The sequence below is a fragment of the Desmodus rotundus genome, chromosome 2 (assembly GCF_022682495.2).
Source record: "Desmodus rotundus isolate HL8 chromosome 2, HLdesRot8A.1, whole genome shotgun sequence".
Lineage (NCBI taxonomy): Eukaryota > Metazoa > Chordata > Mammalia > Chiroptera > Phyllostomidae > Desmodus > Desmodus rotundus.
In genome coordinates this window covers 146,669,255-146,957,612 of record NC_071388.1, presented here as the reverse complement: position 1 = coordinate 146,957,612, position 288,358 = coordinate 146,669,255, and the positions used below count along the sequence as shown (strand labels likewise).

General features: G+C 40.7%; 1 protein-coding gene across 3 annotated transcripts; it reads left to right on the top strand.

Annotated features, from left to right (window-relative positions):
• Positions 1 to 91,318: 91,318 nt before the first annotated feature.
• ACVR1 (activin A receptor type 1) lies at positions 91,319 to 224,657 on the top strand. 3 transcript variants are annotated; one of them, XM_053918687.1, is made up of 11 exons: positions 91,319 to 91,649; positions 140,587 to 140,771; positions 162,861 to 162,934; positions 182,160 to 182,423; positions 184,628 to 184,839; positions 188,692 to 188,791; positions 192,366 to 192,512; positions 200,389 to 200,664; positions 204,571 to 204,768; positions 222,520 to 222,650; positions 223,439 to 224,657. In XM_053918687.1, exons 3-11 carry the CDS (start codon positions 162,868 to 162,870, stop codon positions 223,571 to 223,573), a joined length of 1,530 nt encoding a protein of 509 aa, XP_053774662.1. In that variant the 5' UTR covers positions 91,319 to 91,649; positions 140,587 to 140,771; positions 162,861 to 162,867; the 3' UTR covers positions 223,574 to 224,657. The 3 variants fall into 3 exon arrangements, with proteins under 3 accessions (XP_053774662.1, XP_053774663.1, XP_024435589.2); XM_053918688.1 differs by lacking the exon at positions 140,587 to 140,771; XM_024579821.3 differs by lacking the exon at positions 91,319 to 91,649 and having other exon boundaries at positions 140,754 to 140,888.
• Positions 224,658 to 288,358: the final 63,701 nt, after the last annotated feature.

Genomic DNA, 288,358 nt, shown 5'->3' with positions numbered 1-288,358 from the left:
CTAGGGGGAACTTGGAATGTGAGTTTTCTTTTGAGATATTAGATAATACAATATATCCAAAATACTTAAACAGCCATTGGGTAGGGCCACAACTCTGGAGGCAGCAGTCTGAAATTACCCATCAAATGGCTCAACATAGCTCCTGCCTGGTGCAGGTCTGCCAGCCAGGTTTTCCCTTTTCCTCACTTGGCTTGGCTGAGCTGCTTCCAAGGTATTTCAGAGAGCAAAATGTGGGATGCAAAATAAAGAAGAGTCACTCAGGCCAGGCCTGCTTTTTCCCCTGACTGTGTGAATGGGCAGCAGCTTGGTCCCTGGTTCCTTTGCCACCACCAGAGCTGGAGAGAGGCCTGCCCTTTCCAAGTGCAAGATTACCCGTGGTGCCCGAGGTGAAAGTTTGTCTTAAGTAGCAATAATTCTCACTTTCCGTTTTGTTATTATTTCACCTGTTTCCTTGACTTCTATGTGTATATTTACCAGCACGCTATTTTTTTTACCTCATTTCCCTCTCCTTTGTTGTTATTAATAATAGTAATTATTAATTTTTATTTCCATTGCCTTCCACCCATGGCTTCTTCACTAAAGACTTTGAAAAATAAGGTGAATTTTGTGCCTGTGGAAGGTGCTGAGAGGCAGACTTCAAAGCCCTCCCTGTCATTTCCTCCCACGTGAGTCCACGTAAGGTAACAGCTTTCCTTTCTTGATGCAGATTCTTTCCAGTGAACCAGAAATGGCTTGATTTTGTTCACAGCTAAAGAACAAAACCTCCTCTTATGAGGCTGTATACTTTCAGGCCCTTGCGACTAGCACTTTACTTTCTTTACTACCAGACTGTGGCTAGCAATCTTCTCCCCCATTCCAGGTTACGGAAGCTCAGAGTTCCCTACCCCAGGACTTGAAAAATCCATAACATACAAAGACTTTGTGAGCATAATCAGAAATAGATGGCTCTGAGAACAGCCACACAACCATGAATCTAAAGGAACTGGAAGATCGGCCCATAGGATTGAGTAGATGTGATACGCACACCCAGGGAAAAGTGTCCAAACGAAGTCCAAGGTCTAGAATAAACTGGATGTTTCCCACTTGTTCCTCTAGACTGATCTTTCTTTTTTGGCACCCTTTTCTGTGTCCAGGCAGGAAGCTGGCCTGTTGGACTATAACCACAGGCTCCTTCACCCTCTGGCTTCCTGTTGGATTCATCTCATGGAGAGCACTACCGAATGGAGAGAGGTAAAAATCAGGGTATTTATGCACTGGCTCCCTTTCCGTGGCATCGCTACAGGCTGGCTGAATATTTTAATCCTGTCAGCTGCCTTCTCTCTCTGATTCTAGTCACCATTCTGTCCTTTGTCCCTTCAGGTCTTGAAGGATAACAGCACCCTTCTACTAGCCAGGGTCCTCCACTACTCTTCTTGATTTTCCTATAACCTGCCAACACCTTTGTTAATACTCCTTTTATTAAACTCTCTTCAAATTACCTAGTTTGAGTGGACCATCTGCTTCCTGCTGCTAATTCGACAGTTAAACAAGGTCTCTGCTTAAGCAAGGCAGAAAAAGGTATAATTGAAAAAATTACAATGGGAAATGATCAGGAACCCACAGGTGGAAATTTAAGTCATACTTGAACAAAAAAAATAAATAAAAGGAGAAACTACTGAGGTTTATTGATGCAGAAACACAAATAAATTTACTGACACCAGGGGTGCAAAAATCAGACTGCAAATAGCACAAGATTTACCATGCCTTACTGCAGGCCAGGCACTGTGTGAAGCTCTTAATGAGGAAAGTTGGTAGCATACTCGGAAATATATTACATGAGTAGTAGAGGAAAAATATCATTCTTTGACTTTCTTAGACCTGCATAACTTTAAAAACAAGCCTTTAAAGTGTCAAACTGTTTCCAAGTAAATTAACCATATCCTAGAGCAAAGCTCAAGAACATATATAAAATATACAAAAAATATGCAACATCCTAAAATGGAAAATTTTAAATTGCTAGCACCCAATCAAAAATTACCAGGCATGCAAAGAAATAGGGAAATCTGGCTTACAATGATAAAGAAAAATCAATTAAAATTAACTCAAAATGACACAGAAAATAGAACTAAATAGTCAAGGGTATTATAACTATAATCCACATGTTCAAAACAATGGAGGAAACCGTAAGCATGTTAGGGAAATAAGTAATTGTATGAAGAAGATCCACATCAAACTTCGAGTTGAAAAAAATACAATGTCCAAGATGAAAATGTACTGGGTGGGACTAAAAGCAGATTAGACACTGCAGAATAAAGTATTAGTGAATTCAAAGACAAGTCAACAGAAACTACTCAAAATTGAAAATGAGAGAAAAATGACTGAAGAAATAATCACCAGAGCGTCAGTGAGCTGAGGGACAACCTCAAGCAGCCTACTATACACGTAATTGTAGTCCCCAAAGGAAAGAAGAGAGAAGAAACAATGCCCAGAATTTTCCCAAATTCATTGAAAACCACAAACATCCAGATCTAAGGTATTCAATAAATCCTAATAAAAAGAAATGTGAAGAAACCATACCAACACCCATCGTAACCAAATAGGGGAACCCCTGGCCATGGCCGCATCCCTGATAATCACACCTGGTCTTCAAGTGAGAGCAACCACAGAATTGTTTCAAAGACGCAGGTGTTCCCTTCGCTAATGTATTTCCCCACGGCTTAATGAAGGGAATGCATTCTGGGTCTCCTAGTGGGACACAGATGTGGGGATGCGCATTTAAGTTGCACATGACAAATCCAGTACAATATTCTTATCTCCCTACGCCTGTGGATTCTGTCCTCCACATCATGACAGGAAAGCTCTGGCATGTCACCACATTAAATGTATGCCAACACTGAGTCCATGTTTTAGTCACTTATCCAAGAAAGATGTTAGAGCCACTTCCAGCTGTATAAGCTGATAAATTATATGTATCCATCCCCTGAGGAGCATGCTGAGATTTGTCCCAATTCAAAGGTCCATTGGTAAGAGGAAGTGGTTGCGGTAAGTCTCATGGAAAATGTACATCCCTTTCAAGGCATCTGCCCCAAGTGAGATTATCACTGAATTTCCCAGGAAAGGAAGTACAACCATGGACTAAATGCTCATGGATGGAATCACATGGTCTTACCACAGACCCATTTCCCAGAAATGGCCGAGCTATTTAAAAACTTGAATGGTTTACTGAAGACTCAGTTATGGTGGCAAATGAGAGATAGCCTGAAAAGATGTTCTGTCTTATTAGGTGCACTATATGCTTTGAATCATAGGCCATTACATGATGGTGTCTCCCCATAACCCATATACATAGATCTGGAAATTAAAGAGCAGCAGCCAAGCAGCAATCTGAATCCCCTGAAAAGGGAGTTGAAAATTTTAACTCTAGAGAAACCAGAATATGCTAACAATTTAAAAAGCTATGCCCAGTCCCTCATCCTGCCATCTCCCCATTATTAGTAAGCCACAGGGTTCTAAAAAATATATTAAAATCCAATTTTAGTTACCTAAAAATGTGGGGATCTTTATACATGTTCAGTAGTATATTATAACATGATAACTTTATAATAAAAGAAATGAGCAAAGATTCCCCAAATGAGCTATAAAGTGCCTGGCAGCAAAACAAAAAATAGGAAAACCAGAAAGAAAATATGTAGTGTCCCAAATATGTTTTCCTGATTCTCTGATAAGCTCTTAGTTGATCCTCCTATAGGATCAAATAATCAGACAGATGCAATCCCCTAATGTTACAAGCTGAAAAATTACCCTTAGAGTTTGGGGCACCATTCCAAAGAAATGTTATGAGAAAACAGCAGGGAAGGATTCCTGCATGCAGCTCCTCCTTCAGCCTGCATTGCTTTCCTACTCCAGTGATGTGAGGACACACTCTTGAGGTTAAAAGTTCAAGGTCAAGTGGGTGTTATTATTCTCTTGGTCCTTTCATGGGTTGACTAAAAAATATTAGTTGATCTGGAAGCAATTAATGAAAAGAATTGGCTTCTGAGCTCGGGCTTCGGGCAGAACATTGGACAGACAGAGTTGTGTGGCTCTAGGACTGGGGGTATTTTTCCCTCACACAGCCAACCAGTGTAAAACCATCATTTAACACAGCCAAATATTGGCTTTTTGGGCCTGATAAACTCTGCTGGCCTCATCCTAACTATGTAAGACCCCCATACCACCACAAAGGTCAGCGGGCACCCAGTGGGTGGCAGCTAGACTTGGTGTACCTTGGTACATTTGCTGAGTGGCCTTAGAGCCAGCACTGGCACTAAGTTTGAACCTGTATCAAACAATGAACATCACTCACCCATACCTGGTGACTCGCTGAGAACCTATGTCATGCAACTAGAGTATCACCAGAGGCTCTTTCAATGAATGAGACTCCTGCAGCAGCAGACAGAGGCAGGTGGAGCCAGATCTTAGGGTGCCTTGGGACTTTTGTGGACTTGCCCCTGGACCCGGTGCTGGAAAAATCTGTCCTTGGTGTGCAGGTTTGTTCTTCCCATGCACACCCAGGCCCAACAGAGAGAGCCACAAACTGTGGATCACTTTGTAGCTCCAAACAGGTTGCCCAGGGCCAGTCATAGGCAGTATCCGACATTGATCTGCACCAGAGTCCCTCACAAGAGGTCCCAAAACCAACACACTTAGTGGACAACCTCAGTAAATATCTGAGCAGGATCCAATTAAGTTCACAAGTGGCACATCCAAAGGGAGATCTTGACAGACATCAAGCCCTGCTGAGACAAATTCTGCTTTGTGGGGTCAGCTCCTGCATGACAGTTCATACATTGTGATCAAGGTCAGTCCTCACTTTTAGCCAGCCTGAGGGTTGACCTCATACATGAAGGAGCCAATAGCAGTTAGGACAAGACTCAATTACAACAGGAGGGCCCACATAAACTACACAAAGGACATACCTGGAGCATCCAGATCAGGTGATCAAGGAGATTGTGCCACTGGGTCCTACAAGACACCTACTATGTAAGTACACCCTACCAAGACTGGGAATCATAGCAGATCTACCTAATACATAGAAACAACCACAAATAGGTAGCCAAGATAAGGAGGCAAAGAAACATGCCCCAAATGAAAGAACAAGAGAAATCCCCAGAAAAAAAAAAAAAGAGCTAAATGAAATAGAAGCAAGCAGTTTACCAGATATAGAGTATAAAAAGGTGGTTATAAGGATGCTCAGGGAACTTAATGAAAACTTCAACAAAGACATAACAAGCATAAAAAGGACATAGAAACCATAAAAAAGAGCCAGAAATGAAGAATACAATATCTGAAATGAAGAATACACTGGAAGGAATAAACAGTCAGTTAGATAATGCAGAGAATCAAATCAGCAATTTGGAAGACAAAGTAGAATAAAAACACCCAATCAGAAGAGAAAAATGAAAAAGAAATTAAAAATGAATATAGTTTAAGGGACCTTAGGGACAACATGAAGTATAACAACATCCTCATCATAGGGGCACCAGAAGGAGAAGAGAGAGAACAAGTTGTTTACAACCAATTTGAGGAAACAATGACTTAAAACTTCCCTAACCTGGTGAAGGAAAAATAACACACAATTACAGGAAGCACAGATAGTCCCAAACAAGATAAGTCCAAAGAAGCTCACACCAAAATGCATCATAATTAAAAAGGCAAAAGTTAAAGACAAAGAGAGAATCTTGAAAGCAGTAAGTGAAAGACAGTTATTTACCTACAATAGAGTTCCCATAAGTCTGTCAGCTGACTTCTCAACAGAAACATTTCAGGCCAGAAGGGATTGGCATGAAATATTCAAAGTGATGAAAAGCAAGAACTTACAACCAAGACTACTTTACCCACAAAGGCTATCATTTAAAATTGAAAAAGAAATAAAGAGCTTATCAGACACAAAAAAGCAAAGGAGTTTGTTATCACCACATCAGTATCACAAGAAATGTTAAAGGGTCTTCTTGAAGAAGAAGGAGGAGGAGGAGGAAAAGGAGGTAAACAAACAAAATAACATTGGCACATAGTTAAAAGAATAAAATGGTAATAAATATGAACCTATCCATGACCACTTTAAATGTAAATGGTTTAAAAATCTGGGGTAACAATACTCGTATCTGACAAAATAGACTTGAAAACAAAGGCTGTAGTAAGAGACGAAGAAGGACCCTACATAATGATAAAGGGAACAATCCAACAAGAGGATATAACCCAACAGAGGAACACCTAAATATATAAACTAAATATTGATGGACATAAAGAGAGAGATTGACAGTAATACAGTCACATTAAGGAATTTTAATACCCTATTGATATCAGTAGATACATCTTCCAGACAGAAAATCAACAAAGAAACAATGGCCTTAAATGACACACTGGATCAGTTACATTTAATTGATATCTTCAGAGCATTTTACTCCTAAGTAGCAGAATATACATGCTTTCCAGGTGCACATGGAACACCTTCTAGAATAGACTACCTGTTATGACACAAAACAAGTCTCAATAAATTTAAGAAAATTGAAGTCATATCAAGCATTTTCTCTGACCATAATGATATAAGACTAGACATCAATTATATGAAAAAACTCAAAAATACATAAAGACATAACAGCTCAATAACATGTTATTCAACAATGAATGGGTTAACAATGAGATCAAGTAAAGAATCAAAACATACCTTGAAACAAATGAAAATGAGAACACAACAATCCAAAAATTTGTGGGACACAGCAAAAGTAACCCTAAGAAGGAAATGCATAGTATTATAGGACTACCTAAAAAACAAGAAAAATCTCAAATAAACAATAAAACTTTACACTTGAAATAGAAAAAGAACAACAAACAAAGCCCAGAGTAAGTAGAAGGAAGAAACTAATGGAGATCAGGGAAGAAATAAACAAAATACAGCCTAAAAAAGACAACACAGAGGTGAAAGAAAAAAAAAAAGACAACATAAAAGATCAATGAAACCAAAAGCTAGTTCTTTGAAAATATACACAATATTGACAAAACTTTTACCAGACTCATCAAGAAAAAAAGAGGAAAGACCCAAATACATAAAATCAGAAATGAAAGAGAAGATGTAACAACTGACTCCACAGAAATACAAGGGATTGTAAGAAAACTGAATGAGGAAGAAACAGAAAATCTGAACAGAAAGATTACAACTAATAAAATTGAGGGAGTAATCAAAGACTCTCAACAAAAGAAAAGTTCTGAACCAATGGCTTCACAGGTGAATTTTACCAAACTTTCAAAGAAGAACTAACACCTATCCTTCTCAAACTATCCCCAGAAGTTGAAGGGGAGGGAAGACTCCCAAGCTCAATTTACAGGGCATAAATCTAATTCTAACTCCATTGAAGGACACTACAAAGGAAGAAAATTATAGGCCAATATCCCTGATGAATATAGATGCTAAAATCCTCAAGAAAATATTAGCAAACTGGATCCAGCAATACATTAAAAAGATCATACACCATGATCAAGTGGGCTTTATTGCAGGGATGCAAGGTTGGTACAATATCCACAAATCAAGAAAGGTGACACACCACATAAACAAAATGAAGGATAAAAATCACATGATCATATCAATAGATGCAGAAAAATCATCTGATAAAATCCAACACCGCTTATGAAAGAACTCTCAGCCAACTGGAAATAGAGGGAGCATATCTCAATGCAATAAAGGCCATATATAAAAATCCACAGTCAATATCATACTCAATAGGCAAGAAACTAGAAGCGTTTTCCTTAAGATTGGAAACAAGACAGGGATGTCCAGTTTCCCTACTGTTACTCAGCATAGTACTGGAAGTTGTACCACAGCAGATGAGAAGAAATAAAAGGCATCCAAATTGGAAAGGAAAAGGTAAAACTCTCATTATTTGCAGATGATTTAGAGAACCCTAAAGAATCTACCAAAAAAACCCTACAAGAATTGATATATGAATTCAGTAAAGTAGCAAGATACAAAATAAATTTCCAGAAATCAGTTGTATTTTTATACACCAATAACTTACTATCAGAAAGGAAATCTGCGAAAACAATCCCATTTATAATTGCATCAAAAATACCTAGTAATAAATATTTTGCACTGAGAAAATTATAAGACACTGAAGAAAGAAACTGAAGAAAACACATATAAGTGGAAGCATATACCATGTTCATAGATAGGAATACATCTTTAAAATGTCCATACTACCCAAAGCAATTTTAGATTTAATGCAATTCTTAAGAAGATAATAATAGCATATTTCACATAACTACAACAAATATTCCAAAAATTTATATGGAACCCCAAAAGACCTTGAATAGCCACAGTAATCTTGAGAAAGGAGAACAAAGAAGAATCATGCTACCTGATGTTAAACTGCACTGCAAGGCCATAGTATCAAAACAGCATGGTAGTAGCATAAAAACAGACACACAGATCAATGGAACAGAACAAAGAGCCCAGAAATAAACCCACATCCATATGGTCAGTTAATATTTGATGAAGGAGGCAAGAGCATACAATGGGATAAAGATAATCTATTCAATATATTATGTGGAGAAAATTGGACAGATATATGCAAAAAATTGAAACTAGACCACCTTTTCACACCATACACAAAAATAAACTCAAAATGAATTAAAGACTTAAGTGCAAAACTCGAAACCATAAAAATCCTAGAAGAAAACATAAGCAGTAAGATCTCAAATATTTCTCATAGCAACGTTTTCTGATATGTATTCTCAGGCAAGGGAAACAATAGAAAAAATAATTCAATGGGTCTACATCAAACTAAAAGGTTTTGCACAGCAAAGGAAATCATCAAAATGAAAAGATAACCCACTGAATTGGAGAACATATTTGTAAATAATACATCTGATAAGGGGTTAATCTCCAAAACTTATAAAGAACTTATACAACCCAAAACCAAAAAAAAAAAAAATCCAATTAAAAAATGGGCAAAGGGCCTGAATAGACACTTCTCCAAAGAGGGTAGATGGCCAATAGACATAGGAAAAGATGCTGGACATCACTAATCATCAGAAAGTTGCAAATTAAAACCACAATGAGATATCACCTCACACATGTCAGAATGGCCATCATCAATAAATCAACAAACAAAAAGTGTCAGTGAATATGTGGAGAAAAGGGAACCCTTGTGCACCCTTGGTGGGAATGCAGATTGGTGCAGCCACTGTGGAAAGCAGTATGGAGATTCTTTAAAAAATTAAAAATGAAACTGCTTTATGACCCAGCGGTTCTACTTCTGGGAATATATCTAAAGAATCCAAAACACTGATTTGAAAGAATATAAGCACTCCTATGTTCATTGCAGCATTATACACAATAGCTGAGATTAGGAAGCAGCCCAAGGGCCCATCAGTAGTTGAGTGGATAAAAAAGCTGTGGTATATTTTCACAATGAAATACTACTCAGCAAGAAGAAAGAAAGAAATCTTACCTTTTGTGACAGCATGGATGGTCCTGGAGAATATTAGGCTAAGTGAAATAAGCCAGTCAGAGAAAGATAAGTACCACATGATTTCACTTATATGTGGAATCTAATGAACAGACAATACAATGTACAGATAATGTATTATAGAATTGCACACTTGAAACCTATGCAATTTTACTAATTAATGTTACCCTAAGAAATTCAATAAGAATTTTAAAAAAGAAAAACGTTATGGTTACATTATATGTATAACTGAATAAATGTCTTTTTAGAATGCAGTTCATCACTCAAAATATGTCATATTGCCCTAAAATCACTCATGCAATTTCTGCCCAGAGACAGTTTCTTTAGAACAATGCCTTATTCGTCTTTTCATTGATATGGTCTCTGGCAAGCATGGCCTCCAGTAAAGTAAATCTGGGGTTTGGAAAAGTGTCTGAGCCCCTATGGCTAATATCTGAGCTTATCCAAAAGGATGGTTTTCAGGTTCCCTCTTCTATGCTGAATTCTAGAAAGCTCTAGAAGGATTTGATAGACAAATTGTCAAAAGAGTATCACTCAAGCATAACTATGGCTATTAGAAGTTTAGAATGAATTGGAAAAGTTATTTTCTTCAGGATCTAATTCTAATTTACAGATCATCTGCAGGGGCCTAACATTAGGCAACAATGTACAACAATATGGCTGGCTCTGACTCCGCATTGGAAACCATCTACTTATTTGATAAGGGGTAAACAAATTCAGGGCAATATGTAAGAGAATAAATTAATCATGAAATCATTTAGCAAGAAAAGAAGAGCTCAGAGAAAATAAGAAGCTAGCTTTTAAAAACATATGTTTGGGGAATAGTTATGTCTCCTAACCAGAACTAAGGTAAATACAGACATAGCCAGAGCTCCAGTAATCTGTGAAGGAAAGCTCCTCTCCACAGGGGAGTCTGTGTCCACAGTCAGGTGAGCACAGGGGGGTGGGGCCGGGGCCAGGTGTGCCGCTTCTCCTAAGGTTCACAGCAGCATCTGGGTTTGACAAGCAGATAGGAGAAAAATAAATATATTTAGATCCAAACTTAAAAAAAAAAGCCCTAAGCAAAAATACATTGTCACACTAAATTCACACTATTATATTCATAAAACCAATCTGTTTGCGCAGTTTAGCGATGTATATCAAGGGCCTTAAAAATGTGCACGTCCTTTAAATAGGATACTTTGCTTTAGCCTAAGAAAATAATCAGATTTTTAAACAAAAATCTTTACAGCAAATAAATAAATAAATAAAATGCTTGACAAATCTATTAAAGTGGTTTTGTTTCTCAAAATTATTAGTTCTCAGTACATGAAGTAGAAGGAAAGCACAGGTTATAATCCATGGTCCCATTATTTTCCATTTTGTAATCCTGGGTGCATGTGCATGTGAAAAAACCGTAACAGAACTTAGAGTAACTTTTCTAGGGTTTTTCTTTGCTGTATTTTCAAATTTTCCTCTAGTTAAGGAAGAAGAACTTTCTTTAAAAAGGATATTAAGAGTAGCCAACAACCTCAGGGTATCGTTACGTCATGATTAAATGAAGTCACTGAAAATAAGGCACCAGTGCAGTACTTACTGCTCACATAGCATGTTCGTCTACAATACCTTCCTTCATCTTCTACACTAGCTGCCTGACTTTCAGGGGGCCTCTCGCCTCAAAAATGTTGTGAAATTGTGCCAATATGTGTTTCACCATCCCTTAATTATTTGTGCCAACTCATGTGAGTTGAAATATGGAAAACATCAAAAAGATAACCTTACATTAATTTGTACTTGGACTTGGAATATGACCAGACACATGTGCTTAGACATGAATGTATTTATTCCCTACTAAATCTCAGACCTTGTCTTCACCACTTCTTGGCCTAGCTCCTACCTGCTCTTCCTCCTGAGGAGGTCTCCAGGAAACAAAATAAAGCTGAGAAAGAATTGTTTGATGTTGGAGATTTGGCTCTGAATTGTGCATATTTATATGTATAAATGCAAAAACATCCTTACATAGTTATCCACACGCTTACATTCCACCTACAGCAGTTAATTTCCCCTATTTCTTTGATTAAAGGGTAAATTTCATTTGTGTAGAATTTCCAGATTTGGTGACAGTGGTGACCGGGGTAATGCACAGAAAAGATATCAGGACTAGCTACATAATTTAAAGGACCAAGTGCAAAGGGAAAATATAGGGCCTCTTATTCTAAAATTATGAAGAATTTCAAGATGGCGACAGCAGAGCATTAAACCAAGAATAGGACCCTTCTGAGCTCAGAGCCTGGTGGGCAGGCGTGGGTCAGGCACCCATAAAGCCAGTCCTGAGTCTTGGAGTCAGGTAGACATGAAATCTAATTCTAGGTTTTTCATTTATAAGCTGAGCATCTTCACTAAGTTAACTGAACTTTTAAAGCTTCAGTTTTCTTATCTGTAAAATCAGAGTAATGAGAATATAGTGTCATTCTCAAGATTGTTGTGACAATTAAGAGAAAGTATTATATTGAGTGTATGGCATAGTGCCCAGCTTGTGGAGACTCTGTTTGCTTTCTAAAATGTAACCTTCAGAGTCTCTCCTTGACTTAAAATTATTTTTGGTTTTCCATTGCCAACAAAGCAAAATGAAAATGCACATTATGGTATAAGACCTTTACTACTTAAGTTTGATCTACTTCTTTTGACTTAACCATCTACCACTCTCCCACATATATCAAGTCCAAAATATAATTTGTGTTTTCACTTTTCCTTAAGGGTCAGTAATTATAATAGGCACAAACCACATATTATTAAACACAAGACAGCAGGACAAAACGGAGTCGCTTATTCTAAGTATAAGGCCACCAAACTGAAGCTTAACTACAGTTTTGCTTTGGTTCTCTCCCAAACTGAATCTCAAACCAGCCAATCGTCTGATCGGCACTAGTTAGGTAATCCGCCTAATAGACAGGCGCCCGCCACCCACTAAAGGAAAGAGATCTTGCAAAAACCAACTACTTTTTAAATCTAATATAATTTCCTTGTTTCTGCTCCCTTTTGCCTATAAATCTTTCATTTTGTGCAGTTCCTCTGAGCTCCTTTCTATCTGCAAGATCGGGTGCTGCCCGATTCAAATCGCTTCTTGCTTAAATTCTTAAATATTTTAATAGACCTAGTTTATCTTTTAACACATATAATAACTGTTTGTTTGTGCCAGGCACTGTGCTGAACATTCTATCAGAAGGAACACTTACTCTCCACTCCTGTTGTTTCCTCCCATGAGGGGGCGCTCCATGAGCTGTAACATTCCTGATACCCTCCTTCCCCTCTGCCCCCTCCACCTCAGCAGAGTGATTTATCTCATTGGTGGGCTTGGAAGAAACTGGTTGTTTATAATTCAGCTCTTCCTTTCTTTGTAGCAAATCTCCTCACAGGGAACCTATGCTCCCAATTGATCTCAGACATGCTATTAGCTTAAAAGAAAAGACCTTTGCCCGGTGGGAAACCTGTTGTCTAGGCCTGCTTGTGATGAGGTGGTAAGTCTGTCTATTTCTGGTGTTTGGCATTAGGCAGCCCACACTCTCCAATATCAGCTTTTTCAGTGATAATGGGTATTGTTATCAGAGCTATGCAAATGCAGGTGTACCTTGTTATCTTAGGCTTCATTTTGTTGTACTTCACAGATTTTTTTTTTCTTTCACAAATTGAAAGCATGGCCCTCCACTAGCAAAAAGATTACAACTCACTTTAGTACAAGGCTCACTTTAGTGCAAGGCTCACTTTATTGAGGGGTGTGGAATCAAACCCACGTAACTTCAATACATGCCTGTACCCGAATACAATCTACATCTGTTAGCTCCTTCCAACCTTATCTCCACCATAGGAGATAAGCATTATTGTCACCCAATTTTTACAGATAAGGAAGGATTAGGCATCAGATAAGTGGCATAGTCGAGATCTGAACTAGGATAGTTGATGCTAAAGATTATGCCCTTAAACATTCCCATTTTGTTTTTGCATGAAAGTTTAATAATAAACAGTAAGAACATTCAGATTTTGGGTTGATAACAAAAATAAACCCAATGCAGTATTATATCCAGTATACTTACATTCTATTTGGCAGAAAAGTAAGCCAAGCTAAACTTAAATTCAGCAAATGCTGGATTTTATTTTAGGAAGAGCAAGCTGCAATCATAATAAAGAACTGTATTTACAGCTAACAGCAATACCCATGTTACTCTATAGATCTTACACTATAATATGAAACCACATTTTGTGATTTACAAGTTCTGAGATGTAAATAGTAAAAGGTATGTTTTGGGAGATTTCCCATTAACTAGCAATTTTGTGTGGAATTGTTTTGTCTATCCTTTTTCAAAACATGTGCAAAACATCTCTTTGATGGTGAGCCCTTTCTGATTTGAACATCTAACTATTTTCAACATTCTTGGAGCTCCTCCACACCCCACCTCCCAAGGTTTGACTCCCTACACACTTGGTGAATAAAAAAGGGAATTTAGGACAATTTTTGCTGTAGAAGACTGCCAACTTACGACCACCTGAAGAATGAGTTCTGTCTACCCCAGTTCCTTCATGCAGGTGCATGAATGAGTCATCAAAACTTCCCTAATGCTTTAATTATTTATGCTGATGGCAGTTGTGCTAATAAGAGAAACAACAAAAGGGTACAGTGACCAAGAAGTTCTAGGTCTGGCAGATTTAAATACACCTACCTCCATATATCCACACCACACCCCCTTCTCCATGATTCTAATTATTGCCTTTCATTAGAATTCCTAGTAAGACTCCACCCCAGTGCACCCCTCTCACTTGTGGTCATAAGAAGGTCAATACTGGGCATTAATTTCTTCTTATATGTCTGTATCCCTCATACATAGCTCACCAAGATGTAATTTTTCCTCTGTCATACTTGTCTAATATATTGATTTAATGCATCATAGTTCTACAAGGAAAGCAATGCGTACAAAATATTCCCAAGCATATAACTATTTTTTAAATGCAGCTTTTCCTACATTTCTCAGATATATTACCTGACCTGACATTTCTGCCTATTTTAATACAACACTGCCACTCCCAATTGTCTCGTTAACATTCTGTCTGAAAGTGCAACTGAAAAGGGAAAGAAAGCAGAAGGTGAAGGAATGTAATTTGTACTCCTTGTAACCCAACCTTCATTATTTATCAAATATACATTTTTTAAATAACCACCTTTGAAGCACTTCAAGACCTGCCTAGCAGCCAGTGTCCACTCTTTCACAAGCCCCATGAATAATGTCGAGCCCGGAGAATACTGGCTTGGAAAAGTCAATCAATGAGATTTGTGTGACACTTCTCTCTGTTGGAGGAGCAAACCTTTCTTTGAGAGAGGGTGACTGATGGCAATCCAGAAGAGGTTCTAGAGAGCAACTGTAGATTTGAAACATGGTTATTAGTCTGCGCGGATGTAGCACCTTGTTTACAAAAAGTCTTCACTTTTGTTGCCTTACTGATATTCATATAACCTGGTACCATAGGGAATATTTTGAGGTAACGTTGGTTAATAACGTTATATAAATTTCAGGTGTGCAACATTGTAATTCAATATCTGTATATTGAATATCTCTATTGAGTGCTCATGATCAAAAGTCTAGTTTCCCTTCATGAACAGATATCGGTACCCAATCCATCCTTCCTCCACTACCTTACCCATTTTTTAAATTGATTATCTGAGGTACAGAGAGGTAAATGACTGGCTCCCAAACACATAAAGTGTGATCAAGTTAGTTTCAAGTTATATACTTTGAATCCAAACTCCCTTCAGTAATCTGATTGTGAAAAGGACTTCCAATCCCCAAATTTCCTAAACTACATGATATAGAGAATTCAGAAATATGGCACTAGCTTTCTTTGTCTTATTGCATAGAAGGATATCCAAATCAAGATTGAAAATTTCACGTCAGAGTCTACAGGCGTTTTATGCTGCCCAATAGTCTTCAGTTGCCTACCTTCAATCTTCCTCTGCCAACAGCAACACTTACCTCTCTGCTTTAAGCACTTCTGAATAGTTGTTGGTGGTTACTGTGGTAACAGACGCTAAGGTTTCAGCTTGAAATGATCCTTTCAATGAGGCAATTTCAAGAATATTTGTGATAAATTACCAGACCACAGACTTAACTGTGGGACGTTTTGCTTTGGAAAATCTAATAAAAAGAAAGCAGAAAGAATGAGCAGCAAATGCAATCGAGAAAATGGAGCCAGATTTGGAAGGGATGCCGGGCATCTGATTACCAAAAGCCAAATCAGAATCAACTCAAACCAGAGCTTTAAATTATAAATGGTCCCTGATGGGCTACCCAGCAGAATGAGCCAAGATTGCTCAGGAAGAAGAGTGGTTCAGCGAGAGGTGGACAGGGCGAGAGTTGAGTATGTCCTGCAGAAGGCTGTGTATTTTAAAGAGTTTGTTTTCCATTTACTGCTGACTGAGGTGTCTGAAAGCAACATCAGTCTTCCTTTTGTTTCTCCATTTGTGGAACCAAGAGACGCTGTGACCTGGAGAGGACATAATGACTAGGACGTAGAATTTGGCAGAAGCGAATTTCTTAGAAACCTCGGTTATTCATAAATCCCAAAGACATAGCCGTCCTGATAATAATGTTCCAGAATTCTGTTACTAATCTTTTACCTACTTTGAAGAAAGATAAAAGGACTTTAGTACATTGCTACACTATTACATGAAAAGAACCATACCGTAATTACCCCAAAGAAGACACGTCAATAATCCGTGTTATGTTTTAACATAAAAGCATATCTCATCTATAAAGGTAGTTTAAGTTTTTACCTGACTGAAGGCAAGAGGATAGCTTAAAGAGCGTTCACAGACACCTTTAAGTCTCTGACTGAGCTCCTTAGGCCCTTACGGGAACGTCTTACTCTTGGTGCTCACGGAAAGCACCAGAGAACAGATGCATTACAGTTTGTGACAGGGGAACAGCCTGTGTGTTCCGCCCACTCCCTCCAGTCCATATGGGAGGTGGGTGAGACAGGGAGCCCACAGAGAGGGGGCTCTCCTGGGAATTCCTCAGGGTACCGTGGCTGATGGTGCTTTATTTTCAGTAGATGGCACTGTGTCTATTGAGATAAGCAAAAGGAGAGTTCAGATGGGAAATCTAATTGTTTTTCGAGAAAGCACACTGCATATGAGATGGGTGGATTTTGTTTTTTGTTTTTGTTTTATTATTTAGTAACATGATAACACAAATACTATTCAGTATTCATGTTAGCACCTTCTTTGGAGCTCTAGGAGTGGCTCAGATGCTGGGTTGTGGTGGAGCCTAGGGCCATTCTGTGAGGGATATAGCAGGGATCAGAATAAATCACTCGGAGAGTTCACCCACTTTATTACCCAAACACACACATCAGCACCTGCGCTCCATCTGTACCCTGGTTTCCCACCCGGTGCACTGGATTCCTCTCTACCCCACACTGGGAACTCTGACATCTCAGCTCCTGCCAACACCCAGAAACCCCCGCACACCCAGAGTCACGGCAACCAGAGTGCTTCTTGCACGTCAGGGGTCCTGTGCAGCAGGAGTGTTAGTTGCCATCCAGCCGTTGTCCTTTCTCATAGATATTCAATTATTTTTTCTCTCTCCTGAGTGCTTTCAGAAAAATGGACTCCAACACCAGAAGATAAATCAAGTTTATTTGAAGTTGACTGTGGTCTTGCAAAGGGGAGAGAGCCTCAAGTTCGCTTCTAAGAAAATAAATTCCCTGCACAGCATGGAGGATATAATAGACAAAATGAGAGCTCTGAGCTAAGACTGTGCTACACACTTGATAGGATACTCTTTTTTATTCCTTACAGTAGTCTTGAGATAGGTACCATGCTACCCATTATACCGATGAGAAACCGGAAGCTCAGAAAGTTTAAATAAGCCACCTAAAATCACCCTTGCCATTGACTGGCCACGTGATGAGATTCTAACCATTAGAGGAGACATCAGCTATGGGACTTCCGGGAAAGAGACACGCGAGGAGAAACCCCTAATTCTGTCCCTTGACGTTGCCTTCTGAATGTGGTGACCCCTGGGACTGCAGCGATCAGTTTGAGACAATCACGGGAGCCAAGTAAACACAACAAGACAAGGGTCTGAGGACGACAGAGCAGAATTAAGGAAGGAATTCCTGGGATCTTGATGACGCTGTTGAGCTGGTAAATTGACCAACCCACAAACTCCGCAAACTTCAGATTTATGTTTCAGCCACTTTGAAATATATTTTGTTACTTGTAACCCAAAATATCATAATACAACTTAAGACCCTAGCCATAGAGGATTTCTAAAAAGGAGTCGTGGTAAGCCAAAAGCACTATCCGCGGAGTTACTGCCAGTGAGGGACGGCAGGAGAGACCCCCACGAGAGCCTCTGTGCTGAGCGTGTCTAATGATCCAGTAAGGTCCTTTCGGGGGGACCCTGATTACCACAATGTTTTCTCCCATCTCAGCAGGTAACTCATCTCCTCCATTAACCCATCTCTTCTGTATCTGCAAACTTATCAGCTTATACTAGCGTCTTCTTAAATACCATTTAAATTTTTTATACTAAAACTAAAATAACACCTGTCAAATACAGAGCTTCTTACACAAACCATTCTAAATAGCATTTCTCTTTCATAATCAACTTATTAAAATTGTCTTTAGTTCTGATCATTCAACCCATGGCAGTCTATACCTGTAGTACCCCCATCAGACGTGGCTTCTTATAAATGTTTCAAAATAGTAATAAAGCAGGTTATCAATTAAGCAGCAGCCGCCATCTATTATTTGTTATGATTATGTGGGTTGACTAGGCTTGAGCGGATATTTCCACAGCTGGAGCTCTGGTCACCTGGTGGCTCAACTGGACTGGAGCACCCACTATGGCTCATTCACATGGCTGGCAGGTTGCGTTGGCTCTTGGTTGGGAGCACAGCTAGAAGTCAGTCCTTCTCCTCAGGGCTTCTCCCACTGTGGGCTTCCCACAGCAGGAGCACACTCTAACAAAATTAAAGAGGAAAATAGATGGTTCAACAATAATAGTTGGGAATGTCAACATTGCACTTTCAATAATGAATAAAACAACTAGACAGGAAATCATCAAGGTAATAGAACAACACTATAATTAAGAGAAACCTAAAGAATATTCCATTCAGCAATTACAGAATACATATTCCTCTTAAGTAATTTACCGGGATAGAACATATTAGGCCATTAAAAAAATGTCAATAAATTTTAAAGACTGAAATCCTATAAAGTAGACTCCCCAACAACATTGAAATAAAAAATAGGAATTAATAACAGAAAAAAATTGGCAAATTCACTAATGCATGGAAATTAAATGCAATCATAAATAATCAAAGGGTCAAAGGAAATCACAATAGAAATTAGAGCCCTGGCTGGTGTGGCTCAGTGGACTGAGTGCCAGCCTGTGAAGCAAGGGACACTGGTTCTATTCCCAGTCAGGGCACATGCCTGGGTTGCAGGCCAGGTCCCCAGGAAGGGGGTGCACAAGAGCCAATCACACATTAATGTTTTTCTCCCTCTCTCCCTCTTTTGCCCTCTAAAAATAAATAAATAAATAAAATCTTTGAAAAAAGAAATTAGAAAATATTTTGAGATGAATGAAAATGAAAAATACAACCTACCAAATCTTATGGGATGCAATAGAAATAGTGCCTGGAAGGAAATTTATAGCTGTAAATGTCTATATTAAAAAAAAGAAGAAAGAGCTCAAATCAATAACCTAGCATTCTACCTTAAGGAGCTATAAAAATAAGACCAAACTAAATCCAAAGCAAGGTGAAAAAAGGAAATAATGTAAGTTGGACTGGAAATAAATAGAATAGTGAATAAGAAAACAATAGAAAAAATCAACAAAACCAAAGTTGATTGTTGAGCAGATGGACAAAATTGACAAATCCTTAGCCAGTCTAATCAAGCCAAAAAGAAGAAGGAGAAGGTGAAGGAGAAGGAGAAGGAGAAGGAGGAGAAGGAGAAGACTAAAGTTACAAAAATCAGCAGTGAAAGCAGGGGCTTTCCTACCACCCTAACACAATGTGAGGTATTTGGAGATGGGGCCTTTGGAGGTACTTAGGGCTAGGTTAAGTCACAAGGGTGGGGCTGCCATGGTGAATTAGAGGCTTTAAAAGAAGAGAAAGATCTCTCTTTCTCTTTGGACCTTCCCACCCCCTCCCTTCCCCAAGTGCATACACAGTTGAAAGACCACGTGAGGGCCAGCCAGAAGGTGGCAAGAAGGTGGTTATCTAGAAACCAGGCAGAGAGCTCTCACCGGGATCTGAATTGATTTTGGAGTTCCCAGGCTCTAGAAATGTGAAAAATAAATTTCTATTGTTTAAGCCACCCAGCCTACGGTATTTTGGTATGGGAGCCTCAGCTAAGACAGGTTTGAGAATCCGGAAATTTCGTACTGCTGTATTAAATTCCTAAATATGTGGAAGCAGCTTTGGAACTGGGTAATGGGTAAAGGCTGAAAGAGTTTTGAGCTTCATGCTAGAAATATGGACATTAAGGGCAATTCTGGTGAGAACTCAGAAAGAAGAGAGGAGAACTGGAGAGAAAACTTCCATCGTGTTAGAGAATATATAAATAATTATGAGGATAATGTTGGGAGAAATGTGGGCATTAAGGAAATTGGTGAGGTCCCTGATGGAAATGAGAAACATATTAAAAAGTGAAGGAAAAGTGATCCTTGTTGTATAGATTTATTGAAGGTTGAACTTGCAAGTGATGACATTGGATATTTAGCTGAGATTTCTAAGCAAATGCTGAAGGAGTGTCTTGGTTCCTGTGGACTGCGTATAGAAAGGGCAAGAAAAGAGACGTGAATGGGAGGAAAAAAGTTGTTAAACAAAAGGAGCTAGAACTTGAAGATTTAGAAAACCCTCAGCCCATCCATACTGCAAAAAGTGAGAAAGCACATATTAAAGAGAACGCCAATGTGTGCGTGGACTACCACCTGACAAAGAGCTCATGGGATCCTATGAGCAGAAACATGCCAGATTGAACTGATGGAGATGAGAGAAAATGAAGGAGGTCTGAGGGACTCCGTGGACTTGACAAGACTGGACAATAGTGATATTCCTCGTGAACATGTGCTATTTATTCTTCTAGAAGAAAAAAAGACCCCGAACGTGATTCACAGTTCATCAGGGCCACCACCTTTCTTTCAACAGATCAGATGGAGGCCTTGGCACTGGGACCACTGTGTAGAGCTGTGGGGCCAAGGCCACTCTGCAGGGCCTTGGGGTCAGAGCTGCTGCCCAGCAGAGCCATAGGGTCACAACCCCTGCCGAACAGAGCCTCACAGGCAGAGCCTGTGCACCCATAGACCAAAAGGCAGCACAAGTCAAACCCAAAATGATGATTTCTCAAGGCTTAAGATCTGATGGAATTTGGCTTCTTGGTTTTGGACTTGCTTGGGACCCATTCCTAATTTCCTATTTCTCCCTTTTGGAATGGGAATATCTATGCCTGACCCACCACTGATTTCTGGAAGCACATAGCTTGTCTCGTTTCACAGGTTTATAGCTAGAGAGGATTTTTTCTCAGGAAGAATCTTACCTCAAAACTCACCTATATGTGATTTAGATATTTAGATGAAAACACTGAACTTTAGACTTCAGAGTTTATGCTGGGATGAATGAAGACTTCGGCTGTTGTGCGATGGAATAAATATATTTTGCATGTGAGAAGGCCATGAATTTGAGGAAGCCTGTGTACAATATTATGGACTGAATGTTTGTGTTTCCCAAAACTCACGTGTTGAAGCCCTATCTCCCCCTGGGTGATGGTATTTTGGGAGGGAGCCTTTGAGAGCTCATTAGGGTTAGGTTCGGTCATGAGGACGGGACCCTCAAGGTTGAATTAATGGTCTTAGAAGGAGAGAAAGAGAGCGAGAGCACTTTGCCTCCCTGGAGGAAAGGCCATGTGAGGATATAATGATGGTGTGACTGTCTTCCAGCTTGGAAGGAAGTTCTCACCAGGAACCACATCAGCTGCCACCGTGATCTTGGACTTTCCAGCCTCCAGAACTGTGAAATAAATTTCTGCTCTTTAAGTCCCCCAGTCTACAGAATTTTGTTCTGGCAGCCTGAGGTGAATAAGACATAAGACATACCATGAAAATATGTAGGCCAAAAAGGTAGATAACTCAGTTGAAATGGACACATTCCCAGAAACAAAGAAACCACCAAAGCTGACAAAGAAACAGAAACTCTGAAAAGATACATAACAAGTAAATAGCTTAAGTTACTAATCAAAGAACTTATAACAAAGAAAAGCCCAGGACTATATGGCCTCACTGGTAAGTTCTACCAAACATTTAAAAAAGATTTAATACCAATTCTTTATAAGCTTTTGCAAATATAAAAAAGGAGGGAACACTTGCTAACTCATTACTTGAGGCCACTATTTCCTTAATATCAAAACCAGAGAAAAACATCACAAGAAAAGAAAACTGCAGACCAATATCCTGATAAAATAGAAGCACAGCTCTTCAACCAAACACTGGCAAACTGAACCAGCAAACCATATAAAGGGATTTATACCATCACCAAATGGAATTTATTGTGGGAGTGCAAGGTTGGTTCCATGTACAAAAATCTAACAGTATAATATACCATTAATAAAATAATGGAAAAACCTTATGTGATCATTTCAACAGATGCATAAAAAGCACTTGACATAATCCAGCACACCTTCACAATAAAAAAAAGAACCTCAATAAATTGGTAATAAAGTGGAGCTTCTTCAATCTGATAAAATGTGTCTACAAAAAAACCCATAGCTAACATCATCTTTAATAAGAAAGACTAAAAGTTTTCTCCCCCTCAGATCGGGAACAAGGTAATTATGCTGTGGTCTGACATTACTTTAGAATTTCAAAGCTATTTATGCTGTACTTCAAAATATTTTTTGAATAGTATGCTCAATATTATCCAAATTATATTCTTTAAGTAAGTATTATGCACAGAAGTGAGTTTGGAAGTCTATTCACCAAGGTGGTAGCAGCGGTAATCTTGGGATGGTGGCACTGCTTGTGATTATATACACATATACATATATATATACACACAGACATATATATTTATGTACATGTGCATACACACACGTTTGTTTTTATTTTTATAACTTTACCAGGCTATAACTCACATACCATATAGGCCACCTATTTAAAGTGTACAATTAAAAAAATAAAGTGTACACTTCAGTGGTTTTTAGTATACTTGTCCAAGCACCATCACTATAAAATTCTGGAGCATTTTCATTACTCCCAAAAGAAACCTCATACCCATTAGAGGCCAGTCCCATTCCTCTCCCACCACATCTTCTAACGACCACTAATCCACTTTCTGTTTGTATGGATTTACCCATTTAGATGTGTACCATATAAATGGTACCATACAATAATATGTGGCCTTTGCATCAAGGCCCAGCCATGTTGTCGTGTGTACCAGTACTTCATTCTTTTTCATGGCTAAACAATATTCCACTCTATGGCTATACCACATTTTGTGTATCCATTCATCAGTTGAACTTTTGGTTTCTTTCCACTTCTTGGCTATGATTAATAACATTGTCATGCGTATACCATATATAATTTTCGTGTACAGATGTTTTCATTTCTATTAGAATTGAAATGTGCATGTAACATTATAAGAAACCATTAAACAGTTTAAAAGTGTTTGTGAAGTTTACATTCCCATAAGCAGTGTACGAAGTTCTAATTGCTCCATATTCTCACAAATATCTGGTTTGGTTAGTCTTTTTAATTTTAATCCTTCTAAGTGTAATAGTATCTCATTGTAGTTTTAACTTGCATTTCCCTGATTAATGAAGTTGAGTACTTTTTCATGTGAATATTGGGTGTTAGTGTATCTTCTTTTTCAAAGTGTCTTTTCAAGACTTGTCCATTTTTTAAGTTGGGTTGGGGTTTTTTTTGATACTGATTTGTAGGAGATTTTATATATTCTGAATACAAGTCTTCGTGAATATTTTCTGCTAGACTGTGGCTTGCCTTTTCATTTGCCAAGTTTGTGTCAGTCTCTACTCAATACATTTCGTAAGCCTTAAGCTTAATCTCCTCTCCTCCATCCCCACTTCCTGCGAAACCATTAAAAATAAAATAACAAGATGACTACAATTCAATGCATATTCCTAACACAAAATGCACCCATAGTACTTTCTCACCCTTCAGGAATTCTATATTCACTTCACTTTTTAGCTTCTTAGAATCTTTACTTTCTTGGAAGCTCAGTAATATGTTTGCAAGGTTTGGTTGCCTGTTTGTTTATGTTTTTATACTTTGTATGGCAGTATTATTGCTTTTAGTGGGAGGCATGTGGCTTCCCATTTGTAGCCAGCACCAGCCACATGACACAGTTCTGGCCAATAAGATAGAAGAAGTCTGCCAGTAATTACCTTTCCTCTTCCTTCCCCTTTTCTGCTCTGAATACAGGTGTAAGACTCATGGATGATGCAGTGATCTTTAATTCATGAAGTGATAAGATAACAAATTTCCCAGGAATGGCAAAATGGAAGGAAAATAGAATCATAAACACTAACAACATCATTGGCTGTGGCAGCAACCCTGGATGGCCTAACTCTAAATTGCTTAGTTAAAAAAATGTTATAAACCCTATTTTGTCTAAACTATAGTTAGTTGTGTTTTCTGTTACTTGCCAGAAAAAGTTGAAGTTATTTTTACAGATATAATACTTATACATTTTTTCATCCATCCAATCAATAAGCATCTATTAAACATACACTGAGTGCCAGGTGCTGCTGAGAGCAGAGTTTCGCAGTAGGAATGATGTTACTCTTAGTTAACATTTTAAACGTGTGTGGGAGGTTTTCACAGTGTTACAATGACTGGGGGCTCCTAGCCTTTAGTGGGTTGGGACTGAAAGTACAATCTTTCTTACAACGTATAGAACAGTTTCGTGCAGTAAGACTTGCTTGCCCCCAATCCCGCACACTGTTGACAGCCACCACGGCATTTATTTAGGTGAAGATGGTGATTTCAATGATCTGAACTTAGAACCTAACTCCATTTTACAAATAAATATGAAATATTCCTACACATGTTTAACAGATCCAAATTTTCTAGAAATTATTTGTTAGAAACTCACCATAAGTCGTTCCTAACATTGAGGGAGATCACCTCACGCATAGCAATGCTGCATATGGTTTATGAGTCTGCAATGTAACACACCTGTGTCAGTCTACATTTAGAGCGCTCTTATTTGCACTAATTCTACATGTAGGCGCAAACATCTGACTATGCTATTAGGTCTGCTAGTCACACCTAGTCATTTATGTATTGAAGTATATACATTTTATTGTATACAACTTTGTTTTTACTATCCTTTATATTACAATTAGACATTGAATTGCTTTTTAGAAATTAGTATTATACTTAAGTTATAGTACTGGGTTGACCAAAAGTCCATTTAGTTTTTTCTGTAAAATAAAAGACACATTTTTTATTTTCACCAATAACTTTATTGATAAAGATATTTTGAGTATCTCAGCTGTCTCCGTGTGGTAGAACATTGATTGTTCTCAGTTAATGTCTTGATTTGATCATTATCAACTTCAACTGGTCTACCCGACCGTGGAGCATCATTCAGCAAGAAATCTCCAGCCCAAAACTTCACAAACCACTTTGGACATGTTCGATCAGTCACAGCACCTTCTCCATGTACTGCATAAATCTGTTTTCTTTGCATTTCAGTTGCATTTTTATCTTTCTTGAAATCATAAAGCATGGTATGACAAAAATGTGTATTTTCTTCCATCTTCAATATTAAAATGGCTACACAAAAATTCACCAATTTTGGTTTTTTAAAAATGTAAGCTGATATGTCAGTTGTCACAATACAATCTAATAAAATTGTTTCAAACAAAGTTAAAGACAGCTAAGTACTAGAGCCATCTTATGGAAAAAACCAAATGAACTTTTTGGCTAACCCAATAATTTAAATATTAATTTAATGATAGTATTGTAAACAGGTCTTATAAAATAGTGTAAAAAGGGAAGTTGGGCTTTGGTAGAGATAAGAATTACTGGGTTTAATAGTAACCTCATACCTTTAATAAATTGCTAATATTTTTTAATATTAGCAATTTATATTTTTATTAGCATTTAATATTTTTTAGTAAGATGACGAAAAACATCTAAACAAAGAAAGCCCCTGATCTAGCACACAACTTGACTCTCAGCAAGGACCCCCTGCCTGTAGATGTTGAGTGTCTGAGTTCATATCCTATGGCTGACTCAGCTCACAGAAATTCCTGCCCTTCAATGTGAAATTGGAAAAGACACCGGAGTTCAGGCTGCTTGTCACTACCAAACCCAATAAGCAATGACAGCGATTGAATCTTTATGGGCACTTTATTCAGTTGGCTGGCAATCTGAGAAGATGGTGGGTTCATACCCCAACAGACCATCTTAAATTCCATTTTAAAATGGCCCTTTTTATAAGGAGAACAAAGTGTAGGTAAGGGGTTTGGAATTCAGGGAAAAGTTAATTGGATTAAAAAACAAACAACTTCAGCATTCTGAATTAAATCAGGCTTGATATGTGGGAACCCATGCTGTTGGACCCATATAGAGCATCCACCTGTCCCACCATGGCCACTGTATTTGTGTACCCATTGAGCCAGCACTGGAGTAGCTGATGACAGGGTATAGTGGAGTAATCTTGTCAACTTGACTGTTTAGATCTTCCTCCTTGGTTGATGCTCTCTGGTGGGCATTAACATGTGATAGAAAGATCTTCACACTTTTATCCCACTCCCATATGTTCATACACCTCCCTGTTTCATTCTTTCAATCTTACTTTCATGGGTGCCTGCCCATTAGTCTGGGTATATTGTCACCCGAGGTCACTACTTCCACAAAGTGGATAAACACGTGCATCACCCAACATTCTACTCATTAGGAGAATTTTCCCTCACTACTGTCTTTCAAAGCCATTTCAGAATGAGGCTGAGTGCAGCTGCTTCCATTTTTAAGCACCCGCATAGTAAGCTGTTCTATTTGTGAACCAAGCTTGGAGTATTTGTTCTTCCATCCGCTTGTGATAAGAGATTCCTAATATGATCAAAATGACGTGAGCAAGAGGCACCCGAGTACAGAGTGATGAAGGTCATGGGAGCCTGGGCTACAGGCTTGTGGAAGTTGTTTTGCTCTCTAACCCTTGTCATGCTTGGAGCTCATGCTCATCTTACAGTATGTGGAACAAACTGCTCTAGGGCTCAAGCAACCTTATGACTTGGGAATTCCATGCAAACCCAGCTCCTGATGGGCAGTTCTAGAGGCATGGTCATTTGGTATTTTGTGGTCAGGCATTTATTTTCTACCAATGGCCAACAACATACCAGAAGTTGGGTGTTTTTTTAAGTATATAATCCTCTTTGCCCCAGAATCTCAGGAGTCTGCACTGATTTTCCCCACTGAGGTTTACTGTAAGCACGGGCACCACATTGCATCCTTTCCTGCCACTGATATCTCTGATACCATAGGACACGCAGGGTCTCAGGGCCCCAACAGCAGAGCTGCCTACACTGCAGCTTGGATTTGCTGCAGAACTCTATTTTGTACTGTGATCTTCTCCAAGCTGACAACATTTCTTGTCACCTGGTGTGTGTGCTGGAGAAGTATTCTCTAGTGTGAAATATATTCTCTTTAGAAGTAAGAGCAATCCATCAAGCATAGGAGTTCCTTCTGTGTAGTTGGAGGTGCAAGATGTAATGATTGTCTTTTGCTTTGGGAGGTATGCCCTGAAACACCCGTGACTATAAGACTACGAAATTTACTGATGCAAGTGTGTCAGGGCTTTGATTCTTTAAAGGGTTTATCTCACATGGAGCATGTGTGCCTACTAAGTCTTCCAGTGTGCTAGCCACTTCTCATTCATTAGCACCAATTAACACAATAGTATTGATGTAATGGGTCAATGTGAAGTTTTTAAAAATTTTTTAAAGATTTTATTTATTTATTTTTAGACAGAGGGGAAGGGAAGGGGAAAAAGAGGGAGAGAAACATTAATGTGTGGTTGCTTCTCTAGTGCTCCCTGCTGGGGACCTGGCCTGCAACCTGGGCATGTGCCCTGACTGGGAATCGAACCACCAACCCTTTGCTTTGCAGTCTGGTGCTCAACCCATTAAGCCATACAAGCCAGGGCTCGATGTGAAGTTTTATGGGCTGTCCAGATGATCCACATCTCTCTGGAGAACATTCTTACAAAAAGCAAAGAATTAACCGAGTTTTGGGAGAAAACTATAAATATATTATTACCCACTCTATGTAAATGCAAACTGTTCCTGATGCCATTTTTATTAGACTATAAAATAATGCATTTGTGAAATCAAAGCCATGTATCATGTACCTGAAACCATTTAAATCTGCTCTAACAAAGATATGAATCATATCTAGTACATGGCTGCAATTAGAGGGAAGTTAGCTTAAGTTTGAAGTGAACTATCATTTTCCAAGATCTATTTGGTTCTTCAGGAGGCCAGATCAGCAAACTAAATGGAGATATGATACAGTCAATCATCCTGGCATCCTTTGTATCCTTAAAGGTGGCACTAATTTTTGCCATCTACCCTGGGTTCTGATATTGATTTTTGTCTTTGGATGAGATTGGGGGGATAATGTAGTATAGGGGGGGTCTGCCCATGGAGCTCCCCCATCTGCTACAGATGAGAAAAAGTCTACCAAGACATGATCTGCTTGGGAAGGAAAGATGGTTAATCTCTCAAAGGAGAAGTACCTTGAGTTTGTTCTTCAATAGGTTTTATTGGGTTTAATTTGCATAGGAATACAGGGCTTATTTGTAAAGCTCATCAATCATTGTCAGGCAGTAACGATCAAACAATAGATAACATTCAAAGAACTATGAGGGCTTATTCTGAGTTAGGGTTAGATAGCCAAAGGGCCATGAAACTTTGGGAAACAAACTCATTTTATGCTTGGACCCTTATCATTTAAATTGAGGGCATTCTTAGCAAAGCAGGTTTCGCAGGATTTTATGCATTCTTTCTTAGGCCTGATCAACCCCAGGGAACCTGCCCTTTCCAGCACAGGACTGCACCCACCTCTGGCATTGTTTCAGGCTTAAGTCAGGTAGGGGAAGTAAGGCAGCCAAGAGATTAGGAGACTTCTTGCAGACAGAATGAGGACTCAGGCTATGTCAAAGCTGAGGGGCGAGGGTCCGTCACCCCCTTTTTCTATAGTACCCCAAGTTGTCCCCTGAGGACCTCTTTGCAACCGTGACTACCTTAGGTCGTCCTTTGAGGAATCTTACCTGTCATTGACTAACCAGTCATCTACCCAGGGCCAAGTGGGGTGAAGTAAAGGGGGCAGAGGCTGTGCCCCTGCTAGGAGGAGAAGCTTTCTCTCTTAGTGGCTTATGGTCCCAAGGTCTTTTTACTCAGCCTTAGCCATGGGGGGTTACAGCTTCTGAAACCAGGCAGGGTGGTTCCCAACAATGGAGTATTTTCAGATTTCTCCTTGGACTTCCTCATTATTAGAGTTCTTACTCCAAAGGCCAAGAACCACAGTTGGAGTTGTATCAATTACTACATAAGTCAATCCCAATTGTACGTTTGGGAATCATGAAAATAACTGTGTGGTGGATCAACAGATCCAGTTGGCTTCCTGTAAGGAGGACCTTGGTCAAGACTCTATAAGCCTCCATTCTAACAGGAACACCATGGTGATACTTTATGTCACAAGTTATCAACATCAAATAAGAACTTCTCTTCCCACAGTCTCTAAAATGTTTGGGATACCTAACTGTAAGTGATTATCCAGTCAATGGGTGCTGTACTTGAAAACTAATTCAGGTCCTGTAGCCCTAGTGGCCATCCATTTTGTATTTCTTCTGACAATAGAAGCTGAGTTGTACTCTTGTTGGATGCCCAGCTATTTAGCCCTTGGGGATACTGAATTCCATTAACCACCTCCATTACTCTCTTCAGGTTAGACCCCCTTGGCTATCCGATGATTCTGCCACTCATTAAGAAAATTGCACCTACCTTGCTCCTGGCAGTTAAGTGCCTACTCTATATTGTTCTGAAGTCCTAACATCCCCATTGCTATCATTGAGCCTAGTCCTGTAAGGGCCTCTCCTCCTGTTAACCCTGTCTTATAAAGGAGATCCATTACTACAGTTGTTAATGATGCTGGTACCCTCTCACCAGTGTGTCATGGATGGCCTTGGCAATGATGTGTCCGATAGCCCTTCCCATCGTATGTAGGCATCTGGTATCTCTCCCAGCCTTACATGTGCTGCCTCATTTTATTGCACATCACCTTATTGCACTTCACGAATGTAGTGTATTTTACAAATTAAAGGCAAGACCCTCCACCAGCAAAAAGATTACAACTCACTTTATGGCAAAACTCTCTTTCTTGCACTGGTCTGCAACAAGACATGTAACATCTCTGAGTTGTGCCTGTGTAGTCCACTTCAGAATGCCCATTTCCCTGACCCCTGTAATCCCTTCTCCACTGTCCACCATAGCAACTCTGGCATCTTAATTTAATTTAACATGAACTCTCCTCTTTTTTCCATGCTTCTAGGATCCACACTAGTGGTGAGGTCACATCATCTCCTTGGATCCTTGGCAGCGTCTTTATATTTTGCAAGTGTCCACAAATCAATAAACTCTCTTCCATCCAATATGTTGTATCAGCCTGATTAATGGAGAAACCTCAGATTCTAGTCCTACAGTCCTTCCCCCAGATTGCGCCAATACATTCAAGTTAGGTCTTGTAACTCCTTTGGGTAGAGTCTCTGTCCTTTATCAGGCCCAGCATGTCTCCAGCTGTGTTCTGTTGGAACTTAACCCTAGTTATAGGCCTAATAACCAGGAAGGGAAATGGGGCAGTTCCTGAGGATGGTCCATGCTGCCCTGCAAGGAAAAGCTCTGCATTGTCTTCAAGCAAGGAAAGAGTGCTAGCTTTTCATGCCGAAGGGTGATCACTTCCACAGACTAGTATTCAGAGAAGTTTGGAGTTCAAAATCTTCAACATCTGCCCAAATATTCCCAGCTTGAGTGTCAGTGTTCTCTTTTTCCTAACCATGGTCCTGATCTTGGCGTAACAGAGTTGCTCTGATTCAGCATTGAACCTTTTCCCATTCTTGTTATCAATTTAAAAGCAAAGGCCTCTGCGTCCATTTAACATGACAGCAGAGTGAACAAGCATTTAAAGAAATCTGTGAAAGGAAGCATCACACTTTGAACAGTGGTTAAACATGGAAGGAAGTAAATGGGAAGATATGGAGAGAGGAACTTGAACTATTTAGTATACATTCTTCTGTGTTGTCTGCATTTTTTCTTTACAAACATTTGTACAATATTTTAAAGTATTAGAAAAATTAAAATGACCATTGCATTAGGGGGATGGATCTGAAAGAAGGAAGATTTTTAGCACTGTTCTTGATTTTCCCCCATGAGATTTTTAATGTATTTATTTATTGCCAAAAACCACTTAGATTTTGGGGATTGACCAACACTTCTGGAGCAATCCAAGAGCATCGTGTTCTACTGTGCTTGTTTGAAGTGGCTTTCCTGAGTCAGATTTTGGAGAATATACTGAGACACTTCCATTGTGCTCTTTTTGCCACTTTGGAAAGAATTTAGCTTTTCTTTTCTTTTCTGACAGTAGGGACGCAATGTCTGAGCTAAATTAATAGGGGTCAAAGAGACTGAAAACTTTATCTATCCTCCTCACCACTGATTTTTTATATTCTGCAGCTAAAACCTGGTTGAGGAACAGAACATAATAGAGCTCCAAGTGAACCTGAAGTTCAGAACAGGAATGTTCTATCTGCTTCCCTCTCTGCACGCAACCGTTATTTTATGTGAGGGAGAAGTGGTTTATGAGTAGATGTTTCCCCATGAGGTTTGACCTCCCTTGATCCCATCTCAAGGGGAGGGAAGGAATGAGCGAAGGCCATTGTGCAATGAATGGGTCTCTTGCTCCTCGAGAAGGTAGAAATGAGCAGGAAAGGGCTTATTACCTGTGGTCAGCCACATGCTTTTCTTCGTCCTTCAGAGGGGCCTATGTGGAGACCCAGAGGCAATGGCAATGCCTCAGAAGCAGATCCGCCTGTGTGCCTGTCACAGAAGGGTGATCCAACTGGGGGCGGTCTCTGAGTGATACCACAGCAGGAACTGAATCTGTGCATTAACAACTCTTCTCAGCTTTTTGGCAAATTAGCAGGATAGAAAGGGCCAAATAATCTATATAAATAGAATAAAGTTTCTGACTCTTACAGCATTTCATTAAACAGATTTTCTATGCACTTGACAAATGTATTTAGGATGGTGTATTAGCTTCCTGAACCTGCTGTAACAAATTATCTCAAACTTTTTGGCTTTCTATAATAAAAATGAATTCTCTCACAGTTCTGCAGGCCATAAATCCGAAATCGGTTTCACTAGGCAGAAATCAAGGCATCAGCAGGTGCACACTCCCTCCGGAGGCTCGAGGGAAGGACCCTCCCCTTGACTCTTTCCATTTCTGCGGGCCGTCGGTATTTCTTGGCTTGTGGCTACATCACTGCGATTCTGCCTCGGTCTTCACATTGCCTTCTCCTCCGTGTGTGGGTGGGATCTCCCTCTGCCTCTCTCTTATGTGGACACTTGTGGTGGCATTTAGGGCCCACTCAGATAATCCAGGATAATCTTCCCATCTCAAGATCCTTAATTAAATCACAGCTGCAAAGATCTTTTTCTGTGTAAGTTAACATTTACAGGTTCCAGGGATTAAGACCTGACATGTTTGGGGGCTATTATTCAGTCTGCTACAGATGGACTGATTTAAAACATGTAATGCATTAAATAAATACATAAATAAATAAATAAATAAATAAATAAATGCTCTGGGTTCTCAAAGACCAATCTGCTTCTAGAACCGAAATTTGAGAAACTATGCAGTTTTATATATCCACCAGTCGGAAGAGAGACACCGTATAGACTAAGACAGCACATGTAGAGAAAATAGTCGGTGGTTTTGAATTTGAGCTCTACACACCCCCTCCCTGCCCCTGACCTAAGGAATCAGAATCTTTCCATCTGACTTTTACCTGCATTAAAGGCCCAAGAATAGATAACGGTGTATTGGCTCCAGTTCACAGTCACACTGCTTCTCACACAGGCAGCTCCCACAGCTGACTTCTGGGTATAAACAGGATCTGTTTGTTTACCTGTGTAGGGTCCACCAAGTAGGAGGTCAAACTGGAATAATAATGCTAGCTAACATTTATTAAGCATTTATTATATCCCCAAGGTGAGCAAATTATCTCATAGGTAGCACCATATTTAATTCTCAAAGCTAACTTTTGAGGTAGATTGATCCACAAGGTTCTTTGGTTGTATCCTATGTAAACAAAAAAGATTTCCTGGAAGCCCCCTGCGCTGGCTCGTGAACCAGCAGAGCTACACAAACAGGGTCAGACAAGACAGATCGGACTCTAGCTCTGTGGCTCTCGATCACAGCACTGGGTTCTTTTCTCAGCCTGTGGCACTGTCATCAGATGATTCTATCTAAACTGCCTTCCACCTCCACAAGTTGTCGCCCTCAATTTGAATTCCATGCAGGCCCACCTGACTGCTGGGGCAAAGGCACTATCTCTGGCCCTGCCTGGGACAAATGCCCACCTTGCACCAGAGGAGCAGGTACAGCTACAAGAAAAGGAGTAGGAAGAGGAATGATGCAGACCAAAGTGATAATTGCTTCATAAATAATGTTACCCTCATTTTTACAGATGGAAAAATATTGAACCTCTGAGAATGTACAACTTAGTAGCAAGTTGTGAAGCCATTATGTGACCCCAATTCTCCCCAACACAGAGCCAGGAATTCTTAACCTCTCTTCTCATCCCAGTGTCTGCCACAGCCTAGGGATGAAACAAGACAGACTCCGAAGCAGTTTCTGCATGAAGTTACCAGGAAGAGCTGTGGCACTTAAGCTAATTTTGAGACCCAGAAAAGTAATTGTACAGTGAGAACTATTTCTGTTCATTCATTTGGTGGGTGTGGATGCAGTGTTGAACAAGATAGATACATTTCATAGTGTAAGTCTGGTGGCAAGAAGCAAAACTCAACTCAAACAAGTTTAAACCAAACAGTATTTATTGACTCAAGGGAATGGGCACTCTAAGGGGAAAACAGATTTCAACAAAGCTAGATGCAATGCCATCAACATTTGTCCCTTCCTCTCTCCATCTTCTGGATCTATTTACTTCTGTGTTAGCTTTGCCCGCAGGTAGGCTCCCGCCATGGGAGGGCAAAGATGGTCACCAGCATCACCAAGAGCCAGCGACATCAAGGAAGAGAAGCCCTTTTCTCCCAGCATCAGTGCCAATTCTGAAAAGAGATTCTGACTTGGCCCTTCGTGGGTCATTTGCTGAGCAACAAGCTAGACCAATCACTGAGTTCAGGGAGATGGTGTGTACATTGCGGCCTGCTCTGCTGACTCCTGTGTCTGTTCCTATGGTGGAACGCATGGGACCACAGGGCATATGACAGACCCGCCAGGATCACACAGAGTGAACTAAAAGCTCTTCCTAAAAATAAAAGAGAAGTTCTAGAAAGAGGGGGAAAGGATAGCCGGCATAAAAAGGGGTTTTCTGTTATCTTTCCAAGCTTTTCCTGTCTGTGCCAGGCATAATTGTAGGTACTGGAATTGCAAGGGGATCTTCCCTCTAGTTGAGAAAGTAAAAAGGTATGTGAAACCCTTTCTACAGTTTGGCTAGCTGGAAAGACTAAAGAACTGGTCTATACTAGTACATTTAAAGTGGAATTTGCCAACCAGCTGCAACATTGTAACCTGAGAGATCATTTGAAATGCAAATCCTTGGGCTCCGCCTCATCTTGGGAATCAGAATATTTCTGTATGATTCATACATATACAAAAGTTTGGTCTATGCTAGCCTGTAAAATAAAGGAATTCCAGGAAAGACACGGAGGAAATACAAGATTATGAGGTAATAGAAGTAATTCAAAGCTAGAATGAAAAGTAGATAATAAAAGAACGAAATAAAGGGGAGAAAGAGAACAAAAAACATAAGCAGTAGCAGAAAGCAGCATTTGTATGCACAAGGCAGGTTCTTAGGAGTCAGACACAGCTTTCAAGCCTATGAGGCAACTTTGCCTTCATACATTGAAAGGGGTTTTGCACAGAAGAGATGACTTCCACAGCATGATGCTAGAAAGAACACAAATTTAGAAGGCAGACAGGCTTGGGCTTGAATTCCCATTTTGCCACTTAATCAGCTTTATGAATTTAGGCAGATAACTCATCCTCTCTGACATCAGTATTTGGATCCATAAGTGGGGTATAATGATACCTTCCTCACTTTATCCTCCTGAGGCTTGAGAAATATGAATCTGTCCAGAAAGTATCGAGCCATGTACTATGAAAACTAGAGACATTTTTTGAAGAAGATACAAGATACAAGAAACATTGTACACAGGACAGTGATTCCTCCGTCCCCTTCAAAGTAGGCACATGTGACCTCACACAGTTCTCCCAATCCCCATCGTGTTTTCCAGAATCTCATCGATGGTCTGAAATCTCTTCCCTTTCAAAGGTGATTTTAGTTTTGGGAGAAGCTAGAAGTCACAGGGAGCCAAATCTGGGATATAGGGGGTTGGCTGAGTCACCTGGGTGATGGGATGTTTCGCAAAAAAACTCATCACAAGATGTGATGCATGAGCAGGTGCATTGTGGTACTGAAGCTGCCAATCACCAGTTGCCCGTAGCCGTGGCCTTCTGAATCATCTGAATAGTTTCCATGGAGGAATGTTCAAGCTCAATGCTAAATTTGCTGCAGATTTGTTGCTCTACTCACTCAGTCATTTTGAATGTGATAGCCACACAGTACACGTGCTCACTCAATGGCATCTACTACCCCACTGACTGGTACAGTGAATTCGTCATTATTCACTCATGCTCATTCCAGTCCACTTTCCTTGGCTGCCAGGTTACATCAATGTCGTGCAAACAATTCTCATTATATTAACAATGGATGGACTTTTCCCAGACAGACCTCATACAATGAATGCAAAACACCTAGCAAAATAGTTGTTCTTATGTTAGGTGCTTCCCATTTCTCTTAATTCTTTCTATGGAATGAAGACTAAGAAGTAGAAAGAATTTAAGAAAATAAAAGTTTGGGTTTAAAATGAGGAAGAGCTTTCTAATAATTTGACTCACTTTACAGCCCAATGAGCTGCAACCTCCTATTATGAACTGACTGTGTCCCCCTTAAAATTCACATATTGAAACCCCAAACCCCAAAGTGACTGTATTTTGCAGCTAGGGCCTTTAGAGAAATAATTCAGGTTAAATGAAGTCCTAAGTGTGAAGCCCTGATCCAATAAGAACCCCAGAGAGCTTGCGCCCACTCTGCCACAGGAGGTCACAGGAAATAAGTCTCCAAGCTAGGAAGAGAGCTCTTACCAGAAAGTCTTCCCTGACAAAACCTTGATCTTGGATTTTCAGCTTCCAGAACTGTGAGAAAATACGTTTCTGTTGCTTAAGACACCTAGCCTACAGTGTTTCGTTATCACAGCCTGAGCAGACTAAGATGCTCCCGTCTCTGGAATCAATAAAACAAGCTGGCAAAGATACAGAGGGACTTTCTGCAGGAGGACCGTGGATTGAGAGCAAACCATCCCGATAAGTCTATCTATCCCAAGGCTTCTCAACCGTGGCTGCACATTAGAATCACCTGGGGAACTTTTTAAAAAATAGCGATGCCCAAGCTCTCCCTCCCAGCCCAATTAAATCAGGATCTCTGGATGTGTGCATTTTAAAATAGTATCCCAAGTGATTTTATTGTGCAGCCAAGGCAAGGTTGAGAATCTCTCCCTTAAGAGATCTGAGACCCTTTCCAGTTCAGAGTTATTATTAATTTATTGAAACTTACATCTGGGGACATAAGAAAGGAGTACGTGTAATGAACCCCATTTTGCAAATATGCGAAAGGGAAGAGATAGAATAGTGAAGTTAAGTTCCCTAAGTCACTAAAAAAGTTAACAGTAAAGCTATAATATATCTTTTAATCTGTGACCTCTGGAACTCTCTAATAAAATGCAAACAACCTTTTTAGTTGTGTGGTAGAAATCGGTTGTTTTTGCTAGGCCAGCATCCTGCCCTTTGTACTGGAAGCAGCTTGTCTTTGCGGGGACTGCTCCTTCACCATTCTATGCGGTCTTAATAGGACTGTCAATCGCAAGGCCTCCCCATATGTCCTAAACTGAGCAAATCAGATGCTTTCTTCAGGAAGAATGACAGAGGGACTCTACGTCAATGGAGCTGGATTATTCCCATGACAGGACCTAAAGAAAGAGGATGTATTTCTTACTAAGGCCCTGTAGCCTCCTGCTTTCCTTTCTTCCCAAGATCTGGCTCTCAGCATTTCCTTTAACTCTGTGAACTACAGAGGATGCGTCCCATACATTTCTTTTTCCCCCTACAGGTGAATCAGAGTTTCTTTCAATTGCTTAAAGAACTGGTTCAAAAATTGGTACCTGGAAGTGAACACTTGTAAGCAGCAGACTCTCAGCTGTGGAAATAGCAGAAGGTAAGTGTAAGGCAGTGAAAATTCCCTGATTCAGTTGAAAAAGTTGATCAGAGCCAGTTCTTTTTCTTAAAATTCCCAATTTTCACATGCATTAATAAATTCCCCTTTTTGCTCAATCTTGTTCTGATTAAATATGCCACTTATGTCAAATGCAAGGACTTATGCTGGTAAGGTGTTCCACTCTTTGTGGTTATTTGGGAGGTTGGTGGGTTGGGGTGTGACTTGGAGCACTTTCTCAAAAACCCGTTAGAGGAGCCTCAGTGCAAATCAAGACCTGGCCCAAACCAAGCCTTTGCTTTTACAGCCCTCAAACCAATAGACAAGAATTGGAAATTTAGGTACCCAACCAAACTCTCCATCTTTCTAAGAGTCTTGTACTGGGAAGAGCCTTTGGAAAGCAAAAAGGCAGAGCACAGCAGGTGGGCATAGCGATAATGATAATGACCACCATTTGTTAAGCCCTTACTATGTGCCACACACTGGACTATTGTGTCATTCAATCCTGGAAGAGCAACACTATTATATTTTGTTTTATTTTGTTTCTAAGGTTGAGCTTCAGATGCACAAAACTGAATTGAATCAATCAGTCATTCTTTTCTGTTACTGGCATGAAAATCATCTGTCTAGAAATGACCCCTATTTTTTTCTTACCTTCTTTATTCCTCACCCCTGACTGTATCTAATGTATGTACTTTCAATCTATTTTCCATAGATTTCCTAATTCACAAAAATATGCAGTGTAGTGTCTGATACTGCATGTCCCACTCTGCAGTTTGCTTTTTTTTCTTCAGCATTATGTTTCAGAGATCTATCCATGTTGATATATATAGTGAGAGCTAGTTCATCTGTTTAAACTGCTCCATTGTATACTATCATATTGATATACTATAGCTACTATGTATTTTCAACCCAGATGGATTTCTAGACTATGGCTAATTATTTTCTATTACCAAGAGTACTTCAGTGAATAATCTTGTACGAGTCTCTCAATGCATAGGGTAAGAGTCTCTGTAAGATTTCCCTAGAAGTGGAATTGCTGGGCCTTAGGTTTCAATGCATTTTCAGTTTCAGTAAATCTTGCCAAATTACAAAGTAGCTTTGCTAATTTACATTCCCACCAATAGTATATCAGCGTTCTTGAAACAGACACTATTACTATCTCCATTTTACAGATGAGGGAACACTCAAAATGTCCAAAGTTAAACACTGTATCTGCCTGGACCTTGTCTATTTAACTCCGGAGCTACACTGTACAGTGTCACGATACAATACACACTAATTAACTGCTGGAAATGTAGTCAGCTGCAAGTGGCAGAATCCCCTAGCAGTGACTTAAGCCGTATGGGCATTTATCAGTTCACTTAATAAAAACCCTAGGAGGGGGTTCCTGAGCAGTTCAGCAGCTCAACTGTGTTGTCAGCAACATGAACACTTTCAGTTTTTTTTATTTTGACATTCTGAGCTGTTGAGTTTTCACCCTTTTTTCATCTCTTCTCAGCCCTAGAATGGCTGACATTACTCTGAAACCACACCTGAGTTCAGAGCAGGAAAAAAGGGGGAAACAGTGACACCATGAAGCTCTTTCTTTGTTCTCGTCCTTTTTGTAGGAAAGAAAAATGCTTTCTTTGAATCTCCACTCACTCCAACCTATGCTCTTTTTTGTCTCATTGGTCAGAGCCCAGTGCTGGCCCAGTCCTCAGGCAGAGTGGAATGAGATTATTATGCCCTGTTTAGATCAACCACGACTCAGCTACTGGGGCTACAAGGAGGGTTTACCTTCCTTCATCTGAAGCCATCTCTGTGTCTAAAATCTGTTCTGTCGCAAGAAAGAAAAGCAATGACTGTTGGATAGCAACTTGTCTTTTCTTCTATCCCTCTGACCTTCTCATCTCAGAAATTTTTGCTGGCTTGTCCTCCCCATTCAGTTACATACTCATTTCATCTTGGGCCATTTCTCTTCCCAGGATACTTAAGAAGACCAACAGGTGGCCAACAGTCAAGCTTGAGTCTGTGCCCCCTGCTCTATACTCTCTCCCTTGACTGGTAGCATCCATTTGCATGGTTTGGTTATCATTTACATGTTGATAACTTCTAAATTTGTGTATCCAGCCTTCTCCTCTTTCTTGAGCTTCAGATCCATAGGTACCACAGCCTACTTAGAGATTCCTAAGACGTCAAACTCAACATGTTCAAACTGAGCTTTTCTGTTGCATGCTGTCTCAGTGAATGCCACCTCCTTTCACTGAGTTGCCAGTGTCAGAGACCTATGGGACTACCCACACAACAGCTCTCAAATTTGTCTGATTTTCATCATGTCTGTGGCAAACATCTTGTTTTAAAGCTCTGTTACTAAAGTGTCTGCGAGGTGGGCCAGCAGTGTGGGGACCTGGATTTGAAATGAAGATCTCAGTCAGAACCTGCACTTTGAGAAGATCTCCAGACAATTCATTAACATTTGAGAACCTCTTATCTTGACTCTTGATGGGTCTTATTACCTGGTCTCCCTGAATCAGTCTCTTGCCCCCTAAAACTCTTTTTCTACACAGCCAACCTCTTAAGTCATTTCCTCATTAAATCTCTGTAGCTAGCTCACCACTGCTTGGGAGATAGAAGACAAAAGACTACAGAATACAGAAAGCCTTATGGAAATTTCCCTCCTGCTGTAGTCCCCTCCCCATTCTAGCTTCCCCTCTGGGCTACAGCCACATTAGTCTTCTTCCCATTCCTAGGCCAGGCCATGTTTTTCCTGAGTCAGGGACTTTTTGCCTGCTGCCCCTTATACCCTGCATGACCTCGTCCTCCCTGGCACATGGCTAACTCCTACACCTTCACTTCCCCAAAGAAGGCACCTCTTTTACAGCGTATGTGAAGTCAGCCACTCTCATATCATATTCTCTTTGCACACTGAGCTCCTTCATGGTTGTACTTAAATAATAGAGTGTGTTTCATTGTTTAATGTCACTCTTTCCTCATTGAATTGAAGCTGTAAGAAAACATCAGCTCTTATATTGAGCATCCTTCCAGTGCCCAGGACAGGGCTGGATACGTGTTATACACTCAAAGAGTTGCTGTTGACAGAAATATGAATGAATAATCATCTGCAGGGAGTTGTGCTGCCTCAGGGTGGCCCCGCTTTCTTAGTTCAACTGTAATCAAGAATCTGAGTATGACCGAAGAGGGCCAAGGAAGTATAATTTGACCACCAGCAAGCTAGCCGGAGAGATAAAAATGTCCAATTCTGACAGATGAACCCCTGCACGTGCTGAAAGGAAAACAGAGCAGCTGCCCAGAGAGCGATGGTAAACATTTTGTTCCCTGGGCCAGTGCCCACCTCCTCAATACACTCCCAAACTGACCTTGGATAGTGGGAGGTCTCTTTAAACCTCCAGTGAATGAGGGTGTGAAGTGCTGTTTGCTTTATTCCCTTTGTTCTCTGGCTGAGAAAAGTCTGGAGGCGGTTGAGTGAGGTTTAGTAATACAATTGCCTTCCCTTTCAAATGCTAAAGAGGGCTTTTGCTCTAGGTTTAGTATAATCTGAGAGTTGTAGACGTCTGGAAGGGATCCACTCTCTTTTCTTTTGCATCTCATTTCCTGCTGGCTATGGGCAACTTTACAATTAATGAAAAATACCAAAGTTGTAAAAATGTTGTCAACTTTGCCCTCCAAGCATTTCTGCATGGTGAGCCAATGTAGGAAAGTTAAAAGCTAAATTTACAAGGAGGGCTTCCAGGAGAACTGCAGGACGTTTGAAGTCCCTGGTTTTGAAGTTGGCCAGAAATCCTACAGTTTGTACCATTCCCTGCACTGGGAGGGAGCTGGAGCCAGAGGTTGATTTCATCAAGATGACTGCTCTTCAGTCTTTTGACTCCCATACAGACATGGATCGGGTTTTGGAGGAGCATGCCATTTATAAAATTTGGAGGGAATTCTTACAGAAAGAGAGTGCAAAACTATGAATAAAGTCAGATTGGGAGCTTTGAAAAGAACAACTGAGGGTTTTCTTTGGCTTCATGATACATCTACCTCTGCCCCCAGCAGAATGTAGTGGAAAAGCTCAGGCTTTGAAGGCCTTGGACGAGTTACTCCCTAGAGCCTTAATTGGGAAATCTGTAAAATGGGACCCTCCATCCCTCTTCCACAGAAATGGTGTAAGGTAAAGAAAGATGCAGGAGACAACAGAGAACAGAGGGTACCTAATGCAGAGGGCTTTTGGTATTCACAAGTTCCACATCTATGGATTCAACGAGATAATGCAGGCATTCAGGGCGTCTGGAGACAGGAGTATCCGTGACCCACTGTGGGTTCTTTGTTTCGTGCAAGAAAGAATTCAAATGTGACCCAGCATAGTGTTTAAAGTGAAAGTGAGCTTATTAATGAAACAGTTAGATAGAGGATGGGTACTCCACAGGCAGTGTAGCCCTTCCCTACTAGTATTTACTTCTTTTACTGAGATTATTTATTTATTTATAAATTATTTTTTATTGATTATGCTATTAAAGTTGTCCTAATTTTTCCCCCTTTTCTACCTTCCACCCAACACTCCGTACTCCCTCAGACAATGCCCCCACTATTGTTCATGTCCATGGGTCATGTGTATAAATTCTTTGGCTACTCCATTGCCTATATTTTATATCACTGTGGCTACTCTGTAACTACCTATTTGTGCTTGATCTCCTCACCTCTTCACCCACTCCCTGATACTCCCTGCCCATCTGGCAACCATTTAAATCCTTTTCATACCCATAATTCTGTCTTTGTTCTTTTTGTTTGCTTAGTTTGTTTTTTAGATTCAACTGTTGATAGATATGTATTTATTGCCATTTTATTATTCATAGTTTTGATCTTCTTTTTATTAAGTCCTTTCACCATTTCATGTAATAATGGTTTGGTGATGATGAACTCTTTTAGATGTTTTCCTATCTGGGAAACTCTTTATCTGCCTTTAGATTCTAAACAATATCTTTGCTGGGTAGAGCAATCTTGGCTGTAGGTCTCTGCTTTTTATGACTTTGAATATTTCTTGCCAATCTCCTCTAGCCTGCAAAGTTTTCTTTCAGAAATCAGATGACAGCCTTATGGGGGATGCCCCTGTAGGTAACTAACTACTTTTCTCTTACTGGTTTTAAGATTCTCTCTTTATCTTTAATCTTTGGCCTTTTAATTATAATCTGTCTTGGAGTGGGCCTCTTTGCATCCATCTTGTTGGGGACTCTCTATGCTTGTTGCATTTGCATGTTTATTCCCTTCAACAGATTAGGGAAGTTTTCTCTCATTATTTTTTCAAATAGATTTCCAATTTCTTGCTCTTTCTCTTCTCCTTCTGGCACCCTTATGATGAGAATATTGAAACCCTTGAAGTTGTCCCATAGGTTGCTTACACTATCCTCTGTTTTTTGGATTGTTTTTTGTTCTTATTGTTCTCATGAGTTGTTTTTTGCTTCTTTATGTTCCAAATCATTGATCTGATTCTTGACTCTATGCACTCTATTATTGTTTCCCTATAAATACTTCTTTATTTCAATTAGTGTATCCTTCATTCCTGACTGGATTTTTTTTTCATGCTGTTGAGATCCTCACTAAATTCCTTGAGCATACTTATAAGCAGTGTTTTCAACTCTGCATCTGATAGATTGCATATCTCCATTTTGTTTAGCTCTTTTTCTGGAGTTTTGATCTGTTCTTTCATTTGGGCCATGTTTCTTTGTCTCCTCATTTTGGCAGCCTCCCTGTGTTTGTTGCTATGTATTAGGTAGAGCTGCTATGACTCCCTGTCTTGGTAGAGTGGCCTAATGAAGTACATGTTCTGTAGAGTCTAGTAGCACAGGCTTGCCTATCCCCCAATGTGGGTACTCGAGGTGTGCCCTTCGTGTGGGCTGAGTACACCCTTCTCTTGTAGTTGAGCCTTGGTTGCTGTTGGAAGGTCAATGAGAAGGATTTACCTAGGTCACTCAGCTACAAGGACTGGGTGTGACCACTGACCACCACCTTCTGCCCTCCGTGAAGGATCAGCTGTGCAAGGGTCAGGTAGTAGTGCTCCAAAGTGACCTGTAGTTGTCCACTAGGTGTGTAGGTTCTGGGATTCCCTGGGTGGTGCAGGCCAAGGTCAGCCCACACCTGTGTTCTGCCTGGGGCCACCCTGCATGAGCTATAAAGCAGTCTGAGATGTCTGCTACTTGTTCCTGGCTTGGAGATTCCTAGGCAAAGCCAAGCTGTGAATCTAGGCTGGCTGCTGCCAGTGCTGGGCCTGGGGGAGGCTCACTGAGGCCAGCTGCTGCTTGTTTGAGAGGGTTTAAGAGTTGTGAAGCATGAGTCAAGACCAGCCATTCATCTGGAAAAGTCACACTTTACAGTTTGGTTGGGCCATAAGTTGGGTGTGATGGAGTCTCAGGGGATCTCTAGGGTCATTTGTCATTCATGACAAAAATAAAAATGTTGTTTTTAACAGTAAAATTATTTTTAAAAGATAAAGTAAGTTTTGTAAGGATGTCAGTGTATGTTGTCATTCATAAACACTAAGCAGCTCAGATGCTCAGTGGACCTTGCTGGGGGCTTACTGGTAATAACAAGTGGAGAAGCAGCTATGCAAAGGGACGTTTAGACTATAATTGTAACAGAGTGAAGTGCTTGTCCTCTGATGGCCTTCAGACTAATAGCTCCTGCTACAGATATGCTAATTAACTAGAGAAATTCTGCTTGAGGCTTGAGCAGCCTCTTTGTCAGGAAGAGGTGGGAAAATATACACAAAGTACAGGAATCTCCTCCAGAACTGACACAGATATGTTGGTCCACAAGCCAGAAACACAGGGATTCAGAATTTTTGAGCTTTTTCTTGGCTCCCTTTTCTGGCCTGTCTACAGTTTCACATCTTGCCTCACCCTTCCTCCCTTCCCTTGATATATAAGATGCTTGAATTTTTTAGTTCTCTTACAATGGATTTGAAAATTAGTTTTCTCATCTTTTTGAGCTAAGCCTTCTCAATCAATAGACATTTCCTTGCTCCCAAATATTGGACCTATCTTTTGAAGTAGCAGGCTCATGAACCTTGTATCTGTGACATATTGGGTTGGCCAAAAAGTTTGTTTGTTTTTTTCCATAAGATGACTCTAGTAGCATTTAGTTGTCTTGAACATCCTTCAAAACAATTTTTGTTAGATTGTATTGTGACAGATGTCATATCAGTGTATATTAAAAAAAATCCAAATTGGTGAATTTTTGTGCAGCCATTTTAATACTGAAGATGTAAAAAAGTACACAACATTTTTTGGTGTATATGCTTTATGACTTCAAGAAAGGTAAAAATTCAACCGAAATACAGAAAAAGATTTGTGCAGTGTATGGAGAAGGTGCTGTGACTGATTGAGCTTGTGAAAAGTGGTTTGTGAAGTTCCGTGCTAGAGATTTCTCACTGGATGTTGCTCCACGGTTGGGCAGACCAGTTGAAGTTGATAAGGATCAAACCAAGACATTAATTGAGAACAATCAATGTAATACCACGTGGGAGATAGCCAAGATACTCAAAATATCTAAATCAAAAAAGTTATTGATGACAAAGAAAAATATGTCTTTTGTTTTACAGAAAAAACCATACAGACTTTTTGACCAACCCAATAAACACTAAGAGTTTGTGATGACTATTCGAGAATTTTGGTCTCAGCTAGGCACACTTGGCTGACCTACCTCTCTGAAGACACCTGGGGCTTGAGCCCCTGTCAGCGGGACTCCTCACAGACAGTGGCGATGCCGAGCAATGGCCCATTGAAGGAGTCAGCCTGCCCACCAACTCCTGCAGCCCTGTTCCTTCACTGTGCTATAGCACAAAGGACTTCAGTTTTTCAGTGAAACTCAGCTCCTGGTCAGTTAACCCAGCTCTCCGATAAACCAAACTTGTATAAAAGGTACACTTCCAAATTTGAACTTTATTCCTTTCACCTCCCTTGCCTGGAAAAATAGTGTAATTAATCTATCATTGCTATGGATTTTTTAAAAATTTGGCTTATTTAGAGCTCTTATCCTGTGTGCTATTGTCTTACAAGATTATTATACTTTCCCAAACAAATCCATGTTAATAAATTGCTGGCGAACACAAAATCAGTTTCTGAGTATTTTGTCACCTCCTCCCCAAATGAAAGAAATCAAACCACCTCCTCTCTAGGAAGTTATAGATCCATCCCAGGCTACGTTCTCATCTTCATCAGTATCTCCTCTAGCTTTTTTTGAAGTTTTTACAGGTAGTTCTGTAATCCACTTGGAATGTATATTATTACTTGGAAACTTAATGGAAGTTCCTAAAGCTGGTAACTGAAGTTAACACATTTTTTGGACATCACAAGGATTTCTAATAAATTTAATTTGCTTTACTTTTTAAGAGCCCATGCAAGGTTGTTGATTTTTTTTTCATATTTGGTTTGTTGAAGTGATGTGTTGTTTAATTGTTTTGCCACTGTGCAAAAGGTTCTCCAAAGGTCAATCTGATGGTGTGGTGTGGTGTGGTGTGGTGTGGGGTGGGGTGGGGTGTGTGTGTGTGTGTGTGTGTGTGTGTGTGTGTGTGTACAGTCAGGGAATCATATTGCTTACCATCCCTAACGTTTGCCAGGCCTCACCAGCTTCACATTTATAAACCCGGAGGCATCTGAACTCAGCTAGTGATCCATACAGGAATGGAAAAAGAGGAAGGAAACCACAAAGATGATCATGTGAAATTATGGGTAGCAAGTACGTCAACAGTATCGGGACTAGTTGGGAAGCCTCTGGCCTTGTGCTACTTTGCTTAACTCTCAGTTTTGCCATCACCAGTTTTTAACCTGTAACTATTTTTATTTGAGCTTTCTAAATCTAACTTTGTTCATCTATAAAACTGGAGTATTTATAGGATTTTCCTAAGAGATTCACTGTGAGGATTATTATTTTTTTATCCTCACCTGAGGAAATGCTTATTGATTTTAGTGAGAGGGGGAAGGAGGGAAAGAGAGAAAAACATTGATGTGAGAGAGAAACATCAATTGATGCCTCTCCTATGCACCTGGACCTGGGACCTCTCATTTGCTCCCCAACCAGGGATGGAACCCACATCCTAGTCATGTGCTCTGACCAGGAATCAAACCCACAACTTTTTGGTTTACCAGGTAATGCTCCAACCAAATGAGTCACACCAGCCAGGGCAATTGTGAGGATTAGATGCGAAAATTCTCTCATTGGCTAAGGACAGTAACTGGAATTGGGTACGCCCTCAGTAAACGTTAGTTATCATTAAGAGTACCTCCTCTCATCTGTAGAGAGCTTCCTGTATGTTGCCTCATATTCACAACCCTGGTGGATTAAATGACCTGTCCAAGATGAGGAAATGCAGAAGTTTAGACAGGAATCTTATTTTAACGCTGGTTGCTGTGGCTCGGTAGATTGAGCTCCGGCCTGCGAACCGAAAGCTCTCCAGTTTGATTCCCAGTCAGGGCACATGCCTAGGTTGTGGGCCAGGTCACCAGTTGGGGATGTGTGATCGATGTATCTCTCACACATTGATGTTTCTCTCCCTCTCTTTCTCCCTCCCTTCCCCTCTCTCTAAAATTAAATAAACAAAATCTTTTAAAAAAAGAATCTTATTTCAATGAGTCTCCATTTACTGCTCTTTACCACTCTAAAGACCCGTGGACTTGTAAGATGAATGCCTATTTCACACTATTAAAATGTGGAGAAAAATGTTTCTCAGAAATTAAATATAGTAGTGCTCTTTCCACTACACTATATTTTACAACTCTTCCTCAAATTTCCCTTTGTTAAAACTGTCACAAGATAAACTGAGGAATATTTAACATTTTAAGAGTTAATTTGAGGAAAAATAAATTTGAATCTAGCAATCCAATCTAATCTACCAGATAGAAAAGAGCTCCAAGGATTTGTACAAAATGAAAGACTTTTTGTGTAAGGTCACTTTAATTTAGGGGAGGCAGGGGTCTTTCAGGCAGATTGCCTAACTATTGCTGAGCTGGTGATTCCTGATTGACTGGTTTAACATTCCATTTCTGGGAGAGCCTTGACCTAAGTTAAGCCTCTGTTTGGTGCCATGGGTCTTAGCATGAGCAGCTCCATAATGGGCCTGTTGTCTTTTTCTTTTTTTAACAGCATGCTGTCCAATAGTGGGTATGCCCATTGCCAGCATTATTTATTAGCTGGATTACATCTAAAGACATCAGTGTGGGGTTCTGCAGAGGGGGTTGTTTATTTATATGTATATTTTTTATACCTTCCATTTTCATCACTTCAAAATGTGATGAAGATACTTGGCAGGTAAAGCTGGGAAGACCACCCACTTCCCTTCTAAGGAAAACTATTAGGCAACTGTATGGTGATGTTCAAAATTGTATCCTAATTTAAGTTTTGAGCTAACTACTCTGTAACACACTTTAGCTGAGCTTGGGGAGATCTGGATGTGGAATTCTCCTGTGGGAAACAGCGTGATGTAGGAAAGACACTTGTTGTTTGGTATGGAGGAAGCAAGGTCAGTCGCAACTTCTTCAGCAAATTAGCTTTGAGTTTGGACAAATTACATGGTCTATAAAATAAGTCAAATAACCCCAACCTGCCTGCTTCTGAGAATCGATCGGAGTGAAGACCCAGGATATAATGCATGTGAAATGTAATGTGCGTGGATGTGCGGACAAAAGTAACCTTTATCAATGTAATTGTTAATTGCTAGCGTTTGTTATTTTTAGTGGAAATGAGATGGTTGAAGTTGAGCAAATCAAAACAGAAAAGATATATGCAGATATGATTGTGTGTGTATTCTAAAAGTGTCTAAAAAGTTTTGGCCAAATTGTTTACCGTAGTCAAGCTTTTACATTTACTTCTATATTTGTGGATCGTTTGAATTATTTTTACAACAAGCACTTATATTCATAATATTTTTACTTCCATTTCAATAAATTTCTCCCAAAACAACAAAGAACCCATGTGCTAAAGAAAAGTTCTTTCAAAAGCTGTGATTTTGTCAAATGGAATCCATTTAACATATCTTGTTCCAGCCCCTCACCCTACCTGCAATATGTTATCAGATCATGTGAAAACCAGCCCTGTTAAACTACTTCCCTTCAAATTCTACAGTTTAATATTTGGTTGCTGTTGGTTTGGGTTAGATATCCTCATATAAGAAAGGAATACCTCTTTCGAAAGAGTAATGACTGATTTTCACACTGCTAGTTATCAAGATTTATAATCAAAAGGGAACCAATATGAACAAAAAATCAGCAGTTTCCTCAAATCGGAAGCCTAACATCTCAGAAATTGGAAGTTTCTCCTAAAAGTTTAAACACCAAAAAAATTACCTTTTAGGAAAACTAAAATATATAGTTTCACCTCAGTATGCGGTCTTCGTCTGGTGTTTTTGATAGTCGGACTTCGTTATCTCGTGTTAGAAATTGGTAACATGTTCATAGCTCTGTCCTCAGACCAACCTTCTAACGTCCTCTTCTCTGGAGGTCTCCTTTATTCTTCTAATCTTCGTGCATCTGGTATCATCATTTGCGTATAATTTCCAGATATTTCTCTCTAGCCCGGACTAACCTTTTCATTTTTGTAAGGCTTTTCAAGTATGAGCTCAATTTGGGTTCATTACTGGTACCTCAATCTAAATATGCCCAAAGCCAAATTAATCTTTTTTTTCCTGTACATTATAATTCTTCCCAGTTAAATGGAGCTGGCCAAGACTGTTCTTTTATCTTTAACTTGTTCCTTCCCTGTGTCCCTCATGCCCACAATCCTTTGCTTAGATTTTTATTACATCCTTTGCTTCTTCCCATGTCTACTCCCACCTCCCTGGTTCAGGGCTCTTGCTTTCAAGAAAAAGCAACGTGAGTGGAGGCAAGCAATAGGAGGTCAGAGAAGCCCTCACAGTGGGACTAGCATGTGACTCCAAACTTGAAGGATATTCTCCTTGAGTGGAAAAAGGTATTCCAGAATGAGCAGCATCAATAGAGGCCCCTCAGGCATGAAAATGCCTGGTATCATTAAAGAAAGGCAAGGAAGCTGGCGGGGCTTCCAGGCTGGGTGAATACAGACACTGTCAGTGATTAGGCTGGGCTGGTATGTCCATTCCTGGAAGGCCTTGAATTTCATTCTGTAAACAGAAGGAAAATACAGACTTATGAGAAAACCCGTTTTAAAAAACTGTCATAGTTAAGGTAACAAAGCATGCAAGCATTAACTGGCCATAGGAATCGATATGCCACATATTTGTTCTTAGAATCAATTGTTTCTGTGACTAGTTGCTGGTGGGAGCAAGGAGGGTGGGAGATGAAGGTACCAAAAATGACTCTGACTTCGGTAGCCTGGATGTTTAAAAGCAAATTAACCAATGCTTAATTTGCGTTTGTGAATGACAGTGGAGTTCAGTCTCAGGCATGTGAAGTGTGATGTGTCAGTGGGATACACAGGTGGAGGGTTCAAAACACACTATTACCTCTGTGAGGATGATCTCCTAGGAAATCTATTCCTAGCTCCCTGCTGGATAGATGGCTCTTGTTGGCAGATTCAATCAACAGAAAGACAACCTGTCTAGTCCTGAATCCATCCTGATCCCGTACCACGAACCACTTTCACCTCCCCCTGCCCCGTTTTGGTTAATGCCGTTTTCATTTCCCAAACTCCTTTCCTATTACCCATAGGTTGTTTTCAATTCCTCTCTCTCCTTTGATGTGTGATTCACTTAGGCACCAAATCTGATAGATGTTTCCTTTACAGCCTCTCTCACTCCACATATCTTTTTCTTCTTCTAGCTCTACTGCCTAATTCTGGTCTTTACTATTTATAGCTTAATACTACCTTCTAACAGGACCTGTGCCTCCAATCTGTTCCCTAACAACCTACCACCAGGTTACTCTTCCTAAAACCCTACATTGATCTTGTCACTTCCTTTCTCATAAACTTTCATTGACTTTGTCACAAAAAGAGAAAGTTCAAATTTCTTAATATCATAAAATTTATAATATATCTTCTCTAACATTCTCTCCAGTCAAACTGATCTATTTAGCATCTAAAAACCTATTTTCTCTTTCCCAGCTTTGCTTCATTGCCTGGAGTTTTATTGGAGTATATAAAAGGTGAAAGGTAAGTTTATAGAATTACCTTGAAATCTATTATATCGTCCACAGTAGAAGAGAGGGGCTTGGTATGCAGCCCACTAAAGTTTAGGGCAGGGACGAAAAAGAAAAGAAGAATAAATGATAGAAGAAAGGAAGGAAGAGGAGATAAAAGAGAGAGGCACAGGCATTAGCCAGAAATGACACATATGTCAAAGTTCTAAATAATAGTCTTTATAAACTTAGAAGTGATTATCCTCTTATCTCTGTGCTTCTCAAGGGCAGAAATCAGATCCTGGTTCTCTTTGTTTCCTAGCAGCTGGCACAAAGGTTGGCACAGAGATGCTGCAAGAAAATAATTCTTAAATGAATTCCTGAATTGACTTGTCTTCTCCAATTAAAAATCTCAGCTCCTTCACTATTCCCTCTAGTTGTATTTGCAATCATAAAGATTCCTTTTGCTTTCTATGTCTCTTTTCCAAGATGTCCAGAACAATATCGAGGAAAAAACCCCACAGTATTCAAAAGAGTTTTTAAAATATAATATCTAATGTAAAAATCGACTTTCCCCAAATAGCCTTATTTTTTCAGTACATTTCCACGCTCATACTTGACTCTTTGTCCATTTCTACCTTACGAGCAACGTTAACCATGAACTCTTTCCAGAAACAATCATTCATTGTTAGTCACTGCCCTTGCTCTGCCGGTATAATGTGTCCCTCTTAATAAATATATTATCCTGTGCTAGTTCCTAATGAAGTTTATTCTTCTTGCCTCCATCTCTTCTCCATCTTGCCAGGCCATTTGGAATTCTAATCCTGTCCTGGATGCTAGCCTTCCTAACTGACGATGGGTGTCATCTGCTAACAGCATGTATCATCTGTCATCTTTAGAAGCTTATTTTCTGTTCTATCCATGTAAATCATTGATGAAATATTAAAGAATCAGCTCCAGAATGGAGTCCTGTGGGACATGATTTCTAACATCCCTGAGTTTGACACGAGTGCCGTTGATAACAAACGCTACCTACCGCAGGGCCCCATGTCCCTGGTGCGTTGATTGAACGCAGCCCTGGGGAAGATCGTCAAAAAGTCTTTCACATAGCAGCGGGAAAGTTTAGGGAGACACCTAACATACTGACTGCCCACTTTTCTGTTAGATAATTTGTGTGTGCTAATTTAACTCCCTTCCACAGCTCTAAGGCAGTGTAGCACAGTGGTTAACCCCGTGGACCCTAAGATTGTATATACTGCCTGAGGTCAATTTAAAATAGAAATCACAGAATCTTAGGTTTGCAAAAACTATAGGGATATAGTTTAGGGAAAAGACATAGGGATCAGTTTAATCTATAAGTTAATAACAAATGCTTCTGGAGTTTTTTACTTTTACTTTCTCCTGCTAATTACCTAGTGGCAAGTGCTCAAAGTAGAAAACCTGGAAAACCCTGAGAAGCTCAGAAGAGAAAAGTCACCCATAATTCAAACACTCATGGTAACCACTATTAATTTGTTCATGTTTGTACTCCATAGTGTTATTCTTCCATACACAACTTTTCTTTATTTTATATATCTATATTTTCTTTATTATATATATGTGTATGTGTGTGTTCTATTTTAGCAGTCTGCTTTCTGAAAATTAGTAATAGATTTAAGCATTTCCCATGTCATTATTTTTTTTGACTTTTAACATCTATAAAATCAGTAAAAAGATAAATCATATGAGAGTACCATAAATAATCTAACTACCCTATTGTTGGACATTTAGCTTGGTTCTATTTTCTTTTCTACTATTATAAATAAAACTGTCATGAAGAGCCTTGTATTATGTTGTTGCATAATTCTCTCATTATGCACAAATCCTTTTTATCCTTAACAGATGGTTAGCCAGCCTCTGTTTGATCACTTCCAGTAACAGGGAGCTCACTTCTTTGCCAGATAGCTCATACCATTTATGGACAACTCTAATTGTTAGAAAGTTCTTTATTTTTAACCAAAATCTGTTCCTCTTAACTTACACTCGTTGATTCTAGTTTTGTGGTCTGGAATTACCCAAAGCAATTTTTCCTTTTTGTATCTGGCAGCCCATCAAATACTTGAAGAATGCCATAATAAAACTCCCTGAGTATTCTCTTCCTGGAGATAAATATCCATGCTTATGAGTCTTATGATAAAAAAGGATGAAGAATTGGTAGCAGTAGGGGGTTCCTCATGAAAGATATAAATTTGGTAACATCATATGTCCCTTTTTGCCTTGGCCTCCTGGAAGCTCAGAGCCTAATTGGCTAACAGTATAACCTTCTCAGCAGCATATATGTGCACTATCCTTCCCCTTAGGTTTGATCATTCTCTTTTGCCTATATTTTTGTGGCTATTATTTTTTCCTAAAAAAATTAATGAAGTATATCCCTGTAAGTTCTGTTCCTATATAGTACATGGTATATTGTAAATTTCTCTATTGCCTTTAGCCATTTTTATATGGCATAATTGATCATTTTTTCTTTTCTCTCACTATTTCAGTATACTTGCATGTCTTTTACTCCCTGAAACTACAAGAACAATGGATTAGTTTTAATTCCCTGTAATTTTTTTTTCTGGTGGAGAAGCTTAATGGAATGGGAGGATGGAAAAATAATCTCCATCCTCCTGAATCGTTAATAGTTTCTATCAAATTGTCAACATTTCCTCTATCATCCAGAAGCACCATTTTCTGCTCTTGAAAGAAATGAGAGCACACGTCTCACCAGCCCTCAGATCAGTGATGAACACACGGCATGCTGCGGGGCTGAAAAGCCTTTCTACACCCCCGTGAGCATGGGGGGTCCCCCCAATCACCCACCACAGCACCTCTGAGAGGACGGTCCTGTTATCCTCATGTTAAACTCAGGACCAGAGGCTCCGAGAGGTGAGACTTGAACCCAGGTCCTCTCATTCTGAATCTGAGAGCTTCTCCCCACCCCTAAAGTGCACTGACTTCAGAAGAGCTCTGGACTGGCCCTGGCCACAAGGATTCCACTACCGATGGACAGGAGGCAGGTGACTCTGCATGTTCCTCCTTTCATTCGGGAATCCAGCTCTGATTATCCTCTTCCCACAGAGAGAAGCGTGGTGGCTGCCAGTTGCATATGGCTTGACGAAGATAGGAGAGGACATAAAGACGGCCCCCCTCCTCTCTCTGCTCCCGGATGGGAATCAAGCAGATTGTTTCCTATTTGGAGGAAGTGGATGTGAGAAACCTAAGGCAGCAGGCAAACCTCAAATGGGTGAGAATAAAAACCACTCCCCCCACCCCCTTGCGAGGATCTGCCTAGAGGAGCCAGGGATGAAGGCGACAGGGCTGTGTGGGCCAGAGAGCTAGAACGGTTCTGCCCCAGGAGCTTCCTGCCTGAAGGTCCCCTCCTGAGGAGAGGCTGAGATTGCCCTCGGCCTCCCTGGAAGACCTCGCTGCTGGCAGGCTGGCCTGGTGTGACAGCTCAGAGTTGAAACCCTCTTAAAAATAGCTCTGTGCCTCTCTGGGTTTAGCAACTCACACTTGAAAAGCTCTTTATTCTTTATAATGAATAGAGAGCGGGGACTTTTCACTGAAAAAGAAGAGCTCTAACACAAAATAAAGACAGACTGAGGGTAGTTATTCTTTTGAAGAGGTGGGCAGAGAGGGCTCCAGCACTCAGCTTTCACAGGTATCAACCCTTTCCTTGGATTATTCTTGGAATAGAGGTGTGGAGGGGCTTTGAGCGGCTCTTGCTGTCAAAAGTGTGTGTGTGGCGGGCAGTGTTTCTTTCAGACGACAGCATCAGCTAGAGACCAGCAGAGCAGCCTGAAGTTGAAATTTCAATCTAATTAATTGACTAAAGAAGCAAAAGACCTGAAAGAAAGGCTTACTCTTTGCTCTCCAGATCTCTAATGCTTGTACCCATACCCCGGAAGGTCCGAGAGGGGCTGGAAGCAAAAGAATGGGAGTGGGAGGTCAGGAAGCTGGAACCAAGAAACCAAGGGATGCTGAGAAACGTTATTTGTCAGAGAGGACAGATTCCTCAGTTTACATCTTTTCCAGAAAGAAAAAGGAATTCGGATAGAGAAATGAGGTAAAACTCAGTCTATAATGTCAAGTCTTGTTTCAAAGTAGTAAATTATCCTTAAATCAAATGAAATGGGAGCTCTCAGGATCCCACTGAGTGGACAAGAAATTCAATCTCAGTTATTGTTTGGGTCTCCTCCTCTACTCCAGATATCAGCTCTGGGTGGCATCTGTGTTTGCATGAGAAAGTGGGGTAAAACACCTGAATTAGGCAGGGTAACTAAAGCTAATTATTAGACAAAAACAAAAATGACTCTAAGTCACAGTGTCTTAAGATATGAAGTTTATTTCTTACTCAAAGTCCAGTAATGACCCCAGTCAGGAAGCCATCCTGAGCTTCATTAACTCAGGGGTCCAATTTCCTTCCAGCGTGGACTCTTCCAGCAATGTCCTCTGGGCATGGCAATCCTTGTTCCTGTCACTTGGACCAGAGAAAGCTTGGAGGTGGCAATGGAGAGATCACAAGGCTTCAGCCTATTTTTCATCAGCCAGACTGTCATTTGGCTCCACTTTAGATGGCGGGGGAGGCGGGGGCTGGCAGGGAGAGTTGACCTTTGTGCTCAGGAAGGAGAGGTAAAATAGATATTGAAACTTAGCAATTTCTACCAAATAGCTAATCTTCAGGTCACATGGGTTTTTGTTTTCTTTTGTTTTTCTGTTATCTCTGTTCCCCCCATTTGGTCGATAAAAGCCTGGTATTTTCTATTGCAGTGAGCTTATGTGAGGCTGGAAACTGTACCCTCACTGATCTTTCCATTTCTCCTGGTCGGGGGCATCAAAAGCCCATCAAATGCTAACCCTTCACTATCTAGGGAAAAATCTGTTTCTCCTTCCCCCCCAACCTTCCTCTAGAACTCCTAGCATAAGCTTTTCAACACAGTCAGCTTTTCACAGAAGATAAGAAGGAAAGATACCCTGAAACAACTTCAGCTTCAGCCAATCAATGACTCAACCACCTTCTTGAGATGAAAGGAGGAGAAAAATATAGACAGCACAACACAAATCAATATTTCAACTAATCATTATGCCACCAAAGTGCACGAGTCCCCTGGCATGCGTGAGACATTTGACTCCAGACCTTCACAAGCTTTCAAATTCAAGAATGCCATCTTTTTTAGACCTGTTTTACTTCTACCGCCACAATAGGAAATAGCCCTTTTATCAGCATTGTTTTCATAAAGACAATGAAGGCATAATCACCACGACAGTGTAAAAAGTAAGAACACAGGCACAGAGTAGAGATGGGGTGTGGGGCAGTTGACTAAGCTGGCTAAGAAAGCTGATGCCATTTACAACAATGAGAGTGGGCCCGAGCCACATGCCTCAGCCAAATTACAAATTGTTACTGACCACGGATCTCTGAATCTCTTCTAGATAGTTGAAAACTTGAGTGACAATTGCTATTGTTTGTTTTAATTGTTCCAAGAAATAAGACTTGGTAGGAGTTGACCTGGTGATTTTAATGAGTTCAAGTCTCTGGAAATTTAAGAGCCATTGCACAGCCACAGAAATCTCAGAGAAATCGTGGCTCATGGGAGTGAGTTCAAAAGACAAGTTATGGAGGAGTAGCCTGATTTTCAGAAGGGAGAAATTGTAAATGTCTAACTTGGAGGGTGATTCATTTTAATACTCATCTAGATTTTACTAATAGATAATAATTAACTTTTTAAATAAACATAATAATTGGTATGGACCGAATGCTTCTGTTCCTACCAAAATTCATAAGTGTTGAAACCATAATTCTCAATGTGATAGTATTTGGAGGTTCGGCCTTTGGGTGGTAATTAGGACAGGAGGGTAGAGCCGTGATGATGGGATTAGCGCCCTTACCAAAGCCAGAATTCATTTGCCTGCTGTTTCTTGCTCTCCCCCTCCCTCTCCCCCACCCCCATGGGAGGACATAGTGAGAAGACAGCAAACCAGAAAAAGAGCTCCCTAGATCCTAACCATGCTGGCACTATGATCTCAGACTTCCCTGCCTCCAGAACCGTGAGAAAGAAATGTCTGTTATTTAAGCCACCAATCTATGATAATTTGATAAAGCAACCTGCATTAAGACAGTAATCACTTCAAATTATAATCAGGTTGCTCAAAATAAGTCATACCCAACTCATTTCTTTTCCCACTTTAGTTTTACTATTAAGTTATCAGGTAGACCTGCTTTAATTTTCATTATGTGGAAGGCCTCAATAGTAATGTATTTTGATGGATATGAAGCTATTGAACAATCAGAGTCTAAGATTGAGTGTGGGGTCCTAGCCAGTGTGGCTTAGTTGGTTGGAGCATTGTCCCGTACGTGGAAATGTCACCAGTTTGATTCCCTGTCGGGGCACATGCCTAGGTAGTGGGTTCGAATTCAGCTGAGGGGTATGCAGGAGGCAGCCAATCCATGTCTCTCTCTCTCTCTCCCCCCCTCCCTCCCCCTTTCTCTAAAAGTCAGTGAACATGTCCTTGAATGAAAATTTAAAACAAAGATTGAGTTTGGGGAACAGTTAATTAATAACTCATTGCTCTTATCTAAATTCTAAAGCAATGGATAAGTAAACTTAGGTGTCAACCCAATAGAGAAAAAAAATCTCAGCTTTGTTTTTGGTAAAGCTGATGGTAGAACATGGTTGACTACACACCCACATCTGTCCCCTATTCTAACATTTCTGCCCTCACAGGGTGAACTTCCCCATTCAGTCAGGAACACAGCCGTACTGACTACTGGGCAGAGGGGTGGGCCCCCAACCAGGGGGCATCTCAGTGCTTGCTGGAGGAGGACAGTTTATGGTCCTGAACAAAGACAACTTCAAAGAACTTAGAGAGGACTTAGGCATTTTTAGTGCCTTCTCCAAAATTCACCAATCATTGAGCTTGAATGGAGAGAGAGGAAGTGGACTGGAAGTGGTAGAAGTTATGACAGCAACCTTTCTGGAAAGGCAGGTGTTCTTACTCTACTGGCCAAGTTCGCAATTCATGGAGCTGGATAGAGTGTCTACTTGGACAAACAACGAGGGAACCTAGAGTCAGACTCCTCTTCTTGCTGCTGTTTCAGTCAACATTTTGCTATTTGATTCATGTGAAGCTATAGCAGGAATGTATATCTTTTTTGATGATGATATCAAAATAGGAAGAATAGCTGATGTGGCAAATGGTGGAGGCACAATTAAAAGTTACATCAACTGAATGCAACCTAAGCTGGAATCTTCTAGATACAACTGAATAGCAATAAATCCCAAAGCCTTTATTTAGGTTAAAATGTTTTAAAAAGAAAATTCCATACACAATGCAATTGCTCAGATATAGGGAGGAGACAGACAGCTTTGACATCAATTTATATAAAGATGTTCTAGGGGCTTTAGTTTATCTGAACTTAATATGACAACAATTATCTGTCTGCTAAAAATGTTAATGTGGTCTCCAGCTGCATTTGTTCAATGAGTGATCGCTTGGAGTGTAATCCATGGCAGGTACTGTGTTGGGTCCTGGGAGTTGATGGTGGCACAGTGTCTGGAGTAATCTCACCAGTCAAGTGCACATACTTTAAGAGCAGTATTAATCAATTAAAATGGAGCCCTGGGGGGTAAGGACTTAGTTCTTCAGGTTTCCATGAGGCAATTTCTACTAACTCATTAGAACAATATTTGAGTATTTTATTCGGAAGAATTATTTTACCCAGAAACGACAAAAACACTGACATCCCTAGCTTAAACAATAAGAAAATTTAGTATCCTTTATAATTAAAATATCCAAATATAGAGCAAATTTGTTATCATTGGAGCTGGGGATCTATTTCTCTGCTCTTGTTTGAATTCTTTCTGCTTCTCAGTGGAGGCTTTTTGTTCAGACTGGCTCCTCTTTTTGTAAGAAGATGGTTACTAGCAGTCCTGGGACAAAATACTTCTTCATTAGAAAGTCTCTCCTCCAACCACTGAACAGAAGTTCTCACCTTTAGTCTAATTTAGGCTAATTTGTATCACATGCTCATCACTGGTCCAATAGCAGGCTCAAGAACAATGCCATGCACTGATTGGCTTAAGCCTAAATTCTGGAACCAATCGCTTGCAAGGAAATCAGAATCACTATGGTTGGCTCGAGTTGAGAATAGGGTCAGCTTTCTGAGAAGACTGGGCAACATGGAAAAGGGGGGCTTGTCTAAACAATATCTAGGTTCTGTTTGAAAGGAGAGAGATTGTGGGAATGGATGCTAAATAGGTGACCAGAGAAGAAAGAAGATCTTATTGAATTGGTAGGCTTAGGGATGAGAAGCTAGACAGCTTTCTTTTCTCTATTTCAGGAAAACCTGTCTTGTCCCGGTGGTTGGTGAATTTCTCTGTGTGGAATTGGCTGTAACTCACCCTCAAAATCTTGCTCAGTGGTATAGATTCAATTGTCCTGCCTCTCTGTATCTGCCCGTGTCAGATAAATTCATTTAGGTGGGGGTCAGTGGGAAGGCTGATTGTGCTCAAGGTCAAGGTTCTGCTCTCAAATCTATGTTTACTGAAAAGGAGGATGACCTTTTGATCTCCATCTGTTGGATTCCTAGGCCGATTTCTAATTAATTCATAACCAATAGGAGGCATGATTATCACCCCTAAAAATCTCAACAAGTGTGCCCTCAGGAGCAAGCCAGCGCCTAGAGGATTCTGAGAACTCTGTCACACAAAGGAAATGTAGAGTTCAATATTGAGACATTCAGCTGCCATCAGATATTTAGATATATCAGATAGTCATAAAGTTCAAAGGGTGCAAATTTCCCCAGGCATAGCTGTGGAGAAGGCTGCTCTGCTAGTAATAAGAACCCTGTCACTGGAAGTATTCACACGCAGACCAGATGACAATCTTTCATGTATGCTTTAAAATGGAATTCTGCACATTTGGAAAGTTGAGCACAGTTATTTCTATAGTGTAATCCGACATTTAGTGCTATGTAGTCCTGCTTTGTAGATACTTTAGATTTATAGCTTTCCAAGTGTGGTCCACAGAGCAGCATCAGCATCAACTGGGAAGTTGTTAGGAATGCAAATTAGCAGGTCCCACCCTAGACCTCCTGTTATGAAGTGAATTGTGTCCCCCTCAGAAAGACGTGTTGAAGTCTTAAATGCCAGTACATGAAAATGTGTGCGAGGGTCATTGTAGATGTAATTAGCTAAGTTATGATGAGGCCATACTGGAGTAGGGTGGGCCATTAATGCAATATGACTAGTGTCCTTATAAGAAGAGACAGATACACAAGTGGAAAATGCCGTATGATGATGGAGGCAGAGATTGGAGTTACTCAGTTTCAAGTCAAGAGTCACCGAAGATTGCCCGCAAACCATCAGAAGCTAGGAAAAGGCAAGGAAAAATTTTCCCTACCTAAGGAAGGGTTCTGAAGGAGCAAGGCCTTGCCAACACCTTGATTTCAGACTTTCAGCCTCCAGAACTGAGAGAGAGAATAAATTTCTCTTGTTTTAAACCACCCAGTTTGTGGTAATTTGTTACGGCAGCTCTAGGACACCGACACACCTGTTGTCAGAAACTCTCATACTGATGCCCAGGAATGTGCTCAGTAAGCCCTCAGGTGACTCTGATGCACGCTAACATTTAAGAACCTGATTTCTGTTGTAGAGCTAAACCAGTGCCTCTCACTGTGACATGCCTATGAATGAACTGGGGATTTTGGTAAAATGCTGATTCTCATGCAGCAGATCTGTGGTACAGCCTGAGATCCTGTGTTTCCGATAAGCTCCCATGTGACACCCTACTGCCGGTCCAAGGACAAGCCCTGGATCAGGGTTGTCCGACAGAACTTTCTATAATGATGGCAATGGTCAATATCTATGCTGCCCAGTAAGAGAGTCATTAGCCACAGGGAGCTGCTAGACACGGAATTGTTGCTATTCTGAGAAGTCAATTTCTAAATTTTATTTAATTTTAATCATAAATTTATATAGCCACATGAATTAGTGCAGGCCATCATCTCCTTGCTCCTAGATTTAAATGCCATGTTTTGCAAAGCTTTCAGGGCTCTCAACTTTGGTCCACCTGAATTATCCATAACTTAGTAGTCAGGGCTGGTGGTGCTGTGCCCTATGCAATAGTGTATTAGGAGCCACTGGAGAACATAAATAGATTGCAGGGTCTTTGCCCTTGAGGGACTTCCTGTTTATAACCAACTCCCATTGTGTTTCTACCAGTTTCTGCCAGACCCGAAAGTGTTAGTTCGATGTTAAAGGGATGGAGGTGGGGGGAATTAAGCAATAATTAGAAGACATGATGCTTGGCAGGGGCTTTTTTATCTCAAGGCTACCAGATTTTGTTCATGGAATTTGAGAACATGAGTGATTTGCATATGTTGCATAAATTTGCATCTTGTATCAAGAGCCCTGACTCCAAGTCTATGAAGTACAATTTAATTAATTAGTGGAACCTATAGTGTTGTACTGAGAACATTCAGGGCATAACACACATGAAACAGCTAGCTGTCTACTACAATTCAGGAGACTTCAGACCAGGTCAGGAAACAAACACACATAAGGAGCAGAAGATGTTCACAGCAGAAGGGGAAGGAGGTGTAAGGACCTTTATCATGCCTGACCCCTGCCATCTGTGCCCCTCAAGCCTTCGTGTACTGGGTGGTTTATTTTCTACAAACGGCACTAGGTCAAATGAAGTTCCACAAGTGAATGGAAACATGCCTTTTGTGCCAACGAGTGTCTGTTTCCCTGTCTTTGGCACACCCACCCCCCTTGCCTTGTTTCTCTGCCTACCACTGACTTCTGCATGCGTGTTAGCAGATAGCTTTAATAGGAAAAAAAATGGAGCAAAAGAGAAGATGCTAGGCCCCAGGACAGAAAGTTAAAAACCACAGTATCCTTGCCCGGACTGGTGTGGCTAAGTGGGTGGGAGTGTCATCCCGCAAACCAAAAGGTCGCCAGTTAGATTCCCGGTCAGGGCACATGCCTGGGTTGAGGGCCAGGTCCCCAGTTGGGGATGGGAGAGAGAGAACTGATTGATGTATCTCTCGCACATTGATGTTTCTCTCCTTCTTGTTCTCCTTCCTTTCCCCTCTCTCTAAAAGAAAAAAATAAATAAAATATTAAAACAAAACAAAACAAAACCCCCCACAGGATCCTTGTCATGAAGGAGCTCGGCACTGCAGCAGGGGAGAGGCACAGATGAGCAGCAACTACCACGCTGTTTGTAAAGAAAAACGATCTCCTAGGAAGACGAGGGCCCAGAGGAGACAGAGATAAACTCTGCTCATGCGGAGGGGTGGGAGGAAAGTTTTCACACAGGAGGAGCTTAAAGGAAGGGAAGGACTGTGGGTGGGATAGTGGATTCCAGGAAGAGAGAACAGCATGTGCAGAAACAGCATGGTATGTTTAGCAAACTGTACCACTAAAAGTGAAGGGGAGGAGGCAGGTCAGGGAGAGGTACAAAATCCAGACCAGCCTATAAACACTTTATTAACTTGCTTTCAAGAGCAAGGGGAATGTAATTAAAATAGGGCACTTTAGTTCACCTCACCTAGGAACGAAAACATGCCAGAAATCTAAACAGAAAGGCTGAAAGATCTTTCCCCTAGGAACAAAGGCATCCCCTCCTAGCATCCCCTGACCTACGTTTGCTGTAAATTTGCCCTTAGCATTTCCTATGCATTCCCCTTTCTAGGGTAACTGAAGTTCTTTTATGACCCCAGTTGTCTAGAACAAGCACCTATACAATAGAAGATCTGTTTTGCTACCCATAACTAAATGTACCCTACCTGCTGGATGGCCTGTACAGGTCAGTTAGAACTGAAGGGTCATTCAGAAAAGACCATGCTAACCACCTGGAAGGGTCCCCTTGGATTACTGCACCTCTTCATTGTGTTGCTATCTACTTCCTCTTTTTTTTGGAACCCCTTAATCAGATGTGACACTTGTGTGTGTAGTCCCAGAAAAGCTGCAGATTCATACAGTCCCCCTAGTGGCCAATCTGAGACCCACAGGTCTCCCCTTGGCTGCTGAGCTTAAGGATAGTTAGGGCCTCCCCTTTCTTGGCCCCTGACTTTGTGGGAGGACTGGCTTCCATTTCTCACTGATTTACTAAATATCTCAGAAAAACACAAAGTATAGATAGAGTACAAAATAACTAACACTCATGTACCTGCTCCTCCATTTAGGAAATAAAACATTTCAAGACCAACTGAAGTCTTTACATATCCATAATCACATTCCTTTCTTCCTTTTAAGAAGTGATCACTGTCTTGAACACAGTGTTTATCATACCAAATAATAAACACTTTATATAATCTTTTTATAGTGGTCATGGTAAATTGTGTTTTAAATACTTTCTTAAAATGTTATGCGATAGTATCCTGGTAAATGTTTAACGACTGGCTGTCCAAGGAGGGAAAATAACAAAACAAAACCCTGATTTAAAGCATGTGCCAATTTCCATGGTGTACGTGTTCCCACCACGGCCACTTTCGCGCTACTACCTGGTGTCCGTGAACAAGGACTTGGGGAGAGACCAGCCCTTGAGCTGTGAGCCAGCTGTTCTATTTTCCCTCCAGTAACTTGAATTTGTTCCTTGACATTATTATATTTGAGATTTATTCATACTGATACATGTATTTCTAGGATTTTTCACTTCTTCTACATAGGATTAATAGCGCTAAAATTTAGTTTTCCTCCTGATGGCCATTTAGGTTGCTCCCAATTTCTTGGCTCTTAAAGATAACACTTAGAAGTCATTTTCGGAATGCACTCCATGGCGCACTGGTAGAAAAGACCCTAAACGGCTTAGGGCTTGGGTGCACAATGTTTCCGCACGACCAGATTTTGCCAGACTCTTCTCCTAAGGGGCGGTAGCGATGCCCTCCTGCTAGCACGTATGGGGGTCTCTACTCTCATTCTCTCCTGCTTTTAGTTTTGACAGGGGCTGTGGACTGAACTGCGTTCCCCTAAAATTCTTGTGTGAAGCCCCAATCCGCGATGTGACATTACTTGGAAACAGAGCAGTGAAGAAGGAACTTAAGGTTAAGTGAGGTCCTGAGGGTGAGGTCTTCACCTGGTAGAAGAGGTGATCCTGTAAGAAGAGGAAGAGACAGCAGAGCTCGCTCTGCCACCGGTGCACAGAGGACAGGCCTGTGAGGAAACGGTGACAGGTGACCATCGGCAAGCCAGAGAGCGCTCTTCAGAAACCAGACTTGCTGAATACCTTGACTATGGACTTTTAGCTGGCAAAAAGGTGAGAAAATAAATGTTTGTAGTTTAAACCACGCGTCTGTGGGATTTTTGTTATAGCAACCTCAGAAACTCTTTTTTTTTCACCCTAATCAAACCACAGCTATCATCTAGTTTGAGGAAACTCGAAACTGGCCTTTCCCTTCATAATTCACCTATTTTCTTCTTCCCAGCTTACTCCCTCTGCTCCACTCAGGCTGGTGTTCTCAGATTCCCCAAACCTACCTTGCTCATCTCATCTCTGGTCCGTGCCCGGAATAGCCTGTCTTTTCCCTAAGCACATCCAAATCCTACCGAGTTCTAAATACACTGTTCAAGTTCCACTAAGAGTTATGACTCCTGGTTCAAATGAAGAAAATCCACACCCAACCTCTGTAGGCACAAAATGAAAATCTAGTTTCAGGGAGGACAGAAGAGCTTGCCTCAGGGATGCCAGCGACCCAGACAGTGCTATTGGGTCCCTCCACTCATGTCCAGTCTCCACCTTGCTCTGCCTTGAACTTAATCTCTCCTTCTTCTAGACTGAAGGGCCACAGAAAGCTCCAAATTTATGTCATCCCCTCTAATGCATAATCCACAAGGAAGAGCTTCCCTTCTCCCCCATTTAGAATGTCTGGGTGGGAGGTGGGGATTCATTGGTTTGATTTGGATCAAGTGTCATTCCTTTGTTCAGTCATTCTGGCTGGACGGATATGGTACGTGATAGCCGTGTCTGGGGCATATACCACCCACAGGGGTACCCAGGAAGTTGCTCCACAGGAGGTTTTTGTATTATTGTTATACTCACCTGATATTGTGACTGGAAAACCAGCTAAAATCACGTGGAGTGCAGAAGATCAAATCCCCTAGAGAAGGGATCTTTGGTAAACACAAACAGTATTATCTACCACATCCCTGGTCCAAGAAGCCACCCCTATTTCTCTAGCCCTCACCTCTCCTCTCCAATTCTAAACTGGTATAGTATTTAGACTATCTATCACTGAATTACCGAGTATTTTGTGTTTCATGCTAACTTATATTCTCCTTAACATTAGGCATCACGTCTTCATTTTCTGTGTGCCCTTTGTAGCCCCTACTGGAGGACTAAGTATACAGGAGGCATCTGATTTTACTGGTTCTTAGAACCTGTGGCCTGCTATTTCTAATGGGAGCACGTTTTTATATCCACTCCTACTGACTTCAATTGTAGCTTTAACTCAGATTAGAATCTTGAAGTTATAATGAGATTCTGGAGATAATACCACTGCCAAAAATGTGTACGATGCATTGCAGTTTAAGAAACACATTCTACGATCCTTGCAATTGGGCAGAAGGCAGGTACTATCCCCATTTTATGGATGAAGAAACTGAGGATCAGTGTGGTTGAATGTCTTGCTTAAAGTAGGCCAGCTGTTAAATGCAGAAACAGATTAGCCACATGGTGACTGGGCCTTGGGAGGACTGAGTGTTGTGGGAGGTGGGAGGAGGGGCTGTCCGGGCAGGAAGCAGCCCTCTGGGGGACTGCCTTCAGGCAGGCTGATCGCCTTCCACTGTGAGAAGGGTTCCTGAATGGATCAGCCTATGGGAGCTACCTACATTTGGGCACTTGCCACCTGAAACATGTGTTTGAAGCCTGGAACCAAAGCATCTTTGTAGCCCTGGACGTTACTGAGGAGAGATTCAGCCCACATTTAACTGCCAGATGATAGAAGCAAGTGGCAAAGCAGTGCGGGCATTTTTGCCAAGTTGGAATGGGAGCAAGTGTGACTAAGCCAATGGGACTAGAGGTGGCAAACAATTCGTGTCTGGTTGGAACCAAGCACTGTGTTGGCGATAACACTTTCAGAACAAGCAAGGGTGACCATAAACCCATGTTCCAAGGAGCCCTGTAAAGGAATGAACTGCTCACACTTCCGTCAGTTAACAGAAATCCACCACTGGGCCCATCTTTTAACCTCAGCAAAAACAGAAATGTCGGCAGTGTCATCGCCAGGCCTCCTCTGCCTGCCGCTAGCCCAGCGGAAGCTTGTAAAGGCAGAACTTCAGGGCCCAGACGTCTTGTTTCTGTTGCTTTTGCCAGAGAGTTGCTCCAGAGGAGGTTTGCATTGTGTTATAATCACATGGTTTGCAAAATGATAGTTAAGAGTCTGTTAGCATTTCCACCCCAAACCTCATATTTTCAGCTGCTCACAGTGACTCAAATATAAGAATTCTCTTTAGGCTGAAATTTGGCACACAGGGTCTTAGGCCCAGCTGGGGAGCAATTTCAACCTTTTTTGGGACCGGATTTCAATAACATCCATTTGGCTGTTTTTGAATAACAGCAGAAGCACAACAGAAGAGAAGTTAGCATTTTTATAGCAATGTGTTACCATTATGTGACTCAGAAACTGGTCCTGGGGGTAGGGGGGTAACCCACCCTAGCAAGTCTCAAGAAACCCTAGCAGGCGATTAGCCTTTGAGTGGACTAAGCATGTATATGATTTTCTTAAATCTATATTTAAAAACCCAACCACTCATCTGTTGTTCAGAACAGAGGAAAGATTTTGTTTAATAACATATTGTGTTTTTTGAAAAGCAAAGTTGACTCAGGAACAATGACACGTACCAGTGGATATTGAATTTCTACTACACCCACTCCTTGGTGCAACTGGGGCAGTGGAAAATTATAGGATGCAACTCAGTTCCCAAATGTAAAGGGAACAAGTGTGAGGGGGCAGGGACAGGAGGTGAAGGCAGCGCCCTGACTGTAAAGATGTGAGGGATATTGCTGATGGTCTAAGCTCAGGGGCCCATGATCCCGTCCTCCCTTCTGGAAGGAATTAGCCTGAAGAATTGAGATCCTCTTCTCCCTCTCTCTGCTCACTAATGGCAGCTCATCAGATTACAAATGACAGAGACCAGAAAACCAAATGATACCAAGCTTATTTTTAATGAAGTATTTCAGAAAAATAAAGGAAGGCATAGAGAATAACATAATACATGTCCACGTACCCAGCACTCAGTATATAAAACACTGAAAATAAAGTTGAAATCTCCTCTCTGTATTTATCAGATTTTTTTGGTGATTTCCTTGTCTCTTAATATGAATGTTTATTGTTCTCTTTATAGAGGATGTTATGTCCCCAGTTTGTATTTTATAGAAGTAATTATCTGTGATTCCTCCTCTTCTTCCTTCTACATTATTAAAGTTTATCTAAATTCTATTTAAATGTATGCTCCTCCCCCTCACCCCAGAAGTTCCTAGGTTGTAACACTGTGAACAGTAGTCACCTAGATCAAGGTTGGGAACTTGTGATTCAAAAGCACCTTTTTTGGTTAAAGTGAAATAAAGACAATTTTCCCTAACCTCTGTCAAAACGATGCCCTGACATGCCCTAGGAATGTTGTGGCTGTTCTATGGTAGGCACTGATGTCCAGAGCCTCTAAATCCCAGCCTTGTGCACTCTGTCGTATCACCTTCCTCTTCTGCAGTTTGGGAAAGCTGCCTGCTGCATGGCCCTCAGCCCCTCTCCTCCTGCTGATCAACACCTTTGTGAAGAGAACCCTTGACGAACAGGCACATCGATTCAGGTTCTCTCCTGGTCTCCTAACCATGACCCCAGGGAGAGGTTCTAACCAAACTATAAAGTGGTGAATTCTGAGAGCTGGAGAGACATTTGACTCAAGAAACCCCAATGCAGCAGGCTGCAGAGATCCTGGTAGTTCCCTCTCTAGACGCTATACCCCACCTACTCCTGGCTCCCTGACTTCGGGTACCAGGTAGCCATGTGCTTCAGGGAGGTTGGGCCCCTCTCCATCTCTACGGCAAGAAGGAGCAGTGACTGCACACCGGGCAAGAATCTGACTCATGATTCCTTCATTCAGTCGGTGTGTGGCTTTAGGTGAGTTGCTGAAACTCTGTGTCTCAGCTTGCGTCCTCTTGTCAGAGATTGTTAGAATTGACGTGCTGGGTTTGACAGAGTTTAGGAAAACAAAAAAACCTGGGAACTTGTTCATGTTGCTGAGTAATGGAATTTACAAAGCATAGAACATAAGCTCCCTGAAGGCAGGGATTTTTGTTGCTTTGTTCAGATAGACATCTCCAGCACCTGAAGCAGTGTCTGGTACATAGTAGGTATTCAATGAATACTGATTAAATTGAGTTGACTTGAATCCAGGCTCACCAAATTTCAAATAGGACTTTCTTTGCATGAGGTAATAAATCTCCTTACTTGTAGTCAAAAGCATCTTGGTATACTTGGTATACACCCCTGCCACAAAAAGATACTATTTGTGGCAGGGGTGTCTAATCTTTTCGTGTCTCTGGGCCACACTGGAAGAAAGAGAGTTGTTTTGGGCCACACATTAAAAACACTAACAAAAACTGATGAGCAAAAAAAAAGTTTTAAGTAAATTTACGATTTTGTATTGGGCTGCATTCATAGCCATCCTGGGCCACAAGCAGGCCCTGGGCCACAGGTTGGACACCCCTGGTAGACAATACCATCCTTTTCTTAGATCTGTGCTCCCACACCCAAACAGACATGGTTGTGATAGAAACTAAGTTCATACAGTGTGACTCTAGGGCCACAGTTAACTCATTCAGGGGTGGATACCTGACTCAAACTGGACCAATGATGGTCTTTCCCTAGGAATTCGGAATTAGACTGAGAGGCTTAAGCTCAGTATTGATGCTTTTGGGAATGGAAGAAACAGGAACTTGTAGCCTGTTGGCAGTTGTATTTCCTGGGTGTACTCAATGAGAACCACGAACAGTGAGAGGACAGAACGGAGCAGAGGAACGGAGAAAAACGACAAAGGCTAGAGAGAGAGTGCTTGTGGTATTTAAGTGTGGTTCCAATGCTCTTTGAGACCACCTACATTTTAGTTCTTTGGATCTGGGGAACACATGCATTTTTTTTTTTTTATAATCAAGTCTTCTTTTTCCTTGATTTTTGGATATTTTGAGTTGGGTCCCTGTTACTTGCAGAGAAAAGATCCTGAGTTTTTTAAATCATAGTTGTGAATTCTGAGCTAACTATTCTTTATTTCCTATAACTTATATGTATCTCTGAAGATGAAAGCTTTTGTGCAAAGTAGAAACACTAAGGGACAAATATAAACTGAAACATAACTGTAAACCTTTGTAGACTTACACTGTGAACAAACTGCATGAAGCCAAGTCGTCTCAAGTCTACTGTAAACCACCTTTCACAGCCTTTCCAGTCCTACCTTCTTTCCTTGTTCGAACGAATGTGGTGACTCATCTGAGATTCTCCAAGCTTTCTAGTGCTGTGCTCCCCCACCGTCCCCTGGTTTTTCATAACTGGAAACCCTTTTTACTTCTAGCTGTTCAGTATTTACCTTTTTTTTTTTTTTTTAGCTACAAATAACTGCACAGTCTTGCTTTCATTTTTTTTCCTGAGGCTTCAATTTACAATTCCACGAAGTACCTCTATCAACCTGAAACTCTCGCAGTGTTCCATGTTGATAGTTTTTCACTGGACCACAAGGACCATCTGGTCTAAGGCCAGACTCTGCTTGCATTTCTGCGACTGCCTGCACATCTGTGTGCTCCGGTTTACCCTTCACTACTGCCTGCTTCCCAGTGCATGTTATCCAAGGCCCGAGGATGGCGTCTGTGGAATTTTGTCCGAGGGGCCCTGAGCACAGAGCAGTGTGCGGCTGGGAGCACAGAAAACATTACTCTCAGACAACTGGATTCAGGGAGTCATGATAAATAGAAATGATGAGAGCAACCTGAGTCCAGGAATAGGTACTGAATTCCATTTTTCAACTTCTAGCTAAGAATGTTTCTTTTAAACGTTCCCTCCTTTCCGTGCGTTGATCTGAGCCCTACTCCCACAGTGGTTGTTTCCTTGTAAGTACTGGTTAGTTAAGTTAGCTGTTTAAATATTGAGTTTTTACATAGGCTTTTCAGTATTGTTCACCATACAGTCCTACTCTTGGACATATATTCCTCCCCTTTCTCCTTTTTTCCTTCTCTCTCTCTCTCTCTCTCTCATTGTCTTTACACATACATGTTCCTTTGAAAAATCAGTCCTTAATGCGGGATCTATACTTGGCCAACATCTTCAAGGTCACTGATGATACTTGCCTCTGCTGTGTGGGAGCCAAAGAGAGTGAGTCATCAGGGTGAATAATACCTCTGTAATACTACCAGATTGTGTTTGTCTCCACTTCAAAGCTCTTAGTTTTAACAGAATAGTATTTCTTCATCCTGCCCACCCAAACAGCAGTCTGGATAGCTGAGAGGCAATGGTTAGATGAACAGCAACATTGTTTCCACAGGGTTGACTATGCCCACCCCACCATGCTCCCCTCCTCCCCAATTTTCAGGACAAGCTCTTTTCTTTCTTTCCTTCCTTCCTCCCTCCTTCTTTACCCCTCTCTTTCCCTTTTTTCCTTGCTTTCATTTCTTCTTTATTTTTGCCTCACGTAGGATTATAATTATGTCTTTCTTTATCAGTCTTCTGCCACTATTGTCTCTTTAACCCTTTATTTTCTATCCACACAGGGGTTTGTGACTTTCAGCTTGTCAAACAAAAGGGGGGGAATGGAAAAAAGATACGATGGAAGGATGGGAAAAAGGAAGGAAAAACAAGAGGAAGGAAGGAAGGAAGGAAGGAAGGAAGGAAGGAAGGAAGGAAGGAAGGAAGGAAGGAGAGAGAGAGAGAGAGAGAGAGAGAGAGAGAGAGAGAGAGAGAGAGAGAGAGAAAGAGAGAAAGAAAGAAAAAAGAAGAAAGAAGGAAAGGGCTTTTATGCCCCAGAATCTACTCCCATTTCCACAGCACCCTCACGATTCCTCTCGCAAGGACTCTTTATTTTAAAAGTCATGTGCCTTTGGGAGAACTACTGTGCAGAGCGGTCATGGAGAAAAGAACAATGGAAGAACTACCTGTATTAAGAACCTAACGAAGGTGCCAGGTGCTTTATATACACATTTCATTAAATTCTGACACCTGAAATAAGCCTTAGAATCTTGTTTACACATGAGTAGAGTGAGGTTCAGAGACAGTGAATAACTTGCCCAAGGTCACAGCCCATAAGCAGGAAGGGGGGAAACATCTAACTTTATATGGTACCAAGTTTTGTTTTGGTTTGGTTTGGTGTTTGGTCAGCTACTTGGATGAAAGAGAAGATGTTGACCAGTCTCAAATTCCTAGTGTTTCCATGTCCTTCATTTGTAAATGCTAATTTATGGAGTAACTTGAAAAAGTAATTTTTATTGATCATTCTTATGCCACTTCAGCCCAAAGCACCTCTTCATTGCCTCTGGTTGTATTTAGGAGTATCTGTCGTACGTTGGTGAGTGACACAGCCTAGATGCTTTGCCATTCATCACTCATGTCCTGCACGTGCTGGTCAACGTTCCTGTAGACATAATGCAATCATATAATTAGTTATCCAAGCTGGGAGCTTTTCTAATGGAAAGGAGCGCTCTCAATGACTATGCTGGGCAACATGTATGGCCACCCCCTTAGGACAAACGGTAACTGAGCTAACGCCTCCCGTGGGCAAAGAGAGTACAGACAGTCCAGCCTCAACTGAATGCTATGCAAAGCAACCGAAGTTGTAGGGAGGGAAATTAAAATCACCAGACCCAAACCTCTCTCTCCCAAGTAATTGCTGCATTTCTGGGCCTGGTTGTGTGTGGTGGGAGAGGGAGGACAGCTGGAAATGACTCAAATTTAGAATTATCATTGTCCCTAATCCTTAAGGAAGTGGTTCTCAAATTTCAGTGTGCTTAAGAATCACCATAATTTTTATTTAAAATGAGGATCCCTGATCTCCGAACCTTAGAGATGTTGAAAGTACAGTCTGAGGGAGGCTGAGGAAACTGCATTTTAACATCCCCCGTAGGGATTTTGATCTAAGGAAATTATGAACTACCCTGGGAAGAAAAACAGTGTTTTATGATACAAAGACTTGACATGCTTACTCTACAAAGACAAGCACAATTTCAGAGGAAATCCCTGCAGGACTTAATAATACAACTGTTTTCAATATGAGGATTTGATCCCAGATACCATCTGTATGACCTGAATCATCGTTTAAATCAAATAATTTAAACCATGTTAACTTCATAATTACTTTCAACATTGACTTGGGGATTCTCACACACACACACTCACTCACACTCACTCACTCACTCAGTATGTTTCTATTGAGCTCAAAGAAACAAGAGAGCAACAGTTTCCGCGCTTTCTGATAAACACAGTAACAACAGCTGCCTTGTCTTGAGCGACGTGCTTGTGCCAGACAGTCACAGTCGTTACCTCGAACCCCAAACCCTCGAAAATAAGTCGTGTTAGTTCCATCTTATAGATGATGGACCACAGGCTCATAGACATTAGGTGACTTGCCCGAAGTGCCACAGTTAGTAACCGGCAGGCTTGTTATTTGAAACCAGGTCCACTGCCTCGCCCTTGAAACATCTAAAGAAAGCATACGCAGCCTGTGAGTGCTGAAAGATACTTGTTGGCAGGTCACATCATGCGTGTAAGCTAGTAAGACCTTTCTAGAAAAATAATTTCTAGACAAGAAGAAGGCCTGAATGGCGACGTTGAGAGGCGCTGAGGCGCGTGTGGGATGTAAAACGGCAAGCTAGCGCCGACTGTCGGCGAGCACTTGGGCAACACAAGGGCACAGCTAACCATTTTCCAGGCTGGCCTTCAGCTCGATCTCTTTTGTTGGCTGTGCGGCTGTTACGCTCTTTATTCGTATTTTCAAGGAAACACAAGTAAAATGACTGTTCTGACATTGTGCTCCCTTCCTGCAGTCTGCCTGCTCCCTCCGAGTACCACGGGCGGGCGGGCTCGCAGGTTCCAAACGCAGTGCGTCGTGTGGAAGGACTGGTGGCAGCTGCAAGTTGGTGTGTGACACATTGAGTAGTCATATTTCTCTTCTCTGTGGCCCTCCAAAGCCCTTTCCAACATAACTTTTCCCCATCTGTTCTCGTTTGCACTGCATAATAGGGGACAGGTTTTGGAACTTGGGATTCAAAAAAAAACATTAAGAGAAAATAAAAATGAGATGGAATTTGAGTAGAGAGAAACTCACTGGCTTTCCCCTCCTCCTCAGTTACTGGGATCATTACCAGAGTATTAAACTGATCAAGTTTTTACTCCGGTCTAGTTGATTCTCTGCATGTGAAGATATATGAGAACATTTAAAAAATCTCTGGCAACTGTGTGCATAGCAGTGAGATTGACAGCCTGGGCCAGTACTGGACTTAAAGTTTTTCCACATTTGCTTAGAATCTCTAATAAGTTCTATTAATTGCCTCATGCCTCAAGTTCGTTCTCTGTAAAATGGAACGTGTTATGTGAAGTTTAGAATCCCTAGGGACGGTGTTTGCCAAAGTGCCATAAGCCCACCTCTGTGTGTGCAACTGAGTGATTTTGGAAATGATACAAACATCTTTCATTTTAAAAGCAGTAAGTTTCTTACAATATATTAGGGGAAAAAGTACAAATGACATAATATACCCATGATTTCACAGACATTTTTTCATGCAGTGAGGCTACCCCAGGCATTGGTGATGAAAAAGTGAACAAATGTAAAGAGGAGCACTCAGCTACAATAAAAGTGATTACGGCAGAACAAAACAAGTGCAACCACGGCGGCTTAGGAAGCAACTAACTATAGGGCAGCAGTGGTTCTTTTATTCTATACGTTCTTCTCAAAAGCCTTTTTGGATGGGCCTCTGGGTCCGACGTCGGCTGAATCATGATTCCTGTGTCACAGAGCGCTGACCTCGTCAATCTTGAAGGGGCTTACAGTCCTGTGGCGGTCACAGCCTTCTTTGAGAATCTGACGAAACTTCTGGATTCCCCCAGAAAAACGGGTTGTTCCGTATACAAACAAACTCCTGAATATAATTTCTGGGTTTTCAGGACCACCTGGAATACATTTGTGGACTCCTGGAAATTTCAGGTCCCTACATTCAAGGATTTGTCCACTGGCTTGGCAAACTATTCTCTGCTTTCTTAAGTTCATACATCAGGGAGGGACACCGTCTTCCTTCATTGCCCGCCCAGGGCAAAACCACCCAGCCTGCTGCCTGCGATCATGTAGGTAGTACCGAAAACATCCACTCTCTTCCCTCCCCCCTCCTTTTTTAAAAATCAGAAACACTGCAGAAAGCTCTGTAGTTGGGACTGCTATTTCTTGCCCAGCTCACATCCTCTCTCTCCCCTTGAGATCCACTCCACACCACTCCAACAGTGTGGTCCCTACGAGAGCTGAATTTCTTGAGGGTCCATAGAAGGCTGGCCCAGAAAGAGGCACCTGCCTCTAAGCCAGACCAATCAGTATCTTTCCATTTTTCATCAGAACCTGGATGGAGAGGTGCAGGATATAAAACTCAGGAGAGTGTTTTACTTGTTAATAATTCTGCAGATAAGAGTGCCAGGTGCAGAGAGGTGATCTGTACATGCTTTTGATGATATCAACTCCTTCAGGAGATCCCTTTGGGGCTGAAAAGCCTCTGGTTTAGTAATCACTTCCATAACTCCCACTATCACTTTCCAAACTCTTCCCCAAATACCCGGTTATTGGTGAGAAAGGTGGCGCTAATATTAATAAGAGGGGAACAGTAACCATGAGCATACACTGAACATACCCCAGGCCCTGTACCCCTCCCACTCCATGCCCTCTGTGTGCCCTCATCTAGTCTTCTCACCTCCCCACGAGGCAGGTAGTATTATCTTCTCCACTTAAAGAAAAGGAGACTGAGCCCTGGTTTCTGTGGCTCAGTGGATTGAGCACCGGCCTATATACCACAGGGTTGCTGGTTTAGTTCCCAGTCAGGGCACATGCCTGGGTTGTGGGCTGCTCCCTAGTTGGGGGTGGGCAGGAGGCAACCAATCAATGTTTCTCTCCCTCTTTCTCCCTCCCTTCCCCTCTCTCTGAAAATCAATACATAAAACCTTTTAATGAAGAAAAGGAAATGGAGGTTGTAGAGTCAGCAAGTGCTAGCACCAGTGTACAGAACCAGGGCTGTCTTACTCCAGACCTAGAATTTTTTTCTTTTAAACGTTGAACTCTTTCCTATTCAGAGTAGTGAAATATCTTATTCCTGTCTCTGCCTTTCACTTATTTCCGTCACCCACTCTTCCCCCTCCCTCCTCACCACTATGAGAATTTTGTCCAATTATACTACCTAGTATAGATGTCTCTTCTTTTTAACTCAAATGGCCCAATTTCCTGAACTTTGCTTCCTCTCTACCCCAGTTACTACTATATTGAGGAGCTCATATCAATATACTGAGAACTTCCTTATTTTTCTAAAGCTTCATAGTGTTCCACTGTGAGGATATCATAATTTAGGGACTCAGTATCCCATTGATACATGGAGAATGTTTTCAACCTCTGACTTTTACATATAGTGCTAGAATGAAAACCTTGTACACACATCATTTCACAGTTGGGGAGGGTATGTGCAGGGAATATTCCTCCAATGGAATTGCAAGGGCAAAGGGTATGCGCATTTGCAATCCTGTGATACAGTAGCAAGTTGCCCCCCATGTACCAACTTCCAACTTGGCCATAATGTATGAGAATAACTTGTGGTATTCTTCATGATTTCAAGTTCTTTTTCAACTTCTACATCTGAAAATTTCACCTTCTTTAAAATGCTTAACTATTTTTATTAAAAAGAAAAACATAAGACTTACACTGAGTTTGTGCCCCTAGTCACATACACACACGTGTAGAGTTGGTTCTGTTGCACATTTTCACCTACTTCACTTACAGGCTCCCCCTGACCCCCGCTGCCTCCCAGCTCCCAGAGGGAGCCCAGAGGATAAGCAGTTTAAGGGCTGGGTTACTCTCACCAAGTCAGTCTTACTTAACCACTCAACCAGCAGACTGTTGATGTCCAGGTCATTTACCGCTAAGCCTTTCCACGGGGTTTCCAGTAACATCTTCTTGCACCGTCAGGCCTGCCCACCACAAAGCCTGCTGCCTCCAGCCTTCTTATAGTTCGCGCCGATTGCATCTTTGCTGCTGCACCACTCTATTTATTTTTCACATTCCTTGGGAGGTTAATGACTCCGTGGAAATTTAAAACAGCCCCTCCTCAGGAAGTGGTAAAAGTCTCTTGGAATAACAGAAACAAGGCTTGAAAGAGCATTTTCAGCATTTTCAGTTAAAAACCCCGGGATATAATGATATGCATAAAAAATCAAGATGGTATAATGACCAGTGACCAAAATCTGATACATTAATATGGATACTGTCCTTTAAGTAGGAACAATAAAAAAAAAGGACAGAGAACCTTCCCTCTATCGTCCTTCTTCACAAATTCATGCCCCTTCTCCTCCTTTATTTCTAGATATTAATTATTTAGCAAAGAGGAAGAACCAGAAGCAGTATACTCTTCGTAGTAAGGAGGCTTTGTCTTCTCAGAAACTCAAGTTCAGTTCAGAAACTTTCAAACATGGTTTTAAAGGCTTTTGTGAGTCAACTGTTAGTGAGTCACACAAAGGGGGCCTTTATTAATAAGCATATTCTGTTCATTAGGGAGAAATGAAAGCCTCAGAATAATTCACCAAATGTTTAAAGAGAAAACAAAAAACAATGTGGTAAACATATCAGGACTTGATGAGCTGTCTAGGTAATTGGTTGTTTCTGTGCACCTGGCTCCAAAGACAATATTTAATGTGTAATCTGTTCATTTTGCTTGGGGAAGTAAGAGTAACTCTACCCCCTGGATCACATCTGCATTAAAATTAGGGGGCGGCAGAGGCTTGTTTTAGTGAGTGGAAATTTATGCACATGAGTTGTCTTTTACATGGAGACAGCAATTATACCCTAGAAATGCAGTCTGTGGGAGAAAATGACATATTCAAAGCTGGGGAACAAAAGCCTAATGCTAAGGGGACATTAACAAGGTTGGGAACCCCCTCTCAACAATTAACATGATCATTTACAAAATCTGCAATCTATAAAATTATTTTAAAAACATGTTTTTCAAAACAAGTGGCTTTTTTCCTTCTTTCTCAAAAAGAAAAAGAAAAGATTCAGCAGTAACCATGCAAAATCTATTCCATTGTAACAAATAATATTTTTAAACCTCTTCGGATATAATAAAGGACTGAAATAAACTCTGGAGAGTGAGTGGTAGGTGACCCCTGGTTTTACGACCTTATAAGGACGGAGGGGAAAATGCGGCCAACAATTTTTCATTTTTATGTGAAGAAGTTGTGGTGTTTGAAAGCAACAATTTCTAATCAGAATTCTAGAACACAGGAGGATTGCACACAGCGTATGCAAATAAAAGTCCCTATTAGCTAAAACTGGTTTTAAAAACGCTTTGTTGGCTGACTTGTTAAAAAGGACAAAGTTGGAGCCTCTGAAATAGATTGACGGTTTGTTCATTCTTTCTCTGTTTTCTGGAGACTGTAAGAAATGGGTTAGAAAGGATGTGTTTTCTGCCATCTTTTCCCGTGTTCTCTCCACCTTTGTGCTTCCTGGGGACATCAAAAGAGCCAATGACCAGGCTTTATTCCATGTACTAATTTTACTACCAATAGAAAGTTACAAGCTCTGCTTAACTAAAATAGATTACAGCAAGTGAATTCATTTTTGAGGTCTTCGAAGTTTTTAACATTTGACCCTAAATTTTGGGGTATGTGTATGTGTGTTTCTGTTTTATTAGTTTTGCATCAAATTCTGAGTGAAAGCACTAGAACTTTTTATTGATATCCTATGAAATTTTTATGCTTTCTTTTGTTCTTGGGAAACTTGTGTTTTTCTATTAATTCTGGTATATTTTCAGAAAGTAACATTTATAGAGTAACTTCAATGGGCCAGGCATTGGAGAAAAGCAAGCTATAAATTCTAAATCCGCACTAACTTTGAAATAACTTTAAATGTAAACAAACATGGAGAAAGTAGGGTATGAGGTTTTTGTGAAAACATTTCGGAACCACCAGATTGCGAACGTGGTGGACGCTGGCCAGCTATAGCATGACGACAGGGTCCACGGTGAGGGGCACGCTGGAAAGGGACTCAGAGACCAGAATTCTACTCTGAATTGATTAACTACCTCTTTGGGGGGAATTCACTCAAATTCTTTAAGCCTGTCTTTCTTTAGCAGTTAAAAAGTAAAGTGGAGGTGGTGCCCACGGAAATGTTTTCACCAATAAATCAGGGGCATGGAAATCGTCATCAATGACAACGACAGCAAAAGTAAGCGGGTTGGGGAGGAAGGGAGGATTAATTGATCTCAAAACTAGAGGAGATTTAATAAAAGGTCAACAACCAAATGATATATATAGTCATTGTCTAGATCTTGATTTGATTAAGGACTTTTCTGAGAAAATCTAGGCAATTAGAATCTGAACTGCGGATTGGACGTACCAAGCAATCATTCATTCTGCTAGGAATCTGTTAATTTTGTTAGGTGGGATTGCAGCATTATGATTGGGTAAGCAACTGGCCGTATGTTTTAGAGATGCTTGCTGGGAAATGCAGGAATTGAATGACATAATGGCGAAAGTTTACTTTCAGATACAGCCCCCACCTCAAAACAGACAACCCCGCCATTCTATTTCAAAGGCTGAATAGTGAGGACTGTAAAAATATGAAGTTGTAATTTTTTTCAAAATCAAATAGTGTCTAATTAAGGCTGTGATTGATTATTAAATTTTCCTGGTGCCTGATACATAACTAACTGAAGCTCAGGTGGCAGCAGAGAATTCACGGTGGAAGAACTTCTGATGAACACTTGATATGTAACAAATCTACCCTTTTTTTCCTCAACAGGGAACCTTGACCTTGTTCACTCAGATCCATAAGTTGCCTTTTTCCTCCCTCTTTTCACCAAATTGGTGATGTGGCCACTTTTTATCCAGGAACAGTCACTGTCTTCAACACTTTTTCTGCACCGTGCACTTCTTTTCCCTCCCAGGATCCTTTCCACTAGAAAGAGATTCAAATGTTTTCACATTTAATATTTTGAAACTCCAGTTTCTTAGATGTGATCAGTATAACATCTTTAGCTGTTAAAAAGTGAGATGTTTACTTTCCTTCATTCCAAATTAGATCTCCGTGTTGGAAGCTGGAGGATTTGGTAACCTTTTGTACTCTGCGGTGGAACACTAGGAGGAACTGAGTCATAGTCAAACTTCAGTCTGTTCACTGGCGTACAACTCGTGTTTGTCAAAGAAAGAAGCGAAGCGGCACCTGGAGCATTTTGTACATCCCTGTGCTGTTTGGCTCAGGGGTGATGTTCCTTTTGTGGGGATGGGTGAATTTTGTGGGACACAACGTATCTGGCTACTTAGGAAAATCAAAGGCAGTTTTCATATTATTGGTAGTAAATACAATACTATTTTGGGAGCTTTAGAATGAAACTGGCAAACAATCATTTTATAAAAATGTAAGAAATTTCAGCCTGCCCCCTCTTTCATCCCTAGTAATTTCTTTGTTACCATAGAAGTGAAAAGCTCCCCAGAGAAAGGGAGCCAGTGCCACTGCAAAACTGTGGGAAATAATAAGTGAAAACCACATTAATCTTTAAAAGTTGTTTATAGATTAGAATTTCCACTTCAGTGCTCCGTAGGAAAGATAAAAAGAAAGCTTTTTATATTCTTATCAATAAAAACAACACTAACATTCTAATGGAAAAAGAGGTAAGGTTTTAACTGAAAAGAAAATTAGAAAAATGCAAATACTTGATATATTTATGAGTAAGGTAGAACCTCATTAGCAATCAAATGAATGGAAATTAAAACACAGAATGTTTAAATGTCCACATTGGCAAGGATCAGAGGTATGGGGACAATGGGAGTGGTGAGCACAACAAGCCACTGGAAACGGTGTAAATTACGTAGCAATTGAAAATATGATACAGATTCCTACTTCTAGAAACCTATCCTAAGGAAATAATGAGATGCTGTGAAAAGTTGTGGTACATACATAGGTTTAAATCCATCACAACATCATACCCTGAAAATGCTCACAATATAACTGAGAAGAGTAAGAGGAAACTCCATGCATGTATACATGTGAACATGCATGGAAAAGACCAAGAGAACATTATCTAAAATACATATGTCTCCTCACACTGGAAAGAGCAAAATCGTGATTTTACCTTCTTTGAAATAATTTTCTCTACTACCTGTGTGTATATTTATTTTATAATGAATATTGGTTTAATTGTATCTATAATTTATGTTTATTTTTATTATAAAAGTAATAATTACTGCAAAACTTGTTCTGCAACATAAGGATAAAAAGCGTAAACGTGGTGAGAGACTGCTAATGTCTATATGATTTTATGGGGGGGGCGAGGTTTTAAGATTGATTACAGTGATAGCTGCGCGGCTCTGTGAGCGTATGAAACACCCCCTGACTTTACACTTTAAATGAGGTGTGTGGCGTGTGCACTACACCTCAACAAAGCCCCTGCACAAAGTGAAAGAGCACGGCGGTCAATGAACGGCCACCGTCCCCAGATTCCCGTCCTCATCCAACTTTCCAAACTCATTTGTGTGCATCACACACTTTTAATTTCATTTATTTTTAGTTCATTTTATGTTTTAATCTTCAACTGAGGACAGGTTTACTGATTTTAGAGAGAGAAGAAGAAGAAGGAGAGAGAGAGAGAGAGAGAGCGAGAGAGAGAGAGAGAGAGAGAAACACCCATGTGAGAGAGGAACATCCATCAACCCCCACCCCTCCCTGATGCGACCTGCAACCTAGGTATGAGCCCTGCTGGGGAATCAAACCTGCAGCCTTTTGGTGTATGGGATGATGCTCCAACCAACTGAGCCACCCAGCCAAGGCCATGCATACTTGCTTAAAGAATTTAAATCGGATCATACCATGCATACTGTTTAAAAAGTATTTTTAATTACAACATGTATAACTTTATAATCAGAAAATACAATTGAACTGGAGGGTAGTTAGGAGAACCCAGTTCCAGAGCCAGCTTCATAACCACCTGTGACTCCTTGAGGAGACCTTTTTGGGGACAGACTTTTTCACATGTAAAAGGCAGGACTGGGACTACATGAGATTTTTGTACCTTTCAAGATGGGGGGGGGCAAAACACCACCAGAATTAACTTCTGAAGGGGAGGTTCCGTGTAGTAAAGGTTTCCCTAGCTAGGTGAGTGTTCTAGGAACCCATCTGTATCAGTGTACCAACTGGAGGTGTTGTGAAAGGCTGTGTTTGGCTTCAGTGAATTTTTTTGAAGACTCTTTCAGTGCATTTGCCTATTTTATGATGGGTGATTTACGAGCACACCTGCCCACACCACGCTGTGTATTCAGCAGTTTTTGACCAAAACTGGCATGACCCCTGTGCTCCACGCTCCCTAATCACCTGATCTCACCTGGAATGACTTTTTTTGGTTTCCCCAGATGACAAAAGTCCTGAAACAGAAATGTTTTGCCCACGTGGAAGAGGTGAAACAAAAAAAGGAAGAGGCACTGAAAGGCGTCAAAAATCAATGAGTTCAAAAGCTGTTTGAGCAGTGGACAAGACGTCTCAACAGGTGTAACGCACCAAATGGAGGTGACTGATGTAAGAATACACATTCTTTTATAAACAAATTCTGGGTTTTTTTGGGTTCCCCCTCACAGAGTTCTGTAAGTCTATGTTTCCCTCAGTGGGGGCATAATAACCGTAGTAAAGCTTGGGTGTAATAACTTTGTTGTAATAGCAAAGACTGTTTACCAACCAATAGGGACTGCTAACCTTTTTTTTTTTTTTAATCCTCACCAGAGGACATGCTTACTGATTTTAGAGAGAGGAAATGGGAGGGAGAGAGAGGGAGAGAAATATAAATGTGAAAGAGAAACATGATTGGTTGCTTTTCATACACATCACTACTGGGGACTGAACCCACAACCTAGGCATATGCCCTGATTGGGAATCGAACCCATAACCTTTTAGTTTATGGGATGACATTCCAATCAACTGAGCCACACTGGCTAAGGCAAAACTGGTAATCTTTAAGCTATACTGTTACATGTTGATTAAAAAAAAAAGAAAGCACAAATCAATAAATGTGATACACCACATAAATAAAATGACAGATAAAAACCACATGATCATATCAATAGATGCAGAAAAAGCATTTGATAAAACCCAGCACCCATTTGTGATAAAAATCATAAATGATAAAAATCAGCAAAGTGGGAGCAGAGGGAACATACCTCAACATAATAAAGGCAAACCCACTGCCAGCACCATACTCAATGGGCAAAAACTACAAGCGCTCCCCTTAGGACCGGGAACAAGACAGGGATGTCCACTTTCACCTCTCTTATTCAGCAAACTACTGGAGGTCCCAGCCACAGCAATCAGACAAGAAGAAGAAGTAAAAGGCCTCCAAATTGGAAAGGAAGAAGTAAAAACTCACTGTACATGAAGAACCCCAAAGATTCCACCAAGAAATGACTAGAACTGATAAATGAATTCAGCCAAGTAGCAGGATACAAAATTAATACCTAGAAATCAATTATATTTTATATGCCAATAACAAACTAACAGAAAGGCAAATTTAAAAAGAATCCCATTCACAATTGCTACAGAAAGAATAATATACCTGGGAATAAACCTAACCAAGGATGTAAAAGACCTGTACATGGAAAATTATAAGACACTGAAGAAAGAAATAGAAGAAGATATAAATAGGGGGAAGCACATTCTGTGCTCATGGATAGGAATTAACATCACTAAAACGTCCACACTACCCAAAGCAATCTATAGATTCAACACAACTCTTATGAAGATTCCAATGATTGTATTTCATAGAACTAGGACAAATATTTCAAAAATTTATATGGAACCACAAAGGCCCCACACAGCAACAGCAATCCTGAGAAAGAAGAACAAGGTTGGAGGAATCATACTCTCTAATATGAAACTATACTGCAAGGCCATAGTAATCAAAACAGCATGGGACTAGCATAAAAACAGATACATAGATCAATGGAACAGAATAGAGAGTCCAGAAATAAACCCACATTTTTATAGTTAATTAGTATTTGACAGAGGAAGCAAGCACATACAATGGGCTGAAGATAGTTTACTCAAAAATAGTGTTGGGAAAACTGGACAGACACATGTGGAAAAATGATACTAGACCACCTTCTTACACCACACATAAGAATAAATTCAAAATGGATCAAAGACTTAAATGTTAGACCTCAAATCATTAAAATCATAGAAGAAAACATAGGCAGCAAAATCTTGGACATTGCTTGTAGCAATTTTTTTATCAGATATTTTTTTACCAGGCAAGGGAAATAAACAAACAAAAAAATAAACAAATGGTACTACATCAAACTAAAAATTTTTGCATAGCAAAGGAAACCATCAACAAAATAAAAAGACAACCCACTGAATGGGAGAACATGCTCTCCAATACATCAGATAAGGGGTTAATATGCAACATTTTTAAAGTACTTACAAAACTCAACACCAAAACCCCAAACAACCCAATTAAAAAATGGGCAAAGGACCTGAATACACACTTCTCCAAAGAGGACATACAGATGGCCCACAGACGTATGAAAAAAATGCTGAACATCTCTAGCCATCCGAGAGATGCAAATTAAAACCACAATGAGATATCACCTCACACCTGTCAAAATGGCTATCATCAAGAAATCAACAAACAAAAAGTGTTGGCAAGGATGTGGAGAAAGGGGAACCCTTTGGCAATGTTGGTGGGAATGCAGACTGGTGCAGCCACTGTGGAAAGTAGTATGGAGATACCTCAAAAAAATTAAAAATGGATCTACCTTTTGACCCAGCAATTCCACTTCTGGGAATGTATCTGAAGGAACCCAAAACACTAATTTGAAAGAACATAAGCACCCCTATGTTCACTGCAGCATTATTTACAATCACCAAGATACGGAAGCAGCCCATGTGTCCATCAGTAGATGAGTGGATAAAACAACTATGGGACATTTATGCAATGGAATACAATTCAGCCATAAAAAAGAAGACAATTTTATCCTTTGCAACAGTATGGATGAACCTGGACAACATTATGCTAAGTGAAATAAGCAGTCAGAGAAAGAAAAATACCGTATGATTTCACTCATATGTGGAATCTAATGAGCAAAATTAACTAACAAGGAAAACGTGGACAGACTCGTAGATGGAGAGCAGGCTGACAGCTAGTGGTTGGGGGAGGTGAGAGGGTGGAGGGACTGGGCAAAAAAAAAAAGGACTCATGGACACGGACAACACTGTGGTGATTGCCGAGGGGATGTGGTATAAGAGGACTGAATAGTAATGGAAAAAATAAGAAAGCAAAGGATTAGGGAGTGTGCAGCAGGTTACTAATCTTTGTTAAAACAAAAGAGAATACGCATATACTTTCACATGCTATGGTATTGCTGTAAGGATACACAGAAGTTGGTTTTATGGAGAGAGAACTAGGTGTCTGGGAAACTGGTGGTTCTGGAACGAACTTTTCACTATATAATATATCCTTTTGTACTTGTGCATTTTGTATCTTTTCCTTTCCTCTTTTTTTTTTTAACCCTCATCCAAGGATATGTTTTTAATTTGATTTTAGAGAGAAGGGAGGGAGAGAGTGAGAAAAAAAACATCATGCATTCCACAGGCGACCTGACCGGGGCTCGAACATGCAACCGAGGTGTGTGTCCTAAGTGGGAATCAAATCTGCAGCCTTTTGGTGTGAGGGTGACACTGTAGCCCACTTAGCCACTTGGCCAGGGTTGTATCTTTTTTTTAGATGATAAAATGATTATTAGGGAAAAAATCTTTTAAATAAAGGAATATGGATGTCTTGAGTGTTATGATAAATGATCTTAAGCAAACTCATCACTCATTCCCGTGCTTAAGCCGTTTTAACCACTATCTTTGCCCAGTGCTTGTGAGCCCCTCGTGATTGGGCCGGGTCGTCTCAGTCCTCTTCTATGTCTATTTCTCCACGCGCCCCTTTCACTCCAGTCACGCAGGCCTTCTGTCAGTTCCTAGAAATCTTAAGCTCCCCCTCAAAGGGGCTGTTAACACCTTCAGATAACAAGTTTCTTAGGGATTCCAACTCAAATCACAGAATTTCAAAATTGAGAGACCTCTGAAATGCAGCTCACTCCTCACTTTATACCCGTGGAGAAGCTAAGCTAGGCTCTGTAACCTGAAGTTACCTGTCTAAGGCCACACGGCTCGTCCTAAGCTAGATGTAATTAACCTTAGCAGCTGCTCTCTGGAGTTTCCCTCAACAAAAGTTAGTAAAAAGGTAGCCTTTGCATTTTAGATACTGGTAGAGTGGGGCTACACAAGGACTTGGAAAATTAATTGGATTTCTTATCCAGGAAAATGTCTTCACGATGCCAGGACTCAGAGGGACCAATCAGGCAAAAGAATGCTCCCTAAAAATGAAAAGCCATTGTGATATTGGATTCTACCAAGATTATATTGAAGCACATTTGTTTGATTTGAGCAAGAAATTAGTGTTATCATCCTGAGGGAATTCATCCATGGGACTAGCTTTTAAAAATCCACATATCCACAATAGAGCTAAGTTAACCATAGTTAATTAGAAACTCAGGCAGCTTCGGAATGTGAGCAAGACCCCACGAACAGGCCAGGCCGGATGGCCGAGCTCTCAAAGTGACAAGGAAAAGGTCACAAAAAGGTCACAAAGATGCAGGTAAAGGATGAGCGAAGGCTGAGTCCTCTGACAAATTTTCTTCTGAAAGAAATGGACCTAGCAGGAGAGTACACCACCGAATTCCAATGCATTCTCCATACCTGACCTCCCACGTCGCATACACAAATCCACGTACATTCTTCACTAGTTAGGTTTTGTTCCATGACTGTCAAACGCTTTTAAAATACATGAATATCTATTTTATAATGTTCATTATTTCTGCTTATAAAAGTACTCTATGTTATAGGAAGGTTGGAAAACACCAACATGTGTAAAGAAAATAAAAGTCAAACATATCCGTGATCCAAAGATAATTACTGCCCATCCTGGAATATTTTTTTACAGTCTTCCATCTTACAGTCTTTACAGTCATACATCAGGCATGTATGTATATGTGAGTCACGTGTTTATACATGTATACAGGTTGTGGCATCGGGATATTACCTTTGAATTCTATTTTTTTTCAATTTATGCTTTATTGTTGGCATTTCCAAAATTGTTAGATGATGATTATCTTTTTATACAAGTCTTTGTGGAATTCACAGCATAAATTCCTAAAAGGAGATTAAAGTGTCAAAGGGTATATACATTTTAAGGCGTTTGATACATATCACATAATTATCTTCAAGAAAATTGTTTTAGTTTACATTCTCCATAGCAGCTGAATGTCACTCATAAAGTCTTACCACTGGATAATCTTTGTCATTTATCTAGTCTCACCACTAGAGAATATGCTCAACTGGTGATACGTTGGGTGAAATATTTTATGTCAGTTTTATCTGCATTACCTTTTCTTCAATTTGTAAACTTTTTCCTAATGTTCTTATGTACTGAGTTGGCCAAAAAGCTCATTTGGTTTTTTCCATATGATGGCTCTAGTAGTGCTTAGTTGCCTAAATTCATTTGAAACAATTTTGTTAGATTGTATTGTGACAGCTGTCATATCAGCGTACATTTAAAGAAAATATCAAAATTGGTCAATTTTTGTGTAGTCATTTTAATATTGAAGATGAAAGAAAATAAGCAACATTTTCAGCATATTACATTATTTCCAGAGAGGTAAAAATGCAACTGAAACGCAAAGAATTGCGCATTGTGTGGAGAAGGTGCTGTGACTAATCGAACGTGTTAAAAGTGATTTGCCAAGTTTCTCGGTACTATTGACATTTTGGCCAAATAATTCTTTGCTGCGGGGCTGTCTTATGCATTGGAAGATGTTTAGCAGCACCCATGGCCTCTACTCACTAGAAGCCAATAGTGGGAGATAACCGACATATTCAAAATATCCAAATCAATAAAATTGTTGGTGAAAATGAAAAATGTGTCTTTTATTTTACGGAAAAAACTAAATGAACTTTTTGGCTAACCCAGTAATTTTGTCTTTGTGTATTCATGATGTCTGCCCAACTTTCTATTAAACTGTGCATTTTATTGATTTGTAAGAGTTTTTTCATATATTAAAGATTTTAACCTTTTGAGTATATATTGTAAGTAGTTTCACTACTTGGTTTCCACCCTCACCCTTCTTTTGATTGTTTCTCTAAAAGATTTTAGGAAATTTTTTTTTTACTCATCTGAGGACATGCTTATTGATTTTAGAGAGAGGGAAAAGGAGAGAGGGGAAGGGGAAGGGGAAGGGAAACATTGATGTAGAAATTGGATCATCTACTGGTTGCCTCTCGAATGTGCCCTGATTAGGGAGCAACCCAGGCACATGCCCTGACTGGAAATTGAACCTGTGACCTTTTGGTTTACAGGACAACCAACTGAGCCACACTGGCCAGAGCAAGGGAAAAATTTTTTACATAATCAAGCCAACAAATATTTACTATTATCTTTGTATAACGTTTATTTAGAAAGTCCTTTTCCCATCCAAAGATAAGTATCTACCTATATTGAGTTAATTTATAATTTAAAATAATTTTTAACTCTTTATTCCTTCTGGAAATAGTTTCAGGAAAGGTGTGGGGGGAAGTACTGACAGGATTTTTTCTCCAAGCGCTTCAACATCGCTTTCATGAATACTCTTTCCCTTCACAATGGTTTAGCAATGTCCCTTTTAACACATGGCTGGCCCATAGCCACACACTGGTTTGCATGTAACCCTCTGTGCCAGGAATGACTGGATTCACTTTCCAAGTGGTTAGTAACTTAGGTAGTTTGAAGACTCATGTGGTGTAGCTCCCACAGTCCCTTGAATATGGTAGATGGCCAACCAAGTCCTGTACAAGATGAACAATTAATGAGTCATTCATACACCTGGGAAAGTTTAACTGGAAGGTAAATAAGTGTCTGTCCTGACTGGTTAAATGTTTACCTTTTGGGGAAGAGTGCCAGGCCTGACAGGACTTTCCGTAATCCTTTCAGGTTATGATTTTCTCTTCTACCCCCTACTATTCTGATCTAGTCACCTTGATGTTTGGAACACAGTATTGGATTTTTAAGGGCCTCAGTATTAGGACTAAATTCCGGATGTCCAGGACATTTAATTCATTATTCTCCAAGAATAGTTATGATGCACCTGCGTTACTGTTTCTAATGCTTGATAATGTATAGACATCTTTAAAAGGAAAAAAATTCCCATAGACTTTAGCAACGCCTTGAATTATTTTTATTACCATATCATTTGAATAAACTGCATGCTCCATAGGTACCTAGCAAAAAAGGGTAGTGGGATGATGGCTGCATGGTAGATATCCATAAGATCCAGAATATGTGTCGTTAACTTCTTTAATATGATATTAATTTCTTTGAAAAATATTGTAACTGAAGACGACCTGGAGAGCCCCTAAGAGTATAGTCTCAGTTCCAGTCTAACAAAATAGAAACATGAGAACCAGGTTACCATAACCGCATCTAACCCTCAAACTCTGCCCATTTTCTAAGTGGTCCGAATGCCTACCTGGTCTTTAGCGCTCAACTTAAATGTGAACGATCACTGAAGTCGATGCAAACCAACCTCCATATGCTTGTAACCATTGTGCAGCTACACAAAAACCGAACAGGAACAAAAGTATAAAACCAGTGCTTCAAATAACTTTATTTAACGAGACAGATGATACTGTTGTGCTGACCAAAAATGTCTGCTCACATCAGAAACACGGGACTGCCGCCTTCCAGGGGCAGGGTTTTTTGGGTTTTACGTGCCCATACTGAGCAACAGACTTATCAGAATATGTTCTTTCCGTCAACCATTCATCTTTATTTTTCTTCAAGAAACCTTTAGAAATTGAATAGCGGTACATTAATCAATCAGGATTCTCATCCACAACACCAGCTCTCTTATACCACACCAAACTGCTGCTGCAAGTTGATATGTATAACTAAGCTGATTTTTTCTTTACAGGTTTTAATAAACTGTGTTCTCTTGTACCATTATAAAACCCTCTAGAACCAAAAAGAAATGGCTTCAAGATGAAAGAAAATCACTCAATGTACTTGCATACTTAAATATTTTAAATAAAATCATTTAAAAAATTACAACTTATATTCTGTATCACATCTGTGTGCAGAGAAGCCACAGTTATTTCCTGTAAGTCTAAGAGCTTAATCATAACAACAAAGCTTTCTGCAAAGTTTTATAAAATAAATTCTCCAAATTTTATAGGAAAATATTGTACAGGACTTTTAGGTTGCTCAAGACCCTGTTTCCTAATAGTTTTTGAAAGCTGTTGACTTTTAGAAATGAACATGTTGATCTGGGCGTAAGGGAGGAGGATATGCAGAAAACAGAAGAGATGCCAATTCACAATGCAGCAGGCAATTAATTAACAAGAATCCTGCTCCTTGAAACATATGATGGAGGGGATCTGAGAATCTCAGAATAACAGAAGATGTATTTCTTCCAAGTTACTTCAGTGGTGTGTTTTCCACCAGAGTTAAATCCATGGCTTAGATGTTCGGGTAAGGAAGGCAGTGGATCTCAGCATGGGGCTATTTTGCCCCCAGGACACACCTGGCAATGTCTAGAGACAGTTTTTGTTGTCACAGTTATGGAGGGAAGATATCCTGTTTGCATCTAATGGATAGAGGTCAAAGATGATGCAAAATATCTTACAGCGCACCAGACACCTCCCAACAACTATTCAGCCAAATATGTCAACAGTACCGAGGTTGAGAAACCTTGGATTAAGGTGTCCAAGCCAAAGGACAGTATCCTTATGTGGATGAGGCTTGTGTCTTTCAATCAATCAATCAATCAATCAATTTATGTTATAATGCCACAAGAACTACTGAGAATCCTCCCAGATAGACTCCTGGAATACAAGTTAGTCACAGGAAGGTTAGGGTTAGAGGATTTTTTGCATTGAGCCAGCCACATAATAAGAAGGAACTACTGCTGAAGGAACAGATGAAAAGGAACAGTTAAAACCATAACAGGATTCACTAGTTCATTTATTCACTTATTCGGCAAACCTTTATTGAGCACCCACATGTGCCCCTGTGCTAGGCATGATGTTACATGGTCAACACAACCAAACCTGGTCCCTGACCTCAAGGGGCTTCCAGACTAGAGGACACTATAGAGGTTATCAACAAGAGGACAGTAAAATGAAGACTCCGTAAATGTACAAGACTGAGAAACATTAACATAGCAGCTTGAAGAGCTTCCACATGTGTGTGACCTCATGTGAACAGTACAACAAACCTCATGAGACAGGCTCTATTCCCTATTCTTTGAGAGGTTAAAAATGGGCCCAAGGTCACACAGTTTGTAACTGGCCAAGTAACAATGAGGCCCCTGTTATATTTTTCTAAAGAGCAAGGATATATCTAGGCACTCTTGTTTGTTCTGACCTGGAATTTCCTCTCGATTCCATAGGAACAAAGCCCTTCCCCTTTTGAAAAAAAAAAAAAAATGTCCCTAGCTTCCTCTATGTTCTTGCTCCTATAATACTTGGAGATTATTTTCTAGCTGTTTCATGTATATATCCCTTGTGTTCCTAATTTGATTGTGAACTCCTGACCTGCAGGGCCCACATCTTCCATTTCCTTTGCAAGCCTTTGCGGTACTGCAGGCAGTCCACCCAACAAATGCCTGCTGCATAAATGAACCTGTAGAGATAAAAATACTTTATGGTATCTCCATTTATGGCTTTCAAGCTTTTATTTTGCTTTGTGATAGGACTGTACATTATAAGCTTCTAGAGGGCAGAGAAAATGGCTTTCCTGACACTCGCAGGCACTATGCAAAATTTGATCCTTGCATGCCTTTTTGATGCTCTGGATAATATTAGCACACTGGAGTGTTTTTTTGTGTCTAAGGACCGAGGTTGTCAGTCGTTCTTCGTCGGGGAATGTTCCTTCCTTTCCACTGTAAGCTCCCATGGCGCCTAGGACAGGGCTAGATTACTGCAGGCCACCCGCCACTACCCCCCAGCTCATTTTTACCAAGGAGGTGGACTGCGAAAATGGCAAGCTCTTGCATAATCCCAGACCTTGAGAAGAAATGAGCAAAGTGGAGGGGATTTTAAGGCAGATCAGAAATGGCCTGGATGAGAACGCTGAGGCTTCTCTCTGAGAATCCAGTCTGTCTGACAAGCAGAACTCCAGCCGCGCACCACCCGCAGTCCCGGGGCCCGGGAGGCAGCCAGCCGGTCAGCCCGCCCGCCCGCCCGCCCCGAGAGCTGTCCAGACGGCCCCGCCCGCGCCTACCTGGGCACTCACCCGCGCCGTGCCGCCTCTCCTCCTCCCACCCCGGCCACGGGAGCCCGGCTCGGGCCTGCCCCGCCGCCTCCCCGCCTCCGAAAAGCCCCGCGGGCGGCGCGCTCGCAGCCTCCTCCGGGCCGGCGAGACAGCGCGGGGCGCGCCGGGGGCGGCGAGGTCAGGCTCGGCAGGGCTCGGCGGGCTTGCCCCTGGCCGGGCGCCGGCAGGGGGCGCGGGGCGGCCCCGCCCCGCCGCCTTCCCACTCCCTCCCGGCTCCCTGGATCTGCGCCGGGAGGAAATGATGTGTTGCTGCCTGGTTAATCACAGCTCCAGACACTCATTGGCCGAGCGCTCCGTAGCCACTTCCTTCTCCTCCTCCTCCCGCTCCGGCTCCTGCTCTTTGCAGCCGCTGCCGCCGCGGCAGCCTCCCCCTCCGCGCCGGGGGAACTTTCCTACTCTCTGTGACCGTCTCCCCCACCGACGCCCGGGCAAGCCCCCACCCGGCCGGCCCGCCCCGCCTGCGGCCGTCCTCCCCGCCCGTGCCGCCGCGCCTCGGGAAGTTTATTCCGCCCGCCCTCCTCCCCTTCCTTCTCCACCTCCTCCACTTCACCCCGCCTCTCCTCCCTCCCTCAGCGCTCTCCCCCGGGTGGCTGCCGCTGCTGCCGCTGCCGTTGCCAGCCTGCTCCTCGGCCAGCCGCGCCGGTCCGCGGGCTGCAGAGCCCTCGGCCCCGCGCACCGCTCCGCCGCATCCGCCGCCGCCGGGGGGCCGGCCGCCGGTTCCCGGCCCCGCAGAGTTCCGGGCTCCCTCGCCGGCTGCACCGCCCCGCCCCGCGCCGCGCCGACCTGCAGCGCCCGGCTGGCTCGCACTCCGCCTCCCCGGGCTCAGCCCCCGGCCGTGGCGGGACTAGAGGTGAGGGCAGGTCGCTGGCCGCGCCTGCCGGGGCCGGGTGGATCGAAGGAGGAGGGAGCCTAGCGGGAGTAGAGACAGGGATTGGGGGTGGGAGGGTGGGCGTCTGCAGTGCCTCCCCCTCGCTTTCATTCTTTTCTCCCCCAAGCTCGATCCACTCTCGGTGGGGGAAGCAGCCACGGAGCAAAACTGTCTTGCCTTGGGCCTGAACTGCTTGTGGGATGTCGGAGAGGGCAGAGGCACGGAATGGGGGTCTTTGGTTTGCAGTGTGTGTCTGTGTGTATGTATATGTATGTAATGAACTCCTTAAGGATGTGCGCCTGTGACTTGTAAATTGATCTGGCAGCCCGGCCAAGGGGCTCACCTTCCTAGCGAGCTTGGTAGGAAGTAAAGGATGGGTGAAACACCCCCACCCTCCAAATATCCATCTCTTCCAAGAAGAATTTTCTGCTGGAGAGACAGCCAATAAACTCTGCTCAACTCCCTCCCTCCCTCCGTTCTTCCTAGCTGCAGTTTCAAAAAGCTTCAAAGCCAGGAATGTGGGATTCATCTTCCGATCCCCAGAAGGCAAATGTGGTTACAGATGTTGCACGCTACTTTGCCAAGTTTAAAACCCTTCCTTCAACACTGTAACCAAAACAGTGAGGCTAGAACCCTTGGCGCGCTGGGGAGAGACGTGGGCCTCTGGGGCCGCCGGATTCACTAACTTCCGTCTGCTTCTAGACTGGCTCAGCTCTGTCCAGTTTGTGCCAGATACGTCTCTCACCCCCACCCCCTTTTCCCTGGAGGTTCGAACGCTCCTTGCATGGGAGAGAAGCTGTAGAGGAAGCTACTTAGGGAAGAAAACATTCCTTTTGGTAGTGGAAGAAACGCCCAGGTTAAAAAGTTGTGCTTAATTTGGCTTTTGGAGAGAGGAAGCAAAGTAATAAAATGGACTTAGTAATTTTATTGGGCTTTCTTTTCTTTTTTGAAGTGTGTGAGATGGGAGTTACATGATGAGAAAAAGGGCAGATCTAAGGCATTTTTAGTATGTTTTTGAAAAGACGCCTCAAATTGAGACATAACCCAGTGGTTTTAAAGAACCCTGTCCAGAGATGAAGACTGCTCTGACAGCCCAGGGGAAGGTGGTGGCAAAAAAAAGAGACAGCACCTCCCTTTCTTCCCCCAAATTTCTTCCTGGAAAGGTGGTAAGAAATTTCAGAGACGGTCTGATCCAAGTGGCGGGCCTTAAATGGAAACACTATAGTATGTCCTGGCACTTGTCTCTGGAGGTGGGTGGCTGGCCAGGGGCCCAGGGTTGGGCAGCCAGCAGACACTAGACTTGTGCTGACCTCAGACGCTGGGCTTGCCATCTAGCTTTACAGTATGCTTAAGTATGAAATATGGGCCTCACCCGTTTTTCTGATAGGGACTCGGGTCAGGAAGTTATCTTAGGCCTGGACAAGACCTGGATCACCAGGCTTCTGACTCCGAATCACTTCTAAAAAAAAATTCGGTTGTATTTGTTTTCTGTCCTGTAATTAAAGAAGTCGAAGTCTGTTGAAGCTGAAGTGTGTAGGCCTTGAGTTGATGGAATTGTGTGTTGGATAATAGCATTTTACTGTTAACTCCTCATGCAAATTACTCAAAGGCGGTGAATGATGCTGCAGTAAACTCTGGAGAGATGGCAAAACTCAAGGGCTGGGATGGGTATAGTTTAGGTTCATGCTCTCTTTTTCTAGTAGTAGAGGTAAATTTTACTTGAAATGCCTAAACTTGATAAGGTAGTAGTTCTACAACTTTTGTACCTTGGAAGAGAGATCATTCGGGTCCAACAAGTTTCACGTTATCTCCAAGTAATTTAAAAGAACAGTAAGGATATGAAGTAAAGATGGAGGAGTATGCCGCATTCAGGAGTGTAATTACAGGCGTGCCTCAGAAGTATTTCAAGTGCTTTTCCAGACCATCACAATAAAGGGAATATTGCAGAACAGTGGAGGTGGAGGGTCTTGCATTCACTTTGTAAAAAACGTAATGCCTCTGAAACACAATACAGCGAAGTACAATAAAATGAGGTATGCCTGTATTTAATTGCAAAAGTGAGGAACTTAATTCCATTAATAGCATTGTGATGATTTTTTTCCAAAGCAGTGATTTTCCAAATTTTTGCACCTGTCCATGGAACAGATACCTGATTGACTCAGTAAATACACACTAGGTCTCTGTCTCACCCTCGATTGCACTGAACTAGTCTTGCGATGATCAGAATAGGCTTCCAGGTAAGTTGGATTGAGTAGTGGAGGCTGCCGGGAGAGGGAGGAACCAAGAAAATAGAAAAACGATCCTGCTCTTCGGGATCTTGAGGTGAAGATGGAATCAGTGCACGTATAAGGGGCTTTAGACAAAGAGGAGCTGGGACCTGGGAACTGTCCTCTGTGCTTGTTCTGCTGTTGGATCCCTACGTCCCGATGGATTTTTACGTGAAGACATCAACGCACAACTTGTTAGGATTTAGGGAGAAGTAAACTGTTGATAGTGGCAAAACCTTTTGTTACTGTTTGAGTGAACTTGATGACCGATATGATGAATGGTGGAGGAAGGCTGGATATGTACCAGGCACAGTGCTTAGCTCTTTCTTTACATGCACTTTTTCACTACACTTTATAACAACCATATGCTTTATTAGTTTTTTACTTCTTTGCGATAAGAAATTGAGGCTTGTTAAAGTTGAGTGCCCAGAGTTGTAGAGCTAGTCAACGGGGTAGCGGGGATTTGAATTGGGAGTCTGTGGGATTCTGGAACCCATGCTCTTGCTACTTTCTCCAGCGTTTTCCAAATTTCATTCATTCATACACTGTCTTCATGAGTTTACCAAAGCTAAGTCTCAGTTAGTCTATTAGAAGTTTTTTTAAAAAGCAACAATCATCTTTTTAAAGACATCAGCTTTTAAGAGGAAACAATATATCATTGCCATATTTAGAAAGACAAGTCACTTGTTAGGTATAGGAGGTAATTATAAAGATGCATTCGTACTTCTATTAAAACCCCAAATTCAGGATAGTAATTACCTAGTGTGTGTATGTTAGGGCGAGTGCTTTGCTGGGATGCGGGGATGAGGGTGGAGGAGGTAGGTGGATGATACATATTGGTGACATTCTGGTTTTGGGGTTCAGGTGCCAATTTTTTTAGATTTTATCACCTACACACGCAATACATAATTTTTGTAAAAAAGATAAAATTAAACACATAACCGTTAACATGATGATTACTTAGGGACTATTTCACTGCACTATTCTGAGTTAGCTTGGCGCCTGTTTGAAGTAGGCGCACAGGAACAAATGGCTGATTGACAAGATCCTAGGTGACAATTTAAAGCAAAGATGACTGTTGTCAACCCAAGTAAGATTGAGGTATATCCCCTCCTCTGTTTTCTGCCGCTTCCACTCTCATTTCTGATACAGGTTTTCCCGGCTATCCGAATTAGAGCATTTCTGTGAAAGCTTTTGTGAGCTGAAATGGCATAAAGTGAAAAGCAATTACCATTCATTTATATGGAAAAATTTTTGAGCATTCCCAGACCCCCAAAATAACCTACTAAATCATACCAAATAACACATAAAACCCAAAATAACATTAACATACACAAAAAAGCAGGAATGCACAAAATAAATGGTGATAAGGCACAGATGCTCACACACGATTCAGAGCTACGGCAGCTTGAACTTGGTGGTGCCACTCTTCGCCGCTCGGGGTGCTGCTGCCTCCATAGGGACTCCCTGAAAAGCAAGTGCTATTTTCCTTTTGGGCTTTTTTCCATAAAAGCAAAAATGCTCTGCAGGTTTCTTTCTGGTAGTAAAAACAGATACTAAAGAAAAAAACAAAACCAGATACTAATGTAGGTCTTTCGTAAAAGTGAAGTGGCGTAACTTGAACTTTGAGAAGCTGGGGATTCCTGTATTGTGATTAAAATAATAGCATGGGCTACAGGGCTGCTTCTCCTGACTGCGGTTTCCGGAGAGCTGGCACTTCTCAGCATCACCTTGTCTTATACATCAAGTGCTCCATCCGGATGGGGCAAAGAATGCTGTCACGAAGTGTTCAAATGCTTTCGCTTTTACCCAGGGGTAAGTGTGGCTGTCCCGACCTGGGAGCCTGTATTTACGTTAAAGCACAGCCTGGGTAAAATGTTAACAGCGTTAAACCGGTGAGGCTGGGAAATACAGCCATCGGCGATTTTAATTGGAGTTCACATAGTCTCCTGTTTTATTTTCCCACAGCAAGTATTGGGCACTGTGGCTTTATTCCTGGAAATGAGGATTTGAATTGCGTTTCCTGGTACAAAATGCCGCCTTTGATCTCTTGAAGTGAAAACTTTGTTTCTGTGGCCAGTTCCAGCTCTCAGAAGAACCAAGTGGAAGGTTTACCTCTTCTGTTTTAGCAGTTGGCCATAGACTGCTCTTGCTTGCCACGCTCGTTTAGGAATCAGAAGTTCCAAACCAGGGTTTGGCTGTGGGAGAGGGCGTTCAAATTAAAGACTCCTTTTGAGAGAGCTTCATCCAGTCGGTGTGGTTGGCACATCATGGCCTTTGGTTCAGATGGGATGTAGTTTTGCTTGAACTTACACCCTCAAAAATTAATAAGAGACCCAGCAGCTTTCTTTTTAAAGTTAAAACAAATACTCCTTCTGCCTCCAATATTCAAACAGACTGCACAGTTGAATAATATTCTTGTGTTATATGCATTTGTGGGAATCTGAGCTTGTTTATATGTCTAAAGACTCTTCTGGGATCCATGAGAGCTTTGTTTTCCAGAGCCACCACCACTCACTTGTTTGATTTTGGGGTTTTAGTCCCCGACCAACATTCCACTTTCCCCACTACGGTTGCTTCATTGTTTGCTCTGGGTATTTGGTGTTTATTTCTGTGACTGGGAAAGTGACTTTCAATTTTAGTCTTTCTGAATTGTGTGAAGTTGTTTTTTTGGGGAGCATGGGGCAAGGTCAGTGGTCCATTTAGCACAGGTCCTGATGTGTTTCCAAGAGTTCAGGTCTCTCATCACAAGGTCAAGCCTGGACTGTTCTGTTCCTCTGTGTTGCCCTTCCCCCCACTTTTGGGGAGAGCCAAATTCTTCAGGGCTCAGAATAATCTCATTGCAAGCAAAACTGCTTCCAGGATTATGCCTTTTGACATTTCTCTAACATTTTATCATCTTCTCTACTTATTCTGGGACTTGATTGATCTCTTTGAGGGCAAGGACTTCAGGTTATTTATTTCTCCATTTATTTGCTCCACACAATTCATTCCCCTTCACCAATTTAAAACCTTTTAAATTCTCTCACTGGGCTCCTTGAGGACAAGGACTGAGTCTTATTTATCTTTTGTATATCTTTCGCGCCTAACACAACGCCTGGCCTAGACCACACAGTCAGTAAATCGTTTTTTAATTGTGGAGAGAATAAATGGATGCTTGCACGTTAGGGGAAGCGAAGGAACCCAATCCTCCAGGGAATCAGTCTCAGAGGAGATGGTACCAGACACAGAAGTCCTTGAGGAGGAGTTTGGAAAGCAGTGACGAAAGACACTCTAGGTAGAAGAAACTTTTTTTATACCTCCCTTTTAAACAATGTAATTGTAACTTAGAGAATTCAACAACCATCTCTCTCTATATGTGTTTCCTGAGTTTAAGGATGGTACTTTCTTTATTAGGGAGAATGTCCCAACTATGTTTCATATCCCACAGAGCAAGCAATCCTGCAGTACCGTGCAGGGCTGGGACTTAAACACCTGGTGAATTGACTTTTTTTTGCTGCCTTTCTTGTGTTGCACATGTTCTCAAACAGTTGACAGTGAAAACAGTGTGGTAGCTAGAACTCATGTGAGGGATGGACTGTGGATGACCTCTTTGGAAATGGTTGGGATCCAAAGTAAACTCCTCTTTTGATAGGTCTTAAGGGCTGATTTGAGTGGGCATATAACCTAGATCTTTTCCCCTTGAATACTGGATGGCCGGGTGCCTTGCTCTTCTGTGGAAGCCAGGATGGATGGGCCTTTGCTAGCCACCCTGCAGCACAGATGCCATTGAAAATAAGATTGCTTTAGCGTTTGTTTTTAAGCCAGTTATGGAAAAATTATTGATTGAAGTTCTAAAAAATAACCTTGACTTTGATGAGATATATTTAAAGGAAGGTAGGGGTGGTCTTGGGCAAATTGGGTGTCAGGTATGGGATGATACTTGGTGAGGAGAGAGAGTACTGAGAAGGATGTGCCATGAAAGGAACTTGAGAAAAAGTATTTCTGGTGTAGAGGGGCTGGACTGAGGAGATACTTTACACCAAGTTCTGAATCGCCACTCTTGGAGCTGTTAACGAATGCTGTTTTACTCTGGGTGAAAATACGACGTGCTTGTTCACTCCCCTTAAGTGGTATGTTAATGCTTATAAGGAAATACCACCACGAAAGCTGGAGCTTCTGGACTTGTAACTTGATGTCTGGGACTTGGACCAAATAGAAGTATATGTAGGAAGAAAAGTAATAGGTATTTATCTAAAGTGACCCTGACCTTCTTTTGGGAATAAGGAAAATGGTAAGGGACGCGTGTGCCAAACGGTATTTTTTATATGCGTTTTTGAATTTGGAGAACTGAACTGTTGTGCACAACAGGTGGCAAGAACAAATATTCTCTGACTTTGTGAGTCTGACCCCTTAAGAAATGGAAAATCTCAGTCTCCCGAGATTCCATACGAACGTTTGATTTCAGTGTTTTAAAAACATTTTTGACCCTCGGCAATCCATTTTACGTAACGACTGAGTACATGCGTGTTAAAAATAAAGCTGCATTGCAAGTTTTGTGTTGCAGTGCTTCCTCATTTCTATTCAGTTTTTATTAAAAAGTTTTTTGGTCTCTACTAAATTGATTTGGCAACTCGCTAATGGGTTCTAACCAGCAGTATGAAAAAAACCCCAACTATTCTAGGTATTGTGGAAATGAGCCTTAATTTTTTTTTTTTTTTATTGAACAGTTGCTAATCTGGATGAAAATTTTGTTTTTCTTTTTGTATGAGTCTCAGTCATGCTACAGAGGGTCCACCCCCCTCTGCTCCCCTACTGTCCCCTTACCCTCATTGTTCTTTTTTCAGTGTAGGGGTCTTTGTTTGTTTCTCCAAATCAGATTAAAGTGACTTATGTGCTTTGGACCAGCTCCAAGAGTTCATCTGCATCTTGATCCCAGTCAGCATCAAAGGTGGGGCTAATTAATTTCAGCTAGTGGCAGGAGCCCCTTAGCTCCCTGTTTATTAAGATTGTATTTGAATAGGATGGTGACTTCCAGTAATAAGGGGACAGCAGGAATGCCCGTGTAGGTCGAGTGCACCAAAAGGTGGGAAAGATGACCCCATACACCTGTTGTTCAGACAGGCAAAATGAGGTTAGTAGGGGACAGCTCTTTGCATTCAAAGATGCAAACAAGAGCTGAATTGGTGGCAGCAGTCATCATTGTCCTTGTCCTCACTAAGGTTTCCCTGTCTTGCCACTCACTGCCCCTTCATGTTTTCCCCTTCTTGTCCTTCCCGTAGTTAGCATTTATCAGGTTCAGGAAAACTGAGTTGAACTTAAGGTGCACATGAGTAAGGAAGGGATTGAAGAATCACACATCTAACTGTAAGTGGCAGAACGCTGAGTATCTTGGTCACAAGATACAGAGATAAAGATCAGCCAGCACCTTTGAGGAAGTGGCTGTTGGTTGGCCTTGGAAAGAGGTAACATTTTGATGTTATCATTTTGGGAGTTATCTATATGTGTGTAGGTTGTGGAATAGGCAGCATTCCAAAACCAGGGAATGGGGCAAGTAAATATGAGTAGTTGGCTTTTGAATAGGAGCCAAGTTGTACAAAATGTAGTTGCACATATTTTTAATCACTAGAATCAGACACAGTGCCTTGAGGTGTAGCTTCTTGGAGAGGCATCAAGATGTGAGAAAACTGGAAGGAACAGCAGATTGATTTTGCACTAACTCCAGGGCCAAAGTATGCTGAGTATAGTGGCCAATACTATTTAAGTGGTTAGATTGCCCACCCTCCCCCCCCCTTTTTTTTGGCCAAGCATATATGGTAACTCCTGGAAGTTAAAAGTCCTTTGTGATGTAACAGGACTGTGTAGAGTACCTTAAAGTGAGCACTGTAAAAGAAAGCTTAGAAAGGGAGATTTATGGCCAAATTAGAATTTATTTTGAATGCCAGGCTAAAAGGCTTTAGGCTTGTTTCTAAAAATAGCAGCTCTCAGATAATAACACGTGAAGGAGGCTCCAGCCATGCCCCTTGCAATCTCCATTTAATGCTCACACCTATTCCTTGAGGTATCTACTCTTACTATGCTGGTTTTACAGAAGGAGAAACTGAGACTCAGAGGGTGATGGAAAATGTCTCAGGCCACACATCTGAACTTAGGACCCAGCCCGTCCATTCCCAAGTCATCATGCTCTGTAGCAAGGCTGGGAACTGGTGGTCCCTGAGCTGACTATACCTCATAGTTGTGTCCTGTTTCATCATGCATTTAAAACTTTTATTTTTGAAATGTTGCCAACACTTAAGTATGGGGTAGTTTACCACAAAAAGTCCAAATTTCTACCTGCTCTGCAAAATTGAAAGTTCTGGCAGCCCCAGGCCCATATTCCTGCAGGAACCTGCCAGAGCTCCTTGTAATTACATCTGTGTGAAGGGACTCGGACTCTGGGTGAGGGGACATGTACACTGTGTTTGCCACAGCCCCAGCTCATTCCTGTTTTCTCCCAGACCTGAGGCCTGAGGTCCAACATTCCTTCCTCCCCCCCCCCCCCCCACCCCCAGCCATTCCTAGCCTGTCTCCTCCTGTATCCTAACTGCATTGTCCCTATAGGCAAATGAGTTTGAGACTCCTGTCCTGTAGCCTTCTGTCGTTTACAGATGATTAGTCTAGTGGTGAGGGTGGATGCCCAGCAGCTAAGATCACAAGAGAGTATGTGCAATTAGGGTTTTGGCCTTGGGCTGGAGAAGCCATAGGATGAATAAATTATTTTAGCAAAGAGAGGGAGGGATGGGTGGGGAGCAAATGTATCTGACTGTAGAACCTGGGTGACTGGGAGAATGGTATTGATCCCCCAAAACCAAAAAACCAAAAACCCCTCCAAAAATGGGAGGTTGTTAGGAGCAGCTGGTTTGAGATAGGGCATGGTGTTGAGTTTGAGATTCTGGTGGAACAAGGACAAAGAAGAGGGCTTACTGAGTCTAGGGAGGAGTGGAAAATATGGCACTGGAACCCTAGTGATAAGGATTGGAGCTGTGGCTTTGTACTGGCCATTAGATCTGTGAGAGAGGATGAAAAAAAAGGCCATATTGGGCCATTGGATCTGGGGGAAAGGTCCCTTTTGGAAATGGGAAGGAGTGAATGATAAAATGATAAAATGAACCAGCTACAAACAGTTCAAAGTCTCTTATTGACTTTTTTAGGTCAAATGCCCTGTCTTGCAAATAATCAAATGTTTATCCTAATGAAGGAGTACAATAACAGTCTTCCACTTTTGAACGTGGGAACTGATAAACATCTGCTTACAGAATCAAAGACAGGTATCCTGTTTGATGGATGGCACCTGTAACTTACGTGTATGCCTATTTCAGAGCCTTACCTACTTAGGTGAAGGGGGTTCTGACAACAATGTGTTTTTGTATCCCAGCTGGTAGACAAAGTGGTTGCTGTGGCCCCTAGGGGGGGAAATATGCTAGAGTGACTGCCTGGTACTTATTTTGCCTTTAGCTAGTTTAGAATGGAATGTCCTTTTAAAATTCAGATGATTTTTTTTTCCCTTATCTTGGCCTGCTTGTTTGGGATCCTCTCCAGCTCATTGTTACTTAATCAGCAAGGTCCACGCCAGTTGCTCCCCTTCTTCCACTGGGTTCTATTTTGATCCCTAAAGGACTTATTGTTTTAGGACATTCTCACAGGTGGAGCGAATCCTTCCCAGATGTGGCTGTTGGGCATGGAAAGCTTCCAGGAGGGCTTTTCATTTGTTCTTGGGTACTTTCGTCTTCAACGTTGGTCTTTCTTGGGGGACCATACAACTTTTTAAAAAAAATTTGAATCGGTGTTTTTATTTATAATTCATAGATAGCTTTATTTCATTACATGTGCATGTTAACATGTGTTCCTGTAGTTTTTTCTTAAAATCATATATTTATTTTCATTATATTTTATGTTTTAGAAATGATATTTATATTATGTTACATGTGTTCAATACAAGATTTGAAAGATAGGAAGGGTACGTAATGAAAGGTAACTTTTGTTTTCCAATGTTTTACTTCGCCTTCCTATAAAAAAATCACCAAAAATAATTGTGTATTTTTGCTGTGATGCTCTTTGCATTTACAAACATATACTAATGTGTTTTTCCTGTACATATTGTATCATACTGTACACCTTTCAGTTCTGTGCCTGGCTGTTTTCACGTAACAGTGTATCTGGGACATTTTTTCCTATCAGTATAAACAGAATTTCCTTATTCTTTTAAAAGGGATTCCATTGTGTGGCAGTATAATAATTTATTCTTTTACTTGTTATTGTAGGTAATATTATACGTTACAATATTGAAGTGGCGATTCTTATATGTGCTACTATACCTATTTGCTGATTTATATAGAGATGTTATATATGTAGACCTATCTGTCTGTCTCTTGTATATCTAGGGGATAAATACTGAGATTGGAATTGCTGAATTAAAGAGTATTTGGATTTTAAATTAAACTCTCATTTTGTACCATGAATTGGGTTTTTGGATTGTATTAATGCAGCAGTGTGGCGTCATGGAAACGAGAAGGCACAAGCACTGGTTTGATCTCTGGGGTAAACTGGTTTGGTGGCCCAGGCACGTCACTTTCTTAAACTTTTTCTTTGTCATATATTTTTTCCCCTTACCTGTCAAGGAGGGCATAGACTCAGCTATTTCTAAAATTTAATAATTTGTTGATTTCTTTCACTCTCCCATCTATTTGGTCCTTTCAGTAAATAGAGCTTGATGATTTTTTTCCCTTGTAAGTTTTGAGTTTTTGAGTTTGTGAGGAGCCATGGGCTTCAGAAGGCTTGCTAACCACAGCTTTACTTTGATAGTTTTAAAGCACTCGGTCTGGTTTGTGCTTTAGGTTAAGAGCAGAGCTTTATATGGCTGATTCTCTTTTTTTTCTTTCTAGTAGGATGAGTGGCAAGTGGGTATTTCGTGACCAGGAAACTCATAGTCAGCATTTTATTGTTGATCAAGAGTAGAGGGAATGGAGGGTTAGACTTAGGGGAAAAGGTGTATTTTTATAATAGCTTAAAAAAAAGAAACAGCAACATTTTATTTATGACTTTGGAGTAGACCAAAATGGTTAGCTTTTGATCTTTCAAAGTATTTTTAATATGAAGAAGGCAAAATAGGGACTATTGGAAAATTTGAGGTATTTACCTGGTATAATTTAATAAACTGGTTAGATTGCCTGGTGGTTACCAAATGAGATGTATTTAAAAATTCAAACTCAAGTAAATAAAATTTAATATAAAATTTATGTTTATTCCCTGTACTGCATTTTTTTCATGAGACTTGGTCCCCCCAAATTAAGCAACATCCTGGGTTTTTTTTTTTTTTCATTTGAAGGACTTGGAAATTTGGGGCTGCTAATGTAAGTGTAATTTTCCTGGAAAAGATTTTGAGTTCTTGGTTACTCTTAAGGAAAAAAAAACAACACTTACTAAAGCTTTGTAAGTATACAAATTTATTCATTTAGCTGTAGAGTAGCAAAAAAAGGAAACAAATTTTCTACAATAACATATATATATATAAAACTTTCGTATGTGTTACATATTTATAGCAGAACATTATATAATCAGAAACATTATTTTAGATGAATTTTCAGGGACAGATCTCACCTTAAAGTTACCTTCTCAAAGAGACTTTTGTTGGCATTTTCATCAAGTTAGGTTCGTTCTTCTTTTAGATACCATGCATATACTCCCATACACACTGCCAGAAGTACCTGTCGGTAAACTCCAAGGACAGAGAAAACATTTGGTTGGTTGGTTGTGTCTGTGTCCTGTGCCTGGTGTGCTGCCTATCCCTAGTAGGCATGCAGAAATTTTCGGAATGAATGAATGACCATGGGAAGTTCACAGAACAACATTCTGTAGACAAAGCAGGACACTGAAATAGTACAATTTTATATACATAAATTATGTGTAGTTTCATAGTATAATTCCATAAACATAAACATGAAACATAGTACAAGTCCATCCAGATTTGTTGTTGTACACATAGGGATATAGAGAAACACAAAGACCCATGGGAGAGAATACCAAAATATTAATAGCTGACATCTCTGGGCTGTGGGTCATGCATAATTTTGAAGAGAAATCTTTAACTACAAACGAGCAAAGTAAATATTGGAAGATTATGTCACCATCATAATGTATTTTACCCTTTCAGTATTAAAGGTGGTCACCTTACCTACAATGATGTATTACAATACCATGGCCTTTTCTCCTCTTGAGTAAAATGTATTGTATCTCTATAGTGTGACAGGTTTTATATCTGCTTCAGAATTAAATTATGACCTGAGAGTTGCACGTTTAAGAAACTGGTTTTAATTTCATATCAGTTGAAGTTAAAGGGTAGTGGAAGTATATTAGATCTATCCAGTACAAGTGTCTAATTATAATTATTGACACATTTTCAAATGCTCTCTTAAGTGTGATACATTGCCCGTGATTTTGACAGCTGTGACTACATTAAACCTGCAGGAGTACTCTTTTCACAAAGGTTTGTTTAAACTTAGAATTGTCAGAAGGATTCTCTACAAAGTAGATGAATGCAGATTTAGAGGTCAAATGGTGTTTTATTTCCCACTGTGCCTGGTGATTTTATTCTGTTCGATGTTAATCAGAAGATTATCTGGGTTTAGTTTTCATTTCCAGAAAACTGGGGAATTTTATTTAATTTTTTTATAAAAAATGGCTGATGATATTCCTTTGTGGTTTGATTGTCTGAGATCTGAACATAGATTCTACTTATTTTGCTTGGTGATGACCCCTAACCACAAACTTCAGACCAACAGGCTTGATTCTGCATAACAACCCAACTTTTAGAAAGTCTTCCCTATGCCAAGTTCATGCATTATCTCCTTTGCATGGCCACTCCTTCCTTCTATGAAGACTTGTTGGATAGCTACAGTGTACCAGGTACTGGGCATATAAAGACAAGAAGGCTGTCAGAGAGTTCAGCTAGGGAGAGGCAGAAAAATACACAGTTAAGCTACAACAGAGCAAGCACCAAAACGGAGCTCTAAACATAAACTGAATCTGGGGTGTTTGAGGAGGCAGTGGAGGTCGTCTTCTCTGGAGAATGATGTTCTCGACCATCTGGAAGGTTGAGTAGGCAGTTATCAGGTAGGAAAAGCACCGTTGAGGCCCAGAGGCTTACAGGAAAGACAGTGTCCTTTAGACTTGAACGTGTCTGGAGCTCCACTGCTCAAGGATCCGCAGTGACGGCATCATTTGGGAGCATCATTTGGAAGCAAGCGGCACTAGCAATGCAGTGTCTCAGACCCGCCCCGTCCTTCTGAGTCAGAATGAGCATTTCAGCAGTCTCCCCAGGTGATCTAAATGCTTCTACGAGTTTGGGAAACATTGGACTGGAGAACAAGAAGGGATAAAAGATGAGAGAACTGGGGAGGTGGACAGTCTACCTGCTAAGCAGTCTGGACTTTTTTTTTTTAAGCATGAGATTTGATAATGAAGAAGTAATGTCAGATTTATACTTTTCTAAAATTTTCTGGAAGTACAGGTAAGGCAACACAGGAAGTTTCTCAAAACCTACATGATAAAGTGCTTCACAAAAAACTGGACTCAAGTATTCTGAGAAATGCAGGCCAGCCTGTCCTCTCAGACAGTGCAAATGGCTCTAGGACACTGGGAGTTCCGAGAAGTCCGCCTTGAGGAACAATGAACGTAATCATTTATCCTGGGATGTCTTTGGGGCTCATTTGAATGTATTCCATAATGTCACCATTTGTAGCTACATAGCTGTTCACCTCGGGGAGAGCGGGTAGCATTTTGCTGAACACGTTTTGAGAAATGCTGGCACTTACTCCCAAACTTCAGACACTGCCTTATCTGAGTAGGGTGACCAGTTTGCCTGGATATGGGGGCTACTCCAGGGTGACGGACTTTCAGTGCTAATGCCCTGGGCAAGCCAGGGTGACTTGGGTTCCCTTTATGTTTACCATACATATAACTGTTTACTTAATTTCTTTATATGGGCTCATCCTTTCCCTTTACATGCCTGTTTCAGGTTTATTCTGATCTGTACTTTGGAAGCATGTGGGGAGTTTATAGAGCTGATGCCCATCCTCACCCCACGAGGTTGTGATTTAGTTGGTCTGGGATGTACCCTGGGTGGTGGCATTTTTAAAGGTCCCCAGGTTATTCTAACATGCATGAAAGTTTGTTCAAAGCAATATACTTGTGGAAATACAGTCTTGATGTGTACCTGGGAAGGTTATTTTAATATATACTATAATAGAAAAAAACATTAATCATTGAAAGAAAAAAATGCTTTAGAACCACGTAGCATCATGTTGGGGGACCACCAGCAGTGGACGCTTCAGACTTTGAGAAACAGTCGTGTGGAGGCAGGGGGAGCAGCAGTCTGCCCAAGATGCAGTGACAGGTGTGGCCAGAGAGGATGGTGGCGCTTTCAGAGCCGAGGTAACTGACCTGACCTGTGGGGTGAGGTAGGCAGAGGAGAACATCAGGGTACATGCAAGAGCAGATGATGGTGACACAGAATAGGGAGGAGTGGGGGACTCAGGGAAGTGATGGGCTCAATTTGACAAGTCCTCTTCGAGAAGTCGTAGGACATCCTGGTGGCCATGTCCAGTGGGCAGCCAGGAGAGTTACAGCTCAGAAGAGGGGACTGGAGACTGTTGAGAGCCTCTCCAGGTCCAGGTGGCAGTGAATTCAAGGTGGGGATGAGATAGCCTGGGGAGAAGGGTGAGGAGGGGGTCTGCCCCCGGGTGGACAGGATGCGTGCAGGGAGAGGGACCCTGGGAGGAAGGGCCTGGGAGCAGCCCCAGGAGTAGGAGCGTTGCTGAGGAGAGTGTCTTCCTTCACTCACCCAGAGGAAGGGAAAGCCTCCTCCATTGGTAGTCCTGTGAACCCAATAGATAAGCTCAAGAGGGCAGTTTGTTTGGGTAATTTACAGCGTCATTAGTGATGTTTGTATAAATTTACCCAGAGGGAAGAAACAAGGTTATAGTGGGTTGAGAAGGAGGTGGTGGCTAGAGCAAGTGACTCTTTCTAGAAAGTTTTAACGGAAGAAGAAGCCTGGGATAGTACAGGACTTTAGGGAATAAGGTTTTGGGAGTAGTCATCTTTTGGTTAGTCATAGAAATTATTTCAGTTATTTCATATATTCACAGAAAAATTGCCAGAGCCCTCTGGGGCTCCATAAAATTGCTTTACTTTCAAATCATAGCCACTCACCTTTTGTTCCCTTCTTCTCTTATTATTCCCTGGACACGCAATGTCAAGTTCTGAATTTATATGTTTATAAATGTCATTAAAGGTTTTTTTAATGGTGATGATAAGGCAAGCATGTGTGTAAGTATTCAACCTTTGTTCTTCTGTAGCTCACATTTGTGGAGGGCTTTGTAGTTTACCAGAGCAAGTCCACATTCTTAGGTGAGCCCCTTAGTAACCTTTGTACAGAAGACAGGACCGAAAATAGTATTACTCTATTTTACAGAAAAAAAAGAGAGAAAAACCCTGAAGTTTAAATATATGTGAACGGACTTGCCTGTGGTTAGTGACTTAGTGATGGATCCAGGATGGAATCCTGGTCTGCTGGCACAAGGTCCTTCCCGTGTACTTGGGGAAGGGTGGTGGTAGAGAGCATGTCCTTTTTTTTTTACCCCAAATTAGTTTGTCGGTTACTTGGAGGCAGAGACCTATGTTCACCCCGGAATTGTTTATCGACTCCTTGGCTCACTGCGATGATGGGGAGTCTGTGGGATGGTGGTGGTAGTCTGGAGGGCCCCCCGACCCCTGGCCGGGGCTTCTCACTCACAAGGGGCTTCGCATTGGTCTTGACATGACTTTTGAATATTAGGGCTCCTGAAATGTACCAACGGGATTGGAAGAAAGCATCATGGATCATAGAACTTTGACCTTTACGTCTGATTATTGGACCATGTAATTATCTTGAGACAAGCCCGATAATATGGCTTGGTGTGTTTTAGAAATATTTAAAACATACACAATTTTTTGCTTTCTGTTTTGGCATTTCTTTATATTTTAATAGCAGGCATCATGTACCGCAGAAGAGGCGCACACCTGTCTGGACTTCAGAGGGCCATCCCTGGTGATCGAGACAGTCTGGTGCCTGCGTGTGGGGGTGAGAGAGTGGATCCGCCCCCCTCAGGAGGCTCACAGTCCAGTGAAGCTGGTCTTGTTTTGCAGCCCCACCACGGCACACAGTGGGCACTCAATAAAAACTCGTTATTTTGAATTAAGGGAGATGTTACTTGGGGTTACACATTCTCCATTTTATCACAGTGGGCTGCTGTCGATATTTTTTAAAATAATATTTCCCATGAATCATTAAAGATACAACATGAGGATTTGGGGAAGGGGAATGATGAAAGAGAATAAAGAAATGGAATCAGCAAGTTTTAGGACAAGAGACGAGAGGTTTTGAGTGAGTAGTGAAGTTGAAAGCAGGAAGAAGTCGCTTAGGGGATGCTGGGAAGGTGTGGAGGCACTTTTAAAAGAGCACACTGAGGGGAGGTGAGAAAAGTAATTTAAATCCGATAATGTCTTAGAGGGGAAAACCAGGTTTTTTTCAACCTTAATTATAGCCACAGGAAAAAAAGCACATTATGGCACATTTTTCCTACTTCTACTAAGGGCTGGTAGTATATAATCTCTTTTGTAGAGTTATATCTAAGAATCTGTACTTAAGTCTGCATTAAAATTTATTGTTTTTTTAGGGTGCTGTGGGTTGAGGAAGAGGAATGAAAATGTGACTCTCTTGTATTTACATTAAAATGTCAAACTACTTTTTTATTATAAAGTGAGGAACTTTTTAGTCATTGAGATTTGGGCGGATGAGTTAATGTTTGGTCATCAGAAAATGTACCATTAGGAGCTTGTTTTTCTTGAGAGGAGAAAAAGGCAAAACATGAGTCAGACAGCATAAAGTCATTTCCCTCCACTTAATTCAGCCACCCTCCTGCTGAAGGGCCAGCCGTCAACCCATGGGGGTAAGGTGGGCGGTAATGACCACTGGCTTCCATGGTGGGACTTCATAGAATACCAAGCGTTTTCCCCAAGACCATCCATAGTTTTGCTCTGACTCTTGTATATAAAGTTGGCACTGCTGATGAGTGGGCACAGGTGAGCTGTTTTTCTAGGGAGGTTGCCTGAATCAACTTAAACCATCTGCAAGTCTGAATAGGATAGAGTTTTCTTTCATGGCGGGGGGCGGGGGGGAGTCCATCAGCTGTTCATTGGCATATATGAAACATGTTAAAAGGCAGTAAACAAAGCCCTAACATTGGGAAGGTGTACAGTTTGTTTTATGGGCAAACACTTCGCGGTGCATTTTGTATTTTAGTTCCATGGCAAAACACCATCACCCTCTCCCTTTCTCTTTGCTCTTGCTTTTTCTGTGATTTCTACTGTGTTCCATTTTCCTGGTGATTGAGGGAAGCATCAAAATTTTCTGCAAATTTCTAACTAGAAGTATGTCTGTGGGAGCTGGATGTGAAATGTGAGGACTAAAAATGCTTCCATCTTTTTATTTTTTCAAACTCTTCTATGGTCTATTTGATTCATGCTTTTATCTGTTGTTCTTTTTTTTTAAATACAGTGACGTGTTAGGCCCTGTGCTGATACGTGTTCCTGACCCAGGGACCAGAGGGTGCTGTCGCTGGCCTCGGGGAGAATTCCCAGCTTAGCAAGGGAGACGCGTGAATCAGCCGTTCGTGCAGCTCACCCGGTGCTGTCACAGGGTGTGCAGCAGGGAGTTCGGAGGAGGAGCACCGAGCCTGGTTGGCAGGGGAGGATGCCACGAAGGTTCTGACCCAAGGAGGCATTCGGTGCACACTTGAAGACTCAGTGCAAATTAGCCTGGCAGTGTAGGGCCGGGTATTGTAGCGGAGGGACGTTCATTGTAAGGGTAGAAGGCATAAGACGTGGTGCATGCTGGGAGCCGCAGGCAGTTTAGTTTGTAGTTTAGGACACATACGGGGATTGATGTGAGAGGTGGGTGAAGGCTACATTATGAGGACCCCTTATTTTGTGTTGAACAATCAGATCATACTCCCAGACTGTGCCAGCTGTTAGGGAATTTTAGGTAGGAAAGAAATCTGATAAAATTTGGATTTCGGAACAGTCACTGGCAGCAGCTGTTGAGGATGATCTTTATGAACTGAATTGTGTGCGTCCCCCTCAAATTCACATGTTGAAGCGCTAACCCCCAATGGGATGGTATTTGAAGCTGAGGTCCCTGGGAGATAATTAGGTTCAGATGAGGCCCGAAGGGTGGGGTCCTCATAATAGGCTTAGTGCCTTGATGAGAAGAGATACTAGAAAGCTCTCTCTCTCTATGCCCTGTGTGGACACAGCGAGAAGGCAAACCAGGAAGAAAGTCCTTCCCAGGAACTGAATTGCCTGGCACCTTGATCTTGGACTTCCCACGGCCCAGCCTCCAAAACTGTGAGAAAACAAATTTCTGTTAGTTATGACACTCAGCCTACGATATTTTGTTATGGCATTCTGAACAGACTAAATATAATCTATTTTATTATCTGGGTGAATCTGAAGCTAGGAACAGGAAGGATATTACACTAATTCAAATTAAGTAACAATCATTGGCTGCTGTGGTCTGTTTTGAAAAATATTTGAGCGTGGAACTATTCATTTTAGTTTAGACACTAGTTTTGACTTATTATTGTTAAAACATCACTGCTATGCTAAGTCTATGGAAGAACTTTCTCAAACATCTCAACGTACTGTTACTGTTAATCCACTAATACCCAGAGTCTTTTTATTGTCTTTTGTTCTGCATCTCAGTACGGCTGAATTATCCTTACCTAGAACCTCGGGGTTAAATCTGTTAGACAGTCTTCTCCTGCTTTATCTAACTTTGATACTATGACAGTTTGACTCTTTTAAAGGAATTGGTGTTTGTGTGGTTTTAGGAATTGCGTGTAAACTACTTACTGGGGATTAATACCACGGGAGGGTCATGGGACTGTGGCAAACTGATATTTGTCGTAAACTGGGTACCCATCTTCTATGTGTTTGCATGATTATTTAACAAAGTGTTTGAAGCACTTGGTGCACATGAGGATGTATCTTAGACATGTTGCCCATCCTTCCTCTGTGTCGGGTACCTTCAGGTTGAGTCTAGTCTCCTCTCCCAAGGCCTTGCTCTTTATTTTCTCTCTACCCTTTTCCCTCAACCTCCTCCAATTTATTGTCTTTGTTGTTTTTTCCCTTTGAGGTTAGAAATAGGCATATATCTTCTCTATCTTTAAAGGGAATGTTCTGAATGTTATTAGTTTCATAAGCAGCTTCCCAAGGAAACATTCCAAAAATGAGTCCACATTCATTGCTGCCACCGCCTCTTCAGCTCCTAGTCATCTTTGAAACAACATTTTTTCTCTCCCCATAGTTTTCTAAGTTGCTCCAGTTCATTAAATGTTTCTGAGGTGACAGGTTGGGACCTGGTGCAGTGCTCAGGGTGTTCTTGACTTCCTCAGGGCCTCTTTTAAAAATAATTTTTTAATTTTTACTTTTGATTTTAGAGAGTGGGGAGAGAGGCAGAAAGAGAGGAAGAGAAACATTGATGTGAGAGAGAAACATCAACCAGTTGACTTCCACACGCACCCTGAGCGGGAACCTGGTCTGCAACTCAGGCACTGCCCAACTGGGAATCAAACTGTCGACCTTTCGGTTTGCAGGACGATGCCCAGCCGAATGAGCCACACTGGCAGGACCCTCCTTTTAGTGGCAGAGTCATAGGATTGGGAGGAGTTGTTTAGTCCCACCCTCCAGGGCCTGCGGTTGCCCTGCCTTGTACCCTCTGAGGGAGCCCCCAGGCTTTGCTGGGGTTCTGCAAAGTTAGGTGATGCAGTGTCCGCTAGGACTGCACTCTTCCTTTGGACGACACTGACTGTTACAAGGTGGTTATTTTCTTTTTTAATTTTGTCTATAGTAAATGCAGCTTCTATTTATCCTTTTGGTTACAGTTCTTTTTTCAGCTATGCAGACTACAGTATCGTGCTCTATTTACATGATTGGAGCTGTTCACCCCAGTTTTCTATTATCTGAGCAAAATCTCTCCAGAGCTGCCAAGTGGTCATCATCATCCTGCCCACAGTGTTGCTCATACTTCTGTTTCATCGAAGGTCTTCACAAATTGGAATCCAGAGCTAGTGTGGTACTCCTGACTGGGTTTATCTCTCTGATTTTTTTACGTACAACCCAAACTGCTGTATTTCAGATAGCCATCTCGTGCTACCCACTGAGTTGACTATCAACAGAAATTGCAAAGTCTTTATCACAGATGCTGCTGCCAGGTGCTGTTTCCCTTGCATTCTTCTTGGCCCTTTGTGCCTTGTCTTTTATTCCCTTCACTACATGTAGGACCTTAAATTCATTCACCTTGATTAATTTTCAGTTTGTCGGCTCTCACACATAGCAATAGCCTGCTGAACACACTTGATTCCATTTCCATCACTTTAGGAAGACGTGAGTTCTTTATACACAGCAGCCTTTGAGAGCAGTAACTTACAGATACATCAGCTTATATTTTTGTCCATCTTGACCATTCATAAGAGACTTTGTCAAATGTCTTGCTGAAATCTAGAAGTGTATGTTTCCATGAACTTCTAGTTTCAGAAAGTTATTGAAAAAGGAAATTTGGTTAATCTTATATGACCTGCTCTTAGTATCGGGGTCCCCAGGGATTATCACTTCCGAAATATTTAAAATCTATTCTCCAATCTTTCCTGGGACTTTGTGTGTCTAGTCTGTTTACATAATTTCCTCATTTTTATTTTTCAAAGCACCTATTGATCACTTAATCCTTTCTGACTTGGTTCTCTGCCAACTTTCTTGTTCCTTTCCCTGGGGACAATTTCTCCCCAAATTTTGGAATTTTCTGAGATAGCTAGTTCCTCTCTTTTTCAGTTTTCATCCTCTAAGGTGTTCAGTTCTTGAATTGTCCATCAAGGTAGCCACTGGCCACAATTTACATAGAGATGTAATTGCCTCTAAGGAATTTACTGACTTCAAGTTGAAAGCCAGAACAGGAATCGCTGACACATGGAGTGGAAGGTTAAGGTTGACTATTCTGGGAATCAAGAGAGGAACACAGAGTAGTGGTCACAGTTTAACTTGCTGCTGCCGTTGCCAGGTTATACATGTATATTTGGGTCCCTGTCTGCTGTTAGCAGTGAGTCACTTTACAAGTAAATATTAATACATTTATGTGTAGAGTATTTTAAAAATAAAGTCCTATGTGTAGTGTGCCAAGAGATAATAAGTTTTGGAAGCAAAATAAGTCCTTAAATTTTGACTTGGGATTCAGTGCAGTGATGCTATCTGAATAGTGCTAGGTTCTTTCAATACTATACAATAGCGTTTGCTGTCATTTTCCAGGGTTTGAACATTTTCTGTATGCTTCAGTTTTTGTAACTACCACTACGCATACTTCTTATTTATTAAGTAACTTTTTTTATAAGGAGCACATTTTTATTTTTTATTTTATTTTTATTTTTAGTTTTTTTTAGAGAGGGGGGAGGGAGGTAGAAAGAGAAGGAGAGATACATTGATGCAAGAGATGAACGTTGATGGGTTGCCTCTTGAACGTACCCCGATGGAAGACTGAACCTGCAATTTAGGCATGTGCCCTCATGGGGAGTCTAACCGGTGATCTTTTGTTTTGTGGGATGACTCCCAACTGAGCCACGCTGGCCAGGGCTGTTAAGCAACCTTAAAAAAATATTAATAATAGTAAATAGTGAAGAATGTTGGAACTATTAAAAAAAATAAGTTTTGATTTCAAGAATCCCTAGGAATTCCATTCTCTTGTCCCCATTCCCAAAGTTTGGTGTCTGTGTGGAATTTGGAAACAGTAGTCCATAGCGCCTGTCCCAAGTACTGTCTGTTCCGGACCTGTACTGTGATAGCACAGAAATTGAGTGTTTAGAAACTGTTATGGCTCTCGGATGTTGCCTTGACTCAACATGTGGTCAGTGGACCCATCTCACCAGACGGACAGAGTGTTTTACAAAAGCTTTGGTCCATTTTGGATGGTAAGTTTAGTTGGGTGAGCACTGGTCTAGGCGAGAGATACTGATGGCTTAGCCCAGGCTTGGGGGTATGAGACAAGGTTGGTTGGGATTAGGATATACTTTGAAGATAGAGCCAGTGGGATTTGCTCCCGGATTAAATGTCAGATTACTCCAGATTATCTTTCCCTCTTAAATACCGTGGTTGTGCAATGTGGACAGTTATGAGATCTACACCCAAGATTGTTGTGTCTACGTCCAGTGTTTCTCTGAGCTTGCTGGAAATTCCCTTGTGTGGTGCTGCTAATACAATCATCTAGTCCAATCACATATAGTTGCCTTGATCTTCAACCCATCAACTGCTCCCCATTTCATTGGGAAGACTGCTTAGGTTGACTTTTAAGACATGTGGCACCTTCCTTCAGGCTCTTCTGCAGGGTTATCTTTTCCCATGTCCTCTTGACTACACTGTTCCAGCCAATCTGTTGCTGCACAGTACACCACCCTAAATTTAGTGGCATGAAACGACAACCATTGTATTATGCTCACAGTTTAGTGAGTCAGGGATTTGGAAATGCACAGTAAGGACAGCTTGTCTCTGTTCCACTGTGTCTGGGCTTGGGGGCTAGAATCACCTGCAGGCTTATTCATTCACAGGGCTGGCAGGTGATGCTGGCTGTTGGCTGGGAGCTCAGCTGGGGCTGTCAGTTGAAACACCTACATATGGTCTCTCTGCATAGGCTATTTTGAGCTTCCTCAGAACATGGCGGCAGAGTTCCAAGAGCAACTGTCTCAAGAGACAGGAAATGGAAGCTGCTCCTAGTTTCTTAAGGCTTGGTCCTAGAAACTGTTACAGTCTCACTTCTACCATATTCTTCTGGTCAAACTGCTATAGAGCCTAATTCAAGGGGAAGAGACACATTCCACCTATAGGTGGAAGAGGGACGAAGAATTTTGGGGCCATGTTTTAAATATGCTATATAGCCTCCTGTTGGCCAGACTTCTCCTGTACTCTACTGGGTTTGAGTTCCTCTTTCTGTAAACCCTTTAAGCCCCTCTCCCCTCCTCTGCTCTCTACCCCACCCCAGTTCAAATGCCATTTCTTTTTCCACAGTCTTTCTCATGTCTCCTCCACTGGCCAAAATCATGTTCTCCTTCCTCAATGGTTCCATAGAATTCATTACTGATTATAATTCTGTAGTTATTTTAGTCTCTTTTTTTATTAGTAGATTATAAACTCTTTGAAAGTAAGGACACTATCTTGTTTTCCTTTGCATATCTCATAGCTAGGTTCCTTGAATTGAACATTCATTATTGAACCAGGTCTCAAGCTCGGGATGCAGATGGGCTGGGAATTGGCAGCAGTTAAAAGAAATTTTTAATGAGAAATTAAAAACTTTCCTTTTAATACAGATTGTTCTAAGCTTTCTTTTTTTATTGGCTCTCTGTTGTAAAGTAAAATTTCTAAATTTTTTCCCCTATAGTCATAAAATTAGAGATTAGCCTTTTTGATATTGTCAACATCTTCTTCCTGTCTAGTTCATTCCCTACTCATGCCTTATTGTTTTGTAAACTGTGTTTATGATCTGTTACTGGATCAACTTAGTGAGTTGCTATAGCCGTTAGAAATAAAGGGAAAAAAAAGTTTGGAATAAAAACTCGTGTTGCGAGAGTAAGAATTGCTTTATGAAAGTTTTGTTTCAGTTTTATATGTGTATGCATGGAATGAGTTGAAATGTAAGATATATATGTATTTTTAATAGTTGATGGTTAAAAATTTTGAAAGGTACTCTCCCATGCAGCCCCTCCCCCAAATTCTTAGTATTCTAGTTCATTTCTTTCGTTTCTGAATTTTCAGTTTATTCCTTTCGATATCCTTTCTAAGGGCATACCTGCAGATCCTCCTGGGGGCCATATATACACATGTCCTTTATGCTCAACCTTTTCTTCACCTGTCCAACCTCCTTTTATCGTAAACCTCAGAGCCCCAGTGTGACATATGTTGCTTTTCCTCTCCTCCTTTGGAGACCTGAAGCCTAATTTCCTGCCCTCAAGAGGAGAAGAGGTGGAATCAGCTTATTCATTTTTTCTTTCTTATGTTTTTATTGGGGTATAGCATGCATACAGTGAAATGCAGAAATCCTAAGCATACAGCTGAATGCATTTTGGCATCTGTATTCATCTGGGTAAGCATCACACAGATGAAGATACAAAATGTTTTTTTCACCCCGGAAGGAAACAGCTTATTCTTAAATCCTTTCTGGAGTAAGGTGGGTTGGGTAAATGAGTAGATTACTCTCCAACTTGCTTGTATGGCATATGTAGGTGATGTTGAATTTTGAAATGCATAGAGGTCTAAAGCAACAGAGTTTGGAAGTGTTAAAACAGGATGTTGAACGTGAACTTGGAAAGAATAAAACAGGACCAGTTATGGTGAGCCAAGGGAAAAAGCAATAAAGAATCCTTTCTGGAAGAATTCAGGGGAAGGAAGGTTTATCTGAATTTCAGAGGAGAAAACATAAAACTTAGTTTATATTTGCCGCTGAACAAATTATGACAAACTCAGTGTCTTGAGACAACACAAATTTGTTCTCTTACAGTTCTGGAGGCCATGAGAGGAGAGTCCATTTCCTTTGGCTTGTGGGCTCCTCCTCCATCTTCAAAGCACCTCCCTTCTTTTTGTTTCAGGTAGTCACATGGCCTCTCAGTAGTTAAACCTCTCCCTGCTTTCTTCTTAAAAGGACACTTATGATTATGTTTAAGGCCCCCCAGATAATCCAGGATAATCCTCCTATCTTGAGATCCTTAATTTAATCACATCTGCAGAGTCTTTGTCCTGTAAGGTAACTCACAGATTCCGGAGATTAGAATGTGGATACTTGGTTTCTGTTCTTCAAGAATCTTTCTTCACAAAAGGAAGGTCTGGATCTTTGCTTCTAATTTACTCTCCTTTTTAATATTAGATTAATTTTCCTTAAACACCACATTGTACATTTTATTCCCTTGCTCAGACGTCTTTGGTGACTCCCCTATTAGCTAATAAAGTTAATATGACCTAGATACACATTCAAGTTGCTATTTCACCCCAAGTTACATTTCAGGCTTTTCTTTCTCTTTAATCTCTTAATTCAGCAGCGTGCATTTCCGCATTGTTCTCCCATCATCAGCTTGTCTTCTTTCCTGGTACGATGTCTCCTTCCTGCCTCTTGAGCCCTGTACTCCTCCTTGAAGACCTTCCCCCAAGCGGCATTTTTCTCACCATCTATGTTAGTTTCCTTGGGCTTCCATGACAACTTCCCGCAAACTGGGTGGCTGAAAGGAACAGAAACGTATTCGTGCACAGTTGGGAGATCAGAAGTCTAGAATGAAGGTGTGGGGCCTTGTGTCCCTGAGGGCTCTGTGGGAGGATTCTTCCTTGCCTCAGCTTCTGGTGGCTTCTGGTGGCTCCTGGCATTTCTTGGTTTGTGGCTGCATAACCCTTTCCTGCTTCCATTGTCACATAGCCTCTTCTTTTCCTTTTGTGTGTCCCTTAAAAGGACACTTGTCATTGGGTTTAAGGCCCACCCAGATAGATAATCCAGGACTGTCTCCTCCTGAGATCCATGTTTAATTATGTGTGCAAAGACCCTTTTCCCAAACCAAACGCCACTCATAGGTTCTGGCAGATAGGTATGGTGTGTCTTTGGGGGTGGGGGCACCAGTCAGCTCTCTACACCACCTCAGCCACCAGTCATGGTTTATTTCTTTGACCTTGTGACATCACTTGCATAATTACATGATTTGAAGCTCCTCATCTCTGTCCTATTATTCTGCCCTTTAGTGCGTAATTCCTCCATCTTCCTCTAGCCTGTAAGCCCTTGAGGGCCAGAACGTGTCTTTTCGCTGTGCAAGCCTGAGCTCCTGGCTAGCCATGTGGTGCTTAAGAAACTGAAAAATGAAACAAAAGATGGTCTGGAAAGATCCTGGCATGGGGAATGCCAGGGTGCTATTTTGAAATACAGGAAGTGATCTTTTTCACTGCAAGGTTTTTGTTTATTTCTGGTAGTTTTCTTTTGGGTGCTTTTTGTTTCTCAGGAAGTTTAAGTGAGCAGTTGGGAGGGAGCAGAGCTGTCGTGGCATTGCAGAGCTGAAGCAGAGGAGAGAGAAGCCTCTGCAGGGAAGGGCGAACCTGGCAGGGACAATGGGCTTGGACGTCTGCCAGGTGAAGCCAAGCGGCTGGCAGATCCGTCATTGTTAGTTGGGAATTTGTCGTACCTGGTCTCTTGGAAGTCTTTATTTTCACTGGACTCCTTCCCAGTGGATTTTCCAAACCTAGAAGATAGTTCTTGCAGGCACATGAACTTGATCTCCCTCTGCACAATGGAGGGCTGTGCCAAGGGCCTCCCCCACCCTCGCTTTCCGGGAGGAGAGGGCCTCAGCTTCACCTGCCCCACAGGCTGGTGCTCCTTGGCCTGCTCTGGAAGCACAGGTGCTCTTTAAAGCTTATCAGGGAGCACAGGTCTTAGGTTGTTTTCCCAATTATTTTTTGTCATTCATTTAGCTTAATTTCAAGGTTATCTGATAATATCTTCTTTTTTCTTTTTCTTTAGTCTCAGTCTTACTTTGAGTGGATGCTGGCAGTCTACCCCAATTACAGTTTTAAGTTGTGCTCTGATGTGCTTTGTACTAAGCATTTGCAGGTGACAGATTTCGGCCTTTTTGGTATTTTCAAGTTAATGATACCTTCATTGGGAGTTTTATTATATCCATGAATCCCAATGTCACCGCACGAGCCCGTGAAATGTAACCACCACTTAGAGCGCCAGCATTCTATAGCAAGGGTGCTCCACAAGGTGTGTGTTAATCCTCTCTGTGATGTTGTGGCCGGACAGGAATGCGGAGAATGTATCATAATGGGTGAGAATGGCTGGTGGTGTCAGGCAAGTGTGGGTTTGAATTTCATTCTGCCACTTTCCAGCTTTGTGACATTAGGGAAGTTCCTTAACCTCTCTGAGCTTCTGTTTCATCACCTCCAAAGTGTAGATAATAATTCCTATTGTGTTGTTATTCATGTTGGGAGGATTAAGTGTGTAATGGGCTTGCAAATCTCCAGCATAGCAGTATCTGGTACCTGAGAGGTGTTCAAAAACTGTGGCTGCTATTACTATTTATTTTGCAGAGAAGACTGGGCACTAGCAGTGTGAAAGAACATTACTAGGTCGCCCACTGTAAGTATCTAACCTGCAGGATTTAATAAGCAGACTGTGAGTGTGGCGTGTAACGCAGTGTTGAATACATCAGGCATTGCAATCTGGCTGTATGGTATTTATCTGGTTAATTTGTAGAAAGATAGGGAAATGGCATGAATAAAAACACACTTATTGACTATATTACTGAGCCCAAGCATTTATCATTTTTCAGCTCTGTGAGGTAACACTTCCCCTATTAGTTCAAAGTCTCTGCCTCCACACTCAATGAGGATAGAAGTTAGAGTATGGTTTAATAGTGTTAAATTTGTATTATAGGAATAATTCAGTGTTACTTGGCTTTTATAATAGAGATGTAGTTAAATACATTGTTCTTTGCACTAGGAAGCCTTGAATTCATATACTGCTTTGCTAGTTTTCAGATTAAAAGAAAAAAATCCTACTGGTTGAGCCTAAGAATAGTCCCCTGCCTGAGTCAATAGTTTGGATTAAAATTACTTTCCCTAAGCTCCTTTGTATATGAGATCTTTTCTGTTTTTTTTCAGGGGAAAATCATAAAAGAAAGGGCACAAAGTGCTAGAAATTGAGGCAATTGGGTCATCATGTGACCTGGAATATTGGTGTTGTATGTGAATGTTGAAGACTTTTGCCAGAGTTATTTGGTTTATGAGTTGAATTTCTTACATGGGGCATGTGCTCTTAAAATGGAGGGTATCTTCTCAGATTTGGGGCCTTCTAGCAGGAGACATGGTTAGATGAATGAAATAACTTTTATGGGGTGTTTTTTGCCTGCATGTAGACTGCATGGGGGTAGGAACTTGGTTGCAAGCACGTCCAGTGCTTGAAACAGTGCCTGGCTCCTTGTAGGTGCTCAGTACATAATGGTTAAGTTCATGAATGACAACAGGAAGGAAAGGCAGTGAACTTGGTACAGAATACCCTCTGTGCTCTGCAGTTGACTTCTGGATGGGCCTTTGCATAGGAAGTTGGTCGGAAGAGAGATCCGTCCCTACTGGGGACAGTTTCATGTTGGGACACGAGCTGTATGCGCAGTGCCAGGCCCTGGAGATGAATGGTACTAAAGACCTTATCCAGGGTCATCTTCAGAATTTGGATAATTGTTGTTTCTGTTTTTCAACAGTGGCTATAACAAGGGCTATTCCCTAGAATGACTCTTCCCAAAGTACTGGGGTGGTCTCTAGGTTCATGGGATTGGGTGGATCTTCAACCACTAGCTTAAGCCAGTCCTGAGAATTTGGGTGCACTTCTTTTCCCTGAGAAGCAGCTAGGTACATATGGTCATTTATTTTTTTACATAATTTCTCTATCTAAGCAGTCTTAAGTGGTCGTCTTGTGCTTCTTTCTGCCCTGCTCCCTCACCCCCCTGCAAGTGAGGAGCCAGGGCAAGCATCCTCCACCCTCCCATCCTATGTCCTAATATCCTCATAGAAAAGAATTCATAAAACGGTTTGGAATTCCTAATAGTTATGATTGAAAGGGGTTGACAGTGAGTTGATCTCCTCATTCCCTCCCTCTTTCCTTCCTCTCCTTCCTTCCATCATAATTTTGAGGCTGTGTTCTACAGTTTTTCCTAAGGACCAAACTGAGGTCTCATTCATAGGATTTTCAACTTTCAAGCCTCTCTTTGATCTTTGGGGATCAGAAGCCAAGTAGGGACAAGAGGAGGGTGAGAAACATGGCTTGGCAGGGCACGGAGTGAGCTTGTATCCATATTTCATCATTTTTGCCATACCTGGTTGGTTGTGCTGAATTTCTTGGGGGAAGAGGCCTGCAGTTCTCCTACCAACAAGGGAGCGGGAATTGTGGTTGCTGTCAGGCCAGCAGCCAGGAGGATATTTATAGTGTAGTGAGTGGCTGCGAGCCCGCCGTGGTTCTGGATACTCCTTCTGCCTTAAAGTCCCCGGTGTTCTTGAACCAAACCCTGCCCTTGGTGGCCAGACAGTAGTTAATGATAAAGCAGAGAGGGCTGCAGGATGCGGCTGGCGGGACGGCCTTGGTGGCTCTCAGCCTTCAGGTGCTTGTGCTTTGGTTGACCTGAACGCCCTGTGGAAGAGCAGGTGTCCCCCTTCCTCCTCTGTTCAGGGCTGCGGTGGTTTCCTGGCCTTTCCCTGAGTTGGCTTCATTGACATGGTGCTGATGGACCATTCGCTAACCAGAGTCCACTTTGTCCATGCCACACGGTCCAGGTTGTGTTAAGATTTATGACCCCAAAAGAAAATGTGAATCATTAATTTAGTTTCCTCATTTCTCCTTGAATTCAGGTTGGATATTTAGACTTGCCTGCAGAAGGGGTCAAAATCAGGTGATGGTTTGCTTACTTTCGCTCATATAAGCATATAAAGATTAGAGGAGAAAAGTGAAAGTAAGTTCTAACAGGAAAGGACTAAAGATGCAAATTTTTTTCTTATTCATGTGATAAGGTATAACATGCATTTGTGTTAACTGGTGAGTGTTTTGGGGATGGAATGGTCCCTCTGTTCGTTTGCATTTGCATGCGACAGAAAATGCAGCCCAGACGAGTCTTAGGAAGATGAGAGAATAATGGCTGCCATACGTTTGGGTGCGTGTACTTGGGTGCACTTCATGGTCCCTGAGAAGCAGCTAAGTACATATGGTCATTTATTTTTTCACATAATTTTCCTATCTAAGCAGTCTTAAATGGCCTTCTTGTGCTTCTTTCTGTCCAACCTCTGCCCACCCCCCCAAATGCGGAATCAGGGCAAGCTTCCTCTACCCTCCCCATCCTACATCCGAATATCCTCATATAAGAGAATTAATATAAAGGTTTGAAATTCCTAATAATTGTCATGATTGAAAGGGGTTGAGAGTGAGCTGATCTCCTCATTCCCTTCCTCTTTGTCGCTTTTTGATCTGGGTTGACCCAGGACTCAAGCAGTGTTCCTGGGACCTTGCTATTCCCCCGCTAATTGTTTTTTTCTCTTTCAGCTCTTTTCTCAGGCAGCTTCTCCCTTTGTAGTAGCAAAATGGCTATGGCATTCTCTCAAGTTCAAGTATAATGAGAAAAATCAAACTTTTTTTTTTTTTAAGCAGTTCCTCTAAATTCCTGACAGGTCCACTCTGATTGGACCAGCCTAGGCTACATCCTACCCCACAGTCGAGCCTGTGCCGATTGACCTAGCCCCTCTACCCCAGTGTTCAGGCAGAACAGGAGGGGGCGTATCCCCAGGCAGGAGTTGTTGTAGAGGGGGTTGGTGCGGGGAGTGGTGGGTACAGAAGCTGCGGAGGCAAACGGTTCCTACAAAGCAATTCCATATAAAGCACATATTGGGGGCTTTTGTCATCCTGATAAAGGTCTTGTTCCTGGACCTCCTACATTGTTGTTTAATGGTTACTGCCTTGGTTTTCAGGAAGCAGTAAGTTCTGAGTATGTTTTCTAGGTAAGTCTAGTGTCCCCTAGAAGCAGAGGGCCAGTGATTTTGCTGATGTCCTGGGGATGCTTACTGCAGGGTATCAAATTGCAGTAGGTCTTAATGGCTGCCATGCTAGGTGGCTCTGTGGGGTGACATTAGCTCAATTAGCTCTCCCTGTATGCCATTACGTCAAAGATGGTAGCTGGACAGCCATTCTTGACATATGTTTTGTATGTTGCTGAAAACACGTGTTCTGTTTCTCTCTGGCCACTCAAATTCATTTTGGGTGACTGTCTTGTCGGCTTGGGGCCGGGGAGAGGGAAGGGAGGGCTGCATTTTGGCAGAGCTTCAAGCCTGGAGCAGCATCCTGCAGCCAGCACCATAAGCTGTATAATTTGTCCACAGAGGCCTATGCATTATAGAAATGAAAATTCCTTCTCTGACAGCATTCATTGCTTAGCACGCAGCAATTTGGCTGTCAGAAACAGCTGGCCATGCAGGGTGGGACAATGGAAAGGCGAGACCGAGAGAGGCCAGTGCTTACTCAAGTCTCCCACTGTGAGAGGATCAGGTTTCTGAGACTGTCATTAACCACAGACTGCCAGGGGCTCTAAGGCAACGCTTCCCGGGAGCAGGAGCCTGTGGCTCAGACAGTTAGTGATTTTCCCGTTTTTTTGCTGAATGGAACAAAAAGATAAATTAAAAATAAACTATTAACTTTTGTTGACTCTCCAGTTTTGGCTTTCCCTAAATGGTCAGTTCTGATTGGGTCCTCTACTTGGTGGGGATCATTTGAGGGGAAGTCAATCCCTTCTAACCCAAGTATAGCTGTTATTGGTGCGTTTTAGAAAACTCAGAAAGGAGTGGGAGTGAGCTGCCTGATGGGTTGCTTGACATCCACACATTTGAGGTCTGCAACTTTTAGCTTCTACTTATGTGGAGGCAGTGCCGAAAGGACCAGTGTTGAGGCCCATGGAGGCAGTTCAGGCATGAAGAAGAAAGCCCGTGTGCTTTCTCCCCAGATGCATGTGCTGGGAGCTGGAAAGGGACAGGGTTGCTGTGCGGCTTGAACCACACAGCTCTGCTATGAGTATCTGCAGTGTGGCTGGCTCTGTGCATTTTCCTCTATTGATTCCATGACTCATGGAGCGTGATCTCAGCAAAAAGCACACTTAAACTACCGAGGAGACAGCTGTCTGTTATAGGAGGACATATTTTTCTGGGTTCGGTGGCGCCAGTTCTTTACTGTGAGTTTGTAAACTAGAGATATACTCACTAGTAATATCTCATAAAGGGTCTTTCTTCTTTTTTGAAAAAAATGCATTTAAAAATCATATAAATAGTATTCTTTTATTTCACACTTGAACGTTCTACCTAGGAAAGCAATAATATTTTTTCTTAAAGCTAATATCAAAAGGGGATTTTTTTTTTTTTCATATAGCAAAGGTCTAGAGGAAGTTTAAAGCAATGTGGTGGGAAGTACCTTGCCTCTTTGAAGTGAACAGCGTTTCAGAGATACCGGTGACTCAAGATAAGTTTGGCTGTTGGAATTTGGTTGTTGTTCAGTGTGGCTGGAACTGTATTTCACCCCTTTCCCTCTAAATCTGTTTCCCTTTTATATGATAGAGGCTGAAGTTCCCAGATGTTGTTTGGATTAACGAGTGTGTGTGTGGGGAGGGAAAAAAAAAAAGCTTTCTTAATGATAATAACAGAGTCAGACTGGCTGGTTCTGTACTGACAGGAAAATGGAGAGATAAAAACTCCATTAATGGTGTGTGCACGGACTAAGTAGCCAATAAAACAATGCTGTCCTCACTGGAAACTGGTCCCAGACTGGCAGCGCTCCGTGCCAACTGCGGGAGACAACAGCTGCAAAGAGGGGCAGAAGTATTCAGTCAAGAGTCTGTGTTAAATGACTGGCTGGGGGCGGTTCTTTTGTTCTCCTCTTCCTCCTCCTCCCACTTTTGCCCATTTTTCTTGATGAGCCCTTCTTAATGCTCGATGTTCCAGAAATTGAACCACATCCGATTAAAACTTAATGGTTACTTGCAGAATGAAGTTGGCTGGTAGTTCCCAAGCCTATCTTTCTGGGTTAGTTTGATTTTGTGACAGTAGAAATTGTTAATTTATATAAAGTGTATCCAAAGATTACTGTCAAAGTTCGACAGTTCTACTTTAAAAAAACAGGAGAATAGTCACTTGTCAAAGATGTAATGCTATAGTCTCCCCAAATATATTTGAATTTCTGTGCTCAAAATTAGTAGCAAAATAAGAATTTGTCACATGTCATTTGGAGTGTGGCAAAGTCTTGGTTTAGTCACATCCATTCCGTGTGTACTGTCTGAGCCCGTTCTCTGAGTGAAGCCTGCTTAGCCCCTGGGCCAGTGTAGCTGTGTGCGGGAGACCTGTCACTTCGGGAACTTACTGTCTCCTGGCCGGGTGAGCCTTACTCAGGTCTCTAGAGAAGGGAAGGCAAGCAGCTCTATTGGAGTAGTATAGGAAGCCAGCTCTGAAAATTCAAGTCTTGTCCTTGTTTCCTGTGAGTGTAAAACCTACACTAACCTTTTACTTCATGGTGTACGAGGGGGAGAGAGAATCGGGGTGTCCAGCCTGTGGCCTCAGGGCCACAGGCAGCCCAGGATGGCTGTGAATGCAGCCCAACACAAAACTGTAAATTTACTTAAAACATTATGAGATTTTTTTCTGATTACGTGTTGCAGTGTATTTAGCGTGTGGCCCAAGACATCTCCTCTTCTTCCAGTGTGGCCCAGAGACGCCCAAAGTTTGGACGCCCCTGGTAGGCATTTGAGTGTTCACTTTTGTGCCAAGTCCTGTGTCATAGACTTCACAAATATTTGGAATTTGGTGTCCGTAGTCTTCATTTTACAGGTAAAAGGGACAGAAGTGTTGAGGAATTAAGTTTGTCAAGGCTGCCACGTCTGTTTTTCCTGCACTTGGGTGCAGCAGGAATGAAATGTTATATGAATCACCAGTGTGTTATTTATTGCACATAATCGAAGTGGCCATCCAAAGAGGAGGTGGGGGGTGTTCTTTATCTAGGCGCATCCGAATGCTGGCAATGGAGGAGGTTGGGACACACACTGCCTTAAGTCCTGGAAAGTCCTGTGGAGGAGGAGACAGTCCTTTATTTGTCAGCACGCTGCCGTAAGTGCGTGCCTTTTGTCAGACATCATGACTGGGGCTGGGGACTCAGCTGAGGAGGACAAAGTCCTGCTGTTAGAGGGTCGCAGCCATTTCCTGGTGGGCAAAGCCAGGGGCTGGGAGAACAAGGACGGGTGCCCAGGCCTCCTGGGAGAAGTGAATCTCAACAAAAGACTTGGGGCTGGCTTGGCTGGGAGTGAGGCTTTTCCTGATCTCCCTCCGGAAAGGGAGGGCTTTGAGCCCAAAGTGAAGACGTTGGATACAAGACTAAGGAAGAGCAGTAAGTCATGACTTGAAATGCAACCTGTGTTTCCTTTTTGGAAACTCCATGTGGGTTGTGAGCAGTCTCCAGGATCCTAGCTGCAGACCTCTCCCGCCCAAGCCACTGCCAGGCCACACTGTGTGGCTAGTGGCCACAGTGTCTCAAGTGTGGTGTCTTCTCTCTCGTGACTAAAGATGACAAAGTAAGATCCAGAGGGAAGCTGTGTCCTTTTAGATAAAGCCTTTATGTTCGTCATTTTTTTTAAAGTATGCAGTATAATTTTTATTTAGATGGCAAACTAGAGAGATCGTTCTGCAGAAATATGATTCCTCAGTGATTACTCTCAGATATTGAATGGCCTTCAACATGTCAGGCTTGCACTACTGTGCCAGCTTGTCTTTTTCTAAACCTCAGGGCATCACTGTCAATTTTGTGTGTGTGAAGGACTTGGGTGAGTTCTAGATGTGACACTTGGGTTTTCCTGTTTGGGTTTTATAATGCAAATTGTACCGTAGTATTCTTTTTAAAAAATTATTTTATTGTTCAATTACAGTCATCTGCATTTACCCACTCCATAGTATTCTTGATAGACGTTCACATATGCATCCATATGGATAAAGACTAGATAGAGCATATTGAATTAAAGGTGGTGTTTGCTGGTTGGCTTGTGTTCGGTGTTCTCTTCACTTTAGAGAACCCTTGGGGGATGGAATCTGTATGCTTGTTATCAGTGTGAAAATTACCCTTTATCAATAAAGTTTACGGGTTGAGGGACCCTTGCTTTTATCATTGGCTTTCATTCCTACTGTAGGGCAGAGCTAGATTGCAGTCCAGTGTGACTATCGCAAGTGATTTACTATTCGTTTTGAGGTAAAGACGTTTGAGACACTTCAGATCCAATTCAGCACTGTATGCTCCTTTGCCTTCTATTATGTCTTCCAGAGTGACTATATTTTTTAGTTGTTACAATGTAAGAACTATTAAGAAAAGGAAGGAAATGAATATCACAAAAGTCAAGATTATGGTTCTAATAATAACTATCAATAATAGTAATGGCTTACCCTTTAAAGGTGGTTATATATCAGGTTCTGTTCTGGGTGCTTCACATATATTCATTCACTCACTTAATCCTTATAATTACTCTGGGAGATAGGCACTTTTTATTAAATCTTAATTTTGCAGATGAAAGAAATGGAGGCATGTTAAGTTATGCATCTAAGGCCATAGAGTTAGCAAATGGCAAGGCCTGAATTCTGGCTCAGTCTGGCCTCTGTCCTGGGTTTTAACCACAGTGCAGGGCAGGAAGGCAGTAAGGACTGGGGACACCTCAGATTGGAGAAGTTCTTAAAAAATTAGGGTCTTCGCCAAGGGTTGTGGCTGCAATTTTAGTATATGTGGATTGAATATATATATATTCATAAGTATGAGTTACATATATTTGTGTATGTAATGTACCCATGAGTTCATGCAGTATGTGAGAAAGGGCAGTGAGCATGTGTGTAAGAGACTTTCTCTACCATTCTTGCTGTTCGATGTACAATAAACCTTGTACTTGGGAACCACTCCTTTCCCTCTGGAGAGAGAACATACTCACATATGGAAGTTATGGAAGCTTGTCCCAAACCTGGCATGCCCCTGTTTCTGTGGAATATTCATATTAATTTGCCTATTTTCCCCTAAATTACCTCACATGTTGGATCTTGTCTTAGCCAAAGGCATTAGGTGTCGACTGACTCTGAGGTAGAAGTTAAAGCATTTGGGTGTGTGTGCTAAGGAAGTTTATGTAAAATAAAATAAAATAACTTCTAGACAGGTATCTGACCTACTCTTCATATGTCCAAAGTGGAAAACTGTGGAGGGAAACCTCTCGGTTGAGTTAACCACTCTAAGTTAGGTTATAAGTTCTAGGGGACGCAGTTGAATGTAAGCCAGAACTTGTGGTCTGAAAATAAACCTGACTGCGCAGCAATGCTCTGGTAGAACCAACAAATGTGCTGCACATGAACCAACTAAAATGTTTGGAAAAAAAAGGTTATTATTGGAGAATTTTCTCCTCCAATACTTAATGCATTCAAAATAGAACTAACAGAAGCTAGCCTTTTCCTTCCTGCCAATTTTAGAAAATAAGCTATTCTTAAACTTATAGAACATTATCATTTCCCTCTGGGATTTGTAAAATTAAAAAGCAGAATCAGGGAGTCAAGTATTTATGAAATGGATGGAGTTTGGTGACCTGAAACTCAGTGGAATGTTTCTCAGAGTTGTTGACAGTGTGAATGGTAAGCACAGGCACTTGCTGATGTTTTTATTTCCTTTTTATACTCACGACGCACTTTCATCATCCCGTCTTACGGAAAGAATCCCATCTCAGTGATACTCCGCCCACTGTCCAGCTCCACTGGAGGAGAGCAGTCTCCAGGAGCTTTGATGTGCGGCTGAGGAAGACTAGTTTGTTAGCCCATCGGTCTCTCGAGGGGCTTTGAGTGAGAGAATGTAGCTGGCTGTGGCCTCCACCTGGGGGAGGGCGGGGCTGGTAACTTGCTGGTCATTTTGGTGCTTGTTGAATGAATTGCTTTTTGAGGCTAGATATGTGTGGCATAAATTTCAAATGTTTATATTTGTACATATATGTGTGTGTACATACACGGGTATATACACACACATTATATGTATTTAAAGGTTTCCTTTTCTCTCTAATTGTTGCTTGGATAAATAGAACACGTTTTCAGTGAGAATGGTGTTATTTAAACCGCGAGGAAGATTGAATTTCACTTTAAATTCTGGCCCACTTGGGAATTTGGGTTATTGATGGTAAATATAGATTGTTCGTATTAATTGTCAGGTGAGTTGCTTCCTACAAGTTGCACTGTCACAAATGATGGGAAAGCTGATGTTTCACTCGTGCTGATGCAAATTAATCACAGGTGTGGAACCTTGAGGCTTGTGATGAAAAGACTGCTAACAATCAACTTTAGGCATGTTTTATTGTATAGAATTAATTGATAAAAAATGAATCTTGGTGCAAAACTATGTGTTCTAATTAATAGCAACTCAAATCAAGAGGCTATGATTCCATTAGTGGACTGAGTGTTTAATGACACTTGAGATTAAAAATATAGAAAATGCCTCTACTTTGTGGTTACTCACACACATTACTTGAGTAACGAATCCAGAGGTTTAAATGTGATAGATAGTGTAGTCTGGATATTAGCACGTGCTTCTGGGAGCAGGCCCAGCCCCACCTTCCCACTCCGTGTCACTCCCACCCCAAAGCTTCACCGGAACCAAGAAGGGTTCTGCAGAGCTTTGCCCTGATTCTAGGTAGGCTGGCTTCAGTCCTGACCTTCACCTGCTGTACCCTTCCTGCTTTTGCATCTTCCCTTTTATTTTCTCCCCACACTTGATGTTTCCTTTCTTAGAGCCCGCTCCATTTTAATTTTCTGCCATGTCACCCTCAGTTGAGCGTGGTAGTGATTTGCAGATTCTCAGTCTCCCCCTCTGATAGGTAGGTGGTGTTTGCCTGTTTGGGAGCTGGGTCCTGGGGTTCAGGCAAGGAAGGTGCTCAAGATCCCACAGCCTGGAAAGTGACAGACGTAGGTTTGGTTCCCAACCCGTGCAATTGCAAGCCTTTGGCTGTTTCCACAAAAGGGAATCGGGAGACAGGATGTCGGTGTATAACTAATAGGCACAACACGATATGCACTCAAGGTCTAAGTTGTACAGAAAAAGGTGAAAGAGCTTTCGGACTATTTTTTAAAATAATAGGGTTACTGAGTTAATTTATATACCCAGATACCCTTTTATAGTGTCCAATTTAGTGGCTTTTAGTAAACCCAGAGTTGTACACTGTTATCACTATCTGTTAGAACCATCAGCAGGTAAGACTGATGTTAAAGCTAAAAGTCGCTGAAGGAGAAGTCAAAGGGTGGGCTCCCCATCATCCTGTGATCTGAATGGGACAGAAACCAAGTTCTTGGACCAACCCTGCAATGGGTACCCTGTTGCTTACCTGTCATAGAGCCCTCCAGAACGGTAAACTCTCAACCATTAAAAAAAGTCCAATTTTGATAAACTCCAATCTCACTTTCTTCTGCCCATTTGTATTATTGAAAACAGCAGGACTTCAAAAATTTTCTAAACATACTCGTGTTTTTGATTTTTCTAAAATGTATCTGCCACCCCCATCATTTTGATTGGAGAATCATCCGCATCTCAAGACTTCTAGGTCATTCTATTGCAGTTTTGCTTGAACACATTAAGTGAATCCGTACAGTCATGATTTGAAATGACTCATGCATTAAGCAATTTCATGTGTAAACCGAGTGATCCCAGCCAGTGAGTGCTAATAACAGGAGAGTTTATTCCTTGGATCTTCCTCCTTCTTAGCATTTAATGTTGGCCATTGCCTCCTTTCTGTTACTTTCTTTATACTTATTAAATTAAGTTGAATTATATTATATGGAAATTTATACATTTGTGCTGTTCCCTGTGTGGTGTAAAAAGGCTGGGGTTGGGAAAATGGCTGGTGGGGTGGGGAAGGACCATTAAGAAGACAGCATTGTCGTGAGAAGAACTTATCTCTTTCCCACTCTGGTCCCGGCACCTTGACTGACGACATCTGGAAGGAGGCCAGTGAGTTAGAGCTGAGCCTCGGGAATTGTAATGGGGCCTGGTGCCAAGTGACAATCTCGGGGATAATTTTCTGGGAAAAAAAATTAACATTTTTCTTATAAGATGAGGCATCTCCCTTCTTATATTTTACTGACAATATCTTAATTTCCAGTAATACTACAGTGTTAGCATGGTATTTGAGCGTTATCTGAATATAATTTAGAAAAGGATTACGTACTACAGTATCAGGGTAGGGAGTACTTCCTTGTTTTATATGAAAGTCATTGGGAAACGATGGTTTAATGTATATACTTAGTTTACTCATTATCTTTTTGTAAGAAACACTTTAGTTCTCTGTTATAATTTAGGATTTGGCAGAGATTTTTTTGCTTTTCATTGAAAGCCATCACAACACTAAAAATGGACTCTGGTTGGCCTGCCTCCTTTTTTCCATTAGCATCATTTGTATTGTTCGTATTTCCTGTGGTGGGTTCTCTCATGCTTTGAATTTGTTATCAGGGTTCACCATTCAACCGTCAACACTTATCAAGGACCTTATGTTTACAAGACCATCCCTGATGTTTCAGAGATGAAAAAATACTATTTTGAGGAATCCACAGACTCACCAGGCAGTGAAATAAAAAAAATGAAATGTACTTTTTAGGTGCTGTGATAATTCAGTTTTGGAACGACAGATGAGGCTGTGTGTAACTCAGACGGTGTGAATATGGGGGTTTGGGGGGAAGGCTTCCATCAGGAGGTGATTCTTGAGTTGATCCTGAAACGTAGCAATTTGTCAGATGGAAAGAGGCATTTCAGGCAAGCAAGTGCAGAGGCAGGAGGCGGAAAGACTTACAGCTCAGGGAGCTGTAAGGTGAGATTAAGGTCTGGGTACCTGTGGGGTGATGCCTGGATGAGGTTGGAGAGGTCATGGGCCAGGTCATGGAGGTCAGGAAATTTGCACATGCTAAGGAGAGCCGTTGACAGCTAAACCAGGGCAGGGAGCTCAGTGGACGTTGACTTCCCTGTTGGCAGGTACTTAGAGAGGAGCGCGGGAGAGGCAGGTGGAGTGCTGCTGGGAAACAGTAAGGGCTGGGGCAAAGGCATGGGTGGCGTTTGGAAGGTGAGTGTGTCAGTTTTTGGTTTGGTCATCGGTGGTTCCATGGCATGAGCTAGAACGTAAAGGAAGATAAGCAGGTTTGGGGTGGTGGGTGAGGTGGGCATGCTCACTTCAGTTTTGTTAATCTAGATCCCTTTTTTTTTTTGGAACTGTATGCATTCTCTTGCCCCATGAGAGGCTGTTCTTGATAGACTCCACTATTATTCTTCGATTTTTTTTTAATGTTTTCTCAGTTATCTTTCAGTTGGCAAACAAATCATTGGTAGGCAAATAAAATTAAAAGCAAACTTCTGTGAGTTAATAACTAAATTGGTAAATAAAATGAGAAATGTTAGTTTTACTTTTTTTTTCTTAGTAATGGGCTGAGTGCTGTCTCAGTAGAGGAGTAGATTGGAAAATTGTCTTCAGTTGAAGAGGTAGCCTTTCCTGTTAGCATAATTCTTGAGGAATCCTGCTAGCAATTGTAAAAGAAATGTCTGAACAGAGACTCTTTGAGCTGGAGGGAAGCTTAGCAACTTGGATCACCATTCTCAACTTAATAGTTAGGAAAAATGGATGCCAGAGAGGGTAAGAAACTTCCCAGGCACAGAGCTAGAGTAAAGGGGTGTGTCTAACTCATTAGTTCAGTGTTTTCTCCATTGTACCTTGATGAATCCCTGCAGGGGGCCCTACGAGATGATGGGGAAGAGTGTGAAGAACTCTAGTGCTTAAGGCTGCTCACTCAGTGGTAGACCCAGAGTCACCCAGATTCTTGACTTTAATCTTATTTTAAATCAATATCACTGTTCATCAGTCAACAAATATTTGTTGACTATCTACTATGAAAGGGATGTTATTACAAAACTAAAAAGATAAATAAGAGGCTATTCTCCTCTTCAAGAAGCTTGCAGGTTAATTTTCCAGATGACTCATTACAGGATTGGCAACTACTTTTTATAAAATGCATCACTTGTCTGATATAATTACAAATGTAGTGTAAACACAGACACACAATAACAAGAAGAAACCGAAGCCATACAATATATTGTTTACTTTTTTTTTTTTACTTTACTGGGTCATTTTTATTTGTTACCTTGTTCTGTCTGCATGGGGGGCAAGCCGTTTGTTTCCTTCCGAGCCAGGGAGTGTCTTTATGCTTTCCTCAGATGATACATTTAACCCAAACAATTAGAAGAAGAATGTTGATTGCCTTTTATTCGGCTTATACTGGTTGGACCTTAATTAGGGAGAGTGATCTGGTGAAAGTTTTACTTAGGTAGGTAACTGACATAAATATTTGCAAGAGGGCATTGGAGGACTGGTTTTAAAAGCTTTTAAAAGCTTTCGTTCTCTGTTCATTTATTTTGGTACTCCCCTCTTTTGTAGCAGCCCCCTTCAATGTTTCTGGAAATTTCTGTACGTACAGTTTTGAACAACTTAACGTAAATTTGGAGTAGTTGTTTAGTTAATAAATGTACTAAGAAAATGTATTGCCATTCTAAGGTAAAGACTGCCTTTATGAAATGGTACTTTTTCTATAATTCTTGATATGTTTTTTATGTTTCTTGGGTTAACCTGTTCCACTCAAATAAGAGTATTTGGTACTTTTTGCACCGTTTTGAATGGAAGTCTAGGGTAGAAACTTAGCCATTTACTGACAGAGAAGTTTTCTTTATCACGTTTGAGCTTGAAATTGTTAATGTGTTTGGCTTCTCTGTAATTTTAAGCTTCCTTCACTCCACAAATATCTAGCTAATTCTGGCGTGATGCTAGAGCCGGCGTTGGGGATACAGCAGGGTGTTGGATACACAGAGTCCCTACTTTCAAGAAGCTTCCCATTGAAGCTTTGCTAAAATTTGTCAAGAGGGGGTATATAGACACAGGAACCCCAGAGTAAAGGTGAAGAGTAACAAAATACCAACATCCTTTTGAAAAACCAGAACATCTGGTTCTGGCTCAGGTGGGTGGCATCCCTGTGAACTCTTAACAAAAGTGCTTTGAGATCATTAGATGGATGATGAAAGCCTTCATGGCATTATGTGTGAGGATAATCATCAAGGATTACCGCATGACTGAGAGACAAGATAAAACACAAGGTCTCACCGTTGTGGGGAGTGCTGCAGGAGTGGGATTTACACACATAAAAGCTGGACCCAACAGGCTGAGAAAGGCCATCTAATTACCAGGGAGGTCTGGTTCTGTCTTGGGAGTAGTGGGTTGGGAGGATGGAAGAAATAATGCTCCTCTTTTCTTATCTGTGCGTATTCTCCAGCCCTCTCTGTGCAAGGTGCACTAATTCCTCACTCAGAACCTTTTTGAGATTTAGATGCAGCTTGAATAGAGCCACATGGGTTTGGGTTAATGGGGTGTCTTGAAACTCAGAACTCATCCAGGAATTGACTCCATAGAAAAGCCACAGACCCACGAACTGGGTGAGGATGCACAGGATTTGGAAAATTAGCACTTGTGGTATGAAGGAAAGATAGAAGAATAAGAGGGAAATGCGAAAGATCCCCTGCATTTCTTTATTGAGCTACCGACTCTCCACAAAGTCTACTGTGCAATTGGGAACATCAGCTGACCAGAAAGGTGATTTCCCTCCCACACTGGTTAACACAAGACACCATTGGGCATTGTGTAGAGAAAGAAATAAGGAAAAAAAAAAAAAAAAAGGAGAGGGCATGAATGGAGAAGGAAGGGAGAATGAGTGAGTTATGTGTGATACCTAGGAGTGACATGTGTGTTTCTTTGTCTTCCTCTCTGTCTTTTGTAGAATCTTTTCTCTGAAGTCACACCTCCTGTCTAGTGGGAGTTGACAAAGGGGCATTCTATTTTAATCTGTAGCCTTCCCATCTGGTGTCTGGATTTCTTCTAAGCTGCCACCAGTGGGGCAGTGAGTATGGGGTATTAGTCTTTCATGCTCTCTTTCAGATTTCCCTGTACAGACCTATATAATATTTATTTTAAAATGACTTTTTATGAGTCAAAATGGTCAAATTTTGGCCTCTCTATGATTCAACCTCATAATTCAACTCTTGTGAGTCTCAGTCTTCATCATTGCTTGTTAACTGTTGAGTTTTTAATAATAGCTCCCACTTATTAGCGCCCACTGTATGTGATGTACAGGGTCCGATACAAATAAAGCCCCTTTTTTTATGACAAAATCTTTTATTACAAACTCATAAGCATGTAATTCTGTAACATAACAGTGTCACACTCCAGAACAGCATATGACTTTGTAGGTGAAATGTTCAAATTGCTGACCATCTCGTGCGAGACAGTCACGCGCCTTCCCAGCCACACTCAGGTGGGCATTACTTCTGCTGGACCCTGAGTGTCACCTGTGAACTCTTGCGAGGAAGTCTCGGAGCCTGTCTGGCCAGTGAGAGACTGTGGCTCAGGCAGCGGCCCCAGATTACGTGTCTAGTGATTGGCAGTGCTGGGATTCAATCCAGGACTTTTTGCTTCAAGCCTGGAACCCTCCTGGTGCCACAGAATCTCATTGCCTTTGTTCCCTTGAGTTCTTTTCCTCGATTCTTGTACTTCTCTTTCTGGCACAAATGTGTAAGTCTTTGGCTGGACAGATAAATAGATTTTGGTGAGTCACCTAACCACTTCAGACGAGGGTGTTTGAGATTTTACATTATAAGCAGGTTATCTTCAGAAATACAGTGTGAGTGTTGTGCTTCCTCACATTCCCTTCTATCATAATCCACAATGAATGCCTCTTATCTCAGCCAAATTATAATATAAATTCTGGAGGAGAAAGGTGCTCTGATACTTGGGCCTTAAATCTGTCCCTAGGGCCAAAGCATTAGGAAGTCTCATTGTCACCCCATCTGCACTTGGGCTGGTCTCCTCGCCAGGCTTTGAGAGACCTTAGTCTTTTCCTTAAAGTATCCTGGCGACTTTGTTCTTCCTTCTGCCTGCCTCTCCGCAAGTCTTTCCCCTCCCTTCTTTAAAAGTTTAGTGATTTTGATCCCTACTCAGTATTTAAATATACACCTGAGAAAATAGTGTTTCTGTGGTAGAACTCCTTCCCAGGATTTCTTGGAAAGTTTCCAAAGACTGAAAAAAAATCAGTTAAGAAATCAGGTAAATGGGAAAAAAATATTGTACATAGAGACTTTAGTAGATCCAAGGAATTCACTGTTGTCAAGTCGAAAGCTATCCTGGGGAGTTGAAGGGTAGGACTGACATTTCCCAGAGCCAGCACAGCACAGGAACACAGAGGAGAGAATCGGCCACGATTGCTGGTAGATGTTGCTATGTTACAAATGTGTGTTTGTGGCCCTGTCTGCTTCTGCTGGTGAGTCATCCTGCAAATAAAATAAATATAAGTTTATATGCATACCATAGAGTACGCAAATCCTGTGTATGAATAGTGTTCTAAGAAATATGTTTCTGAAGCAAAATAAGTCTTTAAAACGACAATTTCAACGTGTGATTCTGTGTAGTGCTCTTAGCCTTGCTAGTGGATCCAAATTCAGGCTATTGCAGGGGTCAACACACTTTTTCTCTAAAGGACAGATAGTAAATATTTTAGGCTTTGCGAGCCATATGGACTCCGTCAGCACTATCGGCTCTGCTGTTTTAGTGTGAAAGCAGCTATAGACTATACGTGAAATGAACAAGTGGGGCTGTGTTCCAATAAAACTTTTATTTACCAAACAGACTGTGGGCTGGACTTGGCCCGCTGTAGGACTACTACCCAGTAGTGTTCATGGCATTTCCCAGCATTTGAATATTTGTTACAGGCTACAATTCTTTGTAAATTCTGTTAAGATTTTTGTATTTAACAATTATTTTTAGATATCCGTAATAATGAGTAAAGAACGTTTGGAAGTATTTTAAGAATAATTTATAATTTGAGGAATGCCAGAGAAAGTCCTGGGAATTCTCACTTCTCATTCCCATGCCCTAAAGATTAATGACTGTTACATTGTATTTATGATTCAGGAACACCCAGAGAAGAGGATCTGCTATATCTGGGTGCTCCTCTGACCTTCCTGATTCAATCAGCAGTTATCTTTTCTCAGCTTTAGGTGGTCCTCCCTGTTCTTCGTGCGCCTGGTGTCGCCTGAGTTTATCAGTTGTCTGGGCATATGACTTTCTTTCCCACTGGGATATTGGGAATTTTGGAAACCAGCTGATATCCCCAGTGCCTTTCTGTAGAATTACTAGTAGATAAAACCTGTCTTGTCCCTGTGTTCAAGTGCTTGGAGTAGATTATTCTTCAAGGGCACTCAGCATCTTATATGCTTTGTTGTGGCAATATTATTTCAGAGCCGGAACAAGAGGACATTTGTAGAATCATGCAGGTGATTTGTGTTATTGTTTGAGATTGGTGTGCTTTTATGCTTTTCTGCCACACTGTTTCAGCACTTTTATTATTCTCTAGGGGGCAGAAAACAGGGACGGGAACTAGGAATATCTGCTATGAGCACTCGGTTCAATTCTTGCAAACAGTCAAGATGGAAATTAGCTTACTGGTAATTAAGAACACAGATTTGAAAGTCAGCAAAACTTGAATTCTCAGTTTTGCCACTTATTTAAAAAGTATGGTCTTGGACAGTATTGCCTTTCTAATTGTTTTCTTATCTTTCAAGTGGGAATAATGACACCCTCCTCTCAATTTTGCGTTGTTAGGATTGTCAGATGAAACAAGCGATAGCTGGCATTATTGGTAACACACAGGTGGGAGGTGTTTATTGTGTTTCATGGGAAAGGCAGCTGAAACACGGAGGTGAAATGATTTGCGTAAGCTCACAATTAGGAGGTTGGAAGACAGAGTTTGGCTGTTTCCTAAGTCCATGTGCTTGCTAGCATGTGCTGCTACTTAGAGTAGTTTCAGTTAACAGTAATTCTACAGCAAGATACACCAGCATATATTTGGGTTATGGGGTTTGGGTGGATAGGCAGGGAAGGTATGGTTTTGTTTTTAATTGAGATATAATTAACACATGACATTATGTTAGTTTCAGGTGTACAGCGTGATGATTCGACATTTGTGCATGTTGTGAGACGATCACCACAATGAGTCTAGTTAACGTCCATCGCCATGCAAGGGACCATGTCTTGAACGGCCAAGGATTTGGAGTATTTGGAGGCCACAATTTCTAGAAGCCAAGGGGACAGTCATAGCTAACAAGTTGAAAAAACTTGCTCTGAATTTTTTTCCTGTTGCTTAGCTGCTGTGTTGACTGCCAAGAACTTGTTTGACTTTGAGTACCTCTTATGCTTGCTTACCAGTCAGGTTGCATCATATTACAATGACTTTTAAGATATTACACATGGTCTTTTCAATTGAATTAAAGAAAAAGGCAGTACTGTGTTAAGCCTGTAATTGGAGATGGATTTTTCTGGATTTCTCTCTTTCCCGTTCCTCACACTCTCCCTCCACCACTTCACAGGAATGTGCCTCTGACCTTTATGGTCAGATTTGCACATGGCATGAGGCATGATTAGCTGCCAGTAATTAAACCTCCATAGCCAAACAAGTGAATTGGTTCAGGTTTTAGAAAAGACTCGGCTCAGTGAGTTTTGTGACAAGTTGCTGGAGTTTGCTATGTAGCTACTTATTTTATAGCACTGATTTTAATTGGTGCATATGTTTCCTTTAAAAATTATGTTTAAAGTCATACTTGGGGCTTTGAACATAAGTGCTTCACACTACCTTATTGGCATCAAGGGCATTTGTGGGGAGCTTGGTTCTGACCAGAACGCTTGGAGAGTTAACTGTCCGGAGTTTCCTCTCAACCTGAGTTCCCATTTTACCGGCCTGAATTCTTCCTTGTAGGAGACCACCATTCTGACTTAAGTTTATGGGTTGAGAGCTTGACGAATTCGAAAACAGATTGTGATTTTTATTCAGTAGCTCTTGAATGGCACTTATATGCTAGGGGCTAGGTTCTGTGAAGAAAGGGTATAACAGAAAAAGGAGAACATATGATCCTAGTCTAGTTTAAATTGGTTTTGAGATAAACCCAGTTCAAGGTAGAGGATTAAGTGTCAGGTTGAGTCATATAGGATATAAATACCAGAGGACTTAGAATGGGAAGATATGGAAAATAGAAGACTCATTAGAGAAGGCTGAACAGAGGCAGGAGAACCTGGACATTGTTTTGAAGGATGAAAAGGAATTCTATGCGGTGAACAAGGGAAGGAGAAGCACCTTTGTCATTTTTTTAAAAAAAGCCACCCCTGTTTTTATTTTTAATTTATTTTTAGAAAGAGGGAGAATGAGAGGGAGAGAAACATCGATGTGCGAAGAGAAACATCAATTGGTTGCCTCTCACATGCCTCCAACTGGGGACCTGGCCCACAATCCAGGCATGTGCCCTGACTGGGAATCGAACCAGCAACCTTTTGGTTTGCAGGCCGGCACGCAATATACTGAGCCACACCAGCCAAGGCGATTTCTGTTTTTGTTTTTATTTTTTTTTTAAGAGAATCAGAAAACTATGCAACAGTAGTTTCTCATTTTCTTGCTTATGTAAAGCTGCCCCTAAACAGTACGTACTTATAAATTAAAGACATGGTTGGCTCTAGTCAGGACAGATTAGCCCTGGTCCCCTCCTAAAATACAGTCAGTCTTTGGCAGAGAGGAAACCAACTTCAGTTTGAATCTGCCAAATTTCCCTGGCCCCAGCATCTCGGAAAATACCAGGATTTCAACAGTTTGTTCTGAAACTCAAGGTTTGTGAATGCTGCTTAGTTGATGAATTTGTTTTTAAGGATGTCCGTTCTAGAAATGCAATTTTACTCTTTAACTTCACTAAATGATTGCTGAACATGTCACATTTTTGCTTGACCTTCCTACGGAGCAAGGGAGGTCAAGCAAATATTATTTGTTTGATATTTATGTGTGTCTTAATTTTAGTGTGTCTTTTTTGGGTCTTACAATTTTACAATCAAATTGATTGTGAGCCTCAATTTAAACCAAAGTGAGGACAGGTTTGACATTATTTGCAAAGCACTTCCTTGAATTTCAAGGTTGATGTGATTTTCCTTCCAAATAATTATTGAGGAATGCTGTATTTTGGGTTTGTTTTCTGCTTAGATGTATTTACGTGAAAGTTTTCTTGGCAAAATGTTCCTTGAAGTTAAAAAAAAAAAAGGGTGCTGTTTTCCGAAAGGAGTTTTTCAATGTGTTATGTATCACTTAACCATTTGAATGGAAAAGTTTGGTTCTAATAAAAATTTCCTCTTCCTTTGGCAATGTTGACATTTTAAAAGTTTTCCTAAAGGAAAAGGGAGCTTGGGTGGCTTTTCGTTTTTTTGTTAGTTATCTAGAGCCCCATTCCCTTCCACTGTGTGCTCCTTTTCCATCATTGTTTTGTGAGCCTTTGAACTCATAGAACCATCCACAACTGAGAGTGGTGCTTGGATGCAGACCAAAATCAGATTGTTTGTGGGCGGATGCACAAGAAACTAGTTACTCTGGTAAGTGGAGTGTCTGTAGAGCGGCCAGGTGTCTGGAAGACTTACACTCTACAATGTACACTGCTTGAACTTGACATTTTTAAACCAACTACGTATAACAATGACCATATGCAAAGCCATTGGGTTTTTTGTTTTGTTTTGTTTTCGTAGTAGACTAGAGTAAATGATGTATGAGATTGAAAGAAACTTGATCTTGAAATTTACCAACTGCAGGTCTTACTGGGTTTTGTGTCATTTGGAAAAATAATTTAAAGACCAGTATGGATCTATGACCTCAACATACTGCATGTCAGTGTGTTTCAACCCTTTCTATACTTGCTCTAATAATAAATCAGCTTTAGCTTTGTGGACCCAACTGAAAGGCTTGTCAAGTATGCACTTCCTTTAGCCAGTACATTCACAACTGCAGAATTTGCTTTTGCTCAGAAGGTTCTCCTTTCTTTCCCTCTGCAGCCCTGAGCCACTCGTGAGCATCGCACTGCTAGAGGGGGAGCTACTGGAGAACTTCTCATTATTCCAGGAGATTCCAGGGGCACCTCTTCCTCCCCACGTCTCTGGTGAACTAATGAGTGAAGCTCTGAACAAGAGCGCTCTGCTTGAAGGACTTCTGGAGGATATGACCCGGAGCCAGCTCTAAGGTAGCTGAGTCAGCTTTCCCCCAGGAGCTCTCAGAGCAGCACTGCTGGAACCAGCAGTAGAGCCATTTCAGCAAATCTCCTCTTTTCATGTTCTTTGGCAGAGATCAAATCTACACGGTAATTTCTTAGCCACAATGGTCGTTTTGTTGGTTTATATGAATCCAGTATCAGAACGTTAGGACTCAGCCTTAGTTTATGCATTGCCGTGAAGGTAGGCTTTTTCAGTGGAGCCGCACAGTTATTCTGTAACTTTGACTAAGTTGTTCAAGAACTACCAACATTTCCCTACATATAAAATGCTTTTGCCATCCGTTTCACCCTACAGGGCTACTCCTTTTTTCCCTCTTTTAAATAGACTTTGTGTTTGGATTCACAGCAAAATTGACCAGAAAGTGCAGAGCGCTCTCATGTAGCCCATCCCCATACATGCACAGCCTCTCCCACCGTTCAGGTTCCTGCCGGAATGGTGCATTTTTTACAGCAGGCGAACCTGCACTGACACATCATCACCCAAAGCCCGTAGTTCACATGAGGGTTTGCTCTTGGTGTTGGCTCTATGGGTTTGGACAAATGTATAATGATATATATTCACTTTTATAGTATTGTACAGAGTCGTTTCACTGCCTTAAAAATCCTCCATGCCCCACCTGTTTGTTATTTCCCACCTCAACCATTGGCACCCACTGAGTTTTTACTGTTTCTTTGCTTTTACCTTTTCCCAAACTATATTTTCATACTATGCTTCCTATGGAGTAAAGTGTGTGTGTATGTGTGTGTATATAATTTTTCCCTTCCTCTCTGTCTTTCACCCATAGCTAATAATTTTGAACACATACTTTTTCACATATAAATTTTTTCCTCTACAAATGAAATGTGCATATTAATTATGTTTAAAAATTGATGGAGAATTCTGGTCAAGATGGAGGTGTAGGTAAACACGCTTCACCTGCTTGAACAACTACAGAAAAAATTACAACTAGACCTCAAAACAAGTAACACCCAGAACCGTCAGAAAATTAGTGGTATGGAAGTCTGACAACCAAGGATTTAAAGAAGCCACATTCATCCAGATGGGTAGGAGGTGTGGAAATGCATGGAGATGTGGTGTGGTGTGGGGAGGTGACGGAGCTGGCAGCCCACATTCACATGTTGTAGATGAAAGTTGGGATGGGGACCTCGGAAGCGAGGGATCCCAGCCACAGGCTAAACCACACGGCCCAGGGTACCAGCACCAGGAAGATAAGTCCCCATAACTTTTGACTATAAAAAATCAGTGGGGGATGGGGCGGCGGAAGAAACTATCAGATTTTTAGGATACTCTGCTTAAAGGGCCTGTGGGACCTTAGAACTTATGCAGACCCACTCCCTCTGGGACGCAACACCTGGGCAACAGCTGGAGGGCACCAGTTGCATTTGGGAAGTAAGTGAAGTGATTAGAAATAGGGCAAGTGCTGGGCAAACCTCTAGAAGCCAGGCAGTGGCATTGTTCCCTCTCCAAGCCCTCCCTGCACAAAGAACCACAAAGTGGTGAAGTGGGGTGAAGCGGGGGGCCCCGCCCCGGCGATTACCTAAGGCTTCACCCCACACAGTAACAGGTACTTTTCTACAGTAGGTCATGCAACTAATACAGGGAGTCGAAGCAGCTCTACCTAAGACACAGAAACAAACACAGGGAGGCTGCAAAATTGAGGAGACAAAGAAATATGGCCCAAATGAAAGAGCAGAACAAAACCCCAGAAAAAGAACTAAAAACAGAGATAACCAACCTGTCAGATGCAGTGTTCAAAACACTGGTAATCAGGATGCTCAAAGAACTCATAGAATATGGCAACAGCATAAAAAAGATCCAGGAAGAAATGAAGTTTACATTCAGTGAAATATAGAAAAATCTACAGGGAACCAACAGTGGAAGGGATGAGGCTGAGATTTAACTCAATGATTTGGAACATAAGGAAGACATAAGCATCCAACCAGAACAGCAAGAAGGAAAAGGAATCAAAAAAAAACAAGGATGGTATAAGGAGCCTCTGGGGCATCTCCAGACTTACCAACATCTGAATCATAGGGATGCCAGAAGGAGGAGAAGAGGAGCAAGAAATTGAAAACTTACTTGAAAAAATAATGAAAGAAAACTTCCCTAATTTGATGAAGGAAATAGACATACAAGTCCAGGAAGTACAGAGAGTCCCAAACAAGTTGGACTCAAAGAGGACCACTCCAAGACAAATCATAATTAAAATGCCAAAGGTTAGATAAAGAGAGAATTTTAAAAGCAGCAAGAGAAAAGGAGAGTGTTACCTTCAAAGGAGTTCCATTAGACTATCAGCTGATTTCTCAAAAGAAACCTTGCAGGCTAAAAGGGACTGGCAAGAAGTATTCCAAGTGATGAAAAGCGAGGACCTACAACCTAGATTACTCTACCCAGCAAAGCTGTCATTTAGAATGCAAGGATGATAACGTGCTTCCCAGACAAAGTAAAGCTAAAGGGCTTCATCATCACCAAGCCCTTATTATATGAAATGTTAAAAGGACTTATTTAAGAAAAAGAAGATCAAAACTATGAACATTAAAATGGCAACAAATTCACAACTATCAACAACTGATTCTAAAAAACAAACTAAGCAAACAACCAGAACAGGAAGAGAATCATAGGTATGGAGATCACAAGGACAGTTATCAGCTGGGAAGGGTAAGGGAGGGTGTAGAGGAAAGGGTGCAGGGGTTAAGCATAATTGGTTGGTACAAAATAGACAAGGGGATGTTAAGAACAGTGTAGGAAATGGAGAAGCCAAAGAACTTATATGTGCTACTCATGGACATGAACAAAGGGGGGATTATTGGAGGGAAGGGGTGCACTGAACAGAGGGGCGGCACGGGGAAATATTGGGATAACTGTAATAACAATAAAATATATTTTAAAAAATGGATGGAACATCACTAGACATTTGTTTTATGACTTGTTTTTTCCTTCTACTTCATATGTTGTGGATATTTTCCCTTTTAAGCAGAATTTTTCCTTTTGATCAGAACCTCAGTCTACGTAATGACTGCTTAGTGTTCTTTATGTGGCTGAAACATTATAATAACCAGTACTCAAATGATGGGTTAGCCTATAATTTAAAGGGGGATGTGGGGGAGACCTCTCACATTAGGGAAAAAACAAAAGTCATGACTGTTGACATTGGAATATGATCATTAAGGATGTGAGTTTTTATTTTCCAAGGCAGTTGATGCTTAGCTTTGGGCTGCTGCCGAGGTGTCGTTTATGTCAAATTTTCATCTCTGGATGCCTGGAAGGAACTTTTCTGGCACTAGGCTGCATTAATATATTAGCATAGTTGTTAGTTTTGGCTACCATCCTTGGAACATTTTGAGATATTTTTATGCCCATTTAAGGTGGCATGAGGTTGAATTAGTTTCAAGAGGAAGTAATGAATAATAGGTATGGAATTAAGAGACTGATTTTATTTTGCATACATGCATATTTGAGGGAGGAGGAGGAGAGGATGGTGTTAGTTAATTGCTTACCCTGTGACTCTTAATTATTAAACAGGGTTAAAATAGTTCAGCTCAGATTGTGGCTGGGTGGCTCAGTTGATTGGAGTGTGTCTTCCTGTACACCGAAAAAGGTTGCAGGTTTCATTCCCAGTCAGGGCACGTATGTAGGTTGTGGGTTCGATCCCCAGGCAGGGTGTGTGCAGGAGGCAACTGATTGATGTTTCTCTCGCGCACTGATGTTTCTCCTTCCTCTCTCTCTGTCCAAAAATCCATAAACATATCCTTGGGTGAGGATTAAAAAAAAAATTGTTCAACTCAGTAGTTTCACAGGGTAGTTGACAGAATCACCAGAGAAGTTTTCAGATGTCTAGGGTTGGGAATGAATATTTGTGTTGTCGTTATTTTATAAAGTATTTTTTAGGAAGGTAATAAAATCAATATTTGTAAGAAAGGGAAAAAAAAGTAAAAAAATAAGTCTCCCAAGTACCCAGTTACCCTTCCTGGAGGCAACCACTGTTTCCAATTTCTTGTGTATTCTTCCAAAGATTGCAGGGCATTTGTAATATACCAGCATGTAACCTGTAAATTATTGCAATTTCTTTTTTTTTTACGCAAATAATAATGATATACACTGTTTTGTACCTTTTTTCATTGAACTACTATTTCTTGGATTTTTCTTCCTAATTAATACTGCATTCTTTTAAAATGGATGCCTAGTATTCCACTGTAGAGACACACTGATTTATTTAACTGGTACTATATTGAAGGCCATATAGATCAGTTTCTGTTTTATTATCAGTAACAAGACTATTGGGAATAAGCTAGTACTTAGATCATTTCAAACACGTTGACGAGCATATCTGTAAGTCCATTTCTAGTTGAGGGATTGCTGGCTCAAAGGGTATGCACATTTTAACTTTGTAGAGACATATCGCCAAGTTGCTGCAGTCAAAGAGCTTGCAAAGTTTTAGGTTTCCCCGGCAGTGGATGAGAACGGTGCTTCCTCACATCCGTGCCCGTCACAGTGTGGGTTGTTAAACCGATAGTTTTCTTCTTTGCCGATGGAGAGGTGAAAAATGACAGGGTAAGGTAGCGTCAGTTTGCATTTCTCTTACTTTGGTTGACACAGAATATCTTTTCTTAAGTTTAAAGGTGATTGGTGTCTCCTCTTCTGTTTCCCCTATGTTTGTCTGTTGTCCGGTCAGTTCATGGGAGCTGCTGTACATGAACAAAATCAGCGCTCCCCCCTTCTTCTTGTGATATGTGATGTTTATATTTGGTCATCTGTATAAAAATTATTTTGCTTAGCAGATTATTTACAATTTTGTATCCTTAAATTTACCAGTTCATTCATTCAACAGATACTTATGGAATGCCTCTTCTGGCACTTGCTTTAGGTAGCAGGCTATACAGTAAGCAAAGAAAACATCCCAATTCTGGCCCCATGGAGCTTACGTTCTAGTGGAACAGACAGTTAATAAAAGATGTCCAAAAAGATTTATAGAGATAGATATATAATCAAACTTGTTGTGGCTTCAGGATTTTGTATCACAGTTCAAAGACCTTCTCCATTCCTAGAGTTAAAAACCTATCTCATGGTTCCTGGTAGTGTCATGTGGGGTTTTTTTTGTTTGTTTTGTTTTTAATTTTAAATCTTTGCCCTATCTGTAATGTTAGGTTTGAATCCAACTTAATTTTTCTCTAGGTGCTCTATTAATTAGGGGAAGGCTGAGCTGCAATAACCAAGAGACCGAAATATTCTTTGTTCAAAGAATATAGGCGTCGAGTTTTTCCTCACTTAACAGTCCCAGTGGGAGCAAAGCAGGTCAGCAGAACAGCCCATACTCACAGGTCCCTTTAATTGTCAGTGAGTTACCAGCATGATCATAGCCGGCTTGCTGCCACATGTTCTGGGTTTTCTCAGTGCGAAGGACAGAGGAGAAAGCCCTGGTTAAGTGATCAGAAGTTGCACATGTCATTTCTACTTCCATTGGTGAGAACTTGGTCATGTGGGCACTTCCAGCTGTCAGGGAGGGTGGGGCCTGCAGGCTCTGCTGGTCCGCATGGGCCTGCGAAAAAGTGAAGAGGGGATTGTAGTAGAAGATCAGCAGTCTGCCATTGGCTAGTCATTCTGATTTTACTGAATAGTCCCCACTTTTCTTCCTTGATTTCTTCCGTTTTATAAATTCTCATGTACATTTTGGCCTCTTTTGGGGATATCCACTTACTCCTGTTGATCTCCGTGCCTGTGCGTGTTCCAGGAGCACACTGTTTTTTAACTCTTGGAGTGTGATACGAATTTTTTTCTTTCTGATCGGGGGAGCTCCATTTTATAGAATTTTATGTTTATTATTGCATGGGATTTAAAAAATTATATGAGCTTGAAAATAATTGTATATAGTCACCACTCCCTCCTCCTTAAAACCTGTTACTATTATTATGGGGATTGGAGTAAATGTGTGGATGTACTTTGTGAGGAGAAGGGTTCATGCCCTTATGAAATTAACTTTTCTTACTTGCTGGTAAGGGGACATAGTGCTTTGGAAACGTTGATCTGGACTGTACAGTCTTTCTGTACCCTTGATGCCTGAAATGTGTATTGGAGGAGGAGAGAGGGAGGACTGTCGTGTCATACGACGGTGCGTGCAGTTTACTCAATACTCGAGGCTACTGCATATTTCTTTTTAAAAATGTAATAAACTTGGAACTTGAAAGAAAAACTTTCCCGTTTGAAGTTTTAAAAAGTTTTGGTATTTCAGAAGTTTATTACATGAACATATGTGACACAGACCTGGTAAATTTTTGCATGTTCACGGTGTGGAATGCTGTTACTTCCTCAGAGGGTGTGTGTGCGCACACGCACCTTTTTCAAAACAAACATTCCATTTTCTTCTCCTTTTACATTTTTATTGTAAAGTAAAACACAAATACAGACATGCACACAAAGCATACCTAGCTTAGGTAAATTCTTACAAGGTGAGTGTTGTTTGTGACCGCCATGCAGTCAAGAGGCAGAGCGTGAGCAGCCTCCCCAGCCTGTTGGCACGCCCCTGCCTCCCACAGCCCTTTGCTCCCCGTGCGGGTGACCGCTGTCCTGGCTTCCATAGTAGCTGCTTTGTTGCCTTTCTTTATGGTTTTACCACCTGTGTGCACATATCTAGCTGCTGTAGTTTAGTCTTGCACATCTTTTTTCTGTCTTTAAGTCTCTTAAACTTCAGGTTCTCCCTCCAGCCTCTTCCTTTCCTTACAGTGTGTTGAAGAACCCAGTCATTTTGGCCTCTAGTTTCCCACTGGCTGGATTTGGTGATTGCAACCATATAGTTCAATTCAGTGTTTTCTCTTAACACTGCAGTTGGGCAGCAGGAGTGTCCACTGCTCCGGGCAGGTCATTGTTTCTAGGCTTTTTAATGACAGAGGTTAAATATACATAAAATACTTCATGAGTTTGTCCTGGTATTTCCAGTTCCAGTTCCGTCTATAAGGTTCTTACCTAACTTTTTCTGTACTGCATTTGAATCTCCTTAATCCCCCCCCACACAGAGGATTCTCTGGAGCAGCAGGGGGTGATAGAACTCGGATATGTCTTAGTTACTCAGTTGCTTTCTTCCATATGGAATACACAGTATTCTCAATACTGCCGCAATTCTACACTACACTGCTAGTTATGATAACCGAAAAGCGATAAAAACAATTTCTTTTTGATATGCTGTTCCATTCTCCCTGCAATTTTTGGCAGGAGGCGATGTTTATAGTTGTTGAAAATTGGGCAAATTTAAACACTGACTAGCTTTTAGAAGATATTTGGAGGAGGAATACTTTTAATTTTGTTAGGTGAGATGTTGATTCTATATCTATGCTTAGAAAAAATTCTTAATTGTTAGACACTTAGTGGGTGAAATGATGTGACACCTGGGATTCTTGTTAAAATACCCCAGGAGAGCCCTGCCTGTGGTGTGGCTTGGCTCAGTGGATTGAGTGCTGGACTGCGAACCAGGGGCCTGCCGGTTCAATTCCCAGTTGGGGTGCATACCTAGGTTGTGGGGGTAGCCACACTGATGTTTCTCTCCCTTTCTTTCTCTCTTCCTTCCCCTGTCTCTAAAAATAAATAAATAAAACCTTAAAGAAAAAAATACCCCAGGAGAAAATGGACAGAGTAGAGGAAATAAGATGGCTCATTTTTGTAACAGTGTGATAGGATGTTGTTTATTTTTGAAACTGAGAGGTCAGAAATAGGGTTCATTATATACTTCTTCTGTTTCTATGTAACTTGAAATTCTTGGAATAACATTTAAAAAAATCAATTTTATAAACAGTGAAAAGACAAGGACATATGGTTGGAGAAGGAGATAATAAGGAATAGATAATAAGGGGGTGGGGAATGATAATGAATGGATGATTCCATTCTTCATCCGGGGGTTTGGTCTCAGCTTGGTGGCTCTGAAGCTAAGAAACTGGGTACCATCTTGAGTGAGAAGCAGATTTAAGCGATGAGTGGCAGAAGAGGACACTGCCATCCAAGGACACTGAGAAGTTTTGAACCCTAAATGTAGACACCAGGGAGAGTAGAGCCTCTGAATCCCAGCCAGGGAAGAACGCTGAGAAGAAGGGGGTTATCAGCACCGCCGCCCTGCAGAATGGATGAGTGAGATTGCCCTTGGCATTTTCAGCATCACCTGAATTACTGAGGGGCTGTGATACTGGGAGATGCCTAAGCCTCACCCCCAGTCAATCGAATCTATATCTCTAGGCGTGAGGCTTGGGAATCAGAGTTTTGAGGAAGCTTGCCTGTGAACCTGAAGGATACCGTTAGGTCTACAGTGAATTAGGACCTTGGCTGGAGGAGGTGCTTCAGTGATGGACAGGATGGAGGAGAGGGAGGAGATGGAGGGAGCTGTATAGATTGCTCTTTCTAGAAAGTGTTCTGTGAAAGGATGAAGGTGGATATGGGAGGAGGGAGGTGGTGGTTGTTGAAATAGTTGTTGCTTATAATAACATAAGACAGGTTTACCTGTAAACATGGAGAATGTGAATGGTCTCCATGCAGGATGACTGAGTAGTCAGGCTAAACATGAACGTAAGCCTCCCACTCGACCCTGAGAGATTATTTTTGGGGAAGAACTTGATTTTTGATTCTTTTTGTTTGTTACTATTTTGAATTCTTTTCATAGCCTCTGCTTCTCATGTTCTGCCTGGGCCTATGGCCCTCCTGCAGAAGCGGGCGGGGTGGGGTCTGGAGTGCGGACGGAGGCACTTTTCATAATCAGTGCTCCCCCTGCTCCTCTCGACGTTCTCCGTTTTCTCTTCTTCGGTTTCCTTTTCTTCATGTTCAAGTGTGGCTCTCACATCTGTAGAACCTTTAAAGGGGGTTGCCTGGTACAGGGTGGCGTTTCTGTTATTAGCTTTGGGACTATTGGAGGGATTCTCTTATTTTCATGATTTCATAATCACCACTTTGGAAGGTTGTGGAGAGAGGACTGAGGTGGGAATTCTGCTCTTTCCACAGTCCTCTGCCTCAGGGTCTTTGTTTAGTTTTGTTTTTAGAAACAGATCTGATTTAGCCGTTCTTCCTTCGAGGATTTCTGCCTCTTGCGAGCATCATCTATTTCCTAAATTTTGTTTCTTTCTCCCCACTTATAGAGCGTGTTTATTTTTACTTTTACCTTGCCACTGTTATGTAGGTCAGTGAGTGTTGGGGTGGGGTGGGGTGGGGTGGGGTGGGTGGTTTTTGGGTCACGGCAGTTTTCTGGTCTCTCTCTATTGGACACACATACAGAACCGCCCCCCGCCTTGTCTCCCCATCTCCTCCTTGTTTTCTGTTGCGGTTACTTCAATGCCAACCCATTCAACTGGGCGCTGACCCTGTGTACACAGCTCATTTTCTTTCTCATGATCATATTTATACTTTTGATGGATATATTTAAATGAACAGCTGTGCGTTTGTTGAGTCATACCACAATTATCTGATTCTGCTTTTGCTGCTCCTCTGGCAAACACATATTTCAAGCTAAGTTGTGAGAGAATTCCATGAATCACATTCTAGTTGGAGGAGGGGAGGGGACAAAGACCACTATGAAAAGTATTTGTAGAGATTAATGCTAATTAGTTATTCCATTATGTTAGAGTAGGTTGATTCAGTTACTATTGAAGATGTCACCTGGAGAAACTTTATAAAGGTGTGAATAACTACACAGGTTTAATGGTGACTTGGTAGACAAAATTCCCTGGAATCATTGCTGTGCACAGGACGATAGTAGCTGGTGCTGCTCTGTTTAAATAGATAAAGGGTCCTTGAAAGAGTTCCTTTCTGGAACGGCTAGTGTTCTTGACTCAGCATTCTTTAAATTCATTGGGTAAGTCCTTTGTTTTAAGCCTCCTGAGCAGATAACATGCGATACAGAAGATGGTACAATTTTCTTTTTCGTCAGCTGTATTAATTGCTAATTGGAATCTCTGATTGAGTCTTTGGCTTCCATCAGCCAGATCTGTTTTTCTTTTGACACTTCCTGGGAGTTCTTTCTGAAGGTTACTAGTCGGCGTGGAATCATGGCTTTCCAAATAACGTCAATAACTGTCAGGAGACTGGGGGAGAGGGAGGCAATGTGTCGATTTGTGACTTGGAGGAGGTATACTTTCAAGCTGCGGAGGCTGTCTCCGAGGTCACCGGGGATGGCTGTGGGCGCATCAGCCGGTGTCTGCAACTAGAGATGCAAGGAGTCCTTTCCAACTGGGATGCTGTCCTCCGGGGAGTTGTCTGGCATACCCGGAGTCTGCCAGCCGTCTTTTTGTTTGGCTGCTTCTCTTGGATGACACCTTTGAAAACTGAAATCCAAGTTACAAATGATATCTTTTAATTTATCTCAAATACCTGGTTGCTACTATATTAAATTGAGGACATGGAGTAACCCTTCCCCAAGTCATTTCCTTGCCAGGCAGTGCAAAATTTCTAAAATCTCATCTTATTCTTTCTACTCAAACCAAAGTGTAGCATAGACTAAGAAGTTAAAATGAATGTTTTAATTGACATCGAGTGCCCAGTATGTGCCAGGCCTGGGTATGTAGCCATGAGCTAGGCAGCGATCTTACTCCCATGCTGCTTCTATTTTGGTGCATGGAGGAAGATGGGGTGGGAGAGGGGAAACATCATAACAGTCAACAAACAAACAAACCACACATTTCACACAGTGTTAAGTGCTATGGAGAAGATGGGTAACAATGCAAGGGCGAGGGTGGGAGGTCTGAGGCAGGAATGGGCTTGAGTGTGGAGCGGAGTGTGGGTGAGAAGGGAGGCTCTGGTTAGGTTGCTTTTTTCCACCTCCACAGAAATATGCTCTAGTGTCTCCCATTTAAAAAGAGAGAGGTGGTGAGGGGCAGGAGGAGACACACACACACACACACACACACACAGATCTCCCTGGTGCTGACATCCCTTTCGTATTCACCCCCCTTCAAATTACTATAGATTAATTATAGTAGACGTAGAGTTGGGACAGTCGTGTTAGATGGTAGGTGCCTGGAACACCGTTTGTCTGGTAATGGGAGGGGTAGGAAGGTCTGCACTGTTTGGTTGAAGGGGAAGGTCAGGCCTAGTGACAGATGAGCTAGCAGGCTGAGACAGCTTCTAACTGAGGACTTGGGGAGGAAGGGATTTTAGGTGGACTCTACAGTTACATGTCTAGGAGTTTTGTGGGGGGAATAACAGGTTCCTTCCTACCAGTAGGTTAAAAAAATTTGTTCCAGGCACATACTGGAGGGCGATAAGTGAGCCCTGAGTTGCTTAGGTCAATATAACAAAACAGCTGGTTGATGATGGGGTCCTATCAGTTGAAACAAAGCAGGAGAGCCATGGCTATTTGATACTGAGGGAATTAAATGGAAAATAAGGGGTAGTTTCCATGTAGTCAGGCGTGTCGAAATAAAACCTAGTGTTGAGATACCAGTAAGGCATGGACTGGGTGACCAAAACATTGGAATCTCAGAAGCTTGGTGTAGTTATTATCTGTGTATCTGGTAGTGTTGTAGTAAAGTCAGTTTTCACTCTGTAGACGATGAAATGAAACTTCGTGGGATTCATTGGTTCTTACATGTAGCCTAACAAACTTTTCAATTTACTTTCATTCAATTAAGCCTGATCTTCCTCCAACCTCTAACAGATGAAATTGGTCTTTCCCCCTCTTTTCCAAACCCTATCTTCGGTCCATCTGTTACAGCTGGAATGTTCGTAGTATAACTCAGTCAAAACCCTTTCTTTCCTGAAATAACCTGTAATTATTTCCTCTAACTACAGGATGAACTGATCCAGGGGCTGGGTTTCAGTTCTATAGGACTTGTCCAAGAAGCCATTTGTATTCATCTATCATGAAAGATCAAATTACATGCTAATATTCTGAAAGCAACACCCACCAGAAACCCTCCAGCAGCAGTGAAGTCTATATAAAACCAAGCCCTGGCAACTTGCACATTGCCAGTTCAGACAGAGCGTGGTGTTAAAAATATTTCACAGGTCATTTGTGAACTGGAGAAAAGACCCTGACTTAACTTATATGGTATGATGGCTTCGGTTTAGCCTTTCTTTGCAGCTATTACTGACAGCCCATGTCATTTTCACCCGTGTTAAGGCCCAGGTAGTGTGAGGCGAGCTGCCCTTGCTTTCTCTCTCTGCCTTTTGAGCATAGAAGAGGCACAAGTATTCTCATTTAATGGCTGATTTTTGTCCAACTTGGACGTGGTTGTTGTAAGTATGCCTTCCTTCAAAGCTTTATGTCTAGAATTTGTCTTACTGTGTCTAACTTTGTTCCAAAACGTGCCTGACACACATTTCTGTTTTTATTTTGAGATGTGCGTTACAAGAGAACTGAGAAGTGGAATGGGAGATGTGAAATAGAAATCAGTTGATGTATTGTCAAGGTAGCTTATTTTTTTCCCACATCAGTATCTTTTTGCAGGGTCAGGGCGGGAAATCTGAGGTTACAGAGCACATGAAATTTATGTTGACTTTAGAGAAATGGAAAGAGGGCATGATTGAAAAGTGGTCCAAATAACCATGAGTACAGATTGTTTCTAAGATGAAAATCAGGGTGGTTAAAGTGCAGAATGTGTTGAGGCTTAGCTAAAATGTTCAGGACGACAAAAGCAGACAAAAGCAGCTAAACGATGGAAGACTAGTTTAACGAAGGGTGAGAGTGGTGGTTGGTTAAGACCTGAACTCTGATGGCTTCTCCCCACTCAGTGAAAACTCTACTCATTGAAAAATAGATTTTTAAAAGTCTGTGAAATGGGACGAATGTGAGTATATACTTTAGAGTGTTCGGGGGAGAGACTGATGAGGTAACACACATGATGTGATCCCTAAGCATAGTTCGTGGCTGGTTAGTAAGTGCCACTCCTGTTTGGATGATAATGATGTAATTTTTGTCAAAAAGGGAAGCAGAATTACTCTCTTTTTCTTTGCCTTCACCATTTATATTAAAGAGACTGAGGTTTTTTTCCCCTTACTGAAGGCGTAGCATAGACTGTATAAAGAGATAAAAAGAAAAAGCTCTTGGAAGAGTAGTGACAACCCCAGCAACGGTGAGTGGCTTTAACTGGACGGTGCCGTTCAAAGCATGGACGCGTGAGTGTGCAGTCTGCCTTCCAGGCCGCTTTCCAGTTGGGAGACTGTGAGAGGCCGAATCCATAAAAGTATCAACAAAACCTCTGTTGAACGAGTAGGGACTAATTGAATTATATGTTGAACGAATGGACAGACCAAATGAGTTTAGGTCACCTGCCCTGACAAATGAACATTTTGTAGAATTTTATGATGGGAAACAAACATAGGGCTCATTTTACAACTTTTTCTTCATCTTCAATATTATGGATAACAAGTTGTACGCTGTGCGTAAATCTAGCTTTTAGAAATAGCCTTTATTCTTGAAGTAGATTATCAACTATATTGCTTAATAGGTCCTAAAAGTCGTCTGTAGAAGTGCACTATACTCGGGATTATTTTGGGGCCCATGACAGAATGCTTTGTGACTTTTTTTTATGGGTGTGTATTGCAGTGTATGTGTGGCCTTACCCAGCTGTAAAATTGTGATGAGCTGAAGAAGTAGCAGGCTTGGTTTCAAGCCCTTACATGTTAGCAATTGAGCTAAATGCTAGCTCCTTAACTGGGTATCAGTCTGATCTATAAATGGAGTTTGAAAAGTACCATAGGATTTGGGAAGCAGTTCCGTTTTGCCCTGTTGACATGCTGTTTTTAGTAGAATATTATGGGAATACTGTTATCTCCCAAAAGTGTAGTCCTGAGACATTGTACAATATGGTACTGACTTGAAGAGGTACCTTAGTTAAGTCGAGAGGTCCTTAGATTTGAAGTGTTAGATAAGTTCCTAGAGTTAGAGGTCCTTATTCAACAACAGAAAGGAGACGGTGTACACTGCTGGCAAAAATTCGTGCTCTGAGCTCCTCAGGTAATATTCTGTAATTCCCCGGTGGCCTGTGATTTTTCAGTTAGGGATGTTGGCCTTAGAACATTGCATGAGGATTTGGTTGATCCTGAACGAGATGACCAGTTGAGTACCTTCGTATCACAGGTTTGTGTCTCATTCAAAAAATACTTAGTTGTGTACATAAAATGTTATTCTTACATTAAAAACATCTAACGCCTTCTTGACCATATATTTTGTTGACTTCTTTATGTTGGAGAGGCTAGTTAGATTTCTGAACCTATGGAACAGCAGTAGCATTTTTGCCAGGTAGTGGATTAATGCTCAGTCTAAAATACCTGGTCTGTCTTACCTCTGTGGTAGGAGGACTGATCACGTAAGGAATGAGGCAGTGGTTCTCAAAGTGTGATCCAGGTGAGGCTTCCATGACTTTCGCAGGGGTCCCACGAGGTCCTCTGTCTCCTAGGGACATACATGTTCAAGGCTGGGTTTGCTGTATGACCTTCAACCAGTGCAACATGTTATAACAGATTGAATGTAGAATCATCTGTGAGAATCCAGTTGCTTTCAAGGCTAATAAACATGATAGAGATTCACGAAAATGCAAACCAATGCCACTTTTCTCACTGTTGTTTTTTTTTGGGGGGGTGTAGTTCCTTTTTTAATTTATAAAAAATAAGGTAGCATGTTACTTCTCTGTTTTAGTTTCTAATAGAGTAAATGTGGGTAGATATAGCCTGTAGAAGGTAGCTCCTTAGGGGCTTGGATACTTTTCAACATATAAAAATATTCTGAGACCACAAACCTTGAAAACCACTGGAGTAGAGCATCCCTGAAACTGTTGGAATATTGCCACTCTCTTTTTCCACTACCAGTACCTCCTTTTTGCCAAACCCCTTCTGAAATTCCTTAGCCAAAATACTTGACATCAGGGGAATGGAAAATTTACTTTAAAAAAAGATTTTATTTATTTATTTTTAGAGAGAAGGGAAGGGCGAGAGAAAGAGAGGGAAAGAAACATCAATGTGTGGTTGCCCCTTGCGAGCCCCCTACTGAGGACCTGGTCTGCAACCCAGGGATGTGTCTTAACTGGGAATCGAACTGATGACCCTTTGCTTCGCAGACTGGTGCTTAATCCACTGAGCCACACCAGCCAGGGCTGGGAAATTTACTTTTAAAAACAATATTTTCTTTTTTTGAAAATCAGTTTTATTTATTTATTTTAAATTATATTATTGTTATGCTATTACAGTTATCCCAGTTGTTCCCTATTTGCTCCCTCTACCCAGCACCCCAACTCCCTCAGGCAATCCCCCACCATTGTACCTGTCCATGGGTCATGCATATTAAGTTCTTGGACTACTCCATTGCCTGTACTATACCTTACGTTCCCGTGACTATTCTGTAATTACCAATTTGTAATTCTTAATCCCCTCACCTCTTCACCCACTCTGCTAAATCCCCCTCCCATCTTGCAACCATTAAAATGCTCTCCATATCCATGATGCTGTCTCTGTTCTTCTTGTTTGATGAGTTTGTTTTTCAGATACAACTGTTGATAGATATACATTTATTCTCATTTTATTATTCATAGTTTTGATCTTTTTCTAAAATAAGTCCTGTTAACATTTCATATAATAATGGTTTAGTGATGATGAACTCCTTTAGTTTTTTCTTGTCTGGGAGTCTCTTTATCTGCCCTTTGATTCTAAATGATAGCTTTACTTGGTAGAGAAATCTTGGCTGTATATCCCCGCTTTTTGTGACTTTGAATATTTCTTGTTAATTCCTTCTAGCCTGCAAAGTTTCTTTTGAGAAATTGGCTGACAGTGTAATGGGAACTCTCCCGTAGGTACCTAACTGTTTTTCTCTTGCTGCTTTTAAGATTTCTCTTTATATTTAACCTTTGGCATTTTAATTATGATGTGTTTTGGAGTGGGCCTCTTTACATCCATCATAATTGGGACTGTCTGTACTTCCTGGACTTGCACGTGTATTTCCTTCACCAGATTAGGGAAGTTTTCCTTCATTATTTTTTCAAATAGATTTCCAATATTTTACTCTTTTTCTTCTCCTTCTGGCACCCCTATGATGTGAATGTTGGAACACTCGAAGTTGTCCTAGAGGCTTTTTACACTATCCTCATTTTTTTGGATTCTTTTTTCTTCTTGTTGTTCTTATTGCTTGTTTTTTGCTTCCTTAATGTTCCAAGTCATTGATTTGATTCTTGGCTTTATCCACTTTACTGTTGTTTCCCTGTAAATTGTTCTTTATTTTAATTAGTGTATCCTTCATTTCTAACTGGACCTTTTTTATGCCTTTTTATGTTGAGATCCTCATTGAGTTCCTTGAGTATCCTGATAAGCAGTGTTTTGAACTCTGCATCTGATAGATTGCTTATCTCCATTTTGTTTAGCTCTTTTTCTGGAGTTTTGAACTATCCTTTCATTTAGGCCATGTTTCTTTGTCTCTTTGTTTTGGCAGCCTCCCTGTGTTTGTTTCTATGTATTAGGGAAAGCTGCTTTGACTTCATGTCTTGGTAGTGTGGCCTCATGTAGTAGGTGTGTCCCGTAGGGTCCAGTGGCACAGCCTCCCCTATCACCCAAGCTGGGTACTAGAGGTGTGCCTTTTGTGTCATCTGGGTACACCCTCCTCTTATAGTTGAGCCTTGGTTGCTGTTGGCAGGTCAATGGGAGGGATTTATCCAGGCCAGTCAGCTGCAAGGTCTGGTGTGACCACTGACCACCAACCTCTGCCCCCATGAGGATCAGCTGTGCAGGGGAAGTTGGTGCTCTGATGTAGTCTGTAACTGTCCACTGGGTACACAGGCCCTTGTGTTTGGGGTGGTTCAGGCCAATGTCAGCCCTCACCTGTGTTCTGCCCAGGCCTACCCTGCATGAGCTGTAAAGCAATCTGAGATGGCTGCTACTTGTTCTGGGCTTGGAGATTCCCAGGCAAACCTAAACTGTGAATTTAGGCTGGCTGCTCCTAGTGCTGGGCCTTGTGCCACTTAGCAAGAGGTGCAGCTTACTGAGACTGTCTGTTGCTTGTTTGAAATGATTTAGAAAGTTTTGAAGCAATGGCCAGGACCAGCCATTCATATGGAAAAGCCCTTGTTAACAGCTGTAAGTTGGGTGGAACAGAACCTCAGAGGATCTCCAGAATGGGGCAAACAGTGTTAGGGTGATAGAGTCTCAGATGTGGTACCTGCTTGCTGGCTCTGTGGCTCTGTAGGCGGAGGGTTCAGAAAAGGGACTTGGCCTGTGCCAGCATTTCTATCTAGAAGAAAGCTGTCCCCAGCTCTTGCCTTGATGCCAGACACTTCAGGTTTCTCCCTGTGTGTCACTGGTGCCTTTCAAGCTGCTATGCTGGAAGTGGTAAATCTGAGTAGGTGAGTCCATGCGTGGGTTCTTTAAGAGGAACTTCTTGGGACTTCAGGAGTTTCTTCTACTGAGTCAATCCCTGCTGGGTTTTGCAACCAGAATATATGGGGACTTATCTTCCTGGCACTGGAACCCTGGGCTGGGGGGCCTGGTGTGGGGAGGGCTTCTGAATTATCCTTCCCGAATTATACACCGCACATGGATGTGGGACCAGCCTGTTCCATGTCTCTGCCCCTCCTACCAGTATGGATGGATGTGGTTTCCTTAATTCCGTAGTTGTCAGAGTTCCTTTAAACTCGATTTCTGACAGTTCTGAGTGTTGGTTGTTTTTATAATTTAGTTGTAATTTTGATGTGGTTGTGTGAGGAGGTGAGCCGTGTCTGTCTACTGCCATCTCGACTAGAAGTCAGTTGACAATATTTTCTTTTTAGTATATTTTAAAATTAGATATAGATCATTGGGGCATAAATTTGGGATGTTAGCATATTAATATTTTTTAATAATTAATATATAATGAAATTCATTCCAGAATATTCTTTCTACATTCTTTTTTCCCTTTCCTTTTGGAGGCACTGTATTTAATAGCTGAATTGACAGGTCGGCAGACACTCCAGATCATGAACAAAATGGCAACCAGGAAGCAATGGTGATTTTTTTCCCCAAGATTTTTGGCAGATTTTGAGCTGTCTGTCTATAAACAGTAGATTAGCTTGGGGGACAGAATTTATAACTTTTTTTTTGTTTTCTATTCATGAGCCTAACTTAATATTTTAATTTTGTTTGTACAGGTATGATCCATTAAGGGATATTTGGAGGCATGAGCTTTTCTTGGCTTTGTAACAGGAAAAAAGTCAGTGGTCATTTTTTTTCAGATTTTTTTTTTAATAGTGAAAGGATTCTTGATTTTAAAGTTTGAAGCTTGTTAACTGCTAACTTGTACTATTACTTTGATGAAATTCTATACATTAATGTTACAGAAATGGTAAATGTCTTAATATTGTTATTTCTTAGCAGGTGTGTATGTACTTGTGTGTAGGAGAAAGCTGGAAGAGATTGATAAGTTTTTAGAATTTAAGCTTAAATTAAGATGACTAATTCAGGGGAAATTCAAATTCAACACGTTTTAAATGTGCACCTACTTGGCTCTGGTGTCAAATGAACAAAATAGATTTTGCTACCATTGAGTTTACAGTCTACTGAGGCAAGAAGATGTTGAAAATTACACACAGGTATGACTAAGTAATTATTAATTATAAGTGCTATGAATGAAAATTAACAAAGTGTTAATGAGAGTGTAATGAGGGCATATGAGGGTCTAGGCAAGCTTCTAGAAGGAAGCAGCATTTGAGACTTGAAGATTGAGTAGGAATTTGCCTGGTTGTGTCCCGAATGAAGGTCTCAATCATGGGGATCATCTTGTATACAAAGGCCCTGAGATAGGCAGGAAGCTGGCTGATACAGTGCCTGGGAAGATGGGGTTTGGAGGGGCCAGCTGTGAGAACTAAGGGTAAGGGGTCTTGAGGGCAATGAATATAGAGAGGGGAGTAGAGGACTTACTGTGTTTTATTGAGGTCCTTTTCTTTTTTCACTTTTTTTAAAAGTACATTTTATTGATTATGCTATTACAGTTGTCCCATTTTTTTTTTCCCTTTATCTCCCCCTCTGCCCTGCATGCCGCCCCCCACCCCCCTCCAGCATTCCTCCTCCCTTAGTTCATATCCATGGGTTGTACATGTAAGTTCTTTGGCTTCTCTATTTCTTACACTATCCTTAACTTCTGCCTGTCTACGTTGTGCCCACCAATTATGCTTCTTATTCCCTGTACCTTTCCCCCCATTCTCCCCATCCCCTATCTTACTGAGGTTCTAACCCTGGCCTACCCTCTCTAGCCTTCTTCGGTTTTCTCCTCTTCATAACTATTTTCTCTAGGTTCTCTGTGTCCTAGACTGGTTTTTCATTTCTTTCTGAATATGTCTTAAGTCATGAGGACACACTTTGCTTGTCCTGACCACAGGGCCTCTATGAAAACTGAGAAGCTGTGCCTTTTTTCTTAAATGCCACTCTGTCTTCACCACAGGGTGCTGCCCACCCCAACTCACTCTCTTGCTCGCTCTCTCTCACCCTCTCACCCACCCACACACACACTCACACACACTTATTCTTTTGCTAGTACCTCCTAGTCATCTTTCTGGTTCTTATTTAGATATAACCTCCCCAGGGAAGCTCCTCCACCCTTCAGGAACTCTCAAGTTGTTTACTTGGCAGTCTTGTTTAACCATGTTTTTTCCCCCTAACATTTAATGCTGTTTTTAATTATGCAGGCAGTCTTTTGGATGATTATTTGATTACCACCATAGACAGTAAGCTTAATGATAGTAAGGATCATGTTTTATATCTTTATTACTTTAAGTTTTTAATGGCTAGTACATAGTAGTCTCTCAGTAGTCATAGAAGGAAGGAAGAAAGGACTGGAAATCAAAGATAAGACAGATATTCCAGTAGTTTTCAAAAGCTTTTGAAAACATGTCCCGCAAGTTAAAAAGTTTTTTGAGTATGCACCTTCAATATGTATGTTGGTTATAAGTTTTATATAAAATAAAAGCTGTGTATTATACAATAGAAATTTTTAAAAGATTAAAGAAGAGAAATTTAAGGGACTGCTAATGACATCGATTAGCATTTCGGTTCACTCGGAATAATGGTTATTGTCTGCGATACTGGGTGCAAATCAATTTTTGAAGTATTTTTGAATTTTGAAATCGGGGAGCCTTCTTTATGTCCAATTCACCTAAACTTTAATTGTTTTTTCTAGTAAATTGACTAACAAAGAACCAGTAAGGATAGAGAAGTCAGCTCCATATATTCTTACTCTTCTCTGGTGCTTTTATTAATAACATTTAATCTGTAGTTTTTAAAATGGTTTCAGAGCACTTGCATTTGGGGGAGGGCTCATTTCATTTTAACTAGCCAGTGCAATCTGTAATTCTACTTAAATGGAACCTTAAAAGTCCAGTACATGGGTGTTCTCTCCACACTTTCACACTGTATCTCCCACTTTTTCTGAAAGATACCTCTTCTTACTGGACTGTCATAAGGAATTGAGACAGAGACTATTTAAAGGCTCAAACTATTTATGGCTCTGTTAGATGAAAACATTATTTATTTATTTATTTATTTATATTTTTAATCCTCACCTGAGGACACTTTTTCATTGCTTTTACAGAGGGAGGCTAGGAGGGAGTGGGGGAAGGAGGGAAAGAGAGAGTGAGAGAGAGACAGACAGACAGACAGATATCGAAGTAAGTGAGAAACATCAATTGGTTGCCATCTCTTACGCGCCTTGACCTGGGATCGAACTTGCAACCTGGGGATGTGCCCTGATTGGGAATTGAACTCATGACCTTTCAGTCTATGGGACAATGCTCCAACAAACTGAGCTACATTGGCCAGGGTGAAGACATTTTTTATACAAAAAAGTTTTTGTATATTCGTCCTATAAGTCAGTGAATTGTCTTGCATGACCATTGGCTACACGTACCCCATTTGGAGACAAGTGGGCTAGTGCTGGAGACCAACATAGACAAATAATTGATTATGAGTGGTGTTAGACCAGTGCTGGGGGTTTGAAATCACTGCTGATGGAAACGTGTTTCACCATGTGTTTGCCTCTTGAGCTAGATCATGAATGACAGGAAGAGGCAGTTGGGTAGCCTAGGGGTGGAGGAGGAAGCTCAAGGCATTTGAGGCAGTTGGAACCACCGCTACCTCAAAATTTGATGTTAAGAATGTGAATCAGAAGGTGTCCGCTCTAAACCGCTTATGTAGCAATAGGCTTTTGTTCTTTGCTTGGAAGCTGTAAAATTAGGATAGCGCACCAACCTATTCATTAAAGAACTTGACCAGTTTTCTTCTTTATTTTACCATGCATAAAATCACTGGACAAAGGTTTAATTTTCTAAAATTATTTCTCGTAATAACGAATTTGTAAAGCCAACCCGGCATCATATTCCTGAAATTTTTCAAGATTATTCAAATGGAAAAGTTCTCTATTGTAGTCTTTTAATTCAGAAGATTGACATTTTGCCGCTGTAGTTTCAGGGTACTATCAACTTGAAAGTTTTTATTTTTGCCAGTATCTTATTTTTTCTCCGTTGTAGTTTCATATGTTACACATTCACATGATGTCTTCCTGTCGTGGTTGTGTCTGTCCTCTGTTACACTTGAGGTTAACTCAGGAAGGCGTTGTTTTGCCGTAACTGAGGGATACATTGTAGGGTTTTCCCTCCCCTTTCAGGCTGTATGAAGAGCAAGGAGAAAAAGTAAGACTCAAACATAATAATTTGGCTTGAATGATTCAGCCACTTAATCTTTATCATATTGTAGGAGCCATCTATTCATGCTTCTCAGAGTTTTTAATTTAGTGCCAATTCTGCATTCAGGAGGATAAGATAAAATTCAAACTTAAAATCCTGTGGGAATGCCTAGCCTTATACAGCTGAGTTGTCCTGTCCCATTGAGCCTTTGCAAGAGGGTGGACTCAGAGAAAGTCACCTTAGAGTCACCACCAGCAGGAGGTACATCTGATTAACTTCTTAAGATGATTTGTTTAGATCCATGTAAAGGGTATATGTTTAAATATACTAAGAAATAAGGCAACATATGTGAGGGGGATTTGTAAGAAAGGCCTTGAATGGCAGTTTGAAAATGGTAGGCTTAATTTAACTTGTCATCCTGTAGTTAAATTTTTTGTCTTACTTATATCTTATTTTTTTCCTCCGCAGTTGTACAATGGTAGATGGAGTGATGATTCTTCCTCTGCTGATGATGATTGCTTTCCCTTCCCCAAGTATGGAAGGTAAGAGGCGCGCAGCTGTTTGGAGCAGGACAAGTGTACAGTTGGGGCCACGCAGTAGCGCTTTGGTGAAGGACGGGTAGCACACTGTGGGGTTCCACAAGGTTACAATGAAGATGAAACATGCCTGTCACCTAGTGACGTCATAGCCATTGTAAGGTCACAGCACAACACGTTGCTCACATGTTTGTGGAGATGTTGGTGTAAGCCTCCTGCACTGCCAGTTGTATGAAAGTTTGCACACACAATTGTGGATAGTACGCAATTCTTGATAATGATAATAAATGACACTATGCTACTGGCTTATGTATTTACTATATTTTCTTATCATTATTTTAGAGTATACTCTTCCTACTTATTAAAAAAAGTTTGCTATAAAACGGTGTGCCATACTCCACTGACAGCAGCCTCATGCATCTCGCACTTACCACGTCTCTTGATTGCATCATTTTCTCTTGCGCTTGACTTCATCTCATGTTGGTTTGTATAGCGACATGGTGTACAGGCTTGTAGCCCGGGAGCAACAGGCCAACTGTGTAGCCTGGGTGTGTAGTAGGCTGTACCATCCAGGTGTATGTGACTGCACTCTGTGATGTGTGCACAGTGACGAAATCACGTAAGGATGGGTTTCTCAGAATGTGTCCCTATCCTTGAGTGGTGCACGATTGTACTGTGTATGGTTTGGCTTAGTGTGAACAAGTTGGTTCTTAGTCCTGTCAGACTTAATACTCCTTTCTTCCCTCCCTCCCTTTACTATGACTATTTTTTAAGCCTTTTGTTAGGTTCGCAGCAGATCAAAAGGAAAGTACAGAGATTTTCCATGCCCTCTTTCGTCCCACATGCATAGTCTCCCCCATTATTAATACCTGGCACCAGACTGGTGCATTTGTTGTAATTGAGGAACCTCCATCGGCTCATCAGAATCACCCAGAGTCCACAGTCTGCATGAGGGTTCACTCTTGGTGTTGTACATTCCATGGGTTTGCACAGATGTATATTATCACATGTATATATCTATCATTACAGAGTATTGGTATCATACAAAGTATTTCACCACTCTGAAAATTTTCTGTGCTTCGCCTGTTGTTCATCCCTTTCCCCCGCCACCCTTAATCGTTAGCAACCACTGATCTTTTTACTGCCTCTATTGTTTTGCCTTTCCAGAATGTTATGTCATTGGAATCGTGCAGTGTGTAGTCTTTTCAGATTGGCTTCTTTACTCTGCTGATATGCATTTAACATTCCTCCATATATTTTCATACTTATTTCTTCTTAGCACTGAATAACATTCCATTGTCTGGATATACCACAGTTTATCTGCTGACCTACTAAAGGAACATCTTGGTTGCTTCCAGGTTTTGGCAATTATGAATAAAGTTGCTATAAACATTCGTGTGCACATTTTTGTTTGGACAAAGTTTTCAGCTCCTTTGGGTAAACACCAAGGATTGTGATGCTAGATTGGATGGTCGTGAATGTTTAGTTTTGTAAGACATTACATACTGTCTTTGAAAGCAGCGGTCCCATTCTGCATTCCCACCAGCAGTGAATGAGAGTTCTAGTGGCTCCACGTCCCCACCACGATTTGGCATTGTCAGTGATCTGAATTTCCGCCATTCTGATGGGTGCGTAGTGGTGTCTCATTGGGGCTCTAATTGTACTTCCCTGATGACATGATGCGGGACATCTTTTCATATATTAATTTGCCAATCTGTATATCTTTTTATGAGGTGTCTGTTAAGGTCTTTGGCTCATTTTTTAATTGGGTTGGTGGTTTTCTTATTTTTGAATTTTGAGGGTTTTTTGTATTTTTTGGGTAATAGTCCTGTATCAGATGTGTCTTTTGGGTATATTTTCCCTTAGTCTGTGGCTTGCCTTCTCATTCTCTTGACATTGTCTTTCACAGAGCAAAGTTTTTAATTTTAATGAAGTCTATCTTATTAATTATTTCTTTCATGGGTTGTGCCTCTAAAAAATTATTGCCATACGCAAGGTCATCTAGGTTTTCTCTTATGTTACCCAGTAATATTGCATTATGTGAATTACATAATGTGGCTTACATTAAACTTCTGTTGGACAGTGTGTTTATTTAGGTGTCTAGAGTGTAGGCTCTGCTGTAAGCAATTTTGTTAAAAACATTCCAGTAATATAGCAGTGATGAAAGTGAGTGCCAAGAGGATATAAAGTAAAGATTCTACATGGCAAATTTAAAGGAATTAGAGATATTTAACCAGAAAAGAGGTTGGGTCCTAAGTTGAAGGAATTAATGAGAGGAAATGGGCTGGAAAGATTTGATGGGTTAACAGTAGTTCTCCGCTAGTGGATATGACCTTCCTAGGGACATTTGACAATGGGGACATAACAGGCAAGTGTCTAGAATTCTTCCTCTTCTTTTTAATTACTAAGCACTATGATCACTGTAACAAAATCTAAAGAATGTCATGGTATAAAGTCCCTCCAAATTACATGCCTTTTTCTAGGTACAGTGTTAGTTCTGTGTGTTACTAAGAAATTCCTTCGGGTTTCACTTGATATCATGGGTGGTCCTGTAGTATAGTCTCAATAGAAAGAAGAGTGTGGAGAAGAAATTGAGGTAGAAATGTAGTACGAATAGAAAAAAAACGTGGAGAAGGAATGGGGAAAAGAGAAGAAAACAAAGCATTTGTGGAGGAATATTAACAACCATTCCTTTGGTTGATTTTTCTTGTTTTTAGCTCTTAAATTGCCCAAAGAATCCAGCAACTATCTTCTTATTGCCACAGTAAAGATACATAATGAAACAAGTTAGTCTGGCTGAAGTGGAGCAAGATTGCCAGGAAGGTTTTGCTATTGAGTATACCACCACCAGTAGGATGTTTACAAGCAAGGAAAAGAACACATCATTCTTGTGTTGCCATAGCTTTTTTTTTTTTTTTTTTTTTTTAAACAGAATGCCCAGTGAGTGCTACAACCTAGCTGCTCTAATCGCAATGGCAGTTGCCTTAGTCCTGTCTTCCCTCCATGACTCAACTCCTTGTTAACTGTCAAAAGCATATTCTATGAAAAGACTCTTTGTTTTTATATATTTACTAGGAACTTTTTTTAAAAAGCCACTGAGAACCCCTAATTGTAATACACTGTAATATACTCAACAGAATCATAAAGCAAATGTTAAGTACAAAATACTGAACCAAAAGATGTAAATAATAGGGCAGATAAGTAAACTCTTTATAAAAGCCCCAATGTCTAGTGAAGAGCTTTCAACTACCAGGTTTAAAAGGAAACAGACATCTGTTTGAGTTTGCAGAGCAGCCACGGCACCTTATTTATTGTGCTTCACTGGGGCCGACAGCATTCTTGGGGTGTAAATAAGAAAGTCATAGAAATTCTGTTCTAATATATGTTGTGTGGTGGTTATTCTTCTTAGTCCATTAAAAAACAAACAAAAAATAAAACAAGCTTTTTCCCTTTTCTCTTCTGATTACTCCCAAATGTCTCAAACATTAAGTAGAAATAGTTTTATCATTTCAAATAGGCCCTAACAATAATTTTGGTAGAATTTGGCTAGTCTGGTGTTCTTTAGAACACTCCTCAAGTTCTGTGGAATCCTAAATGCTCTGGGGCAAAAAAGACCAAGTAAGTTTGGAAAACACTGCATACTATAACTACCTCTTTGATGATTAGGGGTAGTATTTAGGGAGTGGTTCCTATGTGCCAAATGTTGGGCTAATTGCTTTGTATGTATTGTCTTGCATAATCCCCATGATTACCCTAATGATAGAGGTTTCTGGGATGTGCTTTTGAATTGGTTAAAATTCTTACTTTAAGGCTATACAGCCAACAAAAGGTATAATATACTTTGAGGAATAGTGTTCAGGGGTTTCAACCATTACCAGTCTTCTTCAAATTTTTGCATTTTTCTGGTCCCCTGAATTAGCTCCATCCCATATTCACATTATAGCTGGTGCGTGTTAGAATCCCACTGAATCCAGTCTGTTGGAAAGGCTGAGATGAGATCTTGTAATAGCAAGTGAGGGGAGGCTGCTTCACCTGGGCTTGTGGTTTTCCTCTTGTCTCTCATGCCACAGTATTCATTTTTCATGCTCATTATATGTACAACTCTAGCTGCAGGAAGAGTTTTATTTGCTCTCACACAGAAGAGCACTTGAGTCCTAATTACCCGTATATCCTTCCTTTTCCTTCCCATTAATAAGACTAATCATGCTCTAATACTGTTATTATGCCACCTGGGAGAAGTTCATTTCTGTTCCAGAGCTTCCATGTTTGGCTTTCCCTTTGTCCCCGGGAGCATTTGCAGGTGTTGGTCATGGCACAGATACTTAAAATGCAACATTGCTTCTTCAGAAATATCTCAAGCTAAGATGACCCACATTTTATTAAGTTTGTAAGCTATAGTTCGATTTTATTACTGCGAGGAAGGCCGGACTTTGCAGAGTTTTAAGCAAGAGATTTTGGGCTGTTCTAGAGAAGATTGCTACATTATATTCCGGGTTGACTTGATTTTACAATTTCCAGAGCTACCACCATTCAGACTTTCCAGCTCAGTGACCCAATGTGGGAAGGACGGGATAACTTCAATAGATTTTTTGTTAGGGGCACAAAGGTGCCCCTCTTTGCCCCTGGTGGGGGAAGAATAGAATAAGCCTTTCTTTGAATTTCTCATTTTTGAAAATTCAGGAAGTTCTTGAAGGGGTGAGTGAATGTAAGAAAAATGTCTCAGTATTAAGTTTGTTGCTCTCATTTCTCGTTACGCTTAATTTATCCCTTTTGTTTAGAACAAAATATTTTCCATGGACACATGATCAAATGAGACTTTGGGGAGATAATTGAGATGCACTGAGCTATTGACCACTATTTACCACCACCAGGACCTAAAATGTAAATACCTAATGAAGCTGTACTTTTGAAAGATACTGCTGTTTCTTTTTCTGTTTAATCCTCACTGGAGGGCTTTTTTTTCCCCCCCTTTATTTGCTTTTTTAGAGAGAGTCAGGAAGGGAGAGAGAGAGAAACATCGATGTGAAAGAAGCATCAGTTGTTTGCCTCCCTGTGCACCCAGACTGGGGATCTGTGCTGGGACCGAGGGGTCGTATGCATCCAGATTGTAGGTCGCACACACCTGCGCCCGGCCTGGGGATCGAACCCATAAACATGGGGGGCCCTAAACTCCAGGAGGACAGAAGCTCTTTTGTTTGGGACTTTGCCCTATGACCAGGAATCAAATACACAACCTTTCCTTACGGGCCGATGCTCTGACCAACTGAGCTATACTGGCCAGGGCAAGATACTGCCTCTTTATAGTCACGTTTTCTTATCTAATAGAATAATGATGTATTATTTGATGCAAGATAAGCTGTGACAAAGCTTCCTTTAGCTTCCCTTTTGGGGTAATGTTTATTTCTTCTGTGGGTAGTTAAACTAAAGCCACATCCAGTTTTTTTTTTCCAGTGGATCTTAGAAAATGTTCACGTTCACTGCGTGTTTATATAAGGGGGAGTAGCAGTGGGGTGTGGATAGGACTCTAAAATTTCAATCAAAGTCAGGTATTGAACAGAAGAGAAAAAATATCCAAGACCCTAGCTCATTAAATGATTTCCTTCTGGTCAGCAGTGAGTGGGCAGAGCAATAGCTGCTAAGCTTTGCTTTTATAAAGATAGGTTTCAAGGGGTAGAGGGTGGATGCCATCTTTGCTTGGAAAAACTAGTGAAGCAGGAGATTTGCGGGAATGCCATACAGGCAGCTCTGATACTGTGATTTATAATCATTCTGATGACCAGAGTATATTTCTCAGATATGTTTGGTGTTCCTACACAGATCTCAAACCCCTCAGAATTTCCTAAGTGATGAGAGCAATGATGGCATTTCTTGTTTTGTTAATGAGCCAATTTTTAGATGCCCCCCGCCCCCCCACCTAAGGGGGAGGAGCCAACCTGGTGGTTAGAGTATCGGAAGTTTTGGTTTCACTCCCTGGTTCCCTAGGAAGGAAGAGGGAAATGGAGGTTGAACCAGTTGCCCGCAGTCAATGACTGTAACGAAGCCTCCGTAAAAACCCAGACAGGACAGTTTGTTGGTCCCTTTTTGGAGACTTTCTGTGTTGGGGAACTAGAATGTGTCTGTGTGCCACCGTGGTGGGCCCTAGGCTCCAGGAGGACAGACGCTCCTTCATTTGGCACCTTTTCCTGTGTACATTTTCATCTAGCTATTGATTCATATCTTTAATATCCTTTGTAATAAATTGGTAATCTAGTGAGTAAACAGGTTTTCCTGAGTTCTGTGAGCTATTCTAGCAAATAAATGGAACCCAAGTAGGGGGTCTGGGAAATCTCTAATGTATAACCAGTTGGTCAGAAACACAGGAACCAACCTGGGCTTGAGATTGGCATCTGAAATGGAAGGTGGTCTTGTGGGACTGAGCCCTTTACCTGTGGAATCTCATTCTGTCTCTGGGGTCAACAGAGTCAGAATTGAGATGAATTCTCAGACCCTTTGCAGGTGTTTGAAAATTGTTTTTTGTTGTGGGGAAGCCTATATACACTCTGTCTGTCTGTCTGTCTCTCTCTCTCACACACACACACATAGACACACACACACGAATTGGGTTCAGTAACTCTTTAAGCAACTTTAACTCCTGAATAGAAATAAACAGCAAGGAAAACAAAAGATATTTGAAAATTAATTTGTAACTTTCAAAACACTGCTAACTGTCCTCCAGAACTTCCCCCTGCAGTTCAGCCTGACCTTAGGCAAAATTCCACAGATAATGATTATACGAAGTAGTCGTAATTACTCGGATCTCATGTCAGTTCCCAAACAGGGTAAGGCACGGGGCAGGGTGGCTCCCAGACTTCTCACTGTGACTCGCTGTAAGACGCATTGTGGAGTTAGGCCCCCTGCATCTGCATTTAAAGACGTACCTGCGCATGTGTAAAACTAAACTTGCATGAATAGTAATTACTCTTACTTTGTTCAGTGTACTCTCCTATTTCTTCTTTTTTTATTCTATTCAGTTTTATTTCATTTAACAGGAAATAAGAAATCTTGTCTCGAACCACTAGACTGATTGCACTATAGTTTAAAAAAGATCACTCCAGTCTTCTCCAAAGAGCTCCTTGCCCAGAAATCCCAGCTGCCCTCAGGTGAAAGCTTTGTCAATTAACCTGTGTATTTTCCAAGGAAGCTGGCCTAGAACCTTTTGTTTTGTCATAACTTTGTGTAGCCTGACCATCCTCTCTCTCGAAGTTAGTGATTTGACAGGAAGAGGGAAGTGTACATTTGTACCTGCTCAGCCGCGGTCCTGACACTGGAGCAGCTGCCACCTGAGTGTAGTCAGCCGAGTGTGAGCCCTGCAGACTGGGGTGTTTCCCGGATCCACGGTAATGCCACATCTAATTCTCTGTTACGGGTTACGGCAGAGCATGGCATTTCCTAGGATGTGAGTGTTTTGGGGATGTGGGAAGGAGAGAAGGAATAGGAGGAAGAGTGAGAAATTCCTCTTGGGGAGGGCGTGGTGAAATTCACCTGTTTTTAAGAGTTTTTTTTTTTGCTGCAGTTGTTTTCCGTTCTGAATTACGGCCCCTACACCAAGTCAGTTTGAATGAAAAGAAAAACCCAGATTTGTGCAGGAATGTTGTAAATTGAAGGACAGGGAAAAACACCCATGGTCCAGTTTAGAATGTGACTTCTTTGATGAAGAATGCCATGAACACCATGTAGCTTCCTTTTATTTTTCATCTCATGTCCCAGTTCATGTGCTTTGTAATGTCAGCTTTGCTAAGGTTAGGGTGATTTTTGGTAGTTAATTGGTGTTGCTGGAGAGAGTGCCTTTGGAAGGGAAGGCTCTTGGTCATGCAGGGGAAACAAGCCTTTTTCGGGAGAGACAAAGTCAAACACATGAGCGTTGTCTTCTTCTTTATTGTGACTCTCTGTGTACGTGCACTTGACCTCTGGAGGACTCTACTGCAGCGGCAGTAACAGGGGAGCTGTGAGGAGCTCACAGGCAACGTGAGCCCTGAGTGTGAGAGGCCGGGACCTTGTGGTGTCCACTGTTTTACACCCAGTGTCCAAGACAGTGCCTGGCGTGCAGTTGGTGCTCCATGAATATTTGACAAACAAGGGAATAAGTAATTATTATTATGACAAAAAAGATAATATGAGAGACAGAGGGACTGATCTAGGCTGAGGAGATAAGAGAGCACATCTTATCAAAGCATTTACTGAGTTTGTGGGAAGAGAATCCGTTATAAGACAATTTTACATTCTTTTTGAATTTTGCTAAATTTGTCGGGGTGAAATTATTTAATAGGATTATATAGGTTTCAAGTGTACAGCTCTATAACACATCACCTGTGTCTTGCATTGTGTGCCCACCACCCAAAGTCAAGTCTGCCTTCGTCACCCTGTATCTGACCCCCTTTCTACCTCCTCTTCTGGTAATCCTCTTCTACCTCCTCCCACCCGCTTCCCTCTGGTAATCACCACACTGTTGTCTGTATCTCTGAGGTTTTGCTTGTGTGTTTGTCTTGTTTGTGTGTTGCTTTCTGTTTTACATCTCACATACGAGGGAAATCACATGGTGGCTGACTTTCCCCATCTAACTTATTTGGCCAAGCAGGGTGGTCTCGAGCTCTGTCCGTGTTGCCGCACGTGGCGACACGTCACCTTTTCTGTTGGCCGAGCGGCATCCCACAGTGCACGCGCCATGTCCTCTTTATCGAGTCATCGGGGGAGGGCTCTGTGGTTCTGTCCGTGTCTTGAATGTGAATAATCTTGTGACCAAACGAAGGTGTGTGTATATCTTTATGAGTGTTTCCAGATTTTTCAGGTAGACGCCCAGAAGAGGCATCGCTGGGTCATATGGTAGATTTATTCGTAATTTTTAGAGGAACCTCCACGCTGTTTTCTGTAGTGGTTGTACCAGTTTCCATTCCTGCCAGCAGTGTACAAAGGTTCGTTTTTTTCTACGACCTTTCCACACTTGTTATTTCTGAAGTCAGTCATACATTCTTTTAATTGATAAATTAGCGTGAGTGCACTGGCGGGCACTGGTGATGTCCACGGAACTAGAAGTGGTTCCTGCTGACGACTCACAGTTCAGCTGGATACGGCAAAGGTTAGATAGAGCACAGCACTCGGAGGGTCCAAGGGAAGGGCCTTCATATCACACTGGGCTGGGGTTGGGGACCTCAGCCCAGGGAGAAAACGTAGAAGGATGAACAGGCATTAGACTAGTGAAGGAAGGACCGAGAAGGACTTGTTAGTCCATGGGAGGGCCGAGCCGAGAGAAGTGGGGTGATGGTGATGGAGGATACTGCCAGGGCAGTCGGTCCAGCGTGGCCAGAGCGGTCTGGGGAAAGGAGAGCTGAGGCCCTCCTAGATGGGCAGGGAGAGCTCTTGAAAGATTAAGTAGGGCAGTTTGTATGTTTCGGAAGGATTGTGGGCGGAAGTGGATCCCAGGGCATGGCACGGTGAGAGGTAAACGGGTAAGAAAGCACGGTCCCCTTGCCATGTGGCAGCAGGTGGGCCCACACGTTGCGTTTCAAAGGCATCCCAACTGCCACCTCAATGGTGGCAAACAACAAAAAGAGACAAACAAAAAACAAACCTTAGTTCAAAGAATAGACCTTTGTTACAGGTGTCTCACAAACAATGAAGCTGTGGTAAGCAACACTCATCTAGTAATAATTCCGCTGCCACTTTTATTATGAAAGCAGATGTCTGGGCTGCTGACTTTTCTAGCAACTTTTGTGAGACATTTAAATCCCTGTAGCTGGCCCTTTGTTCCTATGTTGCCATGGAGTGTCAATAAGCCCGCTCAGAATAACCCAGGCAGTGAGACGAGAGGTACAGCTTGCTCACTGGCATGCTGGCTGGCCAGGTTACAGTGTTTTCATTGCTCCCGTCTTGGGAGGAGCACCAGGCAGCTGGTTGCCCTGGCAGCTGTGAAAGGTGTATGTCTCTTGGCTGCCCAGAGTTTGAAATGCAACCAAAACTTGCCTGCCTACTGAGCATGTGCAGCTCCCGATTGATCTGATAGCAACTGAAAATAGCCCACTGAGCACCTGTCCCCTGTGCACCAGCCCCTGGCCGACTGCCATTTAAGACAGTGTGGACTCACTTGGGGTAGGTGGGGGGTGGGTGGATTTTAATATTTAGGAAGATCTTGGGAACTTTGGCCCTGGCTTAAAAGGAAGGAAAAAAAAAAGGAGCAGGCTCTCAGAGCTGCTCTCTTTGGCACTTCTGTGGTTAGTGGGTGGCCACAGTGGCTGCGTATGTACATTATGCGGTGAAGATTCCATACAGTTCTTCTTGCTCAGCCAAACTGTGGTCCAGATAGACTGAGAGGTAGTGTTTTCTCTTGGAGTGAAAGGCTTTCCTAAAAACACTCCTGGATGGTAGCCATCCACAGTTTATCTGTCTCCGTTTTTGAAAGGGGAGGCATTGGGTTAAACTATTTGTTTAATTGTCTACCTGCTCTTTAATCCCCATAATTGTTAGTCAATCACTTCTACAAGGTGTCTCTGTGCTAGATCATTCTTTCTCAGCAGTCCAAATTTGGGTACAGAATAGAATCACAGCATGTTGGGAGCTGCCTGTTCCCCTTTGGGACTCCTTCCATTTCCTTCTGGGCTGTCATCTCTTCAGCGGGTTGCCATTGTTGGGCATGCGTGGCAGACTCTGGAAGGAAATGCTTCTGAAATGACTTGTGGTATTAAAGCTACTATTTAAAAGTGACCCTTCGTAGATACTTGGGTTATCTTTAGGCCGCCACTGCTCTGCAACTCCAGGAGCCAAAGAGAATCTGCGGAAATGCTGGCCTGTTGCTCTCGCCTTGGTTTGTGTTTAGATATTCTTGCTCTCCAGCCAGTGGCCTCGTGACACATCTCAGATTTAGCTGCCTTTCTTCTGCCAGGGCCCAAGATTATTGTGGAAGCTGGGAATGGTGTGCCCTGCCACAGAGATTGTGGGTGAAGGAGGGTGTGTTTGAAAAGCCAGTCTGGTTCATAGCACTATGAAGAAATGCTTTTGGTTTCTACCTTAAGTGTTGGCACCTGGAGAATTTCTGTGGGTTTGGGGCTAAAAAAGAAGCTCAAAATGACCCAAACTGAACCTGCTCATGCTAATGGTTGGATCTTAAATTTATCACTAGTAAGCCTTCTTAAGGGCATTAAATTTGGGAGTTAATGAATTCCTGTGCACCATATTAATTAGACTGATAAGGGAGAGAAGAAACGTATAGCAAATATCAAGTTAGAACGACTGGAATGCAGATGCACAAGGCTTGTATTCATGGGATTGAAGACGTGGGATTCCTTTCTTCATTAACCTTCCCTGGAGTTCTCCCAGGGCCTTGGGACTTGAGTTGGTAAGTCAGGGTCAGGGAAGCAGCAATATTGGAGAGGCTTGGGCTCTGTGAAGTTTTTTACCCTTGAGTGTCTTATTCTCTGCTGCCTCATCTGAGCAAGAAAGAAAAGAGTCTAGAAAATGCCTTGTTTCCTCTCTGCATTTTTTCTGGAGTGGGGTAGTGTAGGGAGCCAGGGAAGAGGAATTTAACTAATTCCAGACATTTTTACCTTTAGCTTTTGGGTGCCACCATGCCTGGAGGCTGGTGTTGTCAGACAGTTGTTCAACAAATTGGAGCCTTGCCCATCTTTTGAAGGGTTTATCTCTGTGGTTTGAAAGCTTCCTGAAAGGGCGTGGTGGCGGCTTGCAGATGGTAAGCAGAGCAGAGATTGTCAACCTTGGAGGCCGATCCCTGAATCCTGGAGAAAAGGGGCTAGGGAAGGACACGGGAGAGGAAATAGAGGTAGGAGCTGGGCACTGGGGTTGCCCCAGAGTTCCTTCGCCAGCGTCCTTTCCCGTCTAGAGCCCTAGAGCCCTCGTGTAAGGTTTCCTTTAAAACCAAAAATTTCCCTCTAGAGCCTGGGTAGGAAGCCTTCCGTGGAGCAGCCCGGCACTCCCTAGTTTGCCCCTGGGGCAGGGAACAGCCAGCATCAGGAACACCTCTTCCCACACTGAACAACAGGCCTCACCAGCGACGTTCTGTAGAGGGTGTACCATTTCGCTGTCTCTCTTCTGAATCTGAACAAGGAATGACTTATCGGAAATGCGCATAATCCGCCAGGTGGATCTTTTCCCCCTCTTCTTTAGACTGAGGTACACTGACTTTGACACGGGCATTGTCAGTGTCTGGGGTGGGGTGGGGGTATTTTCTAGTCTCTAAAAGAATTCCTTGGTAGGTAATTTCCATTAGGCCTTATAATAAAAAGTTTGCTTCTCTGAAGCAGAGATTCAAGAAGTTTGAATACAAAATGAAGAAAGGGGTCATTATTTTCTTCATATTAAGGAGTTGCTTCACAGACATGGCACATAAGTTAGAGGCAAGTCTTTGCTGTATTCGGGGAATCATAAAAAGCACAGAAAAGACAGACCAATATTGTCTTAGGTCCATACCCCATAATGTTCTTTAACTTGTTAGTCACTTAAACACAGACCGAGTTTTTGGCTTTGAAATAGAAGGTGTGGCTGCTGCAATAGGCTTAATTTACAGGGATTATTTCACAGACAAGGAGTCAGCCCAGACACAAAATAAACAGATGGCACTTTTTTTTCTCTCTCAGCTTTAGCAGTTCAAATGCAGTATGACTTTGGAATCCTTATCACCTTCAGCAAAGCAAGAAGGGGAAAATGATGTAATTCACTCTTCCTTACTCCCTGCTGGAAAATGCCATTATTTTCACTGATAGGAGAAAAATGGCAGTGAACACCGGGGGCATCTTTTTCACTGCTGAGCAGGCAGCCCTGCACGACCCCTCTGAACTGACTGGAGTCATGCACTTACTGTGTTTTGACCGTAGAAGCTAAAAGTCCTCAAATCAGCCATCCAAGGAAGGATTACTCTTAATAGCTCTACCGTTCTATAATGTATTAATTTCCGATTTAGGAACTCATGTTTTAGTTCTTTCTTCTAGCAAACCCCCAAGCAAACAAAGAAACCTACCACTCCACAGGAAGGACGGGTTTTCCGCACGTGGAAGCCCGAGTAGGTGAACAGATGTGGCGCTGTGGCGAACCCCGCGAGGAAGAAGTGGTCTGCGCAGACACGCTGGCTCTGTGACTAAGCCTTGCCTTAAGATCTCTCTGCTGACATTTAAAGACTTTATGGGCTCAGTCTGCTCTGAAAACCAGCATCATGTCTCTTCCCACCTCTAAATTCTTTCTGTGAAAAGAAAATCCATTCTGAAGCAAATATTCATCAGGCTGGTGCTTCTGCCAAGTACTGAGGCAGCTGTAGGGCATAGGATGGTGAGCATGTCAGGCTCGGTCCTTACCCCCGTAGTACGCATAGTCTGCGGGAAAGACTTGGCCATTCAGGAGCCATGCTGGCATGCTCGTGAGGGTGTGCAGGTGGTTTCTGCTTTAAATCTGGGTGTGTGAACAAAGGCTTCTCTGAGAAATAACATGTAAGATCTGAGGGGCTGATAGGGACTAACTAGGAGGGTAGGGGTGTTGACAGGGAGGGAGCTAAGCTTTCCAGGTGAAGGGAATTCCACACCTAAGGGACCTGAGATCCCAAAGCAGGAAGAGGCCGTTCAAGAACTGAGGGGGTCTGGGGGTGGGGTGGGGGGCGGGGGTTGGATTCTGAAGAGGCAGAGAGGAGATCAACCAGGACTTCTGTGGGCCACATTAATGACTGTGTCTGTTTTGAGAGTGACGAAAGCCGGAGAGCATCAGGTTTGTACATCTGAATGGGGGCGGCATTTGCTGAGTTAGGGAACCTTGAGGAAGAACACATTTGGAGTGGAGGCATCAGGAGTTCAAAATCTTGGAAATCCTAAAACCATTGATCTTGTTATTTTTCAAATATAATGTGATCTCATTCAGATGTGTCTATCCTCTTTCAGCTCCTAGAGCACGTTTTCTTCTTGGCTTCACAACTTTACCAAGTATCAGCTTCTCTGATCGGAAAGCAGTGTGCTTTGGATTCCCTAAATGAGTGTTTTATCATCAGAGTATTTAGGCACTTAGTGTATTTGAGTCCTGAGCCTGGAGCTGGCCTGCTTGCCAGACCATCAGATGCCCTTCACGAGGCATTCCGGATGGACCTTTGTGTTTCTGTCTTGGAGCAGGTTTGCTGGCATTGCAAAATCCTTCCTTAAGCCTTTGTTTAATGCCAGAGACCTCAGATGCTTTCAGATTCTGGAGAGGTGCCAAACTGTACTTTTGGATTAGGAGACGATAGAAGGTCTCCCATCTCCATAAGCCTAATATAAGCTGTCTTCTTGAATGAATCGTTTGTACTGTTGGAAGGAGTCCAGGGGTGTTTGGGATTCCTTTTTTAGCCTACAAAGTCCCGAGCTCTTGGACTTTTATAACAGTCATCTAATAGCTGCATGGTTTTTCGTGCTACTTTGAGGTGAGCTGATAAGAAACTTGGCTGTCCCTTTTGCTGACCTCTGGGGTCACAGTTAGAGGCTGGTTTACTTGTAGCATCTTCTCGTTTGTTTGTTGTGTCAAAGACTTTAGTGGGAAACGTGGGGTTTTGTGCACCATTTAGAATGATAATCAGTTTAAATGCCTTAAAGTATTACGGAGTACGTGACTGGGCAGGAGGCGGGGAGAAGGTTGGGGATAGGTCCGTCCTGCTGTGCCTGGATCGCCCAAGTCCCATTGAAAACATACGTGTGAACACTTTTACAATGAAGTACAAGATTACCCCTGACTATGGACAGTCTTAAAAAGTCCACGGTCCTCTTTGTTCTGCCTCTTCTGTCAGGGTAGGATTGGGCCATGCAGAATAGGCGTGACTAGATGGTGAGGTATTACCCTGAACAAAAAAACCTATTTTAAAAGATTTGGCTGAGGTGAACCCCTTGGATTCTGAGCCCGTGCGTCTGGTTGAGGAACCCGCACTGCATCCTCCCCAGAGGCGCGGAGAACTCCCTGCCGCTCCCAGCCAGACCCAGGCTGCGAGTGTGTTCACACGGGCACCGGTGATACAAAGGGCACACGGTGCCAGCCATAACACTGAGTAATGCTGGGAGGTGCCTCTGAGAACAAACAATGTGGGTGAGCTCCTCAGAGAGGGAATACCTCTGGCTTGGCATTTAAATTGCTGAATTATTTAAATGATTGCCAATTAGGTGGAGTAGGCTTGCTGCCTTCTGCTGGGACACTTCCTGGTTATTTGCATAGGCAAGTATAAAATACTTCATATGAGATACGGTGCTTCCTGCCTGTTGGGTGGAACTCAGGCAGAGAAGGGGATTATCCATTCCTTGGTTTTCTTGGATGAGCCCTGTATTCACAGCACAGTCTGGACGATTGGAGAGCCACGGAAACGTACCTGTGGCCCTCCAAGGGGTTTGTGATGACTCTTGCACCCCCACTGCCCTCCCACCACTATCCTGTCCCAAATAAAATACCACAGGCCCACACCTGTTAGGGTTATTCCTAAATTTCGACAAGACTGAAACAGTGAGTCATGGGCATTCTGGGACCTGCTGCTGTGTTCCTTCGAATTGTGGATCTTAAGATCTGAAAATGCCGTTCCCTTGCTTTTAACTTTCTTTGTTGAATTAGTAATCCTAGCTCAGAAAACCCTTGTAGCATCCCTTTGACTAATCCACTTTGTTGGGTAAAGTTGCCGAAGGGGCGTTTAAAAACGTGCACGCATGTGTACCAGCGTGCGATGGGTACATGTGGTCATTTTTATGTTCTTGCGAATTTAGGGTTTTTATATTTGGCTGTATATGCAAAATAGATGCATGAAGGGCTCTGCTAGTTATATGGGAATATACAAATTAAGAGGAGGAAAGCAAAATAAGAAAAAATTGGTGAAGGTTTTATATTTTCCCGTGAGCTAACTGTAACTGTTGGACTGAGCTCTTGGCTCCTCCATATCAGAGATTGAATTAATTATTACAGATCATTAATAGCTGTCTTTATTCCTGTATTTTTTCCTTTTTCTTGATTGTGGAGGGGAGGATATGAAAACCCTGTTTTTTTGACACCCTACTGAGAAGAATGACCGACTTAAAGGTAGTTAACCTTGATCGTCTTACTCAACCACTCTACGGATACAAAGAATCAAGGAGAGTATTTGATAAGTGAATTTGAGTTAGTTTATGACCTCATAGTGGGTATAGAGAGTGGAAATTTACTAAAGACCTTACTTACTTGAGGCTGTTCAATTCTGGACAGAACTCTTTAGGTTACAATCCAAACTTCTGTCACACTGTGCCCGTGTCCTGTTAGAAACTACGGACCTTGGAAAGTAGTGTCCCTTCTGGCATCCATGGACCTCGATTTCAGTTTGGGCTGGATCTTTTAATAGTAGACTTCACTTTGAGAGAGCACATTAGAAAAATTGTAATTGGGTTTAAAAAAAAAATTGACTTTTATAAGCAGAAAGGAATTGGGGAAGTGAGAAACATCAATTTGGTTGATTCTTGTATGTGCCCTGACCGGGGATCGAACCTGCAACCTTGGCGTAGTGGGACGACGCCCTAACCACCTGAGCTGCCTGGCCAGGGCCTGTTGTGTTTTTTCTTTTTTCAATTTGACATTTTTAATTAGAATCACTAAGTGTCATTAATTCTTTGCTGCTCTGGATCATCCATTTCCTTAGGATCGATGATGAGTGAGCCTTCCATGTTCTACAGGTAAGTTGTCCCTTGGTTGCCTGTGGAGATTGCTTCTAAGACCCTGCTGATATGCGTATGCCCAGATCTGTTACGTAAAATGGCAGAGCATTGCGTGTGACCTGTGCACATCCTCCCATCCACTTGAAGTCATCACTGGATTACTTATAATACCCAATACAGTGTAAATGCTGTGGGTGGTTGTTAAACTGTATTGTTTAGGGAAGAATGACAAGAAAACAGTCTGCACGTGTTCAGTCCAGATGCAGTCACTGTAGGCTTAACTCCATAGTATATCCACACCAGCCACACCGTAACTTTTTTCTAAATGTTTTCCATCAGCAGTTGGTTGAATCCATGGGCGTGGAACCTGCCGATAAGGAGGGTCAACCATACTGTTTATAGTTGTTCCTAGTGGGCCATTTGTACAGTGAGCTAGGTAATTTGTACTCTTTAATCCATTATCAGTCTGTGAACTATCTCCTATTTTATTATTTTACCCCTTCATCACTACACTGACCCCTCCACCCCCGACCTAGCATTGACCGACACCACCTCTTTACTGTGTTAGGGAATGACCCCTGCGTATATGTGGTCCTTAACAAATATTTGTGTTTTTAAAATGCATGCTTAGGTTTGAATGTACATAAACTACATTACTGCATAGTTTAAAAATCCAGTCTAACTCCCTTCTGTATATCACAAACAAATCAGTATGACACCATTAACTCTTCCCCCTCCCTTCTGCCCATCCATGTCCCTCCAAAGAATCGTCACCTGTTGGGCAGCATAGTTGGCAGCCCTCAGCCAGCTTTGTGCCATTCAAGAGTGACAGGCATGTCTAGACTCCCTAGAAATATTATCTTTCAACTCGCTTTTGGCAAGTGTAAACTTTTTGCTGGATTATGTCAACAGATATATATGTTTCTCATCCTCATAGAAATAGATTGGTGCTGGAGTTTCTCTTCCATTTCTCTAGGCAGGGAAAATAAAGACTATCTCTTGGCTCATTAAAGTTTTTGCTCATTAAAAATGTTTGAGGGCTTTTGATTCTCGGGGGTGAGTTGGTGACACACATATACTGTCAGCGGCTATTTTGGATTTTCGGGTTTCAGGCATGTCGTTACTTTGGATGAGCCCCTTGTGGTTTTCAAAAGAACTAGCAAGTCAATTATAAATAGAAGGCCGGTGTCTGTGTGTCTGCATGCACTTGCTCTGTGGGATGAGGCACCCACATTACAGTGGGCACTGAACTATTTTCACTGTGAAGAGGAAGATTAAGAATGCTTTTTTCTTTTTGAGATAACCCACATCTCTGCACGCACCCACACAGATCTGTGTAAATGAACTTGACATTTTCAAAGACCTTCACTTAAGGTCTCTTAAGCACAGCCACCCAACCTGTTACTTTAAGAAAAAAGTGGTCTCACAGACCTGTGACAGAGGGTTCAGGGTCAGCAGGCAGACTGTCTGTGCCTTAGACCTTCCCAGGGAGCTCTGAAAGCTGAATTTCCTTATATGCACAGTGCTTCGGTGAGTGGCCTCAGTTAGCTAATCAGTGGCTCCTAGGACTCAGCTGTCGATATTGTATCTTCACTCTCCTTCCCCACTAATGGAAACCGTTGGGACCAGCAGCTCTCAACCAATCATTCCAACAAGGGAAGGGAAAAGAACGAGTGATTTGAAAAGTGAAACTGCAAATGAATGTTTTCAGAAAGACACAGTTAGGAGGTCTGCTTGGAGGTTTGTCACTGATGATACATTTTTGCCTCTTTACATTGTGTCTTGGACCCGCCAGGTGTAGGCTGTTCCTCGGATCCCTTCTGTAACTTCATTGTTCAAACATCGTTCTATTCCTTTTGTCTTCTTGTGCCCTCATCCTCAATAATTGGCGCCAAACTGCTTTTCTGTCAGTTGAAAATATGTAAGCAGCTATGAACTTCCATTGTAATTGATGTAAAGACTTCAGTAGTACTACCATTGAAAATTAGTGTAGGCATCTAGCTTGAAGTACTGATAATACGGATTTGTAATTAGAGACTTGTAAACCCTTCTCATACCGGTGTATTTCTGAAGCAGAAGGCAGCGGTACCACCGTTGACGTTGTGCCACTGGCTGCTGGAGCTTCGCATGGTGCTAGCAGGAACCTGGTGTTGATAGCTGCCGTGTACTTAGTAACCATTCTTTTCTCTTTTCCATAAAATGAAAGAGATGAACATAATTTTTGATGCAAGGACTGGGAGATGAGAGCCCATCAGACCAAAGATAACATGAAAACCACAGTGGGAGAATTCATTTTCAGAGGCACGTGGACGAATTATAACCAGTGTTTGGCCTGGCGGGATCTAAAAGAGAGCACTGCTTATAGAAGTGTGTTCGTATATTGAGAGCTGATTATTCTTTGATAGTTGGTCAAGTTAGAGAAACAAGATAACAGCATGTGGACATCATGGCCAATGCTGATGCTGAGCTTGACTTTCTGTTTGGTTAATGTGTTTATAATAGCCTTGGAGAAACTGTGTTATTCCTCCAGTGGTGTAAAATCCATTCAGTGATTTTTTTCCCCCTTCTTCTCTATCCTCTTGCAGATGAGAAGCCCAAGGTGAACCCCAAACTGTACATGTGTGTGTGTGAAGGCCTTTCCTGTGGGAACGAGGACCACTGTGAAGGCCAGCAGTGCTTTTCCTCACTGAGCATAAACGACGGCTTCCACGTCTACCAGAAAGGCTGCTTCCAGGTCTACGAGCAGGGGAAGATGACCTGTAAGACCCCGCCGTCACCTGGCCAAGCTGTGGAATGCTGCCAAGGGGACTGGTGTAACAGGAACATCACGGCCCAGCTGCCCACTAAAGGTTCCCATGGACTTTCTCCTATTTCTAGATAGAGGGTTTTTGTGAGTGTCGTGCTGGTTCTGTGTGGGTTAAAGATGTAAGTAGCCACAAGGCTTTACTCCAGCTCTTTGAAGCAGAGGCAGTGGGTGACAAGGGAGACAGCTCTAGGTGAGGAAGAGAAAGGCACAGCCTTTGGAGTCTAAAAGGAGGATGCACATTTTTGGGAAAGTCAACAAGGTGATGTCTGCCTCGGGGACATCTTGGCCAACCATATCTCCCTTAGTATCCATGAGCAAGGGAATGGCTCCTGATACCCTTTTCAATTAATGAGTGATGATGCCATTCATAATTTCCTGAAAAAAAAGTTCTGCTTAGTAAATACTCATCTCTGTGTTGCGAGTGTAGGGAAGACAATGGGACATAAGACTCAGGTGCCTGCGTGGAGTACCTTTTCCTCTTTATAAGGAAGGAGACATAGGAAGGCTCACTAACCTCTTCTGTCATGTCTGAGTCCCAGTGACGGATCACTGAAACTTGAAGCTGTGTGAGATTTCACACGAACCTTGTAGCTGGTGTGGAATCTTCCCTTTATTATGTTCAACATGGATTCCATAGCCAGCAGAGATCAGTCCTCCCCTGAAACTGGTTCCCCATAAAACGAGCCCAAAATTGCTATCTCAAAGTTCTTAAAAATACTAGTGTACCTTAGTCTTTGTAGATTGACTCCAAGCCAGATTTACTTTCCATATGTCATCCATTTTAAATAGGCATATTTATTTAATTGTGCACTAACAAAAGAAGAAACAACCCAAAAAATTGGAGTAGGAGAAGCTACTGGGAGCATCCATTGCCAGAAATGTCAGCCAGCGAGGGAGGAGACAGAAAAGTGAAAAAGCTGATACACAGTCATGTTGTGAGTTTTGAAGTTACGGTGATGACCTTCAGTCATATAGAAGAGATTAAATTCTGAATAATAAAAGAAGGTTTTTAAAAGGGAGATCATTAGATGGTTAAAACTAAAAGGCTACCTGACGGAATAAACTGCACTCTTAAACTTTTTGAGTTAAATTATTATTGATAGAATGGATAGACATGAAGAAATGTCTGCATTCACACAAAAATTCTATCTGTGGTATGAAAAGTTCCTACTCTGCAGAACACTCTGCTAGACTCTAGGTTGTGATAGAAAATTTATTTTTTTCCTTAAGGAATTTCTAATATAATTAAGGAGGCACAATATTTGTGATTTAATGTTGTATATAGTTAGTTTTACACTTTATCATACAAATGACATGTGCCATGGAGTCCATGTGCCAAGTTGTTGATGAATTTGGATTTGGAAAGTTAAAAGAGATGTGTAAAGGAAATTGGGCTTGAGATTGGATCTCTGAAGGGGCCAGGCACATGGAGATGAGTAAGTCACATGTGGGGAAAAACGGGGCTTAGTGAAAGCGTCAAGAAGAGTCTGAAAGTCAGGGACGGTTATAGTTTTGGGACCTTTTAATTATGGACTTTTACTGTCCAACTAAGAAATTTTGATTTAACTCACTAGGCAAGTAGAGAGTCTTTGTGAGTATTTGCTTGAGGGATACGTGAGTGAGGCAGGGCATGGATGTTTGCATGGTTAATACAGGAAATAGTGTCTGAATGGGGAGTGACTCAGTGAATCAATGTTTTGAGTGAGCGAATCAATGTTGAAGATGTTGAGTAAAAAGAACAGATGAAGGAATAGGTTCCTAGGCAGAAATCTTGATATAAAAAGATCAATGAAAATTTAGCAACAGACATCCAAGGTACGTTGGAGAGAGAAACCGCAGATTGGGCAATTTGGTCTTAACTCAGCACCGTCTCCTAGGGATATTAGAGCATAACATCTGCCTGCAAGGGATTGATGATAAAACATCCTTACAGATCAAATCCAAGTTAATGAGAGTAGTACCAGAGATTTGTGTAGTACTTAATATTTTAAAAGCACTTTCACACACAGGCATTAATACAGATGGTTCTCAATGGATTTTTTTTTCCAGTTGTGTCTAAATGCATAATAGTTAAAATGTCTGGGCTATTGGCTAGGTGTTAGGAGGTATTTTAGTTTAACACTTTGTGACTTGTGAGACTTTGTGGTCAGGATTTGGAGCTACTTGTTAGGGCATTGGTTATAAATATTGAGTAATAAGTAAACAATGATCCTTACAGCCAATTACCGTTTTCTCTCCCATTTCCAGGGAAATCCTTTCCTGGAACGCAGAATTTTCACTTGGAGGTCGGCCTCATTATTCTGTCCGTAGTGTTTGCAGTATGCCTTCTAGCTTGTCTGCTGGGAGTCGCTCTCCGAAAATTTAAAAGGCGCAACCAAGAACGCCTCAATCCCAGGGATGTGGAGTACGGTACCATCGAAGGGCTCATCACCACCAATGTTGGAGACAGCACGTTAGCAGTGAGTTCGTGACCCTAGGGAATCCCAAGCATAATGAAAACGGCTGAGGATGATTTTCTATTTTGAGCATGAAACGCTAAGCAGTAACTGGTGACCGGACAGTGTGCCCACGTAACCACTGGCCTTGTACACCCCGAGCCAGCATGTGCTGGCACCTGTCTGGTCTCCCCTGTGTGAGAACACTAATTTTAGACAACATTTACATTAAGTGAGAGGAGATTTACTTCAGCAGATTTTGGGGAGTAAGGGAAAAGGAAGAGAAAATGGTTGCCTATATTGTTGAAGGGTGGATCCTTGGAATTCATGTAACTCAGTTACTCTGTTTTTAGCAATAAAAGTACTTTCATAAAAAACAGCTTTTGCTTGATATTAAAAAATCACTTTCCCTTCTAGATTGTTTTAACACCCTGTTATTTAACTTTAAAACTTGACATCCAAAAAAAGCAGCTATTAAATTTTTCACGCTCTTGTGCTGCCCCCTTGTGGAGTACAGTCATTTGGTTAAATGACTGATGTCCAGTAAAAATTTTAAATATTCTACTAGCCACCTTAAAAAAAAGTAAAAGAAAAGAAAGAAAGAGACCCTGATATTAATTTCAACAATATATTTAACCTAACATGTATAATTATTATCATTTCAACATATCATAAGGAATTATTGAGATATTTTACTTTTTTTAACTAAGTTTTCAAAATCTGGCATGTACTTTACACATACAGCCTATGACACTTCAGCCTAGCCACAGTTGATTTGCTCAGTGCCGACCTGTGGCTAGTAACCATCCCGATGGACAGCACAGGTTTAGAAACTATTGTATTTGTATGTTTTAAATGTACACTTTTGTGTGTTTTTAAATGATGAAATCATACTAAGAAGTAACTGTATTTTTACATTTTAAATTTGTCAAGTGTTAAAGAAACTTTAAATTTTAAGTAGAAAGGGAGTCATTTGCTTTAACTAGGTTATCATAAATTGCAAGAGAAAAATAGTAACATTCTAAAGGGATACTTTGCTGAGTCGGTTGCCTCCTCTGAAAAAGGTGAAGATTATTTAGTGTTAGGTGTTAAAAACATACCAGTACCAAATCAAGATGACTCTTCATAATCTGATGAACTAAGGCAGAAATTTTATAAAGGGAGTCAATGTTTTTTAATGCCATGATCATATGTCACCTGAGATCATCCTGTGTTAAGCCTTGTTCCATGAGACAACAAGCCTAACAGCATCTGAGTTCTGCAGGTAGGCCTGCCGCGCAACTTCCTCTTTGCTGGAGAAGACTTGTCCTTACCAAGCTTTGTAGTGCGGTTGCTACACCTGGACCATTTTTGGTGCACTGTTAAATCGTTTGGTGGCGGCAGGTACAGGCCGGGAGTGGCCCATACTGCTGCCTTTCCCATCACCAGGCCCCCCTTCAAGTGTACTTTTTGGTATGAAAAGGGGAGAAGGGCCCTTGTTTAGCTTCCTTTTACCTACCTATTTAAATTGTGGTTCAGAAAAACTGGGAAAAGAGAAGACACTTAATTTCAAAAAGTAGAGAATTATAGTTATTTTTGTTGTTGTTAAAAATGTACTTAGAAGTTTATTTAATATTTTGAGGAAAAGTAAACAGTTTATTGAGTTAGGAGCAAGAAAATACAAGGCTGAATCCTGACAAAGCTTTAGCAATGCAAGATTCTAAAATATATTTTCAGAACTTTGTTCCTTAGAACAGCTAAATAACTAATCACCGTGGGCAATAATAGGAATATCTTGGTTGAATTACTGTTTAAATAGTCTCTATAATTTTGGAAGAGGGCTGGGAGTGTATGCTTAAATAGCCTTCTCAACTCAACCATATTAGATGACAGTATACCACAATAGAACACAGAACACTATTTAAAACAAGTTGTCATTATTGACCTTCCTCATATAAGCAATATGATCATTTATGATTCAACGAAGCACATCCTACTAAACAGCTCCCTTATGTTGAAAAGAAGCCTTGGGGTTCCAGAGTTAAGTAGATGTTTGTCTGTCTTTGGTTGATTTCCTCCCCATTCCCCTTCTTAAGGCTGTGAACTAAGTTAGAACAAGGATTATACATTTGGTTGGCCAAAAAGTCCATTTCATTTTTTTCTGTGTATGGCTCTAGTAGCACTTAGTTGTCTTTAACTTCATTCAAAACAATTTTGTTAGATTGTGTTGTTACAGCTGTCATATCAGTGTGCATTAAAAAAAAATCAAAGTTGGTGAATTTTTGTGCAGCTATTTTAATATTGAAGATGGAAGAAGATATGCAACTTTTTTGGTGTATAATGCTTTACTATTTTGAGAAAGGTAAAAAGACAAGTGAAACATAAAAAAGATTTGTGCAGCATATGGAGAAGGTGCTGTGAATGGTCAAATGTGTCAAAAGTGGTTTGTGAAATTTCTCGGTACTATTGACATTTTGTCCGAATAATTCTTTGCTGTGGGGCTGTCTTATGCTTTGGAAGATGTTTAGCAGCACCCCTGGCCTCTACCCGCTAGAAGCCAATAGCGGGAGATAGCTGATGTACTCAGAATATCCAAATCAGTAAGTTATTGGTGAAAATGAAAAGTTTTCATTTAAAAATTAAAACGCTCATTAAAAACCTTCTGTAACAGACTTTTTGGCCAACTCAATATTATGGAAAAAATAACACGTCATAGTTTAATTTTCTGAAATTTTCTCAAAATTGAGTGAATAAAGAGAAAAAAGAACATCAAATAAATGGTTCAGGAGATGTGAAAGTACTTCATCTACACTCAATTTCTGGTTGATTATCAATTTTGTGGTTTTTAGGGATTGTAAATTTCTTTGATTGTTCAGCTTTTGGTAATTGTACTGATGAGCAGTACTTCACAGTGGTACTCAGAATAAGTAAAAAATGAAAGTAGATGAAGTTCAAACAAGTGGGTATGCTGCATTAACAGGCCAGCTAAAATGTTTGGGAAAGGATGAACTCGGAGGAAGGTCAGCTCACTGTTCCTCCAGCCTTACCTCCGTCTTCACGGGCACAGCGGTCATCACAGACAAGCCGGGTCTGATGCAGAAAGACTGCTGCTTCTTAGTTGCTTTCTTCCTTTCCAAAGAAGGGGAAATTTATGGATGCAGTATTTGGTAATCTTTTCCACAATATGTTCTTATTTAGAAGTAGAATCAGGGCATGGTTTAGTGTTTTCAATGAAAGTTTTAGTTTTTCTATGGTGCGTGGCTACGTCACATAAAAACGTGACGTGCAGGTGTTAACTTTGTGCCCCTTTGTTCTTCACTCTGCTGGAGTGTACCGGTTTGATGACTCACATGGCCAGCTGTGCCTTTTTAATACAAGCAACATTAGACTCATCTGTTTCTTGTTCCTGATTTGTTTTTCCTCATTAGAGCCCCTTAGTTGGCATGCCAACCAGAGTGGATCCTTTGCTAGATACTGCCAAGCGGTGTAGAATGTGGCCAGTTACGCCCAGCCCTTGGACTCAAAGTCCCTTGCTCTTCTTTTGCTCCACGTGTTCTTTGTTCTACTGCTTCCCCTGTGCTCTGCCTTCTTCCTGGATGTTCTGATTTGCATGTTCAACTTTGTCCACTCAGCTTTACATATTTAATTCTAAAACTATGGGTGCGTGAGAGGACCACTTATCCCCCAGGGAAACCTATCCTGTACTAGGAAAAGCGCAAGCTTCTGGTTTTCCTCATAAAACCAGTGCTTCCAATAGTGGGGTTGTTCACGCACAGTAGCGGGCCGCACATCCAGGGCTGCTGCCTCTGCATGAGTTAGAGCGACATGTATGCTTCTACTCCAAACTGAGAGCTGTTTTTCAGTAGTTTTTTTTTTTCTCCTTGTCTTGAAACACAGGATTTATTGGATCATTCGTGTACGTCGGGAAGCGGCTCAGGTCTTCCTTTTCTGGTGCAAAGAACAGTGGCTCGCCAGATCACACTGTTGGAGTGTGTCGGTAATTCTTTTTTGCCTTCCTTTGGGGGTTACATGCAGTGTTGCTTTTGGTTCTAGAAGTAGGATGGCACTTGGAAAAAGGCTGTTTCTTGTTTCCTGTTGCTTGTTAAACATCAGGAGGTGCAGGGTAGCCATGTGGTGTGGCTCTGTCTCTGTTCTCCATGCGATTTGGGTTGGAGCACCTGAACTTGTCCAAGTCCTTGTCAAAGGAATCTGTCACTCGTTAGTAGAGAGAATGCTCAGTCAAAAGTTTGCGGTTGCAAGTGCACCCTTTGGGGTGACGAGAATGTTTGAAATCTGAATCGATACGGCTGCTCCTGATGGTAGGTAGTGAATGATAGGAGGTAAGTAGGCTTGAGGACCATAAACTTGCTTATTGCAATTCTCTAATCCCTCTCATTCTTCTCCTGCCTTTGAAAATAATAAAATAAATTTACCAAAGCTACCTTTATAACTGCTTTATTTAAACAAGAGCTATGTATATATATTTCTCTATGGCCACTCACATTTTTTCCATATTAGAAACATATTTATACATAGATGTAACCATAGTGTGTGTATAATTCATGTCCCTTTTTTCAGTTTTAAGCTCACACATGTTTCCCTATATTTGTACACATCATAAATATTTTTAAAGAGTGTAATAATTGTTTTTTGAATGTTCATTTTTCTTTAACATTACTACTTGAGAAAGACTTTGTACACATTGCTGCTTTCTTTTGAATCCCCAGAATAAATTCCCAGCAATTAGGGTTCGTGGGTCAAAATTTCTGGCATGTTAATGGCTTGTTTTTCGTATGGCCAGATTGCCACCTAGAGAGATGGTACCTAATGCTTTTATTTTAAAGTCCCGACTTTTGTTAGGTTTACTTTTCTCTGGTGGCTATGTGCTAGCGACATGATCGTTTGCATTATTTTCTCTCTAAGGCGCCAGGCAGGGATGGCCACAGTAGCCGTAGTGGGTTGGCAATGACTCTGCGCTCTCCTCCTAATTCTCCTGGTTTCTTTGGGTTGGACTTGGCAGCTTTGGGGTAGGTGGCTCCCTCCACCACGTGGCTGCTGTGCTCTGGCTTCTCTTCCTGTTGCCATGGAAACCAGGGCACCCTCCCCCCCAACCCAGTAATGGAAAGGGGGATGGGCAGAGGTAGTAAGAGTGGCAAGTGTCCCTTTCTGGCGCATAGGTGGCCAGCTGGAGCCTGTTGCCTGTACCCTAGGTCTGCAGCTGCTGCAACTGTTTCTGAACACCAGTTCACGCTGCTTCTCCACAGCGGAAAAGATAAAAAACAGAAAAGTCCCAAAATGTGCTCATTGTATACAACCAGGGTTGTCCTTTTGTACTACATAACGTCACTTAACATCCTATTTGATTATGAACCAGGGGTTCTGGGTGGTGGTGTGAAGCAGGAAGGGAGACATGTCCACGGCCACTCACCATTCCCAGAGCAGCAGGTCTCAAGATCCCGTCCTTGAAGATTGACCTCAGAGTCCAAAGGGCAACATAATGTTGCACCTTTAAAAATACATCCTGTTTCTGGTTGTATAGATAGTCTTCAGTAGTTTTTGAAATAATGTATATTCAATTATAGCACTTTGTTGGTTTAACGCTAAAGACTTTAAAAAAGCAATGCCTTTTTAGTAGCTTATAGTGTTCATGTATGACAGCCTTAAATAAAAAATGTATGTGATGAATTGCTTGTGAATAGTTCACTGTCATTTTTAGTTCAAAAATAATAGATGTTGGACTAGATCAGTCTTTTCCAGGCAGTGACCAGTGAACCCCCCAAATTTCAGAGGCTTTAGGGATCCCTTTTGTGGGGATCCATGGCCAGGACTTCTGGGAAGCTCTGCTTCTGTTTTTAGGGACATCTTCATAAGGAGCATTTGCAAAAAGCATTTGAAGATGTAAAAGCATTTGAAAACCATTGAAGTAGGTTTCTATTTTAATTCTACCTACTTATCCTGATGTCCATCTCTGTTTTCTTGTATTTAAAAAAAAAAAAAGGCTTTTAAGGGAACTTTATAGTAACGTCCACAATTCCCTGGGAAATTTTTTCTTTCCTAATGAGACTCTTCAGACAAAGGGCAACTGAAGACACAGAAGGGAAACAGAGGGGGGAAAAGATAAACCTACCATTTCCTAGCAGCCAGTTTTGTAGCATCTTCGCACCAGCCTTCTTCTTGAGCTGCAAATGCTGGGCAGTTGCTTTATTAATTGACTTCATTAAAATTAATCTTGTACTAAATGAACAGTATTTGTGTGACCTGACAGTGGCTTGCAAAGACCACTTACCACATTTAACATTTGTTAGAATTAGTCATTGGTATTTAATGGGGACGTTATTTATTATAAGGACATCTAGATGGAGTGGTTTTGATTATGTTTCAGGTGAGTCACCCGGATAGACAGGCTCTCTCTCTCCATGTTTGGGTTCTCAGTGGCTTAGTTTTTCAGCAAAGAGCTGTATTTCTGTCTATGCAGGTGGTGCTACAGCTGCTTATTACCAGCCGTGATTTCCAGCAGCCCCTTGCCCCGCTGCACTGCAAGTTGTATCTGTGGCTGCATGGGTATCTCGGTGCCGCTTGTCTTTACCCTTGATTATACCCTGTGTGATCCGCAGAGTCTTGTGGTAATTACCTCCTCCTCCCAACCTCCCTGCTCACCCCTCCCTATAATTAAGGAACAACATGGCAGAGGGGGCATGGAGTTGACAAGCTGAGCGTGGAGTTGTTTTGCAGAAGGGGGCATGCACCCAGCAGAATCATCACAGCTAGTCCCCGTATTCTGGAAAATGTCTTCTCCAATTGGCCTTTTCAGTGTCGTCCACTTGTGGCATTACAGGGGCTGTCTAACAAGCAAATACCCATGACCAATGTCAGAAATCAGAACTGTTCTGGGATTATGTGTTTAAGACTTTGCAAATCCTCTTTTGAACTATATCCTGCACCAAGAAATCCTTTAGGGATGGCAGTGGCTGCTTGCGGATCTCCTTCACAGCATTGTCTTTTGTGTGCTTGTGTGTGATTTTCTTTGTAATCCTTCAGAACACACATTTCAAATTTAACAGTCTCCTTTATGAAAAATAGAAATGCGTGTGTAAATTCACAAACTCTTAGAAAATGCCTGGTGATCCTATATGAAGGGAGGGAATCAAATAAGCTGGTCCGTGTAGCCATGTGCACTTTCTGTCTTTCAGCGCAACACTGAAGTCTAATAATCTGTACCATTTTCTGAGTTTTACTAACTTTCATGTGCTTTTAAAAACCATGTGTGTTTCATGCCTTTTAATAGAGGACTTTAAACGTAAAACTTTGTCATTTGCGGCTAATTGTACAGTGCAGATACTGAGGGTGTTTAATCTGATATCACAATGGGGTGGCTGGGAGGGGCAGGACTGGGAGGGGCAGGACTGGGAGGGGCAGGATCTACCTTCATAGGCAAAAGGCTGTGGTATTTATCCCTCAATCAAATTGAGTTTTCCCCGTAAATGGTGGGAGGGGTTAAGAGTTGCAGGCATGAACTTCATTGGCTACCTCTTCTGTCCTGTCCAATGTCACCTCTGTGCTGCTTTCCACAGGGAAGGGCAGGTATGGTGAGGTGTGGAGGGGCAGCTGGCAAGGGGAGAATGTTGCTGTGAAGATCTTCTCCTCCCGGGATGAGAAGTCATGGTTCAGGGAGACAGAACTGTACAACACCGTGATGCTGAGGCACGAAAATATTTTAGGTAAGTACGAGGATAACTCCCCTCATCACCATATTTTTTGGACCCCCCCTCCCACCCAATTTGGGAGGAAAATGGGGGCGCGTCTTATAGTCCGAATGTAGCTTACCTGGCTGGGAGGGGGTGGTATTATTTATGTTGTTAATTATTTTACCACACTTTTTGCTTCAAAATTTTTTTTCCTATTTTCCTCCTCTAAAACCTAGATGTGTCTTATGGTCTGAAAAATATGGTAATTTTAGCTAGAAAGAACTGATTTGCCTGCCTTTGCCCACTCTGATTTGGTATACGTGAATTTGCCAGTCTCTCCTGAAAAGTGATACAGGGATCTTGAGCATTTATGTACTGTTTAACTTTTTTAACACTAATTTCTAGTTTAAATCTGCAGAGAAGCTAAATTTGAAGGTTTTCTTGATGATGAAAAGGAAATCGTTACCATTCATTTCTTTTCTGCAGGTCGTAATTTAAACAACACAAATTTGCCCCATATTGTTCACTTCCAGGCTCCATTGGTTGTTCTACTCATCCCACACCCTTTTTGAATATTTATTACTTGAATCAAACTAAGAAAGATCTTTGGACGATTTCCTAGATTTTCATAGCTCCCAGGGACATCGTAATTAAATGCACATTCCCTCAACCTAGGCATCGTTTTTAAAGCCCAGATTTACAGAGGGATTTAGCATACATTTTAATTTGGAAACTAAAAGCTTAAAAACATTTGTGAAATATGTGAAGAGCTCACTGAAATATGGCTATGGAAGTATAAAGGGTGAGAATATTCCTTGTGTCCCTTGGCTTACATGTTTTTGAAAAGTTTTTGTAAATGTGTTTATACTGATAAATCTACGGTGAATGCCGCCTGGAGTGGTTTTGGTTGGTGGCTATAAAGTTTGTATAGAACCTGACCTGTACAGGGTAGCGTTGGCCACTTCATGGCTATTGGATTAGGTTTGGCATATAGAAAGCTGTTGCCAGGCTATACCTCTGTTCCAGTACATTCACGTGCCCTGCACATTTCTGTCCATGACGGACAGCATGTGTAACAGTGGTCCTCTTGCCTGTGGTATTGTAGCTATGAAAACGTTGTAGCCTACCACATGTCTCGTTTTTGTGGCGATGCTGGTGTAAACAAGCCGACTGTGTTCCAGTTGTATGAAAGTACCGCACATACTGTTACATTATGTACCGTAGGTAATCCTTGATAATGAGGATTTACTATACTTTTATCATTCTTTGAGAGTATGCTTTTTGTCCATTTATAAAAAGTTCCCTCTAAAACAGTATGCTGTGTTATGCAAGCAGCAACCTCACTTTTCTTGTGCATACAGTGTCTGTTGATGGCATCGCTTTCTTTTGTGCTTGATTTAATGCCATGTTTTTCCATAAATTTAGTGTGGCCTAAGTGTGCAATGTTTATAAAGCCCGCAGGCGTGTACAGCAGTGTTCTCGGCCTTCACACTCACTGTTATTTCACTCACTCACTGACTCACCCAGAGGAAAGTGCAGTCCCGCAAGCTCCTTTAGAGGCAGGCACCCTGTACAGGTGCGCTGTATTTTACCTTTTACACCACATTTTCACCGTGCCTGTTCTGTGTCTGCCTCTGTTTCAGTACACAAGTACTGTTGAGTTACAATTGGCCGTAGTGTTCAGTACAGTAACATGCCGTCCAGGGTGGTAGCCCAGGAGCAAGAGGCTGTGCTACGCAGCCTAGGTGTATAGCCCTCTGTGCCATCTAAGTGCATTCTGTGATGTTAGCACAACAACAAAATTTCCTAGGAACACATTTCTCAGAATGTATCCCTGTCGTTAAATGGTGCGTGGCTGTACTGCCAATTTAGTATTAAATCTGAGTCAAGTTGTCTGCAAATAATGGCTTGACAGTTGTCCAAAAGCTTTGCTTCAACAGTATGGTGGTATGTTCCATCTCAGAAGGGTCTCAGTCTCTGCCGTGGATTTTTTTCCCTTCCTCTTCCCCTTGGGCCCTAGTCATCACCTAATCCTCCTCGCTTGTGTTGTTGTTCTCGGTCTCCCCTTTCCAGTCCATCTGTCTACAATGTTGTCTTCCACTGGGGAGCTGAGATACTCAAATGTGCTCAAATTGTTTTTAAGGACTGTCACATTGCTTGCAACAATTGTGACTTCTGGGCCTGGCATGCTAGATTTCCTGTTTTGGGGCCCAAGGAGTCTCTGATGCATCCTGTACAAATGTACCCACATGCAGCCGCCTCTGATAGTTGCCCTTCCTTGGGATCGCCATGAACATCCATGTATCTCTGCTTGCATAGAGACTACCTGCTCTTGACTACCTGCTATACCTGTCCCACCCTCCAGCCACCCTTTCTTTCATTCAGACATCTCAGTTCCCTTTCAGTCTCTCCCAGGAGAGTTAACTGTGCTTTCCTGCACTTCCTACTCTGTGCCTCTGCTATTGCTCTTGCCACACAGTGCCTTGTGTGGGGTCTGGATGCCTGTGCATAACAACAATAAAAGGACTAGTTACCATGCAGTAAGCAGTGATTTGGGTACGTTTTCTCATTTACTCTTCATCGCAGCCATAAGAGAGTAGGTACTCTTGTTTCCCAGTTTTAACTGCTGAGGTAACTGAGGCACACGGAGGTTAACATCACCCGGCTGATTGAATCGTAGAGCTGAGCATCACACTGGGCCGTCTCATTCCTAACCACAGTTCTGTATCCTACACTGTAGGATACACTGTAGTTGGCTGGATGGTCACGTACAATAGCAGTAGAGTTGCTTCTTAGTCTAGAGTCAGGGTGCGAGGTGAAAATTCGTCAGCAGTCAGAATTACCCTTCAGTGTCCCAGTTTTAACTCTGAAACTGGAACAGATTGAAGTTATGTAACAGATAAAGCATTGGCTGTATTAGAAGCTGTGAGGTCCAAGAAGTCCTTGAGCTTTAAATGTTAGAATTACTCTTACAGGCAGATGCACATGTGCTACGAAGCACGGGGGTCTGAGCCTCGCTGAGGGGAGGGCATATTCGGGCATCCCCTCTCGTTCTCGTGGGCGCGCAGGCTCATTGAGCGCAGTGCTCCGGCTGTCCCTGTGCCGTGCACGTAGTCACCTTAACCGTGCACTTAGGCTAAATGACCTGTGATAGCGCTCCATTGTCCAGTGCACGGAGGGCAGGAATTATTCCCATTGGTTCTGCTTTCATGTTCAGTACCGAGGACACACACTACCCAGGGTGGGTGCTCAGTAACTATTTATTAGATTGACTGAATCACAAGGGGAGTTTGGATTCACCATTGCGTATGATTCATGTGAGAGAACTTAGGTTTCCTTAGTGTGATCACAGAGGGCAAAACATTGTCCGTTTCTTGTTACCAGTGATCCATGGAAATTCTGAATTCATGAGCTGTTTCTACCCTCGTCATAATTACAGCCAGCGGATTGGTCTTACTGTGTAGTCTAATTGCGTGAGAAAACTCGTAGAAGTGCACAACGTTTTTTGTTAAACTCCTCTCCCTACTTTACCAGTTTCCTGCATGTAGAGACTTTAAGGCTTTCTGTGATCATTTTCTTCTCCATTAAAAGAGCATATTGTGTTTTGAATATCAGATCATGATCCCCCACCCTTGAGTATTGCTAACTCTAGCCCCCCAAATACACAATTAAATTACACACAAGCACATAAATACATATGCATATATAAACATGCATACATGTAAAACTCTGGGCCCTCATTGTTCATCCTTCTAAATAAACTTGTAAAACTGTCTTTCAAATGGACTAGTTTGGACTTCAGCCCTTCCTTTTGCTATGCCTGGTGTAGAACCAATTGATAAGTGAGTAATGGGGGGCTCTGTCGTGTCGGGGCAGAAAGAGTGGTCTGGAAATTTGGGAAACTGGTGTCTACTCTCACACTGTGTGACCTTGGGCCAAAGTTGTGTGTTTCTGCACATTCTTTTCTCCATTGCTAAAATCAAAGAGGTTGAGAATTTTACTCCAAAGTCTTATCTTACACTCTTTAAAACATTGTAAAGTGTGCATAACATGAAATTTACCATTTTAACCATATTAAATGTACAGCTCAGTATAACAGCGTATGTTTACATTGTAACCAATCACCATTCTCCATCTCTAGAACCCTCTCATATGTTTAAAAGGTGCTGCCTACCATTGTAATCAATCCTAATGTCTGGAGATCAGCGGGAAGTAAAGGAAACTACCCACAAGACATGTAAAGTTACAAAATCATTGTGGTTTTAATTGAACTCTGGGCCATTTAAAATATAATAACCAACCATTCTTGAACACTTACTATGTGTTACATGAAGTATTTTGTATCTAATAACTCTTCTATTGTCACAGTAACCCTTTAGAAAACACATGCTGATGTCCTTGTCCTGTAAATGAGGACACCGAGGTGGAGATTTTATGTGCCCTGTGTGAGATCACCCAGCTGGGGAATTCTGGAGACAGCATGGGAACCCCGTAGGTCAGCTCTGGAGCCAGCGCTTAATCACTGTGCCCCACTGTGTGGGGTCGCAGCTCCCAGCTGGCAGAGCTGCCCAGTGCCTGCTTCCTGGGAGAGTCGCCTGTGAGAGGCTCCCAAGGGGCACGGATGACTGCACTTAAGATTTTGTGTTTTTTCTCTCCTTTTCTGTTTTTTTTTTTTTTTTTAGCTTTTGAGGAGCCTGAGAGGATGACTTTGGCTGTTTAATAAGAGGCCTTTGCCCTATTCACTTTCTTGTCCTGTTCTGAACACACCCAGTGGCCGTGCCAGAGTTCCAACTTACAGGCATCTATTCAACCTCCACAAACAGTGGAGCTCTTTGACTTACAATGCAAGTATCTTACAACAAATGCCCTAGCATTTTGAAGAAAATGTAGTAATGTGATTCACACCTTGAAAATAGTTTTATAAAAAATCTTGTTTACTTAAGAGTTATTTTTCCTGAAGTTATAGAGCAGCGATTGTCAACCTTTTTCATCATGGCACACATAAACTAATTACTAAAATTCTGCAGCACACCAAAGAATATGTATTTTGTCAGTCTGACCAAAAATAGGCATAATTTTGATTGATTTAAAAATCCAATAATAATAATGGTAATTACTTACCTTTTTTGCTCCAAAGTGACTTTAAAAAATCAGATACCTATGCTTGTATACAAGGATTTCTAGTACCAAGAATTAACCAATGAGATGCAACCTTAGTATAGAATGGGACCAATAAAATGCAACTTTATTATATGACCTATATATTTATGATTTAAGACGGCACTTACACCAGATGGCTATTGTTGTATTGGCTGTTGTTACTTTTTATTTGATAATCTAAGGGAAAAGAGGTCAGTGTGTCTGACTAAATAGTCAGGTATTGCATGTTTTAAAAATTCTTGCAGAAGCCCTGGCCAGTGTGGTTGAGTTGGTTGGAGGAGCCTCCGGTAAACCAGAAGGCTGTGGGTTTGATTCCTGGTCAGTGCACATGCCTAGGTTGTGAGTTTGATTCCTACTCTGGGTGCATGTAGGGGATGGGCAACGAATCGATGTCTCCTTTCTGTTTCTTTCACACACTCTCTCTCTCTCTCTCCTTTGTGTGCTTTCTCTCTCTCCCTTCCTGTCTCTTTGGAATCAATAAATATATCCTAAGGTGAGGATTAAAAAAATTGTTATAACTATTAAATAAATGAATGAATAAATAAATAAATAAAATTCTTGCGGCACACAGGTTGAAAATTGCAGGTCTAGCCCATAATTAATGGGACAGACAAAAATCCTTTTTTAAGATGTAGGGGGCTTAGGGAAGGTGAGAGAATAAAAGTTGGTTATTTTTTTAATCAAAGGTTGCACTCCCTCTGGCAGAGAAATCAGTAGAAGCTATACAAATATACAGCAATAGTTTAATTTCTTTTGAGTGGTACTTTTATATTTTGGGGTATTTATTTTTGAGAAAGTCATTAAAGATTAATATTTGATTTAAAATGACCAAGCAGGAACATTTCCTTGAGTAAGAATTGTTAACATTTAAGTCCACATTTTGATTCACATTATGGCCAGCTGAGGGCTTCAGGAGATACTGCTTTATGGAGACAAAGACCGACTAGAGAGTGAGAGACGAAGACTGGCTGGGGGACCGTCCCAGAGGAAGAGGGAGAAAAAGGGTAGGCAATCAAAGTGTGGAAATGCTACTCAGTTCACTTTACAGATGTTTCAGGGATACAAATGTCAATTTGTCTTCCTCTGAGTAGAAGTCAACTTGTTTGGGGCTAAGAGTATGTGTTCTAGAGTCAGACTGCCAGGGACCATTACTGACTTTAACGTCAGGGACGTAATCTACCCACTTCCTGTAGATGCTGAAGGATCGCATGTGACGTGTTTGGTGCATTGCTCACACTCAGTATACTTGATAGCTGCTTCTATAGTTGATGATGCCAATCAAATAGAAGGCCTTTCTTTGTTCCCAGAGCTTGCTGTGTGAGGTGGGATGTGCCGGAACAGCTAGCACCGAACTTTGTTTGGTTGCAGTTTAATAGCTTTGTGATTCTTGGCATCTCCCAGTAGCAACTTCATTACTTCTAAAATGAGTATAATGATATCTACCTTATTGGTCTATTGGGGAAAGTCCCATGAAAAAAATATATGTGAAAATGACGTACATTTTATATGAAGTACTTAGTATGAGATGGTAAGGCATTTTATGCCTTTTTCTTTTACTTTACTTGGTAAATGACTTTTCAAAGTCATTTAATTCTTCAAACCATACCTGTCTTTTTAAAAGTTTTATCTTCTATTTATATCTCCCAAACTTTTCTAACCGTAAAGTTAACATTATGTGATGTATAATACTATAATGTGGTATAAAATGTAGTATATAGCTATATATTACATTTAACATATATTAAAAGCACCAAAGTACTTTTCTAGCACTATTCTTCCTATTTAACGTATAGATGAATATTATTATATAATATTTAAAGAAAAGTAATGCTAGCAAAGTACTTCTATGGCAAAAAGGATAAGCACACATATCACATTGTATTCCATAGGTTAGGAAGTGCCTCTGACTTATGTAGTTGGTTCAGTTTGCTCAGAAATCCCCAAAGAATATCTGGAAAAATTTACCTCTCTATCTGCACCTGTCCATATTTCACTTCCCTTCAAGACCAGTTGTCACTCCCTGATCGAAGCTGTTGTAACATCTGGTACAGTATCTGTCTGCCCTTTGCAGGTGTATATCAGAGTACTTTTCCCATTATGTTGTGGTTTTTTTCTTTGTATGCGTGTCGTCTTTTCTCGATACCAAACGCTGTCGCCTTGGTTTTCCTGTGTGACTGACAAAGAGCATCCTCGATGCTTGTTATATTTCATTAGTTCCTTTTTTTTAATTTGATGTCAGTCATTTAACATAAACTGACCTTTTTATTTTACAACTGAGCAGAGAGAGTCTCCAAAGAGCCTAAGTAAGCTGTTGATATTACACAGAAAATCACAGGCAGAGTCAGGACAAGAACACGGATGTTTGGCTCCCGGTTTCTGTTCTTTCTGAGTAGTCGATGCGGGATCTGTGCTGGGAATATCAGTGTAACGAAGGGTTTGGCACTATCGTGATGGGTAAGCACAAAAATATTATTCCTGTTTGAATCTTAATGCCATGCAAAATATTTTTTAAAATGATATTTTACCATGGAAATAAACATGAAATTTTCCTATTCAGTAGCAGTACCCTTTTAAGAAGTAGATACTATTATTTTTCTTTGTTGATGCTTCTGTAAACCTTTCAAGGCAGTTGGTTAGTTTAATTATTTCTTGTTACAGAGGATGCCTGCTGCATGGGTCACCGTTTCTGAGTACTAAAAGTTATGGGGAAGTATCACATGTCTGTTAGTTCTGTTCTTGCTCTCCCCAGGTTTCATTGCTTCAGACATGACATCAAGACACTCCAGTACCCAGTTGTGGTTAATCACACATTATCACGAAATGGGATCGTTGTACGACTATCTTCAGCTTACTACCCTGGATACAGTTAGCTGCCTGCGAATAGTGCTGTCCATCGCTAGTGGTCTTGCACATTTGCACATAGAGATATTTGGGACCCAAGGGAAACCAGCCATTGCTCACCGAGATTTAAAAAGCAAAAATATCCTGGTTAAGAAGAATGGACAGTGTTGCATAGCAGATTTGGGTAAGTTTTTACAAGTATTTTTTAATTACTGTTTTTTACTTTGTTGTATTCTCACTGTAACAAGGTTGCCTCCTTTCCCTCCCAGCAATTTTGTTGTGAAAAATTTCAAGCATGCAGATAAAATGAAAGAACTTCATAATGAACAACTGTATCCTAACCGCCTGAATTCTCCCATTAATATTTTATTGTTCTCAAGCTTTATCACATATCTGTCTATCCCCCATTCATGAATCCTTCTTAATCTTTGATACATTTCAATGTAAACTGCAGACAAAAGAGCTCTTCCCTCCGAATACTTCAGCATGTATTCCACCACATCATTCACTAGAGTTCATTATTTGTTTTTTTTTTTCTTTATAGGTAAAATTTTAATTCCCTGGGCATGTATTCCACCACATCATTCACTAGAGTTCATTATTTGTTTTTTTTTTCCTTTATAGGTAAAATTTTAATTCCCTGGGAAATGCACAAATCTTAAGTGTACATTCTCAGAGTTTTGACAAATGCTGTAAAATCCAAATCTGTATTGAGACACAGGCTTTTCCCAATATCCTACACGATCACCTCATGCTCCTCCAGCCAGTCCCTGCCCAGTCCACCCTCAGAGGCTTCCCTATTGTTGCGTTCTGATTTTACAACCCTTCACACAAAGCAGGTACACATAAGTAGCATATGGAATGAGTTCGTCTTAAACATAGTTCTAAAGTTGTTATTCTGTAACCACAGCAGAATTATCAATCAGGAAAGGGGGGAAAAATCCCCAAACTAATTTACTATTTGCCCTGCTAGGATATGTCATTCTCATGGTGTTAGGGTAACGCTCAATGTAGCCTGAATTGCATTATAAATACGATTGTTTTTATTTATAGTGACATTGTACGTAAAGCCATATGCATCCTAGACCCATGAAATACTGGCTGAATAATTATGCTAATGAGACCTGAGTTGTCATACTGGTTGTTCATTTCAGTGGAATATACACAGTCCTCACACTGCTTGATCAAAAAGGGTTTATATCCATGTCACTGTAGTTATTGTTAGACCGGTAAAGGCATAGACAGTATTACATAAAGGACGAAATTGTTTTTGTTTGTTCTTAAACACAAGGCATTTGACATGTCAGGGAAATTGATTCCTTTTGAATCCCTTTAAAGTCTTTTCTTTCATGATGAGAAATCATTTTACAGTGTTTTCCAGGCATGAAAAGAAAACTCTTTAGGATAGCACCGAAAGGCACGGCCCTAACGGCGTCTCTGGACAGTGTTAGTTATGGTGTGGAAGACTTTATGGCTGGGCCATGGCTTTTGGAACCAGGGCGACTTGGTTTCCTAGTTATTCACCCCGCACTTCTCTGCAGGTGTTTTTCATCCATCCGTTTACATGCTCTAAGAGCTGGTCTGCTTACACTCCATGCAAAGGTGGGCGGCTTAGCAAGGGGGACCCCAGTCTTTGACGCTGTGCGCTGTACGCGGGAACTTTCCTAATAGTGTGCTTATGTACTGTTCATGTGCTAAATCAATTATGTCTACCTCACGGGACTCCGACAAGACTCAGAAATTATTATAACTTAGGAAATTGTAAGTATTTAAATGGTAGCTGTTGTTACCGTTCAGTGAAGTAGGGAAGACGGACAAATTGACGTTGGTTTGTGAGACCTGAGGGGGAGGCAGTGGAAGGAGTTTTGCAGTAAGTTAACTCTTCAGCCGCATTTCTTTGGATGGATTCGTGCAGAGGCCTATGCGAAGGGGCCATTATGCAGGGGAGCAGGTCCACAGTGCAGGACACAGCCCCTGTAAGACCAGCCTTTGTGTGTAACCTTTATTTTATACCCAGAAATTAAGGATTGCTGGTTAGAAATCATGCTCTACTAATACTGCAAAATACCAGCATTCTAGTACAAATACCAGTTTTCTTTTATTTTTCTAACTATTATAAAAATATCTGAACATACAGAAAGTTTGAAAGAAAAGTATAATTACCATTCCTATCTACGACATCTGGATTTAACAACTATTTAAAATGTTGCCATATTTTGTTTATCGCTATGACTGCGTGTATATTTGCTAATTGATTTAAAGGTAAGTTGCAGACATCACATCATCACCCCCAATACTTCAGAATGCATTCCCTAAATACTTTAAAATATATCTCTTGCATAATCACAATATATATCACACCTAAACGTTAATGATAATTCTTCAATATCACTTAATATTCATTTTCATATTTTTCCAGTTTTTCAAACAAGAAATTCAGCCATGGTTTACACACTGCATTTGCTTCGTCTTTTCAGTTTAGTTTAATAATTATCCATCACTGGGTAACAAATTACCACTAAAACTTAGCCACTTGAAGCAGTACATTTAGTATCCCACACAGGCCTGTGAGGGAGGACTTGGAATGACAGCTCCGGGGTTCTGGCTCACAGTCTCAGTGGGGTAACCGTCAAGCTGTCTGTCAGGACTGCAGGCGTCTGAGGGCTTGATCAGGGCTGGAGGAACGTCCCAGGTGGCTCACTCACAGGGCTGTGATGGGAGGTCTCAGTTCCCCGTCGTGCGGATCTGTCCACAGGGCTGCTTAAGTGTCCTCGTAACACAGTGAGTGAGCCGAGAGAGACTCAGGGAGCCATAATGCTTTGTATGTCCTAATTTTGAAGATATACACTCATTTCTGCCATATTCTGCTTGATAGTCCAGCCCCCACTCAAGGTGTGGGGGATTGAGCTTCACCTCTCGATGGGAGAAGTTTCAAAAACCTTGTGGTCTTATTTTTAAATCAACACAGCTATTATCTCCATGCTCTATTTAAACTGCACCTTTTCGATATCCTATTATTTTGACTCTTTGGTACTGGAAATGGTGGAGGGCATGTATGGTTTGGGAAATGTTCACAGTGGCTGTGGAATTTTGGGGTTGATGATAAAAATGAAAGGGAAGCCAGTCTGATTTAGTCTAATGCAGTTGCCAGTGTCTTCGCTAATTGTTGAGGCTGAGGTGACACATGCACTGTCCGGCCTGACATTATATAGCGTGATTATCCCACACACGCAGAGCCAGGGGGTGGGAGGAGAAGCGTTCTCCGTAGATGGCTTGAGGGATCCCCAAAGGATCATTGGGTTGCCGCTTGTTCCACGTCGGCATTTTTTATTATTTTGAGTGCCACGAGAATCATTTTCACTTGGTCTGCATGTGTTTCAAAAAGTAATTCCCTTTGCATATCTAATCCCCTGGTCGGTGAGCAGTGCCAGGTCTCTCTAATGCACGGTGGAATTCTGAAATGAGTCGTGGTTTTAGGAAAGTGCTTCAAAGCCATTTAACACGAATGCTGTGCTTTGCATTGAAGCCCAGTTTAATGTTCTCTCCATGCGAGTGTAGACAAAGGCCTATGGGTTTGGTCAGTGTTCCTGTTCAGGTGCGCAGTTCATCCTTGAGGGATGGCGCATCCCGTTCTGTAGTGGTAAATTACCTCAAATTCTGTCTCGCAGCGTTTGAAATTGGTGTTTGGAGACTAATGGGAGCTGTGGTGGAGCTTGAGTGGGTAATTTGCTTCTCGTTAAGCCACGCTGAGGCTCCCGTGTAAGATGTGAGCCTGTTTTTCTGTGGACTTCAAACACCAGCCAATCTTGGTTTGGCGGATTAGTTCATCATTTACCTAGAACTTTGTGTCTCACACACTCGTATATATTTGTTAACCCAGTAGCCTCAGAATGTGTCTGACAATAGTCCATTTTCCTGCCGGCACAGAAGCCATCGCAATGGGCGTTGCAGAGACTACTCTGGGTGTAATGCGGCAGCGGCCTGGGCACCACAAGAGGGTGCTTGTGACTGGGGTGTGTTTACAGTTCTTCAGCAACTCCCTCTGACAAGGGAGGTGAGCTGATGAGCACTGTTGTCCTCTCCCTTTTAGGCTTGGCGGTCATGCATTCCCAGAGCACCAATCAGCTCGACGTGGGCAACAACCCCCGTGTGGGTACCAAACGCTACATGGCCCCTGAAGTTCTAGACGAAACCATCCAGGTGGATTGTTTTGATTCTTACAAGAGAGTCGATATCTGGGCTTTTGGACTCGTCTTGTGGGAAGTGGCCAGGCGGATGGTGAGCAACGGTAGGTACCTGATCTACCATAATATCATATTGTCTTTGTTCAAGTCCTGTTGTTTCTGCTGCCCTTAAAAGGGCAAAAGGACTATTTAAGTCCACATTGTTCCTTAATTCCTACCTGTCAAGCTTTCACCACTTATATTTAATTTATGACTGGTAGGTGAAATAAAATGGCATTGTACTTTCGCTGTGTAAGAGGAAATGATGGTTTGAAAAACAATATTTCTGATTTCAATGTCTCTGGTTATATATTGCTTGCTTGTTCGTTTTGTTGACTAGGTTCCACTTAGGGTGAGATCATATGGTATTTGTCTTTCACTGCCTGGCTTAAGAACAAACTGACAGTAACCAGAGGGGAGGTGGTAGGGGATGATGGGGGGAAAAGGGGGAAGGGATTTCAGGAACGTGTATAAAGGACACATGGACAAAATCAAAGGGGGGTAGGATCAAGGGCGGGAAGTGGGGATGGCTGGGGTGGGGGGTGGGGTGGGGGGAAATGGGGACAACTAACTGTACTTGAACAACAATAAAAAAAAGGTGGAAAGGAAGAAATGTAAGGTCTTAAATAGTATTTTCCACACGGTCTTGTAAACGATGTATTAATTAAATGAAATACAGAGAGAATCGAAAACCATTGCCAGAATCTAACAGTTAATGTTTTCCTGAGTTAAGTAAACTTACTGTGGTAATCATTTCACAACGTAGTATATGTAAGTCACGTCATCACGTCGCACAACTTAAACTCATACAGTGCTGCATGTCAGTTACATCTCAATATACTGACAGAAAAGAAAAAGTATTTCTGGAAGAGACTAGTTATTCCTTGTTTTGCTCTTTTGATTGGTCCATGTATCCTTTCCCCTCCTTCCCTCCCTCCCTCCCTTCCTCCCTACACCTATTCTGCCTTTCTTCCCATGTTCCCATGTTCTTTGTTCTTCTCACAAGTGAGTTTTATCATGAGAATGTTCAAGTAAATTTGAGGGTGAATTCTGCTAATTTAGATATTTTTTCTTAAGTTTAGATTATTGAGAAAAGGCTCAGGTTGTATATTCAGAATTCACTCTTTTGTAAGAAACAGGCTGTATAAGTGAAGTTTAAATACAGGAAACCCTGAATAGGTGACTTATGCTGCTACTCTTGTAAGTTCAGTTTTATGAAGTGGTCTCGCCTTGGCAGTTAGGGAAGCAAATGTCAATCATTTTTACTCGCGTCCCCTATAATAAGTTCTTACTCTTGCCTTTCATGTATCCAAATCGGCCACAAATACATTGTTGAACTGTACTTCACGTATATTGTACTCTGAAAGCAGTAAGTTACTCTTTCAAATTGCACACGTCCCGTCTACTCACCAAGTGGGTATTATAGCAGAAATCTTTTATGTTGACTAAATCAACCTCTTCACAACTGGAAATACCTTCATGACTAAATCAACCTCTTCACAACTGGAAATACCTTCATGACTGGAAATCTTATTTCATAGAGGATGGGTCTGAAATTGTTCCAGGAAAACAGAAGACGGTGCCATACATTTATATTAATATTTCTTTCCAAAAGATACTTCGCCCTCCTGTGACCCACTGGAATCTTGGGTTTGAAGTATGAAAGAAATAATGCGTGATGTCTGTAACATCTCTGTGCTCCATCCCCTTCCTCTGGTATTTTCTTGTAAGGATTGAGATTCCCGGGGCAATCGTAATTTTCGTGACCACACAGCCAGAGAACAGGACGTCCTGAGAGGGACGCGGATCAGGGCACCTTAACAGTTTTAGTGTGCAGTGTTAAGATTGGCGTGTCCTCACCGTAGGCTTTTTTTTTTATCCTGGCAGCAGAGTATTTGTTTTTAACAAACTCTCTAAGGATCTCAAAGCTAATGTTTCAGAGGAAACATAAACATATGTGCATTGTAACCTGACAGCTCTTTTAAAGTACTTTTTTTTAATGGAGTCATGAACATTTTTCTTGGTAATTATTTCCCAATCATTGGGAGCTACTGACTTGCATTTTGTGCCGTCCAAGTGCCTTGAGAATTGTTTGCAATATGAGACTGTTTTGCTGATTTATAAGGTTCTGAACTTTGCCTGAAATTGCACATTGACTTTATTTCCCTACCCCACCCCCCAATCATTCCTGAGCTCCTTGGAACTGAAAACCTCATTCTAATTAGTTCATCTTGACAGACATCTTAGAGAAGGAGCAGCGTCACAATAAACCCTGTGAAGGGGAACTTGCCCCAAACTAAGAGAAAGCGAATGTTCCAGGGCCGAGATGGTAGCAATCCAGCTGTGGGTGCGCTGGAGCGGTGCCAAGCAAGCCTGTGCGATGAAAGCCGAGCTTGGCAGAAACTTGGGGTTTGGGCTGTGGAAGAACTCATGTTGCAAACTAGGTTCCTGTGTCAGAGGCATAAACCCAAATGGCTTTGAAAGGTCAGCTGTGATTAATGTTCGGTGTGAAATTGGAGTCATCATTTTAAAGTGTAGCTGAGCAAATGGTAGTTTGCTTGATCCATCCTGTGTTTAACATGATTTTTTAAAAAAAAGAAATGGAGGGTCAAAGAGAATACTTTGGTTGTTTTTTGACTTACTGATCTCTCCCTTAATGTCATTTAAATTGTTTTCTGGTTCCTAAAATTTTGTGGATTAAGCTTCTGTTCTATGGTGTGATTTGGTTTTCAGGGCGCGCTAAGGGTGTTCTGTGTCTCATTTGAAATAGCGACTCTCCCTTGGCCATGACTTTGATATTTTCCTTCTGTTTTCTCGAGTCCCTCTTTCTCATAAGTGTTCCTGTGCTCACATGCACAAGTGCACGCACACACGTACAGAAAATATTTAGCCCTAAACTTGTAAGTAAGTGTTCCATGCTGCTTGCAAAATTATTTTATTAACAGCAACATCTTAGTTATTACTACCCCAAAATAGAAAGAAATGAGTAGAGGAGGAAAAAGGAAAACTTTGCTCTTACATTCCAACATTGATGTTTCTTTTCACTTCCTTGTGCACGTGTTTTTGACCTGGTGGTAATAGTACAGGTACCATTCTGCCACCATCTTTTCCATTTGTGTGCTTTTTTTAATGTTGGTAAGTGGTCTGTTTTTCTTTTAAATGATACTTTATTAACCATTTCCATATTGTTAGACATCCTGTTTTCTCCATTTGCGGCCTCTGTAGTAAACATCTTTGTTCATGTGACTTTTTCATTTGGGGAATTAATTCCTAATTGAAAAAAAAGTAGCTTTAATAGGTTAGAGTATATGGATGTGTTTATGGCTTGACACATATGCCAAATTGCTTTCCATAAGAGTTGTACTAATTCCTAACACCCTGCTTGCCCCAGAGTGCGATGTATGCATTTCACTTTTTTTGCCAGCTTTAGGAACTGTCATTAAAAGACTCTATATTTTTGAAATTATTGCATGTAAAATAGACGTCATTTAAACATATGAATATCTTCAGAAGGTCATGATAATTACGTGTCCTTTGAGTTCCTTGAGTCCATTATAGAAATTGATGACCAGCTGGTGCTTCTGGGACAGTACGATCCTCAAATGGACTGTGAATATAAAACTATGTTGCATTTTGTATTTTTATTGGAATTTTACATCCATTTGCTACTCATAATAAACCTTATGCTGTTTCGGTACTGGAAATAAGAGTTAAGTCCAACTCACATCTGAAAATTTCTCAGTAGTGTTTTATGGATTTGACTTTCCGTGTTTAGTTTGACACTGAATTTGGATTGATAGGAAGGAAGTGGTTTTCTCTCCTTTATTGTGTGGGTTTTGTGTACGAATTTAAGGCAGGGTTTGCTTGGATCAGTGGTTCTCACACTGGAGTGTACACGAGAATCACCCAGAGTACTGAGTGCTGGCCCATGCCTAGAGCTTCTGAGGCCGTAGGTCTAGGGTTGGACTGAGAATGTCCCTTTCAGACAGGGCCCCAGATGATGCTGATGGTGCTGGGTCAGGGACTGTACTCTGAGATTTCTTGCTGAAATACCAGGTCTGGCAGAAGCAAGGTCTGCTTGAGTGTGGTTGGTAGGGTAATAATATGGGTGTAATAATTTTTAGTTTAAATTGGAACATTTTGCCTAAAGTGTCAGGTGGTATGGTTGAATGTGATATTGTTAATAGAATTTCATGCTTATGATTTTGTAAAAAAAGATTTTGTAATAAAAACAGGGGGTGTTATTTGTGCCAGACCCTGTAGCATACATTACACCGGTGTCGCCCAGGACGTGCACAGAGCCTGCCCCGCCAGAATGTCCGTGACTTCAGTCCTGATGCTTAGGTGAAACTGCATTCACTTTCAGGTTTCTGTGGGGTCCATTTCTCCCTGCAGAGTCTCAGGCGTTAGCCATTCTTTCTAGATCTTTGCCATTTCTCTTCTCCTCTTTTTATATTTCTGCAGACACACCTGTTCCTGGGTACCTGAGTTCAGTGCAGTGTGAGAAGTAACTTTATGTGGGGAGTCTGTGTATAAGTGGGAACGTTGTAACTGTGGCCTTGTGCCATTCCTCTGTGGTCTGATTAGAAACATCTTCCAGCCCCTTCCAAGCATCTTGAGTTCAGGAGTCCTTTCTTTGGAGCTTCTGTCTGAGGTGTTGGACCTTGTTTGGATCCCTGTGTATGGAAACTCCGTAGTTCTGATGCTCTGATATGTGGTCATCTGCTTCTGGATTGTAAAACTAAACAGAGTAGTCTTTAGTGTCCATTCTTAAGCGCATCTTTACCTATAGCATAATCCGAGTAGCCTGAGTCCCTTACCTTTATGGGGCTCACTTTCTACTGCACATTTTAACACAAACTTTCACTGTGATTCAAATGTCATATGACTTCTCACATCTGTGACAGATATACTTCACTATTATCGATAACATAATTATTCTTAAAAGTGCCCAAAGAAAATTCTACGAGGGTTTCCATCAGAATAGGCAGCAGAATTCTTGAAAAGGCAGTGTACCCAGATGGTACAGGCAAACGCACGTGAAAAATAGGACATACACGTTCCTTCCTCGTGTTTGGTCGCCACACAGAGTGCAGTGCTTCCGTCTTTCCTTGCCGTGTTTCCCCTTAGGGCTGAAGCACTGAGTGTGGACACCTGTGAGAGGGGGCTTTGGGCAGAGCTTCCCCCTGGGCCACCAGAGGCAGGGAAATGTCACTGTTCACAGGCTCTGAGATCACACCTTCTGACTGATAACGATCATAAGCTTCATCATCCATAAAACATTGGTAAATAATAGTATCCACTTCAAAGAGTTCTGATAATTAAATGAGATAACATATGTAAAGCACCCGGCACGTGTCTGGCATGTGGTAAGTGCTCTGTAACTGTTCCGTTGGGAACAAGTGAAAGACGGAGGTCACTCATGGGTTAGCAGAGCTCAGCTGCCCTTTCCCCACCTCTCCTTGTGCTGATCCTTCACTCTGATACTACATTTGTTTCCCGTTTAGTGCCCACAGAGGGCTATGCGGATACACTCCTATTTCACTGTTACTAGCTTTGATTATTTTGTGACGGAATCCAGTGTTAAAATGTGTCAAAAAGTATTTGTATCTTAAGAATCTTTGCTTGGCTAAACTGTATCTCTTATTGGGGTGGGGACTAGGAAATACTCGTCAATAAGCTTGTATTTGGCAATTTAGAAACTCTCAAAGCTTTGGAACCCAAAAACTTTTTTATAACTTATTGGCAGAACACATGACCGAATTCATTTAGCAGTTAGACTTGGCCTGAATTGCCAGGAGTCTGCCCAGTGCATTCATTTCCTTCAGTGTTACTGTTCACGTATTGTGCTGCAGAAATGTGTGTGGTTGTGGAGTATCCCTCGGACTCCACTAGGGCATCGCATAAAAGGTAGTGTGTGCCTCTTAATTACCTTTGTAAAGTGTAAAAAGCCCCAAATTCTAAAACATCTAAACCTCAAGGGTTTGGATAGAGGATTGTGAACATGTAATCAGTATTCACTTAACTAACCTATATTTAGCATCTGTAATAGACTAGGTCTAGTGTCATATACCCTGGGAAGCAGTTAAGCAAAAAAAAGGAATATTCAACTTAAAGGTTTTCATATTTAAGTTGAATAAATTACTATAAATTAACAATATAAGCCACTATGGTTGCAGTATACGAGGAGGTGACTGAATTCAGGATGGACAGGAACCCTGGCCAGGGGCCTGGAGCTGTGGCAACAAGGTGGGAGAGTGTTCTCAGAAGAGAGAAAGCAGGACTGAGTCACAAATGATAGGAATAGCTACTCAGTTGGACAAGCTTGGGAGCACATGTAGGTGGAAAGGAGAAATAACGTCAGACGATGATGATTGAAGTTGTAAAGCTGTCGTATTGATGCAACTGTAAGTAACCCCTGTGGCTGAAGCCCAGGTGTGTGAGGGAAGACAGTGGTGTGGAATGGTTGTTCTTGGGCATTGAGCACCAACCGTCCACGGTGGTTGCCAAGGGCAACACCGATGGCACCCTTGTAGAGGAGGGGCGTGACTAGAATTTCCCTTGGTTTTCTCCTGAACATATTGCTGGAGGCAGAGGCAGATGGTGGAGGGCAGGACTTGACGCAGGGAGACCCGTAGGTCCCAGGTGCAGCTGTCAGGGGGGTAGAGCATGGGTCCCTGATCTAAGGCCTGGGGAGGATTCTGAGGGAGGCCTTGTTTCTAGAGACTTGCATTTTGGAAAGACCTCTCCGGTATGTCATGTTATTTGAAGTACTATATAGGGGTGTCCAACCTGCAGCCCGTGAGCTGTATGTATCCCAGGATGGCTATGAATGTGGCCCAACACAATATCATTAATTTACTTAAAACATGATGAGATTTTTCTGTGATTATGTGTCACAATGTATATAATGTGTGGCTCAGAGACACCAAAAGGTTGAACACTCTCAGCTCTTGTTTATCTATACATGAGCTTCGTGATGCGTACTTTGAGGGTGTTGAACTCCGTCATAGCAGTGAGGGGTTTACTCAGCTGTGCAGCAAATTAATGGTAGGGATATTGTTTGGTAAAAATAGATTTGCCACAGAGAAGAGAAAACTTGCAATTAGACATATGCCCAGGAAAAATGATTGTATAAATCAGATACACATGCCAAAAGTTGTGGGGGAGTAGGTGATGAGTAATTTCTCTGCTTTCTTTCCCATGGCCCTTTGAGTCACACAGCAGCTCTGCGTGGAAAAGCAGGGCCTGGCTCAGTTCCTCTTCCCTTGACCACCGATGAAGAGCTCTTCCCCGCATTCCTGTATCCTCTGTACCACTCATTTGGCACTCGAAGGGCTTTGTATTTTTAATCACTTTTCCAGAATTCACACTGTCCTCTTTGCTGGCTCACGATTTGGCAGTTGTTCATTGGGTGCTGTCTTTAAAGAATGTAGAGTTCACTTTTTTTTGCCTAGCTACCCAGTAGTTGTCATTTTCTGGCAGAAACAAGGAACAGTTAATAGGAACATCCTGCTTTAAGAACACAAGTCATTTCACAGTCTGACCTTGACCTTCACCACCCAGGTGCACCTGATTTCAGCCATAGAGACTTCCCTCCATCTTTCTGACTATGAGCATGAGGATCATTTGTAGCTCCGTGTCTTTGCTCTGCTTCCTCCCCCTCTTCCCTGCTCCTCCCTGAGCCCCCGCCCCCACCCAGGATGCCCCCTCTCCTTTGTGTTTTCTCTTCCACATCCTCTTCTCTGCCCTGAAACTCATTATCTTTCCTTGTCTGCCCAAGTCTTAGCTTCTGGAAAGATGACTTTAACTGTGGTGACACTCAGTTGATGTCTGGTGCTTAATAAGCCACACAGGTATTTTCCTCTCTGAGACCTGCTGAGTACCATGCCCCATCCCTTCGCCCTGCCCCTACCTCTAAGGCTAGTGTGTAGTCTGTTTGTTTTCTCCTCCCTCTTTTCTATTTTCCCGCTCCTCGTCACCCACATCACATCGTTTTCATTTTTCTATCCCTAGTGCCAGACACAACCTCTGGTACACACAGTTTAAGGGGTCAAAATGGTTATTGAGTACATTTAAGAACCAGCAAATGAAAATAGAGTGAAGATTTCTAATCTATCTCTGCCTTTCAAAACATAAATTAAGTAGTGAAGTGGAAACATTTTGAGACGTTAAAAGTAAGATTTCAGTTATCTAAAAGAAAGGACGTGGGGGGGCTTGTTCTCATCCTCCACAGATGTTGAGTGCCTTGAAAAGCAAGAATGTGGCTTATACTTTTATCATCCTCAGTATTTAACATGGTGTCTCACACATAGTAGGTACGGAATGTACTTTATATTGATAGAAATAATTGCTTTCCTTCACCAGAGGGCATTTCAATGGCTGCTGGAGTTTGATCCCAGGTTGCCTTTATGCTGGAGAAGCATGGCCGGTGTCAGATGGAAACAGTCAACAATTGACTGATGGTGGAAGGGGCGTGATTAAGTCCCAGGTGTAATCAATTACATGGTCTTCCTTTTAAAACTTGACTCCTTTTGTTAAAACGTGGGACATTTAATAAGGTTAAAATATGGTAAATATAAACATAAAGGAAAACTTCAGCTTTGTGTAGTAAAATTCATTGTTGGATATCACTAGATCTCATATTTTAAAAATCTGGCTATGCTTTTTTCTTTTGCATTTATAGAAAAATCCAACTAGCATTACTGTTCACTTTCACATAATCCTTCCCAAGCCAGCCAGGCAAATTACCCCACATACTAGCTATTATACTAGAATTTAAAAAAATAATTAAACCAGGTTATTAATATATTCTCTTTAATAAAAATTGAAAGATGGGAAGGATCTATCTCTTACGTTTCCTATAAATGAACGTGGCCCCTGGAAAGGTGTACATTATCTTATGGTCCCGTGTCCAGTTGTGTTTTAGGTGGTATCTGTTAGTACTGAGAAGAATGAAAATGTTTTTGTTTGAATGCTTCCTGCGTCCCTTACGAGATGCATAAGGTCTCTGAGATGAGCCATCCCCAGGCGTCTTCTGTGAGCAGTGGTTTATGCCTCATAGGGGCCGTTTGTAATTTGCCAGAAAAGGTTTTTAATCCATTGACCAAGATACATCACAACTGCAGTTCTGCATTGTGGAAAGGTTAATTAGACGATAGTATGAACTAGAAATTCACATAATTAGAATACATTCCATTTTTAAAATAAACTCAGTTGGATCTGTGGAGTTTAAGGAAAAAATCTAGTAATTTTTTAACAGATGCTCCTTATCATGGCTAATCTTTTGTGTAAACAGTTTTTATTTACATGGGACGTGTAAGAATTGATTCTCACTCTTACGTAATTTAATTTCTTTGATAAATGAGAAGGGAATTGAAGCTATTGAGGCGATCTGTTAGGAACTAGAAAACTATAACTTTCACAGCCTCCTCCTGTCTCCCCTAACAACCTAGTAGGTATTTAAGAACAAGAGAAGAGTTACTTGGAAGAAGAGAGTAATCCACTGCCCACATTGTTGAAACCTTTGATGATAGAAGGAAAGTAATGGGTTTTCTTGGTTTCATGTGTGTAAGAAGAATCATCAATTTTTTAACTCCAAGTGATGAAGTTTTTTAAATTAAAAAATAGTTGACATCCAATATTGTGTTGGTGCGGGGTGTCCAACCTAGTGATACAACATTTATATACCTTACTGTGTGTTCACCACAATATGTGTAATAACCATCTGTCTCTGTGCAAAGTTAATGATGATAGGACTGACTCTATTCCCTGTGCTGCACGACTTCACCCCTGTAACTTACTTATTTTATATGGGAACTTTGTACCTCTTATTCTCCTTCACCTTTTTCCCTCTTCCACCCACCTGTCTCCTCTCTAACAACCATCAGATTGTTCTCTGTATCTATGAGTCTTTCAGGTTTTTTTTACCAGACTCCACATAAAAGTGAAATCATACAGTATTTGCCTTTCTCTCTCTGGCTTATTTTACGTAGCATAATACCCTGTAGGTCAAACCATGCTGTTGCAAATGGTAAGATTTTATTCTTTTTGTTGCTGAAAAATAATTTGATTGTGTGTGTATGTGCATATATATCTTCTGCATCCTAGATACCTAGATTGCTTTCATATGTTGGCTGTTGTAAATAATGCTGAAATGAATATAGGGGTGTGTATGTCTTTTCAAATAGTGTTTTGGATTTCTTTGAATAAGTACCTAGAAGTGGAGTTCCTGAGGCACGTGGTAGTTCTTTAATTTTTTTTGAGACCTCTATACTGTTTTCCATAGCGGCTGCATCAGCTTACAATGCTGAGTGTTCCCTTATCTCACCAACACTTGTTAGTGGTTGACTTTTTGATGATAGCCAACACTTGCGTGATGTTGACAAGTGTGAGGTGCTCTCTCACTGTAGTTTCGATTTGCATTTTCCTGATGATTAGTGATGTTGAGCATCTTATCCTGTGTGTGTTGGCCATCTGTATGTCTTCTTTGGAGAAATGTCTTCATGTCCTCTGCCCATTGTTAAATTGGATTGTTCGGTTTGTTGATGTTGGGTTGTATGTGTGATCCTTATAGGCTGTATCATTTGCGAATACCTTCTCCCTTTCAGTAGGTTGCGTTTTTGCTTTGTTAATGTTTCTTTTGTGGTACAAAAACTTCTTAGTTTAATGTAGTTTAATTTGTTGATTGTTTATTTTCTTAACCTTGCCCAAGGAGATATATGCAAAAAATTGCTAAGAGTGATGCCACAGTTTACTACCTATGTTTTCCTGTAGGAGTTTTATTGTTTTGGGTCTTACATGGCTCTATATATAGGTATATGTTTGGTGTGTTTATAGGAGGAGGTGAGTTTGGGGTCTTCTATGCAACTGTCTTGGATTCTCCCACCCTGAAATGATGACGTTTTAAACTTTTCTATTTATGGAGTTACTCCTCCTTGTGAAAAATACGGAGTTGATGTAATTTTGCTGGAGAAACAAGGTCTCTAAGGCATTAAAGCAGAAGCTAAAATTAGCCACTTTCATATTTGCTTCAAAGTAAGGGAAAGTTTATCCTTTTTAATCATTCCTGTGTTTCCCAAATGACTGTCCTTCTCTACTTTTGTGCTTCAATCTGAGAGTAAATAGTTGAGCCATCAGAGGCTGTATCTGGTAGTTAGCAGGCATTCAGTCCACATAAAATGAGTGAATGAGGAAATTCATAATTTGTATTAATTCTTTGCATTCTCCCAGTAGGAGGAATTACTTCATAGCATGGATGTTTTTCCTAATCATAACAAAAAGGGGTATTTCAGTGTTCTTGGATTATTTGTTTGCCTGTGACTCTAGTTTGTGGACAACTTTTTATTTCTATTATGGTCTGAAACCACTAGAGTCATGTCAAAAGATGTTGTGTCTTTATTTTGATCACTGAAAGAATTTTATCTTGGGTCTTCTTTGCCCTGTTGGGTGTTACAGAGCTGTTTATGTACACTCTTGGAGCATTTTGTTAATAATTGTAAGTGTTGGGTTGGCCAAGATGTCCATATGGTTTTTCCACAAAAGACACATTTTTCATTTTCACCAATAACTTTATGATTTGGATATTTTCAGTATGTTGACTATCTCCCATGTAGTGTAATGTTGATTGTTCTCAATTAGGGTCTTGGTTAGATCACTATCAACTTCAACTGGTCTACCTGACCATGGAGCATCGTCCAGCTAGAAATCTCCAGCCCAAAACTTTGCAAACCACTTCTGACATTTTAGATCAGTCACAGCACCTTCTCCATACACTGCACAAATCTTTTTTGTGTGTTGCAGTTGTGTTTTTACCTTTCTTGAAATGATAAAGCATAATATGCTGCAAATGTTGCAAATACGCTGCAAATTTTCTTTCATCTTCAATATTAAAATAGTTACACAAAAATTCACCAATTTTGATGGTTTTTTAAAATTTAATCTTTATTATATCTTTTCAATTACCATTTAGCCCCCTTATACCTCCTTCCCCCAAGAAATCACCACACTTGTTCAATCCGAGATGCCTTTTTCCATTTTGCTCAATCTCTTCACTCCCTAACTTCCCCCCGGCCCCCAGCTGGCATTTGCTCTCTATCTACGAGTCTGTCTCTGTTTTGCTTGTTAGTTGAGTTTGTTCATTAGATTCCACATTATGAGTGAAATCATATGGTATTTGTCTTTCTCTGACAGTCTTATTTCACTTATCTTGATGTTCTCCAGGTCCATCCATAGTGTTGCAAAGGGTAAAATTTTCTTCTTTTTTATGGCTGAGTAGAATTCCATTGTGTAAATGCCCCATAGTTGTTTTATCCACTCATCTACTGATGGACACTTGGGCTGCTTCCATATCTTGGCAACTGTGAATAACGCTGCAATGAACATAGGGGTGCTTATGTTTTTTCAAATTAGTGTTTTGGGTTCCTTTGGATATATTTCCAGAAGTGGGGACACTGGGTCAAAAGGCAGATCCATTTTTAATTTGTTGAGGTATCTCCATACAGTTTTTCACAGTGGCTGCACCAATCTGCATTCCCATCAACAGTGCAAAAGGGTTCCCCTTTCTCCACATTCTCACCAGCACTTGTTATTTGTTGACTTATTGATGATGGCCATTCTGACAGGTGTGAGATGATACCTCATCATAGTTTTAATTTGTGTTTCTCTGATGATTAGTGACGTTGAACATCTTTCCATGTCTATTGACCATCTATAGGTTCTCTTTGGGGAAGTGTGTATTCAGGTCCTTTGCTCATTTTTTAATTGAGTTGTTTGGGGTTTAGGCATGTTTTGTAAGTACTTTATAAATTTGGATATTAACCCCTTATTAGATGTATCAGTGAATATGTTGTCCCATTCAGTGGGTTGTCTTTTTATTTTCTTGATGATTTCCTTTGCTGTGCAAAATCTTTTTAATTTGATGTAGTCCCATTTGTTTATTTTTTCTTTTGTTTCCCTTGCCTGGATAGAGATATCTGATAAAAAATTGCTATGAGAAATGCCCGAGATTTTGCTGCCTATGTTTTCTTCTAAGACTTTTATGGTTTTGAGTCTAACAGTTAAGTCTTTGATCCATTTTGAATTTATTCTTGTGTGTGGTATAAGAAGGTGGTCTAATTTCATTTTTCTGCACATGTATGTCCAATTTTCGCAACACCATTTATTGAATAAAGTATTTTTAGCCCATGATATGTGCTTGCTTCCTCTGTTGAATATTTATTGACTATAAAGATGTGAGCCTATATGTGGGCTCTGTATTCTGTTCCATTGATCTGTGTGTCTGTTTTTATGTGAGTATCAGGCTTTTTTGGTTACTATGACCTTGTAGTATAGTTTGATATTAGGCAGTGTGATTCCTCCAGCTTTGTTCTTCTTTCTCAGGATTGCTGTCACTATGCAGGGCCTTTTTGGTTACGTATAAAGTTTTGGAATATTTGCTCTTGTTCTGTGAAATACATCTTTGGAATCTTGATAGGAATTGCATTGAATCTATAGGTTGCTTTGGGTAGTATGGACATTTTAACGATGTTATTTTTTCCTATCCATGAACATGATATATATTTCCACTTATTTGTATCTTCTTCAGTTTCTTTCTTCAGTGTCTATAGGATGTACAGGTCTTTTACATCCTTGGTTTGGTTTATTCCTAGGTATTTTATTGTTTTTGAGTCAGTTGTGAATGGGATTGTTTACTTAATTTCCCTTTCTGTTAGTTTGTCATTGGATAATAAAAATGCAACTGATTTCCGGATATTAATTTTGTGTCTTGCTATTTTGATGGATTCATTTATCAGTTGTAGTAGTTTCTTGGTGGAATCTTTGGGGTTCTCTATGTACAGTATCATATCATCTGCAAATAAAGACAGTTTTACTTCCTTCTTTCCAATTTGGATGCCTTTTATTTCTTCTTGTTGTCTGATTGCTGTGGCTAGGACATCCAGTACTATGTTGAATAAGGGAAATGAAAGCAGACATCCCTGTCTTGTTCCCAATCTTAAGGGGAATGTATTTTTGCACGTTGGGTATGATGCTGGCAGTGGGTTTGTCATATATGGCCCTTATTATGTTGAGGTGTGTTCCCTCTGCTCCTAGTTTGCTGAGAGTTTTTATCATAAATGCATGCTAGATATTATCAAAAACTATTTCTGCATCTACTGATGTGATTATGTGCCTTTTATCCTTCGTTTTGTTTATGTGGTGTATCAGACTGACTGATTTACAAACATACCAACCTTGCATTCCTGGAATAAACCACACTTGATCATGGTGTATGATCTTTTTGATGCATTGCTGTATTCAGTTTGCTAATATTTTGTTGAGGATTTTTGCATCTATGTTCATTATGGATATTGGGCTATATATTTTTTTCTTTGTAGTATCTTTATCTGTTTTTGGAATTAGAAAAATGCTGGCTTTGTAAAATGATTTTGGGAGTGTTCCCTTCTCTTGATTTTTATGAAATAGTTTGAGAAGGAGTGGTGTTAGTTCTTCTCGGAATGTTTGGTAAAATTCCCCTATGAAGCCGTCCAGTCCAGAGCTTTTGTTTGTTGGGTGTTTTTTTTATTACTGCATCAGTTTCACTAGGTGTAGTCTATTTATTGATATTCTCTGTTTCTTTTTGATTCAGTTTTAGAAGACTGTATGTTTCTAGCAGTTTATCCATCATCCAGGTTGTCCCATTTGTTGGCATATAGTTATTCATAATATTTTCTTATGATCCTTTGTATTTCTTTGGTGTCAATTGTTATTTCTCTTCTTTCATTTCTGATTTTATTTATTTGGGTCCTCTCTCTTTTTTTCTTGATGAGTCTGGTTAAAGATTTGCCAATCTTGTTTACCTTTTCAAGGAACCAGCTCTTGGATTCATCGATCTGTTGTATCCTTGTTTTAGACTTTTTTCATTTACTTCTGCCCTAATCTTTATTATTTCTTTCATTCTACTGACTTTGGGCTTTATTTGTTGTTCTTTTTCAAGTTCCTTTAAGTGTAGAATTAGGTTATTTGACCTTTCTCTTGTTTTTTGAGATAGGCGTGTAATGCTATGAATTTCCCTCTTAGGATGCTTTCCTAGTGTCCCACAGATTTTGGGTTGTTACGTCCTCATTTTCATTTGTCTCAAGGTATTTTTTGATTTCTTCCTTGATCGCATTGTTGACCCATTCATTGTCAATGACATTGTTAATGACATTGTTATTTAGCTTCCATGTCTTTGCATGTTTTTCATTGTTGTTCTTGTCATTTGATTTCAAGTTTCACAGCATTGTGATCATAGAAGATGCTTGATATGATTTCAGTCTTAAATTTATTGAGACTTGTTTGGTGTCCCAGCATGTAGTCTCTCCTAGAAAATGTGCCACGTGCACTTGAAAAATATGTATATTCTGCTGCTTTGGGGTGAAGTTCTCTGAAGATACCTATTTAATCCATTTGCTCTAGTGTGTCATTTCAGGCTGCTGTCTCCTTGTTGATTTTCTGCCTGGAAGATCTATCTATTGAAGTCAATGGTGTGTTAAAATCCCCAGTTATGACAGTATTTCTGTTGATCTGTCCCTTTATGCCTGTCAGCATTTGCTTTACATATTTAGCTGCTCCTAGTCAATGTTTACTAGGGTTATATTGTCTTGATGGATTGTTGCCTTTACCTTATAAAATAGCCTTCTTTGTCTCTTACTATAGCCTTGGTTTTAAAGTCTGTCTTGTCTGATAAAAGTACTAGTACCCCAGCTTTTTTTTTCTTTTCCATTTTCATGAAATATCTTTTTCCAACTCTTTCCTTTTAGTCTGTGTGTATCTTTCAATCTGAGACAGGTCTCGGAGGCAGCATATATATGGGTCTTGTTTTCTTATCCATTCAGCTACCCTGTGTCTTTTCGTTTGGAGCATTTACATTTAAGATGATCATTGATAGATACTTAGGTAGTGCCATTTTTATTGTTAGACTATTTTCCTCTTTTTTTTTTTTCATCTTATTAAAGCAAGCCCTTTAACATTGGTTTCAGTACTGGTTTTGTGTTAATCAAATTCCTTTAGCTTTTCTTGTCTGGGAAGCTCCTTATTCTCCTTCAATTTTAAATGATAGTCTTGCTGGGTAAAGTAGCTTTGGTTGTAGGTCCTTGCTTTTTGTTACCTGAATATTTCATACCACTCCCGCCTGGCCTGAAATGTTTCTGTTGAGTGATCAGACGACAGCCCAATTGGCTCTCCCTTATAGGGTTACTACCTGCTTTTCTCTTCCAGCTTTTCGGATTCTCTCCTTGCCTGTATGCCTTGTCATTTTAATTATGATGTCTCTTGGTGTGGGCCTCTTTGGGTTCCACTTGTATGGGACTCTCTGAGCTTCCTGGACTTGTGTGACTTCTTCCTTCACCAGATTAGGGAAATTTTCAGTCATTATTTCTTTAAAAAGGCTCTTGATCCCTTGCTTGCTCTTTTCCTCCTGCTATGCCCATGATATGGATGTTGTTATGCTTCATTTGTTCAAAATGTTTCTTAAGCTCTCATTATTTTTTAAAATTCTTTTTTCTTTTTGCTGCTCTGCCTGATTGTTTTTTTCTACCTTGTCTTCCAAAATACTGATTTGATCCTCTGCTTCATCTAACCTACTGTTTATTCAATTTCAGTGTATTATTTATTTCAGATATTGCATTCTTTATTTCTGCCTGGTTCTTTATTACGGTTTCTATGTCTTTTTTCATGCTGTCGTATATCCTTGTAATCATTACTCTAAACTCTCTGTCTGATAAATTGCTTGACTCCATTTCATCTACTTCTGGAGAATTTTCTTGTTCTTTCTTTTGGGGTTTGTTTGTCTTCCCGTTTTGGCTGCTTCTTTGTATGTTTGTTAATGTAATCAAACTGTAATCAGCAGCAAGGCTTATCTACCACAGGGTGGAGCAGAGCAGTTCCTGCCAGTGAGGCTGCTGCTTCCCCTCAGGCTGCTTCTACTCAGAGAGGAGTCCTCTGCCTGAGAAAGATGGTTTCTGCAGTGTGGAGAATGACTCAGGACGGGGGTCCTGGTAGCTGTTTCTCAGTTCTCTCCCTAGCCAACAGCCCCAGACTATCCTCAAGCGTCTCTAGTCCATTCTGCCCTCCCTCTGCCAGAGCCCAGGATAAATGGCTACAAATGAAACGTTGTGCATTGGCCCTTTAAGCACTTCTCTATGTCCCAGCCATCTCTCCCTGGCAGACAAAACCCTGCTGCTTTTCACATGTTATCTGGGTTCTTTTCTGGCTCTGTTGCTGCAGGCTGGGGAGCCCAGCTTGGGGTTTAGACTCCACACTTCTCAGGGGGAACCCCCTGGCTGCTGAAATATCCCTCCGGCACTTCAGCTCCTGCCTATAGGAGCCCAGCCAGCCTTCTCATGTCTCCCATACTCCCTACCAGTCACTTTGCGGTAAAGTGGTTTTTTTCTGTCTGTCTGTTGTTATCTGTATGCACGCTGATATAACAGCTGTCACAGTACAATCCAACAAATTGTTTCGAATGAAATTAAAAACAACTAAGTGCTACTAGAGCCATCTTACAGAAAAATACAAGTGAACATTTTGGCCAACCTGATACATGAGAAGTAGTCACATTTTCTTTTAACAATTATTTTCCTCTAGTTTCTCTGTAGAGCTTCTATATATTGCCTTATTCTCCACTTATTTTCAGACCTACCTATAGCTTTTAGAATCCCCTTGAAGTATAAGAACGGTGATGAGGAAGAAGATCGGTACTTTTTCCATCACTTTATAATATAACACTCATCAATAAAAACCCTGTGGGAACCTCTACTCTTTTGCTGAGTCAACACAATTTTTATCCATGTGTGCAGGTATCGTGGAAGATTACAAGCCACCGTTCTATGATGTGGTTCCCAATGACCCAAGTTTTGAAGATATGAGGAAGGTGGTCTGTGTGGATCAACAGAGGCCAAACATACCCAACAGATGGTTCTCAGACCCGGTAAAGTGGCCGCTTTCCTAGATTCACAGCTATCCTCAGCTGTCTGCTTACTCACGGGTTTCAGCTGCTATGGTTCTTAAGTGGTCTGTCTCAACTATCTATTATTTTCTCTCCCTATTTTATGCAGAAGATCCTTAGACCTGATTGAGTAGGTTCAGAAAATTGTTTCTTTCTTGAAGGAGCCATAACTGATTGATCTTGCTAATGAATGACAGTATTGAGAAGAATTTCTACTACTGATCAGCTCCAGAAATTGGGAGTCTCATTATTATACCAGCCCTAGGACTGCAGTTCCAAGTGTAAACTAAGACACTGAATGATGTTTTTAACCTTTTCCCCATCTCTGCATATGTGAAATTCTAAACATAAGTTGTTCAGTGCTGAACATCCATATTGCTGCTCTTCAGTAGCAAATCTAAGACATTGAGAAATGACCCTTTCTACACATTTCCGTATTAACTCTTGGGTCAGTGTTGCCATTTTCACCCCCCATAAAACCATCAAGGGGTAGCCTAGCCTATGTAATTGGCCTGATACAATCATTCAGTGGTATTAGGAATCCAAAGGACAGACGTGCTGAAACTCAAGAGTGGCTTCTTTATCTCTGGTTGGGGCTCTGATGATTTGTTTTAAAATGATGTCACTGACACCACTTGAACTTCATAAGGCCTACAGAATTCTGGGAAATGGCTGATAGATCTGCCCAGCTTCTCTGCCCCCTTCATCCCCGCCCCCCCCCCAAAAGAACCCCACTTTGTCACTGTGGTATTTGTTTCTTCTCTCCTCAGACATTAACCTCCCTGGCCAAGCTGATGAAAGAATGCTGGTATCAAAATCCATCCGCAAGACTCACAGCCCTGCGTATCAAAAAGACTTTGACCAAAATTGATAATTCCTTGGACAAATTGAAAACTGACTGTTGACATTTTCATGGTCTCAAGAAGGAAGATTTGACATTGTTGTCATTGTCCAGCTGGGACCTAGGCTGGCCTGACTGCTTATCAGAACAGAATACATCTGTCTCCCTCCCCAAATGACTGCTTTGACAAGGCCAACATCTTACCCAGCCACGTGTTGGGGAGACACCAAAACCACCCTAACCTCGCTCAATGACTGTGAACTGGGCATTTCACAACTGTTCACACTGCAGAGACTAATGGACAGACACTGTTGCAAAGGTAGGGAACTGGAGGAACACAGAGAAATCCTAAGAGAGATCTGGGCATTAAGACAGTGGCTTTGCATATCTTTCACAAGTCTCCTAGACACTCCCCACGGGAAACTCAAGGAGGTGGTGAATTTTTAATCAGCAATATTGCCTGTGCTTCTCTTCTTTATTGCACTAGGAATTCTTTGCATTCCTTACTTGCACTGTTACTCTTAATTTTAAAGACCCATCTTGCCAAAACGTTGGCTGCGTACTCCACTGGTCTGTCTTTGGATAATAGGAATTCAATTTGGCAAAACAAAATGTAATGTCAGACTTTGCTGCATTTTACACGTGCTGATGTTTACAATGATGCTGAACATTAGGAATTGTTTATACACAACTTTGCAAATTATTTATTACTTGTGCACTTAGCAGTTTTTACAAAACCGCTTTGTGCATATGTTAAAGCTTATTTTTATGTGGTCTTATGATTTTATTACCGAAATGTTTTTAACACTATACTCTGAAATGGACGTTTTCTTTTATTATCAGTTAAATTCACGTTTTAAGTGCTTCACATTTGTATGTGTGTACACTGTAACTTTTCTCAGTTCCTCTGCAGAGCGTATTTAGCCATTACCCATGTGACACCACTGAATATATTACTGATTTAGAAGCCAAGATTTCAGTAGAATTTTAGTCCTGAACGCTGTGGGGAAAATGCATTTTCTTCGGAATTATCCATTATGTGCATTTAAACTCTGCCAGAAAAAAAAAAATAACTATTTTGTTTTAATCTACTTTTTGTATTTAGTAGTTATTTGTATAAATTAAATAAAATGTTTTCAAGTCAAAAAGTGAATTTCAGTATTTAAAAAAGACCTACATAATATAGAGCATTTTCTTATGGGAATAATAGAAAAACATCGTAAATTGAATTTGCTTTTCAAGTGTACTAATGAACTTGAGGGTTTTATGAGGACGTCTTCCAGCTTGAATTTTGTATCAGATAATTGGAATTTTGTGTTGATTTTTGGCTCTGAGTTTTTTTTTCTTGGTCAGTTTCCCCAGCTTTGAAGGGAGGGTAACAGATCTGACCATCCTGCCATCCTCACAAGATGGCTTCGAGGGTAAGTAGGAGGGAGATGTCAAAGCATTTTGTTTAGTGTATGGCCGTGTGTAAGTAAGTGGAAAGCAGTCTTAGGCATCTCACCTGGCTGTTTGAGGAGAGTCTTTTGTTGGCTTTTTTCTGCTTACTCTGTTCAATGAGATTGACAAGGTGGGGCTTAGAGTAGCCCCCACAGAGAAGAGGTGTGAAGATTCTGAAATGTTCACCAGAGGTGAGTTAATAATACATTTACTTAGAGATTATGTATTAAAGTTGTGTTTAACTTTTAAAAAAATTTTGTGATAAAATACACATAAAATTTATCATCTTAATCATTTACCATAGTTTGACACGTATAATGCGCATCCACACTTTTGGCCCAAACTTTCAGGAAAAACTTTCATTTTAATTTTTTAATCCAATTATTTATTTATATTTAGATACTTTTTTTGTATTATGATGGAATTTTGGCATTTATTTTTGAACAAATTATGGCACAAGAAATTTTATGTAACAAATAATTATAAAACACAAGAACATATATACATGGTATTTCAGGTACTACCCACGTATAATGTGCATCTTTATTTTTCCTTCAAAAATTTGAGCAAAAACAGTGAGCATTATACATGCAAATTTGGGCAAAATACGGAAAGTGTACAACTTGATGGTTTTCCTGCCTGTCACCGCCCATCCCCAGAACTCTTCATCTTGCAAAACTAAAGCTGTATCTATTAAACCAAAGTTCCCTGTTCCACAGTCCCCCATCCCTGGCAGCCCTCATTCTACTTTCTGTCTCCATGAGTTCCCTCCTCATACCTCACAGAAGTGGAATCATACAGCATTTGTCCTTTAATGAGAGACTGGCTTCTTGCACTTAGTATAATGTTCTCAAGGCTCATCCTATTGTAGCATATATCAGAATTTACTTCCTTTTTATAGCTGATAACATTCCACTGTAAATATATACAGCATTTTGTTTATTCATTTGTCTATTGATGGATATTGGGTTTCTTCCTCCTTTTTGGGCTGTTGTGAGTCATGCTGCCGTGAACCTGGGGGTATACATATTTCTTTGAGTTTTTGCTGTCAATTCTTTTGGCCATAGACCCAGAGGTAGGATGGAGTCCCATTTAACTTTCATTGAAGCATTACATATGTAAAAGTATCTGTACATAGAAGTATACATACAGCTTGATGCATTTTTATCAGATTTTTAGATTGGTTGCACCCTGATCAAGCAGCAGAACTTTGGCTTCTCTAGAGTGTCGGCCTGGTGGTAGCACGAGTCATTTCTTTTTTCTCTCCCTTTTGATTGACAACCAACTGGACATTCCTTACAGAACAAAAGTGCCTCTGCACATTACACCAGGACACCTGGTGGTTTTCACCCACGGATACACCTGAAAGTGGGTGGATCAGACCTCAGAGGAGGGAGAATTTCTGTGGATCCAAAGGATTTTCTGAGCTTCCCCAACACCCACATGCCATGATCAGGAAAAGGGGAACCTGGAGAGTGTCAAACTGGGCAGACACCCTTGGGAGACAGATGTTCTAGAGATCCACTGACATGGCAGGAGTGTCTGGCATGCAGTAGGAGGGAGACAGAAACTGGTTTGGAGGCAGAGGAGACGGCGGAACGGACTGAGGCGCCCCCTCCCCAAGGATACATTGCAAAGCACTGGGCTTTTGGTGGTGGTAGCCTCTACCCCTCTGCCAGCGGAGGTGGAAGTGCAAGTGTCCTGGCGGCATGAGTTGCAGCTGGAGGGACCTGTTTCTCTCTAGCAATACCTGAATTACTGAGGAGGACTCTCTGCGGGGGATTGGGAGCAGAGGGAGATCTGGGATTTCAGCAGGAGGTCCACCCACAGACCTCTGGGGGTACCCCACTCATGGACCCTTCTGTTGAGCTGTGCGTAACCCCAAAGCCTCAGGCACCAAGTCTATACCTCCCAGCATGCTGCTGCCAGCCCTCCATCCTCTCTTGGAGCGCAGCCCTGACAGCTCGCTCAGGTAAGAGAAACACAAATCTTGAGCTATAGCACCACCTTCTGGAGTACAAGAAAAAAAAGGGTTTTAATTGCCAGCCTTTTGAACTAAAAGCCAAAGTAAACAAATCCTTCAGGCAGGAAAATGTTTGCTACTTTAAGTGTAAAAGCAGAAGTGAATACCTTCTAACACTGGAAGATAATCAAAGCATGACTTCTGGCCTGGGTGGCAGAGTATGGAAATATTGTGCTCATGTCCTCCCACAACCACATCAAAATTACAACTAAATTATAGAATGACCAACATTGAGAACCACGTAAAGACTAGCTGAACAGAAGTCCTATAATTAAGGATATAAAGAAGCTACAGCAAGCCTGGAAGGGGTGAAGATGCAGAATGGGCAGGTCTCACACCCATGGTGTGGCAACTAAGCATCTGGAGGGATATGGCTGCCGAGGTCTCCCTTGAGGAGCGAGATGTCCCAGCCCCACACTGGGCTCCCAGGCTGTGACACCAGTGCCAAGAAGAGGATTCCCCATAACATTGGATGTGAGAACCAGTGGGAATTGCACCTGAGTGAGATGGAGGGCTGCTGGAGACCTAAGGATCCTCTTGAGGGCCTGTGTGTGGACTCCTGAACTCACTCCCTCTGGGCTCCAGCCCAGGGTGATAGTGCAGAAGGTGCCAGGGACATATGGGGACTAGCTAAATTGACTAGCTTCAAAACAAGGGCTGGAGGGGCAGGGCAGCTCTTTGAGACAGAAGTGTGGCAGGCACCACTGTGTCTTTGTTGAACGCTCCTGCAGGTGCAGGTGGGTGTCAAATCTGAGCTGTCCATTAACCTGGCTAACACTGTTTGTCATCTCACTTGGTGATTCCCTGAGATCCTGCCCCACACAACTTGCGCACCTGGCCCAAACCTCTTCTGGAAGCAACTCCACAAAAGTTGCCTACCTAGGCTTACAGTGCGGACTTTCTCAAAATATCTCAAAGGTCCACAAACCCCAAACAAGTATCAGCTGGCCTTGCATCCCCTGTACCTCTTTCTAAGCAGCTCCAAGCCTGGCAAAAGTGGCAACCAGTCTTAACTTAGAGTCTCAGCTTGTAATTTAGCTTCAACTAAGTGACCAAAGATTGGCACAAGTGGCAGCTTGTGTCACCTCACATTGTGGTGCCCACCAAAGGGTCCCAAGACTGGCACTAGTGACAGCCAGCCTTGGTTCACAGCATAGCCTCTTCCAAGTGCTTTCAAGCTCAGCAAAAGCAGCACCAACTGCAAACCACTTTGTATTTCCTACCAGGTGAGTCCAAATTAGATAAAAGCAGTGGCTGATCTTGAACTGCACTGGAGCCTCCCAAGAGGCTCCAGAACCAGCACCTAGTGGGTAGCTGTAGACTGAGTCAGAGCACTACCCACCAAGCTCTACAAGTGACACACTCGAAGGATGGACTTGGTTGGCACTAGGGCCACTGCTCTGTGGGCTTAGCCCCCACTAAACAGCTCATCTGCTGTACTCACAGCAAGCCCTCACAGCCTATGACACCCATAGAAAGGACGACCAAGGAGCCCCTGGCTCAGGTGACAAGGGAGACTGCATCACTGGGCCCCACAGCACACCTACTACATAAGGCCATAAAGTAAAGTGGGAGATGTAGAAGATCTACCTAATACGTAGAAAATACACACACAAGGGTTCAGCTAAAATGAGGAGACAAAGAAACATGTCCCAAATGGAAGAACATGACAAAACTCCAGAAAAAGAAGTAAAAAAGAAAAAAAAATGGAGAGAAGCAGTCTACCAGATACAGATTGAAAGTACTGGTTTTAAGGATGCTCACTGAAGTTAGAAGAATAGAGGAACTTAGAGAGAACTTCAATGAGGACAAAAATTTAAAAAGAACCAGTCAGAACTGAATAATAACTGGAATGAATACATTAGAGGGAATCAGTAGCAGATTAGATAAAGCAGAGGATCGAATCAGCAATGTGGATGACAAAAGTAGACAATCAGAAAGCAAAATGAAAAAAATCTAAAAAAGGATAGTCTAAGGGACCTCTGTGCATCAAGTGTAACAACATTAGCATCATAGGGTACTAGAAGGAGAAGAGTGAACAAGTGATTGAAAACCTATTTGAAAAATTATGACTGGAAACTCCCAAGCTGTGAAGGAAATAGATATACAAGTTCTGGAATTGCAGAGTCCCAAACAAGATGAATGCAAAGAAGTCCACACCAAGACATAATTAAAATGTCAAAAGTTAAAAGAGAAAGAATCTTAAAACTAGCAAGAGAAAAGCAGTAGTTATAACAAGGGAGCTCCCATAAGACTATCAGCTGACTTCTCAACAGAAACATTGTAGCCCAAGAGAGACTGGCATGAAATATTCAAAGTGACAAAAAGACCTAGAACCAAGATTACTCTACCCAGCAGGATTGCCATTTAGAATAGAAGGAGAGATAAAAAGTTTCCCAGACAAAAAGCTAAAGTACTTCATCAACACTAAATCAGTATTACAAGAAAAGATCAGAAATATAATATAAATAAATACAGGAAAGGGCCCTGGCTGGTGTGGCTCAGTGGATCTAGTGCTGGCCTAAGAACCAAAAGGTGGCTGGTTTGATTCCCATTCAGGGAATATGCATGGATTTCGGGTCAGATACCCAATATGGGGTGTGTGAGAGGCAACCACATATTGATGTTTCTCTCCCTCTCCTTCTCCCTTCCCCTATCTCTAAAAATAAATAAAATCTTAAAAAAAAAAAAAGAATATAAGAAAGGGGAAAAAACCTCACTGAAAGGCAAGCACTTAGTAAAAGCAGTGGATCACTAACTGTAAAGCTAGTGCTAAGGTTAAGATGCAAAAATAGGAAGATCATGTATAATTACAACAATAAAGAAATACAAACACAGAAGTAAAAAATAATGTCAAAAACAAATGCGGAGGAAGTGAGTAAAAATAGTAGTGATTTTAGAATGTGTCAAATCTAAATTAAATTCTAATTTAAGTGACCATCAACTTAAAATAAACTGTTATAAACATAGCTTAGTATATACAGAGCATATGGTAACCAGAAATCAAAAATCTGCAAGAGATATACAAGAAATAAAGAGAAAAGAATCCAAACACAACACTATAGAAAGTAATCAACATAAAAGTGGAAAGAGCAGGAGGATAAGAGAGGAACAAAGAACTACAAAATCAGAAAACAGTAAAATAGCAATAACCACATACCTATCAATAAATATTTTAAAAGTAAATGGACTAAATGCTCTAATCAAAACACATAGGATGACTGAATGGATAAAAAAAAAATAAGACCCATACACATGCTGTCTACAAGAGACCCACTTTAGATTGAAAGACAGCCTGAAAGTAAAGGGATTGAAAATGTATTTTATTTATATGGAAGTGAAAGGAAAGGTGGGGTAGTAGAACTTATTCAGACAAAACAGACTTTAGGAGAAAATCTGTAACGGGAAAATCGCATTTCATACTGTTAAAGTGATCAACAAGAAGATGTAGATCTTGTAAACATTTATACACCTAATGAAGGAGCACTTAAATATGTAAAACAAGTATTGATGAACAAAGGGAGAGAGAGACTGTCATACAGTCAGAGTAGAACTTTAATATGATACTGACATAAATGGATAGATCATTCACACAGAAAATCAACAAGGCGACATTGACCATAAATGATACGTAGCTCTATGGACTTAAATATTTTTAGAACATTTCACCTAAAAGCAGCAGAATATACATTCTTTTCAAGGGCATAAGGAAAAATTTCCAGGACAGATCATGTTTGTCCACAAAAGCAGTCTTAATAAATTCAAGAAGACTGAAATCAGGTCAAGCATCTACTCCAATCACAGTGGCATGAGACTGAAATCAGTTACAGTAAGGAACATGAAAAGCACAAACACGTGGTGGCTAAATAACGTGCTAGTAAATAGTAAATGGGTTAACAAAATGGTCAAGGAACAAAATCAAGAGATATCTTAAGAAAAATGAAAATAAAAGCATATTTAAAACGATGGTACACAACCAAAGCAGTTCTGAGAGAGAAATTCTTAGCACAACAGGTGTACCTGAAGAAACAACAAAAATCTCAGTCTAAATGTATACGTAAAAAACACCTAGGGGAAAAAAAAAACAACCAAAGCACAAAATGAATAAAAGAAACAATAATATTCCAGTTAAAGGTGAGCTCATACGGTATTTGTTTCTCACCGCCTGGCTTATTTCACTTAACATAGTGTTCTCCAGTTCCATCCATGCTGTTGCAAAGGGTAGGAGCTCCTTTCTCTCTGCTGCATAGTATTCCATTGTGTAAATGTATCATAGTGTTTTGATCCACTCATTTGCTGATGGGCACTTAGGTTGCTTCCAGCACTTGGCTATTGTAAATTGTGTTGGTATGAACATTGGGGTGCACAGGTTCTTTTGAATTGGTATTTCAGGATTTTTAGGGTATAATCCCAGCAGTCAAATTGCTGTTGTCAAAGGGCAGTTCCATTTTTAGTTTTTTGAGGAAATTCCATGCTGTTTTCCACAGTGGCTGCACCAGTCTGCACTCCCACCAACAGTGCACTAAGGTTCTCTTTTCTCCACATCCTCCCCAACACTTGTTTGTTGATTTGTTTATGATGGCCATTCTGACTGGTGTGAAGTGGTATCTCATTGTGGTTTTAATTTGTATCTCTCTGATGGCTGGTTTAATTGGAACATAATCAACAAAAGAAAAAAGCAAACAAAATATAACCCAGAGATATTGAAATTAAGAACAATCTAACAATAGCCAGAAGGGAGGGGGGAAGGGACAGTGGGGGAAAGGGTTTTCAGGAACAACTATAAAGGACACATGGACAAAACCAAGGGGGAGGGTGGAAGCAAGGGAGGGAGGTGGGTTTGGCTTGGGTGGGGGGGAGTTGTGGGGGAAATGCAGATAACTGTAATTGAACAACAATAAAATAATTTAAAAAATAAATAAATTACAATTGATTTATAAACCTAACTTCAAAAACAAGACTATAAAACTATGAAAAGAAAAAGAAAGAATAATAAAGATCAGAGCAGAAATAAACCAAATAGAGTCTAAGAAAACAATATCAAAAGCTGTTTCTTTGAAAATAAACAAAACTGATAAACCTTTAGACAACTCATCAAAAACAAAGAGGGCTTAGATAAATCAGAAATGAAAAAGGAGAAGAGACAACAGGCACAACAAATATAAGAAAATACTATCTGCCATCAAATTGGATAATCTATTAGGAATGAATTTCTAGAAACATACAATCTTCCAAGACTGAATCAGGAAGAAACAAAGTCTGAACAGACTGGGAACTACTAACAAAATTGAATCAGTAATTAAAAAAAAAAGCCCACAACAAAAGTTGTGGACAGGTGGCTTTCACAGGTGAATTTTACCAAATATTCAAAGAAGAATTAATACCTATCCATCTCAAACTATTCCAAAAAGACTGAAGAGGGACAAAAGCCCCCAAACTTATTTTTTGAGGCCAGCATTACCCTGATACCAAAATCAGACAAAAATACTACAAAAATAAAATAAAATTATAGGCCAATATCTCTGATGAACACAGATGAAAATATCCTCAACAAAAAAAATTTAGCAAACAGAATTCAGCAGTATATTTAAAAGATCACATGCCATGATTAAGCGGGATCTATTCCTGAGATGCAAAGTTGGGACAATATCTGCAAATCAATTAATATGATATGCCACATAAACAAAATGGAGGATAACAATGATATGATCATATCAATAGGTGCAGAAAAAACATTTGACAAAATAAAGCACCTATTTATGAAAGAAACTTGCCAAGTGGGAATGGAGGAAGCATACCTGAACACAATAAAGGCCATTTATGACAAACCCATAGTAACATACTCAACAGTGAAAAGCTGAGAGCTCTTTGTTTAAGTATAGGAACAAGACCAAAATGTCCACTTTCACCACTTTTATTCAACGTAGTCTCCTCTGAGCAACTTGCAAATATGCAATGCAGTATCATTAACTGTACCACTGTGCTATACATCCTCCTGATTTATTTGATCACTGGACGTTTGTACCTTTTGACCCCTTCATCCGTTTCACTCACCCCCTATCTCCCACCTCTGGCGACTGCCAGTCTGTTCTCTGTATCTATTAGCTCAGCTTTATGGTTTTTTGTTTAATGATTTTTTTTAGATTACACATATAATTGAGATCCTGTATTTGTCTTTCTGACTTACTTCACGTAGCGTAATGTACTCAAGGTTCATATTGTTGCAAATGACAGGAATTCCTTTTTTATGGTGGAATAGTATTTCATATGTTCACAATTCCTGTATTCATTCATCCACTGTACTTAGGTTGTTTCCATGTCTTGACTTGTGAATAGTGCTGCAGTGAAAATGGAGGCATATTTCAATTAGTGTTTTCATTTTATTTAGACAAATAGCCAGAAGTAGAGTTACAGGGTCATATAGTAGTTTAATGTCTAATGTTTGAGGTACTACCACACTGTTTCCCACAGGGGCTGTACCAATTTACATTCCCACCAACAGTGCACAAGGCTTCATTTTCCGTACATCCTTGCCAAGATTCTCTCTCTTTGAAAATAGCCATTATAACAGGTGTGAGGTGATATCTCATTGTGGTATTGATTTGCATCTCCCTGATGGTTAGTGATGTTGAGCAACTTTTCATGTACTTGTTGGTCATCTGTATGTCTTCTTTGGAAAAATGTGTATTCAGATCCACTGCTAATTTTTTAAATTAGATTTTTTGCTTTTGACTTATATTTCTTTACATATTTTAGATAGTAGCCCCTTGTGAAATATATAATATACAAATATTTTTTCCCATTTGGAATGTTGCCTTTTTATTTTGTTGATGGTTTCCTTTGCTGTGCAGGAGAAGCTTTTTAGTTTGATATAGTCCCACAAATTTACTTTGGCTTTAGTTACCTTTGTTTTTGGTGTCAAATCCCAAAAAGCATGGCCAAAATCAATGTCAAGGAGCTTACCCTTTATGTTTTCTTCTGGGCGTTTTATGGTTTCAAGTTTTACATTCATTTTGAGTTAATTTTCGTGTATGTGTAAGTGGCCCCATGTCATATTTTTGCGTGTACCTGTCTGGTTTTCCCAACACCTTATTGAAGATACTGTCTTTTCCCCATTGTATATTCTTGGCTCTTTTGTTATAAATTAATTGACTACATATGCATGAGTTTATATCTTGGTTATTTTGTCCCATTGCTCTATGTATTTGTTTTTATGCCAATATCTATATCTACACTTTCCTCTTGGAAATATTCTTGAGTAGGAAAACTCTTTCTAAATTTTCTCTTCCCTCATAGAGGGAGTTTGGACGGTGAGCGCATTGTAGAAACTTGGGCAATGGCGGTAAGAAACCCTATTAGGTACATAAGGTTCTCGAGGGAAACCATCTAAAGGACTCTGCACAGCAAAGTCCTTTTGGGATTTCTTGGTCCCCGATGCCATGTCTCATAAATAGACTTTTGGCTCCAGAGGGGAAATTGGCGGCCGCACAAAAGGGGAGAGGAGTTCATGCCATAGGGCAGCATAGATTGGAGAAGAGTTGCAGCATTTTGGGCAAAAGCATTTATGTTGAGAAAAAAGAAAGGCCTTTCAACAGCAGCGGGCTAGGTTCCCAGACAGGCACATTTGCTTGCCCTGAGGGCCTCACTCTGGCCTCTTGCTGTCTCTCATGGGCACACGATGGCCCTGCCTCTACTCTGCCAGTCAAGAGTGAGATGAGAAAGGGGGAGGGAAGTGGGATTGGCTGGGGTGGGGTGGAAGGATGGGGAGAAAATGCAGACAATTGTAACTGAATAAAAAAATTAAAAAAAATTATTAATTAAAAAAAAGTGAGATGAGAAGGACAGAGAAGGTGACAAAACTTGCTCTTTTCGTTTCTGTACGCAGTTTGTCTCTTCCTTGCCAGAGGGTAAATGTACTCACATTTCAGTGTTCAGGTACTTTTTCAACAGACCGTAATTTGGGAAGGAACGATGTTAGTTAGCCTGAGCAACACTGAGTAGTGTGAAAAAGTGATCCTGTCTCTTAAAGATGTTGAGATTGCTGATGGCTGAACAATATACACAGTTGGTACAATTGCCCCCAAATTGTGAGTACTAAGGAATTATTTAAATTGGTATGACATTTTTTTTTTTTTTTGCCCATAAAGCTGTTTTGTCCCCCAGCTGGGCCCCTTTATTACCCTCATTTCTGGGCTCAGCCCTGCCAATGCCAAAGCTCTGCTATAAATCCTTAATTATTCATATACTTCTTTTTTATATGCTTCTTTTGATTATGGTTTACTGGACATCTACTAAGAGGCAGCTCGTCGGCAGTGCTAGGAAACATCAAACAACAGTGCCATCCTGCCTCCAGTGAAAACAGCCATGCAGACATGCAGTGGGTGCGTTCAGTGTATGAGGAGTCCTGGTCCGGGAGCTTTTCATTGCTGCAGGATCCGCATAATTTCTTTTGCCTGGGTTAAGTCACGGAACCCTGTACACGCTCCCTGTCATTAAGCCTGCCTTGGCCTCCTATCCCCGCCCTCCTTCACCTCACCGTCACCACCACTATCAGGTTCCTATTTAGTGCCTTGCCTTAAAAGTTAATAAAGTCATAAATGTAACAATAGTAACTAGCATTTGTAAGCCATTTTAATATGTACCATCACTCTCTAAGGGCTTAACATTAACTCCTCTAACATATCAACTTAGCAACGTCATGAGAGGCTATCATTATCCCCAGTTAAAGACGAGGAAATTGGGGTATGGAAAAATTAGGTAATTTTCATTCCTGTCTTGCAGTGACAGTCTCTAGTTTTTGGAGTTTTGTCCTGAATACAGATTCTCACGTCTGAGTCTAAACTTGCTGCTGGAATCGACTCAGTCGGTGCATGCCCAGAGGAATGCCAGGGCAAATGAGAAGCTATGTTTTTAACCTGGGTCTTTGTGTGTGTGTCCTGTTGTATGTGGGCTGTTCGTCTCCTTGGCTCTCTTCTCAAATGTGAGCTGTTTCATAACAGGGATTACTTAGAATACACTTGATACCTACTAAGCATTATTTTTTCTCTTTCTTTCATTGTACAAAAGATGTGCCATAAGTGCTGTGAGATCTTTGCATGGTACCTGCCTTGCTTGGCAGCTTTGGATAGTGCAGGGCTCTTTCAAATGAGGTGGGCTGAGGGTACTACAAGACAGAGTAATGGGGGACTGAAACATACGGGAAAGCATGGGTCCAGTCATTGGATGCAACTATTACCCACTTTCAGCTGATTGCGGCCGTGCAAGAATGATGGCCCTCGGGTGGCCATATTTTCAGTTTTTCAAGAGAAGTCAGAATTCTGGATTGTTATATAAAATGTACTAGTTTTTAAAAATACTGTCAAACCAAGAAAATCTCCCAGAGGTCCACATTTTCTACGTGAGTTCTACATGCTTTTCTCTTGTAAACAGCTAAATAATAGTTTTTTATAAATGATTTGATTGGCATGCAAGAACACAGACACACATATGAGCACTGAAAAAAATGGTGAGTTATGATGCTCTCCAGTGACAGAGCCAAACCAGATGAAGAATCGTGAAGCTGGCAGGTAGAGGCGAAGATTGCAATAGGGGGACAATACAGGTGGGAAATAATGGAGACCAATGACAATAGCTGTGGGATAAAGGCGAAGGTGGAGAAAATCTAATTGTTGGACAAAACAAGCCTTCACTACATCTGTTCTCTCAATAAAGTCGCAGTTCTTAGGATATAGAGCTGAGGAGTTGTGATACTTTATCGTCTTGTTATCAGTGTGAAAGGGTAGCACCTAAAAACATGTTTTGGATTTGGGGGGATGTCTTTGCTGCATTGCTTGTGTAGGAAACTGCTGCTCTGTGGAAGACTCTTCTAGGAATTCCTTTGGCCTTCAGTCATACGTAGAATCACTATTACTGTGTGATATTAGCAAGGCCCATAACAACACAAGGCTGGAAAGGATACACTTTTACACACACACACACACACACACACGATTCTGGAAATACTGTAGCTTCATATGGAATGTGTTAAGTATTTCATGGAGAAATACTTCATGGGGTATCTCAAGTACACCATCTTTAGTAGGGTGACTTGCTGATTTATGAATGTTTCTTCAGTATCTATTATGCAGCAGTTATAGTTGTAAAGCAGCTCTCACTGAGAAATAATGGCTAACAAGAAACAAAAGCTGTGATGCCTTTCTTTTCAGAAATGTACAATTGGCTGGGGAAGAAGATGGAGCCCGCCACAGGGGAGGGTGTTCAAGGGGGCTGCCAAGTGAGAAGAAGGAGGGAAGAGAAATCAGAAGAACACAAACATTCTGACTTTTGGCTGAGAGTCTCTCTGTCAATTTTTCCCCACACAGAAAGGCTTATTGTTTACTTTGCACACTCTTGCAATCTTTAATATTTCAAAACAAAGTCAGACATTTTCCCCTTCTATTTTTAACTTGCAACAAGGGCTAGGCCTTCGTAGCTTTTGCCAATTACTACAAAATTTAATATGGCCTCTGAATGGCTTAATTTTCAGAGCATGTTCCTAACTGTGATGTTGTACCTAAGATCAGTAGATTAGATGTTGGCCCATACATAAAAAATGAGACTTATAACCAAATAAAAACCTTTATTACCCTGGTAATAAAACCAGGGTAATGTGATCAAGGTAGCAACATGTCATTCCTGCCTTTGCTTTTCCTCTCAAGAGTGACTGTTTATGGACAAGACACCACTGAGAAAATCCTAGAACATGAGGTGAGGCAGAAGGACCCCCTTGGACCAGACACCAAGACAGACCGCATGAAAAGAATATGAACAGCACCAGTGCGCTGACTGCATGGCCCCTGGCCCAGGCCATTGCAGCACAATGCCGAGAGGCCTCCTCTGAGCCTGCAGTTCCTCCAGGAGAAAACGCCCAGGGTGCACATCTGCTTCCCTAGTATTGTGGATCACTTCTTGGGAGCTCCCCCTCACTCTGGTCTCACTCCGCGGGGATTGCAAGAAAATCTGTGGGGCTTGACCACTGGGACTCTGATTGTGACAGAGAAACTGAGGAGGGGCTTGCAACAACCAGCACTTAGATCTTGGCAGAACAAGTTCCTACCTTCAGCACCCAGGTGGTAGGCCCAACCAGCGATTTTGCTCACAGGCAGAGTCAAGACACTGGTGCCATCCAAACAGAGAAGTCATTGGACTGTGTGCAGGTCTGGCTGATAGGGGTTCTCCAACAGTGAGCTTTGCCAGTCCTGGAGCCTGTCTGCCCCCACCGAAGCAGGAAAGCCGAGTAACAGGCTGGCCCACTGCCGTGTATAGCTTCTAGCCCTTCATGACCAGAAAGGCTGGCCAGGACACCTAGAATGTGCATAGTCTGGCAACACTTGATCAGAGAGTCTGGCAGGCAGAGCTAATCATCCACAGAGCAAAGCCAGGGGCCTTGTTTAGCCAGAGACATTGGGGCATGGTTCAGCTGGAGTCCAGACCATTAAATGGTGCCATTCCAGGCTTTGAGTTGCTTATGCTGTTCTGCCTGGACAGGAAAGCTAATTTTTAGGCTTATCCATGGCTGAACACAGCCTCCTACTACCTAAAAAGGAAACCCAAACAGAGCACACACAGGAAGCTGTCTAGCCCACCAATGGCCCTGCATACAGTGGCACTTGAAAGGATAGCAAACCTGTTGCTTTCTGCATCTACAGAACAAAACCAGTGGTGTGGTCTACGCAACGAGTTCAGTGCATATTCTTGCATGACTCAGTTCCTTAACAACAAGTCATGCAAGGCCTGCTGCACATCGCTGCCCCTCCAGGGCAGGGAAGCTAATTCATAGCACCACCTGCTACTGAATATAGTACCCAGTCATAAGCAGAAAACCCAGGTAGCCAGGGAGTCCACTCTATGGCCTGGCATGGGCATGAAATCAAGCCAGGAGGCTTCTCTCCGCCAGCAGCACCTCACACAATCCAAGAGCTCAGGCAGTGGCCCTGTCCAGTAACAGACCCTGACAGCAAGCTGCATCTTCTTCCCAAGGATGTTATCAGAGGCCATGTCCAGACCCAAACTGAGCTTCCTAGTTCAGAACTGACTCTGCCAGATTGAACCTTTAAAGTCTAGAATAAGAGATTGCTTATATTAATTCATAGGTATCAACATAAGGAATCAAGGGTCATGAAAAATCAGGTAAACATGACAGCAAAGGAAACTAATAAACCTCTAATAAAGGACTCTAAATGAATGGACACCTATGAAATGCCAAATAATTCAGAATAATCATCCTGGAGTCCACTGAATAACAAGAATACACACACAACTAAACAGAATTAGTTAGTAACGCAAAGGATGAACCAGAGGAGAAAGTCAAAGGAAAAGAAACAAATCCTAGAGCTAAGAAATGCAATGACGGCATTGCCTACCTCACTGGAGAGCTTCAAAAGCAGACTCGATCATGCAGTAGCAAGCCTCAGTGGCCTGGAACGCAAGACGTCTAAGCTGTCCAGTCAGAGAAACAAACAGAGAGGGGAAAACAGGGGAGACCATGAAGAAAGCCTGAAATTTTATGAGACAATTAAAAGAAACAATACTCACATTATAGACATTCAGAAAGAGGAAGGGACAGAAAGTATATTTAAAGCAATGACTGAAAACTTCCCAAGCCCGGGGAGAGAAACAGACATCCAAAAACCATGAGGCCCACAAACCCCAGTAGGTTAAACCTGAATAGGACTGCACTGAAACGTGATAATTAAGTTGTCCAAAATCAACGACAAAGAAAAAATTTTGAAAGCAGCGAGAGAAATTTCATAAACTTACATAAGAATATCAGAGGATTTCTCAACAAATATATTTCAAGCCAGGAGAAAATGAGATGATATACATATATAATATATTGAAAATATACAAAGTAAAAAACCCATCAGACAAAAGTTCTATACCTGGAAGATCTGTCCTTCAAAAATGAATAAAACATAAAGATTTTCCCAAACAAAAACTGAAGGAGTTCATCATCAGGTGATTTATCTTCAAAGGAACAGTAAAGGAAGTTCCTTGAGTAGAAGTAAAGGAATAATAATAAACTTCACAAAAACATAAGAAGGTTGAATAAAGCTCATGGGTAATGACAACTAGATAGTCAAAGTTTGATTTTGTAATGTGGTAATGATGATGCATAATTAATTTACAGCTCCAGCTTAAAAGTAAAAATAACAATGACTACAATAAACTGTTATTACTTGTTCAATGTAAAAATACGTAAACTGTAACATTAATGACCTAAAGTGTGAGGGGGGAAGTAAAAGTGTAAAGCTTAGGAATGCTAATAAAGTTGTTATCGGTTTAAAATTTTGTTATAATTTTGATATTTTTTGTAAGTCTCATGGTAACCAAAGGGAAAAACCTGTATCAATCACACAAAAGAACATGGTAGAGATGTCAAGGCAGACAGTAAAAGACACCAAAACATAACAAAAGAGAGGAGGATAAGAAACAAGAAACAGCCAGAAAGCAAGATGGCAACAGTAATTCTTTACCTACAAATAATTACTTTAAATGTAAATAGTGTAAATTCTTCAGTCAGAAGACATAAATGGCCGAATACATAAGAGACCCAGATCCAATGATGTGGTGCCTGCCGAGATTCGCATTAGCCTTAGTGGCACACATAGACCGCGAATGAAGGGATGGAAAAACGATCTCAAGCAAGTTATACATAAATATATCAACTATAAGTATTTATGCCCCATCTTGGAACAACTACATATATAAAGCAAAAACCAACAGAGCTAAAGGAGAAATAAACAGCAGCACAGTGATAACTGGGGACTATGATACTCCATTCCCAGCAGTGGACAGACCGTCCAGACAGAGGATCCGTGAGGGAGCAGATGGCTTAAACAACGCTATACGTGAAATGGGCCTAATAGAAATGTGCAGAACATTCTATTCCACAAAAGCAGAGTACATATTCTCAAGTGCACATGGAACTTTTTCTAGAATAAACCATATGTTAGACCACGGAACAAGTCTTAGCAATTTCAAAAAGTGAAATCGGCACAAGTATCGTCTCTGACCACAGTGCTATGAGGGTAGAAATCAATGATAGGAAGAAAACTGGAAAGCTCACAAACACATGGAAGTTAAACAATACCCTCCTGAACAACCAATGGATCAAAGAAGAAATTACAGGGAAAATAAAAATGTATCTTAAAACAAATGAACATGGAAACAACATAAAATTTACAGGTTACAGCAAAAGCCATTCTAACAGGGAAGTTTATAGAAATATCTACATTAAGAAACAAAAATGTTCTCAAATATACAACTTAACTGTACGTCTCCAGGAAATGAAAAAAGAACAACAGAGTCTGATATTAGCAGAAGAAGAAAATAAAAATTAGTACAGAAATAAGTGAGATAGAGAACAGGAAAACTGGAAAAGATTAATAAACTGAGTTGGTTCTTTAAATATATTTAAAATATTGACATTAACAAAACAGTAGCTAGACTAACCAAGGAAAAAGAGAGAGTCCAAATTAACAAGATTATAAATGAAAAAGAAGACAATACAACAAAAATACCACAGATATGCAAAGCATCATAAGAGACTACTATGACCAAGAGATTACTTTTAGGTTGCCAACAAACTGAGCAACCTAAAAGAAATGGATAAATTCTTAAAACAGACAACTTACCAAGACTTAGTGTGGAATAAATAGCATATCTGAACAGACTAATTACCAGTAAGAAAGCTGCATGAATGATCAAAAGTCTTCCAATAAGGCAAACCCAGGATTAGATGGCTTCACTGGTGAATTTTACCAAACATTTAAAGAATAACACCAATCCTTCACAAACTCTTCAAATAAATTCAAAGGGGGAAACACACCCATATTTATTTCAAAGGTCAACATTGCTGCAATACCAAAGCCAGAAAGATACACCACAAGACAAGAAAACTACAGACCGATATCCCTGATGAAAACAGAAGAAAGCATTACCGATAACACACTAGCAAACTGCATGTTGCAGCGCATTCAGAGGATCATTCACCACATGAAGGGAGACTTATCCCTGGGGTGCAAGGATGGTTCAACACACACAGAGGCAACACAGTACATTATCTTAATAGAATAAAGAAAAAGAATCACATGATCACCTCTCTATAGAAAACTACTTTGATAAAATTCAACATCCATTCATGATAAAACTTCCTAAATCAGTTATAGAAGAAAAATACCTCAACATGATAAAGGCCATATATGACAATCTCACCATCAGCATTGCACCTAACCATGAAAGGTTAAAAGCTTTTCTTCCAAGATTAGAAACAAGACAAACTGCTCACTCCCACGACTCCTGTGCAACATAGCGCTGGGAGCCACAGCCTTCCAGCACCGAGAGTTTCAAGTAGTGAAAAGACCAGGTTTAGTTGCACTGCGGGAGAAGGGATACTGCTTCATTCATCTACTCTCCAAATTTTATAAAGAACCCAACGGCCAGGCACTGCAGCCAACCGAAACATAGAGGAGAGAGTCGTGCCCTTAAAATGTTCACAGTTTAACTGGGGAGAAAGCCACGTGTGTTAGTTTCTTAGGCTGCTGTAACAAATGACCACAAATTTAGGGTTTAAAACAACATAAATCTGTTAACATACAGTTCTGGAGGTCAGAAGTCCAAAGCAGGTTTTACTGGGAGGAAATCAAGGTGCTGCCAGGATTGTGTTCTGTCCGCAGGTTCTAGGGGAGAATTGCTGTTTTTCCATTTTTCAGCGTCTGGAGACCACATGGCTAAGCTTACACTCCCGCGCTGCTCTGCCCTTGGCTTTCCCAGTCACATTTCCTCTGACTCTCTGGCCTCCCTCTCTCCCTTTTAAGAACCTTGTGATCCCATTGGGCACACCTGGATACTCTCTCCATCGCAAAAAATCCTTAATTAATTTCATCTATAAACTCCCTTTGTCCTAGGAGGCTACATATTCACAGGTTTTAGGGATTAGGATGAGCACATCCTGGGGGAGGGGCGCTATTCTTTCTATCACAGCGTGGAATTAAATGACAAACATAAAGCTTAGGGCGAAGGCTGGCACCAAGACAAGAACATCTCCAACTTGCCTTATTGTCAGTAGTTCCCTGAGAGTACACTGTCACAACTGTGCAAAGGGCAGTTTGCCTTTGTGTTTTAAATCAGACTAATTCTGGAATATGTTTATGTCTTAAGTGAAAAAAATCTATGCACAATTTTCAAATTATCACTACAAAGGGAAAAGATAATTATTTGTTCTTGTGGAATGGAAAATAGCAATGATCTTCTTTTTTTTTTTTTCTAACTCCTAAGTGTAAATTGATAGAACATATATGGCAGCACCTTCCAAACTTTAACAAATACAAACTTAGTTAAAATGAAGATTATTCTGATTCATTGGATCAGGGATACGATCTGAAGTCCCGCTCTCTCATCTTCTCTCTGGTGATGTGGTGTTTATCCGAGGGCCACATATTGAATAGCAAGGACCAAGATTTTTTTTGTCAAAAATCCTCCTGACATACACTCCTGAGGTGGAGAGTGCACCTTAGGGGAGGTGCAAGTCATTAGCTCATGAAGAATTTAGTAAGGCGGGTGTGTATGTGTGTGCGTGTGTAGATAAAACAGTTTATTAACTAGTTCAATTCAGAAGAAGAATGAACTTAATATTTGTACGTTTTCATGGAACCAAGGACCCAGAAATGGAAGAAAGTCTTTGCCTGTGAACCTATCTGGTTTGGGTTAGAAAATTGGGGGATTTCATTCCTCTAGGGACTATTAAAGGTAAACTTAATCTAAATTGCTAAGGAGTCGGTGATGTGTCAGAGCTGGCAGGAACAAGTGATTGTGAAATCATCACCAACTTTGTGAGCTGGTTATTAAGTCATTAGTAGCTTGATATTATCTGTAGTGGGAGTATTTATACCACGGAGATTGATAAATGCTACAGATGGGGCTGGCTTGCTCTCTTTCTTTCTTCTAGGGAGCCAGTTTAACAGCATACCACTGCCACAAAACCACTGTTCCTTTTAATTTGTTCATTTCAGCAACTGACAGGTAGTATTCGGGACACAGACTCAGGCTTTCCCTTGAGCCTATCTGCCTTTGCACACTGTCAAAGGTAAATGCAACTCTATGTGTACAAGTAGCTTCTCGTGGCATCCTCTAAAGCAGGGGTGTCAAACTCATTTTCACCGGGGGCCACGTCAGCCTCACGGCTGCCTTCAAAGGGCTGAAGTAATTTTAGGACTGTATAAGTGTAACTACTCCTTAACTGTTAAGGAGCTGAAATTACATTTGGCCCTTTGAAGGCAACCACGAGGCTGATGTGGCTCCTGGTGAAAATGAGTTTGACACCCCTGCTCTAAACCAAATTCCCAGTTTCCTAGAGCTAAGTTGCTATTTTGGGCTATGAGTTTCTCAGAAATAACTTAATGTAGCCTACAAAGAATCACATCGTTCACTTGAATTTTTAGACTTTGTGAAATGCTCTACGGGTATCTTGGAATAATACACTTATCAACACATCACTCCTTTTAAAAAGAAATTTGGGCCAGTCACGAAATTTATTCTGCATCAGTGGTCTCATCAGTAGAGGAACAGCTGAGGGGGAGCATGAAAAAATCAAGCCTGGTGTGTGGGGGTGGGAAAAGAGGGCTCTAGGGTACAGCTGCAGCAAATAAGAAAATAGTGCTAGGCCCTGGCTGGTGTGGCTCAGTGGATTGCGTGTGGCCTGCAAACCAAAGGGTCGCTGGTTCAATTCCTAGTCAGGGCACATGCCTGGGTTGCAGGCCAGCTCACCAGTTGGGGGCACACAAGAGGCAACCACACATCAATGTTTCTCTCCCTCTCTTTCTCCCTCCCTCCCCCTCTCTCTGAAAATAAATAAATAAAATCTAAAAAAAGAAACAGAGAAGAAAGTGCTAGAGAGGAGGTGCTTAGGGTGTGCTTGTGTGTGCACTGGAGGGTGGGTGAACAGGGATTAACAGGCATGGAATTGGGTTCAGGGGTAGAAGAGAAAAATGTGATACTTTGCCAGGATACCCAATAATATTTGGTTAAGCCTCGATGTTTGTGTACTATTATTAAATTACTCTGGCAGTGGGCAGTTCACAAAATGATTTTATGTAAATACTCTAATTTGATTCTTCCTTATATCTACAAGTTGAGATGGTAGCAGGTCTTCATATTTACTGATGAAAAAAGTGGGGTTCATAAAATAAGTGACTTCCCCCAGAGTCACAGAGCTGCTAGGAGACCAAGCTTAGATAAAGGGGAGGCAAACTACAGTCTTCAAGCCAAATATGGTCCACTGTCTCTTTTTATAATGACTTATTGGCACACATCTATTCCTAATTGTACACTTGAGTGCCCTACAGTAGTAGTTGATTAGTTATGAGGGGTTTTTGTTACGTTTTTTCCTGAAGATAACTTTAATAAGGGCTGACTCTTGCTGCTTGGAGTGAAAGATCAAAGAGGAAGGGCATAACACCTGCTGGTCTCATGTGCTGTTGGATACTTCCCAGAAGCGTGGAGGCCAAGGTGCGGTGACTTCCTGAAATAAACTTCCAGAGGCACCATGGAGACCTGTGCTGGCCCCAACCTCATGCTGGCCCACACTTCCTCAAAGTCGTCTTGGAAGCAAGGACGGTGACAGATGGTATTCCACCAGCCTTCCGGAGCTGTTCTGAAAAAGGGGAAATGTCGAGTGAAACTGTAGATCTGTTGCACATTGAGGGTAGGAGTGGGAGGGTGGGGTATGGGGTGGGAGGTTCAGGGGGCTGTTTCTTTTTTTTTAATTTCTTTTTTAAACTTTATTGTTGTTCAAGTACAGTTTTCTGCTTTGCTCCCCCACCGATCCCCCCACCCCAGCCATCCCCACCTCCCTCCCCTGATTCCACCCCCACTTGGTTTTGTCCATATGTCCTTTATAGTTTTTCCTGAAAACCCTTCACCATTTCCTCCCTCCCCTCATTATCTCCTCCCATCTCCCTTCTGGTTACTGTCAGATTGTTCTTAATTTCAACGTCTCTGGCTATGTTTTGCTCGCTTGTTTGTTTTGTTGATTAGGTTCCACTTAAAGGTGAGATCATATGGTATTTATCTTTCACTGCCTGGCTTATTTCACTTAGCATAACAGCTACATGCAAAAAAATGAAACTTGATCACCAACTTACACCATACACAAAAATAAATTCAAGGTGGATAAAAGACTTAAACATAAGTTGTGACACCATAAAAGTCCTTCAGGAGAACATAAACAGGAAAATCTCAGATATTCCACATAGCAATATTTTCACTGATATGTCCCCTAGAGCAAGGGACATAAAGGAAAGAATAAACAAATGGGATCTCATCAAAATAAAAAGCTTCTGCACGGCTAAAGAGAACAACATTAAAATGAAAAGAGAACCAACTGTATGGGAAAACATATTTGCCAATGATACCTCAGACAAAGGTTTGATCTCCAAAATATATAAAGAACTCACATGACTCCATTCCAGGAAGACAACCCAATTTAAAAATGGGCAAAGGAATTGAACAGATATTTCTCCAAGGAGGATATTTCCCCAAAGGAGGGCCCTCCAAGAGGGCCCAACGATATATGAAAGATGCTCAGCATCACTAGCCATCAGAGAGATGCAAATTAAAACCACAATGAGGTACCACTTCACACCGGTCAGAATGGCCATCATAAACAAATCAACAAACAACAAGTGCTGTTGAAGTTGTGAAGAAAAGGGAACCCTAGTGCACTGTTGGTGGGAACGCAGACTGGTGCAACCGCTTTGGAAAAAAGCATGGAATTTCCTCAAAAAACTAAAAATGGAACTGTCTCTTGACCCAGGAATTCCACTGCTGGGATTATAGTCTAAGAACCCTGAAACACCAATCCAAAAGAACCTGTGCACCCCACTGTTCATAGCAGCACAATTTACAATAGCCAGGTGCTGGAAGCAACCTAGTGCCCATCAGTAAATGAGTGGATCAAAAAACTATGGTACATTTACACAATGGAATACTACATGGCAGAAAGAAAGAAGGAGCCCCTACCCTTTGCAACAGCATGGATGGGGGCTGTTTCTTAATGCCAGTGCAATTGAGTAGAAGTAACTGAGGGGGGCCAGCCCAGAGCATCCCCTGCTGGCTGTTGGCTTGCCCAAGCCTCTCACTTTTCTGTGGCTTTTGGGTCATTCAATGGAATGAGCATCGGGAGATCTACTCCCTGGTTTCTAGGGACTTCCACCTTAATGGTATGTTCAAATATACTGACTGCTGCTCCTAATTTAGTAACTCTCTTCATAGTGAAGGGACAGAGACACACAGGAGAAACTAGATGAGTAATCTGGAACCTATTTCACAAGTCAGAGATTCCAGAAATCATTTTGTTTTTTCTTTTCCTGGTGTTCCTTTTACATCTCAACCCCTATCGCACAGGGTGCCCTTTTTAGTGGTCAGTACAGAGTAACTGGCTCCACTGTCCAGTAGAAATTTTACTGATTTTCCTTCTGAAGTAACCCATGGCTCCTCAGGGGAGACAATGATCTTCTTTCCCAGAGCCTTTCCCGTGGTCCTTGGCCCTGTCAATTTTCATCTTCAAGGGGCATTTGGAGACTCCCACCACCCCTCTCTGGTACTATTGGGGCACACCCTCTTGCAGTGCCCTTGCTGGTTGAAGTATGCGCATTGGTCCTGTCCTAGGGACTGATATGTTTGTGCACCTGTCCCACCATGGAAACTGGGGTTATGGTACTCACCTGATGCGTCATATTTTCTGGGATTACCTGGTCCTGAACAAAGGGCTACCTCAAACCGAGCTGTCTGGTTTTTCATCTCTGTATCTTTTTTCTTTTCTTCTGCCATGTCCCTATTATTCAACACCTTAGAGGCTATTTCTATCATTTTGGATGGAATCATTTCCAGCCCTTTTGCCAATTTTTGGAGTTTCCTCCTGATCTCTGGAATGCTCTAAGAAATGAAATAGGCACCTAGCACTCTCCCTTCTTCCCCCTTCTCACTCCACGAAATACTTTTGGAAGACATTCTCCTAATCACTGCATAAAGGCAGAGGGGTTCTCTTCTGGACCTTCTTGGACTTCCCTAACCTTATTCTGGAGCTCAAATCATTTTAGAGTCAAAATCTATTTTATAACAGTTAATTACCTCTTCTTTCTTTTTGACCTTTGATCCTTTCTACTGGGAGGACACAGTTACCATCAAGCCTCTTTAAAATGGGAGAGATAAGTTGAGTTATGGCAGAACTATGCTGGGTTCTCTTCCAACCCTGCCTCTTCCCACAAATTATACTGCCTCCCGACCACATGTTAACTCTTTGGGGTTTGCCATTTATCTCAACGTTCTTTTGTTGAGGACACTGTTTGCTTTAAGAGGCTTATTATGGAAAGAGCAAATTGTGTCCCTGTAGTTATAAATCAGGGCCCAGAAAAGCATTTCAGGGAAGAACCATTTTCCAGCGAAAACCTGTTAGCTCCTCTCTAAGTTGAAGTCTTTTGTGAGTTTCCTGATTGATTTCTGAGAGTTACAGAATCACTGTAAAAGATGTTATTCAATACAACCTGTGAAGTCTGTGGATGAGGAACCGAAGAACAGAGAAACTGGGCGAATTGTCTAAAGTTACAAAACTAGTTAAAAGCAGAACTAGGAATGAAATCCTGGTTTGGTTCCTTGTCTAGTGTGTTCCTAGGAACCTGGGTGTTCCTAGGAAATTCTAGGGCCTTAACACCAGTTACCTGAGTTGATGAAGTAGGCATGACTAAATTAATGCAAATCAATACTCCCACCACTGAATTTAGCAATGAATTTCAAGGCCCCACATCACAGCGTGGGGTGTTCAATTATCTCTATTTTAAGTATTCAAGAGTCAGATTGTGTTACAGACCAATCTGAGCTTTGTGAAGTCAGGGTATCAGCACCCAAAACCCTTCATTTCAAATTCGAAGTCAACTCATTCTAGTTTCCCTCAGTGTGGCTCTTTGTTTTAGCCAGAACCTTCCCCTCACAGCTTAAACTACTGTAAGAGGCTTCTATGTGCAGAACAATTACTGTTATCTTCAAGGCCAGTGTATCAGAACCAACTGCTTGAGGAGAAAGATGTGTTTAATCAGAAGGATCTTCTTTCAAATATAAAAGCAACGTGAGGACCTTGGTTGGTGGCTTTTCTTTGAGAAGGAGCTATGGGAGTGCAGGTGGCACTTGATCAGGGGTATCTTGAATATGTCACTAGAAGGGCTGGGTGTTTTTGGATGCTAGGAGCGCATAGTCTAGAGCCAAATTGTGCAATCCTGTCCAAGCATCTCTAGTTTCCAGGTATGTGGTCTTTGTTTAGAAGCCAAATCTCTCTCTTCCTCGGTTTCTATGATGCCAAGTGGAGATAATAAATAATGTCTGCCTCAGAGGGTTGTGAGTTTCAAATGGGTTAAAACACCATACCCGGCACATAAAACATATTGCTGACTTTTTGTTATTATAGTTATTGACAGGATTCCTTCTCCTTTCCTTTTAGAATCCTATGAATAAGATTGATAGGATTCCTTTCCTTCTCCTTCTCCTTTCCAGTGGAAGGTGGGTGACTTCTAGGGGAGGACTCCCCCACATGGGCCTTCATGACAGCCAATGCCACATGGAACTCTCTGAGGGTCCTATACTCTTCTGTGACCCCCTGGTGTTGGCAGAGACTCTGTTGAGCTTGCACTTGAGTGTGACTTCTCCCTCTGCCCAATCCTGCTTCTTCCTCCTCCCTCCTGCAGACGCTCATCTCTGGTACTCTGCATGTAAACTCCTTCTCAGCACCTAGAGAACCCACCACGTGAAAGTTAATTTCCAAAGGATGTTAGTAACATGTAGTAGAAAGAGTTTGGGAGCCACTGACAACATATAAAAATCTGGAAAATCATTTGATCTCTTAGGGTCTCAGTTTCCATAGCAACAAAGTGAGGGCGATTATCTTTAACTTGTGAGGAGTAAGGGAAAGAGTGAAGTGCGAACCTCATAGCAGTGAGTTCTGTAAGAGTTCATTTGAGGTTCCTTCCATTTTACCTTCTTGTTTCCTTCAATTTTCTTTTTCTTCTTCCACATCCTAAGTTGGTTGTAATTTACTTTTCTCTTTTTTCACGTGTTCCCTTTCCTCTTCCTTTTCTGTCTTTCCATTTGTCATCCCTTTTAATTTTAATTTAGTCCTTTAATCAATGTTGTTGAGGCATAACTTACATATAGCTAATGGATGCATTTTAACTGCGCGGGAGATTGGTGTAGAAAAAATGTATACACGTATGAACCCACCACTCCGGTCAAGATACAGACCATTTCATTACCACGAAGGTAGTCTTGTCCCTCTTCCCAGCCAATCCCCGCCCTGCACTCCAGCATAGGTAACCGTTGATCTGCTTTCGATGTCACCACAGAGTGGATTGGGTTTTTTCTAGAGTTTATATGAATGTAGTCCCACAGTATGTACTCTTCTGTGTCTAGCTTTTTTTCTCTCAGTGTGGTATTTCTGACATTATCCATGTTGTGTGCAGTATGTTTATTGCTCTGCAGTATCTATTGTATAAAAGTATTACAATTTGTTTCTCTATACCAGGTGTTGGGCATTGGTTGTTTGCAAATTTCAGCTATTATGAATAAGTCTGCTAGGAACATTTATGTGCAAGTCTGTGTGTGGATATAACTTCATTTCTTCTGCAGAACTGCTGAGTCATACGTTGTTTAACATTATGAGAAAAATGCCAACATCATGTTGTATTCCACATAAAAAGTATGTAAGTTTCTGTTGTCCCACAGTTTCTCCAACACCGGGCGTTGTCAGTATTATATGAGCTGTCCTAGTAGGTGTGAAGTAAAAGTATCTCATTGTGATTCAATTTGCATTTCCCTGATGACTAACATGTTAAGCATTATTTCATGTTTTAATGGTCTTTTGCATTTTTGTGTGTAAAGCACTTGTTAAAATATTTTGCCCTTTTCCAAACAAAATTTGCATTTCATTTATGTTGAAATAAACTACACAAAATTTACTTTCTTCACCCAGAATAACAGCAATATATTCTGTATTATTCCTAGATAACCACAAACACATTTTTGTAGGTTTTCTGAGTTTTGCATATAAATGAACACAAGACAGTAGAAAGAGTCACGGGAAAAAAAAGACAAAATAAAACTGACCAATCAGTTATCAGTCTCCCTGGCCTGTGATCCTGTCCTGACCGCGAAACAGAAGTGTTGAACATACACCTGCTAAAAAGCCGGTGAAGGTACAGACTCGAGAAAGGCATGGAAACAGCAACAGCCAGATGTGGAACAACAATGGCAGGTGCTTCCACTCAGTCTTTAACTGTAAGTTGTTCCTTTAAGATCCCTGCATAAAGACAAAATCTGCACCGAAATCTTTGCTAGGCAAGCTCACGCGCTTCTTTCACCTCCTGGTAATTCCCGTAACTGTCCATTACAGAATTTTTAACATCAGGCTTAAAACTCTTGTTATTCAAAGTTTAGTTGTGAGCTTCACTGTGAGATTTTACAAAATGTACCCTTTCCTCCCACATCTGCTCAAAATTTATCTCTTCAAAGAGCCGATAACTCAATACTCGACAACTGGATCCACAGTGATAATAAATGTTATGTCTAAAATGACAACTAAAACAATTCCAAATGCCATTAGCAGAGACACACAGAAGTGTAACATCATTTTGCTCATTTTTAATTGGGTTGCTTGTTTTCCTGTCACTGAATTTTCTAAGTTTGGTGTGTATTTTGGATGTCAGTTCTTTCTTAGATAAATGAACTGTGAATATTTTCTCCCAATTTGTGGCTTACCACAATTTTGGGGGGTCATTTTTTAAAGAAAAGTTTTAAATTTTGGTGAAGGCAAATTATTATTATTATTATTATTAAGCTTTTTATGTGTTACTTAAGAAAGTTTTGCCAACTCCAAGGCCCCAAGGTTGCGAAGGCTTCCTCGTACATTTTCCCCTTGGAGTGGCACATCTTTAGCTTCATATTTGGGACTGTATTCCACTGGAAGTTAATTCTCTCACATGATTTAAGGTGTAAGTCTCATTTTTTCCCTTATGGATACTCAGTTCTAATGCCATATGTTCGAAAGTCTTTCTTTTCCCATTGAATTACTGTGGCACCTTTATCAAAAATTGTACGACACTATAACGTGGCCTATGTCTGTTTCATTTCCTGTGTGTTATGCCATAAACATACTCTCTTGATTATCGTGGCTTTACAATAAGTCTTGACATCAGGTGGCTGTAGACCTCAAACTTTTTTCTTTTTCCAATATAATCTTTTGGCTACTTTAGGTTCATTGTATTGCTATATGAATTTTAGAATCTGCTTGGCACTTTTTTACAGAAATGCTGCTGTGATTTTCATTGAGATTTCATTGAATCTATTTCTGGAGAATTGGCATATTAAAAATATTTTTCCTATCCAAGCATGATATATCTTTTCATTTATTTAGACCTTATTACTTTCTTTAGTGATATAATTTAGTTTTTAGTATAGATATATAACTCAAAAAAATTCACTCCTAAATGTTTTAGATGTTTTTTTAAATGGCTTAATTAAATGGTTTTAAATGGTTTAATGGCTAGGATTTCATATCCTAATTGTTTATTGCTAGAACGTTTAAGTACAATTGATTTTTGTGTATTAATATTGTTTCCTGAGACCTTGCTAAATCCACTTACTGCTTGCAGGGTTTTTTTTTTTTTTAATGTGGATTTCTTAGTATGTGTACACAGACAATGATATCATCTACAAATAAAGGCAGTTTTACTTGTTCTTTTCTAACATGTCTGATTTTACTTGTTTTTCTTGCCTATTGCACTGACTGGGACCTCTAGTACAACAATTGAAGAGAACTAGTGAGAGTGATCCCCTGTCTTATTTTCAGTCTTAAAGAAAAAAAAAAACCATTTAGTTTGGCTGCGGTGGGGTAGAGGGGTGGGGAGAAAATGCAGACAACTGTAATTGAACAACAATAAAATAATTAAAAAAAGAAAATAAACAGTCTCTTACTATTAAGTTAGCTATAGGGTGCTTGCAAATGCTTTTTATTTGGCTGATAAAGCACCTTTCTATTTCTAGATTGCTAAATTTTTATTGTGAATAAATGTTAAAACTTGACAACTGTTGTTTTTACATCTATTAATATGGTCATATGTTTTTTCTTTTATTCTGTTAAGATAATGATATGTATCAATTGATATTTAAAATGTTAAGCATTTCTGAAGTGAATTTGTGTAATAATGCCACTTCTCCTCTCCCCAGAGGGAGAGGGGATCTTGGAGGCTGTTTCTAAAACAGAGTTGGAACCAACCACCCTGATTTTAACCCCACCTCCACACCGTGTTTGGAAATACCTAGTGCCAGTAATTCCTGAGTCATTGGGGGTTCTGCAGTGTGAAATGAATTGCTCTTCAGCCCTCCTCACTGCCAGTTTAGGATTTAGCTTCTTGGGTCTGCTAAGTCATCCATCTTTTTCTAGCTTCTGAAAAATTTTGGGAGGAATCTCTTCTTCTGTTTTCTTCTGCTATTCTTATCCAAATATCTTTCTCATAGAAGATTAGTGAACACTTTAAGGTCTGTTTTCCCCCTACTTTAACAAGTAGAGATGTTGACCAAATTGAGTTTAGGGGTAATTCCACTGTTCCTTGTGTTTTGGAAAAAATAGGTTTCCTCGATGTGTTTTTTGCATAATAGAATTTGTGTCTCTTAATGGGTCAACACTGGCTTACTGAGGGATTACAAAAAGCTATACTTAATACTCTATATAAATAAGACCTCATTCATGAATATTTACTCCTTCCAAATGCAGTGTAGACCTGGAAATCTTTCCATTGATTTGATTGTTTTTCTCTGCACTCAGCTTCTAGGTGAGAGGAATAGTTCAAATATAAAACAAATCTGTCAGGAATTTCGTTCAAATAACTAAAGAAGAGCTGTAGGGCACATTCTATACTTTCTATATCTAAATAACAAAAATAACTGATGTTCTAAATGACAACATTAAGATACTTAGCATCTTTTATCAAATAAAAGTTAATTCATAGTCTATCTTTAATTTTTAAGGTAGAATTTTAGATATTTTGGAAAATTTTTTGACAATGACATTGAAACACAAAGAGATTTCGGGTTATCTGTAAGCCATTGACCAGAATGCTCAAATTCCTAGTTATTCTAGTTTTATAGCACAGAAATTAATCAGTGAATGACTGCCCAGAATATCTGCCTAGGAGATGTCCTTAGAAGAAGCCGAGTCTACAGAATTGTAGGCTTGAGCCCACATTTACAGCAGCAAACTATTTTTCACGCAGAATTTTTTTAGTAATTGCTTTACAGTTGCTGCCTCTAATGGAACTTCCAGAATCATAATGAACAAGGGAACCAATCTTCTATGGAAAATCAATACTTCACGTGAAGACTGAAGTACCCCAAGAAAACATTTTTGAGACAGACCTTGATCTCTGAGTTTTCTCGGGGACTCAGACTAGTGTGAAACAGAGTCCTTGTCCTTGAGGGTCTCGTAATTTGGTCGAAGAGAATGACTACATACATAAATATAAGTTTAAGTAGGAGGGTACATGCTGTGTTTGCGGTAGAGATGTGAATAGCTTCAGGAATAACATAAAAAAGGTAGGAAGATTTCATTCAAGAACCAGGTGGGTCCACCAATGAGAGGAGGAATAAAGGTGATTCTTACCTTTGCTTCTCAGCTCGCCCTGGGTTTTGGGTGGTAGGAACTCGGGGGATTGTGCAGATGCAGCAAGTTGGAATATAGCGGCAGCTCCAGTGGTTAGATTTCAAAGTATATTTTGGGTTTTCCAAATTTCATGAAGATCATATTTCATGTATAATAATATATATTACATATATTTGTATATATTGATCAGGCTTATTCTGGTGACAGAAACCCATTTGAAAATACGTTAAGCAAAAAAAAAGTATGTTTATACATGAAAAAATTCTGTTGACCAATGTGATTGAGAAGGTCAATGATAGAATGGATTAGGTATGAATGTAAATAGATGTCAGATAATGTCACCTGAAATTTCTTTCTCTTTGTGTCTTGGTTCTGGTTTCCTTTATGTTGGCTTGATTTGGGTGCAGGCTTTCTCTACATGGTGGGAATTCTGGGGAGTGACTCTGGCTGGTACAGCTTTCCAACTCAGATTAGCAAACCTTCATTCAGATTCTAGGAGGGATCTGAATGCCTGCTTTGTGGACTAATCATGAAGGACAGAACAATTGACTGAGTCTTAGACATGGGTGAAGTAATGGAGAGTTGCAGTTGGGGATATTACACATCTTAGGTATGAATTATCCCGTTTTAAGTGTTTCCTATCATCAAAGACCCCACTCTTGAGACTACTTACGCCTTGGGGGCATAGCTCCTGGCATGAACTTTCACAAATTGGGCACTCGGGATGATAATGTGCTAATGAAGAGGGTGAAGACTACACAGGTTCAACAGGACCTCAGGATTCCTTTGCTTATATTTCCCAGGAGTTTTTTGAGTGTTCACATTCATTTTCATTTTTATTTTTCTGGAGATTCAGAAGCAGAGGGGATCATACTTATTGAAGTCCAGCTGTAAGACCTTGGTAGCCTGAGTTAAAGAACCAAATACTCTGAATTCTATGTGAAGAGGGAAAAAAAAAAGGTATGGAGAGAGGAATGCAAGAGTTTCAAAGTCAAGGCCAAAAGCAGAGGCCTTGAAACCTGCAAGAGCTGAAAGGGCATGGGAAGCATCAAGACTCTGGGACAAGAAAAACTTTGATAACTGTTGTAGCTTTTTCAGATTCAGGGTTTTTAGGTGGTTCAGGTATATGTAAAAGAAAGAGAGAGAGATACCTATTTTAGACACCTCATGTAAGTGGAATTTTGTGTCAGCTGTCCTCCTGTGACTGACATATCACTTAGCCTAATGCCCTTCAGGTTCATCCATGTTGTTGTGCATGGCAGGGTTGCCTTCTTTTTCCCGGCGGAATTGTTTCCTATTGTATGTGCATGCCACAGTTTCTTTATACAGTCATCCACCGGTGAACATTTACACTGCTTCCACAGCTTGGCTATTGTGAGTAACAGTGAACATGAGGGTGCAGATAGCTGTATGTCAGGACTGATCTTTACAGAATGGTATGTCTCTTTCAGTGGGGATTGAGACTCTGGAATCTTAAAATATTCTCCATCATATGACCACGTAAAATCAATCAAATCACTCTCAAAGCCAGGCTCCATTCCTTCTGAGTGGCACTGCCGCAGCATCTGAAATTTGAACCTGAGTAGAGATTGTAACATAGAATAAGAGAATATCAAGCTCACTTTCTCTTGGGAGATGATCTGCCATCAACTAAATTTGGATAATATGCTATGTCTTCCCTCTTGGGATTCCCCTTGCACATTAGTGTATTAAAGGTACTCAGAAGTTCTGTGTTAAGAAACCTATTAACCAAATGTTACCCAAAGGAACTTAACCTCAGAATGTATTTTCATTTTTTAAACTCTCATTTCCAGCTTAACAGTTGGAAAGTTGAACTCATTATTTTGTTCCACAAATAGGCTTCCTTCTTCCCTGTTTTCCAATATTGTAAAATTACCTTCTCAGTTCTCCAGGTTCAAATCTTGAGCCTTCTATTTCATTCTTCAAAATTCCTTAGGAGTGTTTTATGTCCTCATTGTTTCCCTCTATTTCTCATCAAAGCTTTAAAGGACTCGAAGGAAAAGATTACAATTAATTAACTTTGGATCTTCCTTGAACCTCAGAAGGATGCTTTACTCGTGAAGGCCAATGTTGTTATCAATGCTCCTCAGCTCCTTCCCTACCTTTACTGATATGGCTGCTCATTGCATTAGCTGCGGTAAAGGCTTAGCTAGTAAACAAAGAGACCCCCAGAATACAGTGGGTTAATATTAGTTTATTCCGCTCTCATGTGATAGTCTGCTCAGTCTAGGTTGGCTACACAAGTGTGGTCTGTGAGGATATTCAGGGATTCATGTTTCTTCTAATATAATTAGGACACGATCCTCACCTACAAGGTTGAAGCTGAGTTACGTGTGGTGTCTTCATGGGAAGAGGAAACACCAAAACCAAGAAGAGAGTTTGTCTTCAAATTAAAGATGACTTGGAAGTGGCACACATCACAGAAGTTGGCCCAAACTTGGTCACCTGGTCACAGTTAGCTGTGACCAAGAAGACTACAAAATACATTGTTTAGCTTCTTGGCTATGTATGCAGGAAGAGGAGTAAAATGGAGCTTGGGACAACTAAGTTCTTCTATACCATCTGGCCACAAAATATTTTCATCTTTTATTCATTCATTCATCTATTCATTTATTCTTTCATTCATTCTGTCAGTCATTTTTATTATGTATTTATTCAGTTAATCTATGTTCAAGTACCTACCCTGTGTTATTCTGTTTTCTGAAAAAGGTCCTTACAAACTTTGATTAATGAGGGGTGTTTTAAACTCCCTAAATTTGGGGACTATATTCTTGGACTGAGGGCTTCTTAATCTTTCTTACAAACAAGCTTACCTCTCTGGCAGTGCTCACTCTTCCTGCACATCAAAGGAGGCTCCTCTCCTGGCTGAAAAAGGTTGTTCGGAGTGACACTTGCTGAATAGGTAGGTAGAAGTGCTTCAGGTGCAATCTCTCTTTCCTTGTGAAATAGGAGTAATCAGAAGAAAAAGGTAGGCCAACTTCTTCAGTAGCAGTATCATGATTGTTGTATCTATTTCATGTTCTGATATCCCTTACCTAGTAAGTTGCTATTAATTGCCTCCAGAATCTGTCATCTTTTGCCCAGGCTATGGGGAGCTGGTCAATAGCTACACATCAGTTAGTGTAAAAAGATCTGTCAAGACAAACACCCAGATGTCTCTATATCAAACACACAGCCTTTTTGAAAAAAGATTTTATATATTTATTTTTCAATGGAGGGGAAGGGAGGGAGAAAGAGAGGGAGAGAAACATCAATGTGTGGTTTCCTGTCGTGCTCCCCCAACTGGGGACCTGGCCCACAACCCAGGCATGTGCCCTGACTGGGAATTGAACCAGTGACCTTTTGGTTCACAGGCTGGTGCTCAATCCTCTGAGCCTCACCAGCTAGGGTATCAAACATACGGTCTTATTCTGTCCATTCTTGGTGAGAACCTCTTCATGCACAAAGAACAAAAGCCTCACATTCTATTCTCTAGTTCCTTGTTCTGTAAGATGACTTGGTAGTTTCTAGAAAATCTGCTAGCCTCTTGGAATCTGCATTTCTGCAATGGAGAACTACCGATAATTTATTTTATGATGTTAGTAATGTACTTTGAGCACGCTTTCTGTCTTCTTTTTTTTTGTCAAGGCTCAGCAAAGGCTGTACCACATTTTATCAGCACTGAGCAACAGGCCATTATTGCCCTAACAAATAAAAAATGAGCACTGTGTGTAATGCCCCCCATTTAAAACATGTTCCACATTAGTAATTCCCATTTGCTAGGTACCTCATCTGCACTGGGTACAGCCATGATGTGGCCTGTGTCATCGTGTGATGGTGCTTTACACAGACCTCCTCCAGCCATTCTTACCACCCCAAAAGAGGGTTTCATCTTCATCTCATGATTGGGGAAGTTGAGGCACTGGAAGGCTATTCAGTGTGCCAAGGCTACAAGCTAGAAACTTGCCTCAGAGTCCCTGCTTGTGAGATTTGAAACCAAAGTAGTGTTGTTGTTTGAGGCATTTGTTTCTCAGTAGCATTTAATATTCAGTGTCCACTGTGCTTCTCTTCTCAGTTGCTTTTTTTGTCTAAATGAAAGTTTTCAGAGATCCTGGTACCACCTGCTATGACCTACACAGGATATCAGCACAACACTCTGAATCCAAAGATTCCTTTCACTTGGCAGGGTTGTTCTTTTCTAAAAGCAGTAAGTACAAGGTTAAAAGCATACCAGGAAGAACAGTGAAGGGGAGAATACCATAAATATCTCCTTTTCTTCCATCCATCCTCTTTTTATTTGACAAATATTTAAGAAGTCTATTACCTATTAGGCACCGTAGGTGTGGTCCTGGGCCACAGCAGTAAACTGGATACGGTCCCTGCCATCACAGGCTTCCAGCCCAGGGGAGAAGATGGCAAGGACACACACGATACGACACAAAGCGGCAAGTGCGGGGCAGAATTAAATTTGTGTTGCTCGGGAAACAGCTACGAGTGCATCGCCAGTGCAGACTGTGGAGCAGAAAAGTTTCTGATCTGGTCCTGGCCATCTCAGAGGTCACACCCTTTGCTTCCTTTCTGCAGGAACGGCCATTTGGGATCGCTGCCTCAGTTAGCAGAGGTGCGAGAGTAAGCATGGCTGGGTTCTTTGCTAGGAATCACACATGGTCTTGGGGTCTGTTAGCATTAGTTAGCATTAGAGGTACAATAAAGAGCCTACTAAGTGCCACACTAAGTAAAGGCTTTTTGTAGAACATGCAGTTAATAAATGGTAGCTGTTTATATAGAAATTCAGACAACCGAAGATGCATAATTTACATGAGGTAGTAAAATGTAATACAATATTTCCCAAAATAAAGGAAGTTAACATGTTTGCTTGGCTTAATCTGGGATCTGTGAAGCTCATATCTGCTCAGTCTTAAATCACTTTCTTTTCTCATACTGAGCATTATATATGAGCAATTTAGGGTTTCATTTACCACCTACAAGGCAATCATGTCTCCAATCTAATTTTTCTCCTGTGTTTCAGATCTATATTTGTAGCTAATTGCCTAGTGGACATTTCTCCTGGGATATTCCACAACCTCTTAAACTTACCATGTACAAAACTTTGTTCATAATTATTCCACCAAATCCATAATGGCTCCTGTGCTTCCTGATCTTATTGAATGGCACAGCTACGAATCCACTTGCACAGGGTGGAAACCTGGAATTTATCCCTGACTTCCCATTTCACCTTGCTGCATCCTCTCGATAGCTAACCTACACTATGCAGATTTGAAGCCCCAAATAGCTCTTGACTTCACTCACTTATTTTAGGCCTATTGTCCCTACTCTAGTTGAGGCGACATCATATCATCCCCCATTGGATATTGCACTAGTTGCCTAATGATTTTCCTGACTCTAATTTGTCTATCATGCAGCCAGAATATTCATTTTGCAAAACAAATCTGGGTCATATCACCACTTGTCCTGAATATATAACAGCTTTCCATTGCCCTTTGTACACAGACCTATCTCCTCTATAGGATTTGTAGGTAAGCTGACCATATGTTCCACTTTCCTGGAATAGTCTCAATTTATGTTGTCATTTCAGCATAATTATTAACAGGCTCTTCTTTCAATCACAAGTGTGTTCTGGATTAGTCAATAAATTATAAGGTCACCCTGTTTGTAAGGCTTTGCGTTATTTGGGTTTTGTGTACTTTGCTAGTCTTCTCTCTCACTTAAACTCTGTTCCAGGCTTATAATACCTTTCAATTCTTCTGACATACACTCTTTATTTTGCTTCCAGACTATTGCCCTTACACTCTCTCCTCCTGGGCCCTTTCATCTTTCAACCCTGGCTGTGGCTGCTCATTCTTCAGCTCACACCTTAGTTTAGTTATATGTCTGACCTGTCATCGCTCAGAACACCAGCATTTTCGCCCTCAAAGTCTTTAGCACATTGAGGCTTAATTATTTATATATTTGTCTGCAGCCCCTGCTCTACAATAAATTCTATGTTAGGTATCAGGTCCGTTTTGTTTATATTTTCCCCAGGGGTTCCTTCTCTCCCAGTTACAAAACAGATGCTTAGTAAGTATTTGATGAATAAATGGAAGAATTTGGGCATATAAGAATGCTGACCAGAGTATCAGCATATCTAGGCTCTCAAGTGTCACGTGAATAGGCCCAAGGAGCTCAATAGTCAGTAAGACAAAGGGGCGGGCCATGTGTGTTACCTGCACAACAGACCGCACAGTGCCCACTGGGAATATCTTCTCCTCCTGGCAGCCAGAATACGTTTTTTAAAGTGTTAATTTACCTATATCTGCAAAAGACTGGTGGTTGAGGCATGAGATCTCAGGATATAAACTTACCTTGTTCTCTTCCATTCGTAGGCTCCTTATTCTGCCAGGAACCCCCCCCCCCCAAAAAAAAGTGCTGTTGTACGTGGTATTGTGAAGTGGTATGTGGCCTGGTGCTCTTTCACCTCCACTTCTCACGTTCGGTCTCTCTAGGGCACCACACTGGGCTTCTGAAGGGAATTCAAAAATCTTCCATGAAGATTATCAAACCTATAGTTTTGCTTCCTAGTTGCTCTCTGGGTTACATTCTGAACATACTTTTCTTTGCTCTGATTAATCATGGAAAGAACAGGGATCCACAAACCATGGCCTATGGGCCAAATGTAGTCTGCTGCCTGTTTTTGTAAATAAAGTTTTATTGGAACACAGCCATGACTATTCACTACACGCTGTTTATGCAACTTTCCTGCTGTGATGGCAGAGTCGAATGCTTGCAGTGAAGACTTTGTAGCCTGCAAAACCTAAACTATTTTTAATCTGACCCTTTAGAGTAAAAGCTTACTGCCTGTTGGTCTTGCGTCCCAACCTAGGAGACCTTGGGAAGCGTCTAGGAGGTTGCTTTCTCAAATGTGGTCCGTAGACTAGTGGCAGCAGCATCAAGCACTTTATTGTGAATACTTGGGCCCAATCCCAGACCTACTGGACCATAAACTGTATCTTAACAAGGTCTCCAGGTGATCTGTGTGCACATCAAAGTGGAAGAGTGCTGATCTAGGCACCTCAAAAGATTGAGGAGGCCCGCTACCGAAGCACTCGCTCCAGGGAAAACACTGAGTCTAAGTCCTACGTACAGTTTGGTGCTGGGTGGCCTAAGATTTATGTGCGTCAGGGGTATCACTGAGACCAAGCTGCACTTCTTACCCCAAGGAATAGAGCCCTAACAATAGAATTTTAGAACTAGGAAGACTAAATATTTTTGGGTCAGGGACACCCCACATACTGTGCAAATCACACTATTAGGCAGCCACATACTTTGACGATGAAGGAAGCCAAACTTGAACATTTTTTGAGCCCAAGGGTGGTTGGGGTTTAGTAGTGCTGGTCAGAAGCAGATGCTTTTTTATTACCTGGGTTGTGCGCCATGTTACAGCAATGACAAAAATACCTAAATACCTACTCTCTCTTTGTCCACCTCACTGTTTTTGAGCTCTTGTCCCCTACGACTGCAGTTGGTACTGCAGTTTTGAGAGGGTGAAGTTTGGTGAGTTAAAAAAAAAAAGTTATTTACTATTCATGATTTGTTTTGGTGGCTCTAAAATGAAAAACAAATGCCATACAAAACAAGGCTATTTTCTATTTCTATTGTTCTTGCGATATCGCCGGGGGGGGGAAATTCCTGGAACCCTGCGAGAATCACATTGAGCAGTGGGACAGTGTGATAGTGCCTGTTCCAGCACAAGAAATAAGTCGATTGCCATCACACAATGCTTTTATGTGAATACCAGCAAGAGCCATAGAATATTCCGTAAGCTACTTAGGTGGTAAGGCAGTGAATGTCTCCAATAGCACACAGTGTTCCTCTTTCGAGCAGGAGACGTGTTTACCCTCTCCAAACAATCCAAAATAAAATCTGGAGCCATGGACACAGTGTGCTCTCTTTTATGGTAAATGAGCAGTTCCAGTGTGGCAATGGGGGAAATTTAATCAATCTCATCATCAGCTCCACCACCATAACACGCTGTCCCAGGGAGGAACATACAAAAAGTTTATTTTGTTTGTCTGTTTTGTTGCTGTTGCTCTGCCCAAGATTTTTAATTTCACTAACCTTGGGCTCAGATTCCTTTATCAAAGAGGAAGGAACACTCTACATTTATTAGCTTATTGATTGGGACAAAAGCACACTTTGTACTCGGAACCGAGAAGAGCAGTCCTACTCCCGCTAAATGCATGGCCACACCAGGAAACAGAGGTGGTTTAACAGCCGGGGTTTTTCTGTCCTTACCGGACCTATTTCTATAGTTATAGAAATAACTATAAACTCAACTGACTTTGTTAAACTCTATCTCCCTTTACCATTTCCCTAGTGCAGATTCAAATGAGTTAGTTAAAGTTAAAATTGGTTCTAGAAGGAAAAAAAAAGGGAGAAACAGAGGAGACTTGGATATTCCAAAATGAATATTCAGGCCCCGGAAATACAACGCTGTCCCTCAGTTGGGCGGGGTTGGCGACACTGGCCTGGGGGCTTTACAGACTTAAATTTCAGTTGCGTGCCCTAGTTCCTCTGGATGACTCTTTGCCCAGTAGCTCAGGGAGCATATATAGAGATGTAAGATTCTGGACTGTTGCAAATGCTTCTTGTCAAATCCTTTGCTGTTATAAATGTACTTTCTATATCTAGGGAATAGAGACTACCTATAAATATTTCCCATATTTAGGGAAAATCCACTTTCTCTTCCTGCAGCAGGCTGTTCTGGTCCAGATAAACTCTGTGAATGGGTGGAATTGATGCTCTTTCCTTGCCTATAAATTCATCTAAAAGTATCCAAGATTCTAGTTCAGCAAATAGTGCCCGCGCAGGGCCAGGTTCTGTGTCAGCACAGGTTCTTTGGTTACTCCTTACAACAACTCTGTAGAGCGATACTATGAGTCAATGTACAGACTAGGAAGCTGACTCACGGAGCGTATTCTAGCCACTGCACCATGCTGCACCATGTTTTGTGTGAGTTAAAAGACCTCCTTCATTTGTGCATTGTTAACAAGTAATGATTAAGGTAACTAATATATAAAATGCCAGGCACTGTATTCATTCAGTGTTGGGGATACAAAGGTAAATGAATCGCTGTTTTTGCCCTCATGGGCTATATACTGAATAAGATGATACAGATTTTATTTTTCACTACAAATTTGAGATGTTGTGGTTTTTGTTGTTTTAAATCTCCTTGATCGCTTATACTTGGCTTTAACAGCATACGTGCTACGTGGCCCATGCCGAGTCGGACCTGTGGGACAGACATAGGCGTGGGGGTCACAGAACAACTGTAAGGCAGTGACAATTGTGTTTGTTAGCTACAACAGCTCACTAACTCAAGAATCTCAAACTTTGAAAAATAATATCTATCCAGTAAGTAAAAACGAGCCTTTGAGTACCCCGAATAGAAGTCACTGAGTCTATTTACTAACACTCATATACTTTATTTGCAGGAAAAACATGCAGGCCCTTCCTTCGAGCCAATTTACTCTTAACTCACACAGAATTTTAACATGATTGGTTATCTGTTTGCAGCCTACAGTAAATTAAGAAAAGAACTTTATCCTTGGGCATTGAATGGACAAAAAAAAAAAAGAAATTAGATTATCTTAAAAAAAAAGTAACAATTTTGCTGAGGGCTTATTTTGTCTACCTGAACTGGGAGATAGCACAGAAAATGTGTTTAGCAACACAGAAGAGTTTAAATCACATGCATCTGATTTGACTCTCCTGGAAAGACTGTGACTGAGTTTAACAGTGTTTTCAGAACCACTATACATGTTGCTGAAAATAACTGCATCCTTCCCTCTTTTCTCCATCCCCGCTCCTCTCCCATTGGTTTGTGTGCACTGACGTGGCTCTCGTGTGTTGACAACACCAGTCAATTATTAACTGTAAAGTTTCTATGAACCCAATGAGAGTGGCTTTTAATCTTACACACTCACAGTTTAACAGGGACATGGACTTGAGGTGGAAAACATCAAGTTAGAAGTGTCACTGTCTTTTAGCGAAACAGTACTTGCTGGAAGCCTGTCTAAGTGGCTTCGTGTTCTCCATCACTAGATGAGGCTTCTCCAGGGAACAGCAGTACTGATGAGAGAGGGGCCCTATGAATAAGAAGAGGAGCCAACAGGCACACCGAAGTCAGGGGTGAAATTGCCACAGCCATCTGGACAGAGGGATTGCGCATCTTTGCTTACAAACGTCCGTTTCTAGGTGGTGCAGCAATTATTTTAAAATGTAAAGAGTCTTTTTTTTGTAGGAGCATGTGACTAAATATTTCTGAAAGCAGATTTATAAAATAGTGTGCAATAGTGGTTCTGTTCTTGAGGGGGGAAAGAAGAAGTAAAAAGAGTATCAGGAGGACTTCATTTCGATATTTTGAAGAACTGTAATATGTTAGTTACCTAAGGAAAAGTGAATATTTGAATCTGAAGATGAGATATCAACTATAAATTTTTTTTTCATTGAACGAGGAACAAAAGAGACATGCAGAGCTCTCATCACTTTAAAGAATCCCATACACATATGGACACAGAACCATTTAGACTCTGAACTCAGGGTAGCAGAGTAAGACAAGATGGAAAGAACTAGAACTGAAAGGCAGATGCCTTGACTTGCACTTACATGTTCTACATGCTAGGCTCACGTTTTCGGAACTCTTTTGGATAAGGTGCCCCCTCTTCAAAGATCAACGTTTTATGACCAGAGGACTGGGAAACATCTGTCTCTGGGTCAGGGTGGTGAGAGAGGCATGGTGTGAAGGATAGACAAGGAATAAGATACTTAGTACCACTCTCAATGAGTTTCTGTGTCTAATTTTGAAAAACCTTCCATGTGACTCTTTCTTAGTGCCTATACTTTAAATCAAATGTTTAGGTTTAAGGTAATTTTGCATTTAAAGCCATTAAAAGAATTTGAGATTTATTTTCCTAGTCTAAAGCACAAATTGCCTTAAAAAGGATAAACATAGATGACATATTACAAAATTTCTCAACTGAATTTCTGCTTTGACTACTGTATATAACATATTTTGTATTTTCTAGGATTTTATACAGTTTTTAGATGATCCACGTATTTTTACGTTATCTTCTTATCTCATAATGCTCAGTTCATAAGCTCATCATCATTACTACCACAACCACCACTATCATCGTCATCATTATCATCATTTTTATTGACAATGTGTTAAGCTATTGACGTATATTAACTCATTGCTAACTCCCAATTATCCAATGAGATGGTAAATATCACTGAAGAGGATAGCCTCTTAAACATTTTTCTATATTGCTTTAGACCTGATGAGACCTTAGGGAATTTTTAATTTTAGCCCTTTATTTTGAAAACTGAAGGAGCTAAAGATCACAGAAAAGGAATGACGTTCCTTTGACATTCAGCCAACACTTGACAGAGCTTTGATGAGAACTCGCATTCTCTGATCTTCAGTGCTTGGTCTTTCTCATAGTGCACGCTGCCCCTGTTTTCTAGGTCAGACAGTCTCCACAGGATGTCTGCTTCTTGGGAGAAAATGCTGACACCAAAACCACTTGCTCGTCCATAAATAAAATATTTGGTAGGAATGGAGACAGCCGATTGATTAAAATAGGATTCTTGGAATACTTTTATATTCACTGCTACCGGTGAGGCCCTGTTAACCTGGACATTTCATGGATGGCATAGGATATTAACGATCTTTAACCATTCGAGAAGCCATTTATTGCCAGTGTCTTTAATTATGAAGGATAGTCTAGTATTCTCACACTCATTCTCTTTCATATCACTTGTAAACAAGTCACGCTTAGTTACACTGTAAAGCAGGTAGTATGCATTCCTCCTATCTAAAACAATACAGTGAAATATCACTCCCTGGAGCAAAGGTGAACTGTGCTGGAGTAACTTTGAATAGGACTTGGTTCTCCTTTAGTCCTTAGAGAATTTCATTCCCATCCAGAACTATTTCTTCAGGCCTCTGTAAGATAAGTGACTGCTTTTGAAAATGTTAAATACAATTAAAGATTCAAGTACACTAAAGAACATGTGGAAAACATGCTTTCTGCCCATGAATAGCTGGCATTCTAAAAATCTGAAAGTATAGGTCTTTTAGCATTTTAGGGTGCTCAATGGTATTTAATTGTAAAAACTAAACATGATCCATCTTATAAACTCTGTTAATTGCAGAACAGAATTTCTGTCTGAAATTGAATTAATTTTAATCCTTTGTGGTGAGGAATTTAGATTATGAAGTACCCAAAGGACTTCATTATGAGGCAGCTTCGCTTATAAGCAGGACATCAATCCACCTATTTTGCTTTTGAGCAAGATTCAAGCTTATGGGTAAAATATCCCTTGGGGTGAAGCAGATGCCTTAAAAAGTTGCATTAATAACTATATAAAGTAACTGTTTATGATTCATGAGCTAAGCGAGGTTATTTTCCTGTGGCTCACCAGACCATCTGTAAATTGGCCTGACACCGGGCTTCAAAGGAATAAATACATAATAAAAAATTCTGAGTTAGAATTGAGGCTGTTTTCCTAACTTAATTTGAAATCCCAGTGCTTTCGTGTTTTTGTTTTTAACCCAGTCAAGTGCCTTTTATTTTAAGCTCTTTATCGAACATTTCATCAAAGTCTAACTGTTGACTGTAGGTTAATTTCAGCACATATACTTTAACATATGGTGAATAAGTAAATATTTCTCCTTTATTTTATATACATTTCCTACTGTTTGAGTATATTCAAGAAAATATACATGTCTGGGAAAATCAGAGAAAAATAATAAACCATCTTAATATTATATAACCACCAAGTCTCCGACTTTTCCATTCTCCAAATACAAATAAAGTCTTTAATTATGAAGAGTATATCTATTTAATGATAAATGTGACATGTGCCATTGTACAATTCAAACAACAAACAAGTTAATAAAAATGAGAGTGATTACCTACCACTACCTCCTATTGTTTAGGTATCTCTGTAGAGTGCAAAATTCCAGGCTCTTCCACAAACATAATTAGATGTGTGCATATACATATAGGTGGGTAATTTTTGTTTCAAATACACTGACACCAAATTAAACTTATTGTACGGTAACTTGTGTTTTTAATCTTAGAAGTGACAACCATGTATAAAGAGTAAATTAATTTATAACAGCTTCACATTATTTCATGTATCACTTTTTAAAAAATCATTCCCCTGTTGATAGATATTGAAATTGTCTTTATTTCTGAAAATAAAACATGCTTTCTGTTGAAGACATCCTTGTAACAGTAATCATTGTGATTTTAATAGATTATATTTATACTTGATTCGAAATTCAAAATGCTACATGAGTATATGATAAAAATAAATCTCCCATTCTTATTTCAGAATCATTCGGTTTCCTTCCTTTTCTGGTAAATCCTTCCAGGAATTTTCTGTGTGTGTGTGTGTACAAAACTTCCCATTGTGACAGTTGCCAGATGAGGGGGTGGCAGGGGGATGAGGTGAGATAGGTGAAGGGATTCAGAAGTCCGGATGGGTAGTTACAAAATAGTCGCGGGGATGCAAAGTACAGCACAGGGAATACAGTCAATAAGATTGTAATAACCATGTATGGTGCCAGGTGGGTACGAGATTTAACAGGGTGATCATTTTGTAAGGTTTATAAACGTCCGAACACTGGGTATATACCTAAAACTAATATAATATTATACATCAACTGTATTGAAAAATAAAAAAGAGTTTAAAAAATTTCCCCCACATATGCTGCCATAATCTATATACTTCTCTGTACTTTGCTTTTTAACGTAATAATACATCAGTCTGTTCTAGCTGCTTACTTCTTTGTATTGCTTTTGAAGTATCTCCCTTACAGGTGTACTGTAATTTATTCACCCTATTGAATATTAAATAATCCCTTATTAAGTTGTTTCCCATTTTTGCTGTTACAATAAAGTGAATATCTATATGTGCGTACCATTTTCATAAGTGATCATGTATTTGTAGCATTTTAAGTGTGGAGTTGTTGAACCAAGTTTACGTGCAATTTTATTTTGAAAACCTTTTAATTTCAAGCCTTCTGTTCGGAGGGGTAGTACCAATATACTTTTCAACCAACACTGTGTAATATATATTTTTATAATTTATTTTATATATGCCTTTTTCCTTCAAGTCTAACATTGTTTCTTCCTCTCTCTTCCTTATCATGGTAAAGTGGTAGATGAAAATGTAACCTCATTATGATTCTGTTTACCATTTTAAAAAGTTATCAGTGAGGCTAAACAATAAATCATGTGTTTAAGAACCATTTGTATTATCTTTTCTATTAATTTTCATTTTTTCCAATTTGATTATTGGATTTTTCTTACTGAGTTAGTGAATGCTATTTATTAGCATTTTTAATATTAGTGATGTTGATTGAAAATTTGCACTCCTGCCCTCCCCAAAAGTTGTCATTTGTCATTTGGCCTTTTTTTAAAATTCATAAAGTTTTTTTTATGTAGTAGAATTTATCATCTATTTTTAATGGTTTCTGAGTTTTGTCTGGCATTTTGAAATGTTCATTTCCTCTTCCAAGCTGTTTTAAAAAACCATTTGATCTTTTTAGCACTTTTATGGGTTAATTTTTTCATATTTAGATCTTCTATCCATCTTGAAATTATTCTATTTCTTTTTCTGTGTCAAATTTTGACTCTTCCTATACTTTTTTAACATTCAGTGTACATGGCACAAACCCCCACTTACCGGATTTGAGAACCTCAGCCACTTCCTTAGTCTCCCTCAGCTGTTGTTTGGATATTCTCAAAGGGTTATTTCCCAAACCATCTGAGTACGAGGCAAGACAATTTCTTGACTGTATTCATAGCCTCTGGAATCAGACAGACTTTGGTTTAAATCCTGGCTCTGCTATTTACTAGCTGTGGCACCTTCACAAAACGTGAGTAGAGGCTGAGGTTATAGTAGTAGTAATGCCTACATCGTGAGGTTGGTGGGAGTGTTACATGAGATGGCACGTGTCATCCTGGGGCACAGTAAGTTCTTGACAACGTTGAACATGATTATCATCATTATTAATGCAGATGTTAATAGTTAATAATGTTATAATTATTACTATAAAAGTCAGCTGGGCATGTGGAGTACCAGTGAGGTAGCTTCTTCTGCTGATCTCGAGAGGAGCCTGAGTGATGTCGAATGTACACCTAGTGGGAATGTCACTGTCTAAGGTGCTGTTTCTAAATGCACCACACTCCAAAGCCACAAGAATTTATAATTTTTTTCTTCTATTGGTTTCAGAGAGGGGAGAAGGGAGGGAGAGAAACATCAGTGTGAGAGAGACACTTGGATCAGTTGCCTCTTGTTCACACCCCAAAAGGGGACCGAACCCTGCAACCTTGGTTATGTGCCCTGACCTGGAAATGAACCTGCTACCCTTTGGTTTGCAGGATGATGCCCAACAAACAGAGCCACACTGTCCAGGGCGAAAGTCACAAGAATTTTAGAGCTGATAGGTAGGGAAAGAGCGCGTTCCCTGATTGTGCACTGCACATGGCTGCCTGGCTCCTGAAAAGCCTTGCTCAGGCCCAAGGTCTCCAGGAAGAAGGCTGTAGACCCACATTATCTAATTACTAGATTGAAACTCAGGCCAATAGGTCTGGCGAGTAACAGGTATAAAAATAAAGGTGAATATATTTATTACCCTGGGGATTCACAAAATTTAGAAGTAATAAAGGAAAGCATCAATAGATTTTAATGTTTAAAAGTTCAGAATTTCTGTGCAATAGATGTCAAAGGCAAAGTTAAAAAGACAATTTTCAGTCTGACAAATTAAAAAAATATTTTATTGATTATGCTGTTACAGTTGTCCCTATTTCCCCCTCTTACTTCCCCCTACACCCAGCATCCCCCTACACTCCCCTCAGGCAATCTCCCCACCATTGTTCATGTCCATGGGCCATGCATATAAGTTCTTTGGCTTCTCAATTTCCTATACTGTACTTAACATCCCAATGGCTATTCTGTGACCACCAATATATACTTTTCAATCCCCTCACCTGCCCACCCATTCCCCCAACCCATCCTCCCATCTGGCAACCATCAAAATGCTCTCCATATCCATGATTCTGTCTTTGTTCTTCTTGTTTGCTTAGTGTGTTTTTTAGATAGAACTGTTGGTAGATATGTATTCATTGCCATTTTATTGTTCATAGTTTGGATCTTCTTTTTCTTAAATAAATCCATTTAACATTTCATACAATAATGGTTTGGTAATGTTGAACTCCTTGAGTTTTTTGCTTGTCTGGGAAGCTCTTTATCTGTCCTTTGATTCTAAATGATAGCTTTGCTGGGTGGAGCAATCTTGGCTGTAGGTCCCTGCTTTTCATGGCTTTGAATATTTCTTGCCAATCCCTTCTAGCCTGCAAAGTTTCTTGTGAGATATCAGCTGACAGTCTCATGGGAATTCTCCTGTAGGTAACTAACTGCTTTTCTCTTGCAGCTTTTAAGATTCTCTCTTTATCTTTAAACTTTAGCATTTTAATCATGACGTGTCTTGGTGTGGACCTGTTTACATCCATCTTGTTTGAGACTCTCTGTGCTTCCTGGACTTCCATGTCTATTTCTTTCACCAAATGTTTATTTGTAATTTTGATGTGATTATGCAAGAATGTGAGCTCTGTTTACCTATGTCTCCATCTTGACTGGAAGTCTGACAAAAGAATTTATATGCATAAAGACTTCATGAAAGTAAAGAAGAAACCAACCTAATAGAAATTCAAAAATTACAAATAGTTACTACACATATGAAAAATGTTCAAATGCATATTAACAGAGAGATATATTTTTGCCCTTCAGAGAGATAAATGTTTAAAATATTTATAATAGACAAACGCCAGGGCACGTTGCAGGTAGAATGCACTTTGGAAGTACTTAAAAAATGATATTATACCTACATGTTTAACAGGCAGATGCCACATCTACATATCTTTTCAACACACATGTGTGCACTAAGATATAACATTAAGGGAATTAATTGTCACATTATAAAGAAAAAGTGATAATCTAAATATTTATTAGTAGAAGACTGGTGAATATGGAGTCCTAAATAATAGATAAATTATGTATATTGTTTATTTTTATCTTTCAATTATAGATAACATTTAATATTTTATATTAGTTTCAGGTGTACAGCATAATGGTTAGACATTTATATAGTTTATGAATTTATCCCCCTGATAAGTTCAATGCCCACCTGGCATCATAATGGTTATTACAATATTATTGCCTATATTCCCTATGCCGTACTTTATATTCCTGTGACTATTCTGTGACTACCAATTTGTACCTTTTAATACCTTCCCCTCTTTCATCCAGCCCACCAAACCCTAAATCATATAAATTCTGACAAGGAAAGATTTCTCAAACATATTAAATGAAAAAGTGAGTTGTAGAACAAATCGTAATATATAGTGTGATTCCATAAGTGATAAGAAATACTCCAGACAAAAGCATGTATTGTATTTATATAACTATGTGGGGAAAATGTCTGGAAATAAACACACCTAAATGTTCATTTAGAGTGCTTTTGATAAGGAGAATGGGATCGTTTGTTGGGGCTGGGCACAGTGGGAGGTAGGTAGGTGAGGCAATGTGGGGAATTTTCACTTCTCATTCTCTACATAGGCAATCCTCAGAGATGTTGCAGGTTTGGATCCAGACCACTGTAATAAAGCGAGTATTGCAATAAAGCCAGTCATAATATTTTTTGCAATTTGTAAAAAATGCAACATCTGTGAAGCACGATAAAGCAAAGTTCAATAGAACGAGGTATGTCTCTACCTCTTTGTTATTTAAAAGATTTATGATTAGAAGGTATTCGAGTGCTCGTGTAACTAAAAATTTTTTAAAACTGTGTCATGGTTATCCTCACACACTACTGGCTTGCCATGAAGTTTAATGGAATGGTTGTTTCAAAAACTTACCTAAGATAATTTGTATTTTCAGAATACAGTTGGAAGAGCAATTATGAGATCCCAACTAATCAGGGCATGTAACAGGATTGTTCCCAAACCACTAAATTTAAGGCTGGCTTCACCACAGCACAGGCTTTAAGATAATGCTGAGGTCCTCATTAGAGTGGGAGCTGGGTATAATGAGGTGATTTTGCTGACAAACGGCCCCCAAACCCATCATACTAAATTCTGCACTGCAGCACGTAATGTCAGCCTCTGGGATGGACTTTCTTTCTCTGCTGCAATCCTACTGAACTTTGGCTCTTTAACATATAAGAAAAACAGTGGCAGAATAAAACTTCCCCGGCATCATTAGGATTGTGAAACTGTTGTTTGGCAAAGGCATTGCACAAGGACATCATTAATCTTTCCTGAAATTTCATGAAAAGGAGATCAGCGCCCTACTATCCCTGAATTTTCTGCCACTGAGATTTGCCTTCTAGGGCTGTTATTTGTTTCCCTGCTTTTTGACAAAGACAAGACTTCACAAAAATTTCACTTCCCCCTTCTCCACACACACTGTCTGTATAAGCAAAACAAGAATGGAAACACATTGGGAACCAGCAGTGTTATTACCCTCACTAGCAGGGAGACATCAGGGAATGAAGAAGACCGTGACAAAATACCTCGTGCATGCCCCGTCCAAAGGAGGAAGCTCCGTTCAGTTCCAGCTGGTTGTTACCATGTCAGAATGGGAATCCAGTGTTGCAGATTTTCTAACTTTTAAAGAGAAGCAAAAAACCCCAATTTCATGGAATTTTTCCCAATTTTTAAGTATTGAGAAATATAAAACATTAATATAAAATGTAATAGATAAAAATCTGACTTATACGACCCTTTATAGCACACTGAAAGCCACATTTGGCTTATGGACCACCACTCTGCAACTGTGGGCTCTGTCATTCCTTTTCCCTGAGCACTCCTCATCGTAGGTTCCCAAAACATGGCAGTGCATAAGGACTCCCTGTTGAAGTTACAGAAAATACAGACTCTCAGTCCCCACTTGTTTACTAAATTGGAAACTAGCAAGTCCAGCAAGAGCTTCTGGCTAGCTGCCCATCAGCAGTAACTGGAATGGCAGATGGCCTCCATCTTGAATGTGAATTCCAACCACGAAGGGTGAATGCCTAGAGCACTAATAGGAGGACTGCCAGACTGTGGTGAGATTGGGTGGGAAAGATTGGCGATCTTTTAGTGATGCCTACCTTGGGCATAGGTGAGGGGAAATGTGGTACACGTGCAGTTTCTTTGCTGACCATGACCCACTGGGTAGGATTTATGCTTTAAAAAATAATATTTTGTGTGATACCCTCCCCTTTCTCTAGTCTCGTCTTCCACTATGTCCTGTTTCATATGTGAGGCTTCAGCAACATCAAAGAACTTGCTGCTTCCCACACATGTCATTCTGTTCTGCGTTCTGTGGTAGTTTTCATCCTCCACCTCCTTCTTTTCTGGCTGACTCCTACTTTCTGTTTAAGGCGCGGCCTGGACATCTTCTTGCAGAGGATGATTTTTCTGACCTTTTCCTTCTCCCACTGTTATTTCAGGCTGCCTTGTGCTTCCTTGTCACACTGTCCTAAGAATATCTCCATTTTAGTATTTATTTTGTAGTATAAAAATGATCAGTTTGTACTTGCCATTTCCTCTCTAAACTGGAAGCTTTCCAATTTTGAATATTTTATTTGTGTATGTATAACTATACAATGCATTATTGATTACATAACTAAACTGCACCTGGTAAATCTATGGTGGTGAAATAATATTTATTTAGTTGAACTTTGCCATTTTAATTATGTATAGCCTTTTAGTGTGTATATTTGTATTAAAGAGTTAGCTTTGTTGCTGAATTATATCTTGCTTAAGGGCAAGGTACCTGGAAAAAAATGTTAAAAATTTATTAAAGCATAAAATGCCTTAGAAATGATCTTATTAATATATTTCTCTTGTAATTATATACAAAAGGAAAATGAGGTTAAGAGAGGAGGGAAGACTATGTGGTTAAGCTTGGTTTCTGGAATCAGACTGGGTTCAAGTCCTGGCTCCATACTTCCTAGCTGTGAAATTAGGTGTAAATTCCGAGCTTCAGTTTTCTGATGTGAGAATGAAGTCAATAATGGTATGTTAGGTTTCTAATAGGGATTATACACATTTGTTCAGTGAGAAAATCCTTTTTTGATGCTCGGTGAAATTCCTACCATGCTGCAAGGACTAAACAAATGCTAGCTATTGTCATAGGCTAAGTAGTTTGCCCCTAAAACAGGAGTTAGTGGAAGAGCCAGAAGAAGACCCAAACTTTCTGATTTCCATTCCAGTTACTTGAAGAGTGTAAGTGATCCTTTTCTGTGGCAGGCTAGCTGTTTCATAGTTTTGAATTGTCTTGGCCCCCGGATGCCTAATACCTAGTGGTGCTTTCTCAGAGGAAGGCTTTTTGCTAGAGCCTTCAAAAGTAAGTATGAGGTTAGGGGCAAGTGTTCTCTAGCAAAAACAAAACAAAATGAGAACAATAACAAAATATTTTGGACTATGTAAATAGATTCTTTCTCTCACATGTAGTGGATTATGTAAAGCATTTACATAAGTCACTGAATACATTTTGAGTCAAGGTTCCTTATAGTCATTGAAAAAAATTATCTGAGGTAAACTGTGGGGAAACCTGTCTGGCTGTGTCTTCTCAGTGATACTGTTCATATACAATGACAATAATTTGCAAGTCCTTGCCAAAATCACAACTATTTGAACAGTCATCAGTGAATAGTGTGAATAAATTATTTTTCTAAACATTATCTGTAGCATTTCATATTGTTGAAGTTTTTGTTTTTAATTCAATTGTCCAAGATTCTCATTAATCTGAAGAAATCAAAGACTATATTACCACTGAAGGGGGCAGCGAATTGTGCATCTGTTCAGCTCTATATAGGAGGTTCTGTTTGATGTAATATCTGCCATCCATTACCTTGCCCTGCCTACAATATCCTCTATCAACGGCTCCAGATAATATTTTGTATTAACTAACCATACTCACTAGAAACTGATCATATATATACATATATATATATTCAAATTAATCAGTTGTTAAAAGATGCCCATTTTAAAATTAACCAGTTTTACTATACATCATTCAATGTTCTCTGAATAATTCCAGCTTTGAGGTTGATAAAAATAATTCTGTTTTTACTGAAAATAATAATGTTTAATTGTGGATTAAGATCAATGTATGGTAGGAACCTAATTCCTTTTCAAAAAGGGGTGCATACTATTTGTGCGGTGTTTAGATGGGCATGGAACCTTGGTTCTTTATGACAATGTGATCTACCAAACCCAAACTGAGACTGCTCACCTCCAATTTTCTCATTAATGAGAAAGAACTGTGCCATATGGCATCAGTTGACCAATCATTGGCAAAGTAGAATGATATAGACCAATGAGAATTCATCCTGTGTGGTTGGACACACTGCAATCAATAAATCAGAAAGAAAGATATGATGAGTGATGGAGAAGTAACCAATAGTGTGTGCTATGTCACATCTAAAAAATCAATTCGAAGAAAGAGCTTGGATGATGAGTATTATCTCACACTAAGGGTGCCATTCCCAATGATAAAACACTCATGTTCACAACCAGTCAAGAGGATAGAGATGTACAAAAGCAGTAACTATGTGAATTTCACTGTGGTAGTAAGATGTATCCTCTTTCAAGTCTGCTTTACTATCTATTCACATATGAGATGTATTTAGGAAAACTTTTATTATTTCAGGCTAACTGGTGCTCATTAATAAAGAGGTTTTAGTTAATCAGTAGGACTAATATTACATCAAGAGGTTCAGTAACACTAGTTGTTCCCAAAGCTGGGCTAGGGAAATTCCAAGGGGCTATGGGATAGTTGAAGAGCATTTGTGTGAAAAGTGGAGTGAATTGTCCATGGTTCTTATAATTTGAATAATAAAAAAACCTTATAAACATTTTGTGACCTCTAGAGTTTAGAGTAACAATATATAAAGTAAACACACCTGCTGTGAGCACGCTAGTATTCTTAAAGGAAGGGATAAAATGTAGTCAGGTGTGAGTAGAAACCTTCATTTAAAAAAAATCGAACATACTGACTTGTGTTTGACTCCATCCAGTGGTTTTTAACTCTCTTGATTCAAGGCCCTCATTGAGAATCTAAACAAGGTTATGGAACACTTCCCAGAGAGATGCACATTTGCATATTCACACGATGTTTTGAATATCAATACTTGTTCTCTAAAGCTCTTGGTCTGATTAGAAAAACTGAAGCAGCATGACTAATAACTAACAATAGATCCCATCAACTGAGTCCTTGCCAATTTACTTGAAACTACTGAATTAGGAGCTTCGGGGTCTCAAAAATACACAATTTTACAAAGTTCCGTTATTGTTTCTGATGAAGTTATTTGGATCCCCCTTGATTAATAGGAGAAACAAAAGCTTTAGAGTCACATAAATGAGTTAAAAATCGAAACTTCATTCTCATGAACAAGGACAAGTCACTTAAACTCTCTGAGCCTTAGTTTTCCTCACCTATAAAATGGGAAGGATAGCTGTTCTCATTAGAGTATGGTGAAGATATAATGGGATATGTAGGACAGCTTCGGAGCAGGTCCGTAGCATGTAGCAAGCTCTCTAAATGACTATGCTTTATGGCAGGCACTCATAGGAGGCCTACGATTGTTTGTAATGAGAATATTGTCCAAATATTCAACAACTATTTGAACCAAGAAATTTGCAGTTGAAATATTTACATTAAATGTTAACACAGAAATTATCATACTAAACCAAAAATAAAATAGCAATGGCATAAGCTAGAGATGGCTCTTATTTAAACCACAAAGTATATAAATACATTAGCAAGCCAAAGCTTCAGAAATAAAAGCTCACTGACCCTATAGCCACAGGTCTCATCTATAACCCTAATTTCACAAAGCTTTTGGAAGTTTTCAAATTATTAAAGCTTTTAATTTTTCATGCCAATAAGTGTGAAAAATAAATTCTTGGTAGTGTGGAAAGAGACTCTTTCAAGTGCCCCAAAGTGTCCTGAATTGGGGAATGAATAGAACAGTGTCTTATGTCTAGCAACAAACAAAAAAGAATTTTGAACATGATGCAGTAAACATCAAGGAAAAGAGTTAAGATTTAAGATTTACTTTGATTGTTTTTTGATCAATGAATACAACAAAAGTCTTATTGAAAATGCTAGCTCTTAAAAAGCCCAACATGGGGTATGTGGGTTAGGCACAAGAGAGAGAGAGAGAGAGAGAGAGAGAGAGAGAGAGGAAGAAAGGAAAAGAAAAGAAAAAGACAGTAGAAGCATTAGGTGAAATGACTCGGAGTGGAAAAAGAGAGAGTGGCCCAAAACAGGGAAAGCAGTGATGACTACAGGCACTTTTGGTTGGATTTTAAGATAATTTACCTGGGAGGTTTTCTATTATTTCTTATGTTAATTTGTCTTTGACTCATCCAATTTTCTAGAGATTGGGTCTAGAGCGTTAAGGCCAGTGTCCAGAAATAGTTTCCAGATTGAGTGTCCAGAAATAGTTTCAGATCAATGAAAGAGCTTAATGACGTTTAGTGACCCGTGAGGCCGCTATTACTTCTTACAAAAACAACATACTACATAAAGATGTGTTTGCAGCTCATGAGCATCTCTCAAAATGGAGTGTAGGGAACAGTGTCTGTGAGTCAGTACATTCTTCACAGAGGACAGAGCCAATTTCTGTTTGCCTTTGTGTAGTGGTCTTTACATTTTTCATTCATGCACCTCACTGAAAATCTGGAAAAGTATATATATTCCCTTCCTAGAAAAATAGTTTACATTCAAATATTAGCAGAGTGTTTTGTGAATTGATCACCATTTTTCTAATGTTTTTGGTCAGTTAGGAAAATGGAAACGACCTACCTAATAATAATAGTTTCAATTATTTATTTATTAATTAAGCTAATCATAACTAATAGCTACTATTAATTCTTTATTATGTTGAAGACATTGTGCTAAACCCTTCATATGTATTGTCTTCTTTAATTTTCACCATGACACTATGAATTAAACAATAATATTGACCTCATTTTATAGATGAGAAAAATGAAGCTTAGGGAAATTAACTAGCTTGCTTAAAGCTCTACAGCTAGCAAATGGCACACTCTAAAATCAAATTTAGGTCTATTTAATACCAGAGCATATACTCTTAAGCACTCCTTCATACTACCTCTAATTGTTTATATAATTTTTTATAAGTATCTAAGATCCCATATTCCAACCTAGGCTCTAAATGATTAGTGAACCAACCTTCTGAATTTATGTGCTACATTGTATGTGTGTGTATACAGTATTTGTTTTTTTCTGAAGATCCAGAGCTTTGGTCCCATTCCCTCAGGCTATCTCATTTAGAACCATAAAGTGTCAGTCATTTATTTAGGCCCGATTTTAGCTATGGATTTGGTCAGGCCTTCACAGAGCCACCTATTTAGGCCACACTGACTGTCCTTCCTCTGCTTCTCTCACCTCACAGAATTGCTAATATTCAGTTATTTTTGGAATTATGTCCTTGTCTGAAATTGAAGAATAGTACCAAAAATAGTTGTTTAAAATCTATTACTGCATTTACTTTAGGAGTATTTTTTAAAAATTTATCTTTGTGTCTTCTAAACAAGATCCCACGCAATAAACTACTTTTAGAAGCAAAATATCTTCCCTCCACCGAAAAACTACTAGACCTAATAAATGAGTTTGGCAAAGTAGCAGGATACAAAGTCAATACTCAGAAATTGATGGCATTTCTATATACCAATAATGAACTATCAGAAAGAGAAATTAAGAAAACAATCCCATTTACTATTGCAACAGAAAAATGAGGTACTTAGGAATAAATTTAACCAAAAAAGTAAAAAACCTGTATTTGAAGAACTATAGAACACTGAAGGAAGAAATTGAGGAAGACACAAATAAGTGGAGGCACATACCATGTTCATGGATAGGAAGAGTTAACATCATTAAAATGTCCATACTACTCAAAGCAATCTACAGATTCAATGCAATTTCTTTTAAAAAACCGATGGCACACTTAACAAATCTAGAACAAATATTCCAAAAATTTATATGGAACCATAAATGACCCTGAATAGCCTCAGCAATCTGGAGAAAGAAGAACAAAGTTGGAGGAATCACAACTCCTGATATCAAAGTATACTATAAGGCCACTGTAATCAAAACAGTCTGGTACTGGCCTAAAAACAGACACATAGATCAATGGAACAGAATAGAGGGCCCAGAAATAAACTCACACCTTTATGGTCAATTAATATTGTATTTGACAAAGATTGCAAGAGCATATAATGGAATATAAAGACTTTCTCCTTAATAAATGGTGTTGGGAGAACTGGACTAGTACTTGCAAAAAAATAAAACTAGACCACCAGTTACACCATACACCAGAATTAACTCAAAATGGATAAAAGACTTAAATATATATTGTGACAGCATAAAAATTCTAGAGGAAAACATAGGCAATAAAATTTCAGATATGTTGTGTAGCAATATTTTTCCCTATATATCTCCTAGGACAAGGGAAACAAAGGAAAAAACAACAAATGGGACTTCATCGAATTAAAAAGCTTCTGCACAGCTAAAGAAACCAGCAGAAACCCACTATATGGGAGAACATATTTGCCAATGACACATCAGAGAGAGGTTTAATCTCCAAAGTATATAAAGAACTCATATGACTCAACACCAGAAAGACAAACAATCCAATTAAAAAATGGGCAAAGGACCTGAATAGACACTTCTCCAAGGAGAACATACAGATGGCCCATGGATATATGAAGAAAAGCTCAACATCACTAGCAATCAGAGAGATGCAAATTAAAACAACAATGAAATACACCCTCACATCTGCCAAAATAGCTATCATTAGTAAAGCAACAAACAACAAGTGCTGGCAAGGATATGGAGAAAAGGGAATCCTAGTGCACTGTTGGTGGGAATGCAGACTGGTGCAGCTACTGTGGAAAACAGTATGGAGTTTCCTCACAAAAGTACAAATGGAACTGCCTTTTGACCTAGTGATTCCAGTTCTGGGAATATATTCAAAGATTCCTGAAACACCAAGTCAAAAGAATATATGCACCCCTATGCTCATAGCAGCCTTATTTACAATAGTTAATATTTGGAAACAGCCTAAGTGCCCATTGGTAGATCAGTGGATAAAAAAACTGTGGTACATTTCCACAATAGAATATTAGGTAGCAGTATAAAAGAAGGAATTCTTAACTATTGCAATAGTATGGATGGAACTGGAGACTATTATGCTAAGTGAAATAAGCCAGGCAATGAAAGATAAATACCACGTGATCTCATCTATAAGTGGATCGAAGGAATAAAATAAACTAACAAGCAAAATAGAATCAGAGATAGAAACAGGGAAGAGACTGATAGCTGTAAGAGGGGAGAGGGGGGTTGGGACAGGTTGAAAGAAGGTGAAGGGATTCGACAAAGAATATGTATATGCATCATCCGTGGACATGAACAACGGTGTGGGGACTGACCATGGGAAGGGGAAAAGGAGCAAAGGGGGGAAACTGGGACAATGGCAATAGCATAAACAATAAAAAAATTAAAACAAATCAATGAACATGTCCTCTGGTGAAGATTAAAAAAGAATACTATGTAGGATTGTGCTAGAAGAGCCATTGATTATTGCCTTATTGGCCTTTGTTCTGCTCATTCAATGAATAATAGCAAGAAAGTTGTGTATGTGTGTGTGTATGTCTATCTCACACACAAGTGCCAAATGCAGTGAAAATTGAACAATGTTGCTTGAAGATACCTATAACAAATTCATTTAAAGTTAATTCCTCATCAATACCTACAAGGATCTACATGACTTCTTTTATTCCTTTGACCAATTTACTACTATTCTATGCTTCATTTGCTTTATTCCTTCTACCTTTAATTTCTTGAACATACTACTCATGCTTTTGCCTGTGGCCTTTGCAGTAGCAGTTCTTCTAACTGAGACAAAATTCTCCTAGTTGTCCTTATGTGTGATTCCCTCACCTTCAAGTCTATGTTTAATAATTACATTCTGAAAGATGCCTTCCCTATGTTGCAACCAGCCTGACCCTAGGTACTCCTCATCACTAATTCTCTCTGCTTTTTCTTTTATTCTCCCACCACACTGATTAGCTCCTAAGAAAAATGTGCTTATTTATTATCTTTATTAATTACTAAATATTGAGTATTTTTGGTCTTTCTCTACTAGATCCTCAAAGGCATAAGTGTTTATTTTGCTTTTATAATTTATCTCTAGGTATCTAAACACTAAAAGGTTATGTCATGTGTAACCAATATCTGTGAAGTTAATAAACAGAATGATGTGTAATAAAACATATCTTCCTCATGTGTAATAAGGAATGCAATGGTGTATCCCTTTACTTAAAAGTTAAAATATCAGATTCAAATCTACCGCAAATTTTGTACCTGTATAGGGTGTTTTGGGCTACATATTTGCATTTTACTTTTTCCTAAGTTAAAACCATTTACTCTAATTTATATTTTTGCTTGTTTTGAATATATATGTATATTTCTATGTATTCTTATAAAGCATCTCAGATTTTTTTTGTGGAACACAGAAGAATATAAATAAAAAAACTTTAAATTCTTTTTCCTTTTTTATCATTTCATGCTTAAAAAGAGGCAGAGCTTTGAAATCTTGCAGAAACTTGTTCGTTAGTACATTCACCTTCAAAGATACAAGGAGATCATTTCCAGTTAGGGCAATACAGGTGGCTAAAATTTCTACATGGAGTCAACATTTTTCTCAGGGAAGAACTTTGTATTTTCTTAAGTAGTTATGATAAGCAATTGGTTAAGAGCCTTGGTGCCCTAGAACATGGTTCTTAACAACATTTTAAGACAATTGAACCAATTGTGAGTTTTGCTGGCAGATAATACAAATATCAGGAAAATCCTAAAGACAGCTTCAGTGGATATCTGATCTGAAAGCACGTATCTAGAAAATCCTATCCACAGCCTTGATTTTGATTACCTCCTGCATACCAAGAAGAGTTTTTTTTCTTCTAGTCATGATCACGCTTATAAACCATAGCCCTATATAACTACTGGCTTCTCAGCTCTACTTGGTGGCGTCTCAGTCATTTCAGAAGGGGAATTCATACACATCCAACCTGACTCTTCTCAGTATTCCCTCTCGGAGTGAATGGCTTCTTTGCCTGGCCAGTGCAGACATCAGAACCCTGGGGAAAACCGTGGGTCATTTCTCTCCTTTCCTGTATCCCTCGACCTCAACACAGTTCTCTTCTTCCCATTTACCCTGCCAAAATTGGTTCTCGCCAGAATCTTTTCTTCCCTTGGATGACTGAATAATTGTCCCAGATTTCACTCTTCTGACCTAGATTTCACTCTTGCCTAGGCACAGGCTGTTGTCCACATTAGATGCTAGAGTGATATTTTAACACTTCAGTCTGACTATGTCATTCCCTTTATTAAAATTTTTCAGTGAATTCCCGTTACTCTAAAAACTAGAACTGGTTTCAAATACAGTTCTAATGTGATCTAAAAAGCACTGACCCGATCCGAATAGGTCAGACTCATCTCTAGCATGTTTTATGTCTTGCCACAGCGGCTGTATTCAGGCTCCTCTGAAACCAAGTGCCTTCACGCACGCGCGCGCACACACACACACACACACAACACCTAACTAATTTCTGTTCTGCTCTCAAGTTCGACTCCACATACTTCATAACAGAAATTTTCCATGATAACTCTGACAGATCCACCCCGTTATAATTTTTATAGTACCCTACATTTGCCCTTTCCTAATACTTACCACAATTTAACTAATCACGCAACTAGTTGCTCAAGATCTTTTTCTTTTGTTTCACACAAATTTCATGAAAAGTGGATGACATTTTTCTTTTTCACACTACCTACCTGGTGGCTGGTATAGTGCATTGCACATGGTAGGTACTGAATGAAGTAACAATTGATGAGCCAGTTGCATGAGTCAGGTGAAAAATGTCACCCTAAATAGTTCTATGGTTTTACCATGTGGAAATTATTAAAAATTAATGTTACTAACTATTCCTATATTATTTTGAGAGAAGTTAATTCTGAATACAATTTTAAGAAAAAAACTAGGAAAGCAGAGGATGGGCATTTACATTTACTGAGTGCTTCCAACGTACAAGTACCATATTTTGCCATTTATAATGTGCACATTTTTCTCCAAATTTTTGAGGAAAAAATAAGGATGTGCATTATACATGGGTAGTACTAATTCCTTATGTATATAAATGTTTTAAATTATTTTATTTATGCTTATGCATTAAAAGTATAACTCTGAAAGCAATAACAATATCCCTATGCAAAATAATACCCTTTACAATAAAAAACAAGTATCTGAAATTAATTAATTAATTAATAAATTTAAAAATTAACTCTCTGCAAACAACTACTATAGATCTATATGCAACTAACATATTCTTTTTTATTGGTTACATACTATTCCATCCTTTGAATTGTGTGTGTGTTAACTTATTTCCAGAAAAATGTTACAATAATTATTCAGGGTAAGGGTAATATATACACATATATTCCTATGTACTGGAGCTCCATTTCTGTAGAATAGAATTTCTGGATTAAGTTCACTAGGTCAAGTCACATTCATGAGAAAAGAAATGGAGACCCAAGGACTAATGTGACAATAGTTACATGGTTATCAAATGGCTGAGATGGCAATAATTCAAAAGTCTTGACAAAATAAGTTCACTTTTTTGAAACAACAGAAACAAACTCCTCTTTTTGTGTATTATAGGACTGTGGAATATTACCTCCATGTTGGAGGCATTTAACAAGTATTTCTGAGCAATTATGCTGATTTATTTAAGTTTTTGTTAACAAAAGGAGATGCTGAGATCTAAGAGTATTTGACTCAAGTGTCAAGAAATCTTTTCTTTTCTTTCTTTTTTTTTTTAGAGAGAGAAGGGAAAGGAGGGAGAAAGAGAGATAGAGAAACATTGATGTGAGAGAAAAACATTGAACGGTTGCTTTTTGTACACACACTGACTGGGGACTGAACTGACGACCTAGGCATGTGCCCTGACTGGGAATCAAACCCTCCACCTTCCAGGTTCCAGGATGACACCCAAGCAGCTGAGCCATACCAGCCAGGGCTCAAGAAACCATTTAATCACATAACGGACACTTCACTGAAAGAATGAATGAAGAAAAGATAGCTATTAGCAGTAGTATTTTCATATACACAATAAAGACACATTAAGGCCTAGAAAACATAAAATTTAAGTAAAACTCTGGTGTGTTGTGGAGTCAATCAAATCAAGGTAGAAAATGCAAGTTTTCTAAAGTTTTCTATCTGTTTCTATGCCATGTGCCATCAGATACTTTGACCTTTGAAGTTTATAAATGAATATTTAAAAAATCTTTGTTCTACATTTTGTTTGTCTTAAAGACAGAACTTGCTAGATGGGTCTCTACTAGCATGACATGTTCCAGGACCTTGAAGAAGCACATGACAACTGGTTGTTCACTTCTCTGCCTCTATCTTATTTTCTGGGCTTCTTCATTTAAGACAGAGCAGCACTAGGGTAATGGGACAGGCCGATCTCTTCAGGGAAGCTCATCTTTGGTGCTTTTGATTGAAGACTTGACTGTCCGTCATCCACAAAGGTAAACCTGGTACTGCAGTGATTGGCGCCCTCACTACTGTGTATGTGCGTGTGCATGTATACACATGTGTGTTCATGCTTTTTTTTTTTTGCTTTGGATTCTGATATGGTTCTCTTGTGAAGTGATCAATCCACACATATATGAGTGGAAGGAGAGTGAGGGTCTCACTTTAAAGAATTGGATATTCCTAGAGTCAATAATGTGGTTAAGAGGAGGATTCTCAGGGAAAAAAAAAAAAAAAACAGAACAATTAGAAGGTAGGCTTTAGAGAGGTGGAAGAAGGAAGGAATGTCTATTGCTCTCCAGAGACAGCTTCTCCATGTTAAAGATGGCTTCTTCTCAATGGACCCTGGAAAAATAAGGTGGAGTTGGAGGGAAATACCCGCTTAGGAGACCACAAGATAAAATGTGAGCAAATGGTATTTTATGAACTATGTTGCCTGGCTTTATGTTCCTATTTGGTTTTGTTTTCCTTTTTATTATATCTGAGCTTTAAATGCAATTTTTAAAAATGCTCCAGCCCTGTGTCAACTCTAGTACTGGGCATTTAGAGAACAATTGTGTTTTATATTTGAGCTGGAGAATTAGAGGGTGAACATTTTCTTCTACTTGCGCTTCTCATGCACCCACTCTCTGGGCCCATGTGGTGATAGCAGAATTGATTATTGAGAAGTCTATCCATTCACCTATTCCCCACATGACAATATTCTCTCCATTGAAACCTCTAATGATAATAGACTTGACTGATGAAGCCAGACCCTGATATTCTTAAAGATATATCTGCAGAATTTTCTTTTGAGATTTTGAGTTTCTCCATATTTCTCAGATTTCTTTCTAATCATATTTCTGTTATCTGAAAGTCATTTAAGAAAAAAAATTTTCTTCAAAAAGTACAGAAGCTTAAAGACATAATATATAAAATAGCCAGCTATAGGATAGCCTGATGGAATTTCATTCAGTCTGAAATATAATTTATCAACCAATAAATCTGTGATTTCATAACCTTTCTTCTTTGAATGGGAGGAATGAGTGAATGGCTAGGAATACCTTGTGTAGGAGAGAGGGAACAAAAGGGTGAGAAATGAGAGAGACTACAAATATTGAAGACAAGCTTGGGTCACTTTGCCTTTTTTCCTGGAGCAAGGCATTTTTACTTTTAACTGGCTATGGGCCAACAGGTCCTGTTCTGAATCTTTTTGCTGTGTGCGGGAAGTGAAGAGCTATAAGCCAAGTTGTTTTGGAGTGATGGATGAAGAATTGGGTGACTTTTTCCTCCAACCACAGCAGAGTTTCTTAAGAAAAATTTAGAACCCCTAGAGTTCATAAGTAGAGGTACCTATAAATTTTACATCTCTCTACACAGTAGAAAAGAAGAAAGGGGGCATCAAGGAAATAACTTACCACATCTTCCAAAATGTTGTGGTTTGCTGTATGGTCAATAATCCTAATGTAGGGGTCATCTCAAAGGACATGCATGTGTTGATAATAACTAATTATAAACTTTTAAGAGCAGAGGCCCATTTGGTGACCTTATCACAAGTACCTCACCTGGCAGCAGGGTAGTAAAAGCTATTGGGTCACATAGACAACCCAGCAGGAAATAATTGAGTTTAGATTTTATTGAGATCTCCCCGCAGAGTTCTCCACTCTCAGATTTGTACCCTAAGAGTTTCCGGCAGAAGCACTTTCCATCATTGTTCCCTTCAGTTTCTCGTCCTGTTACATCCTAAAAGAACTCCTGACTTAGAGACAGGTGGCTTATTTTGAGGGAATAGAGTGTAATAATTTCTGATAAACATTTTTCAGGGCTTTCGTCATCTGTGATCTTTTTTTATTTTGTACATTTTATGTTTTACATTTTGTTCTGAAAAACTTGGGGAACCAAGGCCTTGCCAGACAAATAAACAGGCAAATACATAGAACGAAACAAACACAATCATGTGGTCTCTTTCATTTGGAAACAGGTCACTCATGGCAACCAATATCTGTACATAAGCTTCATTTATCATCATAACAGAAAAGCAAAACAAAGATTCTGTATGTTCCAAAGAATTCCATCAACAATATTAAATCCTTGTAAATTGTAATTATATTTAACTATTCAACTTCTTTCTTTCTCATACAAATGATTCAAAATTGGTTCCTTGTATTTGTCCTACTTTTTAAAAAATTCAAAAGGACTTTTATATAATCTTCATCATATTATCAAAGGTTTTGTGCATGAGAAAGTATTATTATCTCCATTTGTGCTAATAATAGTATTAACATTGTATTTGCACAAAAGTCTAAAAGCATTCCATTCACAAAATAAGCCTTGAAGGTAATTTCACCCATTTTATAGATGAAGAATATAAAATGGTAAAGTGGTAAAAGTGTGGCTAGATAGGGTTTACAGGAGGTCTTAAACCTCAATTTCTGGCTGTAACTTTGGAAAAAATTAATTAACTCGCCTAAATTCTGGAGAAGTGAGATTAGAATCCTGGGCCTCTATATCCCAGCTTGTCATTGTTAGCTTATGAATAACCACCTCTCAATTTATAAGCCTGGTGCTCAGCTCCCAAGCCCCCCAGCAGCTGCAGTTAAGGTGAAGAAAGCCAGAGCCAGTGTTCGACACAGCAGTGGAGAGGTTCTAGCAGAACCATCTGCTGTCCAGCTTCAGGGTGTTGATGGTGCAAGATGCCCTGCCTGAGCCCAGTGGAGGGACAGGGGCAGAGCGTGTCTGAGACCAGTTCTGTGGCAGGATGTGGAATATTGTCCCTGGCCACCTAACTTCCATGATTAGTTCATGGGCTTTTATGGAAAGGCTATGAGCTACTTAATATTCTTTAATATAGTTAATTTCTGCTTAGATGTATTAAGGTGACTTTCTTTTATTTGTGGTTAAGAACCTTGACTGATGTAGAGCT

Excerpts from the sequence above, each read along its gene's own strand:
- ACVR1 (XM_053918688.1), top strand. The coding sequence starts at position 162,868 with ATGGTAGATGGAGTGATGATTCTTCCTCTGCTGATGATGATTGCTTTC. Across the intron at positions 162,935-182,159 it reads CCCTTCCCCAAGTATGGAAG|ATGAGAAGCCCAAGGTGAAC; the intron begins GTAAGAGGCGCG and ends ATCCTCTTGCAG. Across the intron at positions 192,513-200,388 it reads GAGGCACGAAAATATTTTAG|GTTTCATTGCTTCAGACATG; the intron begins GTAAGTACGAGG and ends TGCTCTCCCCAG.